Source organism: Melanostigma gelatinosum, assembly GCF_949748355.1.
Source record: "Melanostigma gelatinosum genome assembly, chromosome: 15".
Taxonomy (NCBI): Eukaryota; Metazoa; Chordata; class Actinopteri; order Perciformes; family Zoarcidae; genus Melanostigma; species Melanostigma gelatinosum.
In genome coordinates this window covers 9916951-10169920 of record NC_136648.1, presented here as the reverse complement: position 1 = coordinate 10169920, position 252970 = coordinate 9916951, and the positions used below count along the sequence as shown (strand labels likewise).

The following is a 252970-nucleotide window of genomic DNA, read 5'->3' as shown; positions in this document are numbered from 1 at the left end:
ACTCACCGGTCTGATGTGACGCCGACGTGAATGGAGACAACCACCGTCAGGTTTTATCATTCTGACACATTCTACTTTTTCAGAGTGGGCATTTAATTGCAAGAATTAGTATTTATTAAATCGGCCCTTTATTCAAAATGTCAGATTGATGTTGATTGTAATTGGCAGTTTTCCCCTTAAATACAGGTTCCTTCAGTGACATTAATGAATGTGAATCGATCTATTTTAATTACGTTAAATGGAAACTCATGAATTACTTCAAAATAGGCATTTGTACAGCAACTGTTTAATGTAATACACGTCTGTTGTCCTTCATCTCAAGCAAACAATCAAAGTAGGTTTTTTTTCTATCTATCTTATATTTGTTTTTGTATTTAATGGATTTCAAATATTTATTAAGTACAGAAAGATATATTTGATATGCCAAAAATATATACAGCATGTAAAAATACATTGAAATAATTTTTTGATTGTGCGTGACGTGTGCGTAAAATTGCCCATGGCTACAGACCGTAAAAAGACAACGTCAATAATAATTATAATATTTTGGCTATAATAAAATAACAATAATAATAATGTTACTACTAGTAGTAGCAATAATAAAAATAAGAAACATAAGTGACTATAAAAACATTTGATAAAACATTGTGAAATAATAATACCAATAATAAAAGTTTGCACATTTAAATTCCAAAAGCGAGCTTCTTGAATTTCTAACAAAAGTCGTATTCACTTTTTGAGAGCAATGCAGATACTTTTTACATATTTTGAGTGCGAGGCAACATGCCCTCTGACAGATGCCAAGTTATAACCCAGCCCAGAACAAGTAGCATATCAAACTTCAACATGTAAAGTGCGATTCTGAGAGACTTTTCTGAAAAATAGAAGGCTTATTCCTCATATCCTTTTCGGCAGCCTCAGGCTTTTATAGACCAACAAGACACATCAAAACAAAACATCTTCAGCGCACTGCAGCTGGAGGCCACGTGCATGTCTCAGACTACAGACCTCATAGGCATGGTGCACATGTGTGAACAACGACAACAAAGAACAAACAAAAAAGAATATTCATGAATTGTTCGGTTTCGCCAAAACGAAATGCTGCTCTTATGTCTCTCCCAGCTAATCAGGCTCATAAAAGTCATTACAGATACGTTCCCAAGTTGAGGCCTAATAAACAAACGTCGTGTTTGTCAAAAGATTGATTGCGCCCTCACAGAATAGACCAGGTCAGGAAGGAATAAAATTCAATCAGAGAGCTGGAATCGTTTTTCATGAGACGGAAAAGGCAGAGAGGGAGACGAGGGTCAATGAGGAGGATGTCGGCCGCCAGAGCACCATCAACAATATAACCGGACATGGCACACACACAGACAGACAAGGAGAGAACGGGAGCTTATAGTTTGGTGTGTGAGACTCCTTAAAATTGTAGTATACGGTTCGTAAAAGTTTTCATAAATAAAAGGTCCAACAGACACAGATAACGGTGGATTTTAACTTGTACTTTTGGCACTGATAATGAACGGATACTGTAATTAACAATGAGCCTGTGTTTTCCTACGTGGGACCCGGGGGCCCTCATCCTGTCCCGAAGGGTCCCACAGCAAACTGTACAAACTTAATTTCACTTTCATTTCCCTTCTCAGAAGGAGTGGAAAGGTTGTCTATATTTCCTGTGTTATGCCCCCACAGACGGTTGTGGTTGCTATTTCTCTCTTCTTCTTTTTTTTCAAACATCTCAAATCAGATGCTACTCAGGGCTAAATCTCACTAAACAGGGTCCCCTGTATGTTTGTGGCTCTTTAACAGAATACATTTGGGGACCCCTGTTTCACTCTGCGTTTTCCTGAAACTCTCCGCGACATTCCGGAAAATGCGCAACTCCCCTCATTGCTCTGCGCCAAATAACGAAGAAAAAAGCGCCTACGTTGGCCAAATATATATCTAACAAATCAAATCGGTGCATTTGTTAGATCATGGGTTTAAATGCAGATACGAAATTAATTCAAAATATCTTCGTTTTTTGTTGTTGTTGTTTTGTAGCCAACCTCATTATTAAGACGAAGTATAGGCATATAAAAATACAGATCCAAACCATCTAATCTTGTAATCTGAATTTGATGTGACACCCTCGAGTGCCATATGGTGAGATGGACAGTGTGTCAGTCTGCTTGTTTGGAAGTCAGGTCAAAGTTCGAGAAACGCACATAAAAATAACACATTGTTTTTAAAGACAGCCTGCATGAAACGTCCACGAAATGTATAATTATCTCATCAATGATTATAAAGAGAAGAGCCGCGATGCCTATTTTGACTCATTTGTTGAAGGTAACAACCATGTCAGCTGATGATTGATGATGCACAAATCAAATGTAAAACTACGATTTACAACCTTCGCTTTTGACAGCATTATTACCAATAGACCGGAATTCATTATCGGTGTTGTTATTATTATTATTGTTGAAGTGTTGAAGCAAACGATTATGTATTTATTGATTTGATAGAAGTTTTAGATGTTTAAGGTTGTTTATGACAGCAGTAGACGCGATGAAACATGGATATAAATGACCTGGAGCCCTGCAGACAGGGTGCACCTGTACTGCTGAGTTAAAGGGCTCAGCTCACAATGGAAAATGCTGCGTTTAACTCTCGGTTAGTGTACAAGACCCGAGCTCCACGCGCCATCTGTTTCTAATTAGGAGTCCATAGACGCAAATTCTGTCTGCACTGCGGCCAAACGAGTGAAAGGTTGGAGGTCCAACACTTGTCTCTCATAAGGGAAAATAGCTTCTTATGTCTCATTTTACAGACAAATTAGAGTTTTCTCAAGAAATGATTCACTCGGCTTTGTACAAACAGGCAGAGCGACGAGGTGTAAACAAGGCTTCTGGATGAAATCATGATCTTGAAATTGTGCAGCATATTGAAGTCATAAGAATAAAGTCGCGCAGACCCGGTGAGCGCTGGGACAATGGGGCACTGTGGATTCAGACCGACGGGAACCGGCCGACCTGCGAGTAACCCGACAGCCTTGGCGAGATACCTTAAAAACGAACAGAGCTGCCTTCAAGTTACACAAAAACTGCCTTTCTGCTGCTCGGGCCTGCGGTTACTAATAATAGCATCTTTTTTAGGCAGCGAGCACTTCAATGCACCAATTATACAGCATGGCATACAGCATTAATGGTCGAGCGTTACTGTTATGAATATATATTTTTAAGGTCTCATTCTCGACGACTTTAATTAACAACCTTTTTTTTGATCCGAATGGTCAGGGTGGAAAAAAAACTTCTTCATCTTGATTCTTAATTTAGATTTTTTTTGTAATTTCTTAATAACGATATTGATTGAATCTCTCGAATTTATTAAATTATATCAAAACAGGCGTGTGAGGTAATTCATGTACTTTATTAGTACATTCCATAAACAAAGGTGTTAACCGAAATAACGATTTGCTCTTCAGTGGATTTTACGCACCAATCATTGTTGGCTTCTGGCTCATAGTAAAATAAACATTACAATTATGTGAATTAGAGTTGAATAAAACAATTCAATCGTACTAATAAGCTATAACAGTGATTGTATGTGTTTTGTCTGGTCAGTTACTGCTTCATTGCAACTTAGCACAATAAATAAACAGGGCTAATGTACATAATACATTTGAATCACAGTTTAACATGGGTTTATAGGAGTAAAAAGTCCCTGATAGCAGGGAGCAAACGGAACACATTTGATCTCTGTAACTTGGGACATGAGAGGGCCACTTCAAAGCTGCCCAACTGCTGCTATTTGAGCCACAGCAGTTGTCTGCATCTTTCGCGGGTCTCATCTCATTTGATGGTGCCACTGGGCTATGAAAACATCAACCGCAGACTATAGGTATAGCTGTAAGACTGAGGAAAGAAGCTGCATCGTTTTTTGTTTTTCATTGAGAAAGTTTAACAGTCACAAATAAGAAATGTGTAAACATCCTTTTTAATGTCATAAATATGAAATTACTTGGATGAGGCTATATTTGGTTCTATGGTAGCAGACTGAATGCTGTTGGGGTTGTTTTTTAAACATTTAACAACAAAATAGGTTTTAATTCTAAAAGTGAAAAAATAATTAAATAAAGCTGATCAAGTCATAATTTGAAGACCCACTTTTGTCACATAATTCATCTTAAAAAAGTAACAACATTACTCAATCAAAAGAAGAAATTCTGAAGACAATACATTTACATTATTAGATAGATGTGAATTAATTTACGATGAATATAAATTCATTTCTAATGCATATTATATGTGCCCTGCTTATATGTACACCTGGCAACATCACATGAGTTTTCACCAAACTCTCCCTGATCCTCACACATTTTAATCCCAGGGAGAAGTGTGTCATCCACCAAAAGAGGCGGAGACAGTGTCGGAATGACAATGTCCCAATTCGGACTCCTTTAGTTCGTCGAAGGAGGAGACAAGAACCAGAGGCAGAATTGGACTGCAGTGGACATGTCATTTCCTTAAAATAGAACAAAAGTTGCTTCACATAGTTGGCAGGTCACTGAGGATCTTGACATTTCATTTTATTTGGGGGAGCTTTTGTTTGTGTGGAGGTAAAGCCATCCCTCAAGCAATTCATTCCTGACAGAGTCAGCCTGCATGCAGTATTGAGAGAAATTGTGAGTGAATGAGTGAATGTATGTGATTAAAAAGAACGACCAACATTCTGCTTACAGCCTTCCTCTCAAAGTATTTCCCACGAAGCACCTCGTCACATCTTCCCTCTGCTGGCTTCGCTTTTATGTTTTGAAGTTCAGATGGCAGCAGTGATTGTGGAATCAAAAGGAAGATAATGTTGACAACAGCTCTGTGCCCCAGCAACATCAAGACTGGATTAATCCAATATATTGTAATGAGTTCATAAGAAACCGATACATGTGCTATTTTTTTTTACAACCGTCAGTGTTGATGATAAGGTTTGTCAATCATACAAAGAGGTCAGTGGGTCATGAAATTATCTGAATAAAAACTGCCGAACATTCAAATCAAAAAGTCAAGACCGTTGAAGGAAATTCCTCTTCCCTTCTCTAGCCTCCCCCCCCCCCCCCCCCCTTATGGTGTTGGTGACATATTTGGTTAATCATGATTAGATAAATGAGGTTCAGAGGTGTAAACACAAAATTGAATAAACCACAACTCGCTTTAAATTGTACTCTAGAACAAATGGAAAAACTCACTTTTCAGGATTCTCTGATTTCTAGGATGACACAATATGACACGATCAAGCATTAAATACGTCAGCACTATTTCCTTGTAGATCGTAACAGTGTCACTGATTCACTTTGCAACCGTTGCCTTTTTTATTCAACACTGCTTCTGAAAGGCCGAAAGTGACTAAGCAACAATGACAATGTGAGCGAGTGAGCGGGAACCTAAAAGGCATGGTTGTGGTTGTGTTTGAGTGACACATCTCGCACTCATTCATTCTCCATGTTTCATACAGTTTGTGTTCAGTCCCTGCAACCAGAATAGCAGGACGCAGGGATGTAATCTGCTATCCCTCAACATGCGAGCTGAAACACAGGCACGGAAAACAAGCCGGTTAAAAGAATGACACTGATCTAAGCAACAACTATTGCAACATTTCTGAGGAGATGCAAGTTGCAGTTAATTAAAAAAATATAGAACTTGTGTGCAGATGGAACAACACATCCTCCACATGGATCCTGTCTGCAGCATTGCCGGTGAATGAACACATTTCCTGTGACTTTAGTATCAACATACAGTGGGAGGTTTTCTAAGCAATCAAATCTACAACACGGAACAAGAATGAAAACTTTTTAATTTTGAGAAATTCATGGAAAACACGTAACAAACGTATGAAAAGCACAACATAGCTCTTTTCAGTTTGAAATGTGTCTCGAATGTCAGCTGTCTGAGCTTGTGTCAATGGACAATCTAACCTTTGACTTCTGAGAGGAAAACTATTCCTCCCAACGGCCTTTTACAGGGACCCATTGTTTACTCTTCAGCCAGTTAACTCATTTTCTTCAAGTCGTCCTTTCTCCGTTTTCATGCTTGGTTGCATTGTAAACACCACTCGAACACAGAGGAGGAGGAAGTCACAGAGGAGAGTCTATGGAGAGCACAGAAAGGGGGGAAAAGAATGAGAGATTATGAACAAAACAAGTTCGTCGAATCTGATCTGTAGACACCAAAATACAGAATTAAGAAAAGCCTCAATGTAGAAAAACCTTTAGTCTCTGGAGGACTTTGACGGAAAAATAGTCCCTCTAAAAGCAAATAATTAGTTTGCATTCGATTTGTCAAAGCTCAAAGTATTCCGTGACCTTCTGAGACAAACATTTTCAAAATGAGCTAATATGAAAATCGTATGTGGCTCAAAAGTAGCATATATCTGACATGTTTCACATTTTTTCACTGTGTTGAACCAACCCAAACAACAGACAGGACTTAACATCTACAACAACTTCATATCAAATCAGTGGTTCTTCATGTCTGTGAGGTGTGCAGGTGTGAGGTCTTCTCCGTCTGGTGAGAGGCAGCCAGATGGTGTTTGTGTGTGATGGCGAGCAGCAGCGATACAGCGGTGGTTCCTTTCACAGATCAGCACCCATATCTCTGTTCCATCTCCAGGCTCTCGGCTCACATAAACATCCCCAGTTCATGGGCCTCTGATGTTTTCGCCATTGTGTTTACAGTGAGAAGTCAGGCAAATACGTGAACTTTAAGACAAAGAGAACAAGGATGAACAATGGACTGGGTGGCTAAGCGCTTGAATTCGATGAAGTTAAAACCTACAAATGTTCTAAAAAAAGACATTTTCTTGATAAATCGTTGATAAAAACTTCAGACTTCAGTGTACTTTTTTTTTTTTGTGACCAAACATGCAATATTGACAGTCACTCTGCTTCACGCACATTAGCGTGACGTTCCCTTTCTATGTCAATCCGCAGCAAACAGCATTCAAACCTGTGAAGGTGTTTATGTACGCTCTTCACCCTCGACCGGCACACTCCACAAGCAGGAAGTTCAATTACACCGATTCAGCATGGACATGGGCGGACCCCCCACAGAAAAAAAAGAAGTGCACGTTTCAGCGCTTAGAGCCTGTGGCAACCGAAATGAAGAGTTCAGGAAAAGTGGAATGCAACACACACACACACACACACACACACACACACACACACACACACACACCCACACACACACACGCTTACTCATTCTGACAAAAGGTTAAATTGTCTTTGCCATGGAGCAAATGAGATGTAGCAATCACTTCTAAAAATTGAGCTTTTTCCGAAATTAATCTCACAAAAAACAACCATGCACATTTCCAATCAAACCCCATCCAATGCTGAAGCCATGACTCCAACATCAAAGCGATTCTCTCCCCCCTGCTCCTTTTAAACTGCCTGTTTTTCAACAGCAAAAAAAGAAGAAAAACCCCCCGAACATCAAAGGGGGAGACAGAGAAAGTAATTTAGCCTTATCTTAATTGAGCTGCAATTTTAATAATGACCTTACACATTGGGACCGAGGAGGAGAGAAGGAGCTGCAGGCTTGCAGGACGAGTGGCTGCCTTCCCCGCTCTGTGCTCCGCTGCTCCGCTCTGGTCGTCTAATCTCAGCTACAGACATGTCATTGGCCAGTGAATTATGATGACCTAATGTTTTGTTTACTTCATGCTCATAACAGGCGGGCGGATTGCATGGGGCATGGCGTATGGGGAAACATCAAAGAGTTGGGACTTGGAGGGCTGCAAGTCTCCAGCAGTTTACAGAAATAAACAGCTCTGAACTTCAGCCACCTGGCACAGCACCACCTTCAAATTGAGGGCCAGGGCTGCCGACCACTCTGAAGTTTTACAAAAATCCCAGGCTGTGTGTTTCATTGGCTGTCATGAGGCAACCATCAATCTGTAATGGGGAGGTTACACACTTGATTTAACCTCTGGATAAACACGTTGACCCCTCTGTTCATGCACTTTCTCAATAATTGTCTTGCCTTTGCCATACAAAAGGGCAAACACATGCGGGGTCTGACAACCGCCTGACAGAAAGGTCAAGAGTCCAGTAAGACTGTCCACTTCTAAGCATCTTTCATTTGGCTTCTGTTGGTGGTTTTTCTGGCATTAAGCCAAGCAATTAAAAAGGACTGAAAATAGTTTTACTGCCGGATAAATAAACACAACAGTAGCTTTCAGTCATATTGCCTTTTCTTTATTGGTAAGGCATTATGTGGCATGTACCGGTACACATATCTGTATACGATAGTGAGTAAAGTGCCTTTTCTCTGGAATTAAAGACATATTTTTGGAGCGGTGGTACATATAAGCGGACATTTAGGGCGGGGAGACATCAGGAAGACACCTGTCCAATGCGGGCAAGTATATAAAGGGTTTTCATCAAAAAATATTTAAGCTTCAATTGCAAATTTAAGTCAAGCACATTCTTCATATGATTTTTAATGAAATATTTACTTTCTTACAAGCAATAAGGGAACAAATGCATTTTCTGTGTCTTGAGTCCTTTAATCCTAAATGAGCACAATTTCTTGGAAAAGGGTTTATGACTATTTATGATTATATTTAGGTGCAGGTTATATATGTTATGGTCATGACAAAAATGTTATTATAATACACTTTACAGAACAAATTAGTCAATGAGTTGTGTCGAATGTATCAACAAATTGCCTCTGGCCAATCTCACCCAATCTTTTAAACTCCATCTGTTTAAGTTGAAGTGTTTCTTATGTTTACAACACTGCCCAGAGGTCATGCCCACAACTCCAAGAGATGGAGATGTCAATTGTGTAAATATTTTACTCCTTCCCTGTCTGGCCATTCAAAATCCAATTTGAAAATCCCATCAGATAGGCATTTCCTCCTTCTGCTGCAGCAACCAGAGCAGGCGACGACTACATTCTTATCTTATCAGAAGCAACAATCTTGCATCTCGTCGTGCCCAAACAGGGAGGAACAGAATCATATTGAAAGTGGTAATTTAGCTCCCACCTCCGCCACAAATAATGCACATGCTGAAACTAATACGCAGCCTCTTCAGTCATCGACTCAGATTGGATATTGGCTTTTTGTCAAGCAAAAGAGTATAAAGGAAAAAACCCTCTTCTTGCACTTCATACTCCCCCGGCTTTCCCTTCTCTCCTGGCAGCGTGACATGCATGATAAGAGCGGCGAAGCATTCTGTGAGCTCTGTCTGGGTCTGTACAGGAAGTGCAAGGGATTCAGTGGTGCTGTCAATCAACAACAGCTCTGCTGCCGTCAGGACCCAGAACAATGGCCACAGATTCGCCTGGCATGGGGGAAACTTAGTCAGCCTGCTATCTCACCAGCACAGAAGAGATAAAGTTAAGAGGAAAATGAGAGTAAGTTGTCCAAAAATGACATTTACTGGCATGTACGTGAAGACACATGCACTTGTAGATCCACCTCTGGTTTTTAAAAGCTAATTATTATCTCAATCAAGATTACAAGCCTTTTAGTTAGGAGTGGAGGAAGTGGATTGAGAGGTTCACCTCATAAGTCAAGCCAACATTAGCATGGGTTGGTTAAAAACACTTATTTTTTAATGTTACCGGCAGACCTGTTTTAAAAAAGAAGATCCTTGTTCTTAAACACGGACTCAATGCATGACGTCTCCATGCAAACATTCAGCATCCTCACCAGTTGATGATCAAAGGCGATGCTAAATGTAGAAACAGCATTGTTCTTGTATTCTGGTGCAGAGCTATAGTCCTAACATTATCAGAAATAAAACGAAAACTATAAGACAAAACTGTTATTGTGTTCCAACTTAACCCGATGTGTCTGTTTAGCTGACATACATGTGTGTTTTGTTCGCTGCAGGTGTTAACATTAGCCTAAGCTCTGATAGCTTTGAGGCTTTGAGGCTTCCACATAGTGGGGGAGTACTACTTGGAGGATGTGCAAGCCGTGAATGGTGCTTTTTTAATGTAACCCCACAAACTAATGTAGTTAGTTAATGATATCAGTATCAGTGTAGTTAGTTAATGATGCGTTTCTTGGCTTTGGAAGTAGCTTATGTCAGACAACATTGGCAGCTTATGCATGTTAAAGCAGAAAACACCTTGTTTGATCCATTCCAAACTCTTTAGACACACAATAGCCAAAATCTTATTGGAGATGCATGTACACTGTTTTGGCAAATGGAGGAAGTTTGGACTGTAACCAGGCGGTTGCTAATCAATCAATGGAGAATCACTGTTCGTGGGAAAGATCAAGTACCACATTGAGACCTCACAAACTTATCCCACTGGAGACATTTTTAAGTGTCTAATACAAATTTTGGATAAAAAAAACGGACATTCCTGCCATGGCTGTCTTTACACAGCAGGAAATCTAACCCCAATCACCCAATTGCTAAGTAAAGGCCAGATACTCAACGAAAACAAACAAAGCACAGAGTGTTGTTAATGTAATGCCATGGCATACATTATTGCAGAGGGAACGTGCCAACACAAATACATTCTATCCTCACATTGCACTGGGGATGAAATACAATCAATAATGTAGTAACTCGTGTAAATAACAGCCCTCAGAGCAGCCGTATTGATGATAGATCTTATTGCTTCTGTACAGAAATGCTTTTAGGCTTCTGAAACTGAAACATATGGGTTATTGATGGCTAAAATCCCCTAAAAGTCTTTTTACATTGATGGAAAGTATGGAACACACATCTACCGCCACTCTGACACACACACAAACACACACACACACACACACACACACACACACACACACACACACAAGCCATCTGTCCAGGACAGGACACAGCGCATCCTTTAGCTGACACTTACTGGAGGGGAAGTCGGGCCTTGAGGCTGTTGTATGACATCAGCGCAGCAAAAGTGACACCATTTATCATCGACCACCGAACATGAAGACATTCATAACATCCTGACAGGAAAATCTTGTGGATAATAATCACTTGGGCTTTGATAACAACTTGGCTCCTTCTTTTGCTCCTCATTTGGCCAGTGTCCTGTTCTCGTCGCGGTTCTTTTTCTGTCACTTTTATTAATCCTTCATGCTTTGAACCTGCCATTGTGGTAATCTGTGTTCATTATTTGTCACTTTAAAAGTTGTCATTTAACAATGGCCTGCACCGTACTTACTTATTCTGTCTGTGACTGATCTTTTCTGATGCTTTAAAGAGAAGTGAAAAGAAAGACAAAAAGTCATTGTGCACTTAAGTTGATCATATATCATTTCCCATGGAAAAACCGTTACCAGCGTCATATCCATACTATGGCGAACTCAATAGGAGAAAGTTAAGATGACCAAATCTTTCCAGAGCACAATCATTTGAGTCCAAAGGTTAGTTAGCCCTTTCCCGTTTTAAGCAAAGCCCGGAGTCTTTCGCAACTCTTTGTAAACGACCTGCTCTCACTTTTGGTCTCCCTTTTGTGCTCGCGGTGAGAGCGGAGCTTTTGTCATATGTCAGAGGAGCATGGACAGCAGCCAAGCCTGTCTGTGGGTCTTCCTATTTTGACACCCGAAAGCACCTGCCCTCACTGGAGCATGGCAGGGAACGCCGTGGAGAGAACAATAGAGAAAGGGCCTCTTTCCAGCCCCTCCTCACCGGCTGATCCAGCACTGACTGCCTGTCACTCAAATCCATTAAAGGTCAGTGTAGCTTGCTACCCTCCAACCCTCAGGAGGACACGCCCTGATGGACCCTGCCAGTTTTTACACTCACTTTTTCCTCTCCTGCATCTCTCCCTTTCCCCTCAGAGGTCATAAGGGGGGGGGGGGGGATATCTCAAAAGGAAATGCCTGAGCTCGGAAGGAGGTGGCTGTGCCCCCCCCCCCCCCCTTACTTTAAGCATAGCCATGGGTGTTATCGCCCTTATGTAATGGAGTGCTGGGTGCTGATAAAAGTATTTTTATTCCTTTTTTTCTTGGCAAAAACACAATCACTTAAATTCAGTTGGTGACAGACAGACAGTAAGGAATTTGCAGAAACTCTGCATGTGATACATCAGTGGAGCTGTTGGATAATCAAAATCACATAATATCATACACTTATATGCATATATGTGTTATGAGCTTAAGTCAAAACAGGCAACATTTCAGATGGATTGATGTGTAGGTAATTTCATACAATGCTGCTATCTAGATTAGATTCAACTGTAATGTCATTGCACAGAGTTCAGGTGCTGAGACAACAAAATGCACATTAGAATATAACCCTTTGCACAAGAAATAATTCTCTTGCATCTGGAGTTAATTAGTGTCCAAAGGTAGAGCTTTATTGAATGTTGTTTGGACCGTTTTTTACGTTAAATCTAACCGCCATTTAACAAACAAGGTGCCTGAAATGACCCCACTTAATTAAATGTTGCCAAAAATGTCAGAGAATCGCTTCTCAAAACAACTTTTCAGGTCAGGTGGCATAAATCAAAGTATGAATGGATGGTTTTCTCACCTTTGTACCTGGCATAATCTCTCACATCCATTAGACCACAGTGAAGAGAGAACAGCAGCAAGCGCATAAGCAGAGGCATGCACACAAGCAAGCATGCAAACTCCTGGCATTCCAACTCCTAGTTTGGGTGCAAAAAAATGATTTAGGTGTCTTCCTCTTGATAAATGCATACCTTCACTGTAGTGAAATGAGGGGGTGCGGGGAAGGAAATATGAGGCACCTGAAGCATTGAAACTAAGGAGACAGCTCGTGGTGGCGATACTTCATCCAGCACCTCGTTCGTCTCTGGTGTTGCGAAGACAGATAAATCTCTTTCTTTATGGCAACTCCATCATCGAGTGCAGGAGGTAAGAGCACTCGCTGCCATGGTGATGACGACTCACCCCCATCACTGCACCAGGCAGGCCTGCAGTATAGGGAGTTATGTCTGCCCTCCGCGTCCATCAGGACCAGATATGAAAGGACTGTTTGTGATTGATGGAACATGTAAAACGCATTCAACAAATATTTTTTACATATGGATATGCACATCAAGTTCACCCGAGAATAATACTTGCCCTTGTCGTATCTGGGATTACACATCCCATGATGCTGGAATAAATGGCTAACCTCAGTTGTTATCTTATTCTCCCTGTTTAGCAGCTGAATCACATCAATATTCTTTTTCGTTCCCTCCCAAAGAAAGTGGAGGACGCGAAGGGAGAAGTAACTCCTCCAATGATCTACTAACAGCCTCGGGCAAGCATCAACCACAAGGCTTTCCATCATCAAGCCACAGTTCCTGCCTCTGGGTTAATAGTGAACGTGTAGATAGTGTCAGTCAGTTTACCTGCTGCACTGACATCTTTGTCTGCCTTGTGTTTTTAGAAGGATTAGAGTTGAGAAAAACAACGAGTAACAGTCTAGCGGTATTTGTTCTTGTAATTTTAGAAGTCGCTAAATAGAAACGTGGGTAAAAAAAATGGTTTCGCGATGTTATCATTCAATCTCTGCAATGTATAAATTCCAGTCAGCACAGATGTTTGCATTTTTCAGTTTTTTCCTTCAAGATCAGATTGCTTTTGAACTTGCTCGAGTACAAGAAGTTGAAGAAAAGGTAGTTGGATTATACGCAGGTTGAAAGTAATATGAAGCAGAATGAAAACACAATTGCTCCAGATGCCAAGATAATGTCAAAATAAGCGATTTCAACAGGTGAAATCATGAATGTGCTCATAACTATCATATCAAAACTGCGATACATATTCAACTGACAACTGAACTGACATTTTAACTCTTCTTTCGTTTGGAAATCAACACAATTTCAAAACATCTCATAAAAAACTTTGTGGTGACAAAAAAAACCAAAAACAAAACCCCGGACATATTAAACCATGAATTGTTGATGTTTAAAAGTAGCTGAAAACTCTTGAGAAGAGTTGCAAACCATGTGAGCCAAAGAGATGATAGCAGGTCGCCTGCCTCGTCCATGGCAGCTGTCAGCCTTGGCTCGTGGTTCCCTTCTCTGGGTCAGAGGTCATCCAGCTGTGGCCCCTCCCCCCCCTTCCTTCTCCCCCTGACACAGCAGATGTGGTTGGACCACCATGGCGAGGGCCCTGACCACATCTGGCTCTGATTACAGCCAGACAATCCAGCTTTATCAGCTCCATCCACTTTGCTGAGCTCTGCTACACTTACTCTCTCACAGAGGTGATGTGTGACACATTCTCAACTCACCAATACTGGCTTTACAGGGTGATTTATGCAGAAACACAAATGGGAGGCTGTTAAAGTTATATTTTGTTTGAATACAGAACACAAAACCTGACTTGTTATATTATAATGACCACAACTAAGGCATATCTTATCGACCTGCATGATAAACCTTTATGTTGTCTTGCCCTTCATCCTTTCCTCTTAAAGAGATGTGACTTAATGATATCCTGCTGAACCTCCATCAGTTTGTCACCGTTATTGAGCCCGTCTTTAAATATTTGCCTGTACTGGAACGTGTGCATTCAAGTCAACAAAAGATGTCACATAGCACTTTGTTACTCACTACACTCCATACATACCACCTTTACTCGGATGGGCAGTCATGTGATCTGGATGAGAAATATGTCGCACTTGTAGATAGAAATCCCAACATCCACAAACAGGGGAGTTTGAGTGAGGATTATGTTGCATACAGGGATCCCTGGCAGCAGTTTATTTTCCCAGGGTGCCTTTCCCCATTATCTCCACCCCTTTGCCAATGAAACCTCCAGAGCCCGTAGTTCCTGTGGTTACATTGGGATATCTGAAATCACTTCAAACAAACAGTTGACAGATGAGATGGAATTCCACATTTATGAAAATATCAACCTGAAATGGAGTCTACCATGAAACATATATGAATACCAAGTGAGGTGCAGAAGCGTAATGCTGGTTTTAACCTTTATGTCGCCAGTTCCAGGAGAGTGACTGTGGTGCTTGACATCTCATGCCATGTCACATTCATGCCATGTCTCCTGTGGCCCGCTGTCCTCATCCCATCTGTGGCTAATGAGAGACATTGTCGGGGTGGTTATTGCAAAACTTTAAACCCTCTTCTTCCTTTCAATCCTTCCAACCATCATCACCCACTTTAACCTCACTCAACCCCAACGGCAGCCCAGTGCTGGGTCATTCTCTGCAGGCTTCCGCATGTCAGGGGTCCCTGTGCAGTCCACTCGCAGGGACACAGGCATGTGCACTAAAGCTGTCACCGCCTCCTACTGCCGCCAGAGCTGGAGGTTATCTTCCCCACAGAAGTCCCAACCGGCCCACTGTTTGCTGTTTGATCTTTAATACTACTGAAACACTTTTGTTTCCCCCACTTTTAACTGTCTTGGAATTGAGATTTGCACTTTGCAAAAGCCCTGGCAAGGTATCTAGATTTCTGACATCAAAGTTCAAAGTTTGATGCACATGGCAACAACGCAGAACAACACTCGTCAAGAGCTTGGCTACAGTGCAACTGTAATTTTTTGACAGGCTGCTGATGACACTTTATGGATCCTATCAGCAAGAACAAATAAACTGAATGCTAATTAGAGACGTTTAGTTGTAACTGCCCCCCACTGATGGCAAAAATGCTAATCAGTGACGAGGCTCTTTATTACTGGTAAGACCCCAAAAGTAAAGTAACTTTGAGGAAACTTTCCTTCTTAGCGCTGCAACAAAACAGATGAGTAAGTGCATGAAAATGACACACTTTAGTTACAGCAACAAGTGCAATGTAATGCTGGTTAAGCTTGATGAACAGAACATAAAAGAATAGTTTGGCATTCTCGGAAATAATTGAATTTTGGGATCAATCTTCTCATCTCAGCTCTCCACCAGAAAGAGAATAAGCGGATTTCATGAACTGTCGCGCTATTCCTTAAAAGATAAGATAAGATAAGGTAATGAAAGCTGTTGCTCCATTTTTCAATTATCAAGGGCTATTTGCCTTGAGTCTGTTATTTAACATCACTCCATGATCATTTGCATATGACACCTACACTGAGAGAAACGTATGCAGATGACGGCGCAGGTCTGCGATTCATTCTCTCACATGGGACAGCTACAGTGTGAAAGCCAACTTCCACCAAATTGGTAATCAGGGTTTACCGACACTGAACTCTCTCTCTCTCTCTTTTAAAGTGAGAAATCATTCAAATCAGACATGCTGCCAACTGCCGGAGGAGTTTGCTATTTTTTAAAAGTGTCATCAAAGTAAGCCAGTTGGTTAAACCTCCAACATGTGTGAAGGTGTTTTTCTTTTGGGGGAGGAGAGAATGTCTAAGGGACTGCAGGGAGCTAATTAGAAGCTATTCTCTAACTCAGGGCCAAATGGTGCAATTATCTGGCCGAGTGAGTAGATAATTCCCTCACATTCATCTCTCACTGTCAGGCTCCCACTCCCCACCAACCTGCACTGAGGATTGGATGCTGGGGCCTGTTGACACCTAACCTCTTTGTCCTAGTCCCTTACTTGTAGGTAACTCCCTGCTGTCTCTTAGCCAGCATGGTGGATCACCTAGTTGATAATTTTTTCCATGGCTGTCACATACCATGGCCTAACCCCAACAGGATTTATGACTACTGCATCTCAGGTTCACCTAATGAGTCTGTTGGACACTGGTGGGAGAGCTAGCTTAAAATGGATGATTAATGCAAAAGCCTGATAGGTCCCATGCTTGAAAACAGAGGAGTAAAAAATGCAACGTATGGACTTGCTGATTGAATTAAACATGGGGTTGGCAAAGGGACAAAAAGAAAACCTGATTACCTAGAAAAACAAAAGCCTCGCTACGGCGCTATATTCTACCTTCGAAGCGCCCTCTTGCTCTGTCCATGACTTCCACCAGGTAATCAAGTTTATTTTCATTCAAGTTCAGTATTTTGGAACGCCATGTGAGAATTGTCGGCTAATATTTTCCACACACTGGGAGTTGAAGACCTCTGTCCAAAAGTTTTACGTTTCATTGCACATCCAAGGTTAGCAGGAAAGTTCATGCTGCTGACAGGACTTGCCATTTATTATGGTGAGTGCCTCACTTACAACCAATACAAAGAAGGCGTCCTTTCAACACGATCCCTGCACTGACAAGTGTTGAGGACTAAAAGTCCTCACTCGTGCAGAACTTCAGTACGTCGGCAACATGCGAGCATAAAGTTGTTGGAGTGGGTCCGAAAACGAAGGACAACAGTACACATTCATTAATAAAAGATGTACATGGCTTTTTCTTGGTCTTAGTCTCTTAATCAAGGCCAATAAATATTTTGGTTAAGCCTCAGTGTCTGCTGTGGAATCCGATCAACAGAGGCCAGACCTCTAGCCTCTGCCACCACAGAGGGGTCATCGAGGCGGAGGGTAGATTTAGGAATGTCTGGGCGCCACTAATGAAATATTCAATCACTGAAGATGGAGAGAGCTCATGAAGGCAGCACCAGACCTCCCCTGTCCTCCCACCTCCAGAAATACATGCCCCCATCACACCTGAGTAATCTGTGCTCTCAGATCGGTTGCATGATGGAACTTCTCATTTCACAGCCAACAAATGTCTGTGTGACGGAGCTACTTTTGAAAGCCTCACTTTGTCGGCCCCCCTCTACCGTTTTCTCTCCCCGTCTTCCTTCCCTTGCAGGCGAGGTAAGAGGACGAGGGCGAGAGAAAACGGGCCGACGCATCCACATGACCCTGGAATTAGCAGAGCTCTGGGGACACAGCTTGCTGGGTGGGACTGCATTGGCAGCTGCTGGATTTTTCCCTCCCGGGTGTATAAGATTAATGCATGCATTGGGGTTTGGGGGTGCTGAGGCAGTGGGGGGGGGGGGGGGGGGGCAGTAAGAGCAAAAGTGATTCAGCAGGACAGGTCTACACACTGTAAGGGAATCATGCAGGATGTTTTGTTATGGGACAACAACGTATCAGCTTTTTAAGATGTCCGGAGTGTGATAAGGGATCATAATTAAAAGATTTATCTCTCGGTCTAGATCCAGTCTTGTTGGAAAAGTCAACATTGGATTGTGTGACCCTTGTGTCACACAGCTACACAGGACCTGTGTACTGCTTCCTGTAAGACCGCACACACCAAACACTCTGCACATTTCCCCTTTTCTTCTCCTGGGTATTGTTTTCCTTGGAGGTAGAACAATGATCCATCCGTACCGTGCATGCTTTAGCCATATACAAATCATGCATATTTTGCATTATGTTCCTCGTCGTTGTATGCATTCTTTCACCTTTTTGACGGGGTTTCCATCCAATTGGTTGACTTTTGAAACCCTGCAGTATCATGCAAGGAGAATTTGTAATGGATGTGATGGATCAACTGTCTAAGAAAGCTCATGGATTCTTTGAAAAATGATCTGCAATAACAAGTTCTACATGATTAAAACACTGGCATGGTCCTTTAATAAGACAAAGAAATTGAGCAGAGAGAACAACTGTAAATGTGCTACTTTTGATTTTAGCTGAAAAATTTGCACCTTACGAGAAGTTAGCATGGCCATGCGTGACTTGATGTCCCCAGTAACAAATCGTCTGAGGCTCTTTTCCCAGAGCTCACTGCCCGGAGGCACTTTCACCTTCAGGTCCTCTACAGTAGCACTTTTAAAAATGGAGCCTCCAGACCTCAGTTTAGCTCAGCTGCTCAGGCAATCAGTGCTTTGGCTGTGCGCACACGTGTGTTTGTTTGCAGACTGCGAGTGTGTATCGTGCGGTGGGTGAATGTGATGCATAAAACATATTAGTGTGACATAAATCCCATGGCCTCAGGTCCTAAGTGTCACCAACACGGCAAAATAAATACTGGAAATAAAGGCTCAGGCTGACTGACTGACTTCTGTATGTGTACTCAGGCCACATATATCTATTTATCCAACTGTATTTTGAGTCGGTGAACAAATGTAGTAAGATAAATGCTGGGCCCGTCAAATAAGATGTATATTTATCCTGGCACTGTGAGGTACTTTATATCATTAATCCAGTGGATTTTTCATGTTTAAACAGTATTTGTGATTATGTAAAACATTTTAGGATTATGTAAAAGGAGCAATTAGTCAGCAATGCTGCTGGCTCCGCAGCATGCACGAACACAGCTCAGAGTGGCTGTACTCAACAAGCGCTTTCATCTGGTATTAATTGAGAGATTTGATTTAAGTTTCTCTCCTCTCACATGTAAGTTTGTCTTTCTGTCTGACAGGTGTTGACAAAGGAAAGCTACCACACATTCTAACAAAGCTATCATGTCTGCAGTGCTAGGTTCAGCAATTCACTCATTTTATTTCATGATCCCTCTCTTTATTTGAATTCCCACTGACCTCATGACGTAGTGTGGAATCAGGGAATTAATCGGGACTTAGGCCCTGCCTGTTCCCGGCCTCTCATGTTGGGAGTGCCTACAAAAGGTGCCCGAGCAGACCAAATCCTGGCTTCATTTCTCCATATGAACTCATTTCCTTGTGGTGGCTCTCGGGTTCATGGTAATGTAACCTGAGGAGAGCATGGACTGAGGGCCTCCAGGGGATGAAAGCATCCAAAAGCCTGAGAATTAACCCCTCGGGTCAACTGCATTATCCACCTCTATTTATAGTTAAACTTTAATTTTTACCGGGTGAAAAAAGGCAAAAAAACAGGATTACAGGGGTCACAGCAAGAGATTTGCAGTTAATTAAATCAATCGTAGAGATTGACAAAATCTGTGGCTTTTTCCCTTCAATATTCTATCCACTTAGTGTCATCTTAATTAGATTATGACTAAATTTCACGATTAAGTTTTGTGCTCAGGATCCCTTTCTTTGTGAAAGCTGAAAAAGCTAATGTTCAAACGACAGTCCGATACAGTATTAATCTCCCACTGTTTAATTAGAGAAAAAAACGTTTTTCATCAATAACTCATATACTCAACATATTAGAAATCTGAGTTTTGTACTGGGTATTTCATTTTAACATTGGTTCATGATTAATTGATCATTCAGTCTCTAGTCCATAATCCCCTCTTCCTCAGTTGCCCCCTCACGCTCACGTTTGCTGATTGGTTGTGAACTAAAAACAGCTTTTCACTGAACACAAGAGTCCTTTTACACCTTAGTGGGACTTTTTACCAATTTCTTCCTGGCTGTTCGAGTAGTTTAAGACACATTAAGAGCTGATACTTAGTATACTGTAGAAACAATATAGTCAATCAGGAAAAAACATGCTATTGATGGCAGATTTGCCAGAGAGAAACGCTGACAACAGTGTAAGCTATGAACAGCCACGTCGTAGGAAATTCACTGAAATATCTTGACAGCTATTCCGGAATAACAAACATCTTAAAATATTCAGTTTTTCACTGTTCCTCTAGATCCTTTTGAACTCCCACTCAGCTCCCATTGGGAGGAAGTAGAGCAGTCTGGCCAGCTATATTTACTCAAATCTCACAATCAGTTATATCAGTTTTGTATGTGATACAAGCACATGGATGAGGGAACTAAATGCAAACAGAAGTAAAGATTGAAGCAGTTATGTTTGTGCAAGTATGAGTATGTGTGTGTGTGTAAGCAGGAGAGACACAATCAATGCATGCTGGTTTCTTTGTGCAATCACTACACATCTCATCCAGCAAATAATTTAATTCACCTCATTAAGCTTTACATAGTATAGCATACTTCAATGCATATGCACCAATATTTTCACAATAGTCAGTTAATTGTGTGTTTTGGGGGTTGAATTCATGCTGATTATGAACAGTATAGTGTCTGACTATAGCTTGAGTTGTTCAGGCTATATTTCAGCAATCTTTACAAATGACTTATTAACATAGCAAAAAAAGCTCAATTCCATAAATGATAATTATTACAGTAGTGTTTCACTAAGGTTATTAGTTACAACTGTGTTTGATAAGTCAAACTGTGAAAAGCTGCCCTGGTTGTAGGAGTGAGAGAGAAAGGACTGGGTCCTATTCAAGCGTGGGATATAATGGTTGGTTATTGAGTAGAAAACGCAGACCAGGTGACACCTTCAACGAGAAGATAGATGATCATCTGTTTGAGCGTGATAATGACCAAGTGGTAATTGGCCCAACAGTATGGTCTTCTCCTTGTATCGCTCTCATATACCCCGCCCATTTCTCTTACTGCAGCTTGCAGCTGCCCCCAACCCCATAGTAATGCAAACCGCTGCCCTGAGCACAAAGGGAGCCTGTGTGAGGTGTGTGTGTATCCCCCCCCCCCCCACCTCTCCGCTCCCACCCCTCGCCAGGCTCTCCCCATCAGTGGAGCTGATGTGCTCCATTTGCTGGATGATGGACTGAGCGGGACAAGGCAAAAGTTCACACACCTTTCCTGCTCACATGGCAGGGAGGCCGGCTTGACCCCGCTGGGCTGCTCAGGGGCCACCTCCCCCATGTGCCACGGCTGGCCCTCCTCCTCCTCCTCCTCCTCCTCCTCCTCGCACTACAATTTGTCCCCTCATTTAAGGCCAGCCACACCTCTGTTGTCTTAATGCCATAACTGCTCTACACTGCGCTGGAGCTGCCATTTCCTTGCCAGGGATGGAGAGAGGAGGGGATGAAGGGGGAGGTAAAGAGAGAGGAGTTTCTTTGTATAGGGTCAATTGTTCCTGCTATAGGAGCAAAGAATGACCAGACTATGGTTCAGCTAATGTACCAATTTTGCTGAGAGAAAAATACCGGTCTTTCCCTAAATTAATGTACTGGTCCTTTTCCTCTCATAACTACACCTCAACATCCTGTTAAAAAGTCATGGATTGCAGCTTGCAGAGGCCACAATGTTCAGGAGAAATTTAGTCCACAATGTTTCAGTGATGTCTGTGTTTGCATCTTTAAAATCGATGTTCTCAGCATGTCTGGGCAAGAGGCAGCAGCCAGCAAAACAAATGGCAGAGCCACCATGCTTCCTCTTTTCCCACAATTCAACTGTCTCAGGGAAAACGATCCGTCGGTTACCCAGCACAATTTAGCATCCCCCCCCCCCTTTCACCACCACCTCTCAGCACACAGACAGCCACCCTCTGACCCTCACACATGCGCGCTGTCCTCACTTACCCTCCTCGTGAACACGCTTCCCTTTCGCCCAGAGGAATTCATTTTCTAATTTTCCCTGACTGAGAAAACAATACACATGCCTTAACAATGTTGACATCTCTAATGCCTTAAAACACAGTGGTAATGGAGCTTTGATTGGTAGTAAGTGGATTCAGGATTACAAACACACATGAGGAGCTCTCTCACTATGCTGTAGTCTCTCAGGCGTTACGAGCAAACATATTGTCGGTAAAATAAAGTAAAATAAGGAAAAGTAATTTTTGTTTATGAATTTACAATGAATATTTGAACCCTTCTTGGCAAAATAGGTTGGAAAAAGTAAAACTATTGGTGATCGATGGACCAAACAAAGTAACAATGTTGGGATTGGATTTCTAATTTCACAGTCTTGTGCATTCTCCGTTTGTGGTTATACACTAACTGTTGAGTAACGCATTTAGACTTTATATGTGATTTATTTCTATTGCAATGAAGGTCAGTTGGACCTGCCGCACATGACTTCGGCACAGGACAAACACACAAGCTGGTTGATTTTATTTTATCCTTGTACGATGGGATGCATTTATTTGTCAACGCAGTATTGTTTAAGCATTAAACTGTGTAGTTAATGAACAATAACTGGTGTGTCTCAGACACACATACACACACACATTTTATCCTCCTTTAGCAGTGATTTGGTTTACAGTCGAAAATACAAAGAGAGCAGACTTACAGGGGACATGATTTATTAGTTTATTAATGTTTTTCATTAATAATATGCATATGTCATGACAAAATTACTATTTGGCATTTTATTCTTCACTTTGTGATCGACATATTATATAAAAGCCTTATATATTGAGGGGGCGGGGGGGGGGGGGGTGTCTTCCTCTGCCACAAGTTTGATACTCTCATCCCCAGCAGGGCCATGACCCAAAAAGAAATCAAGCGCCTCATTCACAGTCTGTTGCTCGCTCATTGTGGTGCTACCACAGGATGACATGTGAGCAAAATAGAAAGCCCTAATTTGAAGGCTAAAGTTATGAGGAGTCGTCATAACTGATCAGTGTGGTAACATGTCATGTTTCAGTTGAATGAAACCTGGATGACATTCACAGTTATGCAAATTGAATAGGTTACAGTTTAAATATATTGTATTCAAAACCTGCTGGTTAACCTGCATCTCCGTGTGAACAACAAGCATGAGTTATATCTCTGTCAACAGCAGGTCAAATTGCATGGAGGACTAAGCTGCTGCATGTGAGGATAGACATTAAGTCAAAACAAATAAGCCATGCACATGATGCAAGGTAGTTTGCAGACTGATGCAATTCGGTCCTTTTGGGTCATCCTAAATGTAATGAAATCTTTTTAGAAGTGCAGATGCTGGCATTACGGTAAAGCATCATGTAAAAATAATCATTTATTTGCCAACTACAACATTGAAATGATCTTGTACTACAGCAGGGTAGCAGAGTGCAAAATCATAGAAATGTTGCAAGGCTGTCAACTATGATGGAAACACATATCTAAGGTTACTTTCTTCAGGCTTCCCGTGGCAAGTCCTTGTCTGACAGCACTCATTAACCAGTTTGTCTCCCATGAACACCTCTGTCTGTTAGAAAGGCTAATTGTTAGCCAGGTTAACGGCAGCACCAACTTCCCCCCCTCAGCCGGCTGATTTATAGTTTAGAGTTCAGCTTAAGACAATTCACGTCAGTGAACCTGCCACATACCACCTACTAAAGAGGTAGTGGCAGGAATACTTCATGAGAACTTTGACACTTTCATTGCAATGCCACGCCATGCAATAAATGAATCAGCTGAATACACTATTGAGTAGAATGGCTGGAGAACTTTCCATTTAAATACTCAAATTTATATTTTTTACAATGACAAGTTTAGGAAAAAACTACGCCACATTTAGACTAAAATTAGCAAGCACAGTGTTTGCACATGTCAAAATTCACCGACCAGCACCACTGCTGTTCACTACAGTTTTTCAAGGACGGGCTCACTATGAGGTTGCAGGGCGAAGCACCACACTGGTATTTTTTTTATCTCACAGAAAATGGAACAGACAATTTCCCAAAATATCCAACTATTCCTGTTGAACCTCAAGTTTAAAGGGCATGCATGGAAAACAGTGAAAAAGTCATGCAGTCATTTAATAGTGTCGTATTTCTCATTTATTTGCACAGGCAGGACACAGGACCACTCAAACTATTTCTTGCTTAGTGATATGAGACTTCTGTGTAACCCTTGAGATAACATCTCTCATGTCCATGATTCCATGATTCCATCATGTCCCCCACCGTTTGTGTTACCATAAAATCATCTGTTTCTGGCAAACCAGTCGCTGAATGACTTATGCCTGGCTCAGCAGCTGGGAGGCGGCAAGGCAGGCAGTCCAATCCTGGAGACAGGCTAGTTCAAGTTCAGCGGCCCACACACACCAAAAAAAATAAAAAAATAAAAAAAGACCCCTCAATCATTCCCATGGTTCTTATTCTGGGCCACAAGCGTGGCGTCTACAGTTTCCCAGGCCCCTCCTAAAAAAATGACACAGTCTCAGACCAGATGCTTCAGACAGCCAGTACAGAGCTGTGATTATTAGCAGGGCCCTCTTTTTCGGTCTGACAGGGGGGGCAGGCTATTTTTAACCCACGCTGAAAGTTTGAATATCCTTCCACCCCCTGAGCACACCAACAACCGCTGCCAGATATTGCAAGGTTTCAGCCTAGACAAGCGGCGTCTGGTAGGCATCGCTCCCATTCAGAGCAGCGAGACAGCACTATGTCATTACTGCCAATGCTCCATTTACTTTCTCTCACTGCACATAACCCAAAGCTGCTAAAGAGGGCTCTCGATGAGAGATTGAGAACGCTGTACGGTCGGTCAGGAGCTCTGTGACTGCCTTTCTGTTCCTTTGTTCGCTGCCAGTGACATTCCAAGAAGCTATACTTCCCATACATTCCTACATGTTTGGAGGGGGTTTCTGCAGTGTGGGCTGTCAAGAGCGACATGTGGACGACAAGCTGGGATCGAGAGCAGAATGAGGGCTGTCAAAGCGCCGCTGCATTAGATCTTATGAAGAAAGACAACCGCTTAAAGACAACAAAATAACGTCTGGTGCACAGAACAGGCAGGAATCGTTTTTGGTGCTTGGAAACTAAAACAATATTTGTCTCTCTGATCTTTTTTTTCTTCTTTTTTACTTTAAGTTAAATGTGATTAAAACAAATGCTGCTGCACACATGTAGCATGGGAATAAGTACTTGCAAACAGCTATATCATGTGTGTTCAAGCTCAATTTTATCCTTACATTTCTGATTTCATAAAACCGATCACACAGAGGGTGCAATGCCTTCCTTTGAGTCTTGTGTGCTTTCTGTACAGTAGGGGGAGTGATGGAGATTAGTTGTGAGGTCAGACAAAGTGCATTTACAGTGCATCAACTGAGTCAATGTCAAACCTTCAAAATGGGTGTGTCGAGAGGTCCTGGCTGAAGTACAAGGGGTGTACAGTTCACACAGCCTGTCAGGCCCTCATAAGTTTAGCACTATAGCGAAATACGTATATGTTGATGAACATCTGATGGTCATTGCAATTCCCTGCTTATAATGTTTATTCTCCATTCATCTAATGAATACATAATCTCAGAGAAACAAAGAAAACAAAGGCAGAAGCAGCCATAAATCCAGAGCCCAGCTCCAGTGTCAGCGTCTGAGACGAGGTTGATGGATTTGTGATTATCAGTGTCCTGCACCCACAGTATTTGTCAAAAATCTCAACCACCCCCAAGTGGTGTTAGATCAACTGTCTGCACATAAACTGTGCCTCATAAACAAGTACAGGCACAGATTATGCTAATTGTTTTTGCATGCACATGTAAGCGATAAAGCTGACATGCTATATCGTTAGAACGATGGCTCTCTGCCAAACAACGAGTAAGAATTCCTCCTGCTGCTCAGACGTCTGCAGGCGCCAGCCACCACGGCACTGGAAATGACTTAGCCAAGGGGAGGAGAGGAGCAAAAGACTATTTTAGGAGTTTGCCTTAAAATATTTCATGAATAATGACAGGAATGAGTGTACATAGGTCAATGTGAGTTTATGAGTCACTAATAATGACTGAGATTGCAGAAGGGCTGGAAAATGTATGTGATGCATGGAGAGTGTGTGTGTGTTTCTCCATTCATTGTTCTGTAAGGGGGGTAAATGGAAAGAACATGCAAAGTTCTGTCATTCTTCTTCTCTCTTAGGCTCCATCGCTCTTTCCCTCATCTCTCCATGTCTCTAGGGGAGGAAGGTCTCAGAGTTTCTCAGGAATGTTGACTTCTCTGTGCCTTGGTCCCCTGGGGGATGTTGGTAGGGGTCTTGACCCTTCTCCTCCTGTATCCCTGGAGCCTATCAGCTAACTAAGTTAGCATGAGATAACTCTCTGCTGCTGGCCCCCCACTGCAGCCTCTTTTCCTTTCCTTCCTTTTTGTTTCCCTCACCCTGGGCTAATGTGAGACAGGAGCTTCATTAGGAGCAGGAGAACATCTATCACGCTACCGTCTAATCTGGGCCTATGGCAAAATTTGTCTTTCAACCCGTGTCCTCCTCACTTGCACTATGTGCCCAGACACCGAAATCTCTCTCGCTAATCCATTTCTGGGCCGTAGTGCCATCCAGACATCTGTTGGTATGTGTCTCGAGTTTCTCCTTCACACCCTGCATTTTCCATTTCAAGCATGAGATTAAAGAAATATTATTGTACGGTATGTGAGAGCAAACTCAGACATTCAAAACATATATTTGTCAGGAATTATACTGGAGTGGAATACCCTCGAAAATACATTTCAATGATGTCCTCTCCAGCTGACCCCTCACGTGCTTCCATCACCTGGAGGAAGCTGCAGTTCAGCCCTGCAATATAAACCGATGCCGTGGGGAGCATTGCATATGTCATCACAGTTGTACAGGTCAGTCAAATCCTTTGTGTGTATGTCTGTTTGTAGCCACATGTCTACGGGAACTATAGGTCAGAGGCAAAGCAGCTCTCTGACAGAAAGAGGAGCGCTAAACATGAATATGTTAGACTTTGGTTGTTATACACAGTTAAGAATGAATTTGGTTTGTTGCAAGATAAGACATTTGTCGACTACAAATTGTTGATAGGTCATTATTCTCGTGTTGTGGTTAAACCCAGTTATTTTTCCTTTTGCATCATTTATTTTTACTTGATTTATCACCTAATGAGTCAGTGGTTGAATACCCCATTTTGCATTACCCACCGTTATTGTGGGAGGTGGAGCCACTTCAGTCTGGATGTAGAGAGTGGGAGGGGCTTCAGTTTAGGCATACATTGCATTCAGACACTTTACTTTTTTCACATTTTGTCATGTTGCAGCTTTATGCTGAAATTGTTTAAACTATTTGTTTCTCACTCTTCTAAACTCCAGAGTGAGAAAACACTAAAATGTCACATTAACGTACATTGTCAGAACCTAAACTCAGCACTTAAAGCATTGCTTAGACTTTAGGACAAACAACTCTTCTGAAAGTTGCTCTCTGCTGTCAGCTGTGAGACCTTATAGACAGGCGTTTGCCTTTCCAAATCATGTCCAATCAACTGAAGTTACCACAGGTGAACTCCAATCAAGGGAAGCACCTGAGTTAAATTCCAAATGTCATAGCAAATGGTCTGCTAAATTATGTCAATGTGAAAAACAATATGTCAGCATAAGGCTGCAACAGGCTGAATACTTTATCAATACACTGTGATTGTCTAGCCCTCTCCAGAACTTCAAACGTTGTATCGTCACCTTTAAAACAGAAACTTTAAACAGAAAACAGACTGATAATATAGCCACTGGCTGATTGGCTGACCCATGCTGTGACCTCTCCATGTCACGCAGACAATATTTATCAGGACCATGAGTTGAAGATGACTGATCTGCCTCTTGTTTGTTGTCTATTTTCTCAAGCCTTTCTTATTTCCCTATAAAAGGTCAGTAACCCTACAATTTTCTCCCACACACTGGTTCGTACTGCCTGGCTCTAGCACTGGTCCACCACTTGTTCTCCTCACATTGCCCGGGGCGCTGCTTGAACTTAGGGACACACTTCGTCCCTCAGCGGGAGAACTTGGAACCAGGAGGAAATGGACTTTTTCCCAAGGTTGGGACAAGCAGTGCTAGAGACAACATGAGGATTGGCTTAAAACAGGAAGTATGGAGATTAGTGGGGCTGAAAAAGAAATGGATAAATGCTGTTTAAAAAGTGTGTCACTGTAGAGAAGATGTTAAAGACTGTGTTTAGCAATGCGTGCCTGAACACGGTGACTTTTAAATAGCTTGAGGGTAGAATGGCTCGATTAGAAGGTCAAAGAGCTTCAAGAGAGGCGTCTGTGAACTTCTAACCTGGAATCTGGATTTGGTTATTCTGTTACAAGTTCTTTTGTGCCATCATTTCTGAGTGCACCCTTGTTGTGCCATGCACGCTTAATATGAAACCCCAAAATACTGGCTATTATTTATTATTTACGATTTCTATACTGGAACTGGAAAAACAAAGGAGATGGACAAGTTTATTCCTTGCTTTAAATGGACCGCACAATTTTTCCTCCCCCTCACATGAGCCATTTATTGCTCGTCTCTTAAATGCACTGGCAGCCTGAGGACGGATATTACTCATAACTCCAGCCACTGCCAAGTCCTGGTCTGAGGGCCATTAAGGTGTATAAAGTCAGCCATTCGTATTTGTGCTGGATCGCCTTTTGTCTATTTCAAATATTCCCCTGATTTTTCTTTTTCATGAAATACAGCCATGGTGATTAACTGGGAGTGCACTGCCTCATGCCTAACCATACTGCAATACCAAGCATCATACACTATGTATTGTGTAGTCAACATTAACTTCAATTGGAGATTTGCACAGGGAACTTTCGCCAATCTGTGGCAATAAATAAAGACAATCAAATCCCAGAAAGTACGGCCATTTTTCTTCGTTTACTGTCTCCAGTTGTTGGCTGCTAATGGGCAACTTTACAAACGCTGGACGACATTTAATGATTCGGTCATTTCATTTCATTACACTTGAATTATATACAGAATGAATATTGTCCTTCCACAGCACTTTTGGTTTTAAAGGTATAATTCATAAATAAAACGTATTACTTGTTACAATCATGCACAAACCTTCCAATCTCATGCATAAAACAGTAGCATACATATTAATTTCTTCAACAATTGTGTGCAGCTTAAGACAAAGAGGCTGCAAGTGCTCAGTCGCATCACTGAACCAGGTGATTTCACTCAACCACCCCTCCTCTCTGATTGAGGGTAATCAGTGAAATCAGCTGGTGTCAGTGGCGTAAAAGCCTGCACAGACTTGGGACTCGAGGTCACACTGTTGCACATCCTGCTGGAAATCGTCTTCAGCGCAGTCACTGTCATACCGTCTGAAAACACTATCTTAAGAATGATGATTTTTCCAATTCATAGCTTCTCTCAGCATTGAAACTCCTTTTTGCTGCTTTGAATTACCAAACTATGAGGCATTGCAGTGGAAGTTCAACAAAGGAGTGACTGCAACTAGCTTTTCTGTGTGCTTGTGCAGAAAGGCCCCTTGGGGGTGCTTTACCCTGGAAGACTCTTTATATGAGAGGCTGGGGAGGCGTCCATGCGGCTTGAGTTACACCAGGCCTCTGTGACCTCGGAGTCACAGGGCTAAATGCAAAAGTGACAATGTGGATAATTGCCTGCTAAGGATAATGGGCTGCTGATTGAGATCAATGACTTTCCCAAACACAGAAGTGATGTAAAACTAGTACTGAATGAACTCGAGGCTAAATTGTGGAGAAGCCCTCAACAAAAGGTGGCCTGAAGTAATGGAGATGCTCAGTTGACCTGAAATGTGTGGAGAGACAGCTTTCTAAACACCAGTGTCACTGAAAGCAAACACACATTCACACTCTCATTGATAGCTCACAAACAAGGAGACAGGCACGCACATTCACAAATACGTGGTACATGCAGAAAACCTGCGCTGTATTATCTATGTTATGATCTCCCTGCGTTTTAGAAACTTATATCTCCTTGCCACCTCTCTGGCTAACGAATATCTTTACTACACAACGTTTAACCGTGACTAGCTTGAATTCCCAAAAACTAGCCTGAAAACGAAGACATTTTGTAACAATTGGCGAGAGTCTATGGAGCAGAGCCGGGTAGTTGTCGGACCCTGGTCAGAGCTGACTGAAGCTACGTTCAAGAGCAGGACTTAGTGAAAAGGGTAAATTAGTAGGGGATACGGAAGACATACAGTATATTGTCTATTCTATGTCTTTTTACACACCGATTTTAAGTGTGTCTGTGTCTTAGAAGGTACACATATCTGTTTCTCTTGGATTTCAGCTTTAATTACTCAGCCAGGTTTCCTCACAGTGTGTTCTCACATGGCGATAGTGGTTCTCTTGAGGGAACCTCTGCTGAAGTATATTCAAATGAAAGAAGCGGGTCTCCCTTGTGCAGTAAAGTGTAAAATATTGTAACATAAGAGTTTTGGTTGGATATTTATGAAGACATTTGATAGGACTTTAGAATACCTTCTTTTTTTATTTCCCTCTAACTCGGCCAGTAGCTGCTGAAATCACTTTTATTGTTAGACCTTAGACAAGTTAAAGAGCTATGATTAAACAACCTGGTCGTACTCCCAACTCGTCAAATACCATCGCTTGGTCAGTGCCCCTCGATGTCAGACACCTATGCACTTTCAACTAAGTCCAATGTAGACCCATCCATTGTTAGATGGTCATAGCATTTGATGTAGTATGAAGCTCCGCTCAGGGCAGGTGGGAGGATATTTCGATGTGTGAAACAAACGAAGAACTTTTATCCAGGAGACCAATTCAACGTTGACTTATTTTACTGTAGTTTTGTTACCTAACTTCCTTACTTTAGAAATACCAGTTAGGTAACGAACATGTTATTTTACATAACAAACATATTTATTCTAAACCAAACCATAATCTATTCTTACAGTCATGTGTATAGTCATAGTTTGAAGTGTAGGGCTATTGACCAAGCTGTCGGGAGTGAGAATGTGTTGGAAGAAAAGCCACATTGTTGCTTTGGCACGTTGACGTTTTAAGGATGTCACAGATTGTTTAGGAAGCTCGCCACATCCCCTGCTTGTGAGAAAACATATGCAAAACTAGCACAGCAGGACCATCTATCCTCATCAGAGAGACAACAGATAGCTGGCTTCAAACAAAGTAAGTACAAAAAAGAATTGACCTTGATTAGGACTAATGTATGGCAGGAAAAAAGGCAGTGACACACCATGACAGAGTTTAGCTTGGGTGGGGCTGATGCAGGGGTCTTAAGTGAGCGAGGAGGAGTGGGGCGGGTATGGAGATGCTTTGCGGCTTTGATGTAAACAAGATGGATATCTGGCATGTTTATGCTTTAATTTGGTGCCCAATTGTAAAAAGATTGGTTACAAATTGAAAAATGAGTATCAGGTGCAGAGTCTGGGAGTAATACTCACCTCCCTTGGTAAAAACTCAAATGCCTACATACGGCTATCGGCTATCACTTCCTGCTTCTGCCAGGCTGGAGGTTTGCGTTACACAACTCCTTTTACTTTATACCAGCCAACCATTCGCCCATAAACTCTGTGTTAATGTATTTTCGTCACATATTTAAGAAAGTCGTAAGAGTAGTTATAGAGAGTCCGTAGTGAGGAGGGGAGAGGGAGCCCTAACTTGAGCTGCACTGCTTCTCCCCTCTGTCCTGCGAGAGTAAAAACATCTTGTTTTCATTACTGGAGGGGTCAGGGGTGGGGGGGAGGAAGAGGGAGGAGTGGAGGTAGCAGTTTAATGTTTGTCTGAATGTTTCTGTGCACACATGTGAACCGCAAATTTGTGGTGTGTGTAATTGTCCACAGAGCCACTATATACCATCAGTTCTTTTTGGGGGAGATGGTTCATAGTCTGTTTGGACGAAGACAGAATGAAGAGCTGATGACGTCCAGATACCAAACATTTCCTTTTTATGCTGAGCCATCTGTCACCAAAGAACTGGCTGACATGACATTCAATAGCATCCCATTTACTACAGCAAAATGCTGCTCTGCAAATGCGGTACTGTGGTCTGCAAGTTTGTCTGAAAATACAACAGAATGCACAAACACGAAGCAAGAAGAATAGCACCGGCAACCTCTCCTTATTACATTTATAAGGACGGTCATTGATGGGATGCACAGCTAAATAGACAATGTAGATGAAATTAAATTAAAATCTCTATTTGTCATTGACATTGCAAACATGATGGGATAGGCTGCTATTCATCTCGTGAGCTGCAAAAACTACAATGAAACACATTTTAGGACAACTTTGGCTCAAAGGGGGTTTACACATAGCCAGACTAAATCTGGACTATATCTAGCAAGAGATTGAAATTACGCCTGTTGCTTGCTGTGTACTGACTTTAGTGAAAATTCTGTTCCTGAATTTAAGCGTAACCCTTTTTATTAAGACAGCTGTGTTTTGTTTTCCTAATGATAAGATGATATTACTGAAAACTTTGGATCAATCGATGAGCAGCAACGGTGTTTATCAGTGCAGAAGGACTTATAAAGTGTTGGAGATCCTGTAAAAACATCACACACACACACACACACACACACACTCAGAAACAATCACATCCTACCTGAAACACCCTGCTGTTATCAACAACATGGGAGATAACACTGTTTCCTCTCCTTCCTATGGGCGTTATCACTGCACATGTGTTTATAAATGATGTTATCTATTCATACAGCAGGAGTTTTGATCCAGAAAATCCTGCTTTTTCCTGAAAATGTTTTCCTTCTATCCTAATCACACATGGCTCATCCCCTGTCACAACCACAATATTGACTGTCCATCAGTGTCATCATAATACTGCACCGTATGCGATGTTCAAAACCCTGTTTTTCAAGAGACGATCTCTTCAGTAATCTGGTGGATGTGTGTTGCCGTGTGCTTTCATCAGATGAATGATTGTATATTCAAACCAAAAAGCTTATAGGCTTTGTGAAAAAAAATTGCTGCAGAAATAACACAAACTGACAAAGTCTATTAATTAAAGCGGTTATATGCAGAGTAGTTCCAAAGGCAACACGACTGGTGTCTCCATCCTCCAAAGGCTCTTTGAACACAGCGGCAAACACGTGTAGTGGAAGTGTCGGAAACAGGTGCTTTGTGGCTCAGGCAGCTCTCCCTGTTTGATATCCTTTATAAGAAACAGACGGTAAGAGTCGGGCGTGTCCATAAACACAGCAAGCACAAGCCTGCAGAGACCACTGCATGTCAGCTCCCATGTGCTATTAGACGGTGAAGGATTTTCAACACATTTATTATGATGGAGTTTTGAGCAATAAGCATGAATAAAACAAAAAATATTACACAGCTACATGGTCTAGTTTAAATATATCTTACAAATGTTTCTGTTGCATTAAATCAAACAAAACAAAAATCTATTGAATCGAACAAAATTAAACGAAGTCTGTTAATTATTGAGAACATGTTTTTTTGCTGAGCTTTCAGTTTTATACCGCTTTTTAAAATTCCCCAGTAGGTTTGTGTCCATTTTTATTCAAAATACAAACTACTGTTCAAATGTGGTGAGAAATCAAATATTTGATATGTTATCACATGCTCAAATTTTAAAAGAGCATCCATGTCATAAGTGCGAGCTGGGTTTTAAAATGTTTGTCTTACCCATGTGGCCTCAGTATGTTGTCCTATTGCTCTTCTCTTTACGAACGCAAAATGGAGACCGCCAAACGTGCGGACACCAAACCATCTGAAAAACAATGTGAGGAAGCATTTCAATTCAACAACACAGATGGAAAAAAAATGCATAAAGATGAGCCTGGTTGCTGATTCAATTAAAAAAAGAAAAGAAATCTGCTGCACTAACCTCAGTTTGTAATTCAAGTCAGGCGTGCATCGCAAATGAGCAAAACATTGATTCTACAACATACTTGAGAATATCATGGGTTACATTTAAATTGATTGTCTTTTTTGGGGAGTTTTTCCTGTTCCGATGTGAGGGTCCTGGGACAGAGGATGTCAAATGTGTACATATTGTAAAGCCCTCTGAGGCTAATTTGTGATTTTGGGCAATACAAAAATGTATTGAATTGAATTTTAATTCCTGCAGTGTAGATATTATGAAAAAGTGATAAAAAGACAAAACTCAGGCCTAAGTACTGTTAGGTTGTAATGATGTCACAGGACCAAAGTGATACCAATGATCAATACTCGAACACCTGAAGCAAACAGGTCTTTGTAATTGTTAAAAACTGTCATCTTCAACTTTTCTATGATTTTTTAAATTTCATTGTAATGGGGTTTTGGTAATAATCGGCAGCTTAGTTTGGCTGACGGTAAAGTTACACATCCCAAACCTTTCTACAACTGAATTGCACACATGAATGTTCAGCAACTTCTTTGAAAACACTCTCATCCATTCCCAGAAGCGACCGTACGTCACAGATCTGTGAAAAGACATCAAGGCTTAACGTGTCCCTCCGATGCTTCCCCCGGGAGAAGCAGAGGCCCAGAACTACTGACATGCTTGACCTCCACCCAAATGACGCTGGCACAATAAAAATAAATCGTTTCTGATGATGTGTTAATCCGCTCTGACAAAGCGTCTTGCCTCTGAATTAAGATGTCATTTTTTTTATCACTAAAGTGACACCTGTTTATAATAGGAGGCCTGCAATGACTTATGTGCCTGTTATCATTGCCTTTGAGCGGAGAAAGTGAGGAGAACTGGCCTTGTACTTTGCCATCAGTAGAGCTTGGTTGAAATGTGCTCACAGGGGACATGTCATGAAATTTAACTTTAGAAATGTATTAATTTGAACAGCTCGATTTGGATCGCATTAAATGTGCAGATACCTCAGTTCCCTAAGTTCCTTCCATGCCACCTGTCATAATAAAAACCATACACTCGAAACTTAAAATCTAATATGTGTGATAAATCACTCCAATGATTGTTTACACCGTCCTTCATTTATCAGGACTTGGCTTGGTTGACCCTAACACAACAGTACAGTCTGTACACTCTGTAACTGCACACACACACTGCACACAAAGGCTGCTGCCACCAACGTCACTGAATGATCAGAATCAGCTTCCTGTGCAGCTGAATGCTTCGGCTATGTTGCTGTCAGACTAAACTGTGGGGAGTCGGAGCATGCAGTCCAGATGTGAGGCAAGGTGTCTGCCCTCTTGGGCTAATCAGATTGATTAGGAGCAGTAATCTGGCGGGCTGGCACTGGACTCTGCACTTCATGAGGTTGAGCAGTGAGAACTCACAAGATGGCTGGATGTTACACAGACCAGAGCAGCGTGTAGGCCTGCCTGCCCCACTGGTGCACTGACATGTGAACGGTTTGGTAGAGTCGGGTTCTATCGTATTGCGTGTCTGTTTTAAATCAAAACCGCAGACTAAAAAAAGACCCCGCCGCATTGGGCATTCTCAGACCAGTCCTAAGCATATTTTGATCTTTTAAAAAAAAATGTAACATTGAAATAATTTGTGCCTTTTCAACTCAACTTCCTTCCATCGGATGAAACTGCCCAAAAACTTCAAATCAAAGCAGTCGGCGTATAAGAGTGGAGCGGAGCTTATAAACAGGCGCAGCAACAGGAGGTCTCATTCAGCTCCGGCCTGAATTTCAGACTTTGAATCCAACCCATTGAAATGGTTTGAGAGGGATGTGGGAACTGAGATAGTGGTGCTGACAAGCTCGCCGAATGATCAGAAAGGAAATGCTGCTCTCAATGACCTTACTGTTACCCTCAACATCGCCACATAGGTCTCCTCTTTCTGATACCGGTCTGGGTCCGAAACATCCAATTCAGCCCCATCCCAGGAACTAGCCTTCCTCTCATTTCCTGTCTGCACAACAGCCGTCGCCTGTTTAAATTACGCCCCAGTGCCTCCCGAGTTCCCCTGCACATTGCCTCTCTCTCTCTCTCTCTCCTCCCAATGTTTCTCTGGAAAGAACACAAGACGCTAAAAGGGTATATCGCTGCACTTATTGTCCGTGAACAGCTGATAAAGAACAAATACATTGGGTATTTTTTGTTTGAAAATGCCAGGAGGTGTTGAGAAATAGTTTGTGTGCAGTATTTGCTCGTTAGATGAGAAGGTCGATGCAAGGAGTGCGTACTGTAAATATAAAGCTGCCGCTGGTTTGGTTAGCGTAGCTTAGCTTAGCACAAAGAGTACAAACACTATCCTGGTTCAATGAACAGAATCTTTTAAAGGTCTCTTATTAACACCTAATACCTTGTTTGTTTAATCTGTACAAAACATGACGTGTGAAAAAGAAAGCAGAAACAGCAGAGACTCCAGAGGCTCCAACAAACAGTCCGCATGGCAAATTGTTTTTTTAACACTATTTTACGAGTTAAACAAACGAGAGATATAAAGAGATAGAGCTAGAGCTGTTCCCCCCCTGTTATCAGTCTTACTGCTAAGCTAACCAGCGGCTGGCTGTAGCCACATATATGCTGTACATATGAAGAGTGGCATCCATCTTCTCATTGAACACTTGGCAAGAAAGCAAATACGCATATGCCAAACTCCTATAAGCCTCATTGGTTTTAAGAGTCAATTGTATCTTGATCAATGTAAGGACCATGAATAATATGCATAATACCCAACAGTGGTGGGTTACTCACTTGTCAGGCACAGAAGATGACCAGTTGCCAACAATATCATCTTTGCACAGTTGAAGCTGCGAATGGCAACAAGACATAACTCTGTGAACTCTGAACTTGAATTTCAACCCGATAGAAAATGTGACTTCCAACCTGCAGGTCCAAAAGAGGGCTTGTTCCTGTGTCAAACTACATTTTATATACATCCATAACTGAAATCCTCTCCCTCTGTCTGACCTGGTCCAGCCAACCTCCCATGAGATATATTTTAAAATGTCATCACTGAAAGTTTTTTGTGCAGCAATTGTCTTCATCCGTCATTGAGTGGCCACTTAGCAGAAACACTACATAAACATGGTGAACCATATGAAAACGAATCAACAATATGGCTATAAAAAGGTCAATTTTGGAAAGTGTGAGGAGATACTGGTGAAAACCCAACGCACTCATTACCTCCATGTTTTCACCGCAAACGTCTCTGAGCACAGATGTTATCACACAATTTCACTACACACATGCTGCAGCCTCTATGAGATGGACATTGTTACTTTAACAAGGAACGATGTGGCTTTTCATGAAAGTATGAGAGTTCCTTAAGTCCAGACTATGTGGCTGATTCCCAGGAAGGCAGTTAAAAGTGAATTTATTGTACTCGTTTACATTTCAATGCATGTTCCAGAGAAATCAGGGAATTATAAAGCAGGGGTCTATTTTTCTCCTCTGCGTATGCATAAATGTGGAGAAAAATGCAGCCAGTGTTTTACGTCTCCCCCATTGCTCTGACTGCAGTCTGTGGACACTGAGGGAAGGGTGTTCTACAGCGTTGCTTTTCTCTATGCATCTAGCCATGCAGTAATCCCACACACACACACCTTTGAGACATATTTTGCTGCACAACAATCATTTCAGACTCAACACGACAGTATCTCCTCTGCTGCTTTGCAAAACCATATCAAATTATAATTTGCAGAACAAATACTGTGAAGTTTATGTCTGAAAGTCATGATATTTTCTGTAACCATTATATTCAATGTGGATTTATGTGCACATGTGTATATATGTATGCCTCCACACATTGTTGTATGTGCACACAGACACAAGCAAAACATGGGTGGAGGTGGACTTTTAGATAAATGGTGGTGTGTGGGATATTCCAGTTTAGTCTCCACAAAGAACCAGAACAATAATCAGGCAGCAGATCGGGTGTTTTCCCCACCCTGTGGGACCACTTGGTCAAGCCAATTTTGTTGGTCCCTTTGGTAAAACCACCCACTGACTGGTAAGGCATGGTCAGGATAACTGGTTGCCAACAATATCAGCGTTGCACATTTGAAGCTTCAAATGGCAGAAAGGGGTTTCGTGAACTTAAATTTGAACCCTAGATCCCAAACATTGAGCAGCATGATGCCTGTGAGTTGCACACAGCTTGCTCCGGTACAAACCCGGTCAGTCTGTGTTCACTTTATACCCATTGTTAGCAAGTTTGTCTTTCTCTCAACAGTTTGCTGCTGTTTAGAAAATGAAAAGAGGTATGGTTTGATATTACATTCATCCAGAAACAAGCATTTTACTGTAGAGCCTGTAAAGACAACTTTATCTACGTCTGATTTCATAATTTAGCTTAATAAGATGGCTATAAATATCTCATCTTAATTACATTTAACACAATCACCTCAACATATGTCCACAATTTTATTTGCCGAAGGGGTTCTGGGAGAAATGTAATTCCTGCATAGATTATGTTCACTTGCAATATTTTTGGCAGTCAAAGAAGTGTGATATTACGATGGAGAGGTTGTAGGAAGAGTTCGGGGTGAATGGTTGACAACACAAAGTACAGAACTTTGGTTACTGAGACTGGGCTTTATGTCCTGCATTCAAAATGTTAGGTTTAGGCGACTAACATGGTTAAGGTTAGGGATCATATTTTGGATACATTTTGAGGAAGTTAAAGGTGCAGCGTGTAGGATTTGGCGTCATCTAGCGGTTTGGTTGTAGGTTGCAACCAACTGAAACTTCTCCTGTGTGCCAAGCGAATAGCAGAACCACAGTGGCCGACACGAAAATGTGAAAAGGACCCGCTCCCTATGTTGATGTAAACAGCTAATTTTATGGGAATGAAAAAAACAGTATTTTCAAGTGATTTTTATATTTCTGCAGCATTGGATATAATATAATCTATAATGATAAAAATGAAATACATTTTTGAAACTCGAAACCGCGAGTATAATAATTTGATTTTTGGGAGAGGGTCCCTTTAAATTCATTTTACTGGTATGTGTTTTAACATTACACACACTCTACAATGCAGTATGTAAAATAGACGGAAAAACACTAGAAAATACTCCCATCAACATATATTTAATTACCGTCAAGTAGTGACATTTCGAGCGTCAAGCTCTTCTTCAGTCTGACTACATTCTTTCCGTCTTCAACACGTTCTTCTGTCCAGCACCTCGTACTTATTGTCTGGATGTGCATGCTTTGGTAAACTTTTCTGTATGTAAAACTAAACCAGAATTGTATGTGCCCCGCAACTAATAAGCAGGGTAAACTCAGCAACATTGAGTTTTATTATCATCATAACGTACAATTACCCACAGCATAATATTCTATATCATTGTGGTTGGATCACAGTCGTGTGGGAATCGCTCTGTATATTGTTGTCTCTACAAATAGGACAATAATTCAATCACCAAACCCTAACGTATCATTATACTGCTGTTCAGCAATGTCTATACAAAGACTTGTACTGTTGTAATGCAGGTCTTTTTTACCACCAGACAGCCCGACATGGTGGCCAATAAAACCAAAAGTACAACAACCCCTGTTGGGTTTCATGGTCACATTTGACATCAATCACTGATATCCAGGGTCAGCAGTGCGATTTTGTCCGCAGGACTCCTCTGATCACTCCCTCACACTCCTCAGCAAAACAGGCCTCTACATCAATACTTCACTGGGAGGGCACTTACTGGACATGAGGTCGTTACTGCCAGCCGAAAAAAATATATATCTTCAAGCAGTAATACCGCTGGAGGTCTCTTTAACAGCTCTCGCAGGCTATGAGCAGCAAAATGGCAAAACCTGCAAGTGGGCTTTTTTCTTTCTGAAGACAGAAAGAAAATTGTGTTGACTTTGGAGTCTCCCTTGTTTCTCTTCATCACAGGAATGAGGGGTCCAGTGATTTTTATAGGGCATACGGCTGACATTTTGATTTCAGCAGTGTACTTTTGACTTTGATGTCAACCCCTGCAATTTTCCTCGCAGAAAAAGCTTGTGACACGTCAGGGTGGTATGTCCAATATTTACTGTGTATCCCTAACAGTACCTTACTCTGTCCTGAGAGACATTACAATGGAAATGATCAATCACTAAAGCTCATAAATCCACAGATGCACAAACACACACATTGTTTTGTGTTCACACCCCATCGTGTCTTCCACTCTCTTCCTTGACCTTTTAGTCATGTTGTCCATGAGAAACTGTCTGAATCACCTCAATAGGTTTGAGACACATTGGCGTTGTTTTTCCTGCAGCCCAGCTCTGGAATCAAACAACGAACATGGGGAATTCCCAGTATGCAGTATGTGTACTGTATGTATATCTATCTCTATAAAAGAGTGTGAATTCTGCTGCTTGAACTTGAAATAGACTGCAAAATGTACACAGAAATTGTTCTTGTTTATGGTATCAAAAGCTGTCGTTACTGATTTGTATTCAAAATGTATTCAAATTTCATCCTCTGGTGCTTAAATTCTGAAGCCGAACCATGCCCATGTGTTTTTGTTCTTCTTTTCTTGCGCATGTGAAAGACCATTTGGAAGCAATTTTTCTTTGTTAATATGAGTATTATTTTAATTGTAGTAATTATAGGTTAAACTGTTCGACCACTCGCAAGGTGCTCACCAGCTTTAGACAAGAGGACAACCTGAGTCGTTTTCTGTCCATTTCTCCTCGACTTCACTGAAAATAAAAATCAGACTTACTTTCCATGCTAAATACAGTTTATTATTGCACTTTCAATGATCCTGTAAGTGCTTTTTGTCTTTCTTACTTGAATGAGTGACTATGATCATTCCCTGAATACAAAATATATAATTATACATTCATCTACCCACATTTTGCTCAAACATAACTTTGACATTTCTTGCACTGTGACAAATCAGCATGTGATGGGCAGCAACAACTCTGTGGAGAAGGTTTTTGGGAGCGCAACGGTTTGCTGGCTAACCTCTTTGCGGTTCCCTCTTTCTGTGACCCCTTTATCACAACAGAGATATAGTAGTCCAGCATGAAATGTAACCTTCAGCAGACCTTAGTGGTGGGTGGTACAAGATATTTCTCTTACATGAAGCTAAAACTCAATCATGTTCAAATTTTGCCTGGTTTAAGTGAAAAATCATCTTTTTGCATGAAAAGTAGTCTCCCTTTTAGTTTGTCCTTGCTACCAGAGAGTTGTATGACATGGGAAGCAAATTCTTTATCTGCTTGAACCAGCCCTGGAGGCTCATAAAGCTCTTTAAAGTAGGATTTTTGAGAGAATAGTTTATGTAAACTGTATTAGGGTTTTTGTGAGAAAGTGAAAGTGGTAATTGTCCACATTCCAACAATTTCAATATATAAACTATGGGACCGTCAGCCGTGAACAACCCAGCTGCTAGCAATTTGTGTAGCAGATAATAATCAGGCTACATGCAAAGCAGCGTTCCTCTGTCAGGCATTGAGGCTGTGGCCCATGCTGTAAGGGATTTGAGACATTTAAAGGAATGGTTGGTTTAGTTTAAATAACCTTGGACAAGAGGAAAAACTAGACCTCCTCCGGCCACATTAACAATCTCACTCTAAGAGCAATCCAGATCATTTATCAAGATGAACCAGAGCATGAGTACGCTCATACTGTAGTCTACACAAAGAACACATGTGGCCCGTCACATATTCTACAGTCGATTTTCAGAGGCCAGCAGTGAACATCAATCATAGAGTCCAGTTTTAGAAATGATATGAAACCAATCAACAAGCTTGTTATGGGCTTTTAATAGAATCTCTTGTTTCTCTAATTTAATAGACATTGTGGTGGTGGTTACTTTTAAGAAACAGAAGTGTTTATAGACGGCACGCGATTTATCACCGAGGGACATATTCACAAAACCCAAGTGTGAACACAACAATAACAAAAACACGTCTAATGACAAGTTCTGAAAAGAAGCTATGGCAAAAATCTCTGCGTCTTCACCACGTGCAGACAGAAGCAGCAACTGCAGCGTCCTCTGTGATTTATGTCCATAGTCACCGGGTCCCACTCAGCACATGGTCACCTCACGGACAGCTGGCCGGGATATTTGATTGGTTGTCAGACAGGACACGTAGACTGTATGTCTTTTCATTGGTAAACTATTCTTACACGAATGATCTATGTTTCATTTCGGTCAGATGGCTCCCTCAGCAAAGCCCGCTTGACTGTTTCCACGAGATTATAGTATTTCTGCAGCAAGAGAAGATCCTCAAAATAGAACTGATGGAGTGACTGAGGCATAATAAAATGCTAATAAACATACTTTTTTGCTGCTTTTATCTATGTGTATCACGCATGTGCAAAATTATAATACAAGGAAAATACAGAAACAACATTTACATAACAGTGAAAGAGGGTAGATGAATAATATACGTATATATGTAATATGTTTTTTAATGGATTTATTTTATGAATGATAATATTTTCGAATCACAAATAAATAAGAGAGAATAACTACATAAATGGGTCTCTAAAAAGTTGTCCATTCATCTTATCTGCGCAAATTGACGAGTGGTTGTCGAGTAGCAGCCAGCATCGTCTGATGCAGAGTGAGATGTATCGGGTCAACACCGAGCTGCCACTGATGTGGATTTTTTTTGCCCCCTCCGCTCCAGCGCTGCCCCAACAGGTGCTGCTTCAGTCAGAGACATTAGGTGATCAGTGTCCTCAGATTCCTTCCTACTTGGAATGTCATACATGCAGAAGAGCACAGGCCTTTCGGTGAGGTGGGCAGCTGGATGAAAGGGTGAGAGGGGAATAGACTTCCACGCCATATTGTGAGACTATGGAGCAAGAAAACAATTAATCAGTTATTGTATTTAAATAAGAGGGAAGGAAATTGAATTCCCAATTAATATGAATTTGCAAATATTCTGACAAATCGATTCATGGTTTCAATTTCGGAGTTTTGGAATTTTGATCAGACAAAACAAGCTGACAGGCCAACATGTTAAAGAGGTTACATAATAAATCAATGACCACTGCCTCAGATACACCATGATGTTTTACTGCTGCTTTTAAAATAAGATGTAAGATTTGTGGAGGGGGTTTAACTGAAAAATGATTTTGTCTGAGACTGTCCAAAAAACTAAAAAAAACACTTAATTTCAAGTGACGAAGCCCTAGTGTCCGCTGACCTTATCACGGAAGCAAAGGCGAAAGTCACGTGATGTTTTAGTAAAGATGTCCATGTGAGGAGGTCTACGTGAAGGTGGTTCAACAAAATGTCAGACTTTAACACGAGATCTTTGTTTGTTTCACATGTCCTTCCGGAGGTCAGTGCTGTTATTTTTTAAGCATGACCGCGATTGTTCCACATCATTATTACTGGGATCATAACAACAGCGGCCCCCTAAACTTAAAAAAGTAATGATGTTAAGGCTACCTGCCTGTCTGTCTGCCGCACACGCTCTGCCCCTGCACTCATTGGGCATCACTGGAGTCTTCCACAAGCTGCTAGCTTGACAGCTGTGAGTACTAACAATAGCTATACGTTGTGAACGTTCATTCGTGGCTTTGGAGGGAGGGAGGCCTGAATGGACGCGCTGTTGCCGACTTGGTGACTTATCGTGCCGACAGTCATTTTTATAGGAAAAGAGTTTCCGCAACCAGTTTGAGTCTGTGTAATAATAATAAGAATATTAGGATGGAAATTTAAAAGCAGAGTAAAGGGCTATTCTGGTGTTTAGTAAGAGTCTGGCTGTCAAGGGGTTGAGCGTGGAGACAGTGATGATACAGTGAGGGTCCTGTGGAGATGGGGTGCCACGCTGGGTAAAGGGAGGTCACGCATGCTTTGTGTCCCCCAGGGAGTCGTGCGGGACGAGACAAGAGTGGTGCCTGCTTCTGAGGTGCAGCTCCCGGGCGCCACACAGATGAGGTCATGAAACGCTATGCTGTTCGCCTAGCCGGGGGTGGGGCGTGGAGGGTGAGAAGAGAGGGCATCCCTGCCATCAATCACCCAGGGTGGAGCTGGGACCCACTGCTCCCGGATCAGCCAGACAGGCAGGAGGAACATGGGGCCAAGGCCACATTAAAGGCATTGAGTGTCGTCCCCCCCCCCCCCCCCTCAGCATGAGAGGGTGGGGATGGAGTCAAAGGAGAGAGGCTGAGGGGATAACAACCAGGAGGTGTGGTGCCAAGTAACTGGAGAGGTGTAGCTGAGCGTGGAGACAAAGTGAGGAGTCGAGACAGGGGCAGGGGAGGGAGACTTGTGAGGGAGAGCGGCCTGTGAAACTTGAAGACAGAGGCAGGGATGGAAAGAGACAGACATCGTCAGAAGCCCGGCTTACGACTCAAAGCTTAGTCCATGAACTCATCACCTTTGGTCACATGTTGTGCAGCTTGGACAAGAATGCTTTCTATGTCTTCAATGTGTCCGTGCTCGCTCGGAGCCAGGAGTCAATTTCAGGACCCCGTTATGTGTGCCGGGCTGGAGCGTGATCCACCCCTACGTGTTGGAGCGTGATCCACCCCTACGTGTTAGCAACAGTTACAGACTCTGGGTGGAATGGTCTGCCAGCACACAGGCTCACGCTCTGGGTTTCTGGTGTTGACAGACAGACAGCAGACACACCAGGTACCAGTCAAAGTCCATCAAGAGGCAACTCTGGAAATGAATTTGAATACAGCCAATCCTTACAACGTGAACAGTGAAAGCTCATATTACTGAGAGCATGAACATTCACTAACATAGCATTCTCAATAACTTTATAAAATAAAAAAAATATTGAATACGTATTATGTAACTTGTTTGGGGAAATGAAGGCTTTAATGGAGATTTTTTTGATTACAAACAAATATGTGCTTCAAATTGCATCACCTGTACACAATCTAACAATTTCTAACAAGTATTCCAATTTCAGTACGCATACTTTTGTTTACCAGCCAGCACTTTGAAAAATACAGTGTTAGCCACACTCCGCCCATGTTGCTTCGGTGAAATTGTATGGCAACCCTTGCACGCTTTTTAAAGGGAGCACCTGTGATGCATAAATCTGTAACAAACTCCCAGACTAGTATGTTACATTTCTAATAAGCGTCACCAAACAGGGAGGGGGGGTAAGTGAAAAAGAATGGCTACTGTATGGGTTTGTAATAAGAGCCAGCTGTGGCTGGCCATGTGGGCTCTGCCGGGAGCATGTTGCTGGAAGATTTGCACCAGGGAGAAGCTGGGAGGCACATCATAAATTCAGCTTGTTTGGTATGGTTGCTTTTTCAAGGAGGTTTGAAACAAGCAAATTGTCTTTTTATTGGTATGAGATCTTTCCTGAGCATGAAGCACATGATCGGACAAATGGATTTCGCTTTATGCACTCAAGCTGCGTACATAAGAGGGCAAAAACTCCCCTTACCTCAAGGCGACAGGTATTATGCAGCTTTGTCCACCTGACATTTTCTGTTGACACTAAGAACAACCTTTGACAGTAAGCCTTACACTTACTTGTATGGAATGACACAACAACAATACATATGCATGGGAAGCATCACACCGTAAAAACACCACAGCGTTAAAGTGGATGAACTATAATTAAAGTCTGAGCCCTGTCACCTTGGTATTCTGATCTAACACGTTTTCTGGATTTGCTCCAGAAAGCAACAGGACAGAGCCGCAGCCCCTGTAATAATTCTGGGAAATGTGGTGTCATTTCACAGTGCTAAACCTGCCCCGAAAGAATTTCTCCGTGTCCTCTGCTTAAATAATTAAATCAGCGAGGGTCTGAAATAAACCATGCGTTCCCATATTTTCTCCCTCTCTCAGACCCACATGCAAACATGTGAAACTGCGTGTAGGTATGAAAAAAGAGAAGTAAAAAAGAAACATTCCTGTCCGAGCAATCACTGTAAGCACTACATCATGTTTATTAACAGTACTAGAGCAGAGGGGAGCTGCAATACTCCTGAGGAGCCTCCAGAATGACTCCAGCTGGGTGAGCACAACATTGCACATTTGGAGTATGTAATATGAGGGCTGGGAGTTTTGGAGGCAGACATATTTTCTGGTTTCCCTTCTTTCACCTTTTATTGATCCTCTCGTGTCTAGCTAATTCAAAAATGTGTTCATGTTAAAAATTTGCTCCGAGAGTGAGTAAGATGAAAAGATTTAAATAGCCACAATCCTTGTGTCATTCAGTCTGTCTTGCTTTTGTTGTCTTTTTTTTATTGATTTATTATAAAAGTTGAGAGCCAGCCAGGAACAGTAAGCATCTCTCTTTACCTTTCTCTTCTCATTCATCCACAGCTGTAGACCTTCAGGGGCCCCCCGCTCTCTGTGTGGGCCAGGGGCTGCGCCCAGGACCCAGGCAGCCAGGGACGAAATGGTAAATTCACATACATGCCCTTCTAGCCCTGCACTTCCTCCTCTCCTGCAACTCCATTGGCCCCTGCCTTTAGTAATTACCACTGTGAGCAAATGCATTCTCCCTCAGCTACAAATTGCTGATAAGTCCACTAGTGATTAGCAGCATGATTTCATACCGTGTGCTCACCATGGCGCCACAGAAAACACACGCACCAAGTGAAAGTGGCTTCATGATGGTAGGCTTACTGTTTAAAAAAAGAAATAGCTTTCCAGAGTGCCAGTGACATTTAGCACTGTGCATCAAAGTCTTTGATTTGAATGAAATATATTATGTTCAGTACATCTTCCATGTCATGAGTCCTTTTATTAGCAGGCATGTTGTCATTTGTGACTTATAAACAGAACTGACCATGTTACCCAATCTTCCTCAGCAAACATGCCCCCGAACTCAGCACATCACCAAATGTCATTCTAAAGCTCAAGTGGTAAAGGAAGATGAGGTGATGCATGTAATTATCCTGCAAATATGCAACGACTCTTGATGGAATTTTTACAGTGTTGACTGATGTGTATACACGAATGGACGCCCGGACTACCCCATCAATGCTCACTGCTGGTATTAATAACTTTATTAGGTATCATTTAAATTGAGATGTCTTTTTTTTTAAAGACTACGGAACAAAAATAATTCATCGTCAGACAATCAGCATCCAAGAGCAACGCATCAAAGGCTGGACAACCAGCAATCAAGAACAAAAATATACAAGAGGAATGACAATCTAGTTTGAGGGATGTTCATTGTACAGTTTATTCCATTTAAAAGATGCATATTTCCTGGAACTAGTTCTTCTAAGGTTAATGCATACATACGGGATATCTAAGTTTGATTAGTTATAGACCCCAGTCGTCCAGACGAGCTAGCAGGCTTTGGAAATTGAATTAAAACTGTTACCAGCATCAAAAATGTTGTGTTTCTGCTTGTTCGGTTCAAAGCAACAGGTGTTTTAATTTGTGAGTGACCTTCTCAATAGTGACTTTCAGACAATTGTGTCTGTAGTTGCCCTTCGGTAAATTATGTAAATGTTTGGTGTGGATAATAAACACAGATGAGTATGTATTTAAAATGAATTGAAGGCTTTTACAAGGACACCTTCATGTGCTGGTCATGCTTTCAACAGCTGCCCATAACATTGTGTCATCTCCATAAAAATGAACTTATGTTTCATGCAATAATGGACCAAGAACAGACCCTTGCGAAATATGCAATATTAATGGAAAGAGGACTTGACTCGGCATCAAAGCTTGAGTATTGACTTACTGTATATGCCCAAGCACAGACTAAAACCTTTTTAGCTTTGTCGATTAACACAATACAAGGATGTCAGTCTTGTGTCTTCCAATGTAAAAGCAAGATGGAGAATGATCTTGCATTGATGGAGATTTGTATTCCACTTGCGTGCCTTCCGGTTATCTTCATGCCATTCAGGTGCACCTGCTCTTTTCTGTCTTGTTTGGGGAATTGACATAAGGCAGCAATGGTTTTTATTTGAGGTTTAGTAACAATGTGCTCTTGTTGGAGTTTGTTTTAAATTACACTGGATGCTTTAAAGTGCTTTTCCAAGTTTTAGAAAGCTCTGACAGATTTTTGCCAAAAAACACAGAACAGAACTGTGTGATGAGGTGTGCATCGGTGTGAAAATGGGCAGGATTTTCAGTGTCTGCTAATTCTTCACACTTTTTTACTCCGGTCAACTGCTTACAAAAACAACTTGGAGAAAAAAAAAAAGTATCAAGCTTGCAAAAAGTACCAATGACCTAAGACAATTGTTCAACGTGATCACACAAAACGTATATGAACTATCTCATCTGAAGCATGCCTCTGCTTTTACAAGAAATGGGTTGGGGGAGGTGAAAGGTGCAAGGGAGATGGGGCGAGGCAAAGGCCTGCTTGTAAGGCCTCCAGGCCGAGGGATGCTGAGTACTCTTCACCCGGGCAAAGGTTCACTCCGATCATCTGGGCCAATCTGTTCCAGACGTGGTAAATGACACATTATTGGATCCAGACCTGACAAGGGCTTTGTGTATATTACATTACCAGACACCAGGCTCACTTAAGCTTCATTACCTACATCCCTCCTCCCCACCAAGAAAGAGAAAAAGGAGGGTGAGAGAAGAAGAGAGAGGGCAACATAGATCTTACCCCGATCCATGCACATAGGCTGCTTTTACCTTCAGGTCAGGCTCTCAGCTTGCCATCGCACCGCTTTCTTTCTCCCTCTCTTTTCCTCTTCTTTCTTCTCCCAGCTCTCTGCGCTGGGAACCCGTTAAATATAACAACACCAGAATCCTCCCTGGAACACCCAAGACGAGTCTGCCCGCAGGGATTTTTGGGGAGATATTAGAAACACACCAGAGAGGTCACCCCACCCTCCTCTCTTCCCACACTGATGGAACTAACTGTGTGGGTTAATTTGAGAATTACGAGGTTGTATGGATGCAGAAGTCAGGCTTGTTGTTGACACTGAGTCAACGCATCCGCTGTTGTGAGCAACTACAAGTAGTTACTTATTTGAATGAGGCATGTTGATGACTAATTGATGAACAAAACCTTTACATCTGCCTTCAAATTAAAGATTGACTCCCTCAACCGAATAGCAGCAACACTCAGAATAACATCTTAACGACAGCATGTTATGGTGGGAGGTTTGTGGCTTGGATGCCTCATGGTGGTATATGTGCCATAAGCAGTTGGTGGATTTGGCTAAACCTTCCTTTATTTGGATGACATACGCATGAACACCCACACCACAAATTTCTGGCAGGGATCACTTGCTGAAGTTTCCATTTGTTGCTTATGAAACTGCAGGTGTGTGTGTGTGTGTGTGTCAAAAAGCGAGCTTCTGTAAGAGAATATGTACATCCACAAGTGTTTGTTTGACACTGCTCAGGTACACATTCCACAGTGTAGTCTGCTGGCTCAGATTCCTTCATTAACATGTGGCAATCGGGCTACAATCTAAACATGTAATCCCAGACAGCGGCGTATCATAATAGCATTATTTTGTGCAGTAAGGACACACCCATTGCCTTAGCACTTCTACCACCAAATAGATTACCCATGCTGATTTACAGCCTATAGAATAGCTCTCGATAACACACAGACCACCACACCCTTGTGACCTCCACCCACAAAGACCGTAATCACATGGCAAATGGATCTATTTTCCAAACGGCAAGAATTTAAATGACGATCACCTTCCTCGGTTTCTCTGTCCCATCACCTGCCAGGGGGGCAAGGACAGGGGATGCTGCAACAGAAGTAGGACTATAGAGATATATGTGCCTCCAGGAATGATAACTGAAATGTGCACTCACGAGCGTCAGTTAAGATATATGTGCCACAAGGATTTCTGTTGCAGTAAGAGGCCCACAGCTGTAGCTTCCTCAGTAGCAAAAGAGAGGTCGAGAAACCACATTAGGTACGCTTTGCCATATGTAACATGAAATAATAACAGCTGCACCATGTAGGACCTTAAAAGGGCTGTTTTTATTCTTTTTTTGTTCATGCACCACTTTGGCTTATTATTTTTTTTATGTGATAACTGGGTATTAGGCAGATTATATAAAGCAAAGAATAGACTTAAAGAGTGTAGTATACGGGGACATTCACTACTTGCCCGCACATATAATGGTGTCACACATGCATTTTAGCATGGCATGCCTTTCAGCGCAGAGCAATACTTGGAGTAAGTTGATGTATCAACATCAACTTTGTCATTCGTCACTTTCTACGTGACATCACTTACGTATATCTGTTTTCTTCCATTTCTCATTCATCGCTCGGCTTTCTTGTTTGTTTAAACTCTTTTCCTTACAACCCGCCGGTCACAGGGTTCACTTTGATGCCAGGAACTATGAAGACATAACGGTAAGTTTGCAACATTGTTTAACGTTGTTGAAGAAAGACATTTGGCACGCTAGTGTTTTTTTTCTCTCTTCCTTCAAAAAAAGACCTTGTCGTGCTTTATTTTTACAAGAAACTTCTTTATATTATTTATCTAAGAATTATTAATGGAAAATAAATATTGTTGCCTCATGAGAAATAAATGATCAAAAGTAATATCTTGATCTTGTTAATGTCTTTACCTTCAGGAAACGATCTGTGCTTCTTTATCAATGACCATGTTTAAATAAAATAGCAGACAATACAAATAAAAAGTGTTTGTTATTCTGCCCTTCACACAGTGTCTGACATTTTACGTCTGTGTCTGTTTGTGTGTGTGTGTGTGTGTGTGTGTGTGTGTGTGTGTGTGTGTGTGTGTGTGTGTGTGTGAGTGAGAGAGAGTGTGAGTGAGAGAGGTTAGATGGTCATGGAAGGCAGCTCGAGCTACACTGTTCCAGCTCATTAGCTGTGATTAATCGGCATGTGAGCTTTCCCATGGTCCCCTTCGCCTGGTGAGACAGAGCTCACCTTGGAGGGCACGGGGAGTCCAGGCAGCTACACACAACAACACACTCTGAGACGAGTACAGTTTAATGTATACAAGTCATTCTTGCATGTGGCACACATTTGTGTATCTGCTTACATTTTGCACTGCTTCTGTGGACATGTAGGAATGTTTAAATGGTATTTTACATTTAATTGATTATTGTCACATATTTATCCTTAATTATTCATATTTGCTGATACAACCAAAGTATGAGATCATTATAAATGAAAATGAAATATAGATTTCCCAATATGTTTAGGTGAAAAGTAAACTACAATTAAAGTCGGTCATTATTTTAATCTTTAATTTGAGCTCCTACTGTAAACATGTGTGTAAATAAAGCTGTGTGTATTTGTATTTGAAGGAATTCATAACTGGTGCTTAAAGAATATTTGAGAAAAACAGATTCTGGAATATAAGATGGAAGGGTTTTGGATAATAATTCAGGAAAGTCAAGTTTATTTGTAAAGCACATTTCAACAACAAGGCAATAAAAAGACGCTTGTAAAACGAGTTTAAAAGAAGCTAAATAGAAGGTAAATCGAATAAAACATAAAAATGTAAATGTAATATACAGCATGCGATATACAACTTTTATTTTTTTTCATTTGAATTTTTCTTGACAACATAACATCTTACATAAGGTTTATATATTTTTTACTGTATTTTAGTTACTTATTTTTAATTTCTGTGTCATGCCAAACATCTGGCCAACCCCACGATGAATAACAAGACACCACGACTTTGCAAAACATGCACACAGACTGTACGGCATTATAAATACTTTATGCTTTCAAATAACATTTATAATATTTTATACTGTGCTATTTCTCTCAATCCATTTGAATGCAATTCCCAAGTGGAACCACAATCAAAAAAATGAATTAAGACAAATATAATGTGAATTTGGATCTTAAGGGAACCTACGAGAATTTTGTTTATACATATCTGACCCCACAATATAAGCTCCACTGACGAAACAAAACAAAATCCTGGTTTGTTAAGACAAAAATATACATTGATGTAGGTCTCCTCAATTAAGACGTAATAAATTCAGTGAAGCCTTTGTTTTTTTCACTTATTGGGGAAATATGTTCGCTAATCCACTTATATAAGAACCATCTGTGTAAATTCGTGCCCACAGAGGATGGACACTCACTGGCTGCAGTGTTCTGTATCTGCTGCGAACAGCAGTGAGAACACTGTGATGAACTTGCAGTGACTGGCTGAAGACTTTCAAAGGGGGATCTGTCTCATCATCATTCTGCCCCTGATACCTCTCCATAAATCAACTACGTCTGGATCCTGTTGGGTTCTTGGCCGCCCAAACACATTTACTGACGTACCCGGGTTCATTCTCACATGTAAAAGTTGTGGAGTCGCGTGTTTTATTCAGATTCTCTAAATATAAAGTGTGTTATCTGTCACACACACTCGCAGTAAGGTCACACAGAAAAATACATCTGAATACATACACATACAATAACATTTATTAGAAGTACAACATTTATGGGAAGACAACAAACTATTTTATTCTTTTAATATCTTTTACGTGTAAACTTTAAACCACGGACAACTCAATATTTTAACTGAGTTGTTTCTGACCACACATGCCCAGAACGAGCACATGCTGAACCTTGTTTAACTTTTGTTTAAATCCGCTGTTCCAAGATAATTCAGACACAAATATGCTTAAAGCTGCAGAGGTTTCTTAATTTCCTGTGTGGGCCACACACAACTACACAGATATGTTGGCTGCAGACTGCTCTCTGAAACTAAGACCCAGAATCCCCCGTCATTATTTTACCAAAAAAATAGATGAAGGGTCTCCCACTTATGAAAAGTTATCAAAATAATTAATGGATTGATTAAATGCTTGTTCATCTGTGCCCAGAATTTTTCTAATAAATATCTTTTTTTTCCCCCACAATCCCATGTCAGGAAAATGCCAAACGCCTATTATATAAAAATCACAAAAGTGATATTAATTAAAAGATAATAGAAAATAATTTCAGCATCCAATATGTTTATCCTCCAATGCATCAATGTTGACTCATGCTGATAGCAAACCCCGTGTAATGTTTTCAAAGGTAAAATAGAAAGACAAGGGTGCAGAACTCTCTTACGGACCATTATTGTCCTTATTTTGTTATGTTTTTATTCTATGGATAAATGAGTGAGTGACCAGCACAGTTTACTCTTTTTAAACACCTGGCTGTGTGACGATGTGCACATTGTCTGTCTGATTGGAGCCAATTAGTCAGCAATCCATCAGTGCCCAGTCCAGCTCAGCGTGCTGCAACCCGTCTCACAGGACGGACCCAGTCGCCCAGTGAATGCAGAGAACTTGCTGAGAAGAGAAAAGCAGAGCAGCAGGAGAGAGGCCAAGAACCTGGAATTAAGCAGGGCCACCTGATCCACACCAGCAGAATCACAGCCAGCCAAACAGAGCGCTCATTGTCTGTGGCAGACACCACTGAGCTCTGCTCTTTGTCGCCCCCCTCCCACCTTCACATCCACTGGCCTTACTGCTACGCATCATACTGCTTGTTGTAAGTGCTGGGGGGGGGGCTTTCTATCTTCAACAAGTCTAGTTTTAAAGAAAATAACAGCATTTCTGAGTTAATAATAGCTTTTTAAATGATTTAGTCAGTTTTTAAGTTTTTCATAGAAGAGACATCCTTCTACTGAAGTTAGAAATGAAAGTTCAAAAGCTTACCCTGCGACAATAGACTGTCCTGCATGGTTTAAAATTAGAAGTTACATCATTCTTTCATTCCACCAGACAATAACAATCAATACACATACATAAAGACACAATGACATAACTTAAGATATACTGAGAAATGTACACGCATGCCCCGGAGAACAAGAGTCAGCAGGCAGCACTGAAGGCTGAATAATTCAGAAGTGGAAATGCATGATTGATGTGGGGCGTTCCATTTCCACACCTTTTTAAAAGGTCCCTTTTAGCACTGGCACCAAACAGGCCAAGTGGTCTTTGCAGTTCAAAGCCTGGCACGGATCTGGCCTTCCTAGTCAGGCTTTTTGGGACAAGAGTGGCTTTATTCTGTGGCGGGGGCACCAGTGGTGGTGGTTGGGATTCCACACCTGTGTTTGCTCCTTACCCAATAATTGAGAGCTGCGTGCTATTTTGAGCCCCCGAGCACAAAGTGCCTCACTCATGAGGAACTCGGGGTGAAGAATCTTGGCTCCCAGTTTGATGTGGCTGGAAAACCTGAAAAACCGCGTGGATAAGCCCGGCAGAGTGCAGATACGAGGGACATGTGACTTCAAAAGCCAAATATGTATGAGATGTTCGAGCTACATATAGCTCCCTTGTGACTCATGCGTTATAATTAGCATCTTACACATTATTAAGAAGAAGAAGAAGAAACCATTTTTATTGTCATATACATTTTACACATACACGTAATTTGACTTCTGCATTTGACCCATCCCTGTATATAGGGAGCAGTGGGCTGCCATTGATCGGCGACCGGGGAGCCGGGGGTTCAGTATATTGCTCAGGTACACTTCAATAGTACAATAGGTACACAAGTGTACAATAGGTACACTATTAGGTTTGTCCTCACAATTTTTCAACGCAAGTGAAAGTCCTGGAGTCATAATTTACCTCAGAATTACAGAAGTATTAGGAGCAGAATGTAATTAAAGTATCGAAGTAAAAATACTGATCATGCTGAATGGCTCCTTGCAGAGTTTTATGGATTGTTATTATCGATGCATCCAACAGGATGTTAAACGGGTACTCAAGTGTTTGAGCACTGCACTTTCATTTGCATGATGCAAATTTGTAAAAGAATCATCAAATTGGAGCCGCGTAGGCAGATACCCGATCCTGACTTTTAGTCCCAACAATGGACAGATCTGGATCCTGTGTTTCCTTTAATGCAACCAGCATTAGATTTGTAGTGTAACTGATTTTACAGGCTAAATGTTACTGTCTTTACTAATCTGTAAATCATTGGCGATCCTCTAATGTTGCTGTGGGGATTGTTCTAGTTTGAACTACTTGATATACTCTTGGATAGTTTATTCTGTAACAATCACATTTTAACCGTCGATCATGGGTTTTGTATGTAAAATATTTTGGTAACTATATAGCTGTCACGTAAATGCAGTGGAGTAAAAAGTAAATCTCCGTCTGAATTGTAGCAAGTGGAGTAGAAGTAACAGCAAATAAACATGCAAACCAACTACACCATGTGTTCTGCCAGTGCAATAAATGGGGAATATGAAAATTCATAGACAGGCTTAAGAAGCTGACTAAGTAAGGATAGATACAAATGGAAATGAGCAAAAAGAACAGCGAGAGTGAGCCAGCACACTGTTACTGAGCTAAGTCAGGTTAGTGGCGGGTCAGTACAAGTGCAAAGTGAACTCCAAGTCAAAATAAACACTCACTTTGGCTTCTGATGGGACTGCACGCTCACTTTTTCCCTCAATTCTCCAGAACATTAATTCATACCCGCACACACTAGGTGGTCATCAAACTCATCACAACAAAATGTCACAGATGTGACTTAATCTGCACGAAAATGTCCACTTTTCTGGCCACGTAATGCATGTTATACATTTTCAGAGTGTGACGAAGACGGATGTCAGATTTAGAGTTATGTGTTTCTTGACAGCTCTGTGCTGCCGGTTCATTATGGCATTAATTGGGAGGGTGTAACATGTCAAAACATTCCTTAGTTGTCAAGCAACCTTGCCCTAGTTAAACCTTTAAAATGAGAAAGATGGTGTTACCAACCAACAGAATCCAAATGGGAACCATTTTTATTTCAAATGTTAACTGGCTGGCCAAGCTGGCTGGTAATTTATTGCCAAGCGAGAGGAATTTTGACAAATCATTCAGCTCAGCAAACTAGGCCGTGGCAAAGTTCAGCAATTAGGCTCCTATGTAAAGACAGTCGACTCCTCTGCATCGGGTGTGCTGGATTTATGTGCGCTCTCGAGCTAGCGGGCAGGTTCAAAGCGCTGCATAGGGGAGCTGGAGGTTGACGCTTGGGGAATTTCACAAATACGGTGGAACACACACAGACATTTTGCAGTAAATCTGACCAGAGAACAGTGGTCTTTTGGGGAAAGGAGGTGGTCAGTGAGGGGAGAGAGGTGGAGTGCTGAGTGAAGGCATAGCTAAATAATCAACCCGAGATGGGGATCAACTGTTCTCAAGTCATCTGTGATATTAAAGAGGCAGAAAGCAGGATGACAGTGATTTTTCAAAGCCTGATTGCAAAATAATAGAATTGCAAATAGCTTCTTAAGCTTTCAAAGCCACTTTAAAATGATGCAGCTTACACATGTTACATTTTGACTTGCAGTCTGCCAAGCCTCTGTCAATATTTAGCTTTCTTTTAATGGGCTGACTTTATGCTACTGTCTGACCATGATGGCCAATGAGTAGCTGCTTTCTCAGTGTCAGAGTGTACCTGAGAGTAGTTCTGGGTAAACCATTACACCGGGAATCAGGACTTTTTTTGGTGTAAGATTGTAAGATACACACACTCCAATGTTTCAAGACACATTTGGTTTGCACATCTGCTGAAGCATTTATGTTATGATTGAAATCCTTTAAAATGTGTAGCAAATCGAGTTTTTAAACAACTGCCATGCTTATCTATATCTTTAATCTGATATATTTAACCTTTCAGAAGGAAACAATGTCATTATCATGGCTGATTACTATGAAAGTCAAAATATTTAAAGAGCCATTCATATCTTTGCAAAGATGTCATAATTCAGGAAGTAATTCAATAATTCAAAGGTCCAAAATAATGGCACGGCTCAGCTGTTAATAAAATGTGAAATAAGTGAGGTTTTTACAGTCCCACTGCACTGAATGACCACAATACAGATGTTTTATAGTTGTAAGATCAATACAGTGAGCCATCGAGCACTTTGCCAGGTGTTGATATCTTTGGCTTTTCCCCTCTTTCTGTCCTGTATGAAAACACACACTCTACCCCCACCTGCTCAAATTTCAACTTAGCATATCTTGATGAAGAGCAGACTTATTTCAATATCTGCAATGTCTCAATCCAATATTATGTTTCCTTAATCCTCAACAAAAGGTGAATGGTGCAGACATCAACTGTAAAGTAAGCCAAACTCGCCAAATGTTTGACAATCTTGATTCATTATTGTATAAACCTGAAACTGTATAAGTCAATCACAAATAATTAAGATATTATAAAAGCTGACGCGTTTCAGTGACCTGGACTCTTTTTTTTTTTATTCAATCAAGGGCATATTTTAATAGAGCGATATGACAGCTGGCAAAGTGAGAGCACAATGCGATTACTTTAAGGGATCAACATTTAATCAGGCCTAACATAGCAAATTCTGATCATTTGAAATATGCTTTGATCAGCTCTGGTTCTAGTCCAGTAAGTCATCTTAGGACAGAATGGAGAACGGTGCTATTAACAGGCGTTGGGCCTTGCAGGACGTTTCATCCTCAAGCCATGAAGCAAATAATGAAGCAGTATTTGCAGACAGATACCTGTGTATTTATAGGCCAGGTAACTTATTCCAGTGTTGCAACTCCAAGGTGAATAAGTCCTATTTGCCCTATTTGTCTGTCCTCCACAATGAATCAGCACCTCATGGGTTCAGGAAGTAGTTAATTCTCCAATTAATTAATTCACTCACAAAATTAGACTATCTGCACCCTATAGTGGTTACGAGCAGAGGCACAGATTACAAACTTCTTTCACTCTGCTTCCCTGTGCAACAGTGCTGAACTGTAAAAATGTTATTTGATGAGCAGATGTCTTGTGTTTCTGTGAAAACTTTTGGCATCAAAATTGTGGCTCGGTCTTGAGTTTTGTCGTAAAAGCTGTAACAGCGAGTGAAGTCGGAGCAACAGGCAGGTGAAACAGGTTTGCTGTCTGGCTCCTGGCTGTACAGTCACGCAGGGTTTTATGTTGTGGACTGGAGTATTTTTCAGAGAGTGACCTCTTAAATGCAAACATAAATTAGGTTTATTTCTAGTTGTAGTAGTGCATTAGAACTATGAATGTTAATTGTCTCATTTCTTTAATGTTGATTGACAAAAATCCACCAAAGCACAAGAGGAGATATGTTTGGAATCATCTGAAGTAATACAACTAAAGGAAAGGATAGCACATACAAAAGTGTCATTTTGGTCTACACGCAGACCTATAGATGACAGAATTATTACATTCTACTACACAGTGGGGAAAATACTATAAATATCTGCTTGTTAAGCTTGTTTTGCCTAAATAAAAGATTTCTACTTTAAACTTGAAATAAAATCTGTTATAATTGCTCTAAAGTGGGTTTGTGGTATCTCTTTAAAGGGTTTGCAATATTACAAAATAAATAAAAAATCAAATATAGATTCAAGCTTTTTTTTAAGGCAAGTTTGCACGTTTACATACCAAAGTGATTTCATGTTTTCATTTGTTTGCATGTGATCGTAAAAGCCATATGGAAGACTCCATTCAATGAGTCTTATCACCATTTTGTAGCAGGTAATTGTTAAAGGCAGTTGACGAGCATTGAAGTCTTCACACGTTAAATGTTTATTCCAGCTAAGTACCCACAGGGTTGGTGGGTGGTTGATTGTAATCACGTCCTGACTGCTGTTGAGGAACGCCATCTGTCAGCAGACTTTAAGGCTGGAGATGCTGCCAAAAGTCTGTGCAAAAAGGAAGGAAGTAGGAAAGGTGAAGATGGAGGGGAGGAAAAAAAGTCTTGTCATTTTAAAAATACAATCACCAACAATTTGAACAATGTTGAAAACAACACTAGTTCCCACCAATGTTTTCTACAGCTTGGAAATTCAAGACAATTTTACTTGTGCCAAAATGTTAAGTGTGTCAAAATCACCTTCCATGTAAAACTGTCACTGGAGAGAAAGAGTAGCCCTTACAATCACCACTTAAACGAACTGAACTCCATTCTGATTGAAATGTAAAAACACTTAACTGCTACTTATTATGACGAGAACCATATCTGTCTGATTGGGTCGATAGTATTTGAAAGATTGCCAGTCGATGTAAAAGCTTCTGGTTACACAATCATGGAAAAACAAGCATCTGTTTTCATCTTACACTCAGCAGGGAACACCTTAAGCTGCCTAACTTAAGCCGTGTGTGTGTGTGTGTGTGTGTGTGTGGGAAGCTGCTGTCATTATCCCCGTCTTCACCCTTCTCCCTGAAGTCAACTTCAGAGAGATGCAGCAGCGCAGCATCATATCCTCTGAGTTTCATAGACTCTATGCTGTTCATGGTGCTCTCTTTGATACATGATGGCTCTGTTACAGAATGCAGTACGATGTGTCGATAACTGCACTGCAACTTCAGCATCGGTTAAAAGCCAGTGCTGAAGGGCTGCAAAGTTTTCACACTGAGTTGCTAATGGTGCAGTTGATTATGCCTGTAATTGCACTATTGTTTTGGAAAATGCGTGGGTATTTTGACCCATAACGCACACTGGCACATACTGTAAATACTCAGAGTAGAAAGATTATCTAATTTCAGATAGGATGGCATCCAGATGACACGTGGAAAAAAAGTTCATGGGAACTTTGATGAAAAAAAGGAGATATGCTTCTGCAAATCATCGACATCTTTGAAATAAATGTGGACTCAGTCGCACACAAATCACAGCCTGGTCAGGGCTATAAGCTGTGGCTTCAGAATGATGTCACATGTGTTTGCCCTACTCCTTATCCCCTGCAGGACATGAGCAAAGTGGTCCGGGCAGCAGGACACACACACACACTCATGTCTGCTACAACTTTACAGCAAATGTGCAAATCATGGGAGTCGACGTCAGCCATCATTTAGTTGTCAGTGGTGGAAACAAAATAGATGAGAAATGAAGTGCTGGGACTGGCCTGACCTTGTGGATGATTGCCGCCTAAATAGCTGGGACTGAAATTGGGCATTTTACACCCTGGCAGCTGCCCAAGACACAATTTGTCCCCAGTTTCAGAGCACAAGATGTACTGGATAGTACGCCACTTCAAATAACAGTTTCCTGGGAACTCTCATATCCCTCTTTGTATAGAACCATGAGTGGAATAAAACTAGTGTTCATCAGAAAATTACAAAAATAAGCCGCTGATGAATCTCTATGGCCCCTTAAACTCATGGTATAATATAGTAGTAATTATCTCTGCCAGGAGGATCATGCGATTGGTTGCATGTGCGCGCATTCGTGAGTGAGTGAGCGTGCACCTCCGTCTGTCCACAGCTAATCTCTTATTCTGATGCACCAAACTGCATTATATTCTGGGTGCCCAATTATGGCTGCATGCTCAAGGACATCTCATGGTTGACTCGCACATTCTTAAAACACTATTGCCTGTTTTATAAGCCACTGACTCACACCTCACTCACTACTTTTAACTCGCTCACGGACGGTAGGGCAAACAGGGGGAAATAGCTCGCCCAACTATGCCCAAATCCTCCTAGAAACCCCTTAAAAGCTCACCAATGAAACATATTCCCCAAAAAGTTGAACTATTCCTGCAAACCAAAGCTTGCAAAAAAAGAAAAGCTTATCAAATGTATTTTTTTTTTGTTGCCGTGCAGTCATTTTACTTCACTTGTGGTTCCAACATCTGTACCATCCAGAAATAGTATCAGCCACAGGTATTTTGGGCTGCTACTGTCAAGCAAACTGTATGTGGCCCTTACCTCATTTATTTAGTTGGTTTAGGAGCTTAATCCAGAGGTACACCTCAACAGCATCTGCCTGGGACTGGCGGGCTTAAGACTGAGCAGGGATCACTTATAATGGAATCCAATCCCTGGCTGTCTGTTTGAGAGGGCTGGAACTAATCGATCAGAGGGGAGCATCTGTGAAAGAGATGTTCAGAGAGGCAGCTTTGACTGCGATGGAGCCAGAAGGGCTACTGTCTGATGCCCCGGTTCTGGCGTTACAGAACAGCATTACCACTTGATACGCCGGTCAAGCTGACTTTGATGCAAAATATAGTGAGATGGTGAAGCTGGCATATTTCTGTCCCAACTTCTAATTTTGCCATCTCTGCTGTCTTAGACAGACCCCCCCCCCCCCCCCCCAATGTACCCTGTCTTAGAAGTTATCATTTCTTCCCTTCCTTTAATCCTCTGTCCATGTCTCTCTCCTTTTCGCTGTCTTGCATATTTTATATCAGTTTCTGCGTTAAGTCCTTCCCTTCTGAACTCAATCCCCAGTCTGGCCCTCTGCTTGAGCCCCTCAGCTGCTGGTCTGCTCTCACACTAACCCCGTTGTTTATATCGGGGACGCAATTAAGTCGAAGCCAAGTAGAGGAGTCCCAGAGAGAGAGGCAAGAGTGCAAGCTTGTGAGTCAAATTTCAACTTCTTCGCTCACACACTCCTCCCTCCTCTATTTAACTCATTTTCTCTTTCCCTCCATCCGTTTGGCTCCGTCTCCACTCTTGCGCTCTTTCTCATTTTAAAAGATATCTGTTCCTCTTGAAAACTAAATAAATGAAATATTTTTTAAATTAATGCCCAATAAATCTGGCACTTGTTGGATTTATTTTTATGTTACTGGAAAAGGTTCACCGGGAGAGAAATATTTGGCTTGATGGACCGTTGAAAATGGCTAAAGGGAGACATTACCTCATCTCTGAGTGATGTAACTTGAAATGCAGACAATTTATTTCTTCTTAATCGAACAACTGTGTGCATCCAAACATCAATTTTATGCTGTGATTAAGGCATTATTTCATGTATATATTTGTGTGTCAAAACGTTCTTTTTTTTTAAGAACTTGTTTCATTGTCTACTGTTAACAACAATTTCTTGTAGTTCCTTTTATTTTTGTCTTGGAGGAACTGGTACGAGGGCTGAGTTCACGTTCTCCACATGTGTGGTCTGTCGGCCCAGGGGACCTATCCAAGAATCCCAATCATACGTGTGCAGGCAGAAGCAGTAGTGCAATGCAGAGTAGATAAACAGTGCTCTTACCGGCCACTGGGCACACTCCACATCTAAACAATGCCGACTTAACTACTTTGCAGGAGAGCAGCAAAAGCAAACACAAATACGAGCATGTTCATCGAGTAATTTTGGTTAAAAGCTTTTCTCACCCAGACGCTGTGTCAGGACATATCTTTTTTTTAAGGTTATGCTTGAGTCGTAAATTGCATTTATGCAGGATACCTAAGTTTCAGCTGTGTGGACATTAAATATGTTTTAAAACATCATTCCTTTCTCGTTGAATTTATTGTCAAGCACCTCGATTGCCCTAATTCAACATTCCAGCCCAGCAGCGCAAGTGCGCCTCACTTTCTCGGGGGAGATGCGGGAGAAGCTCCAGGGATGTGTGCAGCATTGACGGACAGGGGGATAAACAGAGGGATTGTCCCTGACCTCCCAACACTAGTCTGGAGGAAGACGAATAGCCCCCCAATGGGCCCTGAGCAGATAAAATACACCCTACCGTCTTCAACACCAGGTGTGACAGCCATCAGGGGTGGCCTATCAGCAGGGGGCACAGAGAAGGGGAGGTAAGGGTGAGGGGGCACATTAGGAACATATCAGCAATTACTCTCTGGGTTTATTTTTCTTCCTGCTTTAACGCCTGGATACCAAGTTACATTCATCCTGGGTGTTGATTGTATCTTACGGTCTAAGTGAGAACACTTTGCGGTCATTTGTCGATTATCTGATAATACACTCAAACATCTTCATGTTATAGCAACGATTTAAAAGCCCTGCAGTTTGTTTATTTGTCAGAGTTTTTCTTCAGTGAATTCTGTGGCCTTGACTTTTCAGGCTTTAGGGCTTATCTGGTAAGCCCAGTTTCATCTTTGCTGTTAGTGTACTCGGAGTTGCAAATCAACTTCTTTATGTAATGGAATTCACAGGGTCGAGGACATGTTTACCTCTTTTTCCAGGCCCATTAGGCGCCAGGCAGCTATATCATATCTGACACAAGAGAACAGCCTCAATCTGTTTAAGCCATGATCTCTGTGGGCCCCACATCTTCAGAGTGGCCTTTTGCAAGCATAGATATGAAGAGGGATGATAGTCATTTATATGTCCTGAACTTTAAACTGTAAATGTGTTATGGGTGCAGACGTCCCACAGACTAGACAAATAAATGAGCTCCGCCATGTGTAGTTTGAGCTGCAGAGCAGGACAAAGGTTTTGCAGACGCTCATGCGAACACAAAACAATTGCTGGAAAATTGCTCCACCGAGGTGAAATTTGAGTCTATAAAATGACATTTCTTCTCATGAAACAGCATATGCTAATTCTGTCAAAATAGTCTTTTGTGCATTAAGTGTCAAACGGATCTGCAAAAATAAAAGAAAGAGGCTCTGTGCAAGAGGAGCTCGTGTGAAAAAGGGAAGCCCAGACCTCTAATTTCCTGTGTGAGCATTTGCCGTAGAACGGGAAGGCCAAACCGCTCTGCGGCTATCAGAAATCAGCCCAATAGTCCCCTGAGCCACCCCTGCCCTCGCGATACCCTCTCTCACCCCCCCCCCCCCCCTTTCCTCTGAGCCCAGGCCTCAGGGCCACTGTGAGTTAACCTCGCTCAGCCGTGACCAGAAAACAGAGTGATATCTTACTCATCTAATCCCCCTCTCAGTCATCATGCAATAAAGTATGCCTTGCAACCCTTGACCTCACAAGTCAGAACTACCCCCTCCGCCCTGCAGCAACACCAGCCTGCCAACCCCCACCGAGGGACCTATAAAGACGGGAAAAGTCAGAAAGGTTGGAACCACAATTAAGCATTGCCATTGCCAAGTTAGAATGAGTTTGAAACTCAGCCTTAAAAATTCCCAGAACAAGGAACACGTCATTTTGCTACAATATAAACTTTGCTACAGGCTTGATACAATCGTTATTAAAAGGGAAAAGGTTGTAGTTTTTCGTTTGGTATGAAGGATGATTCTAAACACTGCACTATAATACCACAATACTATTATGTAGAAGAAACCAATCAAATACAAATCGGAGCTGTAGGAATTACTTCTGTTTCATTTAGAAAAAACTGGAGATCACCAATCATTGTCTATGTGGAAAATAGACGTGACTTTAACTTCCATCATTTTTCCCACTTCACTTCTTTACCTCAAATGAACTATTTGCACACATGGATCTCCTCCTTCCCCTTTGAAATATGTTTACTGCACCAAGGTTTTCTTCTTTCTCCAGCATCAAGATGCTTTGGACAGATGCAGACTACAGCAAATGCATCTGCTGTGGTCCCACCTCTATCCCCGCCTCTACTCACTCTATGTAGGGGAATCACAGAGGGGGACTTTCTGACAGCGAGGACATGAGGAGTACAGAGGGCATGATGAGCACAATATGACCATGTGACAATTACAAGAAGAAAGACATGGACACATGTGGAGACCCTCGTTGTCCCGCGTCTCCATGTATAACTTGGAGTGTGCCTCCATGCTCCTCTTGGTTACCTTGTGTGTGTGTGCACATGTTGATACACAGTGCATGTATATGTGCATATGTGTGTGCAGAGAGAGAGAGAGAGAGAGAGAGAGAGAGCGAGCCTAAATCTGCTCACAGGGGTTCAGGGCTCCCTTGCTCCTGCACATCTGGGCTTTATATCAGGCCTTTAATTAATCCTGAGTGAAGGCCAGGCAGTGACAGGCTGACTGGGCAGGCTCCAGTCCAGGACAAGGCCTGATTTATTACAACTGAGCTCCAACCAGCATTGATTTATTTCAGACGCAGGAAAGGGGAGAGTGGAGGGGTTGTGTTTAAGGGGATTGGGGGGGTGAACACAGAAACAGCACTGTTACACTAGTAAGGGGGACACTGAGGTTGAGAGTGACTAAGAAAGGTGATTAACAGACGGATAGGCCAGGAGGCAAGACAAGGGAGGTGGTGGCTTGGTGATGTTCTGTTTGAAAGGCAAGCTTATCCCTGGAGGCCTTTTTTCTTTTTTACTGTAGGCAGTCAAGCGGTGGAGAAAGAGAGAGCAAAGGATGATGAATGTGATGGAGGAAGAGGGAGAGATTAGGAAAGTTGAGAAACCTCTCTTCATCAGGTGGGTTATGTTCCCTCCCAGGCATGTGCTGTCAGTCAGAGTGACTCCTCTCGCCTTATCTTCCCACACAGGGGGACTGTAAATCCTCCCTTGCTCATTTGACTTAATCATGACAGTCATCTGAACTCAGCAAAACACGGCAAAGCATGTCCCTTCCCCCTTCTCACCTCCCCCAGGTCTCTTGGCAGGACAGCAGGAGTATAAAAGGATGTTCTTTTTATTGTCTAACACATGCATCAAGACGCCACAAATGGTCCACAGTGTTGTGGAATGTGATTGTCGTGTGCATGCCTGTGCATGAGGCTGTTTTTGTATCAACAAAAAAAAGAGAGAATTGAATTGCTGACTCACTAATTATTGTTGCATCCTCATGTGTTGAGGAAAAAATGCCAAGTGAGGCTGAGTTTTTATGAGCCTCGGTCGCCGTGTGCCCTCAACATGCTTCCCTCTGATAAGGACTTTTACAGCAATACACAGCTTGTTGCTTAAAAGATGAATAAAAAAGATTCACCAGCGCAAACAAATGTTTGTTTTTTTCATTATTGTGCACATACAATTTGGTTTCATTCATATCTCAGTCAAAGCATCCCTTAAAAGGAAAATTCAAGTTTTAAAACTCCTGTGATCTGAATCCAGATTCTTGTTGGGGTTTTTATTTTGTGCTATGTCTTTTAACTTTGTAGACATTCAAATAAAAAATCATGTAAAAACCATTGCACTCAAAATCTCATTGGACTTTGACTTATTATCAATACAGCTGAGGACACAGATTAAGTTGGTTCAATTTATGTTTGCAGGAAACAGTAGCTGGTGCCACTTTTAAGAAGGAAAACACAGATTTTTGTTTTCAGGAGTGATACTTTGAATGTTCGTTTTAGTGCTGACTTCTGAAAATCTTTTATTTTAAAGGGGCAACACCATCATACTTTGAAGCTCAGGGCCACCAATCCAGCAGCCTGCTGTGATTAATGGGCCTTTTTAGCGATATCGTCTAGACTTCAAATCCCAAAATACCTTGAGGCGTTTGGACACATCATTGTTGTTAGAGGGTTGCCTCCCCCTTTCCCTCCCACACTGTCACAAAACTGGGGAGAACTGACTGGATTATTTTTATTGAGCATCCGTCAACTTAATATGAGAGGCTGGTGTCTTTTTATATCTCTATCTTGAAGAGCTGGCTTGAATGTTTGGTTCCAGCTAAACCAGAGTTGGAACCCCACTTAGGATTCTACATTCTATATTTTCTGATTTAAAGAATTAAATGTGTAAGAAACCGCTTATTGTCTTGGCCATGAAGAGCCTGCCTATAAATGATCTTGGAAATAGAATACAAGTATGCTATATTAAATTATTTAAAGTGCTGAAAAAGCACTTTCTAACTTTGTTCTGAAAGGTTCCGTGTTTAGTACATGTACACATGAATGAATGTGTATATGAGTACATGTGTACATGAATGTATGAATATTATGCTCTGACATTCTCACAGTCCTCAGACCTGACAACAGAGAATTGTCAAAGTGCAGGTCCTCCTGTACGAATGGTAACATGTTTATAAAGATGAAAGTAAGTTTAAGTGGTGAACAACATACACTGCTGCTTTAACACGAATAATTGTCAAGCTGATTTAACGTGTGAAGGCCTCTAAAGGGTTTAAACAGCGGGCCAGAGGCTGGTTGGATAGTGAAGGATTCATGGAAAACAGGAAATACCCTCACGGGAGAGGCCAGACATGTTATTGTCAACATCTTTCAGTTCCTGCAGCAGCGCTACAATAAAGCGATTAAGTCTGGCTGATTAAGGATATAACTGTCCGTGTCTGAGGAGGTGACAAATGAGAGAAAAGGCAACAACCCAGTGGCCACAACCTGAATTGCTGCATTTATTTATTTGATTTGATTTGATCCAGAAGCCAGCAGGGTTCATGTTGTGCCGAATCTTCCCGCCATCGCTTCACGGTCGCCAGAGGGGAAACAGAGCAACAGAGTTGACGCTCTTGGTAAGAGTGGAATGAGCCTGGGCTGTTTGTGAGGTCGAGGCATGGGCTTTTGAGTACCGCAGACTCGTATCTCCCTCCCCTTCCCGCATCGGCCAGAGACAGCCACTTTCAGAGCACCCATGGGAAATGGAGAATTCAGCCTGCCACCCCATAAGAACATATTTCTAAGCAAGCTCTTCTCATAGACATACAATAGCCAATAGTGCAAGGAATGTGCTTTTATAAATAGAAATACAAGTAAAGAGGAGTTTTATTTTGTTTCATCCTTTGCTCAAATATCCTTGTTTAGATTGTGCGGGTTTGTTGCATTAAAGACAGGAGCAACTCTGAGGGGCAGCAGCACATTGAAAGTTAGGGAGAATTTTAGGGATTCGTTTTGAAGACATTCAATAAAACGTACCATGACACCCTAGAAGTGCTGGAGCAAATATTGTGAGACTGCTTGGATTCACCAACCTTCATTCTTCCATTAATCAGGGAATTCACCATTCACTAAATCCCTCCCCTCGATCTGTGATTGTCAAATCACAGCTTAACTTCAATGCAGACATGTCAAGCTTTGGATTTCTCAGAATATATGAGCGGTGTGTATTGAGCTGTATAAGACCAGTACTCTGTATAGGGTAAGCAGAGTTTGGTGGTCTCTGATTATTTCGACTCCATCCAAAACCAAAAATAAAAGAACAAAAGAGTAAGGAGCAGTGTAAGGATGGATTTAACGTAAACTGCAAATATTAGCTTCAGGCTAACTAGCTTACTGGCCTAGACCTACAGTGGGCCTAGACCAGACCAGAGTAATTCATACTCCATCATTTGTTGGTGCTACAGGTTACGTAAAAAGCAAACACATTCATGACTGTGTAGCATTTGGAGATTTTAACCAATCAGCGGAGTTGTGGCGTTAGCTTGTGCTAACTCGGTCAGTTGATCAATTCTTCCAGCAAAATTCGTCATATCCACTGAGAAAATCCACGGATGTTTGCTACAAATGCCATTATTATTTCATATAAACATAAACAGTGAATTGGAGACAGTGAATCACTGGAGGGCAGAGACATATAAGATTTTAGTTACACAGATCTTTATCTTTGTTATTCTTGTCATCCCCAGTATCTTCATCATCGTCTACACTTTCATTAATATCATCATCCCTACCATCATTATGAATATTTGCGCTGTCATCACTATTGTCATTACCACAGTCGATATCTGGTGTTCATTTGGAACAGGCTGCACAAATAGTCCGTCTGTTCCCCTTAAAACTACAGAGATCATATTTCTGTTTAGGTCATTTGTACGTGCTTGAGGAATCGTGTAAATCACATTTAAAAAGCATATACAAGTCATTATACCACTGAAACTCTAATTCAGCAGAGTGCACTGGAGAATATTCAGACCTCATTTGTGGTGTAAACATGTCTTTACTTACCAAGATTAACTCTGCAGATCAGATTACCCTTTCTTACCCGACGTCCCTCAACAGAGCAGTTTAGGAAACCGACCCCTGTATCCCAAAGCAACTGGTGGCCCTACAATATTTTCTCTTAATTAGATGTGTTCTAAGTCATTGCAATCTATTTCTTTCCATGATCATGTTACAGCAGTTAAGCATTTTCTTGTGTATGTTGCACTGAAGTGCGCTTGGCCTGCTTTGCTGGATGTCTCGTGAAGCCCAAGGCCATAAGCAGCGAGACCCGTCCATCAGTGGCAGTTATTAGGAGAGACCACCGGTGAACCAGGGCCATTTGGTGGGCCTAATAACAACGTGAATGGCAGAGCTGAGGGACAGGAAGCGCAGCCAGACAGGTCGGTGCTGAGAAAAGCACTTTTCAGTGAAGGAGGCCTCCTTGGAGAAAAAAAAACAATGACGAGGCCTATTTCAGCCTCAAACACTCCCATGGCTTAGTTCCAGATGACAACCCAATGCGATCTCTCTGTGCTTCTGCTCAGGGACGCGGTGGAAAAGGCCAAGGAGATAATCACAAATCCCATCTAATTTTACAATGATGAACAGAAGCAATCGTGAAAACAATTGCAACTACAGCAAATTGATTTTATCTTTCCTATATTGCAGGTGCTGGGTTAGAACCAAAGCCATTTTGACGGTAAAGACTTGGGACCCCATATGTTTTAACTGCTCGTCAACATGGGAGGCTTTCACTTTACAGCTCAGGGTTTATTGCGTAACAGCTTAAACGTAGCTCAGGTTTCACACAGGACTGTTTCACTGTTCAACTGCTCTTCTCTCCTCTCCCTACTGGAAGATGGATGGGAAAGGAGGCATCTTGGCTCAGGCAACCAAAATGAATTAAGTGTAAAGACAGAACAAAAAAAAAAGAAAAAACACGAAGCTGTGATAACCTAGATAATGTCAACAGTCAAACCTGATGAAAATAACTCACTCCTAAATGTATTTACTGCTTAAAAACCTGACCTGCTCTATGATACAGTACCACACAGTAAAATGCACGAGATCATCCTAAGTGAAGTCCAAATACTACGAAGGGATCAATTCCAGGAAAAAGTCATTCTCATATTCAAAGATATATGAGTTGAGTGGCTTTGCACCTTGCGCAAAATTGAGGGTCACATGTGTGTCCAAGCTATACAAATACAACATTGTCAGCCTACACACCAACCTATAAATATCAGCGTAGGCTCATTTAACTGTTTATTTCCTGTGATATGTAAAAACACCGAAAGCCAGCAAAGTCATTTGTGGCTCTGACATCAGACTTGTGTGAGGCCTGGAATCGCTCCTTATCTGGTTAAATGGACCAATGGCCGAGACAGAGTTACTGTTCAGCGTAAAGTTAGCCCTGTAACAGGAGACGTTACACCAGTGTTTTTCTATCACTTTGAGCACTGTAATTGCACAGAAGGGAACAAGCGGCAAAAGCGATACTCTGAACTAGGGAGTCACAGTTTAGGAATTCCTAAGCTATCATTCTGAACAAAGGTGCATTCATCTCTTGCATACTGATTGTAAATATGGTGTGGAATTTATATTACAGAAATAAAAATCTGCATTGTTTTTAAACTTGGTCACTTAGAAACAGACCTGGTTTGTAGGTATTGCGCCGCCAATATTTGTCATATCTGGGGAGCTCATTGGGAGCTCATTGGGTTGTCTGCTGTTGTATGAGAGACTGAGGAAAGATGAAATTAAATGATGCTTGGCCAGACAAAGATCCAAACCAGCAGCCATGACGCTGACCACTACAATCATCCACCGTGAAAACAGACAGAGGTTTTTATTTACCATGAAACCTATGAGACAGACGCTAAAACGAATAAAAACAAATGGGGAGTTTCGCTGAGATTTTCAGTAGATCTGTAACTACAACATATGACGATTTATTTAATTAGATTCCATCATTTTGAGTTTGCACTATTAGTCACTGAAAAGGTGCAGGTCTACTTCTTTAAGAGCATAATATCTGAGCCAGTAGTGGATGACTTTACGCTCGTTCACGTAGCTTACTGACCTCATGGTTTATGGTTGATTGTGTCTAAAGAGCCAAATAAACATTTTGATTATTCTGAACAAATCGTCAAATGTCAAAAAAACAATGTTAGTCGTTTCTAAATACCTTCCGACTTCCTCTGTGAGCCCCAAGCCCATTTGTTCCTACTGAGGACGTAAACTTAAAAAAAAAAATGGTCACGAAAATATACTTCAATTTTTAAGAAAGGCTAGAGAATTTCCTAAAGCAGCTGGGCAAGCTCAAAATAAACTGCAGTGCCCGTGTTCATCTTAGTAAAGGAACATGTCACCCAGTGCAACAGAGTGGCTCATTGATGTGTTTGAAATCCTGGACAACAATGGAGGTCAATCGCACAGAAGAATAAGTTGGATCATGCTTAGAATATACTGTGCTTGAAAGTAGAATCATTTCACAATTGTTTTTTTCATGGGATTTGTTGACAATATTTAAGACTAATAAATAAAAACACTGAAGAGAAAGGGAAAACAAGATAAGCACCTTCTAAGAACAATAAAGACAACAACCATTGATCCCTTAAAGAGTATGGCTTTACTCACTGCCACCTTCTGTGATGTAAACCGTCTTCCTTGTCTGACCAGTTTTTCATTCCTGTGCAGCATTACTATCTGGAACAATAGTGCGTGTTTTTGGCCCTGCTGAATTCTGGGAATTTTAGAGTTGTTGTCTGAGGGTCTCAGCAGTTCTACACTCCCTCTTGGCAGAACTTCATAAGAGGACTCATGCAGCTCAAATATTCCGGCTTCAAATGATCTAGAAAAACACATTCCCACTGGGTGGTTAAAAGTGGCTGTGCACTTGTGAAGGGTGTGTGTGTGTGTAGGTGTGTGTGTGTGTGTGCGTGTGTGTGTGTGTGTGTGTGTGTGTGTGTGTGTGTGTGTGTGTGTGTGTGTGTGTGTCAGTGTGTGTTTATGAGCTGTTCTGTGTAAACTGTATTTGTCTATAACTTGTGACTGTAACTCAGAGCACTTCAGATCCTGCCGACTTCAGATACTCTTCCAAACGACTTATCTGTTACACTGTGTGATTATTTTCTTGATTAAATGAACCCAAACACGTTCTTTTGCACAGATGAAAATTCAAATATTTCTAAAGGAATCAAACCACAGATCGGATTAAAAAGCCCTCACCTCCACACATCAACTTTTCCCCGGAGCTATCGTGAGAGAAAGTCCAAAAGCCCTCATCATGAAAGTTGAAAGCTATGCATTCTCACTTCCATGATCCTCATCCAACCACGCAACACATTTGTATAGGTCAGTATCAGCCGTTGGGCTCGTGGCCAAAGAACATCTGATGGAATTCAAGTTTATCAACGGAAAATGTACAAAGTAACACAAATGGCTTTGTGAGGCGGGTGCTGGGTGGTGAGTAAATCAGAGGCTATATTGCTTTAGGCCTGTAGACCACCCTGGCTTTCCAGCTCCTAAAGCCTACCCACAGGCCAGAAAACAACTACGCCGCCCAACCGCTGAACTCCCCTATTTCTTATAGCATAAAAATCAGGCCATGGGCAGCCCGGAACCAGAAAAACAAGCAGTCTGATCTGCACACTCAGGCCGCTAAAACCTATAAAAGCTCCTTTCTACTAACAAATACTTGGGAAGACAAACCCTCCAGTGAGGAGGTGACTGTGCATGTATTTAATGCATGAACAATACCAGATCTATAACTGTTTTTATTTATTTTATAATGTTTTGGAGCGGGAAAGGAATATGGGGCGGGTACTATAAGTCAGTTATCATTCATATGCACTTGTGCTTCAAGTCGTCGCACAGTAAAGGATCGTTGATTTCAATCTCAGTCAAACACATTTTAATCTTCAACAATTACAATATATTTGTGTTTTGCTGAAGCAAACAACCATCCTGATTTTGAATAACCAACATACATGTGTACTATACAATAAACAAAACATTTTGCGACCAGTGTTTTAAAAATGCTCACTGTAAATCAGTGCAATTACACCTTTGCTCTTTTCTCTGCTGGCTGGTGCAAATTCTCCCTCTGCTGGCGTCTATATTCACAATCATAAAGATAACAACAATTTGCAATGATAATGAAAAATGTAGATTTTTTTTCTTCTGGGAGTTGTGTTATTTTCTGAGGGCCAGAGCAGGAGTGATGTAAAGTTAATGCAACAAATAAAGAAAAACCTTTTTTTTTTTTTAAACGCCGTGTATACAAAGCATTTCCCTAACGTATAGAACATTCACAGTTCCTATAGCAACCGGGTGTTGTCACAAAAATACAGGTGTAGCGACCTGGGAGAGCTCACAAATTCCCTTAGAGGTGTCCTGTACTGATGTGAAATGTCTTGAATGTGCCAGCCTCACACTGACCACCTCCCATGGGTAAAACCGGTAAACAGGCTCTGTGCGAAAACTGAGAGGATGAAGTCATTTCCTCCTCATGTGGTCTATTAAGTCTGGCAACTGTGTGGCACCGTACCTCGCCGGCATTTCTCGAGACAATGATGTCATAGCTGTTACCTCAGTCGTACAGGCTAAGTGCTGTAAAGTACCACTGAGGCCACAGGCAGGTGACTCTTAGCATCACTACTGGCCCCAGTTGGGCTGTAATAATATCCTGACTTTTCATAAAATACTCTCCCTCCAGACTTGTATTTCTCAGATTGAGACAATTATGTGCTTCAAGTTGAAGTTGTGCTGTATTGAGTCTCTTAATCTTCATGCTGTGACACACTGTGTTTGTGAGCGTCAGTTGCAGTTCATTACAAATGTTACGTTTAATGTGTGAATTTTGTTGTGTCCAGATTACTGTGGATACATTGAAAATCAACTTTTACATCAGAATCAGCTTTATTGGCCAGGTTTGAACACATATATCCGGAATTTTCCTCTGTTTTTGCTCAAATGCAAATCAAAACAAGGACAATAAAACTATACATGAACAAGAAAGAAAGCCAAGCTAAAGCTGCATGTCTTTGGACTGATGGAAGAAGCCGGAGAACCTAGAGAGAACCCATGCTGCCACGGGCAGAACATGCAAACTCAATACACAGTGTGTATATATATATATATATATGTGTATATATATATATATATATATATATATATATATATATACACATATATATGTGTATATATAAATATATATATATATATATATATATATTCACAGGCGTGACTCCTCTCAAAACGAGTTATCGGGCTGCCTTGCCATTGCCATTATTTACAATGGCTCCACTCTGCTCGAAGGGTGCAAAGTGCTTCTAATAAACAGTTTAGGGTTTCCTCATCTGCTCGCTGCTTGCCAGCCGCTTTACAAAAGACCATTAGAGTACTGACAGTAAATTGAGGAGCCGGACCCTTCCTGAAGCAATATCTGTGCGTTGGGTGGAGGCGGGGTGGCAAGTGGGTAACAGATGCATGTACGTAACGACAGAGAGACAGTAGAGTATAAATAACAGGCAAGTCATGGCATCCACGAGTGAAACAAGAGAACTATTAGGCCTTGTTGAAAGAGCACTTGTGTGGAGACAAGCCAGCGATAATATTTCACAGGTAAAGAGATGTCCACATGATGATAACACCCACAAGTAGAGAGGATGAGTAGGGGCTGAGTGAGAGGTCCCAGGCCCTCAGTGGATACCCTCCCCCCCCCCCCCCCCCCCCACCTCATGGCTGAGAGGAGATACCACAGGAGCAGGGAGGCTGTTATTCTCATGACTATCCCGGTTCATCAGCAGATTCTTATCATGCCTACAGACTCAATCCTTACTCCAGTTCAATGATGCAATCTCCCAAAAATTCCCTAAAAATGCTTAAACTGTGACCAGAAATGTCCCTCCAGGTCAGGGAAGGTGGCGTATGATCTTTACTGGTGGGAATCCTATCTCCCGTAGGCTCTTTGCTGTACTGCATTCTGACGCGTCTCATATTGCCGTCGTCATGCTGCCGTAAGTGATGCATTTAGCCAACAAAGAATATGAAACCCAATCGGCTCCTTGGCTTTATCTCCTTAAAGCATCAGTTGGCTATGGAATTTGAGGTTTAATAATTGACGGCGCCGGCGTCGTCTCCATTCATGAGAACTCTGAACACTTACCCTTTTATATTTTCACAGAGCATGTCCAGAATTTCCAAATTTCCACTTCTCTATGCCACCACCCTGGTTGGCCTCTATACCCTAAATTGTTATGGTTACATATAAAAACTTCTCCCCAAGAGTAGGATGAGAAAAATCAATACTTATCCGTGGTAAGTCGCTTTGGATAAAAGCGTCTGCTAAATGACTGTAATGTAATGTGGTCTGTATGTAAGATAAAGCTACCCTCAGCAGCCAGTTAGCTTAGCTTAGCATAAAGACTGGAACCAGGGGGAAACAGCTAGCCTGGCTCCGTCCAAAGGCGAAGAAATCCATGGCCTGGTAACCTCATTGAGACACAAGAGTTCAAGAAATTACTGTATCAGGCCAAGAGGTAGTCCGGCACTTAACACCACCCCCCCCCCCCCTAAGTTATGCCGTGCTAACTAGGAACCCTCAGTGCTGGAGTTTGTTACCAGGCTAACCGGCTGCTAGCGATATCATATTTACTGTAAAGTAAGGGCGAATCAATCTTCTCATTTAACCGCAGCAAGAAAGTGGGTAAGTGCGGGTATTTCGCAAAAGAAGGGTTTCGCTCTATATGTCATTGGGCTGTATGAGTAGAAACAGTTAGCTGTGCAGTTCCCAATGTACCATGAATGCTATTAATAATTGGCAAGGCCAAGTAGCTGCTGTTTTCATCAATATACCGCACTTTTACAAAATCTAATTACAAGTGTTGTCTGGACACTTGCCCTGTAACTCAATATAAACTGAACATGCTTTAAGTTGGTGATATACCGTCTTAAGCAGCACAGTGAAATTGCATGTGAGAGGGGAGGAAACGTGTGGGCCGGGGGCCAGAAAAGGTCAGAAAGGATGAGATGTCCATCCCTCCTCCCCGCTGTCCTCAGGGAGATGGAGAGTGAAAGAGCCGCCTATCTGGCTCTGAATTAATCAGCCGCATCTCACCGGTCAGTGAACTGAAGTTCATCACACTGCTGGGAGAAGAAACTAGTGGGCGGACATAAAGAGGGAGGGTGGAGGTGTGAAAACAAAAATGATCAGGGAATTAATTTACCGGTTAATAAAACATGCATAGTGAGTCAGAATAATCATAATTTGGTGTGTTTAGAGGTCCATATGGAGTTATTAAAGCTGGTGTTTCTTGTTTGTTCGTTTTGTCTCAGTTACTCAAAAGATAGTTGTAATTACAGGGTGAAAGAAAGGGAAGACAAAAGTACAATTTGTCTAATTGCTTCAATGTAACAGCTTGTGGTGTAATTATCCCATTATTATGTCAACAACATACCATAAAATCTGATCCGTTCTTTTCATGACGAGCAACCTCAAACAATATTGTTGATGTTGCTTTCTTACCCGGTCCAGAGGCAAGGATACTTGACACTCAAGAGTTTATCTATTGTAAAAGTAGAGAATTCATTCATGTTGATTGTGTCCTCACAACAGCAATGTCACACTCATGAAGTGAAGGAGTGATTTCAGATACAGATTAGATCCGCTCAAAACTCAGAACTACTATGTTACATATAAGAGTCACAAGCAATGTGACATCAAAGTGTCAGGTAAACACAGGTGTGTAAAACCTTTGTTCTGATGTTGTGATACAGATGTTACAGAATAGTTTGACAAAGAGTCCTGTATTGCAACATGTAGTCAAGACAATCTATTTGTAAAGCACATTTAAAAATAACTAAATGTGGACCAAAGTGCTCATGTGACGCTGAAATTTCAATATTCATAATATATATGTTTTTAAACAAATACAATAGTGTTATATATGCTGTGCTGTTATTCTGTCTGGATGTGAGCATGTGCTTTTTGTGTAAAACAGAAAAGATACAATTTCTTGATATAAAAATGTTGATAATTATAAATTCCAATTCAAGAGTATGATGAAAGAAAATGAACTGAAATGACACAAAAAAAGGACAAAGCAACTCTTCACATCCTACCAATCCTAAAACCTGATTTCCGCTCAAGAATTTTAAATATAAACATGAAAACGAATGCGTCAATCCTCTTTGCTTGACGTCCTCCAGTCAACTCTCTCACCGAGTTCATCCCTCTGTCCTGCACCGCTCCGTCCTTGCAGGAATGTGCAGATATCACTGATAAAGGAGGCGGTGAGCTGGGCGAGGAGAGGATGGAGAGCTTAAGCTGCTCCTTGTAATAAGCAGAGCCGTAAAACTGTGTCAGAAAAATGTTGCCCCCTCGTTCTTCTTCTCTCCCCTCCCTTTATTCTTTATGGGTCTGTAACCGCATTTGTTACTCGTTTGATGGGCTGGGGGAGCCGTCCGGGCCCTGGAGTACAAGATATTATTCTTCACTAGCCCCCTCGCCCCTCAGCCCTCCCAAAATAACAGCCTCCAGCCTACTGTTTAAAGTCTCTCACCAGAGGGAGTGAGGGGGAGGAGAGCAGGAGGGGGGGGGGGGGGCGAGGAGAGGAACACAGAGGCTGAAAGATGTCTCCATAGCTCTCCTCTGAGGAGATCAAAGTGGACTATTCCTTCAACCCTGCGGCACCATAATGGTTTGGTGGAGTCAGAGTGAGAGCTCTCGCTGCTCAAGATGTTGGAACATGGATGATTAGTGACAGTGTAACACTTTGAACATGCTCTGTACAAAGGGAGAACCCAGCTGAGCGAAAGGCTTTAAACTTTTTTATTTTTTTGAGGGGGCTGGGGGGGGTATGGGGGTTCCTCAGCCACCGGAGAGCATTCAGGACTGAGATGTATGAAGATATCACATTCATTTTTCCCCTTTTTATACGCGTCTCGGGAATAAAGTACAACAAATAGAGTGTGGGAGGCAGCGGGCGTGCCTGTCATACTTTCCCTTATTAGAAAAGGGAAGTCTGCGACATGTTTTCCAATGTCTCAATGACACGTTTGTTCAGGGAAGCGTAGATATTTGATCCACAAGCTTGTATCCACTTACGTTATGTTCAAGAAGACATTTGTTTCTGCACATTTGAATTTTGATCTGTAATTAAAAAGTTGATGAGTCTGCACTGATCATGCAAAGTTTAAGATGCATGGATGACTAAAAGTATCATCAGTACATTACATGTACTCTACATAATCATACTGTTCGTGTTTACCCATTTAGTACTTATGTGAGTTGTAAACAGACGTTTTATTTTCCTTCTATTGTTGTTGATTGGTGCTTTTTATACATATCTCAATGTAATATTTATCACCTTCACTACTTGTCTGTTATTTACCTTTATCTGTCCAGCTTTGTTCTCCTTGTCCCGAGTTTTTGTTCTCTTTCTATAAGTACATCAAGAGAGATGCAAAATAATAATTAGTAAGTTAAATTCCTTGTGTGAGCACACATACTAAATCTGATTCAGAAGTTTTGTGAGATGAAGTGATTATGGTAGTTTTGTTTTTTGTTAAAAATAGGAAACATATTTACAATATAGATTTTGTCAGTAGATAGTATACGTACATTTTTCCCAAATAATAATCTTACTTGCGTAGGAGAAAAAGTACAATGAATGCAAAGTTATTTGTAACATAGTACCTCTGATTATCTGAGAATAGCAGTATAAAAGACGTCTTTCATATCGTCTGATTGCTCAGTCCGCCCACGTGTCAGTCCAACTCGTGCCTGCTCTGTGACTTTGTGCAGAGTCTCGTCAAAGCCTCCAAATTCCCATGTTGTGACTAAAGGAACATGCTTTCTCAATGACTACTCGCTGAGGGCCTTATATAGCAAAAACAACACACACTGCTCTCCGACTGTGCGGTTCCACTACAGGGCTGTGTGTTGTGTGCAGTCAGTGCTAGATAACATGCATTGTTGATTACAGCGACAATCTACTTCAGTTTGGCAAAAGAGTTTGAATTGTTTCACTTCTTTCAGGGAAGAAAAGTGGAAGTCAGTGGCAGTAATGTGAAAATAACTTGAATATAATCAGTAAAGGAGTCAGATGTGGAAGTGATTGTTTGTCTTTATTCCCTATGTACTGTCTGTATGTGTTTCACTCAACAAACTTCTTCTCTTCCTCACTTTATCACTTGCGGAGAGGCATCAGGGGATCACAGCTTACTGACATGATGAATCTAACAGCACTTTGAGAAGCCGAAGCATTCCTCACAATTATGTAGCTTTTCTTGTGGCTGTGAAAACTATTATTCTGGACGGAGAGGTCTCTTACGCACTCCCAAAAGACACTTAGTTTCCCTGTATTCTCACATCTCCCTCATTCTGTCTGGCTCTGAAAACTGACTCCAGTTGTGATCTCTGCAATCAAGTGTTAGTCTGTTCATTAAATCACTGTCTACCGTAGATGTGAAAGGTAAGATAAGATAGACTTTATTGTCCCGAAGGAAATTTGTCTTGGAAACATACATACAGTGTACAGTGTCTGCTGTTAAAAAAACAATACAAATAACATATTGCATACATGCATTACATACACAGACAGTGTATGTCAGATAGCCAGTCCACATACCCGCACACACAGTACCTACAGTACTGCCACCAGCCAACAAACACATTTCACACTGCCCATTGTAACAAGTGCACTTTTTTGTATTGACACCCCGTCACTGACATGTCGTAGTATGAAGGAGCACTGACCAAGCTGCGTTGTTTGACACTTTGTGGTGGCAATGTGTTGATTTATCAGGTGACCAGAAACATGAATGCTAATTCTGCTCTGCATCTGCTGCATGTGTAAATAGGTAACTATTTGCTAACTCTTAACATAACAACTTTGCTTGTTGAGCTGCCCCAAATTGTCCAAAAAAATATTTTTAAGTTGTAAAAAATCATATTTTATTCTTCCTAAAAAAATCTTTAACAACTGCTTAAGCATCTTCTCCTTTCTCGCTCTTTTTACATCTAACCTTCTCTCCGACACATGTTAAATGAAATGACTGTAAGTAGTAATTGTTTTCAATTATTTAAAGCATTATCATATGTAATATCAAGTATTTAAGATGGTGACCAAATCAACATAATAATAGAGAAACAACACCAGCAACCAGCCTCAATTAAATCTTAAATTGCACTTTTGTCCCTCTGTTGGACATCCATCATACACTCGTCTCTACTTCTTCACTATTATAAAAAGATGCCCAGTGTGTCTGTGCAGACTAACAGGTTCACTGCCAGGTTTAAGATACAGACTATGTGATCCATTTATCTTAAGTGGGCTTTACCTGTCTCACCTGCCTGGCTTTTAAGAGGAACAGGAAAGAGTGAGGGAAGGAAACGTTCACCTGGCCTCAGGCAGCCATGACAGAATGAACCAGTGCACTCTGCTCCACAGCACATGAAGGGCACATGTTATCACATGTTGGATCACTTCACAGGTGGAGGTGTTTTGGTGGTCGCAAAGCACAATGCCGGATGTTGTGAAATCGTCCATTACGTGATGCGCAGACAGTTGTAATGTGCGGTGAGTAGTGTGTGTGTGTGATGTGCCGTGTTTGTGTGTTTAAAACATCTGCACTCGAGCGAGTTCCCCCCTTTTCAAGCCCCGGAGACTTTTCATTTGGTCTAAAAATATTCTAAATATTCCTCTCCGAAATAAACAAGTTTAAAATAAGACAAGAAATGAGCCTTTTATGGCTCGGAATAGACTTGTCTCTTTCTGTGTGGCTTTCATGTTAGAGGAAGTGCAAAACAATCATATTGTTACATTGTTACATTTCCTTTTCTTGCTGTGAAAGCCTCACATTGATCTTTATGAGGTCACAGACAGTCCTTTGGGCTCCCTGTAGATTATGTTAACACCATATTTATAAATAGGTATAACTTGTGCTATAAGGATCTCTTTATACTTCAGTGAGATGTACATAGCACAGAAACAACCCCACTATTCTGCTTTTCAAAACCAAGTTTAAAGATGTATTGCTGCAGTATAACAGTATAAATGTATGAGACAATACAACCAATTCATTCTACATTATTGCAAGATCGATACCTTTTTATTTTATTTTTTTGTTTGTTTAGTTTTAGCACCCTGATTGGAGGGTTTTAAGGCCAAGACTGATATTTGAGAGAACTTTAAAAAAAAACGAATCCAATCAAATTGTCACTTTTTAACATAAACAGAGATCCTTTACATTATGAAAAGGGTGCGTGTGTTCATGTGTTAGCATTTTGGAGAATGCTATTTCACATGTGGAATGTATGCAAACTACATGAGCCAACTCATGAATTAATTTCACATGAAATGTTGTTTCCTGTGTTACACTGAACATTTAGTGGTGCTTTTTCTTGTACAAGATAACAAACATTTGGACAAAGGTCACTTCAATTTAGTTATCAATGAACACTTTCCAGGATACAAACTGAGAACGATTGATTCAGTGATGAATTGTTATTTTTATATTTTTATGTAATTAACACTGTTTAAAAATTACCACAAACATACATTTGGCATTCCTGTATCATACTATTCTTCAATAATGATATAAGTTAATATCAGCTAAAAATATCGACCTGCCTACAGGGGCGGAGCGGGGATGTGGTTTCTGGTGCTTCAGACTTTTTTCCTTGCCACCGATATTTTTTCCCCGAAATGATGTACATATTTTTCTAGTACCAAATGGCTTTTGTAATTAGAATTGTAATAGTACATATAGCTGCTGTAAATGGAAAAAAAGGCACCGTACCACCCTAGGTCTGGACTAAGCCCTTATGTTTATAACGTCTGGCTCCACCTCTCCCTGCAAGCGTGAGAAAGTTTAAGAGAACAACTTTGTCAAAGCTCACAATTAAATATTTTTTTAATTAATCAAATGGTAAAAATGGCAAAATAATTGTAAGATCTTGGTCCCTAAAAAGGTCTTATTCATTCGATTGTACTTGTGCTCCACCCTTTCGTGTCACTTCTGGTTGCAAAAAAAGACAGATGGCGAAGGCCAAATTGCTGAACTCCAGGCTTTAAAACCGTAGTCCACAAACCAATGGGTGATGTCACGGAGACTATACGTCCACTTCTAATATACAGTCTATGATTGATGTTAGTCTCGTTCAGCAATGCACCGTAGCGAGGTCACTACAGACACACTTGAGAAACCAAATAGAATCTGTTTTCCTTTTTTATTGCCTCGTTAAAATCACTGGCCTTTCAATGGCTGTGGTGCAGGACTGTGTAAAAACATACCTGAAAGGCGGAGGGGAGTAAAACAAGAGCAAGAGAGACATAAGATGGGGGACAGATACATAATGCATCAGAGATGTCACGATGTTCAGTCATGCACTCAAACTTGGCAGGGAGTACTGAGTGACGTGCTGAGCTCGGATGAAAAAAATAAAAACCTTGATTGTCTCTTCACCGTCGCTGGCTCGCTCTCACTGTCAGGACCAATCACCCAGGAGGAGGAAAAACAGCATTCTTCTTCTGCAGCTGGAATTAATGAACTGACAAACTCTGTTAGAGGCACCTGTGAGGGGCACAGATAATGGAACAAGAGGAATACAAGGAGGTTAAATAGTCGGCTATTCCCATCAGCGCAATTAGCATTCAACCCTTTTTTGTCTTGAACACATAATACGTCATAGAGATACTGGAGGAGAAAGACTAAATTCCTCTGGTCAGTCCCAACAAGTGAAGTATTAGGCTGTATCTGAAATGTTATGGAAAGTCCCGACATGTAATTGCTCCTTTTGTTCGTTACCCTTCTTACCCTCCACCTCCTCTCACCCCCGCACTGTTGTAGGGCCCAGCTGTTGCCGCTGCTGGCCCATTTGGTGGTAATCAGGTTCAGGCCAGAAGGCCCACATCCTCTCCCTGATTAACACTTCTCAAATTCTAACACAGCTCTTGACTTCTCCTCTTCTTGAATATTCGAACCACTCCAGATTTGCTCACCTTCTGAGAGATGAATAGCCCTGTTGTCGACATGGAAAACAGCTCCGTCTTTGCTACCCTGTGGTAGACTCGCTCGCTCTCTTTTCTCCTTTGAAGAGAGAAAATAATGTGCCCTCCGAGTCTAGCTCACAACTCTATTACAACTGATGGGTTTCGATGCCATATTTGTTTATTTGAACAAGCCAGCAGTGGAAGTGTTCTCCTTTTTTGTAATCAGCTGAGTTTCTGAAAGGTTCCTGGCCTCGGGTTTTCTACCTGTAGTGGAATCTGGACCATTCATACGCTCCATTACCAGTGCTGTCAGGCCCAACGAAGTCAAAGCACAACACACAGATTAATCTATGATTGCCAGTTACAGGACATTGGGTGTGGACATTGTTTTTGTCTGGCCTGAAAAGTCTGAAGTGAGGGGGAAAAGTTCCCTTGAAGCAAAATTGTCCAATTAAGTTTTCCCCTCTGATCGCAGCGTCAATGAAGCAGAATATATACAATGTTTAATTTAGAAAGTTCAGAGCTATATGCACCCACTGGGGTTTTCCAACACCAGTGATGCTATATGGAGCAATGTTTCGATGAGTCAATCTATGTCTTCAGATCAAACATATACACAATAAAAAAATTGCTCGTGGTTTTCCGCTATTCCACTGATTGATAATCGTTCGCAGTAACAAGTCATTGTTTTGCAAGTCTTTGCACTCAACTCCCAAATACTAAACTCTGAGTTTTGAGTCCTGAACAAGTCATATTCCGCTCTAAACTCAATTCATTAATGCCATCATCTACTTCTATAATTTTCGACCCGCACATTTTGCAGACTATTGGTTTTTTTCCCCACTGGCACTCATGTAACGTAACGGTATTTCGTCATGGTTCTCTCCTGCATCTGGATCGGATGCTGTCGGAATGGTTCAAACAAAGTGGATCTGAGGAATTAAGTTTAAACTTGCTGGGATTGAATAGCGTTGACGTTAGTTGGTTCAGGAAATGAAGGGAAATTAATTGATTTGTGGCAAACATTTCAAATAACATACTTGGCCTTTGAGGAACTCCAAATGAGTCATTGGTGTTAAAGTCCAAGTCGAGTTGCAAAGTCCTGAGAATCGAGTCCACACCTCTGCATATCAACACTTTTCTAATTTTACTTTAACAAATAAAACATTTGTGTAATTTGTTTAAAAGGGACTGTGCTTACACATGTGTATCTCTAGATGACTGTAAATTGTGGGCGATCATCTAAATGTCTTGAACGGCACCTTTTAACTCTCACATTGTTTGAGTTAGAGGTGATTCAGTCAGTAGGCACGAGGATCTCTCCGTGTATGTGTGTGTTTGTGTGATTGCGTTATTAGGATGCAGCCTGCTACCAAAACTGGAGCGGGCTTTGTGGTTAAATAATCACAGACTGCAGGGGTCTCTTCCCTCCTTGGCTCAGGCTGTGAAGTTTACAACCTTTCCATCCTCCTTTTATTCATCAGTTCTTTTCTTTTGATACATTCAACATGCCTGACCACATTTCCCTCCGGTGACATGCTCCTTTTCATTCAATCCCAAACATGGTCTTTTGTGGCAAGGCACCCCACTGCCAAAACTACTTAGAAGTTTCTTTGAAGTTTTTCACCCTCCGTCTTTGCTTTATTAACCTTAGACCCATGGTGACAACATTTTGACTTCACAGTAGTCCCATTGTAAACTCACAATGCTACTGACTTTAGTTCATATTTATCCTGACCGTGTGGCACACTTTTACGTGACCAACAAAAAGCGAGTAACCTTTTCTGAAATCCCATCAGCAGTATTTGATTACGAGGGGATTGTTTGGCCGTAGATCTATTTCTAGTATGGCATGGCATGAAAAGGAAGTGACCTAAATTCATCTCGGGCTGATTGGCAGATGCATCTGCTTCGACTCCATTCATCACGGACAGAGTGAAGAGTGAAGGCCAGAGGTCCTCTATCGGAGTTAACCCTTACTGTAAAGGCATTAGTTGTGTTTTGATAAGGTTTTTGATAAATATGCATAGATTAGAATTCAATATACAGTAAGAGGAAAAGGTTTCTGTGTCGGCAAATTTATGGGGGGGGGGGGGGGGTACTTTGGTTTGTTACCTGGGCAACTGCTGTATTGTTTTTTTCTTAAAGACAGCACCACCTGTTGGACGGCCAGGGTGCCATCGTAACTTCACATACAGCTGACAGCATGTGGTAGAGGTCAGTTACCAACTCCGAAAGTGTGACCACCCAGCACAAATGAGCTCCCCTGAGAAGATTTATAAACTCCTCATCTGAAACCTCAGACCCTAAACCTTTTCTCTCTCTCTATCTATCTACAACAAATTACTCACAGAAATACACACACAAATGACCGCCTCGTTATATTCACAAATGCATATACTCTCCCAGCCTTCCTGGAAACAGAAATGTAAACGTGACAAACTGGGTGTGCAAGATGAGCCTTGCCATTATTTGTCTAATGGGGGTCGAGGATGAAATCTGCCAAGATCTTGAAAAGCTGCTAAAGTTTCCAGTTCCTCTTCATCATATTTGCCCTCAACATTATTGCCGAAGCCTGGGATTATAAAGAAAATCAATATCATTTTCAACAAGTTAGCGGAAGGTCAGAGATCTAGTCTCGCTGAATTTGCATTGTAAGGCAAGGCAAGGCAAGTTTATTTGTATAGCACATTTCAACAACAAGGTAATTCAAAGTGCTTCACATAAAACCATTAAAAGCATCAAAACATAAGGCAAAAGAAAAGGAGATTTAAAAACAATTAAAGAAACAGTAAGAAATAAAATTCAGTCGTGAAATGCAGAAATGCAGGAAATTGATTAATATATTCATTGAATGTGGTTCAATTAAAGGCAGCAGCAAACAGAAAGGTCTTCAATCTTGATTTAAATGAGCTGAGGGTCTCAGCAGACCTGCAGCTTTCTGGGACTTTGTTCCAGATATGTGGAGCAGAAAAACTGAACGCTGCTTCTCCATGTTTAGTTCTGACTCTGGGAACAGATAGTAGACCGGTCCCAGACGACCTGAGGGGTCGGGATGGTTCATAAGGTAGCAGCAGATCAGAGATGTATTTTGGCCCTAAACCATTCAGTGCTTTGTAAACCAACAGCAGGATTTTAAAGTCAATTCTTTGTTGGACAGGAAGCCAGTGCAAAGACCTCAGAACTGGGGTGATGTGATCCACCCTCCTGGTCTTAGTGAGGACTCGAGCTGCAGCGTTCTGAATCAGCTGCAGCTTTCTGACGGATTTTTTACAGAGACCTGTAAACACACCGTTACAGTAGTCCAGTCTGCTGAAGATAAATGCGTGGACACGTTTTTCCAAATCCTGTTGAGACATAAGTCCTCTAATCCTTGATATATTCTTCAGGTGATAGTAGGCTGATTTTGTAATTGTCTTGATATGGCTGTTCAGGTTGAGGTCTGAATCCATAACTACACCTAGATTTCTGGCTTGGTTTGTGGGTTTTAACATCAGTGACTGAAGCTGAGCGGTGATTTTGAATTGTTCGTCCTTGGTACCAAAAACAATTACTTCTGTTTTATCTTTGTTAAATTGAAGAAAATTCTGGCACATCCAGTTGTTGATTTGTTCAATGCAGTTACCCAGCCCTTGTAATCTTGTCCTTGGCAGTAGGGACAGACGAGTGACGCAGGGAGAAAAACAGGTTAGAGGTAAACAGTTTTACCCCTGACTTGTTTAGGCAAACTCCATGCGCTGTAAAAAGATGTCTGCGCTCCCAGAAAAGGTAGACATTGTTGATAGAATGTACTGAATGGTCAGTACATGCAGTTGACAGCCATCTGTTCAGTGCAAACAGCCTGCTGAATCCTTCATCTCCTCCTCTGACTGGTGGGAGAGGGCCACTGATGAACACCTCAGCCTTGACAGAGCTGACTGTGTTTAACAGATCAATAAAGTCTCGCTTCAGAACTTCAGACTGTTGTTTCACAATATCACAGCTTCCTGTATGCACGATGATGTATTACATTTTAAACTCTGATCAGGCATTAACACCAGTGTAGAGAGTGCTAATGGTATGTTATCTTGTTGGAGAAGTCAAGGACTACAGACACTTGGCAGTGAGTCCTGATGCAATTTTACACTGAAGAAAACCAGAATAATTCAGCATGAATGATTTCATGTTTTAGAATAACAAACTGGCCTCTGAACAATTTACATGTATGGTATTTGTGTGTGAATTATAATATATGTTGTTTTTCTCTGTTGTTTCCTGCCTTAACATGCCTCTTCAGGGATGCATATATGTAATTAGAAGTGAACTGAAAACAAGGAGTCATTCTTTGTGTGAAGTGAGCCACAGAGAGGCAGAGAAAGAGAGAGGGGGAGACTGATTTTTTTTTACTCTTTCTGCACAATTTCCTTTCTATTTCCTCCCTGAAGACCCTTGTCTGCAGAATGTGCAGAGTATGCTTTCCACAGACAGGAGGCTATGGAACCTGCCAGAACAAAAAACATGTGAAAAAGAAGGGAGGGAGAGTGAGAGAGACGCTCCTCCTCCCTCTTGCACTGCAATGCAAAAAGATGGAGTTATTACCCAGAAATCCTCACCGCCTTGTTTTTTCACTTTTTATCCCGGAGTTCCCGGAACACTGAGCTACTATTACGACCAGAATACTTGGACCGCACACCAGTTACCCGCTCTGACGTTGAGAAGAGAAGAAAAAACAAATGGGTCCTCATAGCAAAGTGAATCTGCCTTTATTTCTGTCCTACATCACGCCTAATTGGTGTTCATGTGAGACAGCCAATGGTAGACTGGGGCTGAGGTTCAGCTGTGGGTAGAAATATTAGAACAGTGGGATAAAGTTCCCAGCCTGCCCCCCTGGTAATCGCCTCAAACATTCGTCTCGCTGTCAGCTAATGACAGCGAGGAGGCTGTTCTAAGATATGCAATTTGACTGTACACTGCAAAAAATATCCATATGAAGTAAAGCTAGTATTAAGTTATTGTATGAAGCCCAATCAGTTTTTGGATAATATAAATGAGGCATTATCACATACGTTTTTGACGTGCTTGGATACCAGAAAAAAATCGTATATTTTGTGTTTCTCTGCTGATCATTGTTTAAAAAATAAATGTCTGTTTTACAACTATTCTGATGTGGACAAGCATTTACAACCTCTATTTTGTTTGCATTTGAACAATGAACTCTATCTTTTACAATTATTTTTCGTATTAAAATGTCGACATGATATTTTCTGCCATTGCGATACTCACACTTCTTGCAATGTCTTTTAAATGAATGACTTCCACTCTAACTTTTCAAATAAGGACCATGCACTATACATTCACATACTACTCAATGAAACATTAAGAAACAACACTTTTTTGTCTTGCCCATCAACTACGACGATCTTCCTTGTATACACTCCACCACAGTTGGTGCTAAAACTCTACTTATGCTGAGTGAATATATATTACTCTCACAAAGTTGTTTTCGTGTGATTTTTAATTCCTCGAACAACATGTTTGCCCTTCAGTGACAATCAGTGAAATAATATTTGCGTTCACCAAATGAGCCTTGGTCATCCATCAATTGGTCATTATCCATTTTGGTCAATTTGGAGGAGAAAAAAGAGCGTAAACATCAACAAAACCTCCCAACAAGGTCACACGTCTTCACTGACGGATGACTACATGTGAGATATGTCCTTTAAAGCCATGGTCAGTGCCGGCCCTCAGCCTGACGTGTCTCAGGACAGGTGGTGAGAACGACTGCAGTTAGTGGCCATTTGTCCTGAACAAATTAAAGCCAAACTCCAAGGGCCACTTGAAGCACCCTCTAATATGCAGCGGGGGACCCTGCGAAGCAATGCATTCCACAATGGGTGTTATAGAGCAGAGGAAGTTTGAGTCAAAGAAGGAAGGATGCCCTCTTAAAAACCAGGAAATGAGACTCCAGGATGCCAACTGCTCACCACCAAGGATCAGGTCACACGGCGAGATACTTACTTACTCTGCGGTGTCTATTTAACCTTTCATGGTGGCAACACACCTAATTTCAACACACGTCAGACGTAGAAACAAACCACAGAGATGCCATGTTTAGTCATTGAGGAAAAAAAAGGTGCTATGGTAATTAATATTCTACAAATAGACTACAGTGTTCCATGTGTCTGTTCGCATCCTGGTATTATTCAAGTTACAACAGGTGTGCTTTTATTTGTATCATATTTGTTTCTTGGACAACATGACATTGCTCATAATTTCCTCCTCCCTTGTCATGAGTCATCAGCCACTGCTGACACTGGCTGTCAATAAAGAATACCTTGTTTTGCTCGTAAATCACGCTTCACTGCAAATCATGAGGCGGCTCAGTAATGGCGTACTCCCATCTAGGACAAACACACACACACACACACACACACATGTAATGACAGAAATCAGCTCTGGGTATTTTAACAGTGGGAGGATGCAGGAGCAAGGCCAAGGGCTGGGGAAAGGGAGAGGAAGGAGAGGGGAGAGGGGTAGATAGACGGAGTCATTAAGATAGCTGGGGTGTCAATGTAATTCATCAGGCCTGATAAGGCCGTGGCCCGCGGCCAAAGAGCAAGGTGTGACACCTTCCCTCACCAATCACTGTCAATGGTAGCGTCCCTCGCAGCCGGTTTGTTGTTTTCACTCTTGCTAGTCATATCAATATTGATGAAATGGAAATGAGAAGGAACAGCTGGATCATTGGATCATGTGAAGTTTATTGTAAACGTTCTCTTCACATTTAAATGTCTCATATATGATCACAATGTTAAGTCTTTATGACACAGTACCACACGAATGGAGTCCAGGATAAATCCTTTTATCCTGTTTAGTACCTTTTAAACTGTTCTTATAGCTGAGTTTTGGGGAATAAAAAGGAGACCATGCATGTGGAAATAAGTCCGACTCAATAAAATGTAAAGCTGCCAGGAACCCCAAAAATGACACAGGTGCCTATAACAATGTCCAAATCTTTCGTGATATACATTCAAGATATCACTATAGAACAGTTCAGGGTTTTAAAATATATTGTGTAACTATTTATAAATGAAAATAAAGCAGAAGAATTTAAGAATTTTAAGATTTTGCTTTTCCACTGCTTCCATCTCAGCCAATGCAAAGTATGAACTGTGCCTCTGCATCTTAACTTTCCACCCATGAATGCGATTTTTGAAACCCAACGTGGCGTCATTGCACCCGAAGCTAAATTGTAAGTTGCAAAATCTGTCAAGGACACACTCACAAAGTCAAACCCATCCAAAATCAGATCAGTCCAAATTGAACACAGACGTACAGAGAGGAGCGCTCCCTGTTTTTCCTCTTCAAATTACCCAGAAAACGATGTGTGATCCATCGCCGTGTCTCCAGGCGATGATGGATGGATCCATCAGCTGCGTTGTCTCCTGATTAAGTGGCTGTATCTAAACACAGCTTCCAATCTACCAATTTGTCTCAGTAGCAAACCACAGATGATTGATCTCCTGCACAGTATTTTCTCTCTTCACTCATGCATTTCCCCCTCTTTCTCTCTCGTCAGCAAGTTCCACCTCCACTCCGTCAAGCATCATGTGACCAAGGTGCACTGCTCCCCAAGTAGCCTGGCCTTGCAACAAGTTCTTTACAGTGAAAAGTCTCACAAATGGCCATTCATATCAATCACTAAACACCATCAACCAGGCTTTCTGTTTCCAATGGCACTGAGGCAAACACAGCCAGTCCTGTTCTCAACATGAAAAGTTGCTTGTGCCCGAAATTCAAGGTGCTAAAACCGAGTTGATACTCAAAAGCGAGATTCTCTCTGTTGGGTATTATCAAGGTGGCGGAAGTGAAACTCAAAAGGGTTTCGATTTTCAACACTGCCCTGACAAAGTTTGCAAAATATTTCATACAGTTAGTGATGCTTTTGATGAAAGAGAGCACTATGGGGATCTCAGGGGGTGTAAGTGGAGGAAAAAGCTAAGGCCTCCTGCTGCATTTAGGAGGTGTGAAGGGCTGTCCAGGTTCCAGTGTTAAGCATCTGTCCCACGAGCAACAAGCAAGGCTGTGTGGGGACCCGGCTTACCTCTCTGCACAAAGGATGTCCTGTATTTTCCATGCACATACACACACTTAAACACACACTGAAACACATGACCCCTTAAGCTTTTCTCTTTGTCACAACGCACACGTTTCTCAGCCCCAGCTTACAAATACTTGTTTGCTGACAGCCTGCTGGTTTTCTGAGCTGAGGAGCAGAAGAGTGAAGAGCTTTAGCCCACATCTCTTTCCCTCAGGCTGATAAAGTGCTCTGATAAGCTCCGAGGTGCTGGTGAAAAGTGGCTGGCCCTCAGCCCCCAGGGCTACAATATGAAAGAGTGGCTTGTCTGGAGCAAAGCACAATAGAAGAGATGATGAAGCCAGAAGAAGAAAAAAAAAAGGCATGGAGGAAGTCCAGAAGAAAGGAACTGGATTGATGATGAAGTGGTCTGGGTGCAGTGTGCATGTCTGTATATGTGTTTGCTCAGGTATGCATGTGTGTGTGTGTGTGTGTGCATACATTTGTGAGAACTTACTTTCGCCACCAGCTGTGGGCGGCGAGAGGGGGGCAGGGTGTGTAGAAACGGGGGAGTCCTGCCATGTGTTTATGTTGACTAATGAGCTAATTACCCAACCCCTAATCTACTTCAACTTGTGTCATTTCACAGGAATGCTGCAGCAGTCAAACGCTTGCAGATTATGGGTCATTTCCTGACAGTTAAAGGCAAACTACCACAGCAGTAATTCCTCCACACACCAGGCGCTAAACCACAAGGGCTACAGCCTCTCCATTTGCCTCTTCATGAGTTTATTGTCCTAAAATTTGACTGCAGGATTTACTCGTAAAAAGAGAACACGTTTACTTCAGCATCTTGCAGTTTATTGGTTAGATGATGTGACTCAACGTATTTCCTTGAGGACTTCTTTGTCGGCCCTAGTATGTGTCAGCCCAGACTCCCATCATTTGTACGATCATTATTTAATCAACACTGGCTCACATCTGTGCACGGTAGATCCGGATTGATAAACCAGATGCAAAGATAAGCAGATACTGTTATTATGCTGCTTAGATGTTAAACTGTAGTTGTTTAAAAAGTATTACAAAAGAGTACTTTTGTTGTGATATTTTTCAATATTTTTGCTGTGACCTGTTAACAATGTACCATACAGGGACCAAAAAGGATCTTCAAATGTGGTGATTTAGATTTTTTCTCAGTAAAACTGAACGATTATTTGTTCCTTTATGGATATTTACCCTCCTACTTCGTAAAAGGGCAACACCACCTGAATTCCAATATGTTATTTACATGGCCTATAATCAATATTTGTTTTCACGGCAGCAACAATGCATAAAAGGCTTAAAGGAGAACTGCACCTTCAGGAGTATCTACTTATATCTTAAATAAGTTGCATAACGCCTTTTGTGCCTCCAGATGTGGTGGTGCAGTTTGATATATTACCTCAAGTGATGCCACTTGAGTCAGAGTAGTACAAGTTTGAAACTGAAAACAAGAAATCAAAGCTGGAGGTATGGAGCTGAAACGTAGTGCGGTTACCAAACCTCTGCAGCCCGCTCCTCGTCTCCGCTCGAGGCTGGCAGCTTGAGGCTATCAGAGCAGCCTACAGTAGCCAATAGCTATTATCATAATAGTATTATGTAAACATTGAAAGCTTTTCATGACTTTGCTGATTAACTGCCACTGTCAGGAAGTTTCAAGTTTTTGAGAAATATGAGGCATTCTTTCTTACAGCAAAAACATTACAAAGCAGCTGGAAAGGCTACAAGTCGAGATGTCACTTTGGGAATTGCTTTCAAGTGTTTCAGGTGAGTGTTGACGAATCCACTCAGCACTCCATCACTTGAAGTATTGCTTGCTTTCATCTAAGAAGTATTTAGAAAAAACATGCATAAAATAGCTGTCTACACTGGAACTGTCAGAGTCATGTTTACAGATTAACTGCCTCTTGTAAGTGAATATTAATCGGCCGAAACAATTTAGATGAAAGTAAAATATTTGAGGAAAAGTTGAAAGGAGTTTGGAGGATTTAATCAATCAAATTTCTAAGTCAGACAGCATGGGAGGTCTCCATCCCCTCCACCCACAGTGAGAGGTGTGAGTGGGGTTTTAGTGAAGTCACCCCTTCCTCCCTCCTTGTTCATCATCCACCTCCCTGGGGTGCATGCTGCTCCGCTCCCCCTCAACAAGCTCCCATCCATCACTCCTAAGATTTCACTTTAATAGGTGGTCCTCTTCCTCTTTCACACACCCTTCTGGGAACATTTGGCTGAGGAGAACAAGACGGTGAAAGTGGGTATTGTTTAAAAGGTTGTTGATATGATTGGTGCCAATTGGAGACCCGAGTTTCCACTAAAACAATGGCTGCTAATACCATTTCTTCTCTTCTTTTATATCTTCTCTTTTTATTTCTGTGGGTATTCTTATTATTATTGATATATATTTATTTACCCATCAGACATTATATTCTTTTTAATGAAAAACAAGACTCATTCTTCATATGTGTGACGGACAGCACTTTATTCAGCAAGGACCACTTCATACTTCTGCACTTTACTCTTTGTACATCTTTTCTCTGTTCTTGCCGTAGCATTGAGGTTACTGTATACTGCGTGACGCGTTTGGAGAAGATGACAATAAACGGAATCTCGCATCTTGATACTTGACATCACGGAACAGGAAGATGTTTTTCTTCTAAACCCTTTTTTTCCATTCTACAAAAGAAGACAAAGTTGCTGAATGTGTGGCCGATTCATTTAATCTTAACACAAAGTATTTTATATCACATACAGTTTATTCAATTTCACAGTATTGGCCAATACCTGCAGAAAGGAACACCATAATGCTTTGTTTTGCTGATGCTCCCCAGTTTAGTCCGCTCATTGCTCAGAGGGCTGAGCACGTACCACCAGCATGCTGGACTAGCCCGGGCCGAGCAGCAGCTCCTCTATTCAAACAGGAGGCAGGTTGGTTGATATTTAAATGGCCTCTGTTTGTTTTTCTTCTGGTCCCGTGTGTGCATGTGAGCCCAGTATAAAGGGCCGTGTCCTTTTGAAGGGGATAGCACCAGGAAAGGAAGGAAACCTTGCTTTGGTGTTTTATATATCAACGGAATGACTTCCCTCAAATAAAGACGTGCTCCATTCTGCCGGTCGGGCTGGAACAAGCTGCTCGTTTCCTGTCCTGAAAATTCGCAGTGTGTTCAGAACAATGCGCCCGGCTAGAATGAAGGAGATATCACGTCTTGAAGATTTGGCGGGCTGCTTTTGTTTGACCGCAAGTTCAGGCTGAATCATATGTTTACAGTATTTGTAACATTCGACTGAAGCCACACAATTGTGCCATTTAAATTAACAGAAATGCTGAAACAATAGAGAGCCAGTCGGAACAAAAGGCAAAGATGAAAGTGTTTCCTCCGAGGCTGTAAAGTCTCTTTAAACTCACTTTTCAGCCATAAACAGGAGCCACACAATAAATCCGAGGACTGGGATAAAGACTCTGCTATTTAATGAATTGCAGTTGAATTATTCTTCCTCTAAATGTTCATATTTCTGCCAACTGCCCTGGCCACGCAGCGGACAAAGGCTTCTCTTTGCCTCTCTCCGCTGGGAGCTCGCCATGCAGAGGTTCTCACTCGCACTGCCTCCTCATCAAATTACAGCCCTGCTCCCTGCTGTCATGTTGGCAAACAAAGGTCTTAAAGCGCACTCCCAGTGTAATTGCCTCTAATCTCGGACATAATGTGGCCTTTCATGTCAACTAGTCGGAGAGAAAAGGGAGCTGTTGTTCCCTCTGCCTTTTCTTTTTTTTCATCCACTTTCACTCCGAGGAGCACAGTTTAACAGTCCTGCTGCTGGGCTCTGGTTCCCATTTTGGAGGTGGAAAAGAGATTTTTGTTGGGACACAGTGTCAACATCGTGACAATGTCAAAGTTTGCCCTGGAACTGAAAGACATGCCTGTCATTACCGAACCTCTGCAGATGAGCAAATATTTGGTAGTGTGGTTTAAATAAACATCATGAAATTTCAGAAAAGTGTTTATGGTAGTGCAGTAGTTCGTGGTGAGCTCCTCCACCTTTGGCCTGGATTCTCTCCGTGGTGAGCATCAGGCAGTCTGCAGCTGGAAGTGTTTCTGCGGTTTGGCCAGGTGTCTCTCTGCCCTGCCTGGGACAAGGCCTCAGCGGGGCCTGGGACTGGAGTCTGGGAGCAGGCTTGAGGCGCTGAACGAGCTGGCTGCCCCTCCGTGATCTAAAATGTCCCGCAGACCCACCTGACCGGCGGTCAGCTGTAATTGATACAACACGATAGCAGCGCTGGAGGGGAAAAACAGAAAATTTAGATGTGTGTGAGCATGTGTGGAAGAGAAACATAGAGCTGTGGAGAAGAGGCAAGAGAAGGAGAGAGGGGATAATGGAAATGTTGGACAAATTCTTTAACTGAAGAGGCCTTTTTGGTTAAATAATGGAACGCAGACTTTAATATGGTTTCCAGGGGCTTTGGCAAGCAAAGATGAACATATCAAGTAAAAAACACAGTATCTGATATCTGTGCTGTGCTAGATTTTAGAGCGAGTGCGGAGAGAGTGCAGGGTAAGAGGAGATGCGGTGTTTCTAAAACCATTCAGCTGGGCTTTTTTAAGGAACCCAGCTGTGCGCCCTGGAGGTCCTGAGCTCTAACTGTGGCAAAATCAGCACAGTGAGGCCAGGCTGCAGCTTCAGAGCCTGCTTTGCCATGACCTGATGTTCCAGGAGCCTCTGTGAATTGATGGGCCCCAGGAGAGTTGTCACAAGGGCCCTCGAACAATCACCCATTCATCCCTGCAGCCACAGCAACAGGGCAAACACTCACAAAAGTTTAAAAGGCTGTTTTTTAAATCTGATATGAAAAACATTTAAAACACATTGTTTTTTTGGGGTTTTCTTGAGAATTAGAAATAAATAACTGACAATTACGGATAGGTTGTCCTCCACCACCCACATTGAGATTCTCAGATGAGTAAAATGTTAAGAAGAACATCAAATAAGTGTAACCCCCCCCCCCCCCCCCCCCCCTCGTGAACATGGCCAGTATATTTTAGGATAATGTGGCTGAACTGGCTCGAGCCCATCACGCCTCATGTGCCAGGACTACACACTGCTGTTACATAAGACAGCTGAGCCAGTCCAGACATCTAGACTAGTCCTTATGTGGACAAATGGGTGTGTTTCACTGTGTCCCCTCGCCCAAACTCATTTACCATGACTGTATCAACCAACTTCTCTCCAGAGTTTTCTAAGTCCCTCTCACTCGCAAAGATTAGAGGTCTGGAGGTCAGCTGCACATCAGTTACATTTTGCTATGCTTCGCCGGACAGTTATTTATAGAGCGAGAACAAATATACAGGAGGGTATAGTGGTTTGGGTAGGAGGCAGGTTAAGCCCAGGAACATCTGTCCTTTCAAAGGCATCTCTTCCTTGGAATGCTCAGAATCCACTCCAGGGGTGTCGGTGCTTCACTGGTAGTCAGAGAGATGGTATGCTAGTCAAAACAGAGCTGAAGAGGAGGGAATGAAGAACATCATCCAAGCCCAATCTCCCAAATACCACAGTAACATGTTCCCGAAGTCACCTGACTCTTGACGATATTTGCAAGTATTTTAAAGGTTTGTCTCAATGAACAGAAAATGCTCATGGCAGGGCAGAAACAGAGCAGAAACAGCAACATGTATGAGGTGCAAGAGGAGAAATTACATGTTAAAACCTGAATTATTGACTACAGGTCTTAAGCAGCGAGTATTTGATATTATGCTAATATAGACTGTTCATATGAAATGCATGCTCATCCAAGAGAAGTTTTTTTTGTTGAAGTTTAACCTAAAGTTGCTCGTATCTACAGGATACAGGGTGTTGTGTTCAATAAAAAGAGCATTCAAGGACAACACACTACCCTGACTGCTGATTTTAAGATTGGTAATTAGGCTATTAGTTTGCAGCCGTAACACATATAACTGGACAACAGGTACAAATGTAATGTGTCACAGGATTTATCTTCGTCACTTTGCCTTTGTATTGTTTGTCCTTTGGGCCGACACATGACGTCTTCTCAAGGCAGGAACTGTGTGTGTGCGTGCGTGTGTGTGTGTGACAGTCTCTGTTTAGTCTGTCAGTGTCAGAGATGCTTCATTACACACTCGTAAATCGAACCGCACCGACACTCCCAGTCCGACCTCTCACTCTCTCTTTTACTGATTCTTACTGACATGCATGGAAAACAAACACACACACACACATAAATGTATGCAGATGCGCTGGTTAGACAACGTCAACAGCTTTATTTACCTCATTTTCCACTGAGAACCTGAGATTGTGTAAATAATATAACAATCTGCATATTAAGATGACACAAATGAATAATCCTAATTGTGTATAAACATCATTAAATACTTCTCATTTCTCACAAATGTACCAATTTCAACTTGTCATTTTTTCAAGTAACATTTAGCCTTATTCTAAAACATGATTCAAACTGTTTTTTAAATTCACTCAAGTACAATAATACTGTTAATAATAATTATATTAGTCAAAATAATGGCAGTTATTATCATATTTCTGTTATTTGTTGAAAAAAAATACTTATTGTTGCTACTTTATTTTGTGACTCAGGAGACAATAAGCAAAACCGTACACAAGAACCAATTGAAACATTTTTTTCTTTTCCTGTGGACCTGGTGTGTTTTACTTCCTCAGCCATGCGTCGCAGAACAAGTAAGGGAACTTTGAGGATGAACAGCAGACAGCTCACTGAAAATAGAAATATCACATGTGCACTGGCTGAGAGATGTTTTATATCTGAAACTGTTTTGAAACATTTCTTGGTTTCTGGATATAAAATGTCTTCTATTATTTGACACGTTTTTTTATTGATATGAAATGTTTATTTTTCATTCTTTTATGATTCTGTATCAGATTCATTGCAAATACATATTCTAGATTTTTGACAAATCATTTCTTCCCCTTTTTAAACCCATTCAAACACAGGCCAAAGCTCAAGCAACTTTTTATTCAAAATATGAATAAATCCCAAATCAGGCTTAACTTTATGAAGTCTGTTTAAATGTATGCGCCAGTCGTGATAATATAATTTCTATTTGATGTGAAGGCAATTAAAATGTGTAGAAAATGAGTATAAAATACAAGAAATATGCTTTTCTAACTTTATGGGAATTTATTTTTCAGGAAAGAGAATAAATTATTCTCTTCTTAATAAAGAGAATATTTTTTGACCAATAGTTGATTGAATTAGATTTTGGTGAAATGTTAAAAACTTAAAATCAAATGACGTCTACGATTTCTTTTTTCATCAATAACATCAATTTACCTGCTTTTTATTGTGCAGCTATTTTTCAGTTGGAATGTACTTTATAATGAACCCTGGCCACCTCATTCTATCGCATTCAATGTGTTGCAATATTCCCCCAAACAGGGACACATCGACTGTCTGAAGGCCTGAACGTGTGGCTCACCTTCAGCTTGGCTCGTGCAGAAGCGACGTCAGCAACGAGGTGAGAGATGAAAGAATGAAATCCACGTTCAACATTCAGGTCTGACCCAGAGGGATTATTGCTAAATGTGTTCACTCTATAATCCTCAGAATATAGATATGTTTACACCGTAAAAACGAAACAGAAAAAGGAGTGGGGGCAAGAATTTAGAGGTAAAAAAACAAACAGGCGATAACCTCAAAGTCAGTACACGTTTTCATTATTTATATATGTTCACAGTGTTCACACTGAGGGTGTTTTTATTTTAACCAAATGGAAGTATTATATATGAGGAGGGAATTAGTTATTATTAACTTCCAGTTACTTCATGGTTGTAATTGTTTTCGTTATTTCCCATCGCAGACTGTACACCTTACATCCTTTACCTCTTCAGGCAAAAATTATAAAAGGTTTCGGTTGGGTCACAAATTCAGTGCATGCTGGGAAGTCTACAATGTTTCTCCGTCAGTTTGTTGCGTGGACCTTCAATTAGTCATTTGATTTTACAAAACATGCACTTTATTTCACTTACGTTTTGAGATAGTATTTATTTATAGTATTACTAAACAACATTGTACACCTGCTTATGTTTTCTATTGTGAGAAATACTTGTATACAACATTTTAGAAACAATAGGGGGAAAAAAGCAAATAATTAAACCAGAAATAATGTTAAATAATATGTTTAACCATCGGTAGAAATTTATAATGCGTCATGAATCAGCATATCATGAAAAGTTCAACAGGGCTGACAAACGGCTGCAAGAAAGGACTCCCCCTATAATTACACTTTAAGAGCAGAGGAAGCCGAAGGCCTGAACCCCGTCATTCAGTCGGCATTAAATAAACACAAGACCCATCAGTGTCAGATATGCCCCTCACACAGTTGCACTGTAAATAATGACTTTCATGGCCGTGAGCAAAGGAAAACCCCGGGGTCATGATCAGGCTACGTGAAGAACAGTCAAAAATGAAACGTGATCACTTTGGTGTATCCTCAATTCATATTCACCCCTTCTAAAAAAATGTTTTTGAAGTATGACACATTATTCAGCATGGAGAAAGATCTGGAAGCAGCATGTTGTTACTTGCCCAGTGGAATAACACAACACAATATCAGCAGACAGCGAATGATGAATGCCGCTCTCTTGTAACAAATGCTCCAGTCCCATGGTGCAACAATATTGTTACTGAAACAAAACAATGGTCATAATGCGAGGAGAGTAACGTGTCGTTCACGGAGAGGTTTGCAGGATGAACTGAAATGTGATATCTAACACGTCATGGAATTTCTATTCTTCATCCACCCCGGCTCCCCTTTGATGCCGAGCGTAATAAAGCTCTAAGAACCTATGGAGACACGGATTAGCCGGGGATTACGCTGATTCAATGACAGACAATTATTTGGAGTGAAGTTAAGATCAAAAGCTGAAGTTTGTTCGACAGCGTAAGTGTCGGACTGTGATTCCATGTCTCCATGTCAGTGCAATACTTTCTACAGTATATTAGTATGAAAAGTGGTGATTAAACTAAAAACTCAACATATTCATACCAGTCTTTTTAAGGCAAGGGAGATCATTTTTGAATCGTTACATTTTTCCAAACCTAAATTCTGATTAACACCTCAATCACACAGACATTAGACGCCCCCGTTGAGCTCTGTCCCTCTCCAGTTGTAGCTTAGTGATTTAGGATGACCTTTATAACCTTAAGGTCAACATCAACATTGTTTTAAGGTGTCCTTGTGTGGGCGAGCAGTGCTAATGCTCTGTGACACAATAAAGCATTTTTAAATTGGTAATAGGGCAAGGGGGAAAAAAAGTTGCAACCTTTCTGATCATTAATTCTTGCCTTGTGTACAAAAGTGCCTCTGCAAACACCTTTGGAAAAATACCCAATAATAAAAGGAATACCACAAAATATTTGAATTATAGTTTCTGTTACATTTCTAGACAATAACAATAACTACACTGTGACTTGTTTTACATTTTCCACCCACTAATGTGCCTCCAGAGGGCCCACGCTCATGGTCTTAACTGCGCGACGCACCAAATATTTAGAGTAATCGCTGGTTACTGTGCTATCTCTACCACTACAGGCTGTCAATCTCTACCCTGGAGCTAATTAAAAAGGCCCCGGCGCTTTATTTGTTTGCGCACACTGAGGGCAGACTGGAACAGTCAGGCGTGGGGGGCATGACGAGCACGCCATGTCCCCTTAAATCACTCCCCTGTGCCAAAACGCTGACACCACAAAACAATCCTGACAAAACATTTTGCTCTGTCCCCAGTGTGGGCGAGACGAGAGAGAGAGGGGGAAATCATGACTGGGATAATTTATAGGAAATTATCCGTCTTTCTGTATCATTCCTCTCTTTCCCCCTCAGCTCCAAAACGACACCGCTTTTGTCCTGTTTGTGTCACACATATGCACACCCTCCTTGTATTCCCTCTCCACGTACAATAAAGGAGCATAGTTCAATATAAAACATGCTCTGACTTACTGTAGTGTCCCAGGCCTGCATCCGATCTGGTGAGCGTTGTCTTTTCTTTGTGTGTCACTGCTGCTGTCGTTGAAGTCGTTGTGCTACCCGCGGAAATATGCACGTCCTGAGAAGTGGCACAAAGATGGAGCTGGCATGGAATAAAAGACGCGTGCATTTTAATTGTGTTGCAGTGGACCCTAGGGCATCAGCTGCTGTGGCCTCGCGGCTCTCTGCTGCCACCTGTCTGTCTGTCGAGAAGCACATCAGGACCTGCTCTGAAGATGGACCTGCAGAATGTGCTGAGTAATGCTGGGGGGGGGGGGGCATGTTAAAATACCTTAATTATTGTCTTGATGTTGTCATTTTTTGGTTTTCAATTAATTCAATGTTCGATCGCCAAAGCAAAGAAAACCAAACATGTCAAATATTCATCTTTCCATAAAATTCCAGTTCGAATGTTGAGTGACGAGATCTTTTTGAGATAAATCATTTGATTGACTCTCCTGAGGGCAGCAGTAAAATTGTCTTGATCCTGATTAAATCTCAAACCAGTGTTTGGAAAGCGAACCTCTGTTTTGCATGACTTTATGACCCAACAGGAAGCCGTAGAAACTGTAACATAAATAGCAATCAGGCCATGAGTAAACCAATCAGCGGCTTTGTTTCAAAATATGCACCAATCAATTAGCAAATGGATTTCCTTCCAAATTAAAAGACCGAATCAAAGCAACTCGTAACGGACAATTTACAGTTTGTTTTGCTTAATTGATTTGCAGTCTTTCTAGATTTATACTCGCTTAAAATGTGTTTACATTGCAAAGGTTGTAATCATTTGATCAATCATCGGTCTATTCTGCTTGGTGAATATCTTTCTTTGACGCAATTATCACCCGTTGAGCTCATCTTGATTTTATCTCTTGCCACTATCTTCTTATTCACTGTAAAGATGGGAAACAATAGCAGATAGTTACCACTTTTTAGATTCAAACAACTTTCCTTCCAGGCTCTTGAAGACAGCCCGTTGGCCTCATATGTACTCCAGTCCCTCTCACACAGCTGTCTCCCAGACTACAAGCAGAGAGCTCCATCACCTGCATCCAGCTGCAAACCACAAACAGATTGAAGTATTCCCCTGGAGGGGGATTTTGTGGAGTCAGGCCATCATCGGCACGGAAGACCAAGAGGCCAAATATCAAGTACTGGCCTCATGATCCATCAACAAAAGGACATATTGCACAGCTCTAATATTTTGTGCCAGTGAGGGCTGATACAGTAGTAGCTAGGAATGTTGTCGGAGCATGTGACAACATTTCCCAGACCACTAAACATTGAAAACAGACCAACGTGGCAACATATTGCATCGATTTAGTAATTTGACAAATAGCTTTGGAATGAGTATCCGTGTGCAGTCGTTTGAAAGCGGTTGCCATACAAGTATTGGACAAAAGGAAACATGGTTTCTTATTTTAAGAACAGGAAATGAGACAATGACAGGAGACAAACTTATCACATATTGAGACGATTGTGGTAACCGCGGTTAGAAATGCTCTCTGGATGGTGTCTTTATTGTCTCTCCATGCTGAAGTCCTGATGTGGTCATCCCATTCACACGAGTTTCATTACGTCTGCTGAACTGCTGCAGTTCATGTCTACATGTTTACAGTACAGGATCATGTTATCGAGTGTATTCCAAGGAATTTGGCAATAACCTATACCTGTTAATAAATGACATATTTCTTGTCTTGTTTTTGTTAACGTGATTTTCTGCCACATGTTCTCGTGTGTTTAGTTGAGTTTTACCGCAGTTATTTTAAACATTAGCAGGTTAGCTGAGTGGTGAAAGATGGTCAGTCTTCTGTGGTATCGTTGAGCTCTGAATCCTTACACCAGCACCGTGGACTCTGGAGCCGCATGACAGAAAAAATCTTCCGATGACTGAAGCAATTCCTAAACTCATGGCCGTTTCATATCCTTTTACAGATCTGCTATCTCACCTTGAGAAATCCTAACTACCTGTGAATTTGATTCGTTGAACAGCACTTGTTCTGTCACGCCTGACAAGATTGTCTCAGGACTATTAATACGGGAAATTCAAAGCGCCCTCATACTGTTTTGTAGGCTTTCATTTATTATATATCAGTGTTCATGTTGTTTCCCCATCAGACCTGATCCTAATTAACTTAATCCCTAAATCAGGATGGTTCTATAATAGCTAAATTCTTATCCAAATATAAGAACGATTTTTCTTCCCTGAATGCAGATGCTAAATGCTGGAATACCAAATAATCCTAAAAGTCACCCTAAACGGAGATAAGATAGGATTTCAGATCTAAGTTTCTGTAATGAGGCCCCTGGTGTGTGGTCCGGAGCAGGATCTTCCGTGTGTGAATCACCGTGGTGTTTTTCTTTAATCTCCCTCAACATGCTACATTATGCTACTGGTCTGATTCAGATTACAATTCCTCACATTGTCTGAGATTGTATGGGAATTATTTTTACTTTCAACAACCCACATTTGATTTTGAAATTTGTCAACCGGACCAAAAATAGTACATCACACCTCGCACACCCGCCCTAAAGTATGTGTGAACACGAGGTTAGCTCTTACATTATGCGTCAGCGCAATCGGCACCAAACAACCATCGCGGCTCGCGATCCGAGTTTGCCTTCGCAAAACACAACACAGTGTTTGCCCTCCTTCTGATTCTACTAAACCCTGCGAACGCCAACGTGAGACTTCAGTCAGCGAGAGCAGAGCAGTTGAGAAAACAGGATTAATCGCTATAGCAACACCTGGAAGCAGCACGTGCAAGCATGAGAGAAAAGTGATCCCGGTTAACTGCAGCAGATAATAACACTGCTATATTTATATTTGCGTTTGGCAAATGGACAACTCAGCCGTTCCACTACGAACCACAGTCAGGTTTTTTTTGTCAAAACAGTGCCAGTGTGACTCTGAGCTCAGTGTTGGAGTGACGTGTAACAGAAGAGTTTCCTAATACTAACAGGGCCAATGGTGTCAAGTGACTTAGAGTCCTCAGAGGTTCTAATTACTGGAAGTAGGAGTTTCAGCATGTCAGTGAGTCAGTGCAATAATGTGGCGGACAAAGCAAGACCTGCAAAGTGAAGACAATAGAGGGCGTTTCATTATGTAAGTGACACAGTGAATAGTCTGTGTGTTGTCTTGGGGTAACACATTAAACACACATTCGCTGATTGCGCTAAAGCACCTGCAGAACATGGGTTCTGCCACAGAACACTGTTTATGTTTTGAAGCTGACTGACGTTAACTTTACATTTGATTTGTTTGATGAACTGGTGTTTGGGTGAAGATGTTGTTGAAGAAGAAAAGTTTACATTATGAGGAAGAGCAATTTGAGGAGTACACCTTGAAATCAAAGGGGGAAGTTGTGACTACTTGAGGAAAGGTTCGGGGACAAAACATTTGTATTGAAAAACCCGCCTCATTATCGAAATATTTTTCTATATCATGTTCGACAATCACAGTTAAAGACCCCCTCAAAAGAAATGTATGACATAAAAATACTCGAGTCATAATTTGTGTCTGCTCTGCTTCTAGTGAACAACTCTTGTCTGCTCCTTCTCCCTCATTGGTTTACAAATTTAAATCGCTGGACACTATGTCTCCTGTTTCACTGCAAAAAGTCCATTCTCAGTGGTGCGTTCATGTGCAGTGCAGGTTTCAAGTTTCCACATCACACTTGTGTAATATATTGTTCAGTAAAGGTACACTGTCAGAATGAAATATTGGTGTCACAGCCTGGCACGGAGTCCAGATACCCTCCGACTTTTTGTGGTCTGGAAGAAGTTGTGTTTTGTGTTTTCGATACTGCCTTTCCCTCCTTTGCACATCTAAACACCTCCTTTGAATCAGCGTTAGTTCTTCTCAGCCAATCAGCGCCCTGCCTGTTCTCCTGCCCAATCATCTCATTCCCCTCACCTGAGCTTCTCAGCCCATCTCTCCACCTGCACTTCATCCTCTCGTCATATTAGTTTGTATTTGAGTCCTGGTTTTGTTGTGTCCACTTCGGCCTTGCCCGCACAGACCCATGATTTAAGAATTATTTCTTCAAGCTCTTGTTGCCTGTAGTCTTCTGCATTTGGGTCCACCTGCTCCACTCTTAATGACAGCTGGCATTGTTGAATTTGGAGTTTCAGGAATACATTTCACATGAGCCTTGTATCACACTTGCAGCAGTTTGATTTGTTGCTGAAACACTGAAAACACTGGATCTGTCTTAAAAAAGGCTCGTTGTGTGAAAAATCACTGAAGCGTCACACGTTTCACAGATTTCTCCTGTGGACGACCCTCCTGATCTATTCATCACTCCCATTCGTGCTACAGATAATGCCTGTCTCTACCCTCGCCAGGCCCCAGGTCACATTCAGGTGGAGCTTCTGTTTGACGCCACAGGGCCATGATCCCAGCCTGACAGACCTCTTTTTTTATATATATATAACTCTGTGACCCGCAGGCCCCAGACAGTACGCAAGGCTGTGTACAGGAGCTCGCTCTGCTTTTATAGAGGCTTTTCCGGTCCGTCACTGTACGTATTGTGCCAAAAAAGATGGCAACTATCAAAAGAGACGTAGAGGCCGAGGTGAGAAAGGGCAAAGAGATGTACAAACAATGGGAGTGAACGAGAGATAAGGTGTCAGACAAAGAGATAGTGATAGCAGCGGAGTGAAAAACGTGTTATCGCTGGGGCCTGTTCGACACAGACTGAGTTGCCAGAGCTATGAGCAGGGGCTTGTTGGAATATGTGTGGGGCCATAGGAAGTGCTGCGTGGAGAAGATAACAGTGTGTAAGTTTGTGTGTGTGTGAGTGATGGAGTGGAGAGGAGGCGTGGGGTGGGTGGGGGTTAAGAGAGTAACGGTGTCCTCAGCCCTGCCCTGCTTTCCTCTATTCACTGCCCGCATCCTGTCTGTGTGCTGCTCCCTAATGGCTTTTAATGAGCCACCGGTGAATCCTTCTCCTTCCTGCCTTCGCACAACATGCCGGGCAAGAGAGAGTGAAAGGGAGAGAGAGAGAGAGTTGAAATGTCAAAATATTTTTTGCCTAAACCTAATTTAGTGGTTTTGCTTCAATTCTCGTCAACGCCATGTTTACTGTGACCGTAGTTTAGTGTCATAGTTTGACACCCAGTACGTTTGAAAGCAACGCCAAGGATTTTGAACAAGTGTCAGAATGTGACGAGTTAGGATGAGAACGTGTTGGTCAACATGTAGATCACAGATATGTATGATGTAATTATTTCGTCATGCTTCATTAACATGTAAGTCTGTCCACAGGTAACTTGAGATTGAAAAAGTAACTCGTGATTATCTGCTACGCAGCCTTAGTTGTTCAAGAATCACTTTGGGTTCATGATTTGTTCTTCTCACTCTCAACATTTTGTGCACTGTATTGTTACAGATTACTGTCGTTTGACACAGAAATGAGCAAACACGCAAACGCTGTACAGGTTTAACATTTGTAATTGCTCCCTCGTGTACAGTAGAAATGTTTGAAACACTACTTAGCGCTCCCTTAAATGTCGCTCTCTCATTTGCTGGTGGGACTGGCTCAGCGTCGTGTCTTGTCGCTGTGATGGATGACAGGTGAGAGAGCCTCGCTTGTCCTTCTGATCCCTCTGACACTCTGTAATCGAGTTAAGAATGCTGGATTAGAGGCTCCTTTTTGAAAAGGGCTGAGGTCAGCTCTCTATTCTGCTTGATGCATAGCTCGGCAGAGCGAGAAAAGGGGGGAGAGACAGAGGGAGACAGTTATAGTGCTTGTGGAGCCTTCAGGGTGCTTCAAAATGATCAGTTATTTTTGACACAATAGGTCTCAGACAAATGTTGATCTTATATACACTTAAATTACGACAGTCGCCAGCAGATCCATCCTATGTAGCTGTAAGCTAACTGGGAAAACTCATGAGCTGGTTGAAAACTCTGCGTCCAGCAGAGTGAATGTGAATGTTTCTGGTGGACTCGTTTTAACGAGTCTTAAACATGCTAGTTTGTTGATGTAATCTAGTTAGTCAGACATGCTAACAGTCCGATTAACACAGTTGAATCAATTCCTTATACCTTTTGGTTTTATACAAATTAAAAGAAGATACCTAAACTCTTTAGCTATTGTTTATCTCTCTTGCACACCGGAATCCAAAGCTTGACATGCCTACTGTGCTATGGATGCTTAAGTACTCTTTCCAACCCATTAAAGCTGCTCTATTGCACTTAATCACGTGGTGAATCTGTTCTTCATGCAGCTCTAGTCCACTGTGAAATGAATCATAATAAAAGGAGGAGAGAGAGAGATTAATTTTGATGAATGCTTCCTGTTTTCTCTTTGGCTTTGTGTTTCTGTTGCACCATCAATGTTTTGAGTATGACAGGCGAGCAGTTAGGGAGGCTCGAGTTGCAAAATGTGCAGCAACAGCAAGTCCTCATTTGTTACGTGTTAACAATCGGGTAGTGACAGCACAAGTCCTACCAAAAGTCCAACCCTCATCCTCACCATGGGAGGTAGAAACCAGCAAAGTACAGTAGGCCTATGGGACAGAAAAACAGGGTAATGTATGGCGGGATGTCTACTGCTGCCGTGGTTGTGTCCACTCACAAACCTGGCAAAACTGGGTAGAGGCCAAACCCCTGCTGAGTTGATAACGATGATTACAGGAACATCTACAATGCCCAGAAAAAATTGAAAAGCATTGCACTTTAGATGACCTGTGCTTCGCAATGAGAGAAAGAGCTGAAGTCATGTCACTGACAGCAAATATATAACACGGTAATGCAAGTCAGTGTACTAAAATCCATCCACACGGCTGCTGCTTCCAGTGTTTTCAACCGCAGTTGAGTAATAGAGGGAACAGTCGTCTTTTCATACCTTTTTAAAAATCACCCATCATTACTTTGGGAAGCGCTTGAAAAAATAAAAAATGGCGCTGACCTCCAGCCAAGTCAGTTCTGCAGTGGTGAAAGCACCCAACAGCTGGTGGTTAGGTTAACATTAGTCATAATAGTCACGATGGCGATGATTATGACAATAATAGCTCCAGCAGCAGATGACAATTACAGTTGCAGGTGGGGGAAACAAGGAGGAGGAAATGTGTGTGTGTGTGTGTGTGTGTCCATGCAAACACCTGAGTGTCTTGGCAACCCTAAGAGGAAGGGTCCCGGTCATCGGACATCCCTGCTGCAAGGCCCACTCCCTGCAGTAGACACCCTAATCAGTGGGAACAAAGGGGGGAGGGCGTTGAAGAGCTCCAAAATAGCATGAGGAGTAGGAGGAGTGGAAGGATGTAGGGAATCTGATGCAGTGCCTCTTAGTGCACATATTAGTTATGGTCAACTAGAGAAACAGTCCACATAGTTCATATCTGTCTCATTAAAAACAAATGGCTCATATATTCAGGAAGCCAAGAGAGCAAAGAAGAACAGAACGTGAGGCTGTAGAAATGAGTGGATGGATTCACAGTTGTCTGCCTTGCTGTGTTTGATAATGTGAATCTGGAGGATAAGTTTGCGTGTATATGTGTTTGTGTGCGTGTATATGCGTGCATGTGGTTGTATGTGACTTCCTCAGCTGTTCATGATGAAGTGACAGCCTGACAAACTGTGGCTGCATCGACTTCCTGACCCCACAAGCCACAAAGCTTTTTTCTGATTGACTTTTCCTCTTCGATGCCACACAAGATGGTGAAAAGAGCCACCGTTTCTGGGGAGGATTACATCTTTAATCCGTCGTCTAAACTATACGATTGATCTGTACTTAAGCATGTGTGCACACAGTTGCATATTTGCAGCCTAGATTGCTGTTATGTTAGAATATGTCTGCGCATATTTTAAAGAATGAAACCCTCAGATATTCACAAACAATCAATGTTGATGACACGTGCAAGCTTCTTTGTGAGTTTCTCGAAGCAGCCTTGTCTGTCTGCTGTGGCTCTTTTTCATGATAAGTCCATATGGAGAATGGCCCATCAAAAGCAGGAGATGATAAAATGGACAATAAGCGGGGGCCACCAGGTCCCCCTCCTCTGGGGCCACAGATTAGGCCTCCTGACTTCCTTTGGAAAACAGGCACCGGACCCAGAGGAAGCTCCTGTCAGCTGCGCTCCCTCACCTCCCTGGCCTCTCTTGCTCTAACTCCCTCTCCACTACTCTCCATCTCCCTCTTTCTCTCTCCCTCTTATTCTCTCTGTCGAGGAGATGAAACGCAGGCCTTTCCATCCACAACTTGCCACCGTACTCCACCCGGATACCACAGGCCAAGCCTCATCAGGCTACTGCAGCATGTCACACTGACACACTCTTTTTCTCTTTTGTGTTGCCACATGCTGGGGTGTAGTTGTAGAGATACACAAATTGGTGAATAGAAATGTGGAGCTCTTGCTGAGAATATCCTGTTCTTCTGCTACGGTAAGAGAGTCAGACAGTGGAAGGTGGAGAGGGGTCAGGTGGTCAATAATGATTGAGTACGGACACTCCCTTGACTGGAGAGCCAAATTGCTGTTTAAGTCATCAGTCCTTGGTTGCCTCCGCTACTCTACTGTCTTCAAGACCCAGAAAATTACATATAGAGTTTTTTGGCCTCTATCATCACAGAAGTATGTTGGGCTGCATCATTGCTAGCATATTTTTTGAGGTAACAAAAGTTGAATTTATGAGCAGTAAACAAACCCTTCCTCAATTCAGTTTGCTCAGGATTTTTTTTTTTCTTTTTTTTTTTTTTGCTCTACAGCCTTTCCTGTTTTGGTATATTCAGTCACTTGTGTTGGCTAAAACCATTTTTTCAATCAACTCTCTCTCTTCGTCAGGTCGCCTAATGATGAAGTCTTAAACAAATTACTCGGGGAGTGTTAATTGTGTCAGCAAAAATCGACTGAAACTAAAGAAGTAACCTTTGAAAACAAAAAACTATGGCAACATAAATACTGTTTTGAAAAGCAAAGAAATGGACAAATGTACTGATTACTGTTTTAATGCAATTGTAGCAGAAGGGAGCGTTACCATTCGCAGGGCCTCGGTGTCCCTTTAATTGCCAGGCCAATCGCGGTGGGCGGGCATCGCATAAATGCGCCGGGATCCCCTCTGCTCCCTCCTGACGTCAAACGCGTGTCCCGCTTCCGGTTTTGCCGGACATCCGCCGCTGTGCAGGTATGCAGGAATGCAGCAGCATTGTTTCTCCCGGTCATACTGTTCTGGCGTTATATTGGTTTTCATTCTTTTTTAGACTATCTCTGGGGCTCCCCTCGTCCTGCACAGGTGATTCACCTGCGGAGCTGTCGGTGAGTCTCGATTGGGTCCTGATTTAAATATACTCACTGCAAACTAACGGCTTTGGCCTACGGGATTCGTGTACTTTGACCGGCGCTGTGTCGCCTACAGAGTCTGACGCTGCTGTTATCAGCACTGCGCCCCTGTCTTGTGCTGTTGTTAGCAGCACCCTTGTTTTAATGAAAACTACCTCCTTTTTAAAGGTATAACTGCTCTTTTAGGATTTCGTGTATAAACTAACTGTGCATTTTTAGTAGCATAAAGATTATTTTGTGTTGGAACCACGTCTCATGCTCATTTGTATAATGAACCTGATGCTGTGTGGGGAAAAGTGAATCTTTAGGTGCAACTCCTAGGGTGGCGTTGTTGTGCTCGCTAAAACAGTTCGTCCGCCTCTCGCCACACAATGCTCATTCAACAATGGGCATGCATCTGTGGAATCATTGTATCCTCTTGATGAGTGAAACCATCATCTGCCACCCAAAAATATGTTCTCTTCAGTAGTTAATTTAGCTGCCCGGCCTGTGGCACTAATAAGCATTTCAGGGACATTACATCTCTGCCAGTAATGTCAGCACTGTTCTTGGATGTAAAATGTTCAGACAAATCTATGGACTATATTTATCTACAATCCCCACTTGGATTATTCATCTGAATAAAAGTTATGACATAAATGAAGTGGAGTAAAGAGTAAAACATTTCCATCTGAAATGTAGTTTAGTATAAAGTAGCATAAAAAGGAAATACCTCAATGGTAGTATCTGAAGTACAGTGCTTGATTAAATGTACTTCATTACGTTCCACCACTGCCTTTTAGTGAGCATGTTATTATAACAAATTGAACCCCTGGCCGCAATTAAAACCTACATTTTAATAAACTGCAGTTGTTGCAGTATTCAACCTTACTAATGAGAGAACTTTCACTGACTAGTTGAGACTGTCTGGCACACACAATGCCAAAAATCATGCTGAGGTCGCAGACCCCAATGATTGACATGCTTAGTGTCACATGTGTGGTTATTATTCCATCCAGGGGTTGAGTTCTGGTCTTTGTAGACATGACAGGCATTTCAGGAGACTGAAGCACTGTAGGTTCTTTTTCCAGGAGAGCCGCCACAGGCAATTTGGATCTCCTGCTGGCCAAGTAGTGTGCCTGGTGCCTGCACATGGAAACCCTAAGTAGGTAACTCTGTCAGGCTTCCCTGTCGGCCGAGCGTGGCCATTGAAGGCTGGCACACAGTGCCCTCTACACCACAAACACTGCCACAGGTAATGTTTTCCTGAAGTCATGCCAGTGTTTTAAGAATTTCCATGCATTGAGGGAAAAGACCTACGAAGACCTGCAATGTGTGGTTGTGTACACGTGTATGGACATCAGTGTGTGTGTGTGTGTCTGCTGAGACTTCTGGCACTTTGCCGCACCACCACCGAGTTGAGAGATTGATCTTGAGGCAAGTGTCATCATGTTTTCCCCTGACAAATTTGACAAATTCACAGGAAAGTCCCATCATTTGTAATCAACATGCACCTCTGTTGAGATTAAAGGTGAGACACTGGTCCTTTCAGAGAAGCGCTTACTTAATGTCTGAATGCTGAACAGCCAACATGAGTCATTTTTACTGCTTAATGTGTCGACGCCTGCTAGATTGACATTTTCTAAAACCGTGTTAGCAAAATGTTTCTCACTTTCTTCCAGTTCCTATGAATGCCAACCTTGCCACCTCGGTACCCTTTCTGCATTCATTTCATCTAACATGCCAACCGAATGTTACTTTTTTCAGGTCAGAGGCTCAGCCCCTGACTGAGATGTGTCTCGCTATCATTCCTTCCATTTCATATGAGCCAAAAGCCAGACCTCAGCCCAGACACCAATACACATTATCCTCTGGAGACAGGTTCAGTGATTTGACAGAGTCTGGGCCTCAATCTGGTCGGGCCGAAGCGGAGCGAGCCGCAGAGGAGCAACGTGATAAATGGGTCTTATCGGGAGCTTGTGGCGTTGGGAAGCTGACTCTGTTTCCCTTCGATTACATTAGCAGGCAGGAAAATGGGACGCAGGGGGAATGGCTGGAATTCCATAGAACGAGGGGCAGACGCTCGTTTTCACTTGTTTGCCGACTGATAAAGAGACCAGGCGGCGGCATGGAGGTGTGCCGGACTGTGGGTGTTATCTGACACTATATTCAAGTTTAGTGTACCTGAGAATACACAACACCCTTTTTTGTTCCTGTAAATGAATGAAGGACACTCTATATGCTGCTCTCCGCTGACCTTAGCCCCTGAAAAAACAACGGTTGAGAACCAATATCCTGGTGACTGCATCCATTCCACGAGATTGATCACTAGGTACCAAAGTGACACCTGCACAGTCACAGACCTCCGCAGCACCGTTCGCTCTGACACAGGTGGAACGGCAGCATATTATTAAATATACTAATACAGCATGATAACTTTATTTGAGTTATTTTGAATGTATAGTGACGGATAAGCAAAAGATTTTATTGATTTTACACTGATTGTATATTTTATAATATAACATATATTTTGGTGATTGATGAATTCATGTTCATATGAATTTCAAAGACATTCCAAAAGGAGCTAATTTACTGAAAGACGTGATTCCATTCTTGTTAATGGTTTTAAAAATAATCAACAAATGGCATATTTATTGCACACTACATATTACACTTTTTTTTTTTCTTTTTTTGAAGTGGAATGTGAAAATGAGCTTTTTGCCAAAGGGACCCCATTTGTTAAATGTATGCTGAACATGGTGCATGTAAATCTTTGTAGATTCCACCCAGCATCACCCAGTTCCTGCACAATCAGGAGTACATGAAAGCCACGGTTAAGTAACCAGAGAGGTTTTGAGACGCCATAACCTGAGATCATAACCTGCTGGAGATTATGGTTTTCAAAATATCAACAGGCAGCCTGCACCATAATATCTAACAGGATGGACCTTTATGTGAAACTGTGATCAAGATTTTAAAGTCTATTCTTGAACCTGAATTTGATAAAGTTTGATAAAATAATCTTAATTTGACATGTACTTCGTAGTTTCTTCTTTTTTGACGACCATTTTCCTTTGAACATGAATGCATTTGGCAAAATCCAACAATCGGCTCAATCTGACCAATTACATCACGTTCAAAGTTATCAACCTTGGCTCTTTTTCTTGGAACGGCTTTACGCATCTTGCTTAATACTTACTGGCTTTCAGCTGAAATAGTTTTTTTTTGAAAAAGGTTTTATGGAGTTTACTTTATAAATGATTTTGTTGTTAAGTTGCTCTCCATGAAAAGAAATAACATTGTTTCAAGATTTTGGACGGATAGAAAACATAGCGATGTAGTGTGATATTGAGCAAGAGGAGGGGGAAAGGGAAGACAGAGCGATTGTGATAAGAAGTAGGCAGCAGCCCAGACAAACATGGCGTGGCCCTTCCTCACTGACATCCTGAGGAGGAAGCTGTGGTGCCCTGGCCCCTCTGCTCCAGTCCCTCATCGCAGTGAGCCAGGATCAACGCATATTATCACTTTCCCTTCCTCTTTCTCTTCTCTCTCTGACTCCCTGTCTATGGTACTCACCCTCACATCATAATGTATGTGATGTCTGCCCATCTATCTCTCTAGATATCTCTCTGTACATATCTTGTTAGCTTGTCTGCTTCCTTGCTTTTTTTTTATCCCACCATTGTCACTTTTCTACAACCTCTCTCTCTTTTTCCATCATTTCCATCAACTTCCTGTCATTCCCTTCCTTTCCACCCACCACATCACTTATTTTCCACACCTGCTTGTCATTGTTCTGAATGTAAATCATCTAACAAATAACTGCAGATACCCACCAGACATGTAGGAGAGCTAGCAGAGGGAAAACCACTCCATAAATCACTATTCAGACAATCAAGCTAATTGCTGCTGAAATGGCTTCTAACGAAGCTCTAATTGAATCAGGTGACTGGTTCATTTAAGTAGCGCTGTAAGCTGAACTCTGGGAAAGGTATCTTAAGAGAGTGTGTTTTTAAGCGAGGCAGGCCTGCTGGCACCAGAGACACCGTGGTAAGCGGCTCAGTTTAACATTACGGTGGTGGCTCCCTGTGGGCCTGTCCTCCACTGTAGCAGCAACCTGAGGAATTGCAGGCACTCTGAGAAACGGCTGGAAAATAAAGAGGGAGAGAAGAAGAGAACCAGGTTGTGCCAGTGAAATATGTACGCTACAAACATCCAAGAATAAGCACATTTACCCAAAAACTTGCAAGTGCATTTTTGTTCAACATACAAATGTGCCTGTACAGTGTAAGTTCTAAATATTTATAGATTTCTTTTAATTACATTTCTGTTTTCAAAGAAATGTGCACCCAGCTTTCAAATACAGAAGAGTTGATGGACATGTTTTGAGCAAGGCGTCACCATCAAAAACACCACGTTGGGTAGATATTACTGTGTTATTCTCTTTTCATTTTGTTCTCACATCTATTCATCCTCTGGCGTGGTTATCTGCCCTCTGCATGCCTGTCCAGCACAGCAGGGGTCCCCCGGGAGAACAAACCCTCACCGGCGTGTATGGAGCCGTCCCACAATCCCCTCTCCCACCCCTCCCTCTCACGGTCTGCCTCCTCCTGTCCCCCCGTGTCCCTGCCTTTATGCCCCGCCAGTCGGCCTTATGACCTGTTTGCTGATAAGACCAGGGGCCCCACAGTGCCCAGTGCCTGGTGCCAGCACTTCCCTCTCATACAAAGTTAGGGTTGCTGTGTCATAGATGGGATCGGTGATCAAAAGCAGGAGCCCTGCTAAAAAAAAAGAAGCAAAAACTATGAGACAATAGGGCTCCATGACATGGTAATATGACCCTTTAAACCCTGAATGGAGCTCCTTTCTCATAATGAGAGATTTTCTTTTTAGCCATGTGCTGCAACTGGCCACTTATGGCAACTTTGGGGGCAAGTTCTTAACAAACAGTTGCTTATTTACACATCCAGCAGTTTCAGAGCAACACATTCATGAGGGCCCGAGCACCGACAACGTCGGACCGAGAGGACCCGATTGAAACTGTAGGAATTATTATTATTTTTCTCTCCAATGAATCGCCTTTTTGGTGGCTTTATCATATCCGAAAAATCACCAAAATTGGCATGCCTATCGGGACTGGTGAAAAATTTGAGTTTTTTTGGCTTGACCATTTCAAATTGCCTCGATAGCGCCCCCTACAAATATTCAACAACGCAGCCCCAGCGCTACGTTTGACCTACATGTATGAAATTCGGTAGGAACGTGTATCACATAAAGACTTCAAAAAAAGTGTCTGGGACCATCCTCTAAAATTAACAGGAAGTCGACCATTTAGCTCGTTAATTTTCCCTTGATTTCTAGTCGCTATACTTTAACAAACTCCTCCTAAGGACTTTGTCAGATCCACTTCGAATTTGGTGAATTCAATCTAAATTTAAATGAATCTAATTTGCAATTAAAAGATGCTAAAAGCTTTACGTTTGATGGAATGGCGTAGCCGTGGCGTGGCGGCCATTTTACGTGATTCGACATTAGGCAACAAGCTGATAACTCCACGAGACTTGCTCCACTAGACTTGCTCAAATCTGTCCCAAACTTGCCATGCTTGATAACAGTCATAGCCTGAGGATGTCTACAAACCAAGTTTGACTCATAGTCGTAGTGCCACCTACTGACGACAGGAAGTCAACGTTAAGTGTCAAACAAATCCGATTTACATGACGTGGTCTGCACTTGATATCGAGAAACAGAATGCATGTTTGCACGTGTTCTCAAGCGCCACATAGTGGATACGGAAACTCGTGGAATATGTGCACGACATGATTTCCAACATCACACACTCCACGCATTAAAAATATATCTTGTGGGCGCGCTGCCTGATGGTCGCAGATATTTATGGCCACGTCAGGCGTCATCCCGCCAGTACCCCCGGCGTGCAAGAGGATGCGAGGGCCGGTACATCGCTGCTTGCAGCTTTAATTTGGGATTGTGTTCCTGGCTAAAGAATACATGTCTAATATTCACACATTTTTTGCTCTGTTTTTGGTCTCTACCGACTCTTGAGAATAATATCCGACATTTTAGCTGCTAAATGCTCAACTGTGTTCACTTGCTCGTCGCTAACTGTGTGTGCAGTGCGTTTTTAGAGCTGTAAAGTACGAAAACATGTGCCGACGCTATGAAAGCAGTGAGTCAATCAAATAATAAAAACTATTTGCGGGCGGACAGCTAAACTATGAGCAGAAACTCACTATAAAGCTCCGTCAAGTGTAGGGGAACACGTTAGTCTCAAACTATTGATTATAGCTGCCATTGTGAGCATGTTAGCATTTAGCTCGAAGCACCTGTGCAGCTTTATCGAGTCACTAACATAGCTGTGGACTGGGCCCTGATCACACCGAGACGCGGCACTAGAAACGCTTGCCGGCAAAAAAAAATAATAATAATTGTTTTCCTACGGTACCTGGCGTCCACTCCTCTCTTTAAATCGGTCTATTTTTGCTTTACTCGTTCGGGTTTCAGCCCCGCGCCACAGGCGCATCACGGCATGCTTTGCTAAAGAGTTTCTGAAGTGGCTGCACCTGTAGCAACGCATCTCGGTGTAGTCAGGTTGTTTTTTCTTCATAGGATTTTTACTGAAGTCGTTCGACCTGAGAAGAGAACTCCTCGTTCCAGTTAAACGTAAAACTTATTTTTGCTCGACACCGACACCTATACAATGAGACACACACCTTTACACACACTCAGATGTTTACATACAACCCTTCACTCACTCCCTCACTCAATAATTCACTCAAAAGCACACCTATTAAGAGAGTGTGTGTGTGTGTGTGTGTGTGTGTGTGTGTGTGTGTGTGTGTGTGTGTGTGTGTGTGTGTGTGTGTGTGTGTGTGTGTGTGTGTGTGTGTGTGTGTGTGTGCGTGTGTGTGCGTGTGCCGTCTGGTTGCCGTGTAGTTACTATTTGTCTCGGCACATATAACAAGGCTCATCAATCTTCTTCAGGGACTATTCGGAGTTTGGATTAAAAACACCTGGGCCTCCGCAGGCTGAGTCATGAGGTGGAAACACGCTCCTACCCTGTCAGAACAGCGAAGAGCGGTCAGTCTAACACAACCTCAGGCATATAGAGATGGAGACCTGGGCAGAGTACAGAACCAGGCTGGTGCTCTGTCTGTAATTTATACCTTATTCCAGAGCAGCACTGGAAAGAAAAAGACAGTTTACCGTATGAGCCTCTTCCTTCAAACCCATAATAAATCTGTTGGAAAAGATTAGAGGTAGAAGGAAGCAATAATTGTGCACCAGCAGTCAAAAACATTCACTCATTGACGATAAGGCTGTGACTCAACGTACAATGCACCTCCTACTGGTCGTCGATTGAAGCAAAACATTCAACAGTCCCGGCAGTGAGAAGGATGTTAGCTTCCTTTGTGGTCTATGTGCCTTCCTGCGCTGTTCTTGGGTCTCACAAATATTAAGTCAACCACAGAAACAAGAAAGGTGAGAGCTGAGGTAGACTTTAAAGTGTGCCCATGTTGAAAGGTTGGTATAATCCACAGAGGAAGGAAGAACAGGCAATCTAAGGGGGTGTTTCATAAACACATTCCAGACCAAAAGCTGTACAGACAATACAACTTGCCAGAGGAGAAATTGAAGGCAGTCCCTGCTAAGAAAGATGATAAAGACTGTGTGTGTGCGTGTGTGTGTGTGTGTGTGTGTGTGTGTGTGTGTGGCTGAGAGAGGTGCTTTGACCCCGGTCAAGTCACTTGACTTCTCGGCACCTCTGCCTCCCCCAGCTGTATCAACACATCCCCGCTCTACCCGGGCAGGCAGTGGGCCGGCGGTGTGTCAGGAGCCTGGCTTCAGCCCATCACACAGAGACTGACTGGGTGTTTGTGAGTGTGGGTGGAGGGGATAGAAGGTGGTGGAAAAGGGACCTGCAACCCTCACCTCAACTCAATGGAATTCGAATCATTCCCCCCCCCCCCCCACTCCCACTGGCAACCATGCCCTGAGTAAACAAGCAGCTGGGGTCAGGGGCAAAGCAATCAGCAGCACTGGGTAGCTCTTAATGGATTGCTGTGTTTGCTGACAGGTGGCTTGGTGGTGCCTCCAAATCAATGTGGGGTCAGTAGAGAGCCCTTATATGACAAGTTGTAATGCAACAATGATAATGTTCTTATGGATATAAAAATATATATATATGTGATGATATCCCTTCATCCCTGAGAAACACCTTCACCGTCACAGGCTCATTTTATGAGAAGAAGTGTTAAATAACTTATCAAAACAATTTTTCATTTGGGAAATTTCTGCATATTTTCTGCTCACTCAAATTCAAAGGTGACAGCTAAATTACAGCAAATGATATAACCTTTTTGGAAATCCCATTGAGATTATAACATCTTTTCCAAGCGGAACCTATCCAAGACAGGTTATGCATCCAACACATAACAGGCCATGAACATCAGATCACAGCAGCAACAACAGAACGACAAAGAAATACATTCAATTGTGCAGTGCATTAACAAGGCCGCATTCAAGTCGTGTTAATTAAAAGAAGTCATGCTTCTAGGTGATTTGGGACACAGGCTAAGTGATGAACACCTCACAATCCTCCTCTTACCCAGCTGAGATCTCAGCAGTTTATAGCAGTCTACATATCATCCTTCACTCACTTTGGACGGTAGCCGGAAGAGGATGTGGATATGGCTGAAGGAAGAGAGTGGAGGGGCGGGTGTTTGTCTAGACATATAATATGAACACATACAGAAATATGAGGAATGGTGGTGTGTCTCTTCTTTAGATTGTTTCATACAGGGACTTTTTAAATTAACTTTATTTAAAAAAGACCTATGCATTTAGCGATCACTACCACACTTGACTTTAGGCTAACTCCTTTTCTATTTTTCCCGAACAGAATTGGACATTGCTATCATTTTGACACAAAAGTCATACCACGGGAAGACTAAGACCTTTTCAACTGGATTTAAGGATGTTGGATGCCCTGAGTTAGCAGTGACATTAAAATATATTTTAAAAAAAAGAGTATTCTACTTTGCTAATCCTCCCTGAACCTCTAATATCATTACAGCGGTAAATTCATCTTGGGGGAGGAGGAATGAATGGGCCCCTTTGTTTTATTATTATTATTTCTGGCGCGGAGAACCACACACACGTCTGTGCAGCGCTGACCGAAGGTCTTTACCCAGATGGCAATGGTGCTACAACTTATTGTACAACAAACACATCTTTCAGGGTTTCCAGCCAGCAACCGGCCTCATATGGTCTGGGACAGAAGCCAAACAATGCATTACCTCTCACCGCCTAACCTCCACTGCTTCCATCCCACATAGTTAGCCCTCCTCTGAACGGGAGCATCCCAATCCCCAGGCTGATTCACTGTCTGAGGGACACTATGGGTTTTCCTGCTCCAGATCACACAGAAGCAGCAGTATAGCACACAGCATGCAAATATTGCATGCTCTCGTTTGGATGACAAATGACTATTTGGAGTTGAAAGCGTCGGTGGGGCCTTGAGTGCTTGGGTGTGCGGTTCTGTACAGTCTGTGTTCTGACAGCTGGCAGGGGAAGAAATTAACCTGGCAGAAACCTGCTCTCCACAAAAAAAGCAGTCAATAACAGGAACTCAATCAAACTGCCCTGGTTTCCGGTAAGCTATGCACTCTGGACTGCCTGGTCTGACAGAGGCTGGCTTGCTGAAAGACTAGTTGGCTGCAGGTCGGCCCCCACCGCAGCACGGAGAACTCTCAGTTGGCTCCGTTGTACCACACTCATTTGTAGCTCATCTGAATGAGGTTTTCGTCTTTTTATCCAGCTGGTTTGAAATAAATGTGCCTGCACGCAATGGTTTGCCAAAGAAAGTACCGAGGTTAATGCAACACGTAGATTTGAGTTATCCTGTGCTTGCTATTCATGAAGTGATTAAAAATAGAACATTTTTGGAAACAGACACTTGCTATACATGTCAGAAAAATAAAAGAAATTCGTTTTTAAAGTGGTATTCCACCAAAATGTATCCTTTAAGAATAAAAGGGTCAGCATGTGTAGAGTTGAAGGACTGTACGATGTTAGATTCCAACAGTAAAATGTTTCATGGCAGGCAAAAACAAAAAGATCCACAGAAACTCTTCAAACGACTCCTGCTACATAATCCACAGTTCTGTAATCTGTAGAGCATTTTTCAGAATCAAATTGTCACGCTTACTGGCTCTGACCTGGCTGAACTCTTAAGTATTACATTTATGTACCACAAATTTGTTGAGGCAATACATGCTGTTGGGAAACTTAATTTTGACCTGCCTGGATACTTTCATAGCAACATTTCTCCCCAAAGGAAGGGTTACGTTGAGGTGGTGATGGCGATTGTACAATGCGCAGGACTTTGACACCAAAGACCCGGTCTTGATAAGTCCAGTGGTCACACCAGCAGTCCCGTGGTTAGTCATCGAGAAAGAATCTCCCAACTTCCTGTCTGTGCTACGCTCAGCTAAACCCGCCATCTCTGTGGTAACAACTGAGATGGCGGTATTTGGTATTGACCTAATGTCACAGGCAGTACACCTCCAGAGTGACAAGCAGTGTTGGCAGGGGTGAGCTCTCCACCCTTGGATTCCACAGCTCCCGTCATCACCGCCACCTTGTTTAGTCTAAATGTCACTGTCTATCAGCTCACCGTAACACCGGCATATTCCTCTTTTTTTCCTGCAGACAAAGGAGGAAAATCAAACCCAGAAGCAAGTGAGACGTTTACAGAAACATTTGATGTAATTTTGTTTTTCAGAGTATACCCCGAATGAGATTCTTTCCTTTAAATTTGGGAGCGGTTGTTCAAATTATAACAAATAGAACAAATTTTCTATTTCTAACTTTCTATATGCATTTCAGGTCTGCAGAGGCAAATGAAAGTTGAAAGCTCTTTTCCTAATTTCTCTTTGGAGGTTTTGTCTTTACAGTTGTTTGATGACACACACAATGAATTAAGGCTAACAGGTGTTCAATATCTCAACTGTTTCAACTGTTTTTGGCTTCCGTTTCCACCGTGACTCGGCTTCATTTCATGAGCCAACTCAACACCAAAGATCCTCAGTAGGCAAATAAGCTTCACACATTTGTATCAGTCATGACAGTTGGTCATCCGAGATACAGCAACAGTTTTTAATAACTTGGGTCCAATCAGCACTCACATTTTGTACAGCATCTTATCATTCATAAATTCTCGTCTTCAATATCGTCTTTCACTTATTTTGAAGTGGTTCTACGTTATTGTTTCACACCATGTACGGTCATTCATGTCGCGATGTCCCATGCAGTGACATTAAATTATTACCTTTTTGAATGATGGCCAAAATTACAAAACTATGACCCAAATTGGACATGAAGAGAAGTTCCTTTTGGTCATTCTGACAGCCAGCAGCTCAGCAAGGCCCTGAAACAGCAACGCTCTGTTTTCTTTCAGACCCCCTGTCCAGGTTTGGGGGACCTGAATAATTTCCTCATTTGGTGCCGCTGTTACAGTTGGAAGTAGCTCTATATACATGTGTGTGTTTGAATCATTTGGACAGCATCACAAATGAATGGTAAGAAATGCAGTACAATATTTGCCTAACTTTTCTACAGTTTTTCTCTGTTAGTCTATGTATAACAATACATTTAATATGGCCAGACCCACTTGTCACTGCACACAAAGGTAACAGCAGTGCTTGACAGTTCAGCTTCTGCCTTTTACCAAGTTGTCCTAGTGAATGCTATAAATGTGTTGCTTTTCTTTTGCACGCAAGTTTTACAAATGAAGAAGAACTTGATTACTTTGCATGGAATTTAAGTCCAAACTTGTTGACAGGAGCTTCAGGCTTAGTGATGACCCCTCAGGAATCTCCTGTCCCTTTTATTAAACTCCCAAAGATATTAACACCCACTTATGAGATGTCATATAGGCGCCACCATCTGGCGAGGGACCTCAACTACACTCAGCACTTCATATCACAAAATATTGTCTCAGATGATTCCTGCTTCTTCAGCGCTGCATGACAACAGAATGGCTGTCACAATATTCAGTATAAACAGACGCAGCTCGATCAGCGGCCACACACCATCACCTCCAACAAACTCACACAGACCACCATCCTCTATCTCCACACTTTCTCACACTCTTTCCTGCCCTACCATGTTTAGAGCCCAAGCTTGGGACTAATTGAATAAGCAGCGACCCTGTGGACCGCCTCTCTGAGGGATTAGGATATGATCTCGAAAGAGCGCTCCTCTGAGGGAAAACACAGCCAATTTAGAGCCATTTCATGCTCTGCACTGCAGCACACGAGAGGCCGGCATGAAGGCCACACACACACACACACACACACACACACACAAGAGAAAAGTAATTCATGTGCTCTCAAATCAAGCATGCTTCAAATTCTGGTCTTTCTCTTATGAAACACAGCTGTTTTCTTTTTTTGTCTCCCCAAATACTGCAGAGACCATTAATTATATTCCACATGTTCATATAACAACAGTTAAATGTCAAGTAATTATTACAAAAAGATCTCAGATTAGTAGTTGAAAAAAAAAAAAGACCCCTCTAATGATTTCAGTCCGCTGGTTCGACCCCACGGCTCTGTTTCATCAAATGAATTGTCTGAATCCTGTTTGTAATTATGTTTATTAAAGTACCCTTTATGGACTATTTCATGTAATTATCAAAACTGAAAAGATTTAATTTGCAGACAAGAATCCCTGGTGATCTTATGACCTAGTATCCTATTTTTGGAAAACTACAGCAGTCTATGAGAATTGCCGAATGATTGTCCAGTTTCGTAGCGTTTACTTTCATTCTTAAATTTCTGTCAAGCATCCTAAATTATTCATGATAATTTCCCAGCATATAGTTTAAACAATCCTCTTTTTTCATCTGACTTGAGACAAGATGTACCCCTCATTACTGAAACCATAGCTTTATTTGAATCATTTAATGATGCTTTTATACAAATATTCATTCTTAACTGTGTCGACGATGCAGCCACTTTGAAAACAGTTCCGTAATCCTCCAGTCGTTACTCGTTTAACGGCCTGCTTTTCGGGGTTCCATCCCCTTTCTTAAATATGAAATTCATAAACTTTCACATAACTTTAAACACCATTTCTTGGGGCTCTAGGGTTAAGATGAATCAACTCAAACAGTGTGTGTTTTATTATATGCCTCAGTTATCCAGGAAAGGGGAAGCACATGTCTCGGTGAAATACGATCGAAATTCAGATTATCTGTGGATATTTTGCCCCGGTTTAACCCCTCTCATAAAATCAATCATATAAAAGTCTGTCCTAATTCCGTATACGTTATTTGGAGATATTTCTTCTGAGAGCGACCAGGGCAGAAGTTTATGTCTGCCTTTCTTTTTCCAGCTGCCTATTAGGATTGTGGCTTCCCCTGTGGCGGAGCATTTCTCCCCCCTGGAAGAAAGAGAAGTATGCCATTAGTTCACCAGACCTACCATTGCTGTCAAAATACGAGTGCGGAGTAGATCTATTAGATACCTATATTTCCTGGTAGAACAGCCTCCATCGCTGCCTTCCCCCTTGGCACATTAAATAAGGAGACAAAACCCAGATGACTGGTTCTGAATCTATGAAAACATGCACTAAGTACACTGCTTTGGATGTGGATTCTAAAAGAAAATAATGAAAAAGCCACTGGTGGAAAAAAAAAAAGTTTCTCAGAGGACATTTCAATTGAGAAGACACAGTTTGCTGTCATGGTTGGCTACAATGCCAACTGCAGATTTTTCTTTTCTCTCTTTATTTTCCCGTTGATTTTATTAGTTGTGTACCTTTTTGGAGAACTATTATCAGAGGAGTCTGGTTGCAAGAATTTAACTGTAGCTTCCATCTTTCCCACAAACAAAGTTAATCATTTTTGCAGTGACAGTGCCAGTCGATCTCACCTCATCTGTCTTTATCATGAGATTCAAAAACACTTGGAAGCCAGCTATGGTATTTGGGTTTCAGTTCAGCAATGAAGCAAGTCTGATTCCTTAAGTAGCAGAGGGAATGGTGCAAGAAAGATTTGTAATAAAAGCCCGCTCAGGTAAATCACTTTTCAACCTGTCATCACCCGCGAGGGTAATATTATTGGAAACAGGCGGTGTGTATAACATGTGGATATTGGCTACTCGTTTCACGGTCCCTTAAGACTTGGGCACCGGTGAATCCCACTCTTCTTTATGAATTATCTTTAAACCTCCATTTGGCAGACAAGTTGATGTCTTTTTCTTCCCACTGACAATTATTTGTTAGCTCATCCTTTTATGTGTAAACTTTAAATTGCAACTTTTATCATAGTTCTCCATTACTCTATTGGAGGAAATATTCCGATTTATTTGAGTAAAAGTATTAAAAACAAATAAAAGCGGCATCGAAAATGTTACTTAAGTAAAAGTACAGACGTATTAGTCAAAAGTTTAAGTACTCAATGCAGAATATTGGCCCCACTCAGTGCTATAGTAATTAATTTAACATTATATGATTATTATTACTGATGAGTTAATGTGTAAGCAGCATTTTATTGTTGTAGTTGGTCGAGGTGGAGATGATTTTAGCAATTTTATATACAGTACTGTTACAAACGTTTGGGTCAATTTAGTCACTTGACCCAGTGTTAGTGTTACAATGATTTTATATTGTTGTTATTTTTTACTAAACTAAGAAAGGTTATTTTGAATCAACAAGCTTAAGTTTGACCTTAAAATCATCACAAATTCAGTTATATACATTAACAATCAGTCCCCAATCGTCCAATTTTGGCTCAGTAATTTTTCATGTGTATAACACTGTATTGCAATATGTTTTATATGTAAAAACCTTCATCTGCAAAGTAACCATTCCAGTCAAAATAAAGAGTCAAAACAACAACATTTTGCTCTGAAATGTTGTGACAAGGGAGTACAAATGTGTACTTAAGAACAGTACATGAGTAAATGTATTTGGTAACATTGAACCACAGTCCAAACTGAAAGTTTTGTCATTGAAACAAATAAAATGAACAAATTAAGTAGCTGAAATTCGACGGACTTTTTCTAGTAAAGTAATTATCTAATTACTTATAGCTTCTAGTAAAAAAATCAAGTTTGTGCTGTCAGTAATATTAACTCAGCCGTTATTTGACTACCCCTTTGTCTGGCCAAAGCCTTATCCACTAAGCTGAGTCTCAGGGCGGTCCACTGTTTGTGTGAGCTCTGAATCTGCAGGCTTTACAGGCTTTCCTCTTCCCCAGGCCGGGCGGAGAGGCTGCTGACTCCACATTCTCATCCCTCTATCCCTCTTCCTCCATCCCTCCATTCCCCAGTGTCCTGTTTACTCTCTGCAGCCCTGCGGCCGTGCCACCTCGGAGACACTCCAGACCACCAAGGTCCTGGCGGCCGCCAGGGATTGGCCGTGGACGGCCCTCACCATGGGAATAACTGGGAGAGGTGCTGGAGTGGGTGGGGGAGTGGTGCTGACGGTGGCTTAGTGGTGGGGATTTTTTCATGGTGTGGACCAGGCGGGAGGGTGAAGGCATGATTACATGTGACCAGGCCTTGGCGTTCAAAATATATGGGCATTGCATTGTGTGGCCAGGAGATCCCTTATAGGGCTCCTCCATGAAAAACCATGAAACCATTATGTAAAGAAATCTTACTACGGAGAAAACTTAAGATGTTGCACCTCTCAGTCACGCAGACATTGAATAAGAACAGTTTCTTCTTGCAGATTGTGCTGTTACATTCTGGTTGGCAGGAGGTTTTCATACCATCCTACTTAAATTTCCTCTCGAGCCATGAAGGTAATGGGAGATGTTATTTTTGACACTCTGAGAAAACTTGGCCGAATAATATGTCCTGGGATTCTTTCCAGAGCTTCGGTCGCCCTCTGCTGGTTAAAGCCTGCATTGTTCTCCTTTCTTCAGTCAGCAATAATGCGGTGCGTCTTTTGCGCAGAACTGCAGCCTGCCACAAAAGCAACTACAGCTCCATCACGACATCTATTTTTTGATATGGGTGGTCCCCTTCACATTGTTGAACTCGGTGACAGCAAGCTCTTGTGACTGTAAGAAAGCACTGGTCCAATTTTGGGCAGTAAAAGGAGTTCTGCTTCTGTCAGTCTGTCAGCAACCCATCAGAGCAAACTGCATCGGCCAAGCAGTGCTTGCTGCTATTGAAGGGTTTTCTCAAAACGCTCACTGGCAGGACATTGTATTCTCTGCAAGAAGGCTGTCGTTGTGGAATGACGAGGGAGCAAAGGGGATATTGGTTTCTGTTTTGGAAGCGTTGCATATGAAGTGTTCAATGGCTACTATTTGAGGGCAGACATCCAGACGGGGTTAAAAGAGACTGCTGGAGAACAAGGGGATACAGGTGTTAGTGCATTGGCCTCAACATGGAGCCACTCGGCACTCATTTTCTGCTGAGTTTTTGGAAAGTGGGTTCCCGCTCCCAGGCAATCAGCAGCGTTTTCCCCATGCTGATGTGTGCTGATGTGAGCTCTGTGGGCCTGCAGGTTGTGATGGCCTCCCCCCCCCTCCCCTCCCCCCTTTAGACCGAAGGGAAGGGAGTCTGCTGAGACAGCACATAAAGGGGAAGGGTGAGGCTCAGAAAGCCCCATGATGGAGCAAATTGTGTTTGTGTACTTTTAATAAGGAACTAGTACCCAACTTGAAGCTTTCTAAATGGGTCTACATTCAAATAGATTGCTGGACTATAATCTGTTGAGATTCCTGTATTCCCCAATGAGCAATCCTCACTTGTGTCCATAAATAGAAGCTTCCAAATTGAAACGCTTTTAGTTCAGGTTTCTAAAAACAAAATGAAAGACAGCTTTCAAGTCTCTACAAAAACTCAAACTGAAACAAAACCTGGAACACTGAGGGAAAAGGGGGACTGTGGGCCTTGACTCCAAAGTGTTTGTGTAGGGTCTTCAAGATTTTGACAGCCACAGGATATGTGTGGGCCATTGTTAGTCACTCTGAGTGCTACCTCAGTGGTACAACTTCCTTCTCTTCCACCAACCTCCATGTCCACACACACACACACACACCTACACACCCACACACACCTACACACCCACACACAAACACAACATGCACGCAACAATCACGACTACGCACATTTCTGTTGTGTGTGATTTATTTTTAAAGGACTGAAACTTGAGTATTTTATGTTGTTGTCTTACTCAGATGTTACATATTACTAGAATTAGCTTTTTTGTGGTTTACATTAAAATTTTTCTCATGAATCAAAAGTCTATTTAACTGAATATAAAGAGAATGGAATGATCGCAGTAACAGTGATATCCCAAAATAGCTTAAAAACCAGCTCCCTTTTTCAAAAGAAATAAGTAAATCAAAAATTGAAAATATGAAAGATGTAAAAGCTGAACAAAGATGGACAATGCACTGTTTCTGAAAATGTTTGAGCAACAGTTGATCTTAATTTAGTCAATAGGTGGATTGTATGAAATTATAATTACATTGATACTTTACGTTATTCTTTTGTGATCTGTTTTATAAAAGTAAAAAAGTAAGTTTCATCTATTTACAAAATATCGTCAGAGGTTTAATTGATCAAAGCTTCATTATTATGAATTATTAAAATCGTTTTCGCATGTTCAAAAAGAAGAAAGCAAAATCTTTGTGTCAATTTTTTTTTACTTCCCTTATGTTGCATTTAAAGCACTTTCTTAAATATAAGGCTTATTTTCAATCTGTAAAATATGTCGCTATAACACAACACTTAAGCACCGGACATCAGATCTGTATTTTAACAGTATGAAATCCAACCTCATTATGTGATAGAATATCAAGGAACTGGACCGCTCTATTGTGAATTGCAGCGATAATTGTATATGAATACTTTTTTTCTGGATTCAACTGCTAAACTATAACGGTGTCACGACCTGATATTCCCAACTGCAATAAATCCTTTACCAGTAAGAGCATGAACATCATCCAAAACGCCTCTGAATAGACGCAGACGCAGTAAATCTTTTCGCCTGCCACACAACACATAAAATGTCTCCCTCAAAATGGACTCTTTGTGTGGTCAAGTGAATATGGCCTGAAGAGTGAACCGCAGCACTGTGACTCTTTTCCTGTTTCCCCCGTCTAAAAGCAGACTGGACTGAAATGGAGGCAGGCCCCCAAAAAAAAGCCCAAACCAAGAACAAACCATAGCGATGCATTTTTAGCTATAATATGGTCAGATATGAGTTATTCCCCTCAATGTTTACGATATATTTACATGATCAAAACTGCAAAGGATGTTCAGGTTATTTGGCTGCTTTTGTTTTATCGTGTCTCTGAAAATATGTGGTGTTAAAAACAGTACTTAACAGGACTCAAATCGTCATGACAGAAGTCATCACATCTTCTGCATCACCTCAGTCTGACCCTTGTTTCTCAATTTCAGGGTTGTGTCATGCACCGAATCCTCCCCTCCATGTCTCGAGCTCCGTCGTGGGAAACATTTCACACTACAATAGCAGCAGCCGTACGGGTTGCCATTTGGATGCCTTGTGCGGTGTTTTTGTTGGCCGTGGGAGCTGTTTTTTGGGAGTCGGACGGAGAACGGGCTAAGGGGTCTTTTCCCCTCGGTCAGTACGGTCCCTGCTGCAGAGAGACCGGGACTCAGCTCATCGATCACTGCGCACTGGGAGGGAGGACAGACGCTGTGGGTGGGATGGGAGAACATAACAGAGACATGTACAGTATGGGTATGTATGAAGCTCATGGATGTCTATTTGCTACGTAACATATGTGTGTGTGTGTGGGCGGAGTGCGAGTAGATAAAGCAGTTCCAATGAAACATAACAGGGGTATGTTGTGGGCAGGATGAGTAGATGTTTGCATGGGTAAGGGGTCAAAGAGGAGTTCATTTGTCGGCTGGAAAGTGATAAAACATGCTCACAAGCGGCATGTTCATCCACCCACGCCTGCACACAAGCTTGTATTAACACACTAGCACAGAGAACGTGCTCCTTCGGTCTGTTTGAACAAGACGCTTGGCTCCATTTAGTTCCTTCAGCAAAGACCTCCTCAGCTTGAGCTAAAGCATAAGAGAGCGAAGCACGTACACACTCGGGGGGGGGGGCCTGATGGATTATGGCCCTCTCGACCACAGAGCCCTCTCAGCAGGGCTGGCAGACTGAACAGAGACCCCGTGCAGGCCGAGGGGGGAGCCAGAGGGACGAGTAAATACAAAGCTGACGGAAAGGGCCCCATGTGGGACCGCCTGACCAGCAGTAGGGCCCAACCTGGAGGTGATGTGGAGCCGAGCAGATGACCCAACAGCGGGGAACCTCCAAGATCATTAAAGGCTTCAGCGTGGCCATTTGATCAGTGTTGAAACCACCGACTGAAAACACCTGACACAGCAAGCTGCTGTGTTTCCCCCTCGTCTGGAAATCAATCTGCGCGTGGGTGGGAGATGGCTGTTTTCATTTCAAAAGTCATGTTGTACTGTTACTGAAAAGAATTGGTCGCGGAGTAAAAGTATGAAGCCCATCTACTTCAAGCTCCTAAAACGAATTAGACATTTTACAAAGTGAATCCCTCATCCCGAAAAACGCTGAGTGTATTGAATTGAGCCCAAGTGCCTTTTATTGCTTATAAATTGTCCTTTTTATTCATATGAAGAGAACCTTTTTTCCTTCAAAAGTCACAAAGTCTTGCTTTAATTTCACAAAGAAGAAAGACGATCCTTTCATAATGACTGGGTGTTATCAGGGATATCCAGGTTTAGGATGACAACCGACTTCTACTTCTCCTATAAAGGGATAATTGGACATTGTGTTCTTGTTGGTGAAAAATCTCAGTGGTGTTAAAAGCAAATCACTCATCCAGCATGTTCCCACTGGTGGACGTGACGACACGTGTTCTGCCAGTAACTGAACTTAAACGTGGTCTGTTTGCCCCTCACAAATCAGAACCACCTGCCCCGGGCCCTGAGAACTGGCTGGTCTTCTCTCCGGACCTCCTTGGAGAGCGAGAGCGCCTCTTGTTTGGACAAACGTCAGGGCCAGCTCCGGGGCTCTTACATGAAACAAAGAGTGGCGCAGGGAATCTTACCCTTCGCATAGCCTCCTACAACCCCGGGCCCCGTCTCCTCCCTTCTGGGCAGGGCCCAATATTTTTTAATTACGTACAGGAAACTCCTGTTACAAAGGACACTTTCTTAGTCAATCTGCAGGGAGGCTGTGAGGAGTTCTGGGGTCACCATACTCTTTTTTTTTCTCTCTCTCTGTCCTTTAAGTGTGTGTGGGCGGTAGGTGTATCCACTAACAAACTAGAGAGCATGCCACCCAGAGATTCAGGTCACTGCTGACAGCCTACCTTCCCAAACCCAAGATGTCACCTGGTCTGTGAACGCAACCCCCATTTAACACACACATCAACACCAAAACTGTACGGTCAGCACCCCAGACCAAACAAACCACTCGCACCAAATGTTCTGTTATTCTCAGAAACTTTACAAACAATTATAATACTTGTCAATATTGATAATATTTTACATTGCAGGACAAAGAAGTAGACCTTTCAGTGAGCTTTTTCTTCATGCGCAGCTTCTTAGCTCCGGTGGTCTCTAACTGACAAGAACTCAGGCACTATTTGTTATCTTTAGGCCCAATAAGTCCATCTGGTTTTGGTTTGGCTCCTCGAGATCGCCCCTGGAGATGTGGATGGAGGGGACTTAGGGGTGAGGCGGGGTGGTGGAGGGGCAGTTCGAGGAGGCTTTTTTTCTTCTTTTAAATTGAATTTCTCACCATTCCAACCTGGGCCTTGTACCACGGATAGAGCGAGAGCTCCAACCCTCAGGCTGCTGAAAGCTATATGCAAAAAAGAGTAAGAAAGAAAGGGAAATACGTGGAAGAAATCAGTATCACCTGTTTTGCCAAATGACCTGCATGTTTGGTGTAATGGCTATTAACTTGCTCTCTCGCTGTGGAGGAATGTATGAACTCTCTCTGAACCACTACTGACCTGAAGCAGTCAGTTTGTCTGATGAAATGATGTGTGAAAACAAACAAATAGCAGACTAAACAAAGCTGTCAGTCCTTGATAGGAAAGCAGGACGGAAAGTATTCAAAATACATGTGTAGGGTGTTGATGTTGATGTTTGATACATGTATACTACTCCAGGAGAAATGTTTTCCAAAAGATGAAAAGATAACCTCTGTGGCAAAGGTCCGTATAGTATTGATGGTTATACATGTACAGTAGCCAGCACAAAAAGTAATCTAGCTAGCTAGTTAGCTACATCTGGCTAGCTGGATGTACCTGTGAAAACATGTTTGTGTATCCTCATCAGTGAGTTTCTGTCAGATATTTCTTTTTATATTTACACTATCAATATCTCGGGATACTGTTCTCTTCATTTTTCTTTTAAAGCCTTTGTGCTTTTCCTGTTTTTAAGTGAATTAAAGGTTATACGCAAAAAAACAAAAGCAAATTGAGCACTTTTATTTTGGTTACCTATCACATGCTTCTGTGTTACATTTTCTTTTTCAGTTGGATTTGATGCTCTGTAAACATTTCTGTGGTGGTTTTCCATATTTAGCTGCACATCTCTCCTCTTGTCCACTTTCTAGGAAAAAGACCCACAAAGAGAGTATATTTCAGGTTTGCATACAGTTGGAGGACGGCATGTCTCTCTCATGCTTCTCTCTTGTCACTGTCCAGTGCATGTTCTATCAATCAGAACTGAATAAAAATGAAAATAACCCCAAAACTGTGAATCATTTTGTCGGCCCTTACAATTTTATGACCGTGACAGTCTCAAACTACTGGATGTAAAAGTGGTCAACTTCTGGGTTTCTATGCTTGTTGGTGGTATAGTTTGCTTTTCTGGTATTTCTGTACAATTAAATACATGTTTCCCAAGGTACTCCCCCATAACGTCTGCACTTATCTTTTATCACTTATATTTTACAGAACCCTGCGGGTTCTGTAAAATAAGACCTTACCGTCTTTAAAAGGATAGAGCAAGCTGAACGTTAAGGTATACTTTGTGGAAATGTAGCTTGAAATGTACACAATGCTCCTCACAAATTTCCAAACTGTCATTCTTTTTCATTTTCAGTGTCTCCGTCCTTCCTGTGACCTCTGGAAAAAAACAAAATGAAAAAAAAAAAGCTGATAACTACTTTTTTTTCACCAATATATTTGAGGCAAAGCCCAATTCCCCTCCATCATCATCATCCCACAAAGTTTATTTTCTCAGGTGAAAAAAACATATTCGGCACACTGGCTCCCTCAGATGCTCTTTATTAGGCTCCTGGAATCAGCTGTACTTTCATCCTGAGAAGGAGTGTGTGTTTGAGGTTTAAATAGTTCACTTGAGATAGAAAGAAGGCTTCATGAATAGAGTGTTGTGCTCTCAGTAGGTTTTTTTAACTAAATATACTCATGAGATCACGAGGAATCGTGCAGTTTGTTAAAGAAATAGTGTAACACCACATCAGTTGTGTTTCTGTGACAATTTGAAAATGGATGGTTCTTCACTAAGACCTCTGTTCTTTTGGGTGTATTGTATGATATCAAACTGAACTTCAAACAACAGTAATAAAAGGAAACCTACTCCCATTTAGGTCACTATTTCAGTTTAATGGATGTGTACACACTTCACAAATACATTGAAATGAAATTGTTAACACTCGGTGATGACAACTTCTTTCACAAGCACTCTGTGTTCAACAACAATTAAAGTAACATTTACAATCAAGTTCAATTAAAACCACATGAATGTAGTTCTAACTATTTCATCAACTTAGGCAAATTAGGTAGGTAGTGTATTACTTTTAGTTAATAAACCTTCACAGAAGGCATGATAACTTTGTTTTGTGGAAAAAAGCGTCGACAGAATATGCAGCTAGAGTGAAAAATCTTTAAGCTTTAATGGCTAATAATACCAATAGACACGTGTAATTAAGATCTAAAATGATACACTAGGCTGATAAGACCGAAACTGTTTTGGTTTGTTATGAAGTCAAAATATATTTTCTTTATAAACACCTGGACAGAGCAGGATGAAAATATGGGTAGATCTGACCACACAAGCCTTTTCTAAGGCACTACGGTAGCTTCATGTATTATCTATGTTTAAATAAATAACATTATAAAGTTCACATACTACAGCTCATGACACCAACCGTGCAAATTCCATTCTGTCCATACATACAATACACATCCAGCCATTTAATGGAGTCCATCCCCTAACATAATGTGAAAATCTGAATTTTAAATCCACAGTTCAGCTTTTATTTACAGCCCGATAACAACAAGGGGGATAAATGCAACACATATTATTACAGTCAGTGTATTTGTTTAGAAATATATGAGTGGATATTTCAAAATTAAGCAGATAGTACAATGGCACCTCAACTTCCAAGGCAAAGGTGCGACACACGATCAAGCTCTTATATGATAATACTGTCTATGTCTAATGACACTCGGTCAGACTGTGACATTAGCACCGTTTTAAATTGCCACATATGAGGTGATGGAAAAAAATAACAAAGACAAACAACCTAAGCTGTTGAGTTGCCATTAATAATGATAAAAAATATGCTATAAAATGTTGTTATTTTGACTTACTTCTAGTCTAATACATGGTGGGACTACCCACGTTTAATCCCAATTCAACAAAACTGCTTTTGTCATTTTGACATTTCAGTCCATGCTACAGGTGCATGGACTGAAAATTAAGGTAATTTACGTGAACAGGAAGGTTGGTCCAAGTGGCCACGGCTGAAGCCATCACATCTTTATAGCCCTAAAAAAAAGACCGTGTACTGTAAATAGGATGACTGACTCTCAGTATATATACAGTAACAGAAAGGTACTACGTTTCTTGTTTCTTCTGTGCTGCCTTGCACAAAATTTGAGACATGCTTCCCCCTTGTGGATGTTTTGAAAGCATTCCTGTACAGGCTTAATGTTTGAAGTAATGATCTCTTTTTGCAAAGAAATAAGAAATGTAACAGCTCAAACATAATAACAATATATTCTTTTAGCCTAAAAAGAAGAGAGACCAACCTCAACTATCAGTCGTGGGCACACACGATGAACGCCGTGATCTGCACATAGTTTTCTGTGAAATGAAGCAAAAAAAAGATTAATTCACTTAAGCTTCTCTACAACATTAAAAAACAACTTTCAAATATTATGAATGTTAATATCATATTCAGAAGGAAGAAAACATATTTTCTAATCTATTCTGCAAGAACAAGGATAGTTGAATTGTAGTGCTGTTCAGTAGTTTTGTCTATTTCTTCAATATTATTTTGGAGAATTAAGATCAGCAACCTAGTGTCTCAGTTAGTGTATGATAAATACAGGCGAGGACTGTGAAGTCTACCTTCATATGAAGGCGATGATGTAGGACTGGGTTAGACAGCCAAGGATGTCTCAAGGCCTCAGATGCCCCGATCCTCCAACTGATGACACACACAATGACACATTTGTATTCTGTTGAAGATCACCACACAGCACACACACAGCACGAGACGACGTTTACCTTTTATTCACAATGAGGAGTCTGGAGATGAAGTCTTTGGCTTCTTCAGACGTATCCACAAACTCCTGTTCCTCAAAGTTCCACTTACAGGCCAAGATGTTGTTCAGAGTCTCGTTGTCTTCGTCGCCGAGGAAGGGACAGAGACCGCTCAGACTAACGGGAAGAAACAGACCGTCATTAGCATTAGTGTGTGCGTGTGTGTGCATGCGTTTGTGTGTTTACTGACAGCATGTAGGTGATGACGCCGAGGCTCCACATGTCTGTGTTGAACGACACAAAGTCGTAGTTGATGACTTCAGGAGCGAGAAACTCCGGGGTGCCAAAGTTCACTCGCAGCTTCTCTCGTGGTTTATATCTATGTTGGGGTAAAAGGGACAATTATATATTGGTTTTATTACAGCAGTCGATAAAATAATCAACAAAATAGAAACAAATGCTGGTACTTACATCCTAGCAAGACCGAAGTCGATGATTTTGATCTTATTTGTGACTCTGCTCACACACAGAATGTTTTCTGGCTGAAATTTGATGGGTTCAACTTTGAGAATGCAAATAATATTACAATAAAATATGAGTGACTATGTTACCTTTAAATCCAAGTGCAGGATGTACATTTTGTGCATGTGCTGCAGGCCCTCACAGATCTGCCTGATGAAAAGAACAGCGTCCAGCTCCATCAAAGTGTGGTTTTCATCAATGATCCTGTCAAACAGCTCCCCTCCACCAACACTAAGGTTCAAGACAAATGCATAGAAAACACCAATCAAACACCCGACATTTAAAGCATTTCAAATCCGAAGTCGTGTTATATTTTAGCATAACTATCCACACTATCAAGAATGCAATTATCAACAAACTTAACCAAAATTCTACTGGACATTAATGAAGTAGTTTAAAGTCTATGAAGGACAACTACTTGGTATACGGCGCTGTTTTCAAAAGAATATGTGCTGAAAATATGAAAGAAGGAGCATACTATTCAAGTACAAGGATGATGTCATTCCTTGACTCATAAGCTGCATAGAGTTGGATCAGGCTGGCATGGTCCAGATTATTCATGACCTGGATCTCATTCTTCACCACGTCCTACCAAAAACACAGGTGTAGACGGACGGACAGACAGACAGACAGCGAGACACAGTTGCAGACAAACACACAAACAAACAAGCACACACACACACACACACGGACACGGATGAGAGGTGTCAGCTGTTCTCTGCTATGAGACAATGCATCTTCTCTTCGAGGTCAAATATTTCTCACCTAAGTGAGAAATATTCCCTCTGCTTCTGTTCCAAGTGGCCTTGCAAGTGCTTTAGTGTGCACTGAAAACTGGGCCCCTTTGCTTTTAATATCATGTGGTGTGGCTCTCACTTGTTGTATCAAAATATAGGACTAAATCATCATGATGGTACTGGACGTTACCTTTTCTCTCACATTCCTGGCTTTGATCACCTTCGCTGCCAAAGTGAGACCAGAGGAGTTTTCAACACATCTGTGCACCTGGCCAAAACGACCCCTTGAAGAGACGATAATAAAGAATCCTTTAGTTGCAGAGTCACCTCAACTCGTACATCACAGCAGCCTAGAGACGGTTGTGAAACAGAGACAGAGACGGTGTTTCCATGAGAAATCAAAAACTGATCTTTTTGTCAAACGGAGAGGTTTTAGGACAGTGTTGAGCTTAATCTGTTATTTCATTAAATCTGAGCTGGTGCTGTGTCTCCTCTTTGAAGACTTGAATTAACACTTAGTGATTAGCTACCAGCTGGCACCATGGATACTGTTTCACATACCACTCAGTCCTGAAGTAAAAATAACTGGAGTGACTCTGGAGTTATGGGGAGAGGAGACGGGAAGGGTTACGCAATTAGGATTTATGGAAACCTCTTTCAACCTGCCTTTGATCTGCAATAGATCAACTGGTCGTCAATAGCTTTCATTTTTGACATGACTCAGAGATTTATAAAGTATGATGCTCACCCGCCCAGGACCTCCTGCCAATTAATGGTGTAGAAGTTGATGATCTGGTTGGGCTTGGCAGAAACAATGCGGTGATTAAAAGGAGCCGCTGGAGGAGGAGAGGTGTCTAAAGTAGGATGGGAAACCCGAGAAAACATATAATCGGTTTTAATAAGTTATGAGCAATGTGAGAACATAGGAGCTTCATTGTTAATCAACTACAGTGAGGCTTTTGAAAGGGTGCATGGCTGCGATAATCAAGTTAGTACATTGCGCATTAACGTGCTATGATAAACACCAACTACAGGCATAGTTGTTGTCTAAATATTACCAGGAGTAACCATGCTTTAGCTCAACACATCCTCTAGTGGCAGCCTACTTCATGTGCTTTATTCTACTTCATGCTACTGCACTGTACCAACTTAGCATTCTCCCACCGGCCATGAAGATATTAAGAAAGTATTATGGATTCAATGTATGAAATATAGCTCGGACAATACTGGATTTCTGAGACCCATAATAATATATATTTTTTTTTATTAAATTAAATCAAACTTTCACATTTGTGTACCGTCGATAGGCTAACAAACCCTCCAGTGTCGGTAGCTGCTGAGCTCCAATTCACCTGGGCATGCAATCAATTTGCCTCCTTTTTTACTGACAAGATTCAGAAAATTAGACAAGCAGTCAGTGCCTCCACACCAACCACAGGATATGTGTTGTCCTGATCTCTGAATAACATCCATTCAAATATCATGACACAATTTCATTCAATCGACCGTAGAATCCTAGAAGACATTACACTACATCTGAAGTCATCCTCCTGCTGCTTGGATATTCTACCAACACACTTTTTCAAAAATATTTCAAACTGCATGACCACTGATCTCTTACAAATTGTAAACACATCCCTTCTCTCAGGTGTCTTCCCACAAGCCCTAAAAACTGCAGTTATTAAACCGCTCCTAAAGAAGGCTAGTTTAGACTCCGCAACAATGAAAAATTATAGGCCAATATCAAACCTCCCATTTTTAAGTAAAATAATTGAAAAAGCGGTTTTCCAACAGCTGACCAACTTCTTGGCCGTAAATAACTGCTTTGATGTTTTCCAATCAGGCTTTCGACAGCACCACAGTACTGAAACTGCTCTTGTTAAGGTTTTCAACGACATCCACTTAAACATAGACAATGGCAGAAGTTCAGTCTTAGTGTTACTGGATCTCAGTGCTGCATTCGAAACGGTCGACCATGCCATACTCCTAGAAAGACTAAACATCTGGGTGGGACTCTCTGGCACAGCACTTAACTGGTTTGAATCCGACTTGAAGGACCGAGAATACTTTGTGTCTGTAGCTGATTACACATCAGAGCTGACTAAAATGACATGTGGTGTTCCCCAAGGTTCAATACTGGGGCCTCTTCTGTTCAACATCTACATGCTTCCACTAGCTCAGATTATGGAAAACAACAAAGTGTGTTATCATAATTATGCAGACGACACACAAATCTACATAACTATGTCACCAGGGGACTATAGTCCCATACAAGGGCTGGGTAACTGCATTGAACAAATCAACAACTGGATGTGCCAGAATTTTCTTCAATTAAACAAAGATAAAACAGAAGTAATTGTTTTTGGTACCAAGGACGAACAATTGAAAATCACCGCTCAGCTTCAGTCACTGATGTTAAAACCCACAAACCAAGCCAGAAATCTAGGTGTAGTTATGGATTCAGACCTCAACCTGAACAGCCATATCAAGACAATTACAAAATCAGCCTACTATCACCTGAAGAATATATCAAGGATTAGAGGACTTATGTCTCAACAGGATTTGGAAAAACTTGTCCATGCATTTATCTTCAGCAGACTGGACTACTGTAACGGTGTGTTTACAGGTCTCTGTAAAAAAATCCGTCAGAAAGTTGCAGCTGATTCAGAACGCTGCAGCTCGAGTCCTCACTAAGACCAGGAGGGTGGATCATATCACCCCAGTTCTGATGTCTTTACACTGGCTTCCTGTCCAACAAAGAATTGACTTTAAAATCCTGCTGTTGGTTTACAAAGCACTGAATGGTTTAGGGCCAAAATACATCTCTGATCTGCTGCTACCTTATGAACCATCCCGACCCCTTAGGTCGTCTGGGACCGGTCTACTTTCTGTTCCCAGAGTCAGAACTAAACATGGAGAAGCAGCGTTCAGTTTTTCTGCTCCACATATCTGGAACAAAGTCCCAGAAAGCTGCAGGTCTGCTGAGACCCTCAGCTCATTTAAATCAAGATTGAAGACTTTTCTGTTTGCTGCTGCCTTTAATTGAACCACATTCAATTAATATATGAATCAATTTCCTGCATTTCTGCATTTTATTACTGTATTTTATTTCTTACACTGTTCTTAATTGCTGTTAAATCTCCTTTTCTTTTGCCTTATGTTTTGATGCTTTTAATGGTTTTAAAAGGACTGCACAATATATCGCCATTTCCTCCGGGGCCGAGTTCGTGCAAGGCGTACACTATAAAACGCAGATCGGCAGAGATCTTTTCCAGACGTGGTTTGTGTGAAGTAATTGCAGAATTGCGGCAGTGTATGGTTGATTGCGTGCAGCGTAATGTCTCAGGGAGACATCGATTATTGTTTCAATGTATGTTTTAAATCTCCTTTACTTTTGCCTTTATGCTTTTAATGGTTTCATGTGAAGCACTTTGAATTACCTTGTTGTTGAAATGTGCGATACAAATAAACTTGCCTTGCCTTACTGCAGGTTCTTGTAATTTATCAGCCATCATATACACCAATACCGATATATCTGGTATATTTGTAGTACCAGTATGAAGTTATTTACAAAACAAATATAAACTCCTATATGTGGGCATTATAATTCAAACTAACGAATTAAAGATACACACACACACAGAGTCTTAAACAGTGTCCAACGTGTTCATTTTCTAATGATTAACTGATCCTGGAACTGCCTCACAGTAGAAATTAACTGGGTTAAAATTGGGTCAATGAAGCTCAGTTACTCACACATTCAACTTCCTACCATGATTATTGTCAAAGAGTCCAGACTCACCGATAAAGTACCGCTCTACAACTTCATCATCCTCCCCTTCTGCATCGTTATCTGCATCATTCTTCATTCTCTCTCTCTCCACCCTTTGTTTCAGGTTTAACTGGAATTGAATTCCATCTGCCCTGAAGACGGCCCAGCCCTCAGACTCCAGCTTCTGCTCGTCCTCCTCGTTGTCTACCTTCTTCTCCTCCTCCTTCTCCTCTTCCTCTTCCTCCTCCTCCTCCACCACCACCTGGCTCTTTGAGTGTTCCTCCACCACAAAGAGTTCCTCGGTCACACAGAACTTGCTGCTTGTTCTGCTGACCTCTGGAGATGATAGGGCACCTTTGTGGTTATCACTGCTGGGGGAAAAAAACATTTTTTAAATTAGTTTTTGTTTGTTAGTTTTGTGTCATTACAGCTTGCATAGTTTCTGGTACATACTGTAGATGTGGCTAAAGGCACAGTTTCATTGATCTTTAAAAATATAGAGATATGTAATTGATTCATCCAACGCCATTGACAAATAAGTCATAATATCAATGAAATGGCTGGACGTTTGAGATACGTAGCGAATATATAATAGGACACGGTTAATAACAAATTACATTTGATCTCTAAAATAGAACTATCAATAACTTTGTATGAATGAAGCACTATTCTCCTGAACTGCTGAGCTCACAAGATGAACAAAGACCATTAATCATAGAATAAGCTCAATATTTCTGTTCTAAAATTTCATTTAACCCTTGATTAATTATCTATTTATCTGTAAAACATCAGAAAACGCCGTTGCAATTTCCAAGAGCACAAAGTGGCATCATCAAATAAAAATATATTTAATTGTTGGAATGCTGTTAAGCATTCCAACTATTGTTATCCTGTTTGTTTATTGTTGGAATGCTGTTAAGCATTCCAACTATTGTTCTTCGAATCTTTATTCAACTTCTTCTATTTCTTCCGTCGCACCGCTTCGCCTCCATTTTTTAAGCTACAGAAACCGTTCAACTATTAAAATGTTCAGCTCTTTCACCAGAGGGGTGCTATGACTTTTCATATTTCTAACCTTTAAACTTTTTGAATTATTAAGCTTTTTATTTTCAATGGGATCTCTATGGAGAATATTTTCAAATGGCTTCAGGCACACAGGTGTTCGCGATTGAGCCAATTAGTGATGTTGATAAACACACAGACTCACAGACACACTCGCACATACACTCCTCTCCCTCTCTCTCTCTGTGTGTCTCTCATACAGTCATCCAGGTCTTAGGGATCTTCAGAGGTCTTTCCCCCTCCAGCCCACACACACACACACACACACACACACCCCATTTTAAAATAAAAGCCGCACACACATGATTTGTTGCAGCTGTTACGTGTTGCATCTCAGCCAATCAGACATGAGTATTCTGATAAGTTTCCTGATTCGAGTGACATTTACACACACGCACACAAGAGGGAGAGGTGAGTAAAGACATGGCAGAGCAGGACAACAGTCATGTAAGCTGTGAAAGATAAAACATCGGACAATCTCCAAATGAGAAAGTTTGCCAGAGATATCAGAGCCTCTCTCTCTCTCGCTCGCTCTCGCTTGCTCTCTCTCTCTCTCACTAATTCTTTCTTCTCTCTCCCTGTCTATGTCTCTCTCTCATACAGTCATTCAGGTCTTAGAGACTTTTAGAGGACCCCCCCCCCCCCCAAACACACACCCCATTTCAAAATAAAAGCCCCAAAGAGTGAATTCTAATTGAAATGCTTGTGATGAAGCCAGGCATTTAATAACCTCTGTTTATGTGTGTCAGACATTATGATTATGTCTCCTCTCCCCCACCCAGCACCACCCTTTCAAAATAAAAGCCCCATGGATTAACTGTATTTAAACAAGCTCAAAATTAGGCTTTTTTGTTAAAAAAATGAATGCTCTTACTAATACTGCGACAACTACTACTGCTGCTGCTAATATGGTAATACTACTTCGACTATAACTTTTGCTGTTGCTACTACTGCTTATTACTACCACTACTACTATTACTTATACGACAACTGCTACTACTACTACTGCTATTCATGCTACTAAAAGTAGTAATACTACTACAGCTATTAGTACGACTGCTACTAGAACTACTGCTACATCTTCTACTGCCATTACTATTACTACTACTACTACTACCACTGTGATATTAAATACTACGACCAATACTACAGCTATTACTATGACTGCTGATACTACGTCTTCTACTACTTCTTCTAATTACTAATACTTCTACTACTAATAATACTTCTACTACAACTACAACTTCTACTACTACTACAAATATCACTACTACTAGTACTTATTCTAATGCTACTAATACTTCTACTAATAATACTTACAATACAACTTATACTACTACAAATATCACCACTGATGAATTTTTTTAAGCCACAGAAACTGTTCAAATATCAAAATGTTCAGCTCTTTCAGGAGAGGTGTGATATGACTTTTCATATTTGTAATCTTTAAACTCTTTGAATTGTTAAGCTTTTTGCAATTTGTTTTTGAATTGGATATCTATTTTCAGCAATGTTTTTGCGATTAATTTCAGTTTTCAGCATTCCAACGCATTTTCAGCAGGAAATGCTTTTTCTAGTTTACTATATCGTAGGACAAAGAATTGCAGTTAATTCTCAAATCAAATGTTTGTTATTTTTCCATTCACATATAGTCAAGTGGTTCGATGATTATCAAAAAACATTTGCAAAATAAATGCATGTATTCATTGATTTATTGAAAAATCATTCTTATTGGGGTTAATTAAACCTAAACTACCTTGTTGCAGTTTGCTCTTTTTCGTCCTTGTGGGCAGCAGGCAACTCTTGGGCTTTGGCTGCTCCTTCAGGAGGAGCAACCTGTTCCTTCTTTTCCTTTGGTAGCTTTTCTTTCTCTTCCTCTTTCACTACATCCTCCACATCGAGCTTTGGTTCCTTCTCCGTTCGCGCTGCTTCTGCCTCCTTCACCTTTTTCCCCATCCCCTCCTCACTAACCGCCTCAACAACCTTGCGTTTCTCATCCACAGCCGCTTTGGAATCTTCACGCAGGTAGTCCACCATTTTGCAAGCAGGGGCTTCAGGTTGTTGGCCTTTAGGGGACACTCCAGCCTCCAGATCCAGATTTCCACGGGTGAGCTGACGGCGACCTGATTTCTCTGCATTCTCCCTGTTGAGTTTCTGCACCTCATCGAGAAGCAACACCTGCTTCTTCAAGGAGATATTTTCTACAAGAAGTCCAAACAGAATTTAGATTTTGTCACTCACAACCTGTTAAATACTCAGAAAGAGTATAGGATATATTTCACTTTGACATTCTGAGCTTGTTTTCTGTGTCACAGTGTAAATACTATCGTCCGCCACAGCTGTACATGTAATAGAATATCACTCTAACGCAGATCTAAAAATCTAAAAGGGCAAATTCATGTTTTTAATTAAGTTTTGCTGCTGCTCTGTCTTGCTGATTATTTAAAATGTGCCTCAGAGTTTAAGCACTGACATATTTCTGTAGAATATAAGTATGCTGTCTCAGCACCTGCTGTGTCTGGAGGCTTCATCTTCTTTTGAGCTTTCAGACCCTTTGGGCTCAATGGGGGCTTATCTGTCCCATCTCTACCTTTGTCGTCCTTCAACTGTGGAATACAAATAGAAAACAGTCAAAAAAGAAATCTGAACAATTCAGTTTATCGACAGTCAATCTTTACATTCTCAAAGAAATGATCTCAGTGAAAACGTTTTTTTTTGTTCTTCGCTAGAACTTGCTTTATTGCTCCTGTCTGAAATAAACAATTCAGCAATGTCATACTGCACCATTTACTGTCCCAAAGCTAAATGTACCAACTGTAATGCACAGCTCTCTTCTCGTCAAGAAAATCAGACCACTACAGTATGGAGGCAACCCTGTACGCTATGACATGAAGAACAAAGGGCGAGAAAAGCAAAAGGACACACACACACACTATCATAAATAAAAAAAGACAAGTTCCTGTACACATGCAGACAATAAGCACAATAAACCTACACATTTTCCACATTTGGGGCTGGCGAGGTAATGCTTTGGTCCATGGAGCTTCATCTTGTGGGAAGTCTGTGAACTGGGCTCACATGCAGGAGTTATCGCTTGATTCCCTTTACTGGCTTTATTAGAGGTGGGTTTCTAGCAAAGAGACAAGATGGCAATGCTTAGTAGGGTTATATGAAAAGGAAGAAATATCACATGTTAAGAATGAATGTCAGAAGGTTGATATGATGAAGTTAGGGTCACATGTAATCCACACGACACAACAAATGAATCAAACATATTAAATCATATAATGACGAAAGGTAAAAATACAAGCAACACTTCCTCTGTTTTCATCTTGCAGATTAGCACATCCATTGCACGTCTCCATGCGCAGACTGAGTTGTATGATGGCATGCCTTTTGATTATTCATAGCAGATGGATAGACCGCAGCGGGGCAGTGAATTTATAGCTTATCACTTGTCGCACTCAGCGGTGGAATGCAATGCTGACACTGAGTGGAAAATATTACAAGCGGCCGTAGGCTGTTCAAATTTCTCAGCTGAGGAAACTCACTAAACACTCTCTGATCAGGTCAGCATGGAAAAACCTGTCTCGAACTCATGGCCGTCTCACATTTGTTCTCCGAATGCTGTCGCGAGGTAAACAGCAGGGGGTATATTTCCAGTGAAGTGTTTCCCCAGTGACAGCTGTGTTTTCTAGAGTTCAAAACTCTGATTGGGAGTTTGGAGAAAGCGTGAGAAGGCCAGAGTAACAGCAGTTGCAAGGTATCTCACACCTCTGGAGGTGGAGGAAGATGTGACTAAGCTTTCTTTGCGTCACAAAGTCACACCTGACAGGTGCTCTGATGACTCCAGAAATTCCCGGAAATGTGAGTCACATAGAAGCCGTCATAGTGGTATGTGGTCGTTAATCATCAGGAAATAATCTAGCCATTAACTCATGATCCAAACTTTTAATTGGCTTGAGCGTGTGATATCTTAAAAACTGACTGTACTGTTGCACACCGTGCACTATGACATTAATATCCCTTCAAGTATGTGATAACCTGAGATTACAACCACTCCGGTGAGTTTACTATTGTAGATCATGGAGGGAAAGAGATATGACTCTAACCTCTGCAGCTACGCAAGTGATAGAAATGTGGTGTTAACAGATCTGTAAGTGCAGCTCATGCTGTTGATGCAAAGCAGCACTCCGTGACCTTAATATGAGGTAAAATAACTGTATGCTAAAAAGCAAAACCTCCGGTTGGATTTGGAGGTAATTTAAGTTTCATAGCAGTAAAACATGTTTGATTCAGCTAAGCCACAGTTGAAAATAAAACATTAAGTTACAATTCTGGATTCTGAGAAGAGCAACAGCACCCTCACTGAGATTGTAGTTACAAAGCAGATGTTTACTTTTTATAACATGTACAGATAATCCCTGAAACACTGCATGCAGTGTTAAAGACAGACATTTGCTGGAACCTCTAAATCACAAGTGCTTTGACAGCACTATCAGCAGGACTCCCAGTACAATCTTTTGAAGAGCTATTGTGCAATGCAGGAAGTTAGCCTCAGTCATTTGCATAGAATCACATGGCATAGACCTTAGCTAATACCCACTGTTACCCAATGTTACCCAGTGTCAAACGCACATGTCCTTACTGGCACAGCTTTGAACTGGACACAAGTAAGACAAACAGTGTTCATGTACAGGGTAGAAATGTGCCTCATTTAAGTGAGTCAGGGTTGATGAGCGAAGGGGAGAAAGTCGGTCTCATCACAATTTGTTGACGCCTGACTCCTGGTAAAACTAAAAGGGTTAAAGAACTTTTAGACCACAAACACTGCAGCCCCGATCCAAGAACAGGATTTCTAAACCGGGACATTCGCATTTCCTCTCTGGCCTCACCTCTCGTGCCCTGCCAGGGGGTTCCAGAGTGAGCCTCCCGGCCAAGGAGGCCATGTTGCACTCAGCATGTGTGAGTTAAATCGGGGTTTCATGTAAACTATAAGTGACATATTTATCGTGCAGCAGCTTACAGAACACTATAAAATTAGCATAACTTATTTTTAATCAGCAGTGGGCAAGTGTAAACATGCTAAATCCCAGACATTAGCTTTTTAACCCAGCCCCATTATTCAACAGACACACACACACAAGCCAAGTCCCATTCATACGCAAGAGTTGAATTGTTGGAGTGGTCAACGTTGCTGCTATGATCAATTTCACATGTTCTGCCAAGAACAACAAGAATAACAAGATCTTTATGAGATCTGAGATATCAAAGTCAGCAAGGAACACATATAGCATCTTTTGCAACACTATTACATGAAGACATGTCGGTGGTGATGGATGGGCTGCGATAGCATGGCAATACAAACTTAGCAGTGTAGATATACACTGGCAACTATATTAAAACCCTTCATATAAAAATGTGGGTTAAATTTATCCCAAACTTACTTCATGCTAAAGAAATATAATGAAGCTGTTTCACATTTCCTTCTAGGAAAAGATATATTTGAGTTTCGGCATCACATTCCAGGCTCTTTGTCTCACCTCGTCAAGCTTCTTGTTTATTGTGTCCGTAGACGATTTCCTCTTGATGGCTTGCTTGCCTTTACCGTCTTTGGGTTTGGAGCCCTTCCGAGCAGCAGAGCCTTTAAAAATCAGCTCCATAACCCTGGAACTCTTCACCGTTTCCCCAATGAAGCTGATCACCTGCTGCATGTTGAGGACCAGCTTTTCCATCCCTTCGAGCTTCTGAGCGTGCTGCTCGGACCGCTGGTTCACCACCGACATTATGGTGCTCATCTCTCGGCATATCTCCCTCACCTCTTGCCCCATGACCTGGGTCTGGCTCACCATCTTGGGTGGAATATGGATCTCCTCCTTGTCAACCTTCAGATTCTCCATATCCATTTCAATGCCGTCAATGTCCTGAGACATCCCATCTAATCGGTTAAGGACCTTTTCTTGAATGTTGATGAGCTTGTCCATCTTGCTGCTGAGTGACTCAATCCGGTTTTGGATGAGGTCAATACTTGCACCGTTGCCATCTCCTACTGTGTTCATTACCAAGGAACTCATGGCCTCCGGTAAGATAAAAATCACGTTAAGACACCAACTTGAGACAGAAATAGGACCAATAACGTCCGCGAAACAGACAAAAATACTTTTTCAAAAATCGTAGCCAGCTCTACCCTTCAGTGCTCAGTGTGCAAACTAATTTAGATTCCAAAAAGTGGTTCCAAAAAGTTAGTTTCTTTTAAAGATCACCAATCGACGATGCAGATGAAGATTTTAAACCACTAAAGCTCAAGTAAAGTGAGCTCTGACTAGTATAAAGCCAAAAAACACTTCTCTGTTCCTGCCACACTTTATCCCTGGCGTCTGCTTCTCTCCACACTAGAAATGGTATTAAGAATGGAGTGAGCCGGTGTCCATAAATGTAAATGGACAGGTTACGTAAGCAGGGGTTAAGTGTTAGGGGAGGGGGCTTGGCACTGCTTGTGCAATGAGACATTCGAGAGCCCACCACCGTCACTCCCCTGCTGGGTGTCAAAATGGTTACTGTACACAGAACTTCTTCAGTGTGACAATGCTCATTCAGTTTCACCGTTTTTCCAATTGAAATGGCAATGACATCAGCTCCTTGAGACAGATGGACATGTCTGGTCTACGTGCTTGAGTGGACAAAGATATCACAGGTGGGGTTCAAAGTAAAATAAGAGATTATATTGTCATTTCTAAATACAAGCTGTGTTGACATTGAAAAGTCTGAAATGCTGCTCGTTATTTGGCACAGCTGTACTGTAAAAGCTGGATAAATTCCCCCTTATCTTTTGAATGCCTGTAACTTGCACTTAGTGTTAAGGGAAACGTGACGAAGCATGTGGCTACATGGCTAAAGGGAGCTACAGTAAGACGTTTAGCCCTTCTGCTGAAAGAAGAGATGGATGACTTGGGTGATTTATATGATGCCTACTCACTGACAAAAACATCCACCGATAACCTCCCTTAAGAGAGTATGTCATCTATTTTAACTTAGCTCTTGTAATATGACCTTAATCCATGTTCCCTTTAAATCAAAACGACATGTGTTTAACTCTACAGACAGGGCTATACAGATATTAGATTCCTAAACAAACACTGAATATAGTCCAAATTAGTCAAATATCTAGATGTTGCTATGCACCTGCGATTGATTACTGAAACAATTTTTCCAAACTTCACAAACTCATTTTGTCACCATGAATTCAGGGGGCGATGGAGTTAACGAGGAATCCAGCTTTGCTCAAGCCACCGTGAAATACTTTTGATACACTCAGTTTGGCAAACTGAGGCGCAGGGACCCCAGCCAAACTCCCCCCTCACTGGGAGAGGCTGTCAACTTGGCAGTGGAGTCGGGTGGGGTAGGGTGAGGGGAAGGAGTTTACCTGTCAGTTTGTGATAACTGACAAGTCACCACATCAGTTTGCATATTATTCTCTTTCACTCAAGATGGCTTCATCGGAAAGAGCAGGAGTCTCTGACGGAGCAGAAACAGATGGGAGTGGATTCAACTCGGCACTTACAACTCATGCCATTGTCTATAGGTTGATGTTCACATGTATATATATATATATACACACTTTTTCTTCTCTTGGATATATATTTATACTTGTATTATAGCTAAATGTTTATACCTACATCTGTTCTACTTTTTTTGCTGCCCTTTTTGATTCTTTATACATATATTTTTCTTGTTTATTGTAAATTTGTGTTTGTACATTGTGTTTGTACATTGAGAGCGGAATGGAAACCGGAGACAAATTCCATGTATGCACATGGCAATCACATGCCAATGAAGCTGATTCTGATTCTGAATGTTAAAAATGGAGCACCACCTCCCCAACAGAGAACACAATGTCCTGGGAGGCCGCAGGGCTGTGTGCTGTGGCTACTATCCATGTCGCCTCACCAGTCGCCACTCACACATCGCACAGCCTGCCAGCTCCGGCTATACTTTCTCTTGGAAACTTGTTGGCTTAAATGTGTGTGGGCAGCGGTGAAACTTAACTCCTCGTGCTAATGTCCAAGACATCTCTTCTGGTTTTTCCCTCTCATGTTTTCTCTTGGCATGTAAAGATATTCTGCTGCTGCGTGTTACACTTCTTTTTTAATTTGTTGACATAAGGTGATTAAAAATACCTTCTGCTCATTCAATACATTGACTCCCCACATACTGCACATACATGCGTATTCCACATGTCTGTTTGAAATGTGATAAATGTATCACGTCTAAACCAAAGTATCCAAATGTTGAGATATTTCATTGGATATGCTCTGATGCCTTTTGAGATTGGACACGCTGTGAAGAACTAAATGATGTAAAATGTTCTAAAAACGTTATAAAAAATGTTAAACATCCTTTTATCTCGACCCGACTAGACTACTGTAAGTCCCTTTATGTAGGTGCTAGCCAGGCCTCCCTTCACGCTTGGAGTTGGTCCAGAATCCCTCCATCACAAGATCAAATGAGCACAGGCCCCTCGCTCTGACGCCTGTGGTCAATCCTTTGAGAGACTGGCGTTGACCCACCTGAAGGACATCACTGGACCTCTGCTGAACCCCTTGCAGTTACCAGGCAAATGTCAGTGGATGATGCAGTGAACATGGGACTGCTCTACATTCCGCAACACCTCGATTCCCCACACGCAAGGACCCTGTTTGTGAGCTTTAGCTCGTCGTTCAACACCGTCATCCCGGAGATACTCCGCTCCAAACTCACTCGGGATCACAGACTTCCTGACGGACAGGAGGAGCAGGTGAGACTGGGGAAAATCACATCCAGCACCTAGACCATCAACACTGCGACCCCCACAGGGATGTGTGCTCTCCCCACTAGTCTTCACTAGACTTCACCCTTTACACGAACCACTGCACCTCATCGGCCATCATGGGATCCATCATTTCTCAGGTCATAAAGTGGACTTCCTACATAGACACCATGACGAAAGAAAAGGCTCAGCAGAAGATGTGCTTCCTGCGCTACTTCAGCACCATGATAATCCAGTCTGTTCTCTGCACGTCCATCACTGTGTGGTTTGGATCAGTCAACAAACAGGACAGTACCAGAGTACAACAGACAATCAGAACTACAGAGAAAAACATTGGTGCCAGCCTGCCCTCCATCCAGGAAACGTCGCTGCAGACCCTTACCGCCCTGGACTCAAACACTTTGAACTTCTCCCCTCTGGGAGGCGCTAAAGAACGCTGAACGCCAAAACAACCAGACACAAGAGCAGCTTCTTCCAACAGGCCGTCACTCTGATGAACACAGCTGAAAAGTTGCTCCTTGTCCAAATATCAAGGCTGAAGCACAGAGGAAAGCACGCCTTTGCAGCTGTAGCCCTCAAACCGTATAACAAGTCTTTACGTGTTAGGCTGCCTCTTTGCCTCTCTTCTTTGCCAAATAGATTTTAGCTTTTAGTTCACCATGAGAGTTGCCTTGTATAATATCGTCCTTTTGTCTTTTGAACTGGTCTTTGTGTTTTCAGTGTGTTGTTTTTGTGGTTTAGCTTGTACAGCACTTTGGTCAGTGTTGTATGAATACATTTGGAACTGTATGCTCCTGGTCCCATTGACTCACTGAATCAGATTCTATTTTGAACAGCAGGTGGCATTGTCCATCTGTGCAAAGAAAGCTGAGTCACATACTCATCGATCTACAACAGTAAATGTCAGTGTGGATCTCCTGAATGCCAAGAGAGGAATGGAAACGAGAGAGGGTGCCCGTCAGCTTGTCTCTGAGGAGTAATGTCTGACGGCATAAAGATCCAGTGTGTATGTGTATTTAGATGTGTAATGTTTATTTATTCTGAGGCAGATTTTGCTCTGCATAAATTAGCATTCCACAATGTGAAGCAGTTAACGAGAGAATGAGCCACATCCAATTGTTTTGAGGGAGGCAAATAACTGGAACTCCTCAAGTGAACATCAGCAGAGAAGCTCTCTTGCACTGATCTTGAAAGGTTTTCAGTCTGTTGCTTTTCCCACCCCATGCAATGTCACCATTGCATTAATACACCAATTACTACTTCACAGTCGCAATGCAGAATTCACTAGATGGCAGCAAAACACTGCTATAACTCTCACGCTCTACCGTCAGAGCTCATTGTACCTTCACACCAGATTCTCTGAACTCTGCACTCATAAACACCATCAGCTCCTTATCTCATATGTTATCCTTCCTGCTGCTATCCATAACATAGTAAAACACACATGATTAACAGTCTCATCTTTTCTTCAAATACTGGGCACCACATTGCTGCTGGAAGGATTACCCACCATATGTTGAGCTACCTAATTAAATTAAATGTGACATTTAGCTGGAGGATAATGTGGGAAAAATGAGTGCTAAGGTGGCTTAATATATTAATAGATATATATAAATCAAATTAAAATATCTAACCATAATATGTTTACATATAATTCAAATAAATAGTGTAGCTGTCAAATAAACCTAAGTCGGCACAGACATGTACAAATTATAATAGTTGTAAAGGTTGTTCAAGTCCATATCAGTGACATTTAGAAAGCATGCATCTGTGGTGCTTGTTTGTTGTCTGAGGTTAAAGTAATAATAGTCACTGGAACATATGATTAGTGAGGAAACTCCTTTCCATCACCCTGTGGTTGAGAGCCTTTCGTCATGAAATCTGATGCTACAACACAGCAGCACCAGGCCTCTGCTGCCTGCTGTTGTGTTTAACACAACTTATGAGCTGGATCTTTCCCGCAGAATTCAAAGTCTATTCTCTCAGTAGAACACACACATACACACATACACACATTTTTCTTGTCGTGCAACAGTGCCATTGTGGTAAATCAGTGGTATTCAATGCCAACCCTGCATCATAGCATCTTCCAAGGACACTAAAAACAACATCAATGAGAATAAACAGAGCAAATAAAGTCGAGGCAAGGACATTGCTCTGTCTAGTTTCATTTTTAATAACTATGTTTAATCAACCTCAAGATTTTATTCACCTGCGAAGCGTCACCTTAAATATCCATATGTCTCTCTGCTGTTAAACACTTTCTGGAATGACTATTCCTGCTGTCTAATAGGACATTCCTACAAGGACAGTGAGATTATCAAGTAAGGGAGGTAGTTCGATGCTACAGTTGCTGCCTTCCCCTCTGAAGACTGTCCAAAAGTTTTGGACAGGATCTATTGTATTAGTAACTGGTCAAGGCGTTCTGTTTAAAGCAACTCCACAACTATTCATTGCTGAAAACAGTGAATTATGTAATTTTCATGGAGTATACACTATATTCCTGTTCATCTGATGCTTCCCATTTTAAACAATCATATTATTCCTACAGGAACCGTATGCAGGAGTTTGCAAATCAAGCAAAGTCTTCACACTTTTTCGATAGAATACAATAGAATACAACTTATCTGTCCTCAAAGGTGGGAAACTGTCTTTCACCCACCTCTGTCATTCATTAAAACGCAGATACACACACACACACACACACACTGTTAGTCCACAAACTGCACAATACAAAAATGAACTGTAAAATATTCAACGCCCTAAATCAACAACCACCATTACGAATAGGTTAATATTCTAGTCTAGTTCCTTTTAACAAAAATGCGTGAGTGTTCCTCAGCTAATTTTTCAATTGTTATCATTCAACAAGTCAAACAGCCTTGTATACCTGAATGGCAGGCGAAGTGGATGCTCTGCGCCTCCTCCTGTAGCAGAGTAAATCACACAGCCTGCTCCAGAGGTAGGAGGCCACCAGACACATGCCGTTGACAAGCCAAGTCTCCCAGCCAGAGACACGGTTCTCCACGGCTTTGACTTTACTCTTCATCCCACTGCTGGAGCCTTGCTTTTCCTATCTTTAACTACAGAGCAGCACTTGGAGGTTCGGGAGAAGAGTTTCAAGAGGAGAGTAAGAAGAGATGGCGAAGACCAAACAGAACTACCCTCCACTGCCTCTTGTTAATCCAGTCAACACTCCACTGCCATCACCACTTAGAGCCAAAGGACGGGCGGTTGGTCCTCATGATAAAACAGTGACAGGTGCCAGTAAAAGGTTGTCGAGCTCTCTCAGAGACCCTCGTCCTCTCACATCATCTAATCCTTCCGTCTTCACTACAAAGCAGGACTTTTATTCTCCTCTCAGAAAAGATCTGGATGAAGGAGACACTCCACCGACAGCAAAAATGTATCTTCAACACATTACTGACATTGCAAAGTGAGAGAATAATGATAGGAGGTATCGTCTCCCTGTCAACACAGACACTTGGATGGAGTGTAAAGAAATACCCTGTGCTGTTGGATTACTGTTCCAAATGTCACACAGACTATCGCCATGGGAGCTTCACCTCAAAGGTCTCAACTGAGGCAATTATACATCATCTTATATTGTTTAAACCCTGAAGTATTGTGTAAATACTAAAATAACTCTATTAAGCCAATCCAAATGAACAATTACGTCAAAGATCATTTTATAAATCAAGGATCTCTCAGGACTTTTAAACTCAACCACATAGTCTCTGTGTTGTGCAACAAGGGACCTTTGGCTGTGAAAGTCGTATGGCCACAAGTCCAACAATCCATCATCTGGCCCACAGTGGCCAATCACAGCTATGTACAGCATGTCTGGAAATCTCCCCGGCCTCCTCTGGCTTCGCCATCGGCTCTGCCAAATACAATAATGAACTAACTCCTGGATGGTGCTCTCGCTGCTCAAATGAATCTCTTGGCTGCGATATGGAGGGGGGAGAAAAGCGAAACTGGTCTCACAATGTCTCAGTTTGCTTTACAGTAGACTACTTACGTTACAACTGTAGCGAATGTGGTTCGTTGAATCCCAGACGAAATGTGTTACACTATTTTTGGCCCTCTTTGGTTTTCACAGGATTTGGCACATCGATAGAATTTAAATTTTGGGAGAGGCTGTGTCTCAGGGGATTGAGTGAGTTGTTCTTTAACCACAAGGTTGGCAGTTTAATCCCATTCTCTTCCTGTAAGCATGTTGAAGTGAACCCCACTGAACTGCTATTCCCCAGGTGCTACACGGCAGCCCACCGTTCCTAATGCTCAAGTTTCATACCTACATGTGATCATTGTCAAAAACGTAATAATATATTTTTGACTATTGCTGTGGACGTTTGGCTCTTATTTATGGTTTTTGTAGGCACTCAACATCATGGTGTCATATTTAACCACTTTAAACGCTGAAAAATCATGGTGCTTGTTTTCAACCTTATCAATCAGAATCAGAATCAGAATCAGAACCGTTTATTGCCAAGCAAGTTTTCACCTGCAAGGAATTTGTCGTGGCGGAAGGTGCATAACATTCAACAATAAACAAGTATAATAAACAAATCATTGTTACAATACCTGGAGAAACTGTCTCAAAATATTAATTGTATTATAATGAGAGCATCAGCAGTGTAGTTTCTGCTGAAAAATAGTAGCTTCGTGAATGCACCATTACATTGTTACTACATTCCTGTTGTTTAAAAATGTGACTTATACCACCCTCTGCTGGTGCTCCTGCAGACTCAAAAGGCTGATTCAAAAAGACACAAGATATCAATACTCCTTGACATAACCTGAACATCTTTCAAATGAGCTTCATACCTCTGGTTCACACTCTTCCAGAAGCAAGCGCATGGTTTTAATTTTCTCTAATTAGGGGAAGGAGGCCCGCTTGGTCATGTTTCAGCTGTTGGCACAATGATTAACTGCAGCTTGGCCATTCTCCCTGAGGGGGACACTTGGCTGCCAGCAGTCTTCTTCTGAGCTCTCTCTCAGTATTCCCGGCCTGGTTGACCTCTCTAGTGTGTTTCTGTTGTCCGGGTGTTTTATCTGAGTGGAGAGAGAGAGAGTGAAAGGATGGTCCGTGTACGTTTTAGTCATCTGTTTTAGCGTTAATTCGGAAAAAAACTATATTACCGTATTTTGGTTTTTCCGAATTAACGGTAAAACAGATGACTAAAACGTACACGGACAGTCATCAGTTTAAATGCTTTCAGGCTTCAACATTTTCCAGACGGGTAGTCTCACATTTCTTAATTTTCAGCAATTTTTCTAGCTTCCGTTCTTATTTCTCAATAAATACCAATTCAATATGTAAAATGAAAATGAGGGATTAACAGTGGTGAGACTTTTATTTTGAAATGTCAACGACGGAACTTGGAGAGGTTCAAAAGTCTCTTATGCGCTTCCGCGTTGTCAGAATTGCAACGAAGTCCAACAGACGAGTTTCACATTTAACAATACTACTCGGCAGTAAGGGTACGTCAATACTGATTCTAGACATCCCTCTGGCTTTTAGCTCACCAAGTACTTTTCTCTCCGTAACTTCTAATTGAATTAACGTGATTTTGTGGAGAACATGCGTCATAAACGTCCCAGGATACACAAATTTAACTAACACCTAACGTTAGCTAGCTAGCTAGCTAATGTTAGCTCTTTAGAGAAGGAGCCGATACTCATCTTACTGTGTCAGCGGACTTTAGTCGCTGATTAGCGGGTTTTGTTTCACCTTTTAGACTCCAGTAAAAGAAAGCTGAACATCGAATTAAATCCCAGGATTGTGCTACCGTTCGTTGAATGCTCAGTTTCTCAGGAACATTCGGTTGTGTTTGCTTTGTTTTGACAGGAGCATCCACGCTCAACCAGACAACACAACACAGGCAGGACAGTGGTGTAATGTTAGCTGACGCCCCCCTGCTGCTGAGCTGCTGACTCACCTCCATCATCATCATCATGTCTCTGGGCGACAACCCTCACCTGCTGCTTGGCAGGATCCGCTTTCTTAACAGGTGTATCGAGTGTTTCAAGAGGAGCGAGGCGGTGCCGGAGTGTCTGTGTTATGTCTCCAAAGAGGTGTGCTACAAGATCTGCAAGGATTCATCGTCCACCTCCTCAGCCTCCGCCGGAGCATCTACAGGAGGCTCCACCTTAGGAAAAACGCTCGTCTCCATCTTTGAGAATCCACACCAGACTCCACACATTAAGAAGTTAGGCAAGTTCAACATAGAACCAAAGAAAGGGACTTGTATCCGGACAACAGGGGAGGAATACTGCAACAGCCAGGGCCTGTGGGTCAAAATCAATAAGGTACGATTCTCTCTCCTTTCCAGGTTACACTCACTGAACCAGAGCCATTAAATAGTTGAGAATATCAGCTGAAAATTAAAGTTCCAGTTTAACACCAGGCTATTTTGTGAATCACATCCTGCACAACCCCACTTGTCCCTCTTTTGGTGAGGATGCTTTTATTACCTGTTACTTCAGTTTCAATAATTTTAAATGTGGTGGGAAAACATGTCAACATGTTGACATAACAAGCCATGTCTGCGTCCAGGAGCAACTGGAGGAGCACCGTCCGGGCCAGGAGCTGGAGGAAGGCTGGATCCTGGTGTGTAAGCACACAGAGGGAGGCGACAGGCTGGTGCCGGTGGAGTCACCGGAGACCATCAGCAGACAACAGCAGCTCTTCGGCTACGACCACAAGCCCTGCAACAGGTGGGAGCAGGTGGTGAGTGTGGAGAACGCACTTTACATGGGCTCCAAACCCCAAATCGCTGAGTGTGATGACGCTGCCGTCCAGAAGCTAAGGTGAGCATGTTTGTGATGAATCGGATTAGAAAGTCAAGACTTTGTTTAGACTGAGCAGATTGTCAAATGAACCGTGTTGTTCCCCTTCAAATACTCAAGGTATGTTCCTCCCACCTGGGCATACGAATGTGACGAGGACTTGGTGCATTACTTCTATGACCACATCGGGAAAGAGGATGAGAACCTGGGGAGTGTGAAGCAGTGCGTGACCAGTATTGATGTTTCCTCATGTTCGGTGAGTCACGTGCTCTCAGGTGTTTGTATTTCCTTGTTTTTTCCTGTTCCTGTTCCAGTCCTTGAGATATGTAAGAGTATTAAAGGCAAGAAAACATTCAGTCTGTTTATCTTCTACTTTTTGTACTTCGATGATACAACAGATTCAATTTAATTGATTCAATTGAATTGAATTGATTGAATCCTGTGGAAAACGTGTAATAACAAGTCAGTCAGTGAAGGGTTTAAGACATGGATTACCTTTATTTGCTGACAGGAGGATCCCAGCGGAGGGGCGAGCTGTCTGACCGACGGCGACATTGAAACCTACTGGGAGAGCGACGGCATGCAGGGACAACACTGGATCCGCCTGCACATGAAGAAAGGCACTGTGGTCAAGTAAGCTGCTGAGCAACAAAGTGACGAATCACAAGATATTAGTGCCAACTGTAGTGTGTGTCTGTGCGGTTTTCTAGGTTATTAATTGTAATCCGAACCTTGAACTTAATGTATTTTATGTTTTTGTTTGTCATTTTTCGATGTCAGCTACATATTATACACGTATTTATATTATATTATCTCTGCCACGGAGGTTTGTCTGTTTATCTGTTCGTCTGCAGGATTAGGGAAAATTTACTTTTCATGAAACTTGGTGGAAGGGTGTAGCACGGGACAAGGAAGATCACATTTAATCTTGGCGCTTATCCATATCACGTAGGCGGATACACGCATTATTGTTCTCGTTGGTTAACATTTCGAGATTGGGCATTTTTGCCTTGGCGGAGGTCTGCGCTCTTCGAGTTTTGTAACATGGTAGTTATTGACTGCATGTACTTTTACAATGCAATGTGTGAGACTTTGGACCGCGGTGTGAATAGACACTCAAGGTTTAACGATCATTTATTGTCATTCTGCAACAGATGGTTGTACAACGAAATGCGGTTGTGGCCTAGTCCATTCATGCTACACAAGAAGAACATGACAGAACAAAAACAGTAGAGCAATCATGTCGTGCATTTTTAAAATTTGCATCCGGAGGAATGTAAACCGCAGCAACAAAAACACTGGTGCTTTCGCTGGACAGATGTTATGGCCGGCATCTTGACATAAATAATTTGACATCGGGGAAACATTTTCCATCAACTTTGACTGTGTTTGAGCACCAAGCATCATCGATGTAAACACAGTCTGCCTCCTCTCATCCCACTGGGGTCCTGCGCTCTGTCCTGTGGTAATTCGTAGACGTGTCTTTATCATATATATATATATATGACATGCTTCTCTTTGCTCTCTAGTAAGCTGATATTGACAGTCGACTCTACAGATGACAACTACATGCCCAAGAGAGTCACAGTGTTTGGAGGAGAGGGAGACAACCTGAAGAAGCTGAGTGACGTCACCTTAGACGAGTGAGCTCTTTCTTTTATTATTATTATTATTGTTAAATGCAGTAAATAAATGTAGGAACCTCCCTATTATTACAACAGACAAAATCTGCTCTGTTAAAAAGGCCAATATCCACCTGATATATTGGTCTAGCCCCATTTATTAAAGTGATGCTCTGCTGAATAATCAAAATCTGTTTTCTGTTGATAAAAGTACAAAAGTGCAAGCGTCTGTGCCTGCCACACTGAACTATTTACAGATTTCATAGTTTTTCATAGTTTTGACTGCAGTTGGTTTGAACCACCTCTGCTCTTCTTTTGCCTGCAGCAACCTGATTGGAGAAGTATGTGTGCTGGAGGATATGACGGCCCACCTGCCTGTGATTGAAGTCCGGATTGAGGAATGTAGAGGTATGACTTTTGAGCATGTTTTCTATGGAAGATTGACCAGATATTTTCTGTGATTTGAAACACTTCAATACATTTTGTGTGGTTCTTTGGCTGCACGAGCTTCTGTAGTGTCGTAATGTACCTGAAACAACGGTTTTGTCTCCGCAGATGAGGGCATAGATGTCCGGATCCGAGGTTTGAAGGTGAAGTCATCATGTGAAAGAGACCTGGGTCTGAACGCGGATGTTTTCCAGTCCTCTAACTTGGTGCGATACCCCCGTCTGCAGGGCAACACGCCCGACGTGCTGTACCGCAGAGCGCTGGTCATACAGAGGTAACATTCATCTTACTGCCATGGCTCTTACAGTCATCATGGAGTTACATTTTTATCACCTAATGGTGGTGTTTTGTTGGGACAACCAGACAAAGTGCATGTCCAGAAAGCTATAGAAGTGTCATGATAATTATTTTTTAATCAACCAGTGACTCCAAAGTCATATACATCTCTGAAATACAAGTCGGATGCAGTGCTGTGATTGTCTATGTTGCTTAAAGCATTACGCATTTGTGAATGTTTGTGTTTTATTCTTATGTCTTCCTCTCTGCAGGTTCATTTGTCTCCTGGACAGCGTGCTCCCACACCTGGTACCAGCCTGGGACTACAGTCTGGGTACCTTCAACCAGATGAAAGTAAGTCATTGTGGAGTTTTTAAAATATACAAGACTGACACCGAATAACAACTAGGCAATAAGCAGCAATAACCGCCAAACCGATGTTCTCACCAGATTTATAGTAAATATATGAAAAAGGTAACGCTGACGGTATAGAGTGGAGTGAAATAGCATTCTTTCAGTGCTCCGTTGCACAATAAAGAAACAGGTTTTTTTTGTTTGATTCAAAAAGGTACAAAAGACAGTTAAATACATCACCATTAAGTAGTGGATAACTTGTATTAATATATTAGTTTTTTAGAAAATGCTAGACAAATATATTGCTCACTAATATTTGATACCATCCCACTCACACGAGCTGATTGATAAAGTATTTTAAAGCTGACAATAGGTCATACTGATAATATGCTGATTTACCGATCTACACAAACTTACTTACTTATTTACTGATTTACACAAACTTTAAAAGTCTCCTAAATGACCTTCTCTGGTGCCCTCTAGAGCATAAAGCAGTTCCTGCTGCTGTCCAAACGCCGCTCAGCCCTCATCACACAGTGCCTGAAGGACTCGGAGACCAGTAAGCCAAACTTCATGCCCCGGCTGTACATCAACAGACGTCTTGCCATGGAGCACAGAGACAACCCCTCCCTGGACACCAGCTGCAAGAACACTGTGTTCAATCAGGTATAAAACACTTTGAGTGTGACGCCTCCTCCTTCGGTTTGATGAGATGCATTTATACCAACGGGAGTGTTGGGGGGATTCTGGGCTGGAGAAGAGTCGGGTTTCATGAATTTGTCTGATGCGTTATGGGTACGGTTACCATTGCGTTATCATTTTTATTTTTCTCCTTGCAGGTGTATGAAGGCCTCAAGCCGTCTGACAAATTTGAGAAGACTTTGGATTATAGGTGTGCAGGCTTCTCTGGCTCATCTGACATTTGTTGCCTGACTATAACTGAAACTCGAGGGTCATTCAAATCTAAACTGACCATCTTTCCTCTTGGTTTGTCAGATGGCCTTCCCGGTATGACCAGTGGTGGGAATGTAAGTTCATTGCAGAGGGAATCATTGACCAGGGAGGTGGATTTCGGGACAGCCTGGCTGACATGTCTGAGGAGCTGTGCCCCAGCTCAGCTGAGTGTCCCATGCCGCTGCCATTCTTCAGCCGTACGTCCAACACGGTAATCACTCACCATTGCTGCATTGTTTTGACTGTAGATTTGACTGGACAGGGTTCTCATTGGCTATGCCTTTGTTTTCACTTGCTGGCAGGGCTCCTTGGAGGCCAGAGATTACTACGTCCCCAACCCGTCCTGTAAAGAGTTCCAAAAGTATGACTGGATCGGTCAGCTCATGGGAGCTGCTCTCAGAGGGAAAGACTTCCTGGTGAGTGATGCTCATTCTCCACCTATTGTAGGTCGTTAACAACGCTGTGAAGAAAGAGGGGGTGGATGTAGAGGCTTGATTCTCTGGCTTCTTCTTCTGTGTCCCACCCTGTAGGTCTTGGCTCTGCCCGGGCTGGTGTGGAAGCAGCTAACTGGGGAGGCTGTCAGCTGGAGTAAAGATTTCCCAGCTGTAGATTCTGTTCTGGTGAGGACATTCAAACCATTACATGTGATGTAACATCAATTTTAGGCTCTGCATAGTTTCAAGTATGTACAGCACATTGAGTCTGAAACATTCTTTGGTAGAAGAATTGTCCAGATCAATAGTTTACTTAAATTACCAATAAATCTCATTGTATCACGATTTTGAATTTGACAAAAAGCATGCCACACCGTCTTGTCTTTCCCATTGCTGCATTCCAAAAGAAAAAATGATTTATAATTTCTAACTTCTGGTGGCGCCACTCGTCCTTCATTGTCTCAAGTTAAATTTGTGTGTGTGTTCAGGTGAACCTGCTGGATGCCATGGAGAACTTGGACCAGGAGACGTACGAGTTTAGGTTTGGTGAGGAGCTGGTGTACACCACCCTGCTGAGCGACAGCCAGATGGTGGAGCTCATCCCCGGTGGCAGTAACGTGGCTGTTCGCTACGAGGACCGCAGCGAGTTCATCCGCCTGGTGCAGAAGGCTCGGCTCGAGGAGAGCAAGCAGCAGGTGGGGCTTACTGCCTTCCTATACATCGCTAAATCATCGAATTGCGTGAACGTGCCTCATTGTCTGTTTGTGTGTTACAGATTGCAGCCATGCAGGCAGGGCTGCTGAAGGTGGTTCCTCAGGCGGTGCTCGACATGCTCACCTGGCAGGAAGTGGAAAAGAAAGTGTGTGGAGACCCTGAGATCACTGTGGAGGCCCTGAAACGACTCAGTGAGTGTCCAGCTTAGAATTCACCTTTGACAATATACACACAATTTCTGCATTGATTGAACAGGTGACACTGTTTGTCCACTACTTTGGTCCAGACGGAAATAACTCAACAAGTATTAGTTGGACTGCCATGAAGTGTTGTACTGATATCCAGGTGACAAGATAATGCACCGTTCAGTCAAAAAGGATGTAAAGAAGCCAAAAAATGTACTCTGATCATCCGAGTCACGTCATTTGGAGGATAAATTGAAAGTAAAGTTAATAAAACCCAAATTGTAATATACCAAAGAAGGTGCCCAGCTGTTAATTAAGTTAAGGAAAAGATTAAAGATCGTCTTCAATTAAATATTGTCGTAAGGACTCAGTCATGTTTTTCTATCTCCCGACCAGCACGCTATGAGGACCTGGAACAAATTGACGTCAGAGTGCAACACTTGTGGGAAGCACTGACGAGCTTCACCAATGGTCAGTTCACTGTTTGCTTGTCAACATTTTACAGAGAATGTGTATTTGATATGCCGAAAATATTCACCTCTGCTGTACTGAAGAAATGAGCGGCATTTATGGTGAACACTTAAAATGTTGCTTCCAGAGGATCGAAGCAGGTTTCTGAGGTTTGTAACTGGTCGAAGTCGGCTCCCTGCACCTATCTACGTCTTTCCTGACAAACAAGGGTGAGTGCAAGTAAACCCCCTACATATAAGTATTACAGTCAAATCTGCTGTCTGCTAGCGAAATGCTAACAATAGAACATCATGCTCTTAATTTTTCGTTTTTCTGTTTTAGCTTCGAAACGACCGATGCACTTCCACGGTCCTCCACATGTTCCAGCACTCTTTATTTACCCAACTACCCAAGGTATGTCAATGTTCTGCAGGATGTGTTACAATCTTGTTAAAGATGTATTGTTTTTATGGTGCTATGGCAAAACACAATTTAAATACCAGTTGCTTTCATAGTCCATCTTACACTTAATTCAATTCATAGAATGCTCTGAGCTCTTGTGAACTTTTTGTGAAACTGCTTTTTATTGACAGTAATATTCCATTTATAGCCTCCAATCCTTTTCTGTCCTGCAGTGCTAAAGTTTGTGAGGAGAAGCTGCGTTACGCTGCTTACAATTGCGTGGCCATCGACACTGACATGAGCCCCTGGGAAGAGTGAACTCACTGCTGCTTCACTCAACACTTTACACATCTTGTTGAATGGAGAGACATCTTGTCATGTGCATCACCATATCTACACAACTGCCAATTAATCCTAGCTGTATATAATAAATATCTGGAAACATGGAAATTACTGTTTTCTTTTTTTTGTTATTGTTCTGAATGAAACATTAAATGAAGGGATGTGTTTTAATTGTCAATCTCAATGGGACATCATAAGTGGATGTTTGACTTTTCTTCATGAGTAATGTTGTACAGATAAAAGAGGAAACAGCATCCATCCATTATCTGTGAGTGTTTATCCTATTCAGGGTTGCAGGGGGGCTGGAGCTGATCTCAGCTGACATTGGGCGAAGTCGCCAGACTATTACAGGGCTGACATATAGAGGCAGACAATCATTCACGCTCACATTCACAGGCAATATAGAGTTCTCCATCAACCTAAGCAGCATGTCTTTGGACTGGGAGGAAGCCGGAGAAAAAACATTTTTAGAGCTCGCCGATAATTTAAAAAAACACATCATTGTACGGTACGTCAGGAGATGGCAGTTTAGTAACTTTATGAACATCAAACCACTGCATTCTGAGGGTAAAAATAAAAAACAAATAACTGATGTACAAAACTAGGTTTTTGTTAAATAAAATACTGAGTAGATTGTATGACTTGAATTCTATCAATATTAATCAGTGGTGCAAAGTAACTTCACCTAGTCGGGTAATTCAATACTATTCTATTTCATTGTATAGACTGTGCATTTTTGTTTTATTTTATATATTCTGATATTTTAATTTGTCCTACTCTGTTATTCTATTGTGCATTTTTGAATACTTAATATTTTTGGTAACTTTGCTAATTGGTGTGTCTTGCTGCTGTAACATACTAATTTTCCCCTGGGGATAAATAAAGTACATATCTATCTACTATCTAACTGTGCCGGTTTGGTGTATTTCAGTAATCATCTACCTGGAGATGCAGCTATGTGTACTGATGTTAACTAAGGATGTGGTGCATAGGAGAGATCTCTGCTTCATGTACAATGATATAGTAAGTGTTCTGTATAAAGACAGCAAGCCCTACTACAAGCATCATAAGACCCATAACATCAAACCTGGCTGGAACGAGTATGTAGCTGAGTATCGTGCTGAAGCCTGTGAAGCCTTCAAATCATGGGCTCTAGCTGGTAGACCCAGATAAGGGCCAGTGCTTGAGTACAAGAAGCTCACCAATGCAAGATATAAGTATGCCATTCGCTTCATTTGCAAGAATGATCAAACCATGAGGGCTGACTCCATGGCCAAGAAGCTGCTGAGCAACAACGTAGTTGATTTTTGGAAAGAAGTGAGAGCTCTTAACTGTAAAACATCTTTACCATGCACTGTAGATGGAATTTCAGGAACAGACAACATTGCTGAGTTATGGCGACAGCATTATAGCACCTTATTTAACTGCATCAAAAGTGATTTGTACAGCGTGGACAGTTCTGAGAGTAATGAGTCAATGGTAATTACATCATATGAGGTGCACCAAGCTATCAACAAACTGTCTGAAGGCACAGCAAGTGGCTTAGACCATATTACTGCTGAACACCTTAAATATGCTGGTCCGAGGTTAGCTCCTCTCCTCGCTATTTGTTTTACTGGCTTCATGATTCACGACTTGTTACCAGACTCAATGCTGTCTGTTCTCTTAGTGCCAGTCATTAAAAACAAAGCTGGTAAAGTATGTAGCCTAGAGAATTACAGGCCCATTGCTTTGGCCAGCGTCCTGTCAAAAGTCCTGGAAAGAATTCTGCTGGACAGAATACAGGACTTCATCACCTCCACAGATAACCAGTTCGGCTTCAAAGCCAAACATGGCACTGACTTGTGTATATATGCCTTAAAGGACATTGTAAACAAATACAGAGGTCAAAACTCATCACTTCTTATGTGTTTTATTGATGCCTCCAAAGCTTTTGATCGTGTTAATCATAGTAAATTATTTTTTAAACTGAGCCAAAGAGGTGTCCCCACATACATAGTGAGAATTCTGGCTTACTGGTATGCGCACCAGAGTATGCAAGTAAAATGGGGTAAAAGTGTGTCAGCCCCATTTGGGGTTCGCAATGGTGTCAGACAAGTTCTGTTTAATCTGTATATTGATGATCTGTCCAAGCAACTGAAAGCCTGTACTACTGGGTGCATGATTGGAAATACTCTGGTGTATCACATCATGTATGCAGATGATCTGGTGATCTTTAGTCCATCTAGCGCTGGTCTTCAGCAGCTCCTCACTATATGTACTGTGTATGGTGTGGAATATGACATCAAATACAACGCCAGTAAGAGTGCTATCCTGATCTGTCCAACTAAAGAGGACAAGTGTCTAAACTTCCCTGACTTCAAATTGTCTGACAATAATCTTGATGTCTGTAGTGAAGTAAAATATCTTGGTCATTTTTTATCTATCTGTCTGTATGGACCCCGAGTCTGAAATAAAGTCTATCTATCTATCTATCTATCTATCTATCTATCTATCTATCTATCTATCTATCTATCTATCTATCTATCTATCTATCTATCTATCTATCTATCTATCTATCTATCTATCTATTTGTATTTCACTTCTGTAATTCCATTTTACGCTACTTTGTACTTCTAGTCCACTACATGGCAAATGTTGGCAAATATTGTAATTTTCTACTGTCAGTTTTAGATTATTAATACAAAATATAATTAACAAATAAAATATGATGGAATATCATATCGTAGATTAGACATAGTAATATCACAGTTTATACATTAAATAAATTTAGCACCACATTTACCAGCTGAAATAGTAGTACACATTAATTTATGAATAAATATAATCAATCAATTTAATATTTATTATTTTAGAATTGACCATTCTGCATAGTGAGTAGGCTACTTTTACTTTTCCACTTTAAGTATATTTTGATGCTAATACTTCAGTACTTTTATACAAGTAGACTTGCTATACCGTTATATTACTCAGTACTTATTCTACTGCATTTATCGTCAATTAATTCAGAGGTACTACTGTATAATCTGTGTCCAACAAAACCCGTGAATGTATAACGAAAAAAACTCACCCTCGAGAATACCGTTCGCTTCGACGTGAATTCTCGCGAGAACAACTTGCTTCAAGCTTCCCCATGAGCCTTTGCGATCCCTCTTTCTAGCCGGCGCCTGAGAATGGGTACGTGTTTTCATGCTCGGGTCGGAGGGAGAATCCTTGTCCATCTGATGGTTTATCGAAGGAATATTTCTTTAATGGTTTGCTATATTGTCGCTAAACGTTATTTGAAGAGATGTATCTTTAACTTAGCTGTCTACAGTCAGTTTGTTGTATTTTAATGAAGTAATCGCTTATGGATGTGCGAAATGCTCCAAGATGGCTGCACTCGTTGTCCATGGAGTTAGCTTCTGGGGCTCTAGTTTAATAGAAAACGGCACCGTTTGCCGTTTGTGGGGTATTATAATATGTAAGCCTGATTCCGCGTTGTTTTATTTCTGCCGTTCAAAAGTATTGTTTAGTTCTCCGCCATGCTAGTGGAGAGGCAACGTTAATGTTAGCATTAGCTAGTTAGAAGGATGATGGTGGTGAACATGTCACGCTGCTAAGCTGAAACTCTTAGTGAACCTGAGAATAATACTTTCTTGAAAATGAAGTGTGGACACATTTAACATAACTTGTGTAACAATGATAACTAACGTGAAGTTAACAAAGGCGCATCTTGGGAACACGAGTTGTATGTTATTTCTTAAAAGGCCATCGTGTCGTGTGATTGTAAGGGCCCGACATTTCTGTTCTAACTTGTGTCTGGGCAGAGTTTAAATCACTACGTGCATCACATGGTCGTTCCGTAGAACCTCACACTATGGAATATTTTGTTTAAATTATCCTAAACCTAGTTCACCATGATCTTATTCAATTAACAGATATGCAGGCACCATTAAGATGAGAAGGGACCTTTGCTTGAGCGATATGATGAAACTCATGGAATCCATAATTACAATTGCGGATAACCTACACCTTGGAGAACTGATTGCTCAAGCATTGATCATAATTTTGTGCTGAGTTTTCCTGTGAGTTGTCCAATGATCTAACACTTGTTTTTTGCTCTTGTTTAATAATTAAGGTATCTCAAGGGATAACTGGCATAAACGCCGCAAGACCGGCGGTAAACGCAAGCCCTACCACAAGAAAAGGAAGTATGAGCTTGGACGCCCTGCAGCAAACACAAAAGTATGTATAAGCCAGTGTTTACTTGCTCTAAATTGATCTGATGTTACGCGTGGGTGATGAAAAAACGACCTTAGGTATGTCTTTTTGAGCCGTTTTGGTTCAAAGTTCTAGACATGCCAATGTTAGGACTCGTCATAGTTACACTGACACGCTTCAATATATGTGCCTAGTACTGTTTTCCATGAGCCATGAGAATTCAATCTCTACACATGGATAACCTGAATCCATAAGCATACAAATTGCACCAACACTAAAATACTGTATTTATGTAGATTGGACCTCGTCGCATCCACACGGTGAGGGTCCGTGGTGGAAACAAGAAGTACCGTGCTCTGAGGCTGGATGTTGGGAACTTCTCATGGGGCTCAGAGTGTAAGTTTATTTCAAATGCTACAATAATTGCAATAAAAGGCATTTTCTTTACATGGCATCTGTTAAAAGTGCTGTACGTCTTTCCATGAAGATAACTTTTGTCCAGTTCTGCTACTGAATGAAAATGGTGATAACGAGACACCTGAGAAAGACCTGTCGCGCTTTTAAAGATCTAGTTAATGTTATTCGTTAACCAAAATGGGGGAGAATTTGCTGTTGCTAATGGCTTTTGTTTGTGTACGCAGGCTGCACACGCAAGACCAGAATCATTGATGTTGTCTACAATGCCTCCAACAACGAGCTGGTCAGAACCAAGACCCTGGTGAAGAACTGCATCGTGCTCGTCGACAGCATACCCTACAGGCAGTGGTATGAGGCCCACTTTGCCACTCCGCTGGGACGCAAAAAGGGAGCTAAGCTGGTATGTGTAAAAAATGTTGTCTCATAAATCTTGTTTTTATTCAGTTGTGAGAAATATAACTTCAACACGTGACCTTTGTGCCAATACATTGGAGAATGCATCTTTTTGTCTGATCTACACAAAGATGACACTTCCTCTCGTACTACTAGAGCTCAATGCTCAAGAGATGCTTACATTTGAGAATTGTGGTCTTATTTATTGCCCCAGTGAGAATCTGTAGTTGCACGGTGCCCTTATTTGACTTTGTATAATCGCTAGGTTTGATAAAAGGGGCCTGTAATACCAGTCTCACCACATACCAACTTTGTGTGGAGTTTGTTCTTTGTGTAAAAGACACCTTTTTGTGGGTGATTACTAGTGGACTCCTAATGTATGAATACGTTAACTTTTTTTGATATGATATAACAGAAAAGGTTAGATTATATAGTGCTGTCTGACCTGGTGAATGTCTTTCCATGAAGATAACTTTGTCCAGTTCTGCTACTGAATGAAAGTGGTGATAATGATGACTCTGAGAAAGACCTGTTGCCTACATGGACATCTGCTGCCGAGTTAACCATTCTCTACACTGCCTTTCTCTGCAGTGTTACATTTATTGTAAATCAACTAGTGTTGCTCGGCAGGAGAAGTGTAAACTTAAATCCAATGAACTTTATTCCCCCGTCTTCTATAGACCCCTGAGGAGGAAGAGGTCCTGAACAAGAAAAGGTCAAAGAGGACCCAGAAGAAGTACGATGAGCGTAAAAAGACAGCCAAGATCAGCACCCTCTTGGAGGAGCAGTTCCAGCAGGGAAAGCTGCTTGGTAAGTCTCAACATCACCGTGTATGGCTTCGTCTACCAGTAGTTAATTTCACAGAAATGTAATTGGCTCTTTAGGGTTTTTTTTGCCTCCGGCTTTTGGTTGAATAATTCAAATTTCAGGTCAAATGCGAATTCATTTCATTAAGGCGCAAGACTCAAAAGCTTTCGTCACAAGTCTTGTAATATATGTGAAAATATTTTTTGTTTGAGTTAAACATTTCAGATTTTGGGTGAAAATTTAAATGCAATATTTCTCTTGTCCTGGGAAATGCATACTTTTTTTTTAGGGATGTGTAATTGTACTTATCTGATCCTGTGGAGTAACTCTCCTAGTCTGGGGTTGTTTACTTATTTAGACTGAAAATTCTACATGCAACCAGGGTCACAAAATAACTGTAAAAGGCATTTTCTTTACATGGCATCTGTTAAAAGTGCTGTCTGATGTGGTGCACGTCTTTCCATGAAGATAACTGTCCAGTTCTGCTACTGAATGAAAGTGATGATAATGATGACTCTGAGAAAGACCTGTTACCTACGTGGACATCTGCTGCAGTGTTAATTCACCGCACCTATCTGGGTGTTAAAGTTTAAGAAATTAAATGGTAGAACTTTCCCCTTACAGCTGTTGCCTTTAAGCTAGGCATGTGGCTGATAGATGCCTGTACTTATACTGGAATGCCTCCATGTGTAGAGTTGAACAGCTGATGCTACAGCAGGGTGTTTCCTCTATGTTTTGATACGGTTTATCTGCCTCCATCACTGACTATATTCCCCGCTTCCCTCCTGCAGCTTGCATCGCCTCCAGACCCGGCCAGTGTGGCAGGGCAGACGGCTACATCCTGGAGGGAAAAGAGCTTGAGTTCTACCTGAGGAAGATCAAGGCCAAGAAAGGCAAATAGATGTACAGCTGTTTGATACTTCAATAAAATCCAAACACCCCAAACTGTCTGCTGCCACTGCTTTACTTTCTGTTTATTGGTGATGTGAAACTCTATTTCTATGCTTGGCCACATGGCAATAATGCAATGTGTTTTTAATCTAATTAGCGAGGCTTGAGGAAGTGACACCTCATGAAAAATAAACATTTTAATATTCAGATTACCGCTTGATTGTGACAAATGCCAAGAACCAATACATGCAATTACTGGTCTTTGTTAAATTCAGTATTACACAGATGGCTGTGGGGCTGAGCCAGAAGAATGCAGGGTCACCTATCCTGGAAGAATAAATACACATGTCAGTTATGTCTATCAGTGGGACATTTAAATTGATCAAATTTAGTTCAGTCAGAGGAATATAGAGTTTCATTGCAAAGTAGGAAAGCATGCACATTTAAAAAGATCAATGTACAAAATTGCCATTTTAGAGGCAAGGATTATAAATTTCCCATATCTCAAGTTTAATTAAAAATATATATGTAACATCTAGCCTTTAATGTATTGCAGTAAAGGTTAAAATAGTTTATTGAATAGAAATACTGAAACGTATATGGTACTTAGTTGCCAGTGGCTCAACAGCAGAATATATTTACTTCATACAAATAAGAGTACCTTAGTACTTATCCCTCAGAACACACATTTAAACAGACAACGCCGAACCAAAACAATATACACCTGTTTGTCTGTTAAAAATGATCTGATTCACTTCATAAATGGTCTCCAGATTCCAGACTATAGAAAAGTATGATGTACAGTGTTGCGTATCTTAGTCTGCTTACTCATTCAAACGTCAGTAATAACTCAGATTATACATTTAGCTGATTATTAAAGCAATCCGCCAACTGTATTATAGTTGTGATACAGTTCGCTGATTCTGCCTTTTTTCTCAAGATATTTGCAGCTGCTTTCATGGAGACGTTCTTGAACTGGAGTGTACTGTAAAACGTTACATGCTTATGTCGTATATAAACCGCCATTTGAGAGTTGCTGCATATGACTACTTTGAACAAAAAGAGAACAAAGTTCATGGAATTGTTTGGTTTAATAAAAAAACGAATATTACCTGATCCTGTTGTAACATCCAACAACTAACACATTTTATTTCTCGTTCAACAAACCCCGGGTATCTTTACGTTGTATCTTAACTAACCCGTTTTCCAACTTTTCAGTGTAGCTGCTCTTTGCTACCCTGATCTCCTTTGTGAGTCCCAAAGCTGCACGGTGGACTGACCTGTTAGTCAGCCTCACTAACACAGACCTGAGGTGTGATGTAAACACCATCCAGAATAATACGGCCGAGAAGGAATGGAAGACGAAAAGTGTTGCGAGGTAACACAAAAGTATTGCGGGAAGAAGAATATGTTTTTCATCTAAATTAGCAGGGCTTGGGGACATGACACCTCCTGAAAAATAAAAATGTAATATTCAGATCACCACATGATGGTGAACAAAGCAAAGTTCACCAGCATGCAATTACTGATCTTTCTTAAATTCAATAGTACACAGATGGCTGTGGGGATAAACGATACGGAGGCTGAGCCAGAACACTGCAGGGTCACTTATACTGGAAGAAAAATATACTTGACAGATAATCAGTCGTTAAAGTATTTAGATCTTTGACTTAGTAAAAGCAGTAAGCTCGAAATGAGTTATACCATGACATTTTATAAAATACAGAAATGATCAGCATAGTGTACCAAAATATTTTCTAAAATGTATAATCTTAGTTGGTTGGTGCTATTTAATTCAAATCGTCAGTCAATCAGTGGGTCATATCTGTGTGACAGTGGCCATATTACACCTGCAGTGGAACAAATTCAGGTCATCAGCCGTCGGTGATCGGAGCAAAACCGGTAAACAGACAGATAGTGTGACACACCCCATTAATAAAAGAAGTATAAAGTCACAATACATGTGTCAGTTTAACCACTTTTCAGTTAAATACTAGAATGCATTGCATATGTGAGAGACCTAAGCGAATAGATCAACATTTACATGAGTTATTATATTTAAAATGCTTTGTTAGGTAACGATCATGTAAGGTGAGGCTATCTGGGGGAAAAGTCATTTTCCGCATGACGAGGAACAACACGTGATCAATCCCGCTGCTGTGATTGGTTGACAGGCGCACATACCTATATAGGACAAAGGTCTCGTTTAAATCGGTGTAGACGGCTGGTGCAGTAGCGATACTTAACAATGCTCTTCAATAAGGTACGTATTGTTAAAATAGCTTCAACTCACCACTATATATTCATAGTTTTAGTTATTGAATGGTTTTCGTCCCCCTGGCCTACATTTTTACATTACAGCTAGCTACATTTCTCGAGTCAATCTAGTGAAGGTTTTGCTAGCTAACTAACGTTACGTCACAGCCGTTAGCTTTCCATAACATTGTGTTCACACCGTCTTTATCATAATACACATAAAGTAACGTATGTGCCTCACATAGCTAACATTACAACAAGCAAAGTGTTTCGCTGAAATTACGGAAATGTGAAACTGGCTGCCTTAAAAATCTTAAAGCCCCAAAGCAGTTCAATGCACTGGTGAAAGACCTTGTCGTTGAAATGGCAATTGTGATGCATCAAAGATGCAAACTGGAGCTAGCTAATGTTTTACTAACTTCTTACTTAAACAGTAAAATGAGGTGTTTAAATGAGTGTGTTGCTTGTTTCTCTCTCCATGCCCAGGTGTTCAAAGCCGGTGTGCGGTCTGGGATCCGGCTGCAGAGATCCAGTTCTGCTGCTGCCGGCACTGAATCGTCTCACTCAGGCCAACCAGCAGCCACTGGCTACTCATTTGGTGAGTATAGGATGTAGGAACCTTTCCATAATTTCAAAGGATACCTTCACATTTAGTCATACCTGCTTTAAAACAATGCTCACTTACCCATATCTACAACTAAATAATGATTGGTCGCTGTAATCGTTCCTCCTGTCTGTGAATAGATCCCTTCCTCAAGCGAGCCTGCACTGTCCTCATTCTGTGCAAAAATAAACTCAAGTTCATGCAGCTGCTTCAGCAGTCACAGACAAATTAAGGGCATATCAGTATCTTCCACAGTTAGGGGATTTAACCCAACAAAGACTATTTGTATTCATAAGTATATGTACTTTATTTTCCTTGAGGGAATTTTGTACTAAAAGACTGTAACTTTGGAAAATATGAACTTGATTTGACTAGTGAGTTGCAATGTGATAGAATTAGCATATTACTTTAATTACATTATTACTTGGTATCAGGTTATGTCTTTCTCGTGTGCCATATTTCTCAGTGACATTCTTTTCTTGTCATTGTAACATAGTTCAGCTGCTAAACTTTCAAAACTGTCAAACTGACTAAATGCAGCGTCAGACGTCGTCAGTCACGTGGTATGCTTCACTTCACATGCGATCTGACACCATGTAATGAAACTTCGGGTCTATTTGAAATAGAGTTTGGGGAAAAAAAAGTGTTCCTGTGTGGTGAAGTTGCTTATCATGTTCTTGCTGCTGCTTGGCCCAACAGAGCTGACTGATGAGCAAAAGGAGATCCAACAGCTGGCGAGGAAGTTTGCTCGTGAAGAGATCGTCCCTGTTGCAGCTGCTTATGACAGGAGTGGTGAAGTGAGTCTAGCACACAGATTAGGTGGCAGTTAGTGTATAATGCTTTCTGAAATACAGCTTGACTTGATAAGTTTACTGACATAAAGGCTTTGAAATGTTATCGTACTACGCATTTTCTGTCTTTATCAGTTAGTGATGTGTGCATATGCCTCAATCTCCCCAATAGGTCATAAGAAAAGTTCAGTATTACATAGCTTTTCAATGTTTATTTTTTAAATCTCCTTTTTCTTTCTTTTAGAGGGTTTATAAAATGTTTTCTTACCTCTTAGCCTGTTGCTATGATGACAATTTCTCCCTAAATTGCATCTCAGACAAAACAAAAAGTTCGCGTAACTCTTAAACATCATGTATACGTCATTTTGCAGTATCCTATGCCCATCATCAAGAAAGCATGGGAGCTTGGTCTGATGAACAGTCACATTCCTCAGGACTATGGTATGTTACATTCTTGCTCGTTGTCTTTTTCAACATGGAAAATATTAAACTTTCGCACAACGCCGTCCTGTGTGCCCCCTTTGTGGGGGGCCACGCAGATCCTGAAACATCTAGTCTCGCATCAATTTAGTTCATAGATGATGACTTAAACAATAGCCACACGTAATACATATATTTAGAATTTGCTGTGTGAAATTGCATCACAGCCTTAGTCTTAATTAAAACCCTGTGATGTTTGTGTGTTTGTATTCAGGTGGACTGGGCTTGTCAATCTTTGATAACTGCCTCGTCACAGAAGAGTTGGCGTATGGCTGCACCGGAGTCCAGACTGCCATTGAGGCCAACTCTCTGGGAGTAAGTTGTCGTCTATCAGGGTTGCTAGCGTTTCATTTGCTTTTCACAAGTTTCTAAAGAAAAATTAAGTATTTTAAGATGTCCACCACGAGTGATGCCTCCAGAAACCCCGTTCTTAATTGGACCTTTTTTTCTTTTTTTCTTTTAAAGTTCGGCGCTATTATCGGTACTACGGTAACATTTTACTCAATTTGCCGTCATCTGTGCTCGTTACTGTAAGTGCAATAAAACATTCGCAAGTAAATATTCAATTAGAGTAATTTAGCATCAAGCATAAACTTGCAGAACAATATTTTCTACGACTCTACCTGCTGTCCCATATTCAGCGCGGGTGTGTTTGAGCCACAGTGCAGTTCTTTGGCTGATAGACAATAGATGTGAACAAGCTGTAACGAAAGCTGACTGTACGTATGTAGACTACTTGTTTAGCCCAATCATCCATGTATCCTAAAAATGAGGCAAATTCTTGGAGATCCATCACTTCATAGAGGTGTCTGTGGTGAATGTCTCAAAACTATCCCCATTGTTCGATATTTCTTTAGTGATGTGGGGGAAATTATTTCCCCCCCCCCCCTGCTGATTCCCCATGCAAAGGAAGCACACATTTGCAAATTATAGGTCCACTCATCTGTGTTGAGTCTTTTATAATGTGGCTGTTTTTTAATCCACAAATGTCACAGTGTATACGGTACGATTAAAGTCACTTGTTGGGATCAAACATAACGTGCTCCATCAAACCTGTGCTGTGCATGCTGCTGCTGCTATGCAGTAGTGTTCAAAGCATCTTAGATTTCCATTGAGTCAGGGAGGACTGTCTTTTTAAGGTTGCTCACTGACCATGTTATTTCATTACACGGGGTCATGCATTGGGGTTAATAGCACCGTGTCTACTGAGGATTATAGATATCATTTTCTACAGTCAATATTTCCAGCATGTGCATCAGGCATAACAGTGATCAATAACAGTGGTTGTAGCTCAGTTAATAAGTTATTTTTGTTTCTCCCACATAGCAAATGCCTGTTATTTTAGCTGGCAGTGAGGCACAGAAGGCTAAATACCTGGGCAGGATGACTGAGGAGCCTCTTATGTGTGTAAGTATTTAATAAATGGTGGAAATGAACAATGAGCACATTTACTCAAGGAGGTACTTTACTCGAGTATATCTTAATGATCTTGTTTACTTTCATCTAATTCTTTTACCAAAGACTGCATTACAAGTTTAATGCCACCAAGACCAGTACTGTACGTTGTAATAGGCTTAATGTGTTGTATACATATGATGTTTTACTTCCCTAGCATGCGTACTTGGTGTTTGAAATCCAGTTATTTGCATCATGACGTGTTAAATAGTAGCGCTGCAGTCACTAGTAGAGGAATTGATTATTCACATGAGTCAACGACTATTTTCGGCAGGCCTACTGCGTGACGGAGCCGGGGGCGGGCTCTGATGTGGCCGGCCTCAAGACCCGAGCTGTGAAGATGGGCGACGAGTACGTTGTTAACGGGCAGAAGATGTGGATCACCAATGGCGGGAAAGCGAACTGGTGTGTACTCAGCTACTCACTACCATTTCTCTTATTGTACTCTCACAATACATACTCGGTTATGTGTGAAATTCACCTGATAACCTTCATGAAGGAAGAATGCAGGACTTTTGTATTAGACTGCATTAGTTTTAGCCAGGTGTACCTAATAAACTGCACACTGAGTTTGTGTATCTACATATTCATAAAGGAAATGAATACATAAACATCTGTTCGTTGCGCTGAAGGTTATCTGAACCTCTTTTATGTTCCTAGGTACTTCCTCCTGGCTCGCACTAACGCAGATCCTAAATGTTCAACCGGCAAGGCTTTTACTGGCTTCATTGTGGATGCCGACACTCCAGGAATTCTAATCGGAAGAAAGGTACGATGAGGCTAAATAGTTTTGTCCTCTAACACATCAAGAGGTTTAGTATTAAGATCAGTATTGTTCTTGGAGGTTAGAAACATTGTAACAAAGGTGGGACTGTAGTTTCGTAAGCGTATGTATGTCGTTACACATGTTATTACATGTGTGCTCCCAACAGCTGCAATAATAAAATGTGTGTAGGTAACAGTATAGATAGCTGCCATTTCACAATTGATAAGTAAAAAGTCACCTATCCACGAGATTCCAACAACACAGAGTGCATTATAAACACTCTACTTTCAGATTAGTGCTGTATAAATCATTATGAGATAGAATTGATGGGGAAACTGTGTGGGATGCTGCTTTCCAGTCAGGGTTGTCCAATAATGACCTCTGATGTGTGCACCACTAGATAACATGTTTATTTTGTGCTCGTAGGAGATGAACATGGGCCAGAGGTGCTCTGATACCAGAGGCATCACCTTTGAGGATGTGAGGATACCGAAGGAAAACGTCCTGATTGGAGAGGGATCTGGCTTCAAGATTGCCATGGGTGCTTTTGACAGCACCAGGCCACCGGTAAGTCTTCCATCTGTAACACCATGTATCTTATCCTAAGATGGCTAACTATAAAATAAGGATAAACTTTAGTCAACAGTGTCTTCTAGCAGCAGACAAGGCAACCTTTTGGATGTGTGTTGACATGTGAAAATGAGTTTAAACTGATGTGCGCCCATTTTTTTTCCATAAAAAATCTGTAAAATACGCCTAGTGCGCCTTTACATCGCATCTGACGTCACCAAATTAAAGGGCATTTTCCCTACATCTCCCAATATCTGATGTTCTATTGCTACAACCAAACTATTTCAGACTTTTAAACGTTGCAAATGAAACGCCCATGATTAATTGTATTGGTCACCGTTGAAGATTTGTGTCTGTGATGTTACTAATGTAATTAATGCACTGCAGGTGGCAGCAGGAGCAACAGGCCTGGCACAGAGGGCCCTTGAAGAAGCTACCAATTACGCACTACAGAGGAAGACCTTTGGCGTAGCTATTGCTGAGGTTTGTTTAGGGCTGGGCGATATGGCCTAAAAAAAAAATCTCCGATTTTTTTACAAAAAATCCGATTCACGATTTAAATCGATTTTTTCCCCCACAAATTTTTGCAGATGACAGAAGCTGTTGAAAACATTTTTTTATTTTATTTTGTGATGATTTTCCCTCGTAGGTTGATAAAAATAAAGTGCAAACAAAACCTGAACATTGTAGAAAGGTGCCTGTAGTATACAAAAAGTATTTGGTCACTCTTTTGTTTCCCTGAATCATTTAAATATAAAATTAAATTAAACATAACATTAAATGGCATTAAATAGTAGCCTTCCATTGTAAACAACTGTGCAAATGTAACTTTTTACACTAAGCTTTTCTAACTGAATACACTGATACAAACACAGCATGAAATAAAATGTATGTGACCCTTTAACATTCACATTTTCAAAAGTGCAACATCTGATCTAACATCAACATAACATATTTTGCACAGTAAATAAGTGCATGTAAACAAAATCAAGTGCATTCACAACATAACCAACAGTATTAAACAGTAGTGCATGTTTTTTCTAAATATTTTTTGCCAGGAAGACGGCATCGCTTGTGCTCCCGCGGTCCTGCTCCCTGCTCAGGGCGCAACGCTTCTCCCACTCGGCGGCATGCCTCTGTTTGAGGTGCTGCATTAAATTTGTTGTGCTGCTTGATTTTGTAGCAATAGCTTTTAGACAGACCTTACATCGTGGTGCTGTTTGTTCGGTGTCAGATGACATGAACCCGAACCATTTCCAGACCACCGAAGACACATTCTTCCCTCTCTTAAGAACGAGAGCTTCACTGCTGGCCGCCATTGTTTTCGTTTGTAAACAATGCGCGCGCACTCAACTACGGGAACCCAACGGGGGGAGGAGTGGGGGCGATTTTCTCGATTTTCAATAAAACACATCGCCTTAAAGCACACATTCGAATTAATCGATTAAATCGATTTATCGCCCAGCCCTAGGTTTGTTTGCTTATTTCTTTTATCAGCAGAAAAACACGTGTTCCCTCACAGCCTTTTATATGCTGGTGTACCCCGCTATGAGTTCACTGAATTACAGAGTTGACTGTAGGTTGTACAGTGGCAATACTGTCATTACTGTAACTGTCATCACTGGTGACGAGTCACGTGTTTTTAAGTGCGTCTTCCTGTTTCACAGCACCAGGCCGTGGCCTTCCTCCTGGCTGAGATGGCCATGAAGGTGGAGCTGGCCAGGATGGCGTACCAGCGCTCAGCCTGGGAAGTGGACCAGGGCCGCAAAAACACCTACTACGCCTCCATCGCCAAAGCATTCGCTGGAGACATCGCCAATCAGGTGGCCTCTGATGCCGTTCAGGTATTCGGAGGCAACGGCTTCAACAGCGAATACCCGGTGGAGAAGCTGATGAGAGACGCCAAGATCTACCAGGTGGGTGGTGATGTCGTGCACCTGATCTCTGCTAACAGAGATGTGGTCAAAACTTAATTTTCTTGATTTTTTTTTGTATGTCCTTCGTAGATCTACGAGGGCACAGCTCAAATCCAAAGACTCATTATCGCCCGAGAGCACCTGGGAAGATACAGGAAATGAACACCTGACTCGTCCTCATTCAAATGTACAATGTGTTAACTTTAACTCTGCTTACATAGTTGTAAAATATTGTTTGGTTAGAAACAGTAAAGAATATTATATTTCTATGATTGTTTGCCTTATCAGCATTCAGACTTGCCGTTTTCAGAACATCAACCAGACCTATCGCATCTAGACAAAGGGTTTTCTGAATGCAGCTCAGAACGGTGGCCTTATTTAATGACTTGTTGAGTTGAGGATCACCACATTCAGGCAAAAGATCACATGACTGTGTCCTGTCAGGCTGCACCATCTGTAGATTGTAAATATTTGCTGCCAGGCACAAACATGGACATAAATCTGTTAAATTGTTGATATGTGATACAACAGTTTGGTGTCTGTTTGATGGGGAAATTGATGCTCATAAACTAAGCAGAACCAATTAAATCTACGTGTGTGCAGATCTATTTCTCATCAGAATGTGTTAGAAACAACTGAAACAACTGTGCTGAACAACTGTAAAAATGCACGTGGTCTGATGTTTTGTGTCTGATTTAGAAAATAAAAACCTTTACAACAGTTATTTGTTCTAGATAGTGATTTGCATCTACCGTCTCCTGGTGAGATTACCGGAAGTCAAATGTATTTTATGTTAATTAACATAATCTCATGTTGCCTAAATTCGACCAATTATCTTCCATTACAGCCTCGTCTATATTCAAGGATCATTTATTGTCATTATGCAACACAGGGATGTGCTACGGAATTCAGTTGTAGCCCATGTTCAACACAAACGCATGCAAAAAAACGAACAAAAACTACAGTACCTTACTGTAGTGCATTTTTCAATTTGCATCACAAGGAATGTAAACGGCAGCAACAAAAACAATTCTCTGTCACGGTCACAAAGCAGGAAGTGAGGTGGGTTTTATTTGAGTACAGAAGGGAACAAGGAAGTAGATTACTTGGCAAAGAATGCTGCTATTGTGGAAGAAATATAAATTACCCTACAATACGGACTATCATAATAATACAAATCTAAAATCTAAATTACTGATAAGCGGATAATTTTCCAAACAGTAGAGGGCAGCAATACGCCGTGCCGCCTCTGGTCTGCCGAAACCAACGAGGAAGAAGAAGAAGCCTGATCATGCGAACACTTCCAGAATGGTAACTGGTGTCATGTTGTTAATGTTATAGTTAGTCAGTGTACTTTAAGATAACACGTTAAACGTCGACAAAGCGGTCGAGTTTGTCTTGTCCTGTATGAACTTTGACGGAGGTTTTGGCTGCAGACCTGGTTCGGAGTCTCATGCCGGTCAGGTGAGTCCACCTAAGTACTCGTGTCGTGCAACACAGTTTTCTTTCATCTATTTTTAAACAAAAGCAGCCACATCTGGAGATCTAACTTGTAGAAAGTGTGTGTGAAATTGCTGGTTCCCACATAAAAGTTATCAGACGTCACAAATGTGAGGCTGTGGGCGGGTCTTGTGGGACAGAGTTTGACTCATAACTTGAGAGACTGTCAATCCCCCGACACTAACAGAATGAAATGTTCACACCCTGAAAGGTGACTGGTGTTCCATTCGCACTCCTCTTGGGCTGTGACATGTGTGAAAGTCCTTCTCAAATATAATGTCGATGGTCTTTTCCCTTCTGTCTGTCAGATATACTGCTGCTCTGGCTTCCTGTCGCTCACCGGTCAGCTGCACCAGGTGAACGCTGACCTGCTGGGCTGGTGGCTCTGCGAGAGGCAGCTGCCCTCCGGAGGCCTCAATGGACGACCGGAGAAGGTTGGCGCTCTCCAGACGCTTTACTGGGAAATCAAATGCCTCCTCCATGTCATTTTCATCTGGGGGAAAAGTCATTTTCCGCATGACGAGGAACAACACGTGATCAATCTCGCTGCTGTGATTGGTTGACAGGCGCACATACGCTATGTAGGACAAAGGTCTCGTTTAAATCTGTGTAGACGGCTGGTGCAGTAGCGATACTTAACAATGCTCTTCAATAAGGTCCGTATCGTTAAAATAGCTTCAACTCACCACTATATATTCATAGTTTTAGTTATTGAATGGTTTTCGTCCCCCTGGCCTACATTTTTACATTACAGCTACATTTCTCGAGTCAATCTAGTGAAGGTTTTGCTAGCTAACTAACGTTACGTCACAGCCGTTAGCTTTCCATAACATTGTGTTCACACCATCTTTATCATAATACACATAAAGTAACGTCTGTGCCTCACATAGCTAACATTACAACAAGCAAAGTGTTTCGCTGAAATTACGGAAATGTGAAACTGGCTGCCTTAAAAATCTTAAAGCCCCAAAGCAGTTCAATGCACTGGTGAAAGACCTTGTCGTTGAAATGGCAATTGTCCAGTGCAAACTGGAGCTAGCTAATGTTTTACTAACTTCTTACTTAAACAGTGAAATGAGGCGTTTAAATGAGTGTGTTGCTTGTTTCTCTCTCCATGCCCAGGTGTTCAAAGCCGGTGTGCGGTCTGGGATCCGGCTGCAGAGATCCAGTTCTGCTGCTGCCGGCACTGAATCGTCTCACTCAGGCCAACCAGCAGCCACTGGCTACTCATTTGGTGAGTATAGGATGTAGGAACCTTTCCATAATTTCAAAGGATACCGTCACATTTAGTCATACCTGCTTTAAAACAATGCTCACTTACCCATATCTACAACTAAATAATGATTGGTCGCTGTAATCGTTCCTCCTGTCTGTGAATAGAGCCCTTCCTCAAGCGAGCGTGCACTGTCCTCATTCTGTGCAAAAATAAACTCAAGTTCATGCAGCTGCTTCAGCAGTCACAGACAAATTAAGGGCATATCAGTATCTTCCACAGTTAGGGGATTTAACCCAACAAAGACTATTTGTATTCATAAGTATATGTACTTTATTTTCCTTGAGGGAATTTTGTACTAAAAGACTGTAACTTTGGAAAATATGAACTTTATTTGACGAATTGAAGACTGCTGAAGCCCCTGGCTGAGGATTTTGTCCCCAATCATTTAAATGTTTGTTTGCCTAAGGAAGGGATTTCGTCATACCCAGTATGGAGTGAAGGAATGATTGTTTTAAATGGGCGAGTGAAGCCTTGCAAAGCTTTGGGGCTTTCTTTCTGTTTGTGCCGAAAAAGATTTGACGCTTTGGAGCTTTGAATTCGGTAAACATCTGGTGGTTTGTAGAACTTACAGCAGCCCTTCAAGATTGGAACTGAAACACTAATACATCTCTGTTTTGCATGTTTTTTGTTCCGGTGTGCTGCATTAAATGTCGATGATATTGTGCAATATGTTCCAGTAAAATAGTAAATAAATGTATCGTCCTAAAAGCCTTGATTTTAAATATTTTTATTGACTCCAAATATAAATCCACCTTTTTGGTGTAGTTTAGGCTCATAGGTTTTAACTTCATGGTTGATATTAATGTAACATTTCATATGAGTTGCAATGTGATAGAATTAGCATATTACTTTAATTACATTATTACTTGGTATCAGGTTATGTCTTTCTCGTGTGCCATATTTCTCAGTGACGTTCTTTTCTTGTCATTGTAACATAGTTCAGCTGCTAAACTTTCAAAACTGTCAAACTGACTAAATGCAGCTTCAGACGTCGTCAGTCACGTGGTATGCTTCACTTCACATGCGATCTGACACCATGTAATGAAACATCGGGTCTATTTGAAATAGAGTTTGGGGGAAAAAAAGTGTTCCTGTGTGGTGAAGTTGCTTATCATGTTCTTGCTGCTGCTTGGCCCAACAGAGCTGACTGATGAGCAAAAGGAGATCCAACAGCTGGCGAGGAAGTTTGCTCGTGAAGAGATCGTCCCTGTTGCAGCTGCTTATGACAGGAGTGGTGAAGTGAGTCTAGCACACAGATTAGGTGGCAGTTAGTGTATAATGCGTTCTGAAATACAGCTTGACTTGATAAGTTTACTGACATAAAGGCTTTGAAATGTTATCGTACTACGTATTTTCTGTCTTTATCAGTTAGTGATATGTGCATATGCCTCAATCTCCCCCAATAGGTCATAAGAAAAGTTCAGTATTACATAGCTTTTCAATGTTTATTTTTTAAATCTCCTTTTTCTTTCTTTTAGAGCAGGGGTGTCAAACTCATTTTCACTCTGGGGCCACATCAGCATCACGGTCGCCCTCAAAGGGCCGGTTGTAAATGTAAGACGGTGTAAATGTAACTACGGTACTCCTAACATAGTTAGTTTAGTTTCCCGGGATATCTGTGACTTCCACAACACGTACTTCCAGTTGTGTGATTTCTCCTCCGCCATTGTTTCCTGTTGCTGGTGCAAAATGCATTCTGGGATATTTGGCTGTCCCAAGTACAGACAAGTCACCTCCGATGCATCCCGGGTAAAATGGGCAGAGCGAGCCACATCCGGGCATTAGGGCCGTGCTTGGCTCGATGTGAACTTTGAATTGGAACAGTACTTGGGCTGAGACTGATGACGTTTCAGTACAGAGAAGTACGCATGTTGAGAAACTTGTTGGAAATCCTCTTTATGGGCTGTTGCATCTCCTGTCCACCTGTTGTGATAGTTTTAATGTCGGCACACAGACAACATGCCATCTCATCACTTCGACTTTCTATCTCATAATTTCGACCATGGGGATATTTTTATTTTCACATCTAACTTTAAATTTTTGTAAAAAAAAAAAAAAAAAAAAATATTATTATTATTTTTTTGCTGGCGGATTCGTGGGCCACATAAAATGACGTGGTGGGCCGGGTCCGGCCCGCGGGCCGTATGTTTGACACCCCTGTTTTAGAGGGTTTATAAAATGTGTTCTTACCTCTTAGCCTGTTGCTATGATGACAATTTCTCCCTAAATTGCATCTCAGACAAAACAAAAAGTTTGCGTAACTCTTAAACATCATGTATACGTAATTTTGCAGTATCCTATGCCCAATCATTTTACAGTATCCTATGCCCATCATCAAGAAAGCATGGGAGCTTGGTCTGATGAACAGTCACATTCCTCAGGACTATGGTATGTTACATTCTTGCGCGTTGTCTTTTTCAACATGGAAAATATTCAACTTTCGCACAACGCCGTCCTGTGTGCCCCCTTTGTGGGGGGCCACGCAGATCCTGAAACATCTAGTCTCGCATCAATTTAGTTCATAGATGATGACTTAAACAATAGCCACACGTAATACATATATTTAGAATTTGCTGTGTGAAATTGCATCACAGCCTTAGTGTCTTAATTAAAACCCTGTGATGTTTGTGTGTTTGCATTCAGGTGGACTGGGCTTGTCAATCTTTGATAACTGCCTCGTCACAGAAGAGTTGGCGTATGGCTGCACCGGAGTCCAGACTGCCATTGCTGCCTACTCTCTGGGAGTAAGTTGTCGTCTATCAGGGTTGCTAGCGTTTCATTTGCTTTTCACAAGTTTCTAAAGAAAAATTAAGTATTTTAAGATGTCCACCAGGAGTGATGCCTCCAGAAACCCCGTTCTTAATTGGACCTTGTTTTTTTTAAAAGTTCGGCGCTATTATCGGTACTACGGTAACATTTTACTCAATTTGCCGTCATCTGTGCTCGTTACTGTAAGTGCAATAAAACATTCGCAAGTAAATATTCAATTAGAGTAATTTAGCATCAAGCATAAACTTGCAGAACAATATTTTCTACGACTCTACCTGCTGTCCCATATTCAGCGCGGGTGTGTTTGAGCCACAGTGCAGTTCTTTGGCTGATAGACAATAGATGTGAACAAGCTGTAACGAAAGCTGACTGTACGTATGTACTACTTGTTTAGCCCAATCATCCATGTATCCTAAAAATGAGGCAAATTCTTGGAGATCCATCACTTCATAGAGGTGTCTGTGGTGAATGTCTCAAAACTATCCCCATTGTTCGATATTTCTTTAGTGATGTGGGGGAAATTATTCCCCCCCCCCCCCTGCTGATTCCCCATGCAAAGGAAGCACACATTTGCAAATTATAGGTCCACTCATCTGTGTTGAGTCTTTTATAATGTGGCTGTTTTTTAATCCACAAATGTCACAGTGTATACGGTACGATTAAAGTCACTTGTTGGGATCAAACATAACGTGCTCCATCAAACCTGTGCTGTGCATGCTGCTGCTGCTATGCAGTAGTGTTCAAAGCATCTTAGATTTCCATTGAGTCAGGGAGGACTGTCTTTTTAAGGTTGCTCACTGACCATGTTATTTCATTACACGGGGTCATGCATTGGGGTTAATAGCACCGTGTCTACTGAGGATTATAGATGTCATTTTCTACAGTCAATATTTCCAGCATGTGCATCAGGCATAACAGTGATCAATAACAGTGGTTGTAGCTCAGTTAATAAGTTATTTTTGTTTCTCCCACATAGCAAATGCCTGTTATTTTAGCTGGCAGTGAGGCACAGAAGGCTAAATACCTGGGCAGGATGACTGAGGAGCCTCTTATGTGTGTAAGTATTTAATAAATGGTGGAAATGAACAATGAGCACATTTACTCAAGGAGGTACTTTACTCGAGTATATCTTAATGATCTTGTTTACTTTCATCTAATACTTTTACCAAAGACTGCATTACAAGTTTAATGCCACCAAGACCAGTACTGTACGTTGTAATAGGCTTAATGTATTGTATACATATGATGTTTTACTTCCCTAGCATGCGTACTTGGTGTTTGAAATCCAGTTGTTTGCATCATGACGTGTTAAATAGTAGCGCTGCAGTCACTAGTAGAGGAATTGATTATTCACATGAGTCAACGACTATTTTCGGCAGGCCTACTGCGTGACGGAGCCGGGGGCGGGCTCTGATGTGGCCGGCCTCAAGACCCGAGCTGTGAAGATGGGCGACGAGTACGTTGTTAACGGGCAGAAGATGTGGATCACCAATGGCGGGAAAGCGAACTGGTGTGTACTCACTACCATTTCTCTTATTGTACTCTAACAATACATACTCGGTTATGTGTGAAATTCACCTGATAACCTTCATGAAGGAAGAATGCAGGACTTTTGTATTAGACTGCATTAGTTTTAGCCAGGTGTACCTAATAAACTGCACACTGAGTTTGTGTATCTACATATTCATAAAGGAAATGAATACATAAACATCTGTTCGTTGCGCTGAAGGTTATCTGAACCTCTTTTATGTTCCTAGGTACTTCCTCCTGGCTCGCACTAACGCAGATCCTAAATGTTCAACCGGCAAGGCTTTTACTGGCTTCATTGTGGATGCCGACACTCCAGGAATTCTAATCGGAAGAAAGGTACGATGAGGCTAAATAGTTTTGTCCTCTAACACATCAAGAGGTTTAGTATTAAGATCAGTATTGTTCTTGGAGGTTAGAAACATTGTAACAAAGGTGGGACTGTAGTTTCGTAAGCGTATGTATGTCGTTACACATGTTATTACAATAATAAAATGTGTGTAGGTAACAGTATAGATAGCTGCCATTTCACAATTGATTAGTAAAAAGTCACCTATCCACGAGATTCCAACAACACAGAGTGCATTATAAACACTCTACTTTCAGATTAGTGCTGTATAAATCATTATGAGATAGAATTGATGGGGAAACTGTGTGGGATGCTGCTTTCCAGTCAGGGTTGTCCAATAATGACCTCTGATGTGTGCACCACTAGATAACATGTTTATTTTGTGCTCGTAGGAGATGAACATGGGCCAGAGGTGCTCTGATACCAGAGGCATCACCTTTGAGGATGTGAGGATACCGAAGGAAAACGTCCTGATTGGAGAGGGATCTGGCTTCAAGATTGCCATGGGTACTTTTGATTACACCAGGCCACCGGTAAGTCTTCCATCTGTAACACCATGTATCTTATCCTAAGATGGCTAACTATAAAATAAGGATAAACTTTAGTCAACAGTGTCTTCTAGCAGCAGACAAGGCAACCTTTTGGATGTGTGTTGACATGTGAAAATGAGTTTAAACTGATGTGCGCCCATTTTTTTTCCATAAAAAATCTGTAAAATACGCCTAGTGCGCCTTTACATCGCATCTGACGTCACCAAATTAAAGGGCATTTCCCCTACATCTCCCAATATCTGATGTTCTATTGCTACAACCAAACTATTTCAGACTTTTAAACGTTGCAAATGAAACGCCCATGATTAATTGTATTGGTCACCATTGAAGATTTGTGTCTGTGATGTTACTAATGTAATTAATGCACTGCAGGTGGCAGCAGGAGCAACAGGCCTGGCACAGAGGGCCCTTGAAGAAGCTACCAATTACGCACTGCAGAGGAAGACCTTTGGCGTAGCTATTGCTGAGGTTTGTTTGCTTATTTCTTTTATCAGCAGAAAAACACGTGTTCCCTCACAGCCTTTTATATGCTGGTGTACCCCGCTATGAGTTCACTGAATTACAGAGTTGACTGTAGGTTGTATAGTGGCAATACTGTCATTACTGTAACTGTCATCACTGGTGACGAGTCACGTGTTTTTAAGTGCGTCTTCCTGTTTCACAGCACCAGGCCGTGGCCTTCCTCCTGGCTGAGATGGCCATGAAGGTGGAGCTGGCCAGGATGGCGTACCAGCGCTCTGCCTGGGAAGTGGACCAGGGCCGCAAAAACACCTACTACGCCTCCATCGCCAAAGCATTCGCTGGAGACATCGCCAATCAGGTGGCCTCTGATGCCGTTCAGGTATTCGGAGGCAACGGCTTCAACAGCGAATACCCGGTGGAGAAGCTGATGAGAGACGCCAAGATCTACCAGGTGGGTGGTGATGTCGTGCACCTGATCTCTGCTAACAGAGATGTGGTCAAAACTTAATTTTCTTGATGATTTTTTTTTGTATGTCCTTCGTAGATCTACGAGGGCACAGCTCAAATCCAAAGACTCATTATTGCCCGAGAGCACCTGGGAAGATACAGGAAATGAACACCTGACTCGTCCTCATTCAAATGTACAATGTGTTAACTTTAACTCTGCTTACATAGTTGTAAAATATTGTTTGGTTAGAAACAGTAAAGAATATTATATTTCTATGATTGTTTGCCTTATCAGCATTCAGACTTGCCGTTTTCAGAACATCAACCAGACCTATCGCATCTAGACAAAGGGTTTTCTGAATGCAGCTCAGAACGGTGGCCTTATTTAATGACTTGTTGAGTTGAGGATCACCACATTCAAGCAAAAGATCACATGACTGTGTCCTGTCAGGCTGCACCATCTGTAGATTGTAAATATTTGCTGCCAGGCACAAACATGGACATAAATCTGTTAAATTGTTGATATGTGATACAACAGTTTGGTGTCTGTTTGATGGGGAAATTGATGCTCATAAACTAAGCAGAACCAATTAAATCTACGTCTGTACAGATCTATTTCTCATCAGAATGTGTTAGAAACAACTGTGAAACAACTGTGCTGAACAACTGTAAAAATGCACGTGGTCTGATGTTTTGTGTCTGATTTAGAAAATAAAAACCTTTACAACAGTTATTTGTTCTAGATAGTGATTTGCATCTACCGTCTCCTGGTGAGATTACCGGAAGTCAAATGTATTTTATGTTAATTAACATAATCTCATGTTGCCTAAATTCGACCAATTATCTTCCATTACAGCCTCGTCTATATTCAAGGATCATTTATTGTCATTATGCAACACAGGGGTGTGCTACGGAATTCAGTTGTAGCCCATGTTCAACACAAACGCATGCAAAAAAACGAACAAAAACTATTGTACATTCCTGTAGTGCATTTTTCAATTTGCATCACAAGGAATGTAAACTGCAGCAACAAAAACAATTCTCTGGGCAGATAATATGGCTGACATCTTCACATTAGAATTTCAACAATAGGAAAAACATTGCGCATCAACTTTGACTGTTTGAGCACCAAGCAGCAGCAGCAGCATCATATAAACACAGTCCACCTCCTCTCGTCCCACCAGAGTCCTGCAGTCTGTCCTGCTGTCCTCCCGTCAAGTGCCTGCACTCATGCAACCGTGCCGTTTGTTTATAGCCTCATTTTTGCTTTTTACTTCCGCTGATTGCATTCACACTTGTGGTGCTCATTTGTGAAGATTATCCTGCTGAACAAAACATGTAAATATAATAAATGTGTGTTTGCTAAAGAGCTTATTTTCTGCGATAACCCAAAATCTCATTAGCTTTATGTCAAGGGGCGATGCTAACTGCCAGGCATCACAGGGCAGTCTATGGTTTCAACATTGCATCTTCCCCCCCCCCCCCCCCCCCCCCCTACTCAAAGGATCCAGAGTGGGAAAAATTAAGAGTTAAAAGGGACATAGAAAATCTGACCAGATGTCAGTATTCACACCAAAGATGCTGGCAATATTATGGGTACTTTGGTGGGTAAAGGACAATAAACAAGACAAGCTGCATAATTAATCTCAATAAGTGAACTCAAATCCAAGTCCTGATATACTGACACATATTTATCGACCAATATACAGAATTCACAAAGCAGGAAGTGAGGTGGGTTTTATTTGAGTACAGAAGGGAACAAGGAAGTAGATTACTTGGCAAAGAATGCTGCTATTGTGGAAGAAATAGAAATTACCCTACAATACGGACTATCATAATAATACAAATCTAAAATCTAAATGACTGATAAGCGGATCATTTTCCAAACAGTAGAGGGCAGCAATACGCCGTGCCGCCTCTGGTCTGCCGAAACCAACGAGGAAGAAGAAGAAGCCTGATCATGCGAACACTTCCAGAATGGTAACTGGTGTCATGTTGTTAATGTTATAGTTAGTCAGTGTACTTTAAGATAACACCATAGCCGAAGTAGATGGACATGTCCACTTGTCTCCATTCTGTCCAACGTTAGCGCCACAGTTGACCGTTATTGTGTGAAAGCAGCTAATCACAGTAAAGTCGCTAAAATGTAGCTAGCATCAGTGCTAGCATGTAGCTCGATGATAGCACAGTCTGAAAACAACTCGTCCTTTAGCTAACGTTACAATACCGGTTTAGTCAGTATCGGGTTTGACAGCGACAGTAGGGGGGTTGTAATTACATCAAATTGAAACAAGGCCAGTTAGAATTAGTTTTAATGTTTTAAATATGTTTATGTGTTTACTGTCAGGGTACCCAAGTGAAAGATGTCATCATTAAGCCTGACGCTCCCAGCACCCTGCTGCTGGACAAACATGCAGACTACATCGCTGCCTACGGCTCCAAAAAGGATGACTATGTGAGTAAACATCCATCCAATGGTGGTTATATTTGGGATTTTCTCAACTTTCTACTTACTTCAGTGTACTTTTGCTCTGGGAATGTTTTCATTGTTTGGGGTTGGTGAGACAACTGCAGCGAAATTGCGAAACAAAAGTCCAATGTTGCTCTCTTCTGTTATGTTCTCTTAAGTCATGCTTACAAAATTATATTGACAAAGTAAGTCTGTTTTCCAACACCACCACTCGTTTTTTATTATAACAAAACAATCCAAGGTAATGCATAGTGGTTAGATGACAGATGTTACCTCGTAAGTCTGTATTAGCAGTGGAATTAAACTTTATCGGTGTAAGTAAAGAAGCAATAGGCCATTTTCTCTCGTTAACAAACTTTAAAAGTACATTTTCTTTTATGCTATCTGTGTTAACAGAAACTGTTTTACACTTTAGATATTTGTAGGATACAGCTCCTGCAATATTTATTTCCAGGCTGTAGATTTAATTCAGTTTTCTGCACATAAACCCTGTCTATGTTGTACACATGGGCTTTTACTCTGTTAATCATACAAAATTCAGGAATTTGCTTCACAAACCTCTACTGAATAAACAAGGGGAAACCCTGTTTCCATCGGCTGTACAGTAACAACGTCCTGCTCTCCTGTTCGTTCACGTCCTGTTTGTGGTTCTCCAGGAGTACACGCTGTCCGAGTACCTGAGGATGAGCGGCATCTACTGGGGGCTGACTGTGATGGACCTGATGGGGCAGCTGCCCCGGATGAACCGGCAGGAGATCATAGACTTCATCAAAGCCTGTCAGCACGAGTGTGGAGGCGTCAGCGCCAGCATCGGACACGACCCCCACCTGCTCTACACCCTCAGCGCCGTCCAGGTGACTCCATGAAATCTGACTGATTGACGGACTTGTTCTTGTTTTCTCATCAACATTCATGCCGCGAGAGGTCCGACTGGTTGCCAACTCGAAAGACAAGAATACTTTGCTGTGATTTGAGCTGAAGCAGCCTCATTATCTGTTGTTTTTTAAGATTGTTAAAGTGATATTTTTATTGAACTCCCAGCAAAACTTCTCAATTCGTCTGTTATCTTCCGTTTTGTCTTAACTAGTTTTTGACTTTTTATTTTTGGTTGAATCATTTTGTTGTTGTTTTCTTCCTCAGATCCTTTGCTTGTATGACAATGTGGATGCGCTTGATGTGGACAAAGTGGTGGAGTACATTAAAGGGCTGCAGCAGGAAGACGGCTCATTTGCAGGAGACAAATGGGGTGAGCACTCCTCAAATGGGGAAAAAAAGGAGCGAATGAAAAGCACACAAGATTTTTAGTTTTCACACGTTGACTTCTTTTCAAATATATTTGTCCAAATATACACGACTTAAATAATTGCTGTCATGTTGGGCTTGCAGCTGAAATCTCAGTAAAACAATAAAGTAGTTCTCATTTATTTAGATGATAGTTTGCTTTAAATATAGTATTTAAATACTAGTATAATGTTATTACAATGCTTTGTTTTTACAGGAGAAATAGACACAAGATTTTCCTTCTGTGCTGTTGCTACGCTTGCACTACTGGTATGTATGTCAAGTATTTCTCTTTTCTCAACACTGTCACACTATGTAATCTGAAGATGACTCTCGGCCCTCTCCTTCTTCCAAGGGCAAGATGGACTCAATAAACGTCGACAAAGCGGTCGAGTTTGTCTTGTCCTGTATGAACTTTGACGGAGGTTTTGGCTGCAGACCTGGTTCGGAGTCTCATGCCGGTCAGGTGAGTCCACCTAACTACTCGTGTCGTGCAACACAGTTGTCTTTCATCTATTTTTAAACAAAAGCAGCCACATCTGGAGATCTAACTTGTAGAAAGTGTGTGTGAAATTGCTGGTTCCCACATAAAAGTTATCAGACGTCACAAATGTGAGGCTGTGGGCGGGTCTTGTGGGACAGAGTTTGACTCATAACTTGAGAGACTGTCAATCCCCCGACACTAACAGAATGAAATGTTCACACCCTGAAAGGTGACTGGTGTTCCATTCGCACTCCTCTTGGGCTGTGACATGTGTGAAAGTCCTTCTCAAATATAATGTCGATGGTCTTTTCCCTTCTGTCTGTCAGATATACTGCTGCTCTGGCTTCCTGTCGCTCACCGGTCAGCTGCACCAGGTGAACGCTGACCTGCTGGGCTGGTGGCTCTGCGAGAGGCAGCTGCCGTCCGGAGGCCTCAATGGACGACCGGAGAAGGTTGGCGCTCTCCAGACGCTTTACTGGGAAATCAAATGCCTCCTCCATGTCATTTTTAAACTTTTATCAAATCAGAATAATTCCGGAAGTATCTGCTACTCTGCTAATTCGTATTTCTTCTTGTTCAGCTTCCAGATGTGTGCTACTCGTGGTGGGTTTTAGCGTCGCTGAAAATCATTGGTAGGATCCACTGGATCGACAAGGCCAAGCTGCGATCCTTTATTCTAGCTTGTCAAGATGAGGAGACCGGAGGTTTTGCCGACAGACCGGGGGACATGGTGAGCCGCCAAACACGACTAACTCCTGCGTGCTGCAACGGAAATGGGAAACGTATTTGACACGTCTTTTCATAAAAATCCTGTCTCCTCTTTCATCTCACGTAAGCGTTGTCTGCACCTCCATGATCCTTTGTCGCTCTGTCTCATATGAGTTGTGAGATGAAAGCTATCTTGCAGCAGATTCACAGGGAATTTATGAAGTACGAGGAGGTTTTAGATCAGATTAGACACGACTAGATAGAACTTTATTGCCAGATAATGGAGGAGGACATGCAGCTCCTCTTTGTATTTGTATCCGTGGTTGTTATTGAGGCTCCCTCCTTCTCTGCAGGTGGATCCTTTCCACACTCTGTTCGGAGTGGCAGGGCTCTCCCTCCTCGGAGACGAACAGATCAAGCCAGTTAATCCCGTCCTCTGCATGCCCAAGGATGTCCTTCAGAGGATCGACCTGCAGCCTGACCTCCTCAGCTAGCCCTCTGTCATCACCATCCCACACACACACACACACACACACACTCTCATACACAGCTGCCTTGCTGAACAACCCCACTACCACGGCTGGATGTCGAGAGCAGAGAGAGAGAGGAGCGCCGCACATCTTAGTGTTAGCTGAAGTCTACGGACACATTCTAGATGCAGGGTTTGGTCTGTGCTCACTCAGGACAAAGAGTCGGGCGCACTTCTGACTCGCTTCCTCCGAGTGTGTCTTTACACCCTCAGCCACTCGTTATGTTATCACGTCACTTTTGTTGGTTTTACTGCAAGAGATGTTTTGAAGTGTGACCATCTTTACAAAAACCTGACATTCATTAGACAACATTACTTAACCTTTTGACTTACTCACCGTGTCAAGCAAGTTTGGGGAAAACACGTGACTGTTGGCAAACTGTTTTGTAAGTCTTTATTGCTCTTATCAGATTGGTGGGATTCTTTTTTTAATTGTTATTGGTCAGAAGACAGAATTTGCTGTGTTTTTCATGTGCGCGAATGACAAAGGAATATTCTGAGTGTGGATTGAAACAGATGTGTGGAACAGACAAGCATGAGCATGTTTGCTCTGTAATTTCAATGTTTTTTGGGCCTAAGACACGTGACTGGTTTTAAGACACCACATCTTTTGGTTTTGTTGGCGAGTTTTGCCTTTTTCACGCACTGACTGTTTTCAAATAGAATAACTTCCCTGTTTGGAAAGTGAGCATGTGAAGGGCGAGCTTTCCTCGTCCTGTTGAAGCTAGAGCCGTCATACCACTGTGCTAAAGGGTTAGAACTGGAGATGCAACACATGACTTGTTGCAAACAAAGAGTTTTGTTAAAATTACGTTTACAGTCCAGGCAGAAACTGTTTTTAGCAGGAATTGGTTTAAGGGGCGGTGTTTTTGTTTGTGAGACCCAGAGATGAAACACATGGCGGCGGCGTCTCTTGTCAAGTATATTTAACGTCTTATCCACAGTCTCAGCTACACTATTTATTTAAATCCCTGTTAAGGGTTGAGATCCCCCCCCACCCAGCCCCAAACTAAGTGTAAAAAGTCCTGAAATATTTCCAGTCTTACGTTTTGATTCTCAAGCGTTGTTTTAGCTATACTAATTTGGTTATAACTGTTTTTTTCTTCCAGGAATAACTGACCTTTATAATGCTGCACTCTTGTCTTACTGATTGTTGTTGGATAACTGTTCATGCCATTATAATGGAAGGTAAATAAATCACATGTTAACTCGATTAGTTCTCAGTTCTTATCCAAAAAGCTGCTTCCTGTTGCCAACTCTGTGTGTATATTAATGTAACTTATTTGTTATCTTGGTTAGTAATAAATATTTGATTTCGACCTCAACAGTGATTCTATTTTTTGGGGGGTTTTTTTTGCAATAAAATGAGATTGGAGCCTTTTTAGGAAGCGGATGCCCGCGCCTCAATTTATTCATGAATTTATCTGGTGAAGAAAAATGATGGAATCTAAGCCAGTTCGTTTGGGTCAGTGGCTATCACCAGACCACTCACTGAAATCACTGATGAATCTTGTTGGACACAAAAAAGTGCTCGAGTACTGGATTAAACAGTTTGTAAAATGCTTGTCTTTTGTTGCTGAGAAATGGCGACTGTAAACATTGCCTGGATTAAAAATACAATCAGGTTCTTAACTTTGATACAACTACGTGATGGTGCGGATCAATCTGTGAGTATGGAAATACCTGAGAGGGTTTCTGTTGTAACATTCTATGGTTGTAACACTTATGAGTCAAGTACCTGCTGGCAGCAGGAAAAAAGGCTGCTTTCACACTGAGTAATGTAGAAATTAATATAATTCTGTTTTAATGCGCGCCTTGGTTTACATATGTTATTTACCATTGTACAATTTAAGGCCAGCCACTGATATAATCGTTTTAAATGGTGTTTTAATTGTGCTTCTGTGCTGCAACATCAAGTACACGACACTGTGTGTGTGTGTGTGTGTGTGTGTGTGTATGTGTGTGTGTGTGTGTTTTTTGTTTGTGAGAGAGAGATCGGTGCAGTGGACAATTTGAATACAATATTTAAACTGTTCTGATGCTTTTTAGATGATGCTTTTGTGTCGTCCCATGGAGGGATTCTTTCTGTATAATCCATTTGAATTCGCCCTCTGTGTGTCTGGTTGAGTAGATGCCACTAGATGGCAGCCTACTCTTTCTAAATACATTTATTTTGATGTGTTATTTTCACATCAATGATCCTGGTAAAAAAAAAAAACAACTCCGCAGATTATGGGTTGTTTGTGATGTGATGGCAAGCAAAAATGTAATTGCAGGTTTAAGTCTCTGAAATAAATGCAGCTTATAAAAAACCAATGCAGGGAGATGTAAACAGCAAAGCTCTTTCACATTTCCTCATGCAGTTTACAGCCTACATCTCATCCACACGGAGGCTGTAGTCATGATGCTGGCACCCCAGAAATGCCACAGCTGATACTGTATGAGGAATTATGTTTCATAGCCGTGGCAGATTGTAATAATGGAGCGTAACGATTGATGCACGCCTGAGAAATTAGAGCAGATAAATCTTTCTTCCATGTTTTCTTCCTTGTGGTATCGACAATGACTGCTCCTGCAATGTACAGCCTGATAAGAAAATTACACTTTACCTGGAACAACAATGACTAACAATGACTTTCTATGATAATTAATGAATACACGTTTGAATGGGGTTGTGGGTAGTGAGGATGAGACTTGTTGTGGTTGTTTTGCATGTCTTTGTTGTTTTAATTGACTTTCCAAAAACACACCTCCTACAGAGTCTGCGGTCCAGGGTCCACCCAGGTTGGTCGTTTTTCATCTCTTTGTAATTGAAATTGCCGTCTCTTGTTGTTGTTTTCCATCTTTGTAGTTGTTTTGCATCCATTTTTGGTCATTTTGCATCTTGTTGTAGACATTTCGTCTGTCTGCGGTCGTTTTGTATCTTTGTAGTTGATCTCTGTCGATTTTAATCTTGTAGATATTTTGTGTCTCTTTGTGGTTGTTTACAGGGCCCATGCCACTCTTCTCTGGTCCTCCTGTCCCTGCTACATGCATGTTCCATCAAGTGATATTCTCAGTGCAGCTCCGAACTGCAAAAAAATATGACAAAAGAAATTGCCAGCCTTGTGAGTTTTCTATTTCTTCCTGTATTTGTATCGGCTATGGGGGAGCAGTAATCTGTGCCCCCCTGGTGTCTGGGCAGAGACAAACATGCTGGTTGTGCTACTGAGAAACCCCACCGGCTCTCATTAGTGAGGACGAGAAAGACAGAAGGTGTGAGAGAAGGAAAAAAAGAAAAGTGTGAATGAGAGATAGACGGAGAAGCAGAGGGAGAGATGGATGGATCACAGCCTTACCCCTCAGTCTTGTTTGTTCGCAAGGAAAGGCGCAACCCATTTTTCCTGCCTCTCCTCTTCTCAGTCTTGTCATCCTCTTGTTATCTCAACACAAAATGCTGAGGATTAGTCCGGGCCACAGGGGCTGAGCCAAACGCGGCTGAACCACAGGCACAGCAGACAATCACTTAATACATGTTTAATTAAACCGCTGCATTGTGTCTGAATGTAGATGACTCACTAGTTTGGTGGAAAATGGAAAATGCTTTTAAAACGCCTCCACAGGAGATTCATGTTCAACTTTTCACCCAGGCTGTGGTTATTATCAGGGACTGACATGTTGTACTTATTTTCCCTCAACAGCTCTGGCAAGGTCTGAGTTTTATAGCTCAACACTTTGGCATGGACAGAAGACGTTTGTTTGGAGAAAAAGTTGTTTCCACTGAATTAATAATTCACCTCATGTCACTGTGGCCTTTTTCACAGAGCAACAACTGCTCTGTTGGTGTGGTTGCTTTGGTCAAAGTTCTGCTGTCCTCAGACACGCCCGTCACACGTTCATGACAGTGCTTTGGTAAAAGTGGAAGAATGTAAGCAGATGTCTAAAATCCAACCAACTCTACAAAACTAAGGTTCAGCAGCAGTCTAGCTGAAGAAAACAAAACAGCGATAGTCGTGTTTTTGTCAACCATATAAATGTAACTCCAACCTTCCCTCTCTTTTAGCTGTTTTTGTTCGCTAAGCAGCTCCCGGAGTGACAGCTTTCACATCGTCTCCATGCATTGTAATTAAGAAATTAGCAATTTTAGATGCTTAAAAACAAACAGCCATTTTATTCCCCCCTGAAAGAGTTTTGAAAGAATCCTGAACGTTTTGACCCTGAAGAATTCTCTCTTGACAACACAATCTTAATCTTAATCACATGCCAACACCCAACTACTTAATATACATAATATAAACTTCTACAGAATATGATCCTACAGATCATATTTTTTTATATATATCGATAAATGTTGTGAAGTAAAAAGTACTACATTTCCCAGTGACTTGTAGTGAAGTAAAAAGTAGAAATGGAATTACAAGTACCTTAAAAATTGTACTTGGTATGCTGTATATACTTTGTTATGATTGCACTTCTCCAGCAACACAAAAGTTAGTTAATTAGTTAGTTCGAGGGATATACTATTTGTCATGTGCCCATCCTAATCACGCTCCTTCATTTCCTATCAACGCATTGTTATAACCACTATGAGGCAGTAAAGCACAAATGCTGCACAGAAATACTGCACCGTGATGGTGACATTCATCAGAGATGCTTCAGTAGACAGCTTCAGTAGACAGATAGAGATACTGTTAAAATAACCTCAAAGCTACGTGAGGGCAAAATAAATAAAAAATATGATTATTGATGACGCTTATGTTTTAAGATGAACCATTACACACATTATCAGAATGAGACAGCATGCAAAAATAACACGTGGTAATTCGATTTGTGAATATATGCTTCCTTTCAGTGGCAGGAGAGTCAAATCAGTCAAATTGAGTGACGATGATTCATCCTGGTAAGCCGTGTGGGGAGCAGGGAAGGAACATGGGACAGCAGCTTATCCGCTGTTTCTGTAGCCGGAGACAATCTGATGTGCGAGTACATCCTCTGTACAGAGAACAAAGAGGACTGAATGTTGAAGACGATGCTAGACAGCAGCAATTACAGCTGAAAAATGTCTCTGAAAGAGAGCGTTTTATGAACAAACGTTACACTGATGTAACTATCAGTGCTCCCATGCTGGTACATTTCCATGGGAGTTGTAGTTTCTTTTTCTGTACTCAGAGTACTCACAGTGTAATATTTTTTCTTGTTTGGTTCTGATAACGAGTGCTGCAGTGAATGCCGATTTTTTTGTCGAACACTTAAAAACTGCTCTATAGAGGTCAAAAACACAGGATACCACATCTGTTATACAAAAAGCAGTTCTGCTTATCCTTAGCGGGTCCACGGGGCTGGATTGTGCGAGAGGCGATGCACTGGTCAGGACTGAGGAGAGCAAAGCTTGTCATGTTTATTGTGTAATCATTGAGCATTATCATAGCAGTTCAACATCTAAGACAATGAAACATGCAGGAATGTACAAACACCATTATTCCTATTTTGACAGTTCTTATCCTCTTCTCTAACAAACACGTTGGTTATTTGGCATAAAGGTTTACATAATGAGATTATTTGTTTGAGTAAAAGATGTAAAACTCCAATCTACAGATTTCCTGTTCCCTCCCTCTCTTTCCATATTTTGTCTTCAACTCCAGACCATGTCTCCTCCGCACTGACAGACTGTGAAGAACGACTTGTCTCCATCAGCTGGGAACCTCCACCGGTGTCTTTGTGCGTGCGTCTGTCAGCACAGGAGGAGGGTTTCAGGCATCATCACTCGGGCGTCGTCTTACTGGGCTCACTGGACTAAAGCCTGGGAACCAGACCAATGGTGACCGCATCAAGCAAATGGATCTCAAATGGTACTCTGAAACTGAAATCAGAGCCCTGCTTCTCAGCTTGGTGTCCAGTGTTTTTAGATATTAGCTCGGAGAGAAAGAGTACTGAAACGTCCCCACTGTGCACATTTTTAGGTTTATTCTTCACTGATGAGGAGAAAAAAAAAATCCTTCAGCATTTTTACACTTTTTATCGTATTGATTACACAATAATAATGAAATAAACATTGCATTTGAGTTATGATTTGACATTTTAAACTTTAAGCACCTTGTTTTCACATATTTTCATCAGATAAGGCTTTATGACGTCTCTGGTCTCTGCAGGTAGTTTTTAATTTGATCTTATCTAGAGTTTCATCTCTGATGTTTTTATTGATTGTTTGTCTGAATCTTCATGTATTGACAAAACAGAAGTACGCTGTGAAGATGTTGCCTGTGCAGAGAATCTGTTTTGACAGTGCGCTGTCAGTAGTTTAGCCGAGCTGTAGGGATGCTTGGTAGGTCAGTTGGTCGGTTCTTCCCCCACTTTAGTCCCCATTGAAATATCTCAACAACTGTTGGATAGAGTGCCGTGAATTTTGATTCGCACATTCGTGTACCCTTCAGGAAGAATTGTTAAAACTTTGATGATGAGCTGACTTTTTCTCTTGCACCATAATCAGATTTTGTTCTTTATCACCTGCAAAAGCAGGGATATTCCAGCCAGCCTCAGGTCAACATACTGTGCAGAACCACCGGCGTGACTGTCGACTCTTATGCTGTGACTCAAAATCCAAGCAGGTGTTGCGAATGCCTTGTGTTCACACTGAATAAGTGAATACATTATGTGTAAAACAACAAAAAATACTTTTTGAGTGTGCTCTTAATGGGCAATACCCTCCCATAGAGTAATAAAGGAAGTTGAGGAGTTGCGCACTGATGCCAAAAATGTGTTAAACAGCTTTGTGAATGTGACACCCAGAAAACAAAATCAATCTTGGAAAAACATTTTAATTTTAATTTGTGTGAACTTTAAAGTTCATAAAACTATAACATTTGTATGAAGTTTTAGTAACTGCAAAAACGGTACACTAAGAAAATTAGTATATAGTATATATATGTTATCGCGATTAAAAAAATAAAATAAAAAAATAAAATTCATCCCTAACTTTTTTTATTGTGCGTTTTGTCTCTTTTTTTTGGCAAATGTGTATATATTTATATATATTTATACATAACACAATTTAAGTGGTGCTGGATTATTAACGTGATGATTTAACTATCACGGTTATCATCAATAATAGCATATATTTTGACACCCGTACTTGTATACAATTAGTATCTCGTGTGAAACTGGAACACATCATCGTTTCCATTTGGAAGTTGGAAGTAAACCCCATAATGTGCACGTGCGCTGCTAAATGGAGAGGAATTCAACAGTCTTATCTTGAATGCGTTGTGTTACGTTCCCCAGCTTTTCTGAGGCTGATAGCTCTTTATCACATCCAAAAAAGATGACGGTTGTATTATCCACAGCCTCCTAATCACCCAGAGGTAATTTCAGATGCATGTTCTGCAGATGACCTTGACTTCCTCTGTCTGAGCGGGATGCGCTCGCTGAGTATTTAATCGGTGATGTGGCACTCTCAGAGTTTGAGGATTACTTTTCTCGTGCTCCGTTTGAAAAGCTTTAACAGAGAAGAGTGAGATTTGGTGATAACCCCAATAGAGCTATTGATTTTCTCCGAGGACCTGCTTCACACCTGGCGAGATTCAAGAAATGTAATCAATGTGCTGACGGCTAATCAAAAGAAGTGTTGCGCACCAGCTGCCTTACCTGCTCAGAGGGTTTGAGTGCATGTTCCTCTTTCCACCAGCAAATGTTTGTACCTCGGTGGATTCACGCTTGTTTGTGTGGCAGTAATTACAGATGGTGTATATCAAATATATTCTGAGAGGAAGAAAAATAAAAAAAACTCAGATTGGTTTCTTTCATTTGCAAACAAGACTGACATCTTGGAGAATTTCTATTTGCTCAAGGTGTCTTGTCATCTGGCAGAATGGCAGGCTGCAGCCGAACTCAATTACAGCCTCCCTGTGTAGGCAGGCCAAACACTAAGGCAGCGTCTGAACACCTGAGTTTGCATCACTTTTTCCTGATGATTTCAACAGCTTCTGTGCAAATATACAGAAAATATTCTTCATAAAAGCAAAGCATTTCTAGAATGCAGCCTTAGTATCAAAGAAGGTTCAATTGAAATATGTTGTCTGGTTGGTTTTGTGGCCAGGCCTTGTGCTCCTTTCCGTGGCGTATTTAAATGGGCTTATACCATCTATTCAAACCTTTTTCTGTGATGAATTCGGTCTTGTTGTAACGCCTTTCACAAACCTCCTCTCTGCATTCATACAATTTGAATTGTTGGACCATGGACTGTAAACGAAGCAGGGTCTACCACTGTAACCGGCCTCTTAAATATTTAAAGTAAAGAGAGACAAGAGGACGACATGTAACAAAAGTCCCTGACTTCACACGAGAGTTTAGGAAGCCTGGCAGTCTTCAGCAGGTTGACTACATTTAGTTGAGATTTTTATCATCTATAATGACAGGTGTTGTTATTTACTAGTCATCATTTGAAAGGTGTGACATAGGCTTTTAAGACATGACCATAACAGTGGGTGCACTATTGAAGCCCTTCTTTTCCCTCATAGAAGGTCAACATATCTGCTTCCTGCGGTGCTAACGTGTTCTCACCATGTCGGCTCACGTTTCGTCTTGGTGCTCGTGTAGAAAGGGCGGACTGGACACTCTATTGTCAGCAGTGTGAATATGTTGTGTGACAGACGAGTACCGGTAGTACAATTTCTGTCAGGATCCCTGAACGGTATCCAAGACGTCAATTCTGTTCACTGCAACACTTTCAGCATTCAATTCAGCACTTGGTTGAAAACATATATTATGTCTGCAGGCCCGAGTTTATCTTTCACTAAACTGTCTCCCCACCAGATAACATCAATATAAGAAACGCAACTGACATTCTACAAGCACAGTAGCCTGAATGCAACATTTTAATTTCTCATTTTATCAGCATGATGGAAAGAAAAGGTACATATTTACCCAGTTTGTGCCTCACATGGTAACCATCGGTTCCTCTAAAAGATAATTTACCGTCGCCATTCTTACAAAGAGCCACTACTTCCTCACTTTGAGAACCACTGCAACATAAACTATGTATTGCAGCACATCTGCAGCACACGGAGGGGGGAACCAACTCCGCTGCAGAGTTATCACATCAGCCTCGAACCTGGACTTCAATATGTTGTATTTGCAGGAACTTTCACAAATAGATTGTTTTACCTAAGTAATATCTTCCCACAAATTATGTAATTGTTTTCCACATAATAGGTTGTTTTCACAAGACAATATCAAAAAAGTACCATTGTTTGAAACATTGCTCTTATTCCAACAGAATTTGTTCCCACAAAAATGTATCAATTACAATTCCATAATTTGTAAGAACATTAAAAAAGAATCACGTCACAAAATTCAAATATTTAACCATTTAAATGTGGAAGAAACCTCAGGAAGAGCAGCAGAGGAGGAATCTCCCCCCCAGGATTTAAGATTAATTTATTCTAAGGAAATAGCTAAAAAGAGACAGGTATGTACAAGATGGTAAGAAGGTTTGCATGAAATATCATAAGTGCAAAGAGGGGGAGGGGGCTGTCTACTATGTTGGAAGGCTTTCGGACGCTCCGGGTTTGGTATATGTCAGGTTCGGCAGGAACAGGGACACCAATGGCACTTTCTGCAGTTTTCACTATTTCCTGCAGGGAACCTGCGGCCGGATACTTTGCAGTTTTCATACCAGGCAGTGAGACAAGATGCTCTTGATGGTGCGTCTGTGGAATGTGGTCATGATGGGTGGGTGGGCGTTCAACTTCCTCAGTCTCGGAAGTGAAGGCGTTGCTGGGCCTTTTTGGTGAGAGCTGTGGTGTTGGTGAACAAGGTCAGGTCGTCGGCATTGTGCGCTCCCAGGAACTTGGTACTGCTGCTTCTGAAGTCAATGACCATCTCCTTGGTCTTATTATTATATAAATCTGTAGTTGCAACTAAATTAAACATGTTTGGATACTTTTCTTTCCAAACAATATTATCTGTTGTTTATTCAATACAATGAAAAACAAATTTTAGAATTATTTTAGAAAGATTTCGCGTTGAAACCTGCCGCTTGTCTTCACAACTGGCACGCTAGAAGCAGAAGTCAGCAGATCAGCGGCGGTCACGTGACGCCGGAGGGGGCGGGGCTCTGCGTCTGTGTCGGCCAGTAGCAGTGCAGCGTCGGTCCAGGTCCCAGCAAGCTCCGTGGGTGAAAAAAACCCGACAGAGGAGACGAATAACGGTACACTCCAATATTTATGGAGCCGATCCCCGCGTGCAAACCGTGCATCTGCGTGTCCTCTTGTACGTGAATAGATGTGTTCGGAAACGGACGCGGTGGACGGCATTTTGGGGCTGACGAAAAGAAGCGGTCCACCATTGTCTGCGTAGAAATAAGAATGGCCTGGATGTGCAAGGTAAGAGGGGGTTTCTCTCTCATGTACAGCACAACCAGAAAAGGGGAAAAGGGTGGAAAAATCGCACAAGAATCTCCTGACGTGGTTGGCTTTGGTGTGCGTTTCAGCAGATGTGAAATGTGAGCTGGTTGTGGTGATGCTCCGTGGAGGCAATGAACCCCTCCTCTGCTTTCTGTCTGGTCGCCTTTTGGGGTACTCTGAATTTGGGATTTAAGCCCGTGCACATGAAGGAAAGCCAGGCCCTCGTGTTTTTATTTATTTATTTGCTTTTGGTTCATGTTTGAGTGTCATTGCTTCTGAAAAGAAAAGCAGGACATGCAGCCATGCTTGTGTTCACAACATGCCTCATGACACGTTCAGGTGTTCACATTATGTGAGGAGTTTACAACATCAGCCACAGCTGCCTTAACAGATGAGGATAAAGTTTACAGAAGTTCCTCAGTGACTCTCACTGTCCTCTTTGTTTCATCCCTTTCATTTTTAGTGTAGTTCAGTTGATAGCAATACTTTACAGATGTTGACATTAACAACACTGTATGGAGTTGATGGTGTAGTTATATGACACAAAACACACAGCGCTGCAACTAGTAATTGTCATTTTCGATTAATCTGCTGATTTCTCTATAAAATGTCAGATGAAATATGTCTATTACAGTTTCCCAGAGTTCAAGATGACGCTTCGGAATCGCTAGTTTTATCGAACAAACTGTCCAAAATCACCAAATATTCAGTTTACAAAGAGCCTCACATTTGAGAAATTGAAATCAACAATTGTGTGGTATTTGTGATTAAAAATGACTCCCAGGTTTAATCGATGATCACATTTTTTTGCTGACAAATTCTGCTACGTCAGTTGACGAATAGTTACCTCTGTTGACATTCATTGGCTCATTTTTCAATTTCTCAATGAAGCATTATGTCTCTAAAATGTCAGAAAAGAGTGGAAAACAGTTTTCCAGAGTCCAAGGTGACTTCTTCAAATTGTATTTTGAGGCCGATCAACAGTGCAAAACACAAAGATATTCAGTTTTACAATAATAGATAACAGCAAATCCTTACACTTGAGAAGCTGGAACCAACTATATTTTACTTTTTTGCTTAAAAAGTGACTTAAATAACTAATCCATTATAAAAATTGTTGCTGTCGATTGACTTGCACAACTTGTTTTGTCCGAAAAATATTCCATTTGCAGCAAATCTTAATATTTCTGTAACCAGAGAATTACTTGAGTTTATTTTCATCATTGATTCATCAGTCAGTTTTTTAGAAATGTAAAAAAGATAGTGAAAAATGGCCGCCACAGGTTAAAGTCGACGTCAGTTTATGCCCGACCAACTAAAACCCAGAGATATTCCAGTTACCTTCTCTTAAGACAAAGCAAAATAGCAAAACCTTACAAATGAGAAGCTGGAGCCGGGGAATATTTTATATATTTCCTTGGAAAATGACTGAAGAGATGAGGCAATTATTTAAATAATTTTAGCTTTAACGTAATTGGCACTGAAACTCAGGAATTGGGTGGAAATATTATGAGATGCCAAATGTATACAAAATCACATAAAATAAACTTTTGAAGAGTTGTAATCTGTTGAGCATGAACTAACTCTTGTTAATTTATGTGTAAAATAACTTTAGCATGTTGGAATCAAACTCAGTTCACGCTAATATTGAATTAAACCCCAATCTCTAATCTATTGCACAGTGACACCCGATGTTCTAGTTCTCGGTGTGCTGGTGAGGCTGTTACGGTTTTAATACAGTAAAAGATGAATTCATCATCAGTGTATTTAAGAATCATCAGAGTCATTCCTCTCCATTCAGAAGAGTCCACATGTTCATTTGTCTCAGACAGCTCCTCACAGTCAGACTTTATGTTTTATCTGTATTTTATTTTTTGACCAAAGTTACCAGTTTTACCAGCAAACAGAGTTAATAATCATTCATTTAAAGGCACTTTTTTCCCCTGTCAATCCTCCAACGCCCACAGGAACAACTGAGTCTGTCAGCATCTCGTCACTTCACAAACGTTTTTGTTATCAAAGACGAGAGATCATTTCACACTCGATTTGACACTGTAATGTTATATTATATTAAATCGCAAAAATGTCACAAGAAAATGGAACATGTAATTACAGGGCGCAAATTGCAGAGTGATTGAAGAAAAAGTGGACAGAAGTAAATGAGCTGTAACTTTTAATTAGATGACACCAGTTTCCTTGTTTCTTCTTACATCAGTCAGATGGCGCTGCTGGTTATTGGATACATAAATGAATCCTGTACAACACATAGTCAGACTGAAATAGCCCAAAGACAAATGCCCATTAGTCTACTGGCCGAAAGTGCTGCTGACAAACTACAGATAACCTTTCATCGTCTATTCGTACGTGAATGAGTCTGTATCTTGCAAATCTGACACATTTTGTGCGGTTAAACTCGACCAGCCACTGGTTTAATCTTTAACAAATTGTGTTTTATACACGGATTAAATGTTTGTTTGTTTTTTTGCTCGTAACTGTCTGTCAGATGAATGTAGTAGTGGACTAAAAAGTACAGTATTTCCTTCAGAACTATAGTGGTAATAAAAACACTCAAGTAAAGTACACATTTTACTGAAGTAAAAGTACTTGGTTACTTTTCACCACTGTGTTCAGGTGCATGAGAGGATGCATTTCCTCAGCCACCAACTTGTCCCCGAGTTGTTGATGACACAAAGCAGTTTGCGACTTTATTCATGTTTATCAGTAAGCGAGGCCTGCACAGAGTGCTCTGCCATCAGGGTTCCCTCTTTGTTAGCGTGTGTTTTAATTGGAGTGAGTTCACCCGTGACGAGCTGGGAAAAGGCTGTGGCTGTTGTCCTCCATCATCTCCAACAGTTCAGGGTGAGCTCTCCATCACGTCTCATGGAAAGATGGTGATTCTGCCGGTACTCCTAACGACATGTGGCAGAACAAGGCCAGCAAAGCAAGTTTTTGTGACGGGTTCATGCGGGTACACGCAAGTAGAAAGAACACAAAAGGAGACAAATGAATGAATGCACGCACACACAAACAACCGTGTGTTTGTGTGTGCGTGTGTGTGTGTCGAGAGGTGTTGTAACAGCTACGGGGAATGCAGTGAGCGTCCCAGTTCTTAAGAGTTTCAGGGATGAATGGCAATTCTCTGAGTCTCCCTTGTCCCATGTGATTGTGTTACAACAGAAGGAAGGCTGATAAAAAGTGCCCGGCACAGTTTTAGAGAAAGCGCAAGACACAGGCAGGATGTTGAATGAGGCTCGGGTTATCAAATCCATGCTCACATTTCCATTTGTGTCATTCTCTCCCTTTATCTGTTTTTCTTCTTGAATGGGAAGTTGACATGAGAAGTTCTGGCTTCACTGGGTCCTAAAGGAAAACCTGATTCATTTGTATTCCTACTGTTTGTACAGATCAATTGCTAATAGTTTCATAGATTACTTAATACAATAATAATACAACTAACTTTTTAAAGTTTAGTTTTACTCATAAATATGTGCGATGAGAATCAATAAAGAGTGAAAATCCCTCCAACAGGAACTATCATTGCAAGTGTTACGTGTACATTTAACCACTGCAGTCTACTACTAATATCTGCTGGATAATTGGTCAAAATGACATGACTGAAAATAAGAAATTTAAGTTTAATTTATTTTTCTGTTGTATAGCGCTCCCTACATTAAACGTCTCCAGGTATCGTGGATTTTGGTTCCGACTGATACAAGTAATTGGTAATATGTCACATCTGTGTCACATTTGTGATTTGTGATATTGAGCTGTATAAATTAAATTTAATTGGTTTGACTTGCCTTGCAAGACAGGTAATGCTGGCTAGACCCTCTCCTTTATAATGCAGTATGTACACTGAGTGTGAGGGCTGCTTTCGAAAAAACATGAACGAAAAGTACCGTTTAATGGGAAGCAGTGCTAACATTAGCAAGCTAGAGAAAGCAAGCTGTTATTGGAGTGATTAGCGAGCAGCGTGTCCAGCGGCGTTATCAGCCCTCGAGAGCTGACGTCTGAAGTCACGGTTTGCAGCTTTGAGGAGGACGACTGACACAAAACTTTAGATTTCTTATTAATGTTTATTTGGTTCTGCACAACTATTGTAAGTCCACACAGAAACTGTAAAGGAACAAAAGCATAATTGCTCTCCCGTACGACATGGACTTCATCCACCCAGCAGAGCTACGAGTGTGAGAATAGACAACAGAGACTTGTGTTGACCAAATGTATTGACCCATAGTCTCGTCAACTTTGATTTGTAAGTGTTCACTTTGAAGTAAATTGGATGTTTGTGGAGGAGCGAGATAGAGCAAGACCTGCAGTCTTGTAACTGAGTCTGAAAAATAACACTTTTCACGAAATTTGTCTGTTTGAGCTAAGAAACCAATCTACTTCCTGTTGACACCGACACCCGCATGCCCAGTGTGTGTAAATAGTCATGTGATATTCGTTTTCAGGCTTGCTAGTACAGACGGAAATCATTTTGCAAACGATGCTGAAACGCCAGCGTGGACAGAGATTGTTTTGTATTAAAACCCCAGTTTTAAACGATGGCTGTAGCCTGAATGACCTAAAAGAAAGTCTTTGTCTTCGCTGTTGTCGTCCATTCTGTAAAACCCCTTTTTAACCGTGTGGCTTCTTTATCATGGTAATGTAACCTACATCCGTTGTGCAAACAGAAGCGAGAAGCTAGCAAGGTTTAGCTCATTCAGAGTGGAAACCAAGGGTGATAACCTCGCTCCAGATATGGAGTTAATCCAGCGACCGTGGTCGCAGGAAGTGGGCCAGCAGATCCATCGCTCATACCAGAAGTCTTACCAACATCTGGGAAGACTTAAGGCTTCACTTGATCTCCCTCTGTGTCGTTGGTCAGGTAGTCTGTAATCCTGGGCGCTTTAATCATGGGTCACTCTGCCAGTTTGAGTGCCAGCGCTGGTCATTTTCTTTCTGTTCCCAAAATACAAAGAAAAAGACGACAAGAGTTGAATGAAAGAGGTGATAAGGCAGCCTACAAATTAAGTTCCACTCTGTAATGGCAGTCCCGGTCAGCAGCATACAATTACATGTCACTCAAAAAGAACCTCTAGGCTGAAACCTCTATTATTACTCTCCGTGCATTCACAAATGTGCTCTCTAAAGCTGTCATGTCAAGGTTTAGGTTTTATTCTCCAATTACCCTCAAACAAGAGGACGAGAAGAATTAGGTGAAGTTATTAATCTGCCATTGTTCTCCGAGGCATCAGGAGAAAGTGCAAACACATTGTAATCAATACAGTCGAACACGTTGCGTTTTCATGTAAAAAGATTGCTTGGCCCCTCATTTACTAGAGCGCAGTTCCAGCCTTAACTGACTTATTCTTACAGATTTGGCTTTATCAATGGAATTTCAATTATGATTTTGGCTTACAAAGATTATGAAAAGAAAATTATCGTCATGAAACGGTGAGTGTGCTGTGTTCCGTTTTTGCAACGACTCTCTCATTTTGTCTCGTGTTTTAAATACTTTTAACGCGATGCGTTTAGTCGGTGGGTTGGGGACAGCCGCTCAGTGTGGGTGGAGCCCTTCGTGGGAAGTATAAGTGCCATCCGTACAGTCTGTGAGTCGGAGAGAGAGAGCGCTGCCAAGGCGGCAGGTCGTTGGTGGTCAGATGGCGCCATCCGGCCCGATGGGTCCCTGAAAGAGCTGTGGAGTTTTGGGTTTGAACTTGATCCAGGAGGGGATTTGCCAATTTACTGCTGCGTGGAAATGACAAATACCGGATGGGCTTCACATTGTGTATGTATGAAGGAATGACCGGTGGTTGCTTGGTCTGTGTGAGATGTGACATGGTGTGAACAAGCTGTTCGTACTAAGATATGTGTGTCTTGTTTGCCATATGGCAGGATAGGGAATTCAAATATTCAAAAGGTGGCAAGAGAAAAGAAAACTCTTTGTTGGTACAATATAAAACCTGTTAGAGCTGCAACTAACATTTATTTTCATTCCTAAATAATCCAACAGTTTTATTCTTTCTCAGCCCAAAGTGATGTCTTCAAATGTCATGTGTCCAAAACACATATTTACTGAGACAACTTGGAATAAACCATTGTTTGGCTTTTGTTTTGTGTGTGACGAAATAACCAATTTGCCAAAGCAATCTAAAAGTCAGAACGTTTAAATGATTTTCACCATTAATTAATCTGTTGATTGGTCAATTAATAAGGGAAATAATCATTGTCAAATTAACATTTCTTTTTACAATCAGCACTTGAAATGATGACGGGACTTGCCATAAAAATGTCAAAAGAAAAGGTCCCAGAGCTCTGACCCCAAAACCCAAATAAATAGCAACAATAAGACGGAAAAGTTCAGTATCTGGAACCAGCAATTGTTTAAAGTTACTGTGAGAAACTTTTAACTGGTTATGAAACAGTCTCTATTTGATGCCTCTATATGACCTACATGAGTGCACGAGACCGTCAGCGAGAAGATTGGCTATTTCTATGAAGTAATTCTAAATGCTTGTAATTCATGCCACAGGATCAGATTCCACCCGAAATGAGATGAAATCATGCAGGTTCACCAGAAACTCCTCCAGGTCAGACTCCAGCGGGGGCCTCTGCCAGCAATCAACCTGCCGCAGACAGACCCAGAGCCGGCTTTGCTGCAGCCTTTGACCTACAGTCTGAGTCTTACTTAATAATATACTGAATCTTTTGGCTTTTGAACTATTGATTGGACAAAAACAGCAAAATAGCGATATCATCTTTGTCTGCAGTGAATTGTAATGAATATTTTTTCACTGCTTTCTATTGTTGACCAAAGGATTAATCGAGAAAATCATAATGAAAATAAGAGTTGCAGCTCTCATCAAAATAACTGTCCATACATTTTCTGTTGATTTACTTACCAGTTAATCAACTTAATTAGCAGTAGTCCTGTTTGTGTCAAAGTTGTTAAAACATGACAAACTGCCATATTTGAGTCAAATTCCACTGTGTTGGTAGACAGTTTCCTCTACTTGTTTGGTGTACTTTCAGTGCAGTTGCTCACACACTTCTGAGCAATTTTATCAACTTTTTAGGAGCATTTATGTCCCCCAATTTGTGTTCATTTCCTAACATGTAGTAGTTACAGAGTCAATCCCAGCCAGTTGGACTCATTTGAGCGTGTAGCACCATTGCGGAATTATATTTGGCAAGTCCCCTCGCTGCACATTGCGCTGCTGGCAAGGCCTGACTGCCTATTGGCACCGGGTCGAGCCGAAGCCCCAGAGGAGAGCGATCAGCAGAGGCCGTGTTTGATAAGGAGTAATGCTCTCGATAGACTTGGATGTGGCTTAGAAGTGCCGTCCAAATGTCCAAAGAAGTCCGACTGAATGAAAAGGGGCAGCAGATGCCCGACTCAGTAGGACAATTGTGGTTTAAGTATTTGCCTTGCAGAAGTGTCCATAAGCAAAACAAAGAACCCTATTTATTATCCAGTGGTGCTTGTTATGTACGTTCCCATGACCTGGTAAGAGGGCAAGTAAAATTCTTCTTTTGGGTATCAATATATTGTCATAGTTCTATGAGATCCTCATAAATGAATTTGTGCCTCAGAAGATTCAAGAATCCAAACCAGTCCAGCTCAGTTGCCTGCTCAAACCAGTCTGCCACCTCGCCAGACGGCGAAGTGGCAAGATCAGGCCTGGCTGTTACTCTGAGTGACGGCTGATTTTGTGCAGCTCGCCTTGAGCTTTCTGCGCTCCGCCCTTGAACCGAGCCTCTGAGCAAGCAGAAAATCCCGGTAATTGCATTCGTGTTGTCCAAGTGTACCACGCCCGCTCCCTCCAGACCGGCTTTTTTAGCTTGACTTATTGCTTCGACATGTTCGGATTCATCCTATATCTGAATTTGCAGACATCACATATCCCTGATATCCCACATGTCCTTTGATTCCCTATTCTCCAGTCTGTCTCTCTTATAGAAGGTGTCAGTGTTGTGCTCAATGGCAGCCAGGTCTGGTCATAGTACAGGCTCCTTCCTGAGGGCTCTCGACCAAGTCAGCTAATAAAACTGCCACTGTTATTATCCCCAGTGGGAGCCCGGCGGTGCTCTGGGCGCCAGCACCGGGAGGCTGATTGCCTCCGTGAACTGAAGAGGTTGATGGACACAAATAGAGCCTGGCAGTTAAGTGAGGGCATTAAATAAAGTGCAAGTCAATTTTTCTCATGAAATATAATCCCCCGTCTGCGTTTATGCTCCCCTGTGCCCTGTCACTGTCTGTTGTGGTGGCTGTTGTGAGAAAAGGAAATGGGCGGTTCAACATTTCACAGTGTACTTTTAGGTAACGTTACTGCTGCTCACTGGGCTGTTGTTTCTGTGGAACCTGCACTTCCGTGGGTCAGGTCTGTTGTGTTTAAAGTTTCACGGGTGGTTTTCAACTTGTTGATCTCCATGACAGTTTCTGCTGCTGTTTTAGTTTCAGGATAGTGAACTAGCTTTGCCCGGCGGCCACGTTCGAAAAAAAGAAGCCAGGGGCCAGTTAATAATCCAACATTTGTAATATTTATCAGACAAAATGAATAAGAATTAAAAAGACATTCGCTCATCTTTGTTTGAAATTCAGCCCGATCCTCTGTTCAGCGGGGGCGGAGGGATCCTCTCCTGGCTCTTTGTTCGTCTATTTTGATGCTTTTTTTTAAGGCGCTCTGGCACCTTATTTGCATTAAAGGAACAAAAACAAACCCATTCATTGCCTTCACAGTGCAGCAGCACCACTGAGCCTTTGACAGAATAGACTCTGCAAACTTTATTGTTGTTTTCCAGAGCGAGTTCCCGCTTGTGCCACACAGCGGAGCTGTCTGGTGGCCTTCGATTCACCTGGTTGGTTGGTGTATTGTGTGCAACAGCTGCTCCACTTAAATATTTTCACAATGCTGTTGTTTAAGCTCTCAGAGAACCGTCACAATCTAAAGAGGATTAATGGAAAACAAAAAGCTGCACTGGCAAAATCCTTTCAATGTTTTCGTGTTGAGAAATCTCTGCTGCTTTGAACAAAGAGGATTCAGTTGAGATTTTAATCCCTCAATAAAAACTCCATGAATTTCAGTGTTAGACTTAATATATCCTCAAAAACAACACGCTCTCTATCAAATCCTACATATTCTATTTGTTCAGCGGCTCAGGAAGGAAAGATTAAATTCCTCCCCGTCTGTCTTTTCTCATATTGGCACCGACATGTCACCATATCATGGCAGACATTTAGAAAACGCTGATGTACCGGTACTGGGAATCACCATGAATCATTAGTTCAGTGCAGAGTGTAGTTCATTACCAGTTAGTTTGCATGTCATTTTCTTAAGTAGCCCATTTATTGTCTCTATTAAACATTGAAAAAGGGTTAAAAAAAATCACTCTGAACAGTCTGAACCCCAAAGATATTAAATATGCCATCATCAAATCTGAGAGTGCTCACATTGGAATAGCTGGAACCAGAACATTTTTGGCATTTTTGTCTTGAATGAATGGTGATTTCATCAGGGTTATCTCTGCTTTTGAGACTCAACATTTTTTAACAGAAAGCCTGCATCAGCCTGAGTTATGTGTGCCGGTATATCGGCAGATACTTGTTTATTGCAGATGTATTGGTATGGGTGTATATGTCAGCTGATAAGTAATACAAGTAATAGTTGTAGTACAGAAATGGCAAGCTAGGTTTGCGGTAATTTACAAGCAATGTCTTCATTACATACAGTAGTTTGCTCACCAGAGATCACTGACCAGTTGATTTTTACACTATAAAACATCCCATTGTTATCAGTATGGTACTATCAAACAATGATTGTTTCAGATAATGACTTTACCTATGAAATGTCATAAAATAGTAGAAATACCAATCTCAGTCATCTGGGCTGAGCACCAAACAGGACAAATTATTTTTTTTATTCCTGAACCACCTGAAAAATCCAGTGACTGCTGCTTTCTGTCTACAGCATCCCAGGAGACGGTTCCTTGTCGGACACATTTCTTCAACAAATAACACCTTTAGGAAAATAGTCTGTTTACTCGAGCGGAGAAGCAAATTGGCGACGCTGTTTGTTCCCCTCGTCCTCCAGATGATGTACTGTGTCTGTCTGTCTGTCTGTCTATTCCTTTCAGATTCTCCAATGTTGGTGTAGTTTGCGCTGGTGATTCATGTCCTCAAATTCTCTGTGTGAGCAGTCATGCTGTGTACACTCCCTACAAATGAGACGGGGCACTATTATGGAGTTATGGAGGGATACCATTGAGTTTCAGGGGAAATATCAGTTGCTAAATGTCAGTAATCCTGCGCTGGCATTTGGCAAATTGAAATGGATTTTCTCTGGTCGATGTTTTTCTCAACAGCCACATCTCCTCCCCTGCCTTCGCCCTTCAAACACAAAGAGATTGGGAAAATAATTGCTGTTCCGCTCTAAAGTGGCATGGATGTGGCATCTTCTCTCTATTGCAAACCGAAGTGTCTGCAGTCAGGTTGTGGTGGATTGCCGAGCGGCGGATTCATTAATGTATCGTAGCTTCGTCCTTGGCCGGCACGGCGGTCTCCCTTTGCCCGTCGGCCATCTGTGACTTTAAGAGCCGGCTACTTAAAAGCTCGGATATTACAGCAGGATGAAGCTGAAATGGCTCTAGCCATAAGTGGGCAGCAGAAGTCATTTTCTGTTGTTGGCTGAATGCCGCTAGACAGTCTGGCTCGAAATGCTCTCCAAATATAACCCCCGACAATAGAAGTTATAGCCACTGTAGAAGAGGGAACATGATTTTTTTTTGTTCCACATTAAGTCTCGATTTGCCCATAAAGGAAGTGAGTGAAGCAGGTGGTCTGATACATGGAGCTACTGTGTCTTTATAGTCAGGCTGTCCCCAACTTTGGAACACATCAGCTGTCGGTCTGACGCCGGATACGCCTCTCAGGCCAATGGGCTTTCTTTCTTGGGTTCCGGTGTAGCCAGCAGATATCCAGGTTCTTTTCCGTGCTCTGCTCATTGTTTACAGTCCGATTAGCAACTTGACAAACCCGTACGACCGGACTGTTTCACGAGTAATCCGTTTACCAGCTCATTTTAAAGGTTTGCAATATGGCCAATGCGTTTCCACCTCTTTTGCGTTTCCACCTCTTTGACAAACGCTTCTTTCTCTTTGTCAAGTGAGCGAGCAGCAGCCTAAGCAGTGGAGCATAGCGCGTCACCAAACTCTTTCTGTGAACATATGGTGGTGTGTTTTTTTTTATTTCATTTTTTTCCCCTCGTCCCAAAAGTTCTCTGGATCCAGAACGGGAAATGAATATTGTAGAGTGTTTAATCCTTTATACTTGTGGGGATTATGTTCCATTTCATATCAGATATGCATTCGTCAAATGGGTTTTGACTGCTTTCTAGTCACGCATACTAGTACTCTTCTGCAGATACACACACACACACACACACACGCACACACACACACACACACACACACACACACACACACACACACACACACACACACACACACACACTTGTATATCCATATCTACTGATTAAAAAAGGATTTTGCAGTATTGATGTTTGGATGCTGTTTGGATGATGTTTGGACCTGGATTGAAGGATTTTCTTTTCATATGTCACCGCTGATAAGGGTGATATTGAACGGAAGTAGCACACACCAAGGGCAGCAGCATCAGGATGTTTTGTTATTGTACTGGAAGAAGGAAACGGTACTGCACTTATAGGTACATTGTTGAGGTACTTGTACTTTTCGTTTTGTGCTACTCTATACTTTACTCTGTCAGGGAAATATACGGTAGTACTTTTTACTGCACTACTGTTTGACAGCTGGAGTTACCTGTTACTTTTACATTACAAAACATTTCAAAGTCTTATGAAATTCAACACATGGTTCGAGATTAAACTGGTGGTCTGCAACCATATCGGCTTGTGACCTCTTAAAAAAAAAGGTGTTTAGTTAGCGTCTCTAAACTTCTCCGATAATTGTTCAGGTTTGCTCAAAGTGTAACAAAGAACCAGTATTTTTACTTTGGATATTTGTTTACCTCGCATAAATTCTGGTTAGTTTTAACCTTTAATTTCCTACAAATCGATCCCTAAACTTTTTGCTGCTGCAAAAAAAAAAAGCAGGACTTTGAATATTAGGTCTCGGCCATCAATCGGTATAAAGCATCACAGACAAATCAGGTTGGCTGGTGGACTGTAAAATCATCGACCACGGTATAATTCATTTAAAATACTCCAACATCGATATATATATATATATATATATATATATATATATATATATATATATATATATATATATATATATATATATATATATATATATATATATATATATATATATATATATATATATATATTGTGATCTAGTAGACTGTCTGCCTACACCAACTTATGGTATTGATGAACACATGAATATACTTCCTGCTGGAATGCGTCTAAATTAACACGCTGTAACCAAATAAAAGGAATAAACTGTTTCTCAAGTGCAGAGCAATAGACAGGAGAGGCTCCATAGTGACTGTCCTCCTCTGGTCCCATCTGGATGCCACTTGAGAGCTGTGTGAGGTGACTGCCCCCCCTGCTGGGCTCTGCAGGGACCAGCAGGCTGCAAACCTCCCCAGATGAGAAAATGAGAGAAAATGAGAAGCAGAGTGGTGGAATGCAACATGTATTACTATTAAGTACTTGTTAAGTATAGTTTTGATTTTGAAGTATTTCCATTTTATGTTTCTTCTACTCTGAGGGAATTTCAGAGGGAAATATTGCACTTTTTACTCGGCTACATTTAATTGACGTGAAGTTATTTTGCATATTTTACAGATTTATTTTTCTACAAAACACATGATGAGCTTCTAAAACATGCATTGCTCAGTGAAACAAACTGGCCCTCTTATCTAGTCAGTTTCGTCTGGAATTAAGTCCACAAAGTCTTGTTTTCTCATGAAAACACAAATCTGCTTGTTTCAAGAGACATATTTATTTGAAACAAGTTGGTCTGAATCAAAAACAGGTTGAATGAAGTTTTGAGCTCAATAATTGACTGACATACAGATTAAACAGCCCAATAAAACCAGCTTCATCTCGACCAACCACACGATAGTAGTCCCACATTATGCAGTAAATAACTATATGAATGGGCCCATTTGGCATAACTAGTACTTTGACGTTTATTACAGTACATTTGACTAATTCTGTACTTTAAATTCATTTTGAATGCAGGACTTTACTTGTAACTGAAATAGAAAGGAAATAAAAATGCGCCCCCATGATGAGTAAAGACCCAAAAGACTTGTGTAAGTAGTTCATGAATTCAATTACTCTTGTAGTCATAAACCTCATATAAATGCAATAACATCTACAAATTGTATTAATTCTCTTGCACAGGCCCTGTAGCACTCAGAGCTCCGGCCTGTTACATTTGGAGGGGAACTTGTGTGCGTGACCGTGTTACCGGCAGCAAGGCGCCGACCTCCGCCTCCGGGAAAATAATAGTTTGTTATCTCGTACTTGGATGACTTTAGAAGCGAGACCTTTGCTGGGAATATGACAGGAATGAAGTAATGTGTCTGGACCCCTGCTCTCAATCTTAAGAGTGCTTCTTTGTTTATGCTCCTGTCTCATTCCCCAGGAGAACAGCACTGCGGCTTTAAGAAGAGAGAAGGAGGAAGAGTGAGAGAAAGACTGTAAATATTTTCTCAAACATATTAATTCAAATTTAATTTGAACTGCTCACTGGACCGTGGTGGCAAGAATCAGGTGCCAGGGACGTAGCGTTTTTGCAATGCAAATGTCATTTTCTGTTTTTTTCCGCCCTCTCTATTGCCCAGGAGGCACTCGAAAATTGCTCCCAGATATGTTTTTTCATGAGCCATTTTCTTCAGGTTGAGTCTCCCATTATTCCAATACCCATTGCGATTCGTTTTCTGGATTGAGCTACGGTGCGGTTCCGTTGTTTACTGAGCTAGAGTGTCAGTCTTTATGCGAAATTGTATTCTCTTCATGCCCAGATAGAGCCTGATGGAGGGGAAATTTTGATTGCACAATATGTATGGGGAAATAAACAGCTGATGTGCTTCAAGTTTTCATTCATCACGCTATTGTATGGGGCACTTCTTATTTCTTATTTTTCAAATGTGTTGCCTATTCGCTGCATGTTAAGTAGCGGGAATGCTGCAGTGATTTATATAGAAATTAATGTTTGGATATTTATTTTCCTCTGTACACACCAAACACTGAGCAGTCACCTCCTCATACTGAGCATGATATTGCTCGAGGTATTCAGATGCTGAAATACAAATGACCACGCTGTAACAAAACTTAGAATTTGCTTAGAATTATCAAATGAAAATGCAGCTCTCCTCTGCTTTAAAAGGAGCTTCATAGTGAGTTGCAGCTCATTGTCTCGCATGTCCGGTCCACAGCTTTACTGCTTTTGATTCGCTCTCACAGCGTCGTTTCCAGCACGCAGCTGTTTGCAGAGAAACAGCTCTGATAGACCTACTGTACACAGCCTGCCCAGCAGCAAACAGCAGGCAGAAACCGTTAGCAACTAGCTGCTGAACATAGTGCAGAATCGAGCATCTAAAGAGACAAACGCTTCTCTCAGGAGTTGGTGCACACCAAAAACAGAGCTATAAGGAAGTGAACAATGGACTGATGAATGCTAATCTTGTGTAAATAAGCAATTGTTTTGCCATGACGTTCACCACATCAACTTTACAGATGATGATGATATGTCACTGAAATCTGTTATTTTAGGTTTAGGTGCAGTACATGAGTAAATGTACTTACTGGTATTCATATTCCACGACTTGCTATCTCAATTTCTGCACAATGGATGCTTCGATCAGGAGGTCGCCATCTTTAACTTTCTGGCACTTTCCCCTCCTATATGTAACCTGGTCACACGGGCTCACTTCAGGAGAGACTGGTGGAAGATTATAGCTCATTCGTGTCCCGGGTCCCAATGATCCCACGCAGTCTGTCTGAGACACAGAGATCAATAACTCTTCAGAGTGGGTTTTAGCACCTTTAAAAATAACTCCCTCAAAGCTTTCAGTGGGGGGGGAGTGTTAAATGAAACATCCCCGGGCACCAACCAGAAGAGGTTCTACAGTTAATGACCATCACTGTCTGATTTGATGGTCGCAAACAAGGCCATTGCAGCCGCATATGGAGTCATATTCCCCAAGCAAAATGGTCTAACATTGACCAAAAGCTCTTCAACTTCATAGTGGCTCTGCTACCTGACTAGCTGGTGTTAATGGTTCCCATTTCGGCCTTCCTCAATGTCGAGCCTTTCAGCTTCTCTGTCAAACGGCTCAACAGGCCGAGTCGTGATCGCCCTGATGGATGACCGAACCAGGAGAGCAGCCGTGAGTCTCGCACTCGAGCTAGCGGAAGTCGAGCCTTTTCCAATCGCCCCCCAGAGTTTGACGCTACACTACATTTCCCCTGTGATTCGTGGCCAGATTGAGGTTGAAAGAGACAAGGAAATGTTCCGTCCTGAGAACAGATGGATGTTGCAGTGCTGCAGACTGAGCAGAGGGTTTTTCCCCTCCCACCCCCCCATCACCACCACCACCCCCTTCCCCCTGAAGAACCCTCTTGCTTTACAAGGGGTTGGTTTCATGCGCTATAATTGACACCTGATGACGAGCTTTCACAGCACATTTTCAGTAACGACCTGACATTTATTTTCTTCTTTTGGAATGACATAGGACAGACTGTCCTTTCAGGAAAGTGATCTATTTTGTAAAACACTTTTAGTACATTGAGCACTTCTTATTTGTCCTCTTTGTGCCGTTTCATACAAGATCAAAGTTGAAACCCCTCTGTTTGTGATCAAAGATGGGCGGTAATGCCACGAAATGATTGCGTGATGTAACATACATGCAATCGGTAGAATGCCATGAGCAGCAAATGGTCGACGTCTTTTTCATCCCCCGCCCCTCGCTCAAATGTTTGATCTCGCCTCTGAAAAACTCGGCGCCTCCCTTGGGATGTTTGATGTTATAGATCAGAGCGTGTGGTGGTGGGGCTTCACCAATACAGCACGCCGCATCCAATCTTCTCACCATCAGATAACTTCAAAGAATCTGCGAAACGCCGCTTCCTAAAAAATCTGGAGTTTCCCCACTGGTGTTGTCTGTTAGATTGGAAGCAGGTTATTGAAGTTTCCTGGGAAAAAATAAATAAAACACATCTCTGACTCTGCCAAAATCTATCATCACCTCAGGCTCTGAGATATCGTAGCACGGCGCAGATTTTTTTTCATCTCTGTCTGATTCTTCTCTCTTCTGTGCATTGATCTCCTCAGCTCTGCCCTGCCAATAGCTTCTCCTCCGTGAGACCCTTTCCCGTCCTCCATCTCTTATCCATTATTCATCATTCTCAGCGCCAGGCTGGTACTATGAGAGTTTTTATGGTCAGACCATCCTTTTGTGTTCTGAAACAATGACGCCCCAGCTGTTGCTTTCTCGGTAGAGATGCTGAAACAGTCGCAAAAGTCTAAGAATACATCATCTGGGAACCATGAATATCCTTATTTTTGAGCCAGTCCGTCAAATGATGTCGTGTTATTTCACTGAATCAGTGAAAACCTTGACGGGTCAGAGGATCGCCAAAATCAGTTGAATTTATCTTCTTGGGACCTTGAATATCTGTGACAAACATTCATGGCAATCCGTCCTTTAGTCGCCACGATATTTCACTCTCAATCACAAACGTCAACCTGCTGGTGGCACGAGATGAAAAGTCAGAGGAGCATCTGAGTCAGTGGGATTTATCCTCTGGAGAACATGTTGGTCCAATATTTCATGACTATCCATCTAATAGTTGAGATATTTCAGTCCAAAGTGGTGAAAGAAATGATGACAACTGTGCAACCATTTTTAAACTCTGCTTTTCTGTCAATATGCATATCTTATGTGTATATTTGCAAATAAAAACGATCGGCCTTTTAAAGTATATTTCTTGTTATTTGTCAGCTGTGACTGCTGGCTGATTCACGATGCAACTAGAAAGCCTCGACTTTTTTTATTTGCTCTTCAATTCAAGCTTTTAGACTCCTGACATTAAAGAAAGTTGAAAACGTTCACTTTTGTTCGATGGTACTACATCTCTGACTTGTTTTAAGTGTTCTCTCTCTCTCTCTCTCTCTCTCTCTCGCTCCACAGAGGAAGTCGTTGATCGCCACCAGTCTGATTGTGGTGGTGTCGCTCTTCGTGGTGGTGGTGAACTACTCAGAGAAGCCCTACTTTCTCCTGCAGCCAGTGTTCGGGCAGACGTTCAGCAGCCACTGGATTTTTTCCAAGCAGCCGTACAAGGCCTTCAAGCCTCACCTGGGCTATGTTAGCATCCCCAAACAGGAGGTGAGGGACACAAATAGACAAAACACTGACCGACCACCAGGCGCAATCAGAAACAGCATCTTCATTCATTAAAACTTCATATTTGTTTCATCTGTCCAAAGATGTTTGACTTCGACTTAAGAGTTGCTATTTAGTCTCATCACTTTGTTCAGCATCATGGTACCTTTCCTGCTGCTAATGCTAATAGTGTCTCTTCTATAAAAATGAGTGCTGGGCAACGATTACAATTTTTAATCGCGATTAATCGCATGATTTTTACGCGACTTCTCAAATGTATTTAATGAAAAGATGGTGCACTTTGCACCTGAGCTGAAAATGTCCTCTGCAGTCGTAGCCACCTTAAAGAAAAGCCCACCTGACAGACAATCAATATCAGTTTAAGTGTACACTGTATTTAGAATATTCACACTGCATTAGCTTGCAGTCAGACAGCCTTTTCAAATAATTGATAATGTTGCTCTGTGTCCGCTGCATGCAACTCAATAAGGTCACACGCAGGTTCTTTCTTTTATAGAGCATACCATATTCTATAACCCTCTGTTAACATTAACCTGCCGTCACAGAGCTTCACCTCGTTTATGAAGGTGTTCAAAATGCACTTATGGAAACAACACGGCTCCTCCTTGAGGATTTTCTTAATTCATGATATCGAATTGTTTGGGCTAGATCTGTAAACGCCTGTTTGAAGTCTCCTGTGTGCATGATTTCTTTTGAATTCCAAACACCCATGTCCGTGATCCTATTCTTCCGCCTTCAAACAGCTCTGTGCTGTATATTCCCCGCACAATTTATGGCAATTGAATTATCAAAGCCTTTTAATTCCCACCGCATAAAAATGTAAAAAGCAAGCTGCGTGTTTGTTGTTTGGGAAGTTCAGCCGGCGGAAAACTGAAATTGTGCTGGTGGTGTGCACGCAGGGAAATTGTATATTTTGCTTGCAGAGATTTATGCACGTTTCCGTCTTGACGGGGAAAGATGACTGTGCTTTCGGTTTGGGCTGCAATACATCTAGATTTGGAGTTGCGATGGATCCGTTGATCCTTAATGAGAAGTGGATGCCTAATATTCAGCTGGCTGATATCTGCGGATTAATGCGGAGCGTCACCCTCTGCCTCCGGAGAGTTTCATCCACTGAACGTGGGGCCCAGAGGCAATCACAGCTTACAACCAATCTCTATGTCTGCACCTCCTTCTGCCTCCAGACAAGCCTGCTTAAATCACCGCCCTCTCCCAGTGGAGACTAATGCAAATCACAGGAAAGACTGGCAGCTTCTGCAGAATTAGGCCTCTTTTCCGCTCAAATACCCCACCAGTGAGTTCTCTATAGCGAATCAGAAGAGGGCAGTGATTGGCCTGAATGTGAGAGTCGAAAGTGTTCTGCACGCTCCCGGGATGTCTGACAAAGGAAGGACAGAGTAGTGGAGGTCTGGTCAAGGTGATATTCTTTTGCCAGGTGTCCCGAGCGATTACATCCGGAGTGAAAGCCTGCTGTGGGAGCTGTCAGCCTCTGTTAAGCACACGACAACACCTTAACAAGCAGCACTATTTCTCCCAGACAGTAAGGCAATCGTTCACGATCCACAGTGAGGTTTCATTTCAGGTGTTATAAACCTCCTGCAAGCATGTGATATGGAATATATCCTACCTTTAATCGCTGGCTATTTTTGATTCAGGAATTGCTTCTTGGAAATAATATATCGTAATCTGATTGAAGGTTACCTGCCATGGTGACAGGTGACTTTAAATGTTTACCTGTAACATGCGCCCTGTATTTGGCAGGTGGCAGCTGATGTAATTGCATTCCCTGGATGAGTGCTTATGATCTGGCACCTGGTCGCTATGTTGTTATAGAGGTTGACGCCCAGAAACGTGCCGAACACTGAAAGATACAAAAGAAAAGAAGATGATTTGGGCAGAGGTTAGGCTCTCTGCAGATAAAGACACTTCTAGTGGGTCATCAGTGATGATTGAGAGGGATTCCATTTGTTGTTTCTTCGGAAAATCCTACTCATTCGGCCTTTAAGTCAAAGTACAAAACAATGAGCTTCTAAATATAAAGTATCAAACGTAACAGGATTATGCAGAATGGCCCATTTCAGAATAATGTATATTTTATTGATGGATTATGATTATTGTGTATTAATGTGTACATCACTTCAATGTTTTAGCTGGTAAATAATATACTGCTGGGTAGCTTGAATTCATCGATTAAGTCTTATGTCATCTTATCTTAACATATAATAATACTTCCGAAAATAGTTTGATAATGTTTTGGTTTATTCATAAGAATCTGCAAAGTAACTAAAGTTATCAGATAAATATAGAAAAGAAAAAGGTTCAATGTTTGCCTCTGGAGTAGAAGTATGAAGTAGCATGAAATGAAACCTAAAGAATTGTACTTATGGACAGTATTTAAGTAATTATAAATAGCTCCACTCCACCACTGCTCTCCCAGGAGGAGCATATGGAATTAATCACTTTTCACCATGCAGACAACTTCAGCTAATCAATGAATTTGTAAGTGGCATGGAGGCGTCTTGCACTGGGACTTGGCACATTAATGTAATAATTATTGCCTGTTAATTAATCGTGTTTAGAGCATTTTAATGAACGTCAAGGTTAAGTTCACACCCCATTGCTATAATTTAATGATGACCGAGTTCCAGGCTTTAAGCCCACTTTTAAATAACCCACTTTATTTTTGACACACTGCCACATCCCAGGCTTTGAGTAGATTTTGTACTTATCAGAGAGTGGCGAAATGATGTGGATTATAAAAGTGCACTCTTGTTTGCGGTTACTGCGCGAAACGCTGAAACGGCATCGTCGTGAACGTGAAACTGAAACATGAATCACAGCTGAGAGGACGAAGAGGCCGTAACATTTCATTGATTTACAGGACGTAATGTTCGGAGATTCCAATCATTTATGTACGAAATAAAATTGTTCCAGTCGGGTTTTTAGTCGTTAGATGAATTTCATTAATGCATGTAAATGTGATTAATGTTCACGGGAAGCTAATTATCTTTCTATTTTTGTTACTGTAAGCTACTCCGATGCCTGTTTTGGTTTTTGAATGGAACTTAATTAATGCGGGAAATCTCTCACTTGGTTCTCTTCACAAATGTACAACGTCTCTCTGAGCTGCTCTACTGCAGCAGTTGTGGGTTGAATGCCTTGCTCAGGGGCTCTTCTGCGGTCCAGGTTTCCAGTTGCAAACCTATGCGTTCGCATGCAGTTTGCCAGCCAGTGTTCCCCCGCAGAGTTCAGCCAATCTGTGTGTGCCGAGAGGCGTGATGGAGTTATGAGCTGGGCTGAGGGGCAGCGGCTTGATGATGGACGAGCTGCTGACAGCTCAAGGCTGCGGTGATGTGTGTCTCAACCAGCCAGTAAATGGAGAGCGAGCAGCCCGGGCCCAGAGATCGTTTCTTAACCTGTGTGACTGAATCCACACATGAGAGGAAAAGCAACAGCAGGTAGCTCTGGTTTAGAGTATTCACAATCCTATAGCTGTTGATCTTTTGCATGCATTACAATGAGTCACGTGAGTGCTGATAAGCCAAGTCGTCTCAGTCGAATTCACTGGGTTTTCTTCTGGGATTCTGTTTGCACACTAAAACTCTCTTGTTTGTTGATTAAACGCAGAACACGCAAGAGAGAGTTTGATGTTCGTCGGCCAGAACGCAGCACAAATGTAATTCATATTCAAACCAGGGACATTATAGTTATTCCCCATTTAGCAAATGATCCAACAGGGTTTAGTCACGACACAATGCTGTTTCTTTTTTAACTTTCTCTTGCGTTCATTCACTTAAGTAAGTTTAATCTCATCAAAACAAGCCATGCATATTAGCTTCAATTAAGCAAATCTCCCATTTTGGATGCGGAGGGAGCTTTCCTTCTCTGTTGGCAAAGCGTGGCTACGAGCTATTATTGGAGATTCATTACGAATCCCCTCGCTCCAGGAAAGCATAATAAGATACATAAATAAAATATATACAGTAAGATAAATGACGCAACTCTCTTACTTCTCCGTCCTGCATTGCCGCAGTGAGACTCTGTGTAACCTCTGAGGTCCCGCATTCAATTAACTTAATCAATGTTCGTTCTGGGCACAGTGGCATTCATCTTAAGACGTAAAAGGAAATTACATCGAGCCATAAAGCCCTGATGATTACTTTTTCATCAATAATTATGACCAAATGTATTTTATGTTATAATTTGATCACACAAGCCCCTTGCCAAAACATTACTTTGATATTATTATTGCATATATATATACATAATAATACATCACAAACTATCACATTATGAGATGAACATGACATGAGGTGCAGTATATTTTAGAAGAAAACTACACTCAGAGGTTATCGGTCAGAATTAAGAAAATAACCTGTGAAGTGAAATGATCAGACATACTTTGAAACTGACTCCAGTTCAGTTCACCATTTGACGTCTTCATGGGATTACTATCTTTCAAGAAATTCGGAAGATATTTATCGCTTTTTTCCAAATACTTGAAAATAAGACATAAAAATGTTCTCTGTTCCTGAAAACAAAACAGCCATAAATTGTTGAAAGAGTTGATGATCCGTAGCATTGATTACCTCAACCGTAGATACGATTTCTGGTTTTAAATCCTTTATTCTGTTGGAGCTATGAAAGAAGATGATAAAGCACTGCAGTATTTTGCACTGTGATATATTTCCTTTCTTTCAGGTCTCTGTTCTTATGATCTGGTTTTCTTGTGCCTCTATTGTGTGAGCGGAACCACATCCTTGTTCATTGCTGCCTTGGTTGTTGATATAGTTATGCTGGTCTCTTTAGCCAGAGTTGTAGCCGCTATTAAAACAGAAACAATAAGTCTGACATATTTCATTAAGCTTGTGCATTATAATAGTCAGCATCCTGACCTGAAAGACTGAGATCTTGACTTGCAAAAGGCGCATGAACATTTGTGACTGGACTTGGACTTGGACCTGTCCCTGTAGCTCAACTAGGACTTGTCTTCATACACTTAAGACTTGCCCTGACTACACTGTTACTCAACTTGGCCCTGTTTTCATTGACTTGAGACTTACATGCTTTCTCAGGCTTGTCCCCGAGGACTCGAGACTTGTCTTGGACTTGTCTCCACTATGATAATGATGACTTGTTGTAACGGACCTGCTTCCTCTCCTCCAGCCTCTGAAGCTGCACTGTGAGCTCTGCAGCATCGTGTCCAGCTCTGGACAGATGTTGGGCCAGGCTGCCGGCCCGCAGATCGACCGCTCTCCCTGCATCTGGCGGATGAACAACGCGCCCACGCGGGGCTTCGAACGTGACGTGGGCCAGCGCACCACGCTGAGAGTCGTCTCGCACACCAGCGTCCCCCTGCTGCTGCAGAAGCCCCAGTACTTCTTCGGGCAAGGCAACGACACAGTCTACGTCGTGTGGGGGCCGCTACGAAACATGAGGAAGGACGGGAAGGGCATCGTGTACAACATGCTCCGGCAGGCGGCTGAGAATTACCCTCAAGCGCGCATTTACGTCACCACAGAGGACAGGATGAACTACTGCGACATGGTCTTCAAGAAGGAGACGGGTAAAGACAGGTGAGTCACATCTTTATTGCTTTATTTGTTACTGTTTTCGGCATCACAACATTCCACAGCGGCGCTCCGATTGTTCGCTCTGACAGATTAACCACTCTGTACTTTGGCATTCACTGTTGTGTTCACTGCTATAATATCGACCTCATCGATGATGCTGCTGTGCTCAACGCTCTGTGCTTTCCTTGTCTCAAATCCTCTCTTTCATGAGGCCTTATCAAAGTGAGTTCCCTAACTTTCCCTCTGAAGAGGCTCACGGCACTGGAGGCCATTTTCTAACGAGAAGCTTTCACCAGGAGCCTCAGAAGAATGTGCAGCCGGGGTTATAGATATCAGCCAAATGCCAGTCTGGGGAAAATGCAGTTAGTGAGGTAGCATGATGCTGGCAGTCTTTCTAAACACCCTGGTTACAGCCGGTCCCACAACGTCTTTGCCAGCGTCTTGGCACATTTTGAATTACCGAAAAACTGTTGAATTATTCAAGTTACAGATCAGCAACCTTGAAAGTTGGAAAGAGTATTTTTTTTGTTGAAGACATTTGGCAACAACATATGCTAAAACTGCATTCTGTTTTTCAAAGAAAGACCCACCTAGCAACTCCTTTCTCTATCAAGTCCCCAAAGAGAATCGCAGGTTAATGACTGTGGCTGCAGGCTCGCTATTGTTCAGTACGAACCTCATTTCTCAGACCAGCTTCTGCTCATTTCCACAGAGCTCCGCACTCCTGCGTCTACCTCGTGTCATGAAGACTTCTCTTGACTTCTTAAGAGGATTAACATGTTTGGTAACAGGCGTAGCATCCGGTCCATTCCGCCTCCATTGTCTCGCTCGTATTCAGGATGGATATCTAGAGCGGCCGCGTTCAGCCTGCCTCAGCTGTTTCCGGAGACCCTCGAAGCACAGACAGAGAGATGTGGGATTAGGGAGCACAGCTCGGGGAGAAGAATCTCATTACAGGAGACGATGCTCCTGGGTGTGATGCAGCGCTTCAATCATTACTGATTGGTAACAGTGACAGAAACTCAAGGTGTGAATAATGAACCGCATCCAATGTAACGCTCTCTGTGAGGTTTCTATGCCTGCTTGCCTGTCTGTCCGTCATGTTTGTCTGAAACGTGGCTGCACAAATACCAGTATTTAGAGGTAATTAGTGTCCATGGTAACAGCTTTTAAAGTGGCCTAAAAGACGCACCGTATGTTTGAATGTAATCAGAGGGAGAGAAGGCAGTGACTTATATAATGATGAGTAGCTTATACATCATGGTATCGCTACAGAAATAAACGACAGCTCTTTTAGTGGCTCACAGCCATGCAGGATGCAGCCTATTTTTTCTTGAAGTCCACAGCAATAGAACACTCTCAAAAATCTAAATCGATGTATTTCCTCCGCTTGTCCATTCACAACAATATCACACACTCTCTTAAATGCTTTTTACTGGAGCAGCTCATCTGCCTTTAGCCTGTCATTTGTGTGTGTGTGAGTGTTCACTGATTTACTGTCAGCTGCTCGCCGGACGGTTTGATCCTCAGCCTGGCGGTGATGGAACAGTGATGGAACACAACTCTAATTATCCACATGAGCCGCGAGCAGCAGAGGTAACGCGTCGCCTCAGCTTTGACTTTCTGATCAGGTGCCAGCCAACCGAGTAGCCGTCTCTCAGCAAGTCCTCAAAAAACAGGAATCTGTCAGAAAGCTCAGTCGTTTCTGGACAACGGTGAGGAAGTTGATCTTGAGGAGACTCGGAGGTGGAGGGGCTACAATGATCTGAACAAGGCTGAAGTAGTTGAGTTAACGCCGTGACTCGGGACAAGCTGATTTCAAATCTGGAGCCGGTAGAAGAGGCCAAATGAGACCGTCAAGTGCCAAGAAGGAACTAATAAGCAGCTATTTCGAATCCCAATGACGAAGTGCATGTTAATTCTAAGCAGATTTTAAGTATGTAAATAGGAAAAGCACAGGTGTTACTAATAACATACACCAATGGACATCAATCAAACTGCAGTTTTGATTAACGTTGCCATTTAACGTCACAAAGAGAAAAGACAATGTTTTTACAAAGATGTATTGCAAATGTTTTGTTATAATAACAATATAAATAAAAAAGAGCTTGATTAAAGTGCGGCTTATGCCTGCCTGTGAACAAAAACAGAAACTGCTCTAGTAACACTTCAGGAAGCAAACAAAGAAGTATTGTGTGTGTGTGTATGTGTGTGTGTGTGTGTGTGTGTGTGTTTCTATTTTGTGAGGTGTAATTCTGTAGTCAGTAACTGACGATCGTTGGCTGTGACAAAAAAAATTGATAATTTTTGCAAAGAGCAAATGCATAATGTGAATATGTCTAAATATATACACTGCATAATTTAGTGGCTGATATGGAATTGAGTGTATGTTCTAAATATAAATAATGTTTCATGAGTTTCTTATAGGGTGTGCAGTGTACATTAATCTGCAGGAGAGATGCTCTAAACTCTTTAACATCTAGTTATTGAATACGAGATCAACATCATCTCACACACGGGGTTCTGCGGGTGGAAACTGTCTTTGTTTGCTGGCCGCAAAACAAACATCTGTATTTATGTATCTTCAAACAAAGAGACAGCTGAGTCATCAAGATACACCTCCCTATCTCTCTGCGGCACATCCTCACGTTGACGTCCAGGGACATTTCTCGCTCCTCATCCTACACTCTAGCTCCATCCAAAAGGCAATTTGACAGAAAATAGGCAGAAAAAAAAAATGCGAATCAACATCTACCAGCCAAGACAAAGAAAAGTCTGACCACAGCCCTGGATGTAAACGTTTTTGACAGCAGCTTAAACACATGATTCATGCGATTGCGCACTGCGGGGGGGGAAGTTGCACGGGCCGAAGCCATCCATTATCAGCGCTGCCCCCTGAGCTGCAGCCGCTCGGCTGTCGGACCGTATCGGCGCGGCCCTGTTAGCGGCGGCAGATAACGGACCTCACGACGACACGGGACTTAAATCACAGTGTCACTTTACAGCACTGCCACCTGGGCCTGCGTGACCGGGGTCTCTGCTTCCCAGCCAGCTGCTCCTTCATAGCACGTGTATGTGCTTGACATTGTATATGTGTGTGTGTTCACAGTTGTGACACTGTGAACACACAGTGTGGGCAGTTTCATTTATCCCTTTGAGTAACTGTTTTTAACCGTTATAAACGTCTTTACAAGATCACTTTTGTACTTGTCGGTGGACACAAACTCGTGTTTCGTCTGGTCAGTCACACTGAATACATGTTCAAAGCAGCCTGTAATGTTTTAAATCCTGTCTTGTGTTCATAGATTTGCGGCCTTCTTCTTCTTCTTTATTGTTTCATTTGGGTTTGCCTGAAACAAGAGGAATGTCATAACGGTTGAATGATAGACAGAGTAAAGAATATGCAGATTAATTCATAATTAAAATATTCATCCGTTGCAGTCCTGTATAAAACAGTTAGAAATGAGCTCCACCAGCTACAAAAGCAAAATCCTCCTTCTACATTAAAGCATGAGTAAAAATATAATGTATTATAATTACAAGCTCTTTCATCACTGAGTCATTTGAATATGTTTCCTGATTATACTTACATACATAAGTAACATTTTCAATGCAGGAATTGTACTTGTAAGAGGGTATTTCTGCAGTACTTTTAATTAAGTGAAGGGTACTACCTCAACCCCCGGTCTCACATTTAAATCTGTATCTGCGGTCAGAGTCTCGTCATCCTTGCATACATGCTGGACATGATTGCCCTCGTTTGTGTTGTACAACAGAGGTCTGCTCATTAAACAGCACTTCATGGTCAAACCAAAGAATACAGGTTATTTTAAGATGTGTTCTTATATAGACAAACCTTACACCGACATCCATTCCACGTTTGCATACGGAGCCGCAGTTTGACGGTCGCGTGCGTCATAATAATGAAAAGCGGAGCACGAGATATAAACTACGCCTGCTCAACAAAACATTACTGGAGGGTGTGAGTCATGGTCAAAACTTCCACAGGTGACCTTTGATATAGGAGGAACACAGGTGCCATTTAGTTCCAGCTCATTTACTTCTATGTACTCCAGTTTATATCACCCCCAGTCATTCTGAGGCGCATCCAGCATGAAATTACATTACTTGTGTTAACGTTCAATATTTTACGGTGTCTCACATCTGGCTAGAAATTAGCTCCTGTTGAGATTTTGGAAAAAGGACGACATGAATGTGACGGTAAGGTGACGTGTTTTTGAGGGATTATTTTCTGATGCATACTCTCGTTGTCGGATGAAGAGCAGGCAGAACGTAAAGCAACTTTTACACGAAGGCTCTTGACTTTGTAACAATGAAATTAAATCGTCCGATAGAGGAAATTATTTTTCACACCGCACCAGAATCAGTGGCAACAAACCGGAAGTCAGGATAGTGGCACAAACTGACACACGAACACAAATGATCCGTAACGGGCTCGCTGATGCCTCGGGTCAAAATAACAGTCTGACCAAAAAAAAAAAATGTTTCATCAGTAATTCATCATCAGGGGGTGAGTCGGTCTAGTCGTAGTTGAACTTAATAGCAGCTGCTCCACTCTCGTGGGCCTCCAAATACGTGGTGAATTTCATTTTAATCTGTTTTCATTAGCGTGAATGTCACGGCTGTGTAATCGTGCTTCATAATCTCCAGCCGTCCACTTCATATCAGTGTAAGTCGCAGCACATTCATCCTGAAATAGTTCAAAACACCATTCAGTTCAACAGCCTCTCTGTGTTATGATGATTGGTCGGAGAGATTTGGTTCAATATTTGTGATTGTGAACAGCTCTTTATCTCAGTCACGTGTCGCAGATCTGAGAAAAGCCTGGACGAGCTCCACGGACAACGGAATAGGAAAGACGTAGAAGGGGAAAGCACCCTCGGGGATTATGGGATGAAAGAGTATTTTCTGCTTAAAAAACTGACAAGATCTCTGTGGAATTAACAGCGTGCTTGTATTTGAACGCTCAAACAAAAGACATTTGGATTCCAAAACATTTGAAATCCAGCCGTTACCCCTTTTTGCCGTAGGTGCCACCAAAGAGGAAGAGTAAAGATTGTTGAGATTGTCACTAAGGCTGCAAACAGTCTTTAATCCTTTCTGCGATGGTTTGGACTCTTGATCATCTGTTCTGCTCGGCTTTTATGTTTGAAAAAGGAAAAACATCTTCGGTGCAGCTTTGAAGTGTGTGTGTGTGTGATATTTCACACAAAGCAGCTGAAGATTGCGGCCTGACCCTGAGATATTCTTACACAAAGTGAAGGAATGTGTCAGAAAGCTCTGACCTTTGTTGACGCATCCCGATGTGATCAAGAGCAGCAAATGGCTTCAGTGTCAAACGACTCTCCGCCAGTGCACAGACGTGTGTTTACAGTACGTGGCTGTCTTTCATGCTTATCACGACGAGCCGCTTAAAGAGAACAGAGAGCGAGAGGATTCATTGTGTTTCTCTGCACATGGAGCCGCGATTCCCGCCGTATACAGCCCTAAAACAATATGCACCGAGCGCGTTGCTCTCCATCATCCAAAACCAGAATTTGTCACTGAGCAAGCGTGTAATGACATTACATTTCTGTTGAAAGCTTGTAATTGCTGTGAAATTATCTTATTAAATGAAGTCAGTGGAAACCCTGAAACACAGACGCCCCGGCGTTCATCAGGTCAAAACCGGTTAATTCTGAAGAGCGAGGAAATCATCGTCCCAAAGGAAGAGGGGATCAGCAACTCGTCAGTCTCTGTGTTCTTGTGACCCCGTCTGAGTAAGAAATGAGGCGGAGCGAGAGCAGGAAGCTGTCAGCTGAAGGCACAGTGCAGTCTTCCATTTCCTTAAAAGCCATTTGCATTTGTGTCCTAATGACGTAATGACACGTCGGAGGATGTTAGAAAAACGATTCGTCGAGGAGGAACATTGTGTTCGTCGCCGGGTTTCCATTTGGATCGTCAGAAAGGGAAAAAAGTCCTTTTACCCTCCATCTGTGTGTTAGTAGTGTTTGTTCACAGCCTCTGTATTCTGTATGCACATTTTAAAACAACTAAATGCATCACACTGCAGTGTTGAGAGAGAGAGACAGAGAGAGAGAGAGAGCGAGAGAGAGAGAGAGAGAATTCTCTGCTCATGTAGCCATTACTCCTTTGCAAATAGTTCTTTAATGCCATATTCATGCTCTGAATGTCAAGAAGGATGTTGGAACTTGTACTTAACTTTAAAATACACTTTTTGCTACTTTATACATCTACTACAATTCAGAGGCAAATATTGTGCTTTTTATTCAAGTTAGTTGATACTTTGCAGACAATAATATAATATAATAAACATTTTTATTTATAATGCGTACTTTTGGAACTTTAAATATGTGTTGATGCTCATTACTAACTTTACTTCTTCCCCGGAGTATTTGTGCTTTCTCGCCTCACAGGATGACCGCAGTTTTATCTGGACACTGGTTCTTCAACCAGCCATGGCCCTGCTGACACCTACTACGATCTTCATTATTAACATTATTAATCCGATTACCGACACCATTAATGCACAGTACTGATTTTGTCTCTTCCCCGGAGTCCTTGTGCTTCCTCTCCTCACAGGTTTCCATGGAGCATGGTTTCATCTGGACCCTGGTCCTTCCTCCTGCCATGGCCCTGCTGACTCCAACTGCTCATATCACTTTTATTATTACTCGCATTACTATTTCATATTACCGATACCATTAATGCACATTATTGACCTGCTTCTTCACCAGAGTCTCTGTGCTTTCTGGCCTCACAGGTTCCTGTGTATCCGGGTTTACCTGGACCAGGTGTTGCCTCCTGTCGTGGTTGTGTCATACATTGAATGTGCTGTAATTACACTGAATGTGTTGTAATTCACTATCCTGTTCTACACATGACATCATTGCACTTCTGTCCATCCTGGGAGAGGGATCCCTCCTCTATTGCTCTCCCACAGGTTTCTTCCTCTTTCCTCCCTGTTAAAGGGGTTTTTAGGGGAGTTTTTCCTGTTCTGATGTGAGGGTCCCGGGACAAGAGGATGTCAAATGTGTACATATTGTAAAGCCCTCTGAGGCTAATTTGTAATTTGTGATTTTGGGCTGTACAAAAATAAATTGAATTGAATTGTTGTACTTTTGCTGAAGTCAAAGATTGAATGCATGACTTTTACTTGAAGCAGTAATTCTACACTGTGGCATTGCTGCTTTTACTTAAGTGCAAGATCTGAGTACTTACCTCTGATAAAAGACCGTAGAATGAGTAACGCTCTATTGTCCATGTTGATAGGTTCTTGCCCGTCTTCTTTTGAATACTTAATCTTATTGACACTATGTGGCCAAACGTATGCGGACACCTGAATGTGATTGTTGAGCATCTAATCCAAGACCACCTCCATTAAAATGCTGCAACAGCCTCCACTCTCCTGGAAGGATTAACCACCAGAGTGTTTTTTCCTCCCATTCAGCCGCATGAGCATTAGTGAGGCCGGGCACTGATGTTGGTCGATACCGGGGGGCTTATGTGTTGTACGTCGGGAGGGGGGGGGGGGGGGGGGGGTTCGGCTTAGCTTTGAAGCCTGTACGCATGGTAACGAAAGTGCTGTGATTGGTTAGCATGTGCTGCTTGTGTCAAGTCGACCAGTCTGATACTGGAGGAGATTGTTTATAGTGAAGACGAACATGAAGCAACTTGAAAGAAGGTTCAATTCTCTGCTACATTTCCATGAAATACGACAGGGATTGCACTGGGCGCTAACGCAGGTAGGCATGATGGTTAGCCCGCGGCAACAAAGGCAGTAAATGCATTTTGTGTTCTGCTTTGCTGCACCCGATTGAATAACCTCCACTGGCTGAAATCTCCCAGACACACTCCTGCATCGCTGGTCATGTAGGCGCCCAGCCCCACCTAATAAGCCTTATTAGATTAAATCGTGGCCTCAGAAAAACAATATAGAATGGCCTCATAACACAGGGCTGCATGAAGTGTCTATGGTGTGTCTTTAGAATATTCCTCTGCACCACTGTCACCGAGGTAGTTTCTTGCATATTTATGCATTTAATAAGAATTATATTTGTCCACTAAATGACTTATATTGTCTTTAAAAGGCATAAGAGGATGGTAGAGTTAAATGGACTTGTATAGCGCCTCTCTATATCGGGTTGCATATCAACTAGACCTGAAACTATTTGCAGAATTTGTTTTTACGAGACTCTCTGCAACTATTTCTTGAGCAAAAATGTCATCTGTTCTCTGTTTTCCAGCTTCTCAAATGTGAGGATTAGTGGCTTTTCTTTGTGAAAGGAAGTCTTTCAGGCTTTGGTCTGGTAATCTGAGAAAACTGGACATTTGAAGGAGTCAGCTTGGTCATTTGTCGACTAAAATCATGAACGTAAACGTTAGTTGCAGCCCCAATATCAAGACAGTGTTGTAAAAGTATAAAGGATAATTTAAATGTAAAATGAATAGCATTGTGCACTTGCCCCATATAACATTAAAGACAGGTGGTGTATGCATTGAAATGTAGATACAACGGCATCAAAAAGAAACAGAATATTAATGTGAATTTCCAGCAACACCAATGGTGTGCAAATATCTTTTGTCTTCACATCAATTATGTGCACCAATGGCCTTGCCCTCCTCTTCCCCTTGCCTTCTCTTCCTCTTCCTCTTCATCTCCCAGGCTGGTGTTTGACACTTAAACTGCAGCAGGTACAGAGTTGTAAGTCTCCCGACAAGGCGGATAGCACTCTCTTTACACGTTTCATGGATCCTCTAACACCCTCTGACTTGAACACGCTTTTCCCTGATGTTTAGGCCGGCTAAAGTCTTGTTTCTTCATGCTTGCTGTACTGTGGCATCACAATCAAATAATCGGCAGAACAGAACACAAAATGCAAGAGGTGCGGCATCATTTGAGACAACACTCGCTCTGCGATGTCAAGTAATGCACTTACTGGCGCGAGCAGGACAAAGATGGATCTCCTCTCGGTGTCCTAAGAAAGGAGAATGGGTGCAGCCATCATGCTCTGAGCAAGATCAGGTGTAATGCATTCTGTCAGTGACGTTCTGTTACATGTTCAGCTCTAAATTGGATGCGAACGAGTCACTTCAGATGATAGTTGTACAACTCTATGTGAAAAGGGAAGCAATCACCTCTTGGCAGCAGTTTTTAAAATCTGCTTGTAAAATTGTCAAACCTTCATCTCCCCAAACGGAGCGTCGCCTGTTTTCTCAGCCAGCGACAAATAATACTTCAGCCGTTTGCTTTTCCTGACAAACACCAGCTTTTCAATCAGCTAATGCAGCGCATTACTGCTTCACATTTTGTTATCCATTTTTAAACGCATTGACACTCAAATCACAGTAATCCCAGTGAGAGAATACAGTGTACGGTTTCTGTTTTTCCCCCTCTTATTCTCCTTGTGCGTCTGCAGAGCTGTGTGAAATTAGATTGTTTACTTTCTGGTCAGCTTTCAAAGATTTGGAGGCTTAAATTTGTACCATTATTATACTCTGCATTTAATTGTGCAACTTGGTTTAGCATTTAAAAACCGGTACACTCGCTGAAATATACTCAAGATACAAAATGTTCTGTTAAAAATATTAGGGGTGTAACGGTTCACAAAACTCACGGTTGGGTTCGGTACGATACAGTGGAGCCACGGTTCGGTATGTTTCGGTACAGTAGAAAACTATAAATGCCAGAGAAATGTACTTTATTTTAAAATATATTTATTCATTACAACTAACATCATAAAGTTATTCTTTGACTTTGAACAATGATGGAACTATACCTGAGTGACTCATCTTCTGGGGTGTCTTCTTAGCAACACATAAGCATAAAAAACAAAAACTGCTCCTTAATGTCATGTAGTATTGTTACTTACATCTTGCAAAAGAGATTTTTAATCTCAATGGGACTACCTGGTTAAATAAAGGTTTAAAAAAAAAAATTAAATTAAATTAAAATCTTATTTTTTTCAAACGTATTCGGTTCGTCATGCGTACCGAACCGTGAGCCTCGTACCGAACGGTTCAATACCAATACGCGTACCGTTACACCCCTAAAAAAAATATATATATATATATATATATATATATATATTTTCGCTTTTGTTACAGAATAAAGGACATTTTTCAAAAGGAAACCGTTTTATTATGAATTTTAAACTTTATATTCAGATTTGGAAGACATAAGTAGCCTACTCCTATCCGTATCCCTCATAAGATAAAGACAGATGGATGGATGGATAGTTTTCATGTGCATGAATATCTATACTGAATCTATGCTGTATATTCAATCTAGAAACGAAATCCATAAAAGATGTGGCATTGTGTAAATGTGTCAAATTAGTGAAAGTCTTCGACATTACAGGAAGAATAATCACTTTGTTATTCCGTCTGTCACACCTTTCACGTTTCTGATTTGAGTGCAGCATCCTTTACCGTCCTCGTAATGTGGTGTGATGAACGTGAAAATGTAAAATCACGGCAACGTGTTGCTGTAAGCCTCCTGTATGAAAAAAAATAATAATAAAAAAAACAGGATCGGCCCGCATTGTCGGAGCGAGAGGCTTTTGCATATTAAGGTCGTAAGACATTTCTCTGCGAGCAGCCATAAATCTTCTTTACTGTAAGAGAGGGGACCCGGTGTGGCTTAAGAGCAGCTTCTCAGTCAGGGAGAGCTTAATAGTGCCGTGGTTATTGGACTTTTGCTTGGGATTACTCCCTATTGTGAAGCTCCCTAAGGTGTGAGAGAGAAGCCGGCTCTAAATTATTCAACAGGACAAGTGAGATTAATTGATTATTGAGCTTGAGATCAATGCCAATCAGTAGTTCTGTGTGTAATTCTGGGTCTTAGGTCTTAGGTCTTGATCTCTGTCTCTGGAGAAATCTCTTAAATTGGTCCTCATCTGTTTTGCTCATCCTTGGTTTTACTCCCCTGGTCTTGGACAGGCATCCCATTAACATGTTGGATCGGCTGCAGAGCTTCTAGAGTCTGTCATTTGCCTCGGGACAGTTTTACTCCCTCTGAAGGTTTTTTTTTCTTTCTTTTTGAGTCGTAAAAGTCTTTTCTTTCTTCAAACTCCCGCTCACCTCTTCTGACCTTCCACCACTTGTATTTCTGTTAAATAAATCTTCATAAATGGTTTATGACTCTTATATGCTCAGAGACAGTGTTGTTGACGCTTGGATTCTCTTTGAGGGCAAAGACTTTAAGTTGTTACGTTGTAAAGCCTGTTCCTTATGTTGCTGACTTAAATTGGTTCAGAAAAACCTCTCAACCTGCATGAAGCTTTTATTTCCAAGACACTTTATACTCACTTTGAATAAAACATAAATCAGACTCCTCTCTTTTAGCAAAATAACTGCTGTTTATTCCTGTGAAGTGTGTTAAGTTCTTGGCGCGGGTCTTGGGATAATGATGGGATTCTTTTACTGGAGGCTTTTTGTCAGTGATTTAATATGTGAAGTTAATAGGTTTATAAACCATGAAGCCTGTGTTTCCTTTTTATCAAGATATTGTTCTGTGAATTGCAGAGAACTGTTGCATGAATAACTCAATTTTACCGTTCTGCAGTGAAAACATTTCCAGCTGGCATTTACAGTACAATAGTTTCTATTCAGGTCTGAATTGGAGCTGCAACTACCAATTATTTTCATTTTTTGATGAATCTCTTCATTCATTTTTTAGTCCATGTTAGAAACTCGGGAAAAATGTTCATGACCTTTTTCTAAAGCCCAAGGGGATCCAAAATGAATGATTTGAATATACCATGAGAAGAGAGAAATGTTTCAAACTGTGAGTGAATTTTGGTATTTTTAGCCGCACTAGCATCATAGCTCCAGAGATGTTGGTCAGTCATTCCACCACTTTGGGCCAGACTACAGGTTTGTTTAGTGCTAATTAGTCAATGTTACCATGCTAACATAAAAAACTAAGATTGTGAACATGTTAAACATTACGACGGCTAAACATCAGCATGTTAGCATTATCTTTGTTAGCATCTTGTCGTTAGCATTTAGCTCATAGCACCACCGTGCCTCAGCAAAGCCTCAGAGAGCCGCTAACATGGCTGTAGACGCTTAACAAATTACTTAAGTGATTCATCAGTTATCAGCATTGTTGTTGATTAATTCTTGGGCAATCCATTCAAATTCAAGAGTATGTGAGTCAGTTTTTGGTGCACTGGTGAAAAGGCTTTTCATTGTTAAAGAAAAAACGGCTCCAAATAAATGAGACTATTTGATGAAGAATTGGTCTATTTTTCCTTTTTTGGTTTGTGTGTTGCAGACGATGTAACCGACACTTGCAATGAACTAGAGCTGTATTTTTTGGGCTCTTGGGTGATCAGACAGTCTGACAAAAATAAATGCATAATTTCACTCAAATACAGCCACTTTATTGTGAAAGATAAGAATAGAAATTATAACCATGGTACACACGGTCGGCCTACAGGAGATGCACACTGACTTGGACACATTGATTATTGCAATTAAAGCCATATCAGCAGAAAAATCAATGTTGTTGTTGATCTTTACAGTAGAATAAATTACCACACCAAATAATGTCAATATTTAACCAGTACGAGGTACTTCATATTCAGTCTGGATTCCGGTTTGGTGCAGCAGGAGAGGCTTTTTAAAGATTTCTTTAAATGAGGTTGTTGTTGACAGGTGGATTGTGGGAAGATGGTTGGTTGACAGGAGGCCTGTTTCCATGACACCACAGCACATACTCATTACCAGCCCACGAGTCCTCCGTGTGGGAGATTGCATCCATGATGTTTGGTGCATGCAGAGGTTGTTATTGGAAGTTTTGTTGCATTCATGTTCCCTGGATGATGAATCCAAATTACTTTTGTGATCCGATGACTTTTCCTCGAGTGGAGGTTGACATTGACATTTCTAATAATAATGATAATGACTTTATTCAGATAGCATTATTTAAATACAGAGTTACAAAGTGCTGGAAATACATAAAACAGAACAAAGAAATGAAAGTCATCGGGAGAAGAGAAAGCATCAGGCAGCAAAGCACGTATTACAGGGGCAATTATTAATATGAATGTAAAAACTATTTACAAAACGTATTTGTTTGTCGTGCTGTCGAGGGCACGGAAGCCTGATTGAATTTGTTTGAAGAGATTGTTGTATTAACACGAGCAATCAGCCAGTGGAACGTTGTTAAGGACTTTGGAAAGAAATGGGAGTTTCGAGACGGGTCTGCAGCGGTTAAGTTGTTTATGAAGTTAGTAAAAATATCCAACTGGCAGAGCCTCACAGAGCTGCTAGCATGGCTGTCGACTCTTAGTTTACGTTTTTATTCAACCGTTAAGTTTTTGCATTATGTTGGTGGTGCTCCTGTCTGAAAGAAAAGTAATCCAAAGTCCCCCGCGTTGGTCTGAATTAGGAGGCTTTCCCAAACAGTCAATAAGGGAATTTAGACACTTAATACTGAAATTAAACACAGTACTGGCACAAAACATGAGCTATTGCGAACTAAATATAGTAAAATTACTTGAACCCAAGTAGGAATTTGCCATTTCATTCATTGCGCATCGCTGAGGATTAACGCGCCAGCTAAATGATCTAAAATGTAACAGAACATATTCTTCGGGTGTGTGGCACATTTCGATTCAATGCTGAGCTCTAGTTGACTAATCTGGCTTTGTCTTGTAAAATGAGAAACAAGGTTATATAATCAGTAAAAAATATCTGCCCAGTTGTTTCAGACGAAACGGGTGAGAAATGTGCTTTGAAGTTGTATCCGGAGTGTGCTTCAGACCGAGGAATGATATCTGTGGGCGGTAATTGTGTGGAATCAACTCTCAGCACGGGCAAGACAGCTTTTTGACTTTGTGGCATTTTAAGTGCAATCAGTTGAAGTCAATTAAAATGATGAATGGAAATGATATTTCAAAATTTTTCCGATTGTAGAAATATCATCTTACTCTCATGGGGCTATAGAACATTAGGAATGTCATATTTATTTATTCTGTCAAATTTTAAAAAAGATTTTCAAATTGAATTTGACTTTCCATCAAGGTTAATGGCACCTGACAGCGGACTTTTTCCGGGATAAGCACAGAGTTAATTATGATTTATTATCAAAGCTATGCAGCACTGTAAAGAATTTAATCCAACACTAAATGGCTGTGATTTATGAATTATAACAATGCAATCTAAGAGGCAGGTAAGACATAATCATGCATTCATTTCAACCAGGGACATAGAGGAAGAAGCGTTGCTTGTAAAGCAGACGGCTCAGACGAGTTCTCCTTAGCCGAACAAAGTATTTGCCTCAGACTCACTGGGGTGCTGTGAAATTAATGAGAGACAACTGCTGGGGTGGTGGTGGGCATAAAAGCATCAGACGCCTTCTTCTGCACTGAGAGAATTATTAAAGTGCCGGTTGCCAGGCAGAGATGAAGAGATCACTGGAAACCGCTCGCCGTGAGCTCTTTGCAGTTCAGGAGAGGGCAAGGATCGCTGCGAGGAAAACATTTTTTAGAGGCGACAGGGGACAAGTGTTGCGAGTGTAAAGCAAGTTAGGGTGATGGATGTTCTCCACATGCAGAGTGTCAGTGAACACAGCAGCCGGGATCATGCTAACAGCACAGAGACTCTGCAGGAGAGTCGCTCTCCACCGTCTCCCTCCTCGTAGATGTAACAATTTACAGGACTATATAAAGCCATAGATATCTTACTGTATCACCTCGTTCTCTGTTCTCTCCTCCGTAGTATTTATAGAATCAGATTAACATGAATAAATCAAAGCACCGTTATTAGAATAAACAAACAGACGCTTGGTCTTGGATGTAAAGGAAGTAGAAGCTTATAAAAGATGTGGTTTTAATTCTAAAAAACAATCACAAACATCAGCTGCGTCATTATGATTATCATCATGTCAGAATCAGTCCTCTTTAATAAAAACTGATTTGTTAATTATATTAAGTTCAATTTTGTTCAATCCATGTTTTTATCTACATATGACAGGATTACGACCATGATATCAGATTTGATTATTTGATAATCAAGTCATTGGCTTTGGTAACATTGGTCTACTGGGAGATAAAAGTCAGTGCAGGTCGGCTATTTTAAACTGGCTTGATAATCTGACTGAATTTTCACTTTCATCCACGTGTTCTTGTATGTATGGGGTTGTTTTGATTTGGCATAAGCAATCAGTAGTGCGTGAAGTATCCATCCTGCCAACATCATGTTCAGTCAACACGGAAGCTATGACGATGCTGAACTAATGAAAATGTGAGTGCAAAAGGTGTGTGATTAAATAATACAAACATTAATAATGCGCAAGAAACATCAGACAAATTTTAGGATGAAAGAAAACATCATAATCTGGACTTTGGCTACACTCAGTACCTTAACCGCTATCTCTGCCACTTTGCAGCATTTCCTTTGCATATTTCACTCTTGCACCCCCATTTTTAGCTGATATTGCAGTTGTATGTTACCCTGGAAAATCGGTCAGATGCCAACTCGAAATAAAGTTTGTCATTAAAGCTCCACGAGCTGTCACATTAGAAAAGGCTGAGTGGTGATGACAGTGCTGATGAATGCATGTATCAGCAGCAGCAGCATGCTTTGATGCTCTTGACTTTTTTTTCTGGGACACTTCAGAAAAGGTTAAGAATAAATTTCTACTCGACTGTGGTATTGTAATTGCGTGACGGTTTTGTCGGCACAGAGTCCTCAGTCCTGTCCCTCCAGGTTTCCATCACCACTAAAATGGAGCACAACTTGACTCCGGTGGCAGAAAGCTCTCTGTACCCACGATTAGCAGTGACGACTTCACTTTACAAAATCCTTTTGTGCAAAATGTCACAGCAGTGTCACGACTGTTGGCTCTCTGCTGGGATATCAGCGTCCACAATGTGGGTTCAGAGTCTTTCTGTCCCTTTTCACCAGCCCTCTGTCCTCCGTCTTCTCACTCTGCGCGTATTGACATCTGCTTCAGGAGGACAACGAGGCCATTAACTGGGAGGAGAGGGGGAGTCATGGGAACAGAGGGTCACAACAGAGAGAGGGGTAAACGGAGTGGGAGAGGAAGGAGGAGAAGACAAAAGTCGAAAGGGTCAGAGAGAGAAATTGTCGATAGAGGTGATGAAAACATAGAGAAGCAGAAAGTGAGCGTGAACAGGAAATGGTAAAAAAACAAACAAGGTTCATTGGAGAGAGACAATATGAAAACAGCTGAGAATATTGAACCAGAAACAAAAAGATCCCTCAGGGAATAAAATCCAATATCATCAGGCCCTAAAGTACTACACAAAGCACTAATCCTCAAGGAAGGAGATTGTTACATACCTGAAGGCAAAACAATTGAAGCATTGAACCAAGTGTCTCTGGGGATTTGACTTTTTTTTTTAACAATATCACCAAAACTGAGCGAAAGGGAGTCATTTTCCAATTTTAAATAACAAAAATGTAAATGTCTGTCCATAAAATAAACCACTCGTAAAAAATAGTCCGAGACTCAAAACCTTCTGGACAAATAAAAAGCTTTAACGGAAATCCAAACTGCAGGTCCTCAAGGTTGTAAACATCGTGTGGAGCTGACTGTCCAGAGGTGCTAACATCCAGCCCTGTGCTGCACAAACGCTCACTTAAAACGGTTCATCCTTACTGCTGTACCTTATTCTACAGATACTTAAATACCGGCTTTTTTACTGGTCACAATATCAAAAAGAAGTTTTACTCGAACATGAAACTTCACACCGCGTCCATAAAGTACTGCTGTCTGCCGATGAGCCGTTTCTTTGTTCGTTTTTTTGTCTTTCTTAAAGGAGAAGGTTCATGTTATTCTTATTTCTCAGATAATGAGATACTGTTTGTAAACCGACAATGTCAGGAGAACTTTGTATGTAATTTCATGCAATCAATTGTCTAAAAATATTTATTTAACGAACCTGTAACACCTGGGGCTTCATTTTCTTCTTGATTAGCTTCTTTCCTTGTTTTGTCTGATTTCATTAGTTGAAGGACTCACACTTGTGTTGAGTGGTACATTGATTGTCCTTCAGTTTAAGATTACATCTGCTGAGTTTTTGAATAATAACTTCCATATTTGTAGAAGCTTCTTTTAATTTAGTACCTTGTACTTTCTGCTCTTGGGGCAGGTCTGTTGTTTAATACCTCAATCACTTAAAACCAGCATCTGTTTGTGGGAATTGGATGCATTTGAGTTCTAATTAAGACGATTACGCTCTGTGGAAGAAAGTGAAATAGGGGGATTCATTTCACACAAAGATGTGGATGAATGGAAAAAGTAAACATAGAGTCGAATTAACTTTCTTTTAAAAGTTAATTCCAAAATGACCCAAAATGTGGCATGTGAGGCAAGTAAAAAAAAACAAAAAGACCATTAAAATCTTGGACTCGGATGCTGGTTACAGGTTATTTCACCAGAGACTTGAAACAACGTGAAAAGGTGCTCAACTAAAACAAACTGTACATCTAACTGTCGTGCTATTTGTTCTTCCGAAATCCAACTAATGAAATATCTCATAAATGTAAACACAAAATTGAATCCAAAGAAAACACAGGAAGGAAAGAGGGAAGACAAGACCTTGTTAGCAGCAATAACATGTTCTGTGCTGAATACACAACCATTGCAGCAAAATGTTATTGAAGCTTTGAAAAATCTACTCGGTTATATCTCATGACCCTGCCAGAAAGTGAAAGCCTTCTTGGTTTATTGTGCAGCCCGAGTCCAACGTATTTACAGTTTATTTCTATATTTTGCATTATGTTCACTTCTCAGACTTTGACTTGACTCTGACTTGATCTTGATCTTGTTTCAAGATCAAGTCAGAGTCAAGTCAAAGTGTTTATCGTCATAATTACGCGCCGTTAAAAGTTTCCCTTGATACAATGAAATTCTTTCTTTGCCCTCCGCTCTGAATGCCATTGACATGGAAATACAAGTTATGAGGAAATAAATACAAAGACAATGAATAATGAACACGATGTACCGAATAAAAGAGAAATTGTTGTGCAAAATTCTATGCAGATGGTTGGTGAATGTCTGTAAGGCTAGTCAAGGGCCTGAGGATAAAAGCTGTCCCTCAGCCTAGACGTCCTCAAGTTCCCAGTTCTGTACCTCCTGCCAGAGGGCATAAGTGTGAAAAACCTGTATCGAGGGTGGGTGGAGTGTGTAATGATGCCGCAGGCTCTTCTATGGACTCTGCGGTAGCAAATGTCCTGCAGAGATGGTAGAGGCACCCTGATGATCCTCTCGGCAGTCTTTACCCCTCTCTACAGACGTTAGTGGTCCAATGGCGATGCTGTTCCCGGGCCACACTGATGCAGCTGGTTAGAAATACTCTCTGTGATGCAACTGTAGAAGCTGATCAGGGTCCTCGTGATGTGCAGAATTTTGTCCGCCACATTTGAATTTCAAGACTCTGAAGCATGAAATGTACGAAAGAAGTGGGCGTCGTCACAATGACATCACCCACTGGTTTGTCGACGATGGGTTTGACGCCTTGAGTTCGGCATTTTGTGCCGTCGCCGTCTTGGTTTTTGATCGTCTCCCAAAGTGACAAAGGGGCTGGAGTTAGGATCAAGCCAAATGTTATGATTGACTTGCATGAACTGAAAACACACTGTGAAAAGGTTCAAACTTCAGCACGTCAGCATGCTGACATTTGCCAACTATCATAATCATCATAAACTAATTTGATTGAACAATTCCACCAGATGATGGTGCTACATGAAAGATGTTTCAATAAATCTTCTGGGCACCATAAAACAAGAGATGAGTTCATAGTTTCAAGTGAACGGAGTCTTTGAAAAAGAATGAAACCGTCTTAAAACGAGCTTCTTCCTGACCCAGCAAAAGAGGGAGCATCTCTGCATCAGCAAGTGCATTTTCTTTCAGGGTTAAGGTCCCCTTCCTGGTTATTATTAGCGTTGCGTACTGGTACAAACGTAAACAAAACTAGACGTGAAGAAAGCAAATTGTCTTTTTCATAATGCAGGTTGTGGAGGTCACCGCGACGCTTCATATTGCCTCCCGGCAGAATTAAGAAACGCCTCAGCAAGCCTGCACGGCTGCAATGCTCATTCTCATCATTAAAATAAATAGCTGTGCTCTCTGGTCTGTGTAAAAAGAAAAATGTTCCCAAAAAAAGCCCTGTTTTCACCCCCGTGGCTCTGCTCTGGATGTTGTCACTGTGCCGTCCCAGAGGCTCCTTCGGCTGCTTCAGAGACACAGAAAGACACAATATGTAGTTCCTCTTCACACAACTTGCCCGTGGGAAACACAACGGCTTCTCTCGCGGCCGGTTGTTGTATGAAGTAAGTAATCACTTAATAACACACAGTCATTTTGCATCAGGCAAATTCCTGCCGGGAGAAGAAAATAACATATCTGGATGTAGAAAAGGGAGGCAAGGCTGCTGCTCATGTATCTGCAGATTGGATCAATTTTGAAACCCCAACATCTGGTAAAGTGGGCCCTTCTTTAGAACACCATTGTGGTTACCTGCTATATTTAGATGGCACATTTGTGAAAACCTCAACGACGTACGACTGACGGCTTGGCTCGAGTGGCAATTTGTTTGACGAAGAACATGAGAGAGAAGAAGAGATCATGACAGAGAGAGATAGATGGTTCATATAATGCCCACCCTCCTCCTCCAGGAGAGGAAGAAGATCCGGTCTAGTCTGATGAAATGCTCTCTACAGATAGTGTCTGAAAGAACTTGATAAAGGATGGATGTGTGGGAGGACTCGGCTCTCTAAAATATTAAATACATTGTACTTTTCCATTGAACATCAGGTTAAAACATGATTGATTTGATATAGCATGTGCCCACATGTGACTATGTGACATATATACCGCTGTCATACTCTGACATTGTGGCCAGGTCCCAACTGGAAAAGAGACAATGTATCTCAAGAGAATTCCTGGTTAAAGGGGACAAGTCCTTTCAGTGCTTGTGTGCATATACATTTGGATCTCTGGAGTGATGACAACCAAACCACAAACTGTGAAATCAGACGACCCAGTCAGTTATTTTGTGGACTGCCTTGATCAGAAAACAGTTCACATTTGACTCCCCTTTCTATGCCCCCCTATGCCCCCCCCCCCCCCCCCCCCCATAGGTGCATCATATTTTTGGGGGAGGGGGGGCTTAAAGAGACAGGCGCTAAAACGGAGCATGTCAGACAGAGGGTGAATACAGGTATATTCAGACAGACAGTGCGATGCGTTTTTGTTGTTCGAGTAGAAACCCAAAATACAAGTGTGAACCTAAAAATGACGGTATGTCCCTTTTCAAATGAAGCTTGAACAAATAGAATAGTGTGCACACAGAGATATAGCATTCAATCTAAACAATCTAAAGAGATGCTGGTAGCACAGCTAACCAGCTGCTGGCAGTCGCTTCATAATTTAGAGTACAGACGTGAGAGTGGTATCGATCTCTTCATCTACGTCTCTTCAATGGGTGTATTTCCCAAACGTTTTAAATTATTCCTATACATCCATAGTCATGATTGCATTCTGAGCCGTCTATTATGCAACCAGGTGCTCCTACAAACACATCAGATGAGTTATGTGAATATTTGCATTGGTCTAATATTGTGTTATATGAATATCAGTTTTTACAGTCAAAGTGATTTTCTTCCGAAGTCGCGATCGACCTCTCGCAGAATAGTTGAGTTATATTAAGTGCTTTCGACAGCTGTCGTGTCATATTTGTGCAGCTGCAGAGGCACATATGAAGCACAGTTCGACTAAACCGGTCGTCACTTCGGATTGTCTCGCACACATGGACAGCTTTCCCGCTGTGAATGTCAAGTGCGAGTTATTGAACAGAGTCGGAGGTAGAGGAGTCTCGCTGATCCCTGGCAGCTCCTGAGCCTCTGGCGCTCGGCAGGTAAAGCACCAAAAGCTCCAGCTCAGTCAGACTTCGGGGATTATTTGCTTAGACCCTGCTCAGAGTGTCCGACTTAATTTCTCAAACACCCTTCATTTCCTGGTGCTGATAGTGCTGCAGCGTCCTAGCATGTCGGTCCCAATCACTCCTGCCTCACTTGAATCGGGTTTGTGTTGGAGAGAGAGAGAGAGAGGAAAAAAAGAGAGATTTAACAGAGCTTTTTACGTTCTTCCTCATATTTGTGCAGCTCTGTTCATGCCCAAATACAATGCATGATGTTCCATTTATCAAGAAAGACATAAGCAGTGGGGACTGCTTATAGCCTGACCCCATGATGCTTTTTGTTTGCTGTTTTCAAGTTAAAGGCTGTGTTTTTCTGCTTTAACAAAACAAATTGCATTCTCTCTGTCCTCCGGCTCTGGATGCAATTTTTTCGCCTGCCAGAGCAGCTTCACACCGCGCCTTATCTCTCTTTTAAATTGGCCACACAAAAACAGCATCCTCTCTGCAAAGTTGTGCCATTATTATTGTCAAAGGTAAACACAATGTCCTGCTGAAGACCTTGAAGTCTATCAGTCGGTCCCTCTGCGTCTCCACTTCCACACATTTGCTTTGAAATTGTAATTATCAGGTCTGCAGATCCCACCCCTTTATTTATTGCACCAAGCTTCTTCTTTTTTTTTGTTGCTCCAGGACATTCAGCACACGTCTAGGGATGTGGTGCATGTGTGCGAATGTGTGTCTGCATTTCTGTGCGCCTGCTGCTAGAGTGGCAAATGGCTAATGAATAATGCAGGGTAATAGTGATGTGTTGACACCTCTGACGGCTGAGAGTTGCCGAGCTGTGTATCGCTGATAATGTGCCATTTCCCGTCTGTGCTCCTTCACTCCCTTATTACAACTAATTACATTTTTTTTTTTTTGTAATTTCACCTTCCTACAGCCCCAGTGTCAAGTGTGTGTGTGTGACAGAGGTTGTTGGGCCGCCTAAACTAAAAGCTTTCGCTTTGTGATTTCATTTGCCAGCAGGAGACTTTGAGACTTCTGGATCGTACCGAGGTTCAGTGAATGGGACTTTACTCCCGTACAATAGCCAGTTTCGTTGTGATAAAGGTTTTTGACCATAAATTGATCAGCTACTGCCTAAAAGCATTCTCCTGCTTTCCTGAACAGGTAGATTATTTATTTTACTCATTTTAAAAGTCGCAAAACAAGTCTGAGAGGTCAAGAAATGATTGACAGGATAGGACAGCAGAGAAAACATTTTACTGCTGCACCAAATGACTCTTATTTTTTGAAGACTTTCCTCTAATCTTTGCTCTTCAGCCATGCCAGCAGCATGGTGTCCGTCTGTCTGCCAGTTGGTCCTCTAGTTTGGTCCACACTGAAATACCTCCACAACCATGAGATAGATTTCCGTAATCTTTTGTACAAACATTCATGTCCTTTTAATAACTTTCGTTGTTAAAATGATTCATTTGTTATCTAGTTGAGGTGATCACAGCTGGTAGACGCATGCGATGAGGGCGAACAAGTAGACATTCCTTTGATTTTTTTAAGGGATCAAAAATGTTGGCAAACGGCTGACGTTTGTGTTGAGCGCTGTCCAAGGTGCTGATCCTGGAACAGCTGTCTAAGGGACTTGAACAATAAAGTGCAGGATACTGCTGGTAACTCTGACAGGATGCATCATGGTTATATATCTATATATCTATATACAGTATATATATAGATATATAGATATATATATATTTGGAAAGGCAAATCCTCTAAACCAGGGGTCTTCAATGTTTTTCAGGACAAGGACCCCCAAACTGATAGAGAGATGGAACAGGGACCCCCGACTATATATATTGTATAAAATTGTGTTTTATATTAAACTGGGCCTAGTGTCATGTATAAACATACCTCTTTATTGTGCATTCAACACTAAGCTATTCAAATAATACACTGGTTCATATATTCATGTTTTTATTTTAAACATGTGCAAGGTACAGCGAGTAGGGAGGCCGTGCCACTGCCTTTTATAAACAGCTGATATCAATGCCAGTATCAACATTGCCTGTAAATTGCATGATAATCATGCATACAAGCTATTCAAATTTATGTTTTTATTTTAAACATAAATGTGGAAACTAAAAATGAGTGATGGCCTATTGGTGCCACTGCCATGCCAAAACATACCTGTTATCTTGTATACAACACTGAACTATTAAAATAATCAACAGATTCATGTTTAGAGAAAAAATTATTATAATTTTTATTATTTTTTTAATTGTCTAATCAACCAAAACATTTCGCGGCCCCCCTGTTGAAGACCTCTGCTCTAAACCATGATGCATGATGCATGACATCACTGTTATTATTATCTTTCTTCTTTTCTATTTTTATTCTACGTTCTATGTTTTTTATTTGTTGTTTTCATCTCTTTTACGGTTCTTATATTTCATCATCGTTTGTCTTCTCTCTGCTGTGTTCTTGCTTTAATGTTCTCTCGCTTTAGTTTGGCCTTGCTTACTTACTCAGTTTGGCTTGCGGTTGTTATGTTGCCTTCTGGGTATCCTGCTTTGCTTTGTCTGTTAAATCACTTTGTAAACTCTGTTTTTGAAGGTGCCTAAACTTCTGAGTTATTATTATAATTGTTATCATTATCTGTCGTCCTCCATAATATCTGTGCTGTATCACACTGTGGTGATGGCGCCATTGCCCCTCCCCCCCATCATTATCCGTATCGTGCTGTGCACTCTGTGTAATTTATACAAGGTCTATGGCTCCTTCCTCTGCATTGCTGAAAGGCAGGGGGTCCTCTGGGAGCACGCAGCCTCCTGCCATGCAGGTGTACACTTTATGACCCACTTACTAGTCTGGTTTTGACAAAACCTCGAGTAAAGATGCATCTCTGCAGTGTTGTTGTGTGTTTGAAAATGATCAAAGCTTCAGAGGTCACAACAACACTAGTTAGATGATGATGAAAGGATTATGCCCGTTTTTATTGATTGGCCTCCGGGGTTCCTGCATCATTCACAGGGGGACGACGTGTGGGCTGCTGTTCAACAAACCGATGAAGAGTGTTTCTTTTCTCACCCCTTGAATCGTTTTACATATATCTATATATATATATATATATATATATATATATATATATATATATATATATATATATATATATAAATATATATATATATAAATATATATATATAAATATATATATATATATATATATATATATATATATACACTGAAGTGCAAATTTCACAACCTCTTTAACTATTGATAACAATAGTAAATTAGAAATATTACTCGTGAACCTTTCAGAACAACAGACATATGGTTACACACCTGAGGACTGTGCTGCAGATGCATTTACATGCACATTTGCATTTTTGATACCTCGCTGAGGATCACGAACAGCTGTTAGAATCATTTTCATTCTAAGATTAGCTGAATTACAAGCACACACGAGCGACGAGTACAAAGGTCAGAGAAATGGAGTCCTGGGAACTTACATCGAGGTTTTTTATTTTCATGGAAATTATTTTTAAAGTATTTATGAAAATTGATATTAGAGTAAAAGGGCTGACCTTGTGTGTTTTGCAGGATCCAGTCCGGCTCCTACCTCAGCACCGGCTGGTTTACGCTTGTCCTCGCCATGGACATGTGCAAAGAGATCCATATCTACGGAATGATAAATGACACCTACTGCAAGTAAGACACCAACAATCGCCCTCCATACATGGAGGAAAAGTGCACATGCTCCTACAAAAACTAGATTCACATTCGCAGCAGCGCTGGCCAATCGCAGCCTCCCATAATCACATACTGCCCTGTTGGAATACATTTACAATTCCTCAGTTTGCGTTTAATGGCTGCATTTCTATGCTGAAATCCATATTGGGTTTTCTCTGTGCAGTGAATACCATCACGTTTCCCTGCGTAGAATACCCAGCGGGCTGCAGAGGCTCTGCTGCTGCGGGCGGCTGGGCTGCTGCACCCGATTCCGCCCCTGCTTAAAGTTGTATTTGTATATCGGCATCGTCATTGTTCTCAGACTCTCGGGTAAGTGATTTCTGTCTCGCTGCGAGGCCATAGGAGGGATGACAAACAAGATGCTGTTGCTCCAGGCATGGCTGCTCGGTCTCAAGTCGACTCAGCCTCGATTGGCTCGACTTCTCTCTCTCCCTACGTCTCCCCTCTCGGCTCAACCTGAGCTCTTTCTATCGCCCGAGTCAAACACTTTTACCTCATACACGCTGGAAGTCCTGCCTTTTATCCTCTCCCTGCTCCCCGTGCACAGCGGGAGTTGAAATACAAACAGCCCCAGACACATGGCAGAGAGGAGTGATAATTCAACCAGCACCGAGGATTTTATGATTCAGTGAGGCAGCTGAAGGGACCCTCCCTGCTCGTCTTCCGCTTATTTATTTTCCTCCGTGAGACTGGAAGATATTGTGTTTCACTAAGTTTCCGAAGGGACAATTTAGTGTCACGCAAGTTTTTGTCGGCGGCCGGCAGTAAAAAGATGAAGTGAAGTTTTGTGCGACGATGTTTAAAGCTCTTGTCAGACTTGACCTCGGCAGATATGTGGTAACGGAGCTCCAACAGGTGCTGCAGAGAGGGTGAAATTGAATTTATTCGTCAACGCTGGTGCGCAACACCGTGTGACACGGAGAGGAGAGAGGCAGCGATTGGGTTTTGTGTTACTGTTAGCTGGCAGACAGCCATAGTTGCATTCTCGCTGTGGACCCACTGGTGACGGCTGTTTCTCTTCCGTCTGTGTTCATTCTCCCAATGAAATTGTTACACAAGTCATTTTCTCATAAAGCCATCACTCGCTATTAGATACCAACTGCAGAGTGCTCAATGAATCTACTCTACTGCTGCTGCTCCTGTTTTTATTGATTCCTCCTTCGTTTTAATGGTTTGAAGATGCAAACTGTAAACAGAGAAACTCAACATGATATTCAGGTATGAATGGCTTAACTTACCCCACTGTACAATACTCGGTATATTTAGGATGTTTTCAGATTTACTTTTGGCTCAGAATAGAGAACATTGCCATGATATCTAAAAACAATACGTGGTATTTGTTTCTTGTGCTGATAAGAGTATCTATTGAATACATTTGGCCGCCAACAACAACTCCTGTTTGTTTTATTTTTGATGAGAGAAACCTGGCGAGAGGAGAACTGTGCCCGGGGTCAGCATCCGTTCAAACTGCTGATCGTTGTCCTGAAGGATCTTTAGTTGAATAGTTCAATCATTTAGTTTGCTTAATAGTTCATATAATAGTTTTTAAAGATGTAATTTGCTGTCCGGAAAATGCTTTTGCCTCAAATTTTGCATCACAAGCAAAATCATGTTAAAACACTACACTATTAAATCTAATATGTATTATTCATCTATACAGTTTCACCTACTCTGAAAATGTAACAATCACTCATTTAATCATGCCTTTCCTGTGCGATGTAGCTCCTGAGGCTTAATAATCCTAATATGTGTTTTAAATGTATTAATTACAGATTCACCGATTCCAGTTGTGACCTGTTGATTCTATAATTGTCGGCATACACAAACATTTTTGTAGCTTTTCCTTCATGGGAAATTCAAATGAAATTGTATTTTCATAATAAAACATTGACTGTTAAATATCTTACATTTCCTTCAAAGTTACAGGACCTTCTCTCACTCAAACTAATTTTAAAATAAAAGTGTTTGAGGTTACTGGACAAATATGAATGCAGCATATCCCACTTTATCTCGCATGTTTCCAACAGACACATCTTTACAACACAGACCTAATGTCAGTCACATAAATACCTCGACACCACCGACATGATAATAAGATGGCAAGTCGGCTACTCCCCCGTAACAGCATACTCAACAGATTCAGTGTTAAATATAGTGTTTAAATATGCACTCTCGCTCTCCTTCTCTTTCTTTCTTCCTCTCCTGTGTAGGACGGAGGGTTACAGAAAGGTTCCCTATCACTACTACGAGGCGGGCAGCCGGGACGAGTGTGCAGAGTATCTGCTCCATGAGAGCGCCCCCTACGGCGGGCACCGCTTCATCACAGAGAAGTCTGTGTTCGCCAAGTGGGCCAAAACCCACGCCATCAAGTTCTTCAACCCACCGTGGCAGCTGTCGTGACCCTGGCTGAACCGACATGGAGATACTAAACCGACAACGTCATCGTCGTCATCGTCATCATCATCATCATCGTCGTCGACACCTGGGGACCAGCTGGATATCGACATTGACAGAAAGCGTGTTCCCTGATGTGCACAAACATCCATTTTGGCACAAATTCCACTTCATATACATTTAACAAAAGGTTGGTTGATGGTTTGATTTTGAAGGCCACGCGATGAGAAAGATTTCCAGTTAAGATTTGACCAACCAAGACAGCAAAAACATGTCTCCTGTTTTTTGGATGTCTTTTTTTTTCTCGTGAATTTGAGAGCAGAGAGTTGCACAGCCCGCTGCTCTTCACTGGCTAATCGATCCATCCGCTGCTCTGTGAGTTTAGCAAAGGATGGCTCGAAGACGAACATTAAGAAAAAGGGAGAAAACAACCGGAAGAAGTAACAACCATCTGTCAACCCTCAGTGACCTCAGTGGCTCTCGCATGCCTGCAGGCGCTGCACATTGCAAAGACCGAATTTAAATGTTTTTTTTTTAGGACTGAAGCTGAAGAAGAGCTCGGCTGCTGCAGAGACGAGTCACGTTGCCATGGACGCCTGACAAGCTCGCCTCCTCTGTTTCCTGTGCGTGTCCGTCTTCTTCTGTCAGGCTGTAATTAATC

General features: G+C 41.6%; 7 protein-coding genes across 15 annotated transcripts; 6 read left to right on the top strand and 1 right to left on the bottom strand.

Moving 5' to 3' along the window:
• Window positions 1-130358: 130358 nt before the first annotated feature.
• mylk4a (myosin light chain kinase family, member 4a) lies at window positions 130359-146617 on the bottom strand. Of its 7 annotated transcripts, none has more exons than XR_013772669.1 (17): window positions 145776-146617; window positions 143228-143362; window positions 142742-142838; window positions 141989-142433; window positions 139201-139541; window positions 136147-136252; window positions 135589-135682; window positions 135140-135249; window positions 134751-134892; window positions 134611-134681; window positions 134390-134518; window positions 134164-134316; window positions 134005-134083; window positions 133683-133737; window positions 133363-133419; window positions 131121-131750; window positions 130359-130474 (listed from the first exon to the last, which is right to left on the bottom strand). XR_013772669.1 is itself a non-coding variant. In XM_079285552.1 (15 exons), exons 1-14 carry the CDS (start codon window positions 146304-146306, stop codon window positions 133684-133686), a joined length of 2487 nt encoding a protein of 828 aa, XP_079141678.1. In that variant the 5' UTR covers window positions 146307-146617; the 3' UTR covers window positions 131818-133419; window position 133683. The 7 variants fall into 7 exon arrangements, 3 of the variants coding, with proteins under 3 accessions (XP_079141678.1, XP_079141676.1, XP_079141677.1); XR_013772671.1 differs by lacking the exon at window positions 130359-130474 and having other exon boundaries at window positions 131095-131232; window positions 131694-131750; XR_013772670.1 differs by lacking the exon at window positions 133363-133419.
• Window positions 146618-154463: 7846 nt separating this feature from the next.
• hectd3 (HECT domain containing 3) lies at window positions 154464-162246 on the top strand. The gene is made up of 20 exons (XM_079285607.1): window positions 154464-154525; window positions 154893-155353; window positions 155601-155854; window positions 155954-156089; window positions 156345-156466; window positions 157363-157476; window positions 157781-157863; window positions 158011-158176; window positions 158451-158532; window positions 159016-159198; window positions 159372-159424; window positions 159529-159697; window positions 159789-159902; window positions 160017-160106; window positions 160409-160615; window positions 160696-160825; window positions 161216-161290; window positions 161418-161499; window positions 161612-161683; window positions 161905-162246. The coding sequence occupies exons 2-20, from the start codon at window positions 155000-155002 to the stop codon at window positions 161987-161989; spliced, it is 2571 nt and encodes an 856-aa protein (XP_079141733.1). The 5' UTR covers window positions 154464-154525; window positions 154893-154999; the 3' UTR covers window positions 161990-162246.
• A 2893-nt stretch (window positions 162247-165139) lies between these two features.
• On the top strand, window positions 165140-168778 carry rps8a (ribosomal protein S8a). The gene is made up of 6 exons (XM_079285504.1): window positions 165140-165190; window positions 166134-166240; window positions 166513-166612; window positions 166858-167033; window positions 167707-167836; window positions 168625-168778. The coding sequence occupies exons 1-6, from the start codon at window positions 165187-165189 to the stop codon at window positions 168732-168734; spliced, it is 627 nt and encodes a 208-aa protein (XP_079141630.1). The 5' UTR covers window positions 165140-165186; the 3' UTR covers window positions 168735-168778.
• Window positions 168779-170895: 2117 nt separating this feature from the next.
• LOC306789551 (medium-chain specific acyl-CoA dehydrogenase, mitochondrial-like) lies at window positions 170896-178286 on the top strand. Its single transcript, XM_079285558.1, has 12 exons — window positions 170896-170987; window positions 171467-171578; window positions 172284-172381; window positions 172747-172816; window positions 173070-173170; window positions 174182-174262; window positions 174585-174715; window positions 174971-175079; window positions 175503-175643; window positions 176034-176129; window positions 177314-177562; window positions 177653-178286. Exons 1-12 carry the CDS (start codon window positions 170973-170975, stop codon window positions 177722-177724), a joined length of 1275 nt encoding a protein of 424 aa, XP_079141684.1. The 5' UTR covers window positions 170896-170972; the 3' UTR covers window positions 177725-178286.
• A 575-nt stretch (window positions 178287-178861) lies between these two features.
• LOC306788750 (medium-chain specific acyl-CoA dehydrogenase, mitochondrial-like) lies at window positions 178862-187176 on the top strand. 3 transcript variants are annotated; one of them, XM_079284375.1, is made up of 13 exons: window positions 178862-179026; window positions 179371-179496; window positions 180185-180296; window positions 181480-181577; window positions 182657-182726; window positions 182982-183082; window positions 184084-184164; window positions 184487-184617; window positions 184865-184973; window positions 185376-185516; window positions 185907-186002; window positions 186199-186447; window positions 186541-187176. In XM_079284375.1, exons 1-13 carry the CDS (start codon window positions 178970-178972, stop codon window positions 186610-186612), a joined length of 1443 nt encoding a protein of 480 aa, XP_079140501.1. In that variant the 5' UTR covers window positions 178862-178969; the 3' UTR covers window positions 186613-187176. The 3 variants fall into 3 exon arrangements, with proteins under 3 accessions (XP_079140501.1, XP_079140502.1, XP_079140503.1); XM_079284376.1 differs by lacking the exons at window positions 178862-179026; window positions 179371-179496 and adding an exon at window positions 179637-179718; XM_079284377.1 differs by lacking the exons at window positions 178862-179026; window positions 179371-179496; window positions 180185-180296; window positions 182657-182726 and having other exon boundaries at window positions 181560-181577.
• A 1209-nt stretch (window positions 187177-188385) lies between these two features.
• On the top strand, window positions 188386-193234 carry rabggtb (Rab geranylgeranyltransferase subunit beta). The gene is made up of 9 exons (XM_079285440.1): window positions 188386-188423; window positions 188791-188898; window positions 189570-189767; window positions 190054-190159; window positions 190412-190464; window positions 190550-190660; window positions 191005-191130; window positions 191259-191408; window positions 191740-193234. The coding sequence occupies exons 1-9, from the start codon at window positions 188421-188423 to the stop codon at window positions 191878-191880; spliced, it is 996 nt and encodes a 331-aa protein (XP_079141566.1). The 5' UTR covers window positions 188386-188420; the 3' UTR covers window positions 191881-193234.
• Window positions 193235-202172: 8938 nt separating this feature from the next.
• On the top strand, window positions 202173-252315 carry st6galnac3 (ST6 (alpha-N-acetyl-neuraminyl-2,3-beta-galactosyl-1,3)-N-acetylgalactosaminide alpha-2,6-sialyltransferase 3; the record flags this gene model as incomplete). The annotated part of the gene is given in 6 exon segments (XM_079284792.1): window positions 202173-202218; window positions 202221-202273; window positions 219465-219659; window positions 224844-225253; window positions 249766-249873; window positions 252126-252315. Coding segments are annotated over 6 exon segments (1002 nt in total).
• Between the last annotated feature and the right edge of the window lie 655 nt (window positions 252316-252970).

Excerpts from the sequence above, each read along its gene's own strand:
- mylk4a (XM_079285552.1), bottom strand. The coding sequence starts at position 146,306 with ATGAGTTCCTTGGTAATGAACACAGTAGGAGATGGCAACGGTGCAAGT. Across the intron at positions 143,363-145,775 it reads TAAACAAGAAGCTTGACGAG|AAACCCACCTCTAATAAAGC; the intron begins GTGAGACAAAGA and ends TCTCTTTGCTAG. Across the intron at positions 133,738-134,004 it reads ATCATCGCCTTCATATGAAG|AAAACTATGTGCAGATCACG; the intron begins GTAGACTTCACA and ends TTCATTTCACAG.
- hectd3 (XM_079285607.1), top strand. The coding sequence starts at position 155,000 with ATGTCTCTGGGCGACAACCCTCACCTGCTGCTTGGCAGGATCCGCTTT. Across the intron at positions 159,199-159,371 it reads AGAACACTGTGTTCAATCAG|GTGTATGAAGGCCTCAAGCC; the intron begins GTATAAAACACT and ends TTCTCCTTGCAG. Across the intron at positions 161,684-161,904 it reads TATTTACCCAACTACCCAAG|TGCTAAAGTTTGTGAGGAGA; the intron begins GTATGTCAATGT and ends TCTGTCCTGCAG.
- rps8a (XM_079285504.1), top strand. Across the intron at positions 166,241-166,512 it reads GCCCTGCAGCAAACACAAAA|ATTGGACCTCGTCGCATCCA; the intron begins GTATGTATAAGC and ends GTATTTATGTAG. Across the intron at positions 166,613-166,857 it reads CTTCTCATGGGGCTCAGAGT|GCTGCACACGCAAGACCAGA; the intron begins GTAAGTTTATTT and ends TTGTGTACGCAG.
- LOC306789551 (XM_079285558.1), top strand. Across the intron at positions 172,382-172,746 it reads CTTATGACAGGAGTGGTGAA|TATCCTATGCCCATCATCAA; the intron begins GTGAGTCTAGCA and ends GTCATTTTGCAG. Across the intron at positions 175,080-175,502 it reads GAATTCTAATCGGAAGAAAG|GAGATGAACATGGGCCAGAG; the intron begins GTACGATGAGGC and ends TTGTGCTCGTAG.
- LOC306788750 (XM_079284375.1), top strand. The coding sequence starts at position 178,970 with ATGAACTTTGACGGAGGTTTTGGCTGCAGACCTGGTTCGGAGTCTCAT. Across the intron at positions 183,083-184,083 it reads TTGCTGCCTACTCTCTGGGA|CAAATGCCTGTTATTTTAGC; the intron begins GTAAGTTGTCGT and ends TCTCCCACATAG. Across the intron at positions 186,003-186,198 it reads TTGGCGTAGCTATTGCTGAG|CACCAGGCCGTGGCCTTCCT; the intron begins GTTTGTTTGCTT and ends CCTGTTTCACAG.
- rabggtb (XM_079285440.1), top strand. Across the intron at positions 188,899-189,569 it reads GCTCCAAAAAGGATGACTAT|GAGTACACGCTGTCCGAGTA; the intron begins GTGAGTAAACAT and ends GTGGTTCTCCAG. Across the intron at positions 189,768-190,053 it reads ACACCCTCAGCGCCGTCCAG|ATCCTTTGCTTGTATGACAA; the intron begins GTGACTCCATGA and ends TTTCTTCCTCAG.